This window comes from Akebia trifoliata, chromosome 3 (genome assembly GCF_017979445.1).
Source record: "Akebia trifoliata isolate Shusen 1 chromosome 3, ASM1797944v1, whole genome shotgun sequence".
Classification (NCBI taxonomy): Eukaryota; Viridiplantae; Streptophyta; class Magnoliopsida; order Ranunculales; family Lardizabalaceae; genus Akebia; species Akebia trifoliata.
Window position 1 is genome coordinate 55860655 of NC_141377.1, and position 232958 is coordinate 56093612.

General features: G+C 34.5%; 17 protein-coding genes, 1 long non-coding RNA gene, 2 other non-coding genes and 1 pseudogene across 48 annotated transcripts in view; 8 read left to right on the forward strand and 13 right to left on the reverse strand.

Moving 5' to 3' along the window:
• Nucleotides 1-2989, forward strand: part of LOC147408166 (ankyrin repeat-containing protein BDA1-like) — a 4492-nt gene extending 1503 nt beyond the window's left edge. Inside the window, exon 2 of the mRNA XM_086432670.1 lies at nucleotides 2636-2989. Coding sequence (XP_086288796.1) covers nucleotides 2636-2989 — 354 coding nt within the window. The remainder of the gene's footprint in view (nucleotides 1-2635) is intronic.
• Nucleotides 2990-4448: 1459 nt separating this feature from the next.
• Nucleotides 4449-5710, reverse strand: LOC147408167 (uncharacterized). The gene is made up of 3 exons (XM_086432671.1): nucleotides 5581-5710; nucleotides 5275-5369; nucleotides 4449-5066 (listed from the first exon to the last, which is right to left on the reverse strand). Exons 1-3 carry the CDS (start codon nucleotides 5708-5710, stop codon nucleotides 4449-4451), a joined length of 843 nt encoding a protein of 280 aa, XP_086288797.1.
• A 2079-nt stretch (nucleotides 5711-7789) lies between these two features.
• Nucleotides 7790-25058, reverse strand: LOC147408168 (uncharacterized). Of its 2 annotated transcripts, XM_086437034.1 has the most exons (9): nucleotides 24466-25058; nucleotides 21465-21604; nucleotides 20721-20820; nucleotides 20506-20604; nucleotides 19371-19718; nucleotides 13160-13252; nucleotides 12851-13057; nucleotides 8748-9012; nucleotides 7790-8045 (listed from the first exon to the last, which is right to left on the reverse strand). In XM_086437034.1, exons 1-8 carry the CDS (start codon nucleotides 24781-24783, stop codon nucleotides 8749-8751), a joined length of 1569 nt encoding a protein of 522 aa, XP_086293160.1. In that variant the 5' UTR covers nucleotides 24784-25058; the 3' UTR covers nucleotides 7790-8045; nucleotide 8748. The 2 variants fall into 2 exon arrangements, with proteins under 2 accessions (XP_086293160.1, XP_086293159.1); XM_086437033.1 differs by lacking the exon at nucleotides 7790-8045 and having other exon boundaries at nucleotides 8439-9012; nucleotides 24466-25056.
• A 5439-nt stretch (nucleotides 25059-30497) lies between these two features.
• LOC147408169 (light-harvesting complex-like protein 3 isotype 1, chloroplastic) lies at nucleotides 30498-36617 on the forward strand. The gene is made up of 3 exons (XM_086437035.1): nucleotides 30498-31009; nucleotides 35321-35458; nucleotides 36172-36617. The coding sequence occupies exons 1-3, from the start codon at nucleotides 30634-30636 to the stop codon at nucleotides 36420-36422; spliced, it is 765 nt and encodes a 254-aa protein (XP_086293161.1). The 5' UTR covers nucleotides 30498-30633; the 3' UTR covers nucleotides 36423-36617.
• An 826-nt stretch (nucleotides 36618-37443) lies between these two features.
• On the reverse strand, nucleotides 37444-39197 carry LOC147408170 (light-harvesting complex-like protein 3 isotype 1, chloroplastic; annotated as a pseudogene).
• A 2146-nt stretch (nucleotides 39198-41343) lies between these two features.
• LOC147408171 (glutamate dehydrogenase 2) lies at nucleotides 41344-44762 on the reverse strand. The gene is made up of 9 exons (XM_086432886.1): nucleotides 44562-44762; nucleotides 44363-44476; nucleotides 42903-43124; nucleotides 42733-42807; nucleotides 42530-42646; nucleotides 42187-42437; nucleotides 41904-41979; nucleotides 41729-41815; nucleotides 41344-41627 (listed from the first exon to the last, which is right to left on the reverse strand). Exons 1-9 carry the CDS (start codon nucleotides 44667-44669, stop codon nucleotides 41442-41444), a joined length of 1236 nt encoding a protein of 411 aa, XP_086289012.1. The 5' UTR covers nucleotides 44670-44762; the 3' UTR covers nucleotides 41344-41441.
• Nucleotides 44763-49225: 4463 nt separating this feature from the next.
• On the reverse strand, nucleotides 49226-69607 carry MED31 (SOH1 family protein). 8 transcript variants are annotated; one of them, XR_015176996.1, is made up of 9 exons: nucleotides 56470-56675; nucleotides 56288-56333; nucleotides 55266-55322; nucleotides 54603-54700; nucleotides 54031-54127; nucleotides 53829-53907; nucleotides 53287-53543; nucleotides 52974-53042; nucleotides 49226-49493 (listed from the first exon to the last, which is right to left on the reverse strand). XR_015176996.1 is itself a non-coding variant. In XM_086437039.1 (6 exons), exons 1-6 carry the CDS (start codon nucleotides 69477-69479, stop codon nucleotides 53283-53285), a joined length of 606 nt encoding a protein of 201 aa, XP_086293165.1. In that variant the 5' UTR covers nucleotides 69480-69606. The 8 variants fall into 8 exon arrangements, 1 of the variants encoding a protein (XP_086293165.1); XR_015176995.1 differs by lacking the exons at nucleotides 56288-56333; nucleotides 56470-56675 and adding an exon at nucleotides 69475-69607; XR_015176993.1 differs by lacking the exons at nucleotides 56288-56333; nucleotides 56470-56675 and adding an exon at nucleotides 69466-69606.
• Nucleotides 61169-61970, forward strand: LOC147408173 (uncharacterized). Its single transcript, XM_086437037.1, has 2 exons — nucleotides 61169-61222; nucleotides 61312-61970. The coding sequence occupies exons 1-2, from the start codon at nucleotides 61190-61192 to the stop codon at nucleotides 61912-61914; spliced, it is 636 nt and encodes a 211-aa protein (XP_086293163.1). The 5' UTR covers nucleotides 61169-61189; the 3' UTR covers nucleotides 61915-61970.
• Nucleotides 69150-70811, reverse strand: LOC147408174 (uncharacterized). The gene has a single exon (XM_086437036.1). The coding sequence runs from the start codon at nucleotides 70475-70477 to the stop codon at nucleotides 69590-69592; it is 888 nt and encodes a 295-aa protein (XP_086293162.1). The 5' UTR covers nucleotides 70478-70811; the 3' UTR covers nucleotides 69150-69589.
• A 16488-nt stretch (nucleotides 70812-87299) lies between these two features.
• Nucleotides 87300-92796, reverse strand: LOC147408175 (mediator of RNA polymerase II transcription subunit 31-like). 14 transcript variants are annotated; one of them, XM_086437048.1, is made up of 9 exons: nucleotides 92251-92507; nucleotides 91979-92081; nucleotides 91192-91292; nucleotides 91033-91097; nucleotides 90137-90415; nucleotides 88949-89005; nucleotides 88695-88817; nucleotides 87631-88332; nucleotides 87300-87539 (listed from the first exon to the last, which is right to left on the reverse strand). In XM_086437048.1, the coding sequence occupies exons 1-3, from the start codon at nucleotides 92368-92370 to the stop codon at nucleotides 91219-91221; spliced, it is 297 nt and encodes a 98-aa protein (XP_086293174.1). In that variant the 5' UTR covers nucleotides 92371-92507; the 3' UTR covers nucleotides 87300-87539; nucleotides 87631-88332; nucleotides 88695-88817; nucleotides 88949-89005; nucleotides 90137-90415; nucleotides 91033-91097; nucleotides 91192-91218. The 14 variants fall into 14 exon arrangements, with proteins under 14 accessions (XP_086293174.1, XP_086293173.1, XP_086293175.1 ...); XM_086437047.1 differs by having other exon boundaries at nucleotides 90137-91097; XM_086437049.1 differs by lacking the exon at nucleotides 91192-91292 and having other exon boundaries at nucleotides 92251-92506.
• Nucleotides 92457-92528, reverse strand: TRNAW-CCA (transfer RNA tryptophan (anticodon CCA)). The gene has a single exon. It is a non-coding gene; the product is annotated as a tRNA-Trp (tRNA).
• Nucleotides 92797-104475: 11679 nt separating the features above from the next.
• LOC147408177 (uncharacterized) lies at nucleotides 104476-105529 on the reverse strand. Its single transcript, XR_015175828.1, has 2 exons — nucleotides 105137-105529; nucleotides 104476-104668 (listed from the first exon to the last, which is right to left on the reverse strand). It is a non-coding gene; the product is annotated as an uncharacterized LOC147408177 (long non-coding RNA).
• Nucleotides 105530-117936: 12407 nt separating this feature from the next.
• Nucleotides 117937-118008, reverse strand: TRNAM-CAU (transfer RNA methionine (anticodon CAU)). The gene has a single exon. It is a non-coding gene; the product is annotated as a tRNA-Met (tRNA).
• Nucleotides 118009-120793: 2785 nt separating this feature from the next.
• Nucleotides 120794-126473, reverse strand: LOC147408179 (uncharacterized protein At1g28695-like). The gene is made up of 3 exons (XM_086437054.1): nucleotides 126250-126473; nucleotides 125723-126136; nucleotides 120794-121471 (listed from the first exon to the last, which is right to left on the reverse strand). Exons 1-3 carry the CDS (start codon nucleotides 126397-126399, stop codon nucleotides 120917-120919), a joined length of 1119 nt encoding a protein of 372 aa, XP_086293180.1. The 5' UTR covers nucleotides 126400-126473; the 3' UTR covers nucleotides 120794-120916.
• An 11531-nt stretch (nucleotides 126474-138004) lies between these two features.
• LOC147408180 (glycine-rich protein) lies at nucleotides 138005-155876 on the forward strand. Its single transcript, XM_086437056.1, has 13 exons — nucleotides 138005-138435; nucleotides 143579-143826; nucleotides 144262-144327; nucleotides 144424-144502; nucleotides 144661-144740; nucleotides 144825-144848; nucleotides 144985-145109; nucleotides 145426-145642; nucleotides 145784-145837; nucleotides 152996-153042; nucleotides 154885-154969; nucleotides 155356-155419; nucleotides 155543-155876. The coding sequence occupies exons 1-13, from the start codon at nucleotides 138090-138092 to the stop codon at nucleotides 155644-155646; spliced, it is 1539 nt and encodes a 512-aa protein (XP_086293182.1). The 5' UTR covers nucleotides 138005-138089; the 3' UTR covers nucleotides 155647-155876.
• Nucleotides 155877-157635: 1759 nt separating this feature from the next.
• LOC147408181 (coiled-coil protein) lies at nucleotides 157636-165007 on the forward strand. Its single transcript, XM_086437058.1, has 3 exons — nucleotides 157636-157847; nucleotides 157928-158415; nucleotides 164544-165007. The coding sequence occupies exons 1-3, from the start codon at nucleotides 157673-157675 to the stop codon at nucleotides 164799-164801; spliced, it is 921 nt and encodes a 306-aa protein (XP_086293184.1). The 5' UTR covers nucleotides 157636-157672; the 3' UTR covers nucleotides 164802-165007.
• Nucleotides 165008-166396: 1389 nt separating this feature from the next.
• On the forward strand, nucleotides 166397-175196 carry LOC147408182 (putative casein kinase II subunit beta-4). 2 transcript variants are annotated; one of them, XM_086437059.1, is made up of 6 exons: nucleotides 166397-166551; nucleotides 166738-167052; nucleotides 168987-169205; nucleotides 173615-173724; nucleotides 173817-173982; nucleotides 174790-175196. In XM_086437059.1, exons 2-6 carry the CDS (start codon nucleotides 166824-166826, stop codon nucleotides 174918-174920), a joined length of 855 nt encoding a protein of 284 aa, XP_086293185.1. In that variant the 5' UTR covers nucleotides 166397-166551; nucleotides 166738-166823; the 3' UTR covers nucleotides 174921-175196. The 2 variants fall into 2 exon arrangements, with proteins under 2 accessions (XP_086293185.1, XP_086293186.1); XM_086437060.1 differs by lacking the exon at nucleotides 166397-166551 and having other exon boundaries at nucleotides 166579-167052.
• A 10106-nt stretch (nucleotides 175197-185302) lies between these two features.
• LOC147408183 (Histone H3 K4-specific methyltransferase SET7/9 family protein) lies at nucleotides 185303-195079 on the forward strand. The gene is made up of 3 exons (XM_086437061.1): nucleotides 185303-186703; nucleotides 193322-193580; nucleotides 194352-195079. Exons 1-3 carry the CDS (start codon nucleotides 185496-185498, stop codon nucleotides 194526-194528), a joined length of 1644 nt encoding a protein of 547 aa, XP_086293187.1. The 5' UTR covers nucleotides 185303-185495; the 3' UTR covers nucleotides 194529-195079.
• A 1086-nt stretch (nucleotides 195080-196165) lies between these two features.
• Nucleotides 196166-198450, reverse strand: LOC147408184 (large ribosomal subunit protein eL43z). Its single transcript, XM_086437062.1, has 5 exons — nucleotides 198325-198450; nucleotides 197129-197168; nucleotides 196712-196800; nucleotides 196505-196587; nucleotides 196166-196411 (listed from the first exon to the last, which is right to left on the reverse strand). Exons 1-5 carry the CDS (start codon nucleotides 198325-198327, stop codon nucleotides 196348-196350), a joined length of 279 nt encoding a protein of 92 aa, XP_086293188.1. The 5' UTR covers nucleotides 198328-198450; the 3' UTR covers nucleotides 196166-196347.
• A 7170-nt stretch (nucleotides 198451-205620) lies between these two features.
• Nucleotides 205621-214224, forward strand: MC1 (metacaspase 1). Its single transcript, XM_086437071.1, has 5 exons — nucleotides 205621-206135; nucleotides 210074-210404; nucleotides 210991-211111; nucleotides 211234-211440; nucleotides 213860-214224. Exons 1-5 carry the CDS (start codon nucleotides 205766-205768, stop codon nucleotides 213917-213919), a joined length of 1089 nt encoding a protein of 362 aa, XP_086293197.1. The 5' UTR covers nucleotides 205621-205765; the 3' UTR covers nucleotides 213920-214224.
• Nucleotides 214225-216051: 1827 nt separating this feature from the next.
• On the reverse strand, nucleotides 216052-230025 carry EIF4G (eukaryotic translation initiation factor 4G). 7 transcript variants are annotated; one of them, XM_086437067.1, is made up of 11 exons: nucleotides 229664-229828; nucleotides 229262-229458; nucleotides 229017-229156; nucleotides 228728-228856; nucleotides 228502-228569; nucleotides 228327-228383; nucleotides 226569-227963; nucleotides 223138-226475; nucleotides 218597-218791; nucleotides 218150-218506; nucleotides 216052-216348 (listed from the first exon to the last, which is right to left on the reverse strand). In XM_086437067.1, the coding sequence occupies exons 2-10, from the start codon at nucleotides 229432-229434 to the stop codon at nucleotides 218176-218178; spliced, it is 5826 nt and encodes a 1941-aa protein (XP_086293193.1). In that variant the 5' UTR covers nucleotides 229435-229458; nucleotides 229664-229828; the 3' UTR covers nucleotides 216052-216348; nucleotides 218150-218175. The 7 variants fall into 7 exon arrangements, with proteins under 7 accessions (XP_086293193.1, XP_086293196.1, XP_086293195.1 ...); XM_086437070.1 differs by lacking the exon at nucleotides 216052-216348 and adding an exon at nucleotides 217789-217891; XM_086437069.1 differs by lacking the exon at nucleotides 216052-216348 and adding an exon at nucleotides 217922-218014.
• Between the last annotated feature and the right edge of the window lie 2933 nt (nucleotides 230026-232958).

The following is a 232958-nucleotide window of genomic DNA, read 5'->3' on the forward strand; positions in this document are numbered from 1 at the left end:
CTTAGATTGACTTTTCTATGAGCAATTTTTTTTGTATGAAAGATATATTGATAAAGGTTCTATTGGTAAAGTCTATTTAGTCAAGGTTCAGTTTAGGTTGGTCAAGGCTTCAACCCAAGCCAAGTCCAACATTGCTTTTTCATTATTACTTTTTTTTTTTTTAACTATCGTTTTAATTTACTTTTTGGTTTTGAGGGTAAGTCAATTTTCCCTTCCTTCCATTAAATTTTAAGTCCAAATTGTATTAACCAAAGTTAGAGAAAAAGTTTTTGCTCACAAAAATCTGGGATCCACCGATCACATGTACCCATGTGTATTTAATGGCATTCCTACTTTATAAAAGTATCTTACCTAGTTACAAAACGAGTGATTGTTTGCTCACGGATCAACACTATTTTGACATGTAGCATTGATGACATAAGCAATAATAAGAGAATTTTTCTCTCTCCTGTCCATGGTAAAAAACCAAAATTTCCCAATAAGATCATCTTGTCACATTCAAAAATATAATCCAACACAAGAGTATTGTAGAGTATGAAATTCTATGAATTTCAACCAAAAAAAAATTTTAAAATTTATTTTTCACTGTTGTATTTTAATTTTAAATTTGAGTGCTCAATAACCATCTATTTTCAACACCATTTATCAAGCCAAAATTTTTTTTTTTTTTTTTTACCATGAAATTTTTCATGAAATCTAAAAGGTTATGGTGTTTGATTGCCAATATGATAATCCATGTGGCCCACAATACTTTTTAAGATTTGAAATCTAAAAATAAAGGTTTCTAGGCAATGGTTGTGTGGGTAGGAGAGAGAAATCTCCTTCTTATTACTTACGTCATCAACGCCACATGTCAAAGCGGTGTTGGTCTATGAGCAAACAATTACTCGTTACAAAACTACCTTGTATGCTTGACATGGCAAGCACTGTGAAGTCTGGGCGCAAAAAACGACTCCTAAGATAGAGGATTGAAATCCTCTCTCACACCTCAATACATGACACGTAATTCACCATTTAAGAAAGGGAGATTTACCGGGCAGACTATCTGTCGCAATTTTATTACAAAAACTCCCTACCTTATCAAGATTGTTACCCACACAAACCTTACTCTATGAATCATGCTACCATGACTAATTTAGTAAGATTTCAAATCTTACTAAGGTTTATTGGGCTCACATGGACAATCAAATTAGCAATTCAACAATACAAACTTCTAGATTGCATGTAAAAACTCAAATTCCATAGAAAAAATTAAAAAAAAAAAAAAATTGATCTTGTAGATGTTGAAAATGAATGGATACCGAACTCCCAATTTTAAAATTAAAATTCAATGGTGACAATTAATTTTATTTTTTCAATATTTTTTTTTTAAGTTCCTAGAGTTTTATCTTTTATAATCTTGTATGACAGATCATGTTTTTGAACGCCACAAATTAATGTGATTAGAATCAACTCCAAGGTATGTTAAGTAACAAATTAACTGCAAAAAATTAGAAATTTATGACGTGGATCCCGCTCCAGGGTTTACTCGATAATGAACTTGATAAAGTGAGGTTTGGTGAGTAACAAACTTCATAAAGCAAGGTTGCCTTGGAGTTGTCAGAATTCCAAGAAAGTTTTTGTAATAAAAGTGCAATAGTTAGGTCTGCTAAGTAAATCTCTCTTTAAGAAAATGAATAATGCTAAAGTGACCTCAAAATTGAACTTGATCATATTGCACACCCTAACGTGAAAGTATGTAGGAATCATAGATGTTTCATTGAGATACAAGTCAAAAAGCATCTATAATTCCTACACACTTTCATGTCATGAGGTGTGAAATGAGGTACAAACTTGAGGTCACTCTAGCATGACTCTAAGAAAATTTTAAGAAAGAATACTAAATAGAATGCGTGTATTCTCCTAAGGTAGAGGATTGAAATATATATATATATATATATATATATATATATATATATATATATATATATATATACCTGAGTTTTTGTGTGGATGATCTCTATGTTGAGGAGATCATCCTCACAAAAAATCAGCCCATTCTCAAATTTCTAAGTCCATCAAATTAAAGTGATTTACAAATTTTAGGTAAAAATAAACGATCCACAATTTCTAAATCATTTTTTATGGAGTGAAAAGGTTGATATTGGGCTGATTTCTTGTGAGAATGATCTTCTCACTATAAAGATCATCCTCACAAAAACCACCCCAATCCAAAACTTTTAAGTCACGTAGGACAAATGATAGAGGGTAGTGTTCGACAACCAACGTTAGGGAGCCAATTTTGTCTTATATGACTTAAAAATTTGGGATTGAGCAGATTTTTTATGTGGATGATCTCTAGAGTGAGGAGATCATTCTTACACAAAGTCTAAATCACTTTTGAGGGGATTAGAAGATTCAAATTGGACTATTTTTTGTGAGGATGATCTTCTCGTCATAGAGATCATCATCACAAAAAATAAATTCAATCCCAAACTTTTAATTCATATAGGACAAATCGTTAGCTCCCTAACGTTGGTTGTCAAACATGACTTATATCAAGTGATTTACAAATTAATGATAAAAATTTCATTTATACTCTTTTGTTTTATACATGAGAAATAATTACTTAATGCAATACAGTAATCTTTTGTAGGTAGTGCAAATGTTGGTTAGGAACAATAATATCATTAAGCGGATGGACGTAAATGCGAAGAACAAGAGTGGATTGACAGCTCTAGACATATTGAAACAGCTTCCAAGGGAAACAGACACTAGGGACATTGAGGTCATGCTGTGTAGGAGTGGAGCTATAAGAGGGCACAATATTACGTCTCCTTTACCACTAATTATTTTACATACTCAACGTCACCGAGTTCAAAAAAAGGAGACAATTGGTTGCCTTGGGAGGTGTATGAAATTTGTTATATTTGGTCTATCGAATTGTACGCCATTAGAAGCTACAGGTTCCAGTTCAGATCCACTTCCCTCGTCATTTTTTTCGCCTTGATAGTGTTGTCGATCTTATTTTTGATAGTCACTCTCATTCTAGGCAAATTTATCAAGAAAATTAACTAGTAGCTGTGGATAGCATAGGTAATTGCATTTCCCTTCCTATCTCCAGATTTGTAAGACTTACTAAATTGAACTGAGTTGTGGGTATAATTGCTCAATTTTGGTAGATTTTCCTTGTGCATCTTAAGTAGAAAAAAATCTATGCTTCTAAGTGTGAGAGAGATAGCGAGAGAGATTTACACGCTTGAAGTTACATATATAATTCCAAGGGAAAATTATTAAAAGAGGGTAAAATATTTTAATATTTAAAAAAAAAAAAAAAAAAACCTACTTTTTAAAAGATTACGAAAAACGAATTAAGTTGACTTGCTAGACTGTCCAACATTTTAAATAGAGGCTAAATTAGTGAGGTGTTAAAAGGGAATTTTTGGTAAATCAAATATATTTTAACACATTAAAACGTTAGACAGTTCAATGAGTTACTAAAACGCTAGAGTACTGTCCAAAGACTTAATTCATTTTTGGTAATTTTAGAACAAATAGATATATATATATTTTTTTTTTTGTAAATATTAAAATATTTTACCCTCTCTTAGTAATTTACCCAAATTCCAATGTAAACCATTGAAAGAGTTTAGATCAAAAGGCACCCCCGTGGAGGATTGAAATCCTCCTCCCATATTTCAACACATACATATAAGCCACAATTCAAGGAAATTTTAAAAAAGAGATATTTTAAGCATTAACTCCTTGGGTTGTGGCCTATGTGGCATGTGTTGAGGAGTGAGAGGAGTATTTCAATCATAGAAGTGGATCCTTTATAACACACGGTTCCTGTAACACAGTTTCAATGGATGAAAAAGCGCCACATCAGCGATATAATTAGATCTAACACTTAAAATATTGTCAATTAAGTAGCCATTCATTTTTAAAGACGTGGGTCTGCATTAAAAAACTTGTTTTTTATTTATTTACTTTTAAATCAGATCTAAGTCATAATCACAAGAGGCTGAGATGTAAATTTTTTTCTAGAATACCCCTCTCTCATTTGTTGAAACTGTGCTACAGGATTGCTACATAGGAACCGTGTGCTGCGGAGGATCGGCTTCATTCAATCCTCCACCCTAGGTGTATACAATCCGAACTCAGAAAGAAAATATTAGCAAAATAGTACAGAATGCCAGAGATATTAGAAATAATAGTGAAATGCCATAATAGAATTGAACCCAAAAAAAAAAAAAAAGATAAATTGAACACTCGTACTCGTTCATTGAAATAATATCAGGTCTTACACGTAATTTAAAATAAGAACAATAACATTGTTGACAGGTACAAATTAAATGCAAGCTATCTACTTGGAACTTTTCATCTTAATACGTAGGACAAATTTCGAAATCAGGTAAAGGAGGAACCCAACAACCAAAGGGAGAATAGGAACAACGGGAGCAAGACATTTAAATTGGAGCATATTGCCTATTCCTCTTGGCAAGATAACAACTATAGACCCCAAACGATTGGATGTCATTGACAACAATAATATTAGTGCTGGGAAGTGGAAAGGTAACCTCACTGTGAGGATTGAAATCATAGCCATAGAAATTTAAAAAAAAAAAAAAACCCCTAGAATTTAAATAGATGAAGATAGTGTGTAAGTATGACTCGACAATCACTTGCCCAGCATAGTGTGATGGTTCTTCTTGAATGTGGGTGGTGTTTGTGCTATTGTTAATAATTGTTGGTGGTTTAGTATCTTGCCGAACACCACCTGGAGGAGAGAGTGCAGCTTGGTATGTCACTGTTGTGATCAGTACGGCCACCACCAATAAAGCATTGCGAACTTCATCTGGAAGTTCTCTTACCAACCCCTCTGTGTAGTCCTTTAGTTTATGGAAATAGTACCGAGCAAGTTTTGATATGCGAGAGGTATTGCATTCCCTACGAAGCATCTCTTTAATTTCCATGGTGTCTGATTCTCTCGGTCGAAGTTGCTGCAATATGTCTAAAGCTGTCAACCCACTCTCATTCTCCGCATTCATGTCCAATGGTGGGTAACAAGTATTATTGATTTTTACCTATGTTTCCACAAACTGCAAATTAAGAGTTGATCAGTAATATGTACGATACTGATTCTAACATAATATTTTCTAGCAAATTTAGTGCAAATAAAATCATAGCTTGCCTGGGGTATATTTGTGGATATTGCTAAATGCAAGACAGTATTGTCTTTCTCATCCTTCCAGTTTAGTAACCCTCCAAATACTTCTAACTGATGGTTTTTACGGCAAAATGAAGAGCAGTCTCATCATCAACTGTCAACTCTTCCTGAGATTTTGGGCAAGTGGAGAGTGATTCATTGATAACATCAATTTTTCCAGCTATAGTCGGACAATGAAGAGGAGTATTCCCCTTTCAACCCTTCAGCAAATTAAGATCATCATCGATACCTATGAGTTTTCTCACCATTTCTACATTCCCATGTGTTGAAGCTAGGTGGATTGGGCCAAATACATCTTCATTTAGCTTTCTAGTAAATGAAGGCTTCAACCTTAGGAGTTCCATAGCAAATTGGGTATTTTCATGTAGTACAGCAATGTAAAGGAGTAACAACAAATGGGAACTGATCAAGATAACCAAGAACAAAGGGATTTTCCCTAAGTAATAAATAAAAAGCATCAATATCACCTGTTTGACCAGCGTCCATCAATCTCTCGTCCATAACTACTTGTAAAGATCCAATAATGCAATAATGCAATAATTATAATCAGCCAATAACAACTCTTACCTCTTAAAAACTATAAATAATAAAGCAGGTTTTCATTTAAGCTTATTTCAACAAAGCTAAAGCAGGTTCTCATAAGGCTTCAATCTTTGAAACTTGAATAGAAAAATACCTTCCTTACTATAAAAGTAAAGTTTCCTGACTTATGGAATCAAAAACACGATGCCAAAGGGATATAGAGAACAAAATTCTGAGAGCTTTGAAAAAAAATTACAAAATAAAGTTAATCTTTTCCATTGAATTGTAATTTTAAATCTTCCATTTTCAACAGGGAAATGCTGAACTGACTTCCTTCGACACTGCGCTCAACACTGTGCTGAAATGGCAGTCTGTAGTGAACCATAGATAGGAAAAAGATTTGGAAAATGCTGGACTGCCTTTGTTCAACACTGTGCTGACATGGCGTGCATAGAGGACCGTCGATTTTTTAATTTGAACTCGTTGAATGAAACCTATGTATATCTGTGCACTGTTATGTTAGCGCAGTGTCCCCAAAGAAGGCAGTGCAGCACAACTCAAAAAGATTTAAAAGCTAAATCTGACCACGGTTGGATCAAGATTCACTTTGATTGGACTGGTTATGTTTTTATAAAAAAAATTAATTAAAAATACATAAAGATTTATCCTATATCACCTTCATCTATATGCATAAAACTCAAAACACTGATCTATTTAACCCATGGTTTTAAATCTCATCTGAAATCAAGATGAGTCAGGCAAGTCATCTATGTATCTTTGATGAGAAAGACGGATGAACGTGGCGTCTCACCATTGGTGAATCTCGTGAGACAAACAAGATGACTTGGTTGATATTTTGAAAATCTCATCCGAGTTGATAAAACTCATTCAAGCCGGGCCGAGACTTTGCCAAGTAGCATAAACTTTTCAAAGGACAAATGGAAATGTGCCATGTCTCCTTTTTTGAAAGGACAAAGGGCTCATTAGCCAAGTTGGCATAATTTGGGCTTTTGAGTTTGTATTTAAACTTGAAAAAAGATTTAGGCCAAAACCTTCCAACTCTTGCCATTGGGTTTTGCAGTTGGCAATGCGCGTCACTTAAGGTCCTAGAACCATTTTCTTGCAAGGGCACGTTCAATTTGGGGTATTTACACCTAGTTCTTTTTTTTCTCCTTCATTTCAATATGGTACATTAAACAAAATGCAACATCATATATTTCATTTAGATTTAGTAAATCTTGCACAAACTCGGTTCTGATACAGAAAAGATGTATGCATTATAGTAATATGCATTAGATATACTATATCAATGCTATGGTGTATTTTGTCATATATCTTGGTACACCTTTCCATTGCCCAACTTAAATCCAATTTTTTTAAACAAAATTAGAATTCATTAGCTGCAGCCTGAAAACATCGCATAGACCCAAATTTCTAACTTATATAAAAGATGCAATCAATGAAATACATGAAAGTAAAAGAAAGAGAGAAAGACTTAGAATCGAATACCATTCTCTCACATTTGAACTAAAAATGCGATTAATTAGAAAAGAACTTCTAAGCTTACTTTTAGGGGCACAAAAAATGAAAATCCAATAGGTCCTTAAATATATTGTGGATGAAGGAAATGTATAACAGTCCCATTCAAAAGCAGTTTGCTATGAAGTCCTAGAGAAGATGAATGATCGATCCCCACTTTATCTACTGAGTTGGATGAACTCCTATGGATTATACGGTATCTACGTTGCATGTGATTGGGTATTATTTATCATTGCATTTTTTATTTTTAAAGTCATATTGCAATCAAGAGTCAATGCTACAAGTTAATCTCAACCTTAACACCATCATTCGTGAAGGTCTTAGCAACCAGATGATGTCCATGTGTGTTAATTTGATGTCAATACAGGTCCATAATTACTTATAGAACCATTTCCTTTTTCACAATAATTACACTTAGGAAATTGGATTTTATATGATTTAAAAAATCCCTTAAAAGAATGCATTTTTTACCAAAATACCCTTATATTCTTATTCCCAAGGTGTATTTACCGTGCTCCCTGACAAAACCTTTAAATTTATTATATCAAGATCATTTTGGTAGAAACAAACCAAGCAATTGTAAGGCATTAACTATAATCACGTTGCTTAATTTTCAAAATTACAAAAGTATTCCATGAATATGCCGCCGTTTTAGGAAAAGGTGCATCATCTTTCACTCTGCATCTTCGGTTCTTTGACTGTCAAACACCTGAATCTTTCACTCTCCATCTTCAGTTTTTTGTCTGTCAAACAAATTTTCAGGTGGATCATACACCTGAAAATTTGATGTAAAAATCAGATATTTTATTTAGTTCACAATTAGAGGTATAAGGGTAATGTTAACAAAGTAGTCATTTCATACGAATGTTACTTTCATAAAAATTAAAGTAGAAATAGAAAGTATATCAAATCTTTTGTTAATATTTTGCAAATGTACCTATTTTCATAATTTCAAAAAGTTCCGAGTTCCACTTGCACAATTCTTCCCCATTTTTCAAGTCATAAGTAATATATGTAATTTTTGGATGAGTAATATTTTTTCAATTTCGTTTTTATTTATTTTTATTATTATTATTATTTCAACACAATTCTCTAACTCACCTTCCCTTGGTAACATGTCTTGTAATAAGCAGAGCAGCAAACAATATCTTCTCATCCAGACCAAAAATTGTGAAAAATATGTCCAAATATTAATTGATACTGCAATAAATTGCCATCACAATATTTTGTACCCAAAACGAGAGGCTAGCCCAGCGAGCTAGGCATCTGCACAACCCATTGAATCTCAAGTTGGATAAATCCGAGAGGAGTTGCTGCTTGGTGAAAAATAGATCAACAGCAATATCCAACTTTTGAGTTTTGATAAATAGAGTGGAATTCCTTCCACTGCTAACAAATTGCAAATGAATAAGACAGAAAGTAAGAAATTTCTCAGCTTGTTCTCATGTGGATGTAGCACAATCAATTGGCGAGGTACCTTAGAGTCCAGGAATGGATTCAAGATTGTACTTTTCAGACACTGAAGCTTCCGTCTCTTGGCTATCTTGTAATTTTGGTTTCTTTATGGATTCAAGTTTTTGTAGGTATAAGTAGGACGCATTTCGATTGGAAGATAGTCCAGGATTGCTGATCCTACTAGCAAGGAAGCGACGAATCAGGCTTCTGAGTAACGTGGCCATAGTGTCAGGTTCATGCTCTAAATAATACATGATTCCTCCCATACACATACAGAAAAGGGCCACCTGCTTGATTTAAGAATATATTAGATATAGAGTTATCATTATTGTATTTGAGAACACATTAAAATGCGCATTTACGTACTATGGAAGCTCATCAATCAATACTAGATCACTTTATTGGCAATATTGCATGAAAATTCAACAACAAAAAAAAGAAGAAAAATGCAAATACGACACATATGAGATTATAAAGGCACCCTATGAACCATCGGACCTCTTGGTTTTTTGTTGTCTAACACTAGGTGTGCCAATGGGTCGGGTTGTGTTGTGTTCGTGTCATTTTGAGGTAAGGGTATTTTTACCCAGCCCATTTAATAATCATGTCAAATATTTAAACTCACACCAACGAATTTATTAAATAGGTAACCTGACCCAACCCATGCACTTGTTTAGTAAAATTCTAATCTCATGTAGAAAAAAAACAGTTCCATTTCTACCACCAAAAAAAAAAATTTCCAACACTCTTAGAATTTTGTCCTCTCATCCTTGAGACATTGGATCATATTTTTAGATGCCAGAAGAAAACATAGTCAGGAAACTTTTCTTGATAACTAATAAAGAAAGTGTTTTTCTTTCCAACCTAAAAGCTTGGCCCTTAATTATTTCAAAAAATATCTTATTGGGTAAACTCTTAAATAATTGTTGATTTTTGATATACCTCCTATGTATCATGATTTAAAACAAATGACACAATAATTAAACGTGTCAAAATAGGTCAAGTGGGTTAGCAACCCTTAACCTAGACAACCCATTTAATAATCGTGTTAGATAGGTCGACCCTATTATAACCCAAACCCAATTGGGCTTAACCTCAAACCACTAATTTCATGTTGTTTTCAAGTCATGTTCGCAGGTCATGTTAAGATTGCTACCCCTATCTAACACGGTAAGATAGATCTTTAGCATTTAGACACGATGATACTAGTGATGTCTATAATGACCAAACTATCAATAGGATATGGCTATGGGTAGCACACTTCAAGTATTTACTTATAAAAAGCCAATAAGATCAAAAATACTAATACATAAATCAAATATTATTTATATATTAGTTTAAATCAATATTTCAACACTATTAATTTTACGAGTTACATACAATAAAATATTTCTGAAGCTCTAAAAGAAAAGAAAAGCAATATCAATGACATAATTATGGATATCAAAGCAAACATATTGCTTTAGTCTTACTAAATTGCCAAAAGAGTTCAAAGGGACATTTTTCTGATTTCCTACTTTAAATGGGACTTCATGAAGTTTTGGCATCGGATCTTTTCTCTTCCTTGGAAGGGAGGTTTGGGGGTTGCTCTCTTCCTCGGAAGGGATTTTAGAAATCGAAATGATACCGAAACATTTCAGAAACATTCCGATACATACGAAACATTCCAATACATCATGCATGTATTGTAGCAATTACTTCATTCACACTTTCAAAGTACCAACGTAGTAAATTGGTTAAGTCTGTGAGAGGTAGCATGGTTTAAAATCTCATTTCATTTCAATGTTACAAGTTTCTCAAAAATCAAAATGATACCGAAACATTCCGATACATACGAAACATTCGGATCATTTATGAGTCTTTGACAGGATACCTAGGTCTAGGGGTATGTCATCAGTTTGAATGTAGAAGGATTTCTCAAATGTTTACTTATATATAAGGAAGTCTTTTCTAAATCCCTCAAGTCTTTAAAGGGAGACTGAAGTCAAGGGCATATCATCATTGAAAACACAGTTTTTCGAATGCTCTCCATCTTTAAAAACAACAGAGAAGAAGAAGACTATCCAAGTATGTTCTCCACCAACCAATGATTCTCTCTCTCTCTCTCTCTCTCTCTCTCTCTCTCTCTCTCTCTCTCTCTCTCTCTCTCTCTCTCTAGTTTGAGGTGGCAGTAGCAGCGATTGGAAAATCGAAGACGACTCTCTATCCAATAGATCAGATCCACCAAATCCATTCGAAATCGTTCTCTTTAAAATAGCCAGATTCACAAGAGAAAATGGAACTTTGGAACCAAAACCATGAATGTTTTGATTCCATGGATGTATGTCTCGGAAGGTTGAAATTCCAAGACATTTTGGCCGATACAAACCAAAATGAAACGAAATTTTAAACCATGAGTGGTAGTATCATAGACCTGCGTTTAAAACCTACTTTCATTTGATTGCTACCAGAAACAGGACAAGATTAGCATTTATTTCTCATTTTATATCTATAAACACGCTTGGATGTACTCTTTTACAGATTTTAGGAAACATGTAGGAGGCACATATCCATATCAATGTCCTGGATTTTGGAAATTTTCAAATCACTTCGCCAACTGTTGTTTTTGGGCATCATGGATTCCAATGGAATCAAACACCACTACCTGTTACCAGCAATCATTTTACTCTCAATCTTTTGATGCTAAGTGCAATGAAACTAGAGACCAATGTGCAAAGTTGGGTTCAGGAATAATTCGGAAATGGAAAAGAAAAGAAAAAAAAAAAAAAAAGGGGGGGGGGGGGGGATAAATTTCAGGAAAAAATCGAGAAAAATATTATGAAAAACATTAAAAAAAAAAAAGTACATTTAATATATCAAATATAATATAAGGATATGCATAAACAAAATTGCAAAAACATAATATTGTTCAACTTCAAACTTCACGAAGTTCGTGATTCTAATATATATATAAGGGACCATTCAAGGGCAAAACATTTTGTCCTATACAGATTAGAAGTTTTGGAATGGGCTGATTTTTTTTGTAGGATGATCTCCTTACTGAAACTTCTAACCCCAGTTTACAAGTTGAAGAATCGTGGACTATCATTTATTTGTAAACCACTTTAGATGGGTTAGAAGTTACATAATGGGCTGATATATATATGTAGAGAGAGAGAGAGAGTAGTGTTTGGCAAACAACGTTAGGGATACAACGCTGGAAGACAAAAATTTGTCCTATATGGTTTTAAAGTTTCAGATTAGGTAGATTTTTAGTGAGGGTGATCTCTATGGTGAGGAGATCATCCTCACAAAAAATCAGCCTAATCTCAAACTTCTAACCCCATCAAACGTGATTTACAAATTAACGGTAAAAAATCGATGGTCCACAATTCTAAACCACTTTTGATGGGGTTAGAAGTTTCAGATTGGGATGACTTTTGTGAGGATGATCTCCTCGCCATAGAGATCATCCTCACAAAAAATCAGCCCATTCAGAAACTTCTAACCCATATAGGACAAACATGTTGTCTCCCAAACGTTGCCTGCCAAAAGGGACCCATATATATATAGGGGTTTGTTAACATGTGCCTCAAGGGCACACATTAAAGTGCAATAAACACAATTTTGGAAATTGGATTTTGTACCGAAAATACCCTTAAAAGATTTTTTTTTACCAACATACCCTCAGATGGTTATTCCCAATGTCTATTTATTGACGTGTGCCCTTAGGGCATGAAAATATATATATATATATATATATATATATATATATATATATATATATATATATATATATATATATATAAGGGGGGGGGGGGGGGTTTGTTAACGCGTGCCCTAAGAGTACTCATGTTCAACGCGTGCCCTAAGAGTACTCATGTTCAAGTTTTTTTGGCCGACAACTTTTATCTTATATGGATTAGAAGTTTCGGATTGGGCTGATTTTTGGTGAGGATGATCTCCTCACCAAAGATATCATCCCTCACCAAAAATCAGTCCATTCTGAAACTTCTAACCCACGTAGGACAAAACACGTTGGCCAAATAGTTGGCCCTTGAGCATGACCCATATATATATATATTTGTCACTGTGGTCCTAACCACTTCTCAGACACCAAGCAGGTCCATTCAGTTAAGTAAATACCTCAGCATTCTTGAGATCTGGGAGAAGATGCCGATTTACTAATATATACCACAAAGAATCTCCAGCTCGCGGAAGAACATATAGCGCCAGTTCCCCCCGTCTGGCTTTCTTCTCTAAGAGTACAGAAAGGGCAGAAAGGCCACCAGCAACCCAATACACTAGTTTATGGTCCTTCACTGCCACCTTTCTGTGCATACATATGACCCCCTTGCATCACCCATATAAACAAAAAATAAATAAATAAAAGTACATTATCAAAAACATTTAAAAGAAAAGGAAATGCAATGTGAGAATCAGTTAACTAGATACCTGAAAGATTCCAACAAAAGCAGATAGGAATGTTGTTGAGCGAACAGCACCTATAACAGCACGCCAGCTGGTTCGAGCTGGGGATTCCATGAACTGAAGAAGATATGATATTCACAGAGAATCAATTTGCGCTTATCTAATTAAACGACGTCAACTGGGCTTTCTAAGGTAGAATAATGTTATATCTAGCTGAACTACATAATGATTCTATACAACTTACCACCCTCTTCATGTTCAATATAGTGACCCTAGAGATCTTAAACCCAACAGGATCAACAAAGGATGGCATTATGTAAAGCATGGTCACAAAATTCTCCGAATTTTTCAAATAATTCATAAACTTCCAATTAATTCACCGAATTGACGAATTAATCAATGATCCCTCAATTCACTGTGGAATATGATAACATTTTTACCCACCCCCAAAATTTTAGTTTTTTCAACATTCAAACATTAAGAAGAAGATAGGATTTTGAGTGAGGTTGAAGGTGATATCTTTCGGTAAGAAAGCCAACAAAATAATTTGTATAATCTCCGAAATTTTGTTGACATTTTTACAAAATTTTCCAGAATTAACCAAATTGAACCCCCCACTGAATAATTACCAAATCCGAACTTTGTTACTATGGTGTAAAGGTCTCATGTCCTTATTAAGCCCCCATCAAGCCTCTCGGTAGTAATCTTCCAATATAGTTTTTCTATTTTATGTTTTGTAATTTCAAAGAAACATGAAAAGTGAAGGATTGTATGAATATTTGCAATGATTTGGTCTGCTTCATACTTATGTAATAACATTTATTAATTTCATTATATAGCATGTAGTTACACAATCCAAATGGATCAGTGTGTCATGCTTCCAAAGTCAAAGTACAAATCCATAGAAAACTATAGAAATTTTCATTAATATAGACTTCATTAAGCAAGCAAAGATAAGGACTCCCTAAGAGTTCGCAATGACCTACATCACATACACAACCCATGTTCCTCAAGATACATCACCCTCCTTGATAACAATGTAACCCACCTAAAACAAAATCCACGATCAAATCTATTATACAAAACAGGGTTTTTGTCCCAGTCGTATACACAATCCATGGTGTGATTTGTGTTTGAAAGATTCAAAGGTAGAGATCAATTCCCTTTAAAACCAAAAAAAAAAAAAAAAAACAACCTAAAACTACCCACTTAAACCACCCAAACATCTCTCCAAACCCACAACCTCATGCCTCAAAGCCACTCTCTCTTTGCTTCAAACACCTAATCATTCTTCTCTTCCATTTTCTTTCTCTTATCAAACAAATAATGGTAGATGAATGAGAACAGCAGCATCAGATTGTATGCTGCATATGTATTTGTACTCAACATCTCCTTCAATTGTCCTATCCGAAGTGTATGCTGGATTGGAATTGTCTTTCTCCTTCTTCGAGTGTGCTGCCTTTACCAACATTTTTGGTGAAAAAAAAAAAAGGTTTAGCAACCGCCAATGACATGCCAACAAAAGATCTGAAGCATCTACTTCGGATTGATTAGAGATCAAGGTTAAAAAAAAGGTAGATATGGGTAGAGTAAAGTGATTTTCAACTTTCAATGTCACCAGGCTGGCTTGACTCTCTTCCAAAAACACTTGCCTTACTAAGGAAAGTTTCTTTCATTTCCATTTTTCACTATATAGAATAGTTGTTTCTTTTTTATTGTTAGCATACGTACGATAAATTGTGCGTGCTTGTATAATAAGTGTTTTAAGTGCTTCAAATATATCATCGTCATTGATTTTTAAATGCGTAAGACACAAAAGTGTGAATGACTCATGCTGTAGGCACGGGCATCCGCTAGTTCTATATAGGATATGGTCCACTGAATGTGTGAGACATGGAGTATGTATTGTTCTCAAGTACTTTGAGTACAACTCCTGAAAACAATTATTCAGGATTAATTTGGAGTTCGGATAAAGAAGATAATTTTGCCAGTGTTTCTAACAGTGAAGTACTAACGTTTCTTTTCACATACATGTGTACTTCAAGTTTCATTTTGGAAATTCAATAAACCAAGACTCCACAATAGAAATGACTCACAATAAAATGCAAGAAAAAGCAAACAGCATGATTGAATCGAACAGCCATTTGAATCTGGAAAGAAAAATCTGTTATGGAATGTGACAGCTAGAAACCTTAATTGAACACTGAAAAAAAATCATAGATATATAAAATGAAGTGTTTCTGCCTACCAAAAAAAATGTACTGTTTCACACCATATTTATCAATATTCTTATTTCACAAGTTTAGTCATGAATTTTATTTTATTTTATCGGAATGTTGAGCCATTAAGTTACTAAGAGTAGAATGATTTTTTTAATTTTTATTTACTTACTGAGGGAACAAATATAATTTATTTTCTGTTCTTTTCTTGAGTATACAAGCTGGAAAAGAGGGGGAAGAACCAAGATAGTGACCCCACCCCCTCCTTATCTTTTTCATCTCGTTTTCTTGTTCCCTCCCCAAAGCTATTTAACCAAACTCTAATCTACAACACACATGCACGCACACACAAGAGAGAGAGAGAGAGAGTTTGGGGTTTTCTTTCTTCTTCTTTTTTACCTTTCATGCTACATATTCATCTTTTTTGCATTCATATCCAATTGTCTCCTAGGGTTTGACGTAAACATGTTCTCTCTTAGTGGCTTATGGAATTTTCGATCCCATACCCTGTCCCTGTAACCAAGTGATATGATGATACTCTTACTGTCAAGAAACAACAAGGGTCTGACTATTTTCTCCAAATTCCGTGGTGCAATTGATGAAAAACAAGTGAAAACAGCAATGTATGATAGTAAAGAAATCGTAACAGTGATTGTGTATGTGAATCTCCAAGGTATCTTAATCTTGTTTGTCCTAACCATTAAAAAGGTATCTTGAGACATTGTTTTCTCATAGTTTTTAAGTATGAATGAACCGGAAATTAAAAGGGTATAGTTGTATTGTGTTGAAAGTTCTCTCACGAGTGTTGAAATAGATGGTTTGGTGCAGCCGTGTAGGCAATTGATTAAGTTAATATTTCAGAATTTTCCAACCACCCTCTTTCTTCATATTTTAGCTATTAAGTCTCATTATAATCGAAACAAAGTTTAGAGTTGCATCCCACAAAGATTCCAGTAATATCCAATTAAATGGTGCAAATTATCTCCAACGAGCCAAATCTGTTAAATTTTTCTTAACAGCCTGTGAAAAGAGATTTTCACTATGGCAAAACCACAAGAAGATTCCACAACATATAAGGCATAGGAATGTGATGATTCCCATATTATGACATTATTGTGGACTAGTATGGAACCTTTCATTAGCTCTAAAGTTATGTTTTGGACACCTGCAAAGAAATGTGGGACATGTTGAAAGAGATGTATTCCTCTGCTAAAAACATTAGTCGTGTTCACCAGCTATTTCAAAACCTCCTTAGTGGTCAAAAAGGAGATAAATACTTGGAAGAGTATTATTCTATCTTAAAGGGTATGTAGGACAAACTCAATGCTAACGACCACTCATCCTTAAAAAGAAGATTTTTGTGGTGTTGTAGTGTTGTCAAGACTTGCTCAGTTATCTGCACATTCATAGAGAGCATCCATAAGGAATAATATCATCATAGAGAGCATCCATGAGTAATGCCGCTAATGGAGGATACATCTCGTGGCGGAGGTTGTGACACTGAAGGCCAAGGAAGACATCAAGGAAACCAAAAGTGTATGCATTGCAGTCTGACAAGTCATACAATTGACATGTGTTTGGCTATTCATGGCAAGCATTTGTGGGCAAATCAAGCATATGGTTATTACAATTACTAATATGGGGGATGTAATGCTCTTGAACTCTTCTAATCTATTCTTAAGTTTTGGCTACCAACAACAAGACTCAAAAAAAAACACACACACACACTTAACGTTGGCTATACTTGGTAAACTGATTCCAAGTAAACTTAACTTGGTATTAATTCCAGGTAACCATTAAAAAAAAAGGGACGAGGGAGCTGAGCAAACGAGAAGGCACTCAGGCCCATAGAGAATAAAATAGAAGAAAGTGATTAAGAACTCTTTGTCAATGTAACCTAAGCAATATCGTTTTGCTTGTGCTTCTTTCAAGGGAAGTGGATTTAGAACCCAAATTTTTCAAAGTTCTGTTAGGTTCTTAGTAGCAGTCGGCGACCTTTTCTTCTTTTACTTCACATAGCTTTTCGTCTCCTTGATAGCTGGAAGTTCTCCAAAAGTATGAAAAGCTGGAGGGCTTTGTACCATCCATTCCAGTGTGGTTGGATTCTGTTCAACAGCCCAAGGACTTGGAGCACATCTTTTGTTGTTTCCATAGCTTTAAGTAATTTTTGTAGCCACAAAGAAATGAAGAATCCCAACTACGGATATATAAATCTGGAATGTGACGTGGCATCCCCAAAAGCCTTAAGAAATGCATGAGAAAGAGGATCGGATTAACCCGTCATTAAGATTCAAAGAACTCCAACGGTTATACTGCTATCGACCCAACAAGAGAGTTGATTATTAGATCCAACTGAAGAGTATGCTAAGTTTATTAAAATTCAACAGCATTCTTGACAAGTTTTCTAGTTTTCTCTATTGCTACCTTCATTAGATCAGGTAATGCTTACCTTATTGCTCATCATTCTCAGATCACTTGACTGGACAATCGCGTGATTTCTTCTTTCATTCATTCCATTTCATTTACCATTCCCATTAATGGATGGACCATTTTCTACAGTTCTTGACAGGTATCTATACACCCTCGTGACTCAATTAAGTTGTCTTCCATTCTATTTTTTCCCAAAAAAATTTATTAGCAAGCTTACTAAATCATTAATTGCACAAACACTTTCTACCCCTCTGAAATCTAACAAAGAAGAAGATGACTGGTGGAGGAAGTAAAGAAGGTGGCATGTATTACCTTCAACTCCAGAAAAGAGAACTATAGCATACATCTAGTACACCTCTTCAGTGGCACTGTAGCATTTGGCATCCATCCTTCGCAAACCTTACTTCTTTTAATCCTGTCTTTATCTAGTTTGTCTTTCGTGGACTATAGGACTAGTCATTAGAGTAATCTTTGTGCATCCTTCTCATCTAGGGTGCATCAATAATGTGATACTCATTTTTAATTGTCATTCTTATATTTGGGGACCCACTCGGGTTCCAACTATGGTTGTATTTCGAAATTTAGTTAATTCCGTTGATGATAACATGATCATATCAATCTGAACTTTATTCTATTTTTTTCAATTTTAGGCTGAGATTAAAAAACAATTTGGTATGAATGCGTGCATTTTTTATCTGATATGTTAAATATGTGTCCCTAAATATTTTAGAGGGGGGTGGGGGTGGGGGGGATGTTGTCCTCACTGCTTGCTTCTTGATTAACCGCATACCTTCTTCAGTATTAGGTGGTACAATCCCTACTCTGTTTTATTTTCTAAAGCTTCTTTATTTTACATTTCTCCAAAGGTGTTTAGTTGTCTGTGTTTTGGTTGCATATGGGTATGTACCATCAAATATTAATCTAATGGTACAATTAAGTAATTGAAAGCTCGCCTTGTTGCAAAAGGTACGCTCAGTCCTATGGTAGACATTCTCCCCTTGTAGCCAAACTTAACTTTGTTCAAGTAGTGATCTATGTTGTTGCCAATCAAAGGTGATTCTTATTTCAGCTTGGCGAAAGGAATGCATTTCTTCATTTGATATTTACACTCTGGCGTGAGGGCGACGGTTAATAATATTCTTATTTTTTAAGTTTATTCATTAAGTTGTCAAACATGGAGTAGTCTTTATAGTTTTGTAATTTCTTTTACTTTTTCATTATATATATAAGAGAGGGGGTGGGACCTCACCCCCCCCCCCGCTTTTTTCTTCTCTTCATTTTCATATCTTTTTCTTCTCTCCTGAAAACCTGTCTAACCTAAACCAAATCTACACACACCAAGCAAGAAGAGCAAAATAAACTGCTAGAGTACAAAGATAGGACCATAAAAAAAAAATTATGATACATGAGAAAGTTGAAACAGAATTCTCTAATCAATTACATCCAAGCAGTACGCAAATGGATACCAGAGAAATATGATATGTTATTTATTCTTTTCAAAATCCAAACAGCGGCATTAGGAAAAGAACACTAAAGAAGGGAAAGAAGAACAATACATTCCAACATAACTGAAAGACATGGTGTACCTTTTGTAGGTGGAGTACAACAAATGGTACGAATGTCAATGAAAAGTACAGTGGAAATGTTTTTCTGAAAGTCGCCGATGCTGCACTACCATTGTGAACTAAACATGATTTTGTGTTTGGATGAATCACTGAACAAGGAATTATAGAGGGAAACTCAACCAACTTCTCGAAGCCAGGCGCTTTTGTTTTAGATAAGTAAGCGGACAAAGCAACAACATCTATAGGGAAACCTCTACAGCTGTCCCTTACAGCCTTGTACACAGGCTGTGCAACTGGCCCAGTCTTCTGGATAAAATCTTGATAGGATTTAGGTAAGCTCTCAGGACGCATTACAAAGGAATACATAACCTGAAAGAAGAATATGGATCAACGAAATAGTAATTGAATCAATATGAAAAGTAAACTACACTTAAATGAAAACCCTTCAAAGATTTTTATAGAAGTCAAAACAAATTTTGATTCACAAATATAATTTATATAATAAAACACAATTGTAAGACCCACAGTTGCTACAGTTTTGTGGGGGCAAACCTCCCATCAACAACAAATTGTGGGATAAACCTCCCATCCAGCTACAGTTTCATGGGGCCCACTTTATTTCATTTACTCTTCACCCCTCTAACTTTACCATATTTCCTCTTTCCACTTCAACCCACTTTATTATTTTTCATCTTTTACCCCCCTTAACCTTAAATTTTTTTTAAAAATACCTATCTAACTTTATTTTCTTCCACTTTTACCCCCTTAACCCCAAAGAGGATGCCTGTGCCATAGGAACTACAACACGGGCAAACTCTACTTTTTATTGAGAAAGATTATATTTGATAAACAAGTTGAAGAACCCAGAAGAAACTCTTCTTTCTTTTCTTTCTCTTGACACTTATTTTTCAAAAGAAGAAAAGAAAGAGAAAATATTTATCTATATAAAACTGTAGAATCTAAACATTATTTACTTAGAACTGTTTGTCCGAAATTTTGAAAGCTCCAAATACTTAAACATGCTAGAATCGATAGACTTGAGCAGTCCAAGATAAACAGACCAAGAACCTAGAAAGAAGGGCGCATGGACAGACATGAGTTAATTAGACTACATTTCACTACAGCCTGATTAATTAGTATTTGAGCTTTGTGTCACCTGAGCACATGAAAAAGCAAACAGCAAAGAATCCCCATGCCTCCAATGGCTACCCCAAAAGTGAAACTTGTTCTTAGACTTTGCAGAATTATAAGCACACTGAAGAAACAAAGATAACGATCAGAATGGAGGGCAAAGAAATGTTACATCTGATCCACTTTTGGTAGCTTGGAAGAATAACCAAGTGAAAGGGAATTTAAAATTGATTCTTGTACCTGAGCAAGCCTAGCTAAAAGATACAAAGCAAGGGTCCGCCTCCGGTTAGAATCATCTAATGCTAAAATAGACAATCCAGCAACTGAACCTGCTAAAATTCTGTTCCATCATGCCCTTTAACTAAGTCATGAATACGGAAGAGGATTCATCAAGCATCAACAGTTGTTAAACCATTACAAAGCATTCTTTACCTTAAAAACCACAAATAAAAGACCATATAAATTAAAATTTAAGGAAATGTTAGTTTACAGGGAAAATCAAATTCCCAGATCTGTTTCAGGATTTTACCGAGAAATCAGCTCTGTGGAAACCTGATTTTCCAGTGATCATGGGTAAATATTCCTTACACCTCCACTGCAGAAAAAACTTTTCCACAAAGTAAGAAAAATTGAAGGTCGAATCTCTTATGTTGACCCCAGCCCAAAGAATCAATTTTTAGTGGAATTTGATTTTGTATACACAATACAACATGAGCAATCCATTTTCTCGTGAGAATATTCTAAGCAAGCAAACAGACCCTAAAAGTAAAACTACAAAACAGCAATGAGTCGTGCTGGAGTAACCTCAAGATTGACCTCAATTCACACTTTGCTGACATGGAGGTGCACACAACCATTGATGCTTTCACTCATATTTTGATGAGAAGCATCTATGGTTCCATACACACCTCCATGTCAGCAAAGTGTGAATTGAGGTCACTCCAGCATTATTCAACAGAAATTAATATGTGGAAAGGAACTTACGCATTCAATGGTGTCTCTTTCTTTCTAAACTTCCTCAAGAAACATCTAAGGGCATGATAAGATCCGGTGAAACCACCAAAAAGTAACCCGATGCGACATGCTTCCTCTCTTACTATCAGATCTTTCTCCGACACAAGTTGCTGCATATGGGGGGGAAGAACATCGGATGCTAATAAGGCCAAACATTAAATCCAAACGAGCATAAGGGTTTGCGAGTTGATTGTTGAGATTTCAGATTTGAAAAAGTGAGAATACAGAAAATAATGGTTTTAAGATAAGAGTTTTATATATGATGTAGGGTTTGATATTATAGTATTCTATCTTGAAGAATCAAACAAAGGGAATAAGGGTTTTCTCTTATAGAGAGTTGCTATTGCCACACCAACTTTTGGTAACACCACACCAACTGTGTGTAATTCTTTGGTGATTTATATAGGAATTGGTGCGGCATTAGTAAAAGTTGGTATGACAATAGTAGCTCTCCTCTTAATAGCTAACTTATAATAGGATTTTACAAATGACGTTACCACCCTCGTTTTATATCCCTGTAGTGTCCATTGACTGACATAAGAGATGTCGTTTCTAGCCTATATGCTCCTATTTCTATATATTGAAAGCTAAGAAATCAACATATAATAGTCGAGATCATATAATAATGGCGAGATTGCAATAAAAATGAGAAAAGGGGGTCTGTGATATTTTTGGAATCTTTTCTACTAGGCAATCTATTATCCTTTATGCATGAAGATAATCAATTCGGTCATTGTGGTTGGACTCTGTTATGGATTTCAGACACATTCTCCACAGGGCCCCCCTATCTCTTCCTTTTTTAAGCTCAATTTATGGAAGAAGGAGCGGAGAAGGAGGCATCAGCAACAACTATTTTTATTACAGGGCAACTCGAGATGTTCATATTGATCTATTATGCATCTCTGCATCTAGCATTGGGTAGACCTCATAAAATAATTGACCTAGTTCTACCGTATCTCCAGTCCCAATTCCTTTGAAACAATCACAAACACCTTTCTTATAATGGGTCCACTACCAGAAATTCAATGTGTAATCTTAGCTTTCAATCAGAAATTCAATGTGTGTTCCGAATAATATGAATTTTCAAGTATTCAACCATTTCATTTTACCAAGTTCAATGTTTAGCTAAATTAGTAAACATTTATATGTTTAGATGCAACAATAAGTAAGTTGTAACCTTACCATACTTTTTAGTTTTTTTTTCCTCAACGCGGGACAGGGCTGGTACTATTAAGCATTTAAGCCCTAGCATGGCTCAGATTTAAAGAGCTGAAAATTTTTGAACCCAACCCTAGCTTTACAAGCTCAATATCAAGGCCCTAGTCCTTATTTTGTCGGCCGAGCCGGGTTAGTGGGTCAGTGGGCCAAATTGGCAGCCCTAATCAATTTATCAACTCAACTCCTTTTTTCCATGACGTCTACCAAATTCACTGTTTGGAGACAATGATATACTTCCTCTAATTCAATGAAGAATATATGGACATTCTCCTTTTCTTGAACGGTTTCCATTAATTTTCAAACAATTTAAGTACGGGGATAACCTTGATGGCTTAACCCCCTAGCATGAAACCGAACTGGTTCTCAAATAACCTTGTTTCTTGTGTTTGCAATTGCTTTATTACTCTCTCCAATAGTTTTCATAGAGTGGCTCATAATCTCATGATAGTAGGTATGATTCATTTACCCTCATATTTTCTTAATCTCTAGAATTTTGTAAAACGTCTTAATTAACAAGACCAATCCAACCTCTTCCTTGAACCTTCATGTTTCCATTAGAATAACCATCCAAACACAAAGACTTTGTTATTGTTATCCTAGCCAAAGCTTCTTTGACTCCTGTTACCTTAATTTTAAGTTTGTATGCTTTTTTTCTTCTCCTAGCCTAAAACTAACATGCAATCTTTATTTAATAATTTCAAGCAAATGCACCAACCTATCCTTAATCAACTAATTCCATGCACCTCAAGCTTGTACTGGAATAATCATATGAATCCAAAGCTTTTGCTAACGTCATCCAAAGCAAAGTCTGTTGACTTTTGTTACATTAATTTTAAGAAAGTGTTTATGTGCTCTTTGATCTCCTCCGAAACCTAAGTCTCCCTAGTAGAGTTCATTTAATAATTTCAAAAAAAAAAAAATATTGACTTGTCATTCATTGATTTATCTAACTTAAATTCTCTCTTTTAAGTATGCAGGCGTCTTTCTCACCATCTCTTGAACCCAAGTTTTTGTAAAAGAAATCGTATATGTTTGCTTCCTTTTTAACACATCTATGTAATTCAAAGTATAGTTCTCGGTCTTGCCAAGGCTTGTGCCAAGACCACTTTTCTCAATAACCTCTTTGAGTCGCATTACTCCATAAACAAGCTTCAACTCTCTTTCCCCCTCTCCATTTATTTATTTATTATTTTTTTTATAAGTCCCTCTTTCATTTATTTTATAATCATGAACTCAACAATCTCATTCCTCTCCTTCAATTTATATTTCTTTTTCTTCTTTTGATCGATCAAGTTCATGTTTCTTCTTCTCACAACTCATAGCCACAAGGGCCTTTTTATCAAATTTCTTCACCAAATTGTGTTTGTTTTGTAACCATGAACTCAATTGTCTCATTCTCATCCTTGAATTTATATTTCTTTGCTCTTCTTTTGATGGAACTTGTTCATATTTCTTGTTCTCGCAAATCATGGCATCAAAACGGCCCTTTTTAATCAAATTTCTTCACAAAATTGTGTTTATAAGGAGAATTAAGTCTCGAATTGTCAACATCAATCTATGATTGATAAACCTAGATACCTTCTCGGGCAACACATCTAAAGCTTCTCAAACCTAATTCCAAGCAAATCAGTTACTCTTTCTTAATTTATCAATCACAGAAACACAATTCCAACATTATACACCAATAAACCATCATAAAGCTCGAATTCCACGGATCAAATTGAAAAATTATACCCAAAAAGAAAAACCTAACCTTGAGATCAAGAAGCGAAGAGTAAGACTGCCTCCGAGCGAGCTTGAAAGCGCGAAGAAGAATGCCGATACCAACTCTCACACCATAAGAGAGGAGAAAAGTCTGACAGAGGTTCCCGATCGCATGAGCGATGCAGGAATCCTCGGGATGCTCGCATGGCGGATGGAGACCGAGAGCGTGACGTTTCCTCTGTTGCAGCTCTTTGATCGCCTCACGGAGACGATCCTCAGCATCTAGGAGGCGGCGCTCTACTTCTCCATCGGGGCTATCGTGCGCCGTGGGTGCAGCGGGAGAGGAGGGTTTGGAGAGGAAGGACATGGTTCAGAGAGAGATGGAAGGTTTCTCGCATTCGCAGTTGGACGAAAATGATAGTGAAAACTAGGGGAAATCTGAGTGAAAAAACAAATGTAAGTATGTAATGTAACAGTACCAGTTGTCTTTATGTCCTATCGTGTTGGCGCTCAAATGAAAACTTGCGCTAATGTTTGCCAATGGCGTCTATTGATCGTATGCACCCAGGCTGGAGGATTGTAACCCTCCTCCCATTCCTCGACACTTGCCACACGTAAGCGGTTATCCAAGGAAGACGAGATATTTTCGGCGTGGATAATGATTTTTTAATTAGAAAGTCTTCTCTGGATCATTACTCCGCTGAACTGGGAAGGACATCATAAATCTAATATCTTGAGATACACACTAATAATATTTTTTTTATTATACTTATGTATCCCGATAAAAAAATATATATATCTATGATTTCGTGTCCATACCACATCAGCTAAGTATTGAGTGTCGACGGAGTGAATACTTTCTATTTAGAATATCAACACTCTTTCAACATTAATCTCTTGGATTGTGATTTACATGGCATGTGTTGAGGTGTGAGAGGAGGGTTGTAATCCTCCACCATGATAATCCTAATTCTTTTAGATTTGTAGAAGAGTCGTGATAATCTGACTACCCGCACACGTGGCACTCTCCTACTATGACAAGTGTAGGAATCGTAAATCCATACGCTTTGAGATACATGATTCTATCGAGACACCTTTTTTATAGGAAAGTGCAATTGTGTATCTCGAGACATACAAATTTACAGTTCTCAAACTTGTCACGTCAAAGGAGTCGATTGAGTGTGTCACATGGGGTAGTTGGATTATCACAATTCTTCGTAGAAGGCTAACAAAATTATATTCGTGATAATTAGACACCCCACGTGGCGTACTCAAAATAATCTCCTAATGTGGCATAGGCTAAAATCATAGATTTTATGCATTGAGATACACAAATTGCACATCCCCATAAAGTTGTGCAATTATGTATTCCAATGAAATAAAAACAATGGTTCTGACACATCTCACATCAAAAGAGTATTTTGAGTATGTCACGTGGGGGTATCAGATTATCATTTATCACATCCTTAAAATATCGGGTATTTTTACACATACCCTTCAATGTTTGATATGGGTCTCGTTCAGCACCAAACATTTTTGCCAACATTTTAGCCAACCATTTTTGTCTTACATGGGTTAGAAGTTTTGGGATGGGCTGATTTTTTGTGAGAATAATCTCTACGGTGAGGAGATCATCCTCACCAAAAAGCAGCCCATTCCAAAACTTCTAGCCTCATGTTTACAAGTTGAAAAATCATGGACCGTCCATTTTTTGTAAACCATTTTTTATGGGGTTAAAAGTTTTGGAATGGGCTGATTTTTTGTGATGATGATCTCCTCACCGAAGAAATCATCATCACCAAAAATCAGCCCATTCCAAAACTTCTAACCCATGTTTTGAAAAATGTTTTACCAAAATGTTTGGTGCTAAACATTTTCCGTTTGATATATATTTGGTATATATATATATATATATATATATATATATATATATATATAAGATGGTCCTAAAGAGAATCAAACATTGTGCTAAACATTTTTTCAATGTATGAGTTAGAAGTTTTGGAATAAGCTGATTTTTTGTGAAGATGATCTTTATTAGATGATCCACAATTTTTTAACTTGTAAATTAGGATTAAAAATTTTTAAATGAGTTAATTTTTTGTGAGGATTATCTCTTCATCATAAAGATCATCTTCATAAAAAATCAATTCATTCCAAAACTTCTAACCTCTATTTTGAGAAATGTTTGACTCTTTTTAGGACCTCCAAACATGATCAACTTTTAAAATACATATTTTTATATTTAATTTTTTTTTTTAAATTCATGTGATGCTATCCTAACTTTATAGATTTTTTTAAGTCTTTTCTTTTTTCATAACTTTCTCTTGCTAAGTTATCCCAGCCCCGACTTTATCACTGTGACAGTCTGACTACACCGTTGAGGGTTCACCCTAAAAATATTCATAGAGTATGTGCTGCACCGTCATCCCAAAGTCCAAAAATATATGATTATTTTTTTTAGGGCAATCGATAATGATAGACCAGAGCTGATGGCAACAGTACCTTTTTGTCTTGTTTTGTTTTTTTAAAGCAGCTTGAATCAGATATTGTTGTGCTAAAGGAAATCTGGAATGATAGGCTGGCCTCCAATGCATGCACTTAACAGGATTCTCTCATCACTCTTTGGTAGGGATGTCCATGGATCTGTTAGACCCAATTTGATAATCTATCTGATCAATTGTGGATCAACCATAACTGATATTAGGTAAAATGTGAAAAATTATGTAAATTATATTATATATTTTATTTAAATATAAGAAATTTATTTATATTTTGTATAACAAGAAATTGAATTTTATATAAATTAAGACTCGATCTAGTTATTATCGGAGCAGATTTAGATATTATCATTGAGACCTGATGAAAGTCCAAAAGGGTTTGTTCTAAGTCTTACTACGTCAGTTTCAAGTCTAATACGATCCTTATCGAATTTTGGTACCATTTGGACCCTGGTTCAATCCATCCAAAGCCAATTCATTGACAACCCTTAACATGGTATTTGGATTAGAATACACTTAAGCTAGACCCCATTATTTTGTGAGAATGTATGATAATTTTGTGATGATATCTATATAATAAAACACAATTCTACAATTTTATGTTTTGAGGTGGGATAAGCGTCCCCTCAACGACAGTTTTGTGAATGGACAAATGTCCCATCAATGTATACTCCAATACATGCCACATAAGGTGTAATCCAAATAAAATTTTAAAATGAAACATTTTAGGTGCTAATTCCTTGGTTTATGGCTTCGTGACGTGTATTGAGGTGTAGGAGGAGGGTTTCAATCCTCCACCCTGTATGTATACGATTTGAACTCAAGATAAAATGAAATCAAATAAAATTAAGAATATTCATTTATTGATAAAATGGAGGCTTAGTCACAACGCTACCATAAATAAGCGATTTCGTGCTAATTGAAGATTCTAAATTTCTATAAGGATATGGTCAACAATGACTCGCAATGGTAGTAAAAGAATATTTTGAAACACATGTATTGACATAAATAGAGTTTATATTAAGGGAAAATTACTTAAAGGGTTGTGACAAAAGGATTTCATTATAATTAGTCATTGAGTTTTGGGTGGTTGCTTGATAGTTCATTTAGTAAAACTCTCTTTTCTTGATGGTCTCTTAACCTCATCTTAAGTTATACTATTTTTTAATACCCAAACTATCTTTTTTACATACTTAAGTTTTTCAATCGTGATTCCAATCATTTACAACAAATTTTTTGTTTTTATTTATCATGAATGACCAAAGAAAATGATATACTTCTAATTTTGAACATTTAGATGCATTTTTTATTATTATCTATTTCAATGATTTAAAACAAAAAATGAAGATTGAAGCCGAGATCACCATTTTTATTGTTGAGTTTGATAATTTAAAAATATATATATATGTTGAACTTGACAATAAAAATGTTAAACTGAAAAATAAAAAGTGGTGAGTTCAACATTGGTAAAACCCACCCATTTTTCATTTTCAATTTTTTTTTACTAAAACACATGAAAAATTTGACTAAAAATTCACATGACGACTTATGTAGATGATTTCAAACCAAAAGAACCATCCTTGATAGACTTTCATTCAAAATAAAGTCAAAAAAAAAATCCTAACTTTTTTGCATACATCATTAAAATGCTTGAAAATGACCTCTTCTTTCTTCTCAAATCCTTTCTACCGAAATGGATTATCTAAAACTCGAGTACAATGCCGAAAATCTAAACAAAATTGGACAAAAAGGGTGAGTTTGAATGGTAAGGGCAGATTCAATATTTCAATCGTAAGAGATGTGTGGAGTGGGGTTTAGGGGCTGATTATAAATAAAAAGTTTTACTAAATGAACTATTAAGAGGAGCCCTAGAACTTAGAGACTAATTAGAAAAAAAATCCTCCACCTAGATCCTTTTAAGTAATTTTTTTCTAATATTGATGGTTTTGTAGCTTAGAGAATGAAAGCATCATAAATTAGTTTGGTCATGTTAACACTTCATACCAGGGGAGGATCTACAGTGGGACAATGGGGCAGTTGACCCACAAGAATTTTAAAAAATTATGAGGATTTATATGTTACTGCGACTAATCCACTACTATTGTCCCATACAAAAACTTTTATGGTATGTTTGATTGCATGGAAAGTCATTTTCCATGGAATTTGAAATCCATGAAAAATTAGTTATGAAAATAGGTAGGGTTGGAAAATCAAATTCCATTGTTTGATTTCACTTGGATAAAATCATGAAAAAAATATGAGAAAAAATAAGAAAAAAAGAAGGATGAAGAAGATGAGAGGAGGGGGAGAGAAAGAAGAAGATGATGAGGAAGAGGGAGGGGGGAGGATGTGGCGATGAAGGTGGCAGCGGCAACGAAGGTAAGTGAGGAAGATGGGGGGAGAACGTGGTGGTGGTGGGGATGGAGGAGGTGAGGGATGGAGAAGAAGAAAAAGAAGAAGAGAGAGAGAGAAGGTGATCAGAGACGGAGCCTACGACGATGGTGACGACGACGACGAGATTCGTGTAATGGTGGTGGTGGTAAGGAAGAATTGATGATGGAAAATATGGGTGGATTTCATTTTCCCACTCATATGGGTGGGAAAGTGAAATCCATGATTTAGTGAACTTTTTGAATGGGGTGGAAAATGAATTTCCATTTCCATGTGCAATCAAACACTTGAAAAATGTCATTTTCCATGGAAATTGATTTTCCACCTTATTTTCTATGTGCAATCAAACATACCCTTAAAGTAATTGTCTTAGACGCTCCCATGTAGACAAAATCTTGCTCTACCCCTACTTCATGCGTAAATCAATGTTACATAGTTTTTGTTGTTTATTTGTGGTGGAGTGTACCTCCACGTTAGCTCAGTGTCAAACACATCGTCTTAGGAAATCAAATTAGCATTTTCCATAGAGATACCCTTTGGCATATCCCTTGACTTCGTTAGTCTTCCATGAGAAGTTAACACAAAATTAGCAAAATACCCTAATCTTCAACATCTTAAATGAAAAACTTCATTTTTCTCCCAAGAATCCATCAATGATAGGGTAATTGTTTTTTAATGTCTTCAACCTCATGTCAAAAACCCTTGATTTTTTCCCAAAAATATCTTTAATCTCCTAAAATTTGTAGGTTTCGAGGTTAATTGAGGTCGATGGGTTTTCTATCACCCCATATAGGTTGTTGGAAAAATAAAATCAAGGATTCAAGAAAAATCATGAGAAATGTCTATCTATTTTATTTAATTAATCAATTAACCAGTGATTCATTAGATAGCAACAATCATTTCATTGGACATGCCCATTTTTTATTTATTTATAATTTTGTTAACAGACTTACTTGTTTTATTAATGAATTTTTTATTTTATTTTATGCAGTGAATAATTGGCTCAGGTGGTAAAAATAAAAAAATAAAAAAATCTAGGGTTCGTGGCATGAGGTAGAAGACGAGGGCATTAGGGGTCATTTCAGCAGTCAAGGTATCTCATCAATCTGAAGACTTGTTGGTATCTAAAAATTATGGGTACTTCAAAATTATCCATAAAAATTACACATAAAGTTACAACTTGCAACTGAGCTTAGGCATAGGTGGTGAGTCCTGAGTTTCTGAGGTTATAACACCCACTCCCACTCCCACTCCCACTTTCTGAGGTTCAGAATTACCCGAATCAGAGAAGGAAGCTATGTTGTGAGTTCCACACAACAGTGTCCATGGCCTTGATTTCTCCTCCTCTTCCTCCATCTCATCTCCCTACCCTTTCTACTACTTTTTCTTCAAAAACCCATTTCACACAAAAACCTTATCTCCCTCTCCTCAGAAAGAGAAATCTGTTTTTGTCATCCACAAGAGTAACTAATAATGGAGAAGGAATTGTGGGTTCTACTGCTACTGTAGATGAGAAAGAAGAAGTTTCTCCTATTGGTTCTGAGCAGAAAGTAGAGAAAGAGAAAGCTGTTCTTGGGTCAAATGGCACAGTAGCTCTGGTGGTGCCTAAATTCGAAGACCCAAGATGGGTTGGAGGGACTTGGGATTTGAAGAAGTTTGAGAAAGACGGGAAGACCAATTGGGATGCCGTTATTGACGCTGGTGAGATTGTAGTGTGGGTTCTTGTTGATTTCTCTGTCTCTCTCTTTGGACACTTTATGGGTTTCTTTAGTTTTTATTTCATAACTAATTATTCATTTTTTTTTTCTAGTTTTTGCAGCTAGTGAGTATTATTATTATTATTATTATTTTATTTTTACTTGGGCTCTTGTTATTGTTTATTTTGTGTCTTTGTTATTTATGTTTGGATGTAATTTATGTGCCAATTGTGTTTCTGTTGTTTCAAAGTTCAGAATTAAAATGTTCTATAGTGTATCAAAAAAGGGGAGTGTCAATCATGATTATAGATTTACTTTGATTTTAGTGTCTTTCCTACTTCGATTATATATAAAAGAAATGGAAATACCAATCTGATATGGATAGGCATATGAACATGATGAGTGCCTTCTCCCCGCTTACATTATTCAAATGGATTACCACATCAAAATCCAACATCACAGCCCTCTAAGTTTCATCGAAAAACTCACATCCATTAAAAAAATAAAAATCAAAAAACAATTTCTTTTGAACTAGATCCAATTTTTGGAAAATGGATGGCTACCGAACTTCCACACAACTCCCAAACTTAAAAATGAAATTCTACGGTGAAAAATAACATTTTTTATTTTTTTCAAAATTCATATAATTTCGTCCACTACAACCCTGAAGCATCGGATCATGTTTTTGGTTGCCAAGAGGTGAGCCCAGGGTGCCTTAGTAAGGGTGAATCCTTACTAACCTAGTAAGGCTAAGCTAAGCTTACTCAATCCGATTCCACCATTTAACTCTGTCAAGAGCCATATCTTCTGTCTAGGGATTTTCCTTCAAATCTTTTATTACTACTTCCATCCATGTCATTTTGATATTCCTTTTTCTCTTTAGAGTTCTTGAAGTGCATCAAAGCGTTCCTTCTTACTTGTGATGTTGCACATTCCAAAACCATCTTAAGCAACTTTCCATTATTTCATCTTACATTGGATATGCGCTTAAATATTATTGAATATATGCTCATTTCTGATTTTTTTGTTTCCTAGTGTCACCATTCAATATCCCCATCTCTCTTGCACAAATTCTATGAATGTGTTGTTTGCCTAACACTCAACTAATACAACGTGGTTGGTCTTATTTGATATCTAGTAAAAAAATTCTTAAGTTGATTGGTACATGTTGATCACATAACACTCCAAAAATGGACTTCAACTTTCTGTACCATGTTACGAATTTTATAGTCACATCCTAATCAATTTCTCCATCCTTATGCATAATTGAATCTATATAAAGAAATTTTCTCTTTTGGAGTTATTGTTTGCTCCAATCTTAACTATTGCCTCATCCCCTAGAAATGTTTTAAATAAAGTTGCATTATGTTATCTTGGTTCAATTTATCTTAAAACCTTTATAGGTTTAAGTATGAAGGCGGGGTTTAACCATAGGTCTAGGTATTACCACACACATATTTTGCTGCCTCATGTTAGTGGCACCTTTCTCCTCATTAGTTTCATCTACCAACAATATATCTGCAAATAAACTACATTGACGTACCTCTTCTTGGTCCATTATAACTAGTGCAACAAGGTACGAGCTCTATGCAAATCCTTGGTCCAAATCTATCGTTTCACCATGAGTTATTCTAACGCTAATTACAACTCCATCATACATATCCTTAACAACGTCAACAATCAACATACCGACTCAAAACTCAAAACTCCTCTTTCTTTCTTTCCTAATACCCACCAGGTTTAATTCTCTAGAGACTATAATGTATTTTTTCTAATTGAAAGAACCATTTATAAATTCTTCCTCTCTTTTTTTGATACTTCTTAATTGATTTTCTAAGTAAGAAGATAATCTAAAAGGTGATCTTCCGAGCATGAAGCCAAATTGCTTATCTAATACCGTTGTTTCTCATCTTGAACATTTTGTAGCATCATTCTTTCCCACAATTTTGTAGTATGACTCGCCATTTTTAACCTTTCATAAGTAATTCAATTTTTCACATCTTTGTTTATATGACTAGGTACCACACATATAGCATTTTTTTATTCTCCAAAAATCTCATTAAATAACTTAATTAACTAACACAGTTCAGTTTCTAGATTGCACTTCCAACCTCTATAGGTATACCACCTGGGTCTAAGGTCTTTCTTATATTAGCTTACCTAAACTAATTTCACTGTTGTAATCCTAATACTATTATAGTTTAAATTCGTTATAGTCTATGGCTAGCATAATTCTAGGCATGCAAAAAATTCTAGGCTTCCCATTTGATTTTCATTTAGTAAATTTCAAAATATAATCCCTCAACCTTTAAGAAAAAAAATCATTATTCCTTACTAAAATCCTCTCATAGTCACTTTTAATGCATATATCATGGAAAACTCAAGAATTTCGTTTCTTTCTTTATAACCTTGTCTTCCAAGCATCCTTTTGTTACCTCTACTATCTTTACTTACATTTGCATTTAAGCCCCTCCTATAATTATCATCTCCCCATCATGAATTGCATGTAGGACATCATCCATCTTTTCCCATCAATGCTTTTTGAAACTTATTGACGCAAAACAATGAAGGAATAAGAAAATCTGGAATCCACTAGAAAATAACTCTCCTCTCAAAGAATGTTTTTATTATGTCGAAGATGTCTTTGCATTGCAATTACAGTCCTATTTATTAGAAAAAGTTCTATTCCTAGTAAAAAATGGAAATAGCAAAAAATACTAAAAATAGCAAAAATGAAATTAGCTTCGAAATATATAGTATTAAACCTGTGTGGTGAAACTGATAGTGCATGATTCTGACGACCTTTATAACTAAAGTTATTATGAAAATGGAAACTTTTTCTAAAATGGCAAAATTGCTGAAAAAGTGGTCTAAATGAACGAATTTGGGCTAAAAATGAAAACTTGATGGCGTTTGATCTTGAAGATCTCAACGTTTCTATTCAAGAATGGGCCTCCCGGATGATTCTGACTCCCTTGCCTGTTCGGGTGGTCCATGATCTCCATAATGCATTCAAGCCTTCTGCTTAGACTATTGGCGATCCAAGCATTCCATGAATTCTTCTGCCACTTGTCATGCATCACTTATTATATAGAAGTATGAAAAACTGAAAATTGTGTCCTCTTCTTATAGTCTTTCATGTTGAATAGCAGTTGTTACTGGAATGGAATTGATTATTTCACCTTGTTGAACTTACTTTTCAACCAATCAAAAGAATATGGGATGGGTTAGTTGCAATGTTTTTTTTTCATTATATGTGTCTTGAAATGAATTAAATATTTACTGTTGCATACATAATTATTCAAGCACCCAAATTTGATCTGTCATTATATCTGGATTTAATTGGAGCTTGTACGAATTTCTATGTTATTTGTCTGAAAAAGAAAGAAAACCCCCCCCCCCCCCACCCCGGATTTGGAGAGTCATGGGTTGTTTTTTGCATTCAAATTCACCAAACAAAAGCATCTGTATTGTTTATGAGTGGATTATCACAAATTTTTTCTGACTCCTTGTAATTATGCTGAATGTTTTTTTCCCCCATAATTCAGATTTCAATTGAATCCTTGAATGAAACAAATGGTTCAGTATACTGGAATGCAATTCATGGCCGTAAACCATGTCTAAAGATGTGTATATTGGTATTGTTAGCTGGCCTGACCTTGATAGCTGGATTAAGGCCTCAAGAAGAATCATTTAATGTACCCGACAGCAAAACCAAACAATGAGAAAAATATAGGTTGCCAAGGCTCATGAATTACAGTATTGCCCCACATCTTGTGCAATTTGGTTAAATGCTCATCATTGTTTATCATCACAGTGTGATGTTATTGTTTGCATGATCAGTTCCTACAAAAGATATTCTTTGGATTATTGTTAGTTGTGACCATTGGACTAAAGAAACTCTTGTAAACTATCATCAAGTACATAACCATTTGAAAGAGAATGTTGACCGTCATTGTTGGTGCCCCATCCATGCCACACCTCCATTTTCTTTCTCAACAAGGTTTATGGATGACCCACTTGGATTCAAATAATTTGAAACTGTGCAGGGAAATAACTCTTATTTTGGGAACTTTAACACTTATCTCTTCTCAGTTAACTTTTGTTTACATTTCATGTAGTTAAATCTCTATTTTTTTATTTGTTACTTACCTCTGCATCCATTACTTTTTCGTTGTTTGTTGTGTCTGTTATCATTTCCTTTGATTTATCCTTCTTTGCTCTGAAGTATAATTTGTGTTGTTTCCTCATAAGTGATAACACTTCTGTATATTATTTGTTTTTCTCATAGATCGTCTTGGCTAATCCTTTACAGAGGTCAGGAGGAGAAAATGGCTTGAAGATAACCCAGAATCATCTAATAATGATGAGCCAGTAGTCTTTGACACCTCCATTATACCCTGGTGGTCATGGGTCAAGAGGTTTCATCTTCCTGAAGCCGAATTACTTAATGGTAGGTTATGGTCCCTCCGTTTCTGACACGCACCCACCCACCCACCCATGCACTGATATATATGTGGGGAATGCTAACGTCCAAGACCTCACGGGGACGTTAGCATTCTCCAACACTTTTTTTTTTCAATAATACCCCTACCCATTTTGTCTTTTAGTGAAAAAGACTTGGGTATATTAATCTTTTTTACATAGTAAATGCTTATTTACGTAAGAAATACTTGTCTCTCACATAATAAAAGCTAGGGGCATTTAATCTTTAGGATTAAATGTCTTTTTGAAATAAATGATTTGGCAATCAATGCAAACAAACATTTATTGTGTAAATGAGCAACATACCCCTATTTTTTTCACTAAAAGACAAAATGAATACGGGTATTAGCAGAAATAAAAAAAGTGGTGGAGAATGCTAACATCCCCATAAGGTCTTGGACATTAGCATTCCCCATATTTATATATATATATACATGGGATGTGTTTGGGTGATATCTAAAACTGACAACTATTTTCATACAACCACCCGGATGTTGTCCATTTTTTCAATGTTTTCTACAACACTGCTAGATGCCGTTGGATCTTGTAAAATGGATGGCATCTGAGAGATGTAAAAATAGTTGTCACTTGTAGATGTCCCCCGAACGCAACCTGACCTATATATATATATATTATTTTTCATATAGCTAATACTAACAAGGTCAATTTTCCTTCACACAGGCCGTGCTGCGATGATTGGGTTCTTCATGGCTTATCTGGTGGATAGCTTGACGGGGGTAGGTCTTGTTGACCAGATGGGGAACTTCTTCTGCAAAACACTCTTATTTGTATCTGTGGTTGGAGTACTTCTGATCCGAAAAAACGAAGATGTAGAAAATCTAAAGAAGCTTATAGAAGAAACAACCTTCTATGACAAGCAGTGGCAAGCAACCTGGCAGGACGAGTCCCCTAGTGGTTCCAAGAAAGACTAGTGGATTTACAATCCGTGAATCCGTCCCTCGCTCAAGGTTATTTTCTTTTGAGTTATTATCTCACTGTAGTTTCTCTAAGGTTTTTATATAGAGGAGATGTGATTCTATTCTACAATCGGTATTTTCTTTTCCTCCATTGTATTGTATTTCTGAAAATTGTTATTGGATCTTTTAATGAGAGATTTAAATTTGCCACTTATTGCTTTGAGAAATTTTGCAAATTTCTCATCCTTGGGTGATGTGATTTGGGGTTGGAACAACAGATAGTAGTGGGGAATAATTCTGTTTCAACTATTGTAGAAGTCTACTTAAAACTTTTGAACTAACATTGCTACCATTCATCAATGATATCTAATAAATTATTTCGAGGTTATTCTTTTTATCACCACTACTCCAAATGACTATGCCTTAAGATTGGACGGTGTAATCATCCAATTTGGTCGATTTTGTGGGATTCATCTAATATTAGGATCGTATGAGTGCTATGTGCACTGCAAAGGTTAGAAAGTATGGCTCTTTTCACACCCTATCATTCTGGTGCAAGTATCCCTCTACCTTGAATATCATCTCATCGATGCTCAAGTTTTTCTCATCATGTTCTTGTCAGGAATCAGAATAACTATCAAAACAAGGGGTAGCTTTTCATTTTTAGTAGACAATGAGAATAAATATTTGTTACAAATGGAATATGTGATTTATATTATTTCTCGTTAGGCTGAGATTTATGTTACATGGATTCTTCTCAAAGGGTTTAATGAGACTCCATTCCAGAGACACTGTCATGAGATATGTCCTATTTTTCCTCCTTATCATGACTCACGTGATAATAATGAGCATTCATTATAGAGATTATAAGTTTCACAACATAGGCAAGAAATAATGTTCCATGCACTAGATAAACATAGATTGCTTTGATATTCATAAAAGATTGGATTAGTTATAACTTACAAGTAACCATAAGTTTCTTATATAGAGCAGATTAACTCAACAATACAAGACCAGTCCAGCATTGTCTCCAACGCATGCCTGAAGATTAAACTTTAGCATACACCATCTGCTATTTATGGGAATCGATATTAAACATCTAGAACGTGAAACTGTAACTCTTAAGTTCATCACTTCACTGAGACATTACTTATTTGCAATGTTCAATCGGTTTTTTGATCTTGTTTCAAAGGAACATTGCTGTCTCTTTGATCTTTCCATGTAGCTTGCCATTGTTTGTCGTAGAAAGTAGCCTCATCAACTAGCTTTCTTAAGTTCCCAAAATCTTGAGGTCGCCTGAATAAGATTATTCCAATAACTGTCATGAAGAGTCCTGCCTTGCAGATGAAATTACCCGTTTGGCCTACAATGTCAAGCCCAGTTAAAACATCTAGAAAATACGCCATAAAAAATCCCACCATTGCCGCTCGACCTGTGAGAAAACACCATTAAAGATGATTCTAAAGATTAAGTTCAAGTATGAAACTGAAAGAAGTTTGGTATTTAACCATTGAGAAGCTCTGCTTCTGGGAGATAAGACTTCTTGAACCATGCCCACCAAGGTATGATGGAGCTCCTGAAGATCACTGGAGCTTGGTTTGTTGCTGCCTCTGGATACATTTCTAGAAATTTTCTCCTCCTCGCTTCTGCAACATCAACAGTCAGATGACATAGAAGAGAAAAAAAGGAAAAGAAGAAGAAGAAGAAGAAGAGTTAATGTTCTTTCATTAATAGAATCTAGAAGGTGGCATGTGCAAATGCACGTCTCTGAAGGGTTTATCTGTAATTTAAAATATTAATTAAAGGGTGGTTTTGAAGATTACATAGTAAAAACGATATTTGTAATATTGAAAACTAACCAACGTTATTTTAGGTGTAGGGACGTGGGATTGCAATTTTCTTGATTTTTGACCAAAATGACCTTGATTATATTAAGTCTAAATGTTTAGGTGGGGGCATTTTTGGAATCTAAATTTTGGTGTCGAAGCACTTCTACTCTGCCTTCTCATTATAATAATAAAGATTTAGCAACAAGAAAAAGTTAGTGTATCCAAAGTCCGAGTTAGGTTATTATCTTGTTCCAAGTTGGATCATCCCCAAAATGAGAGGTGGTGACTAAACGCATTCTTAGATTTGCTCCACTCAAAAAGGGAAATGGGTTCGGGTTGTGAACAAGTGATCGAGTTAATTCTATGATTATAAGTTGATACTCATACTATATTGGATTGGACCAAGATAGGGTTATGTAGAACTTCATTATAAGGGGCACTCGAGCGACGATACTACGTTTTGAAAAGGAAATTAATATAAATTTGCCTTCATTAGAATTAACCTCCTATGCATGAACTTGCTACCAAGAATAACAGAAGCTTTGAGAATAACTAAATTGGCTTACTATATAGACTATATTTTTCAAATTATAGTTTCCATTGCCTCTCACCAACGTCTATGACACCTTCCCAGTCCATCTTTCCGTCTTTCACGAACATATTCAGATCCCAAGTCCCATTTTTCCATCTCTCGTCATGAAACCTCGGAATAGACGATGCGGTGTCCTTCCCTTGCATTGTTTCACCTTCGATACTCGTCAGGCTAGTTTTCTGAACAATGGATTTTTCTTCTTGTTCTGCTAATTTTATATTTTTCTTGCTTTCAATATCCATGGTGACGATATGAGTCGCCTGCTTGTTCCAAGGAGCGTTTGAGTCTCATCAGAGAAGGTTGTTTCTTGATGACATAATGAGAACCGGATGCTCTTTGTAGAGAGGCAGACATGGCAATGGAGGCCATAGATGTTCTTAGAAAAGTTGTAGTTCTTCCTTTAGTTCTCTGTTTTTTTCTTTTGATTTTCTTATTCTCTTTGATGTTAGTTGAAACAAAGGGATAAAATGGCAGAAGGAAGCCCATGCTTGGAATTAAAGAAGCTTATCTTCTACCCATCTTACTGGGTCAGTCGGGTCATGGATATGAACTTCCTTTGTCTTATTAAAAGTTGGCAAAGTTCCCATGAAAACATTGTTTGCAAATTATATATGCTTTTCAACCTCAGCCTATAGTTGCTATATGTGCCCACCCTTGCAGGGACACATGAACATGTTGTATGATCCAACTATACAATTGGTCATCCTCATTAAGATGATTATCATCGTTTTCAAATGTCATCAACCGGGCTAAAAGTCCGACTTAAATTAATGGTTAATTTTATTAGAGAGCTGCTATTGGCACCCCAAATTTAACTTATTACACCCCAATTAAAAATAAAGAGAATATATGTCTATGGTTGAGAATAAGTATAAGTTTGGGTGCCAATAGGATCTCTCTCTCTCTCTCTCTCTCTCTCTCTCTCTTTCTTTGCTAGATTTATATTTTTTTAGGTTTAGGACTTTTTATGAGCCTACTCATAATTGTAAACGACTACTGAAATTGTTTGAACCAGTGTTATAATGTTTCCTTATGTTGAACAGATAATTTCAGCCAAACTTTTGTAACATTTGAAGAGTTTGTTTTAATCTTTAATTGGGGTGTGTTAAATAATTAAGAAATTGGGTGTAATAAGTAAAAAATTGAGGAGCCCATAGAAGCTTTCTTTAATTATCCTGATTTTCCAATTTTGTGAACAAAATGAGTAGTGAATCGAGGATGGTCAGCATAATATGGTGAAGAAAATGTCTATATGTTATGTGCTCCACAAGCGGGAGTACAAGTACAGTCACTTACTCCCTTTCCTTACTCTGTTACCATCATTTTTGGGGCTCAAATGGATATCTTGTTTAGGGAATCCAACCCTGTAGAAAAGATCAATTCATTCCAAAATTTCTAACTTTGCAAAAGTTTACTTGAATAGGAAAATTTGGACTATAGTTGACATTATGTTAGATTATCTGAAAAGATATATTCATGTGGGACTTACAATTGTGAGTATAAATAGAGATTTAGAATATGGGATAAGTATCGATCATTCATACATCGGAAGTTAAGACCAAACCAAACCAAACCATTTATGCGGTAGGTTATAAACTTAATCCCAAGCCCATGGGTAGTTTATGTAATTTTAAATTCGACCCATTTACACTCATTGTGGGCCATGGTTTTAAATTTCATTTGAGATCGAGATGACTCGTATGAATAGTCTCAGTGTCGTGACTATCGTCCACCAACGAGACAGATAGACAAGTCAAATGTATCGGATGAAATTTAAAATTGACGTTCATTTTTCTCATTGTTGAACAAGACTACTCAAACAAAAAACTCGTCTGAGACGACTGGGTCTCGTTCATAATTTCATATATTGTTTCTCTTGTTGGAATGTGTGGGGCAAAAATCTACCTAAATTAATAATCAACTATTGATTAAAAACAATAATAGACCAACTCATACATCTACGAATCTTGAGGATAACTTTTAACTTTATAAAGTTTCATTTTCTATCACTTTTCAATAATAACCCTACAACTGTATTGTATCTCTTCTTCCCCCTCCAACTTTCTTGTCTTTCCTCTATTATTCCTATTTTAATAATAACCTCCCAAATTTATTACCTTTACTCTTCTACCCCCTTAACTCAAAGAGGATGCCCCTGTCTATGACAAAGGCAAACTCTAGTCAACTCATAAATCCAGGGGTGGAGCTAGGATTTTGCCCACTTGAAGGCAACTAAACATGAAAAGATTTTTGTGGGAGCAACTAAGTGGAAAATTTCTTGCGGGGCCAATAGTACATTTTTTTTTTCGACCGTTGTTATCTGTCACAATAACTCTTAAATCCTTATATATTTTGAAAATTCTTATGACGAAAATTGTCCTCACTATTTTTTTTTTTTTAAATTTTGTTCCTTGGATGCCATTTCAGCTTGACTTGTGAATGCATATGATTTCTTCATAATAAATTCAAGACTGAAAGAAAAATGAAGTCTTAAAAAAAAGTAATGAAACTAAGATGCACAAAGAATAAATATCAAACTGTCTTATTAGAATTTTTCGCTTTTTCTGTAACTTAGAATTTTTCTTAAAAGGGAACAGCAGGGGTGAGCATTAATTATGCCTCCCAACCCCTTAGGAGGGTGGCACGAGCAACACGATTCACTCCCAATGTGAAGGCACCCATGCGAAGATTGCAGTTGTGAGATTGGCACATTGTCTTGATATCACCAAAAGATCTCTTCATGTACCTCTGGAGCTCATTGTTCACTTTTTCTTCATCCCACATGAAACCTTGAATGTTCTACAAAGGGTAACAAAAAAAATGTTACATTTTTTCAATAAACGTAAAACTCGATGCATAAGGAAACAAAAAGAAATAAGAAACACAAGTATGTTAGCAACCTGAACCCATTCGAAATAGCTCACAGTCACACCCCCAGCATTTGCATATATGTCAGGGAGTATAACAACGCCTTTCTTGGACAAAATCTGAAAATCAAAGTATCTGAAGTTAGGAAGCTTGCAATATTAGAAAAGAAAGCTTTCTTTTTTTTTTTCAAAACCAGGGCCTTATTACCTCATCAGCTTCAGGATCAGTAGGATGATTTGCAGCTTCTATTATGAACTTAGCCTTCACATCTGCTGCGTTGTCCCTTTAAGGAAAGAAACAAACGATCATTTAATGGAGAAAATTTATGCAAATTCAACGTGGTCAAGTATAGGAATTTTGAAATTAATATTAAAAATGTCTTTCAACACTTCAAAACTCATTCGCAAATTGTAATCTTCTAATAAATAAGGTCATATAAGTTGTATGGTAACAGTAAAAATGAGCAGATCATGAGTTTTTGAGAACAAACTTGTTGAGAACTCCGCCTAAAGCACATGGAATGAGGACATCGCATTCATGAATGAGCAACTCGTTCGGATCCATGGCATCACCACCTTGGAAATCCTTTAAAGTCCCAGATTCCCCTTTGTACTTGAGCAAAGCTTCGATGTCAATTCCACTTGGGTTCTTAACTGCACCTGTGATGTCGCTCACTGCAACCACTTTACCACCTCTTTCATGTATCAGCTTTGCAGCCCAAGAACCCACATTACCGAAACCCTGAAAAGTTTTCAAACAGAACTTAATCACATACAGATTATCTTCTAAGTAAATTGAAATGGAAAGAATATGAAGTCGGGTCTGGGGTTTACCTGGACAACGTATCTCATATCCGAAATAGACTTCCCATGTTCAGCAAGTAAAGCCTCGGTTGCAAAAACAACGCCCCGCCCTGTTGCAGCCTCCCTTCCCAATGACCCACCAAGATCCTAAAACGTCAAATAGAATTTGGAAAATCTTAGTTCATACTAAAAATGGACAAAAGATTCGATTTTTATTATTCTTGAGTACTTACAATAGGCTTCCCAGTAACAATTGCAGGAGAGTAGCCATGAAACTTTGAGTACTCATCTAAAATCCATGCCATTGTCTGCCCAAATTGATAAAATCAAAGAGTACTTAAGCTTTGAGAGAAACATAACACATGTAGAAGGCCATTGTAAATTGGTCAAGGAATTGGTGTACCTGTGCATTAGTTCCCATGTCAGGGGCAGGAACATCAGTATGAACTCCAATGAGATCATGGATTTTCTGAGTGAAGACACGAGTGAGACGTTCCAACTCACTTGAACTCAAGTCCCTTGGTGAGCACCCAATCCCACCCTTTGCCCCTCCATATGGAATGTGGGCTACCGCAGTTTTCCACGTCATTAGTTGAGCCAATGCATTTACCTCATCAGGGTCAACCTTGTTCCAGTAAATAAAACAAGTTTCAGAAAAACAAGTACATGCACCATAATCTAATAAGAAAAGATAAGATTCAATTGAAACCAACTCAAGAATTTGGGCAAGTGTGTATCCACTTTAGGCGTCGTGGACACCATTACTAATAATTTTAGCTTTGTTTAAGTATTATGTTACAATCTTGGTTGCAAACCACATTTAGAGAATCCATTGTTTGGGAATCATGGGATTGTTAGGTGTCACAGATGATGGATCAATTGTTTGGGATCATTAGGTATACGTTCAGCAACGAGAAGGATATACACGGTGTCTCAGCCTTCATACCATCTTGCAAGATAAACGAGATCAGACAATATTTTGAAAACGGTAAAACTCGGCTGAGTCAACCGGGATTTTGTAGATTTTGATTAAAATAATTAATTTTTTTAGGATTTAAATATTTATTATATAAATAAAACATGATTTTACGACAAAATCTTCTAATCTACCCTAACCCCAAGGGGTTGGCCTAATGGCAAGCCGAGCCTTGATAAGCTCCTTAGGAAGGGTAGGTCAAGTATTCGAAACCCCACGAAGAAATGAACTCCTTGGGGCCACCGTCGAGGGTTCAGTTGACCCTCGACTTAACCAATTGCATGTAGGACTTTTCGAGGGGCAATGCATGTGACCGTGGGATTAGTCTCACCCGAAGGGTGGGAATATCCATGATAAGCAAAAAAAAAAAAAAAAAACTTTATATATATAAATCATTTTAAAACAAGTTAAATGATTTATCTCATGCGAGACGAGTAGACTCATTCGAGACAACTGGGTCTCGTCCATGGACGAGTCAAAAAGTCAAACCGAGTTTCAAACACCTAAAGTCACCATGAACAGATCTAAAACAAAAATGTTAAAATATTAACATAGCAGGGGAAGGAAGAACCTGAGCTTATAAGACAAGACCCTTTTCATCATCTATCATCAAGCCAAATACGAAAACCTTTTCAAGTTATTATATCTTCATTCGGAAATTATGATTTTCCCCAATTATTGGGAATCGGGGATTGAACACTATATCAAGCTAATGCATCTCATAACACTTTTAAGCGAAATAATAAAACCAAAAAACAGGAAAACTTGTTTATAGATGATCCATGGACTGATCTAACCTCCATAAATGGAGAATCTAAAACAGATACCAAATGTACTAAAACACCCAAACAAAATTGAAGATCTAAAGAGTTGAAGAACATCATCACCTCGGGATGGTATCGAATCCCGCCTTTCATCGGACCACGAGCATTATCATGTTGGACTCTAAATCCAACATATGAAACAAGCGTTCCGTCATCCTTTGGAATAGTACATTCAACCTGCCAAACCAATACTATAAGACCCAAATTCATACAAAATCTAATAAAACAAAAATACCCATAAATGTATTTGATCCAATATTACTTTGATTTCTCTGAAGGGGATCAGAAGACTCTTTTCGAGCTTCGAATCCAACCCGAGAATCCGAGCAGCGCGACGGAAGTTACGATTAGTAGCTGCAAGAGCATTCATGGCTATGAAAATAGAAGAAAAAAAAAAGACACTAAAATCAAAGGGAAGGAAGCAGAATTGGATTGAGAGAGAGCTTGAGAATTTGAGGTTTAGTTTTGTATTTATATATAGAGAGAAAAAGATTCCTATAACCTTCCTAATTGGAAATAAATTGCCTATGGACTTCGGACAGTTTCCAAAAATGCATAAGAAGGTTTGAAATTACAAAATTGCCCCTAAATGAATAAATTTGTTTAGTAATTTACTGAAATATCCTTGAATTTTAGGATGAATTAAAGAAGGTTCGCACTGTCTCAATCCCAATAATTTTATAAAGTTTTTATAGCATAAGAATAGTTTTTTTAATTTCTTCACATTCACATTAATGGATTTATCATCTTTATTTATTTATTTATAATATTATGAGTGATAAATAAATTTTTTAAAAATGATGCTTAGGATTAAAGGAAAATCAAAGAAACATATGTAATTTAGAAAGAATAAGAGGGGCAAAAAGGGAACAATAACCCTTCCTCGGTAATTGAGTCTAAGAATTGTAGCAGAAAGGCCGCCTGGTTTGAATTACTTAGGTTGCAGCTTTTCAGGTATGGTAATGATCCTATATATATCAGAGCAATATAAAATAGTGCTTTCTTGATCATCACCATTATATATTAGAAATGTAAAGATTTATAATTGGAAGGACTCGGAGGGGTACTACATTAAGTTGTTTCTGGGTGTAGAATATCAATTATCATGGTGAAGGAAAATTTTGAAACTCTAATAAGTAACGACTCTGTACGTCCTATCTTCTTGCGAGCGTGTCGCCGCGTCTAATCATACTGACGTGGATTTTAAATAATTTAACGTGGCAAAGTGTGCTAAATTAGGTGCTTTATTTTTTGATACATGAATCACATCGCAAGTTTGATACATTGAACCAAAATCCACGTGGCATATCTTAACACCAAATATCAGCTTGATTGATGGCCCTAAATCCGTTGCGTTTGAAGAAGTTTGATTTTGGAACTTGAAGTTTTCAAAACCGAATGCTAAAATCACCAATCAAATGATCTTCATGTGTAACACAACGATTGTATGCAAAAGTCCAATCTTTATTTAGTGGGCCCGGGTAGGCATTCGTGGACAGATGCATCAAACGTTTAACATGGGTTCATGTATTAAGACGTTTTTTTCTATTCGAACGGGTACTGTGGTGGGACCCACAGCATCGTCAAAGCCGTAAGAGAGTTGGCAAATTATGGGGACGTGAGTATTCTATGCCCGTGCAAGCGTGTCGCCGCGTATATAATGCTGACGTGGCAATATAGACGAAACGCTTTTATTTGATACCTCTAGTTACATCACAAGTTTGATACAACCACCCCCAAAATTCCACGTTGCACAGCTTTCCGGCCCAAGTGAGTAACAAAAATTACTCTTTGATGGTCCAGTTTAAAAATAGTAAGAAAAAAAACTGATTGGTGAATTTAATCAATTGTATTTGATATTTTGATGGATTTCTTGAACTAAAAGCCTGATGAGTATTATGTCACGTAATACTTCGCCCAAAATTTAAGTTGGGTCTAAATAAGTGTGCTACGTTGCAGAAATCTAGATATAGATGTATCAAGCTTTGAAGTTGAATATGCATTAAGGTTTTTCTTTTCTATCAAATGGATGATGCGGTGGCAGGTTGGCTGTTATATAGGTAAGGTCGGGCGACGAGACGCCACGGATGACGTCTATATATATAATTTTATGTTTCTAAATCTGTTTTGTTAGACAGCTTAGTCTTTAACGAGTCTTAAGGAGGTGATTCTTCCCACCTTAGCTGTCAATAATAATTATTCATTAATTCTATTTGTCCAAATCATAAAGTTTGTTGTTGGTAATAAGATTCACATTAAGATTGTCTACAACTCCATGAGAGTTTTTAATGAAAATGCTACAGATATGTTTCTTAAGTATATCTTTAAACAAAATATGATAGGTTTAATAATTCTCTTATCTGGATAAGCTCACAAAAGTAAAAATATTTTAAGTATGAAATATTATCCAAACTATCTCCCGATAAACAAATGTTAAAAGTAGGTTGGGCACTAATTACACATTTTGAATAGAGATTTAATGTTAACAAAAATATGCGCTAAGCTAATAATCCAATGACATGACGTCACGTTTATTGAAATGAAGTGAGTGGTTGATTACACATAAATAAAAATGTAGGAGAAATTTTGTTAGCCATTAAAATATTTGTTTTCATTTTTATCATTTTTTTCTTTGTAACACGAGGCATCATGCAATTGGGTCACGATTATGACACGGTTTTTTTTTGTAAGTAACAAATCTTGATTCATAAGTTTTGACCCTCCAAACTTTGCTTCAAAATCATTCCCATGGAGCAAGGAGACCTGCAAGATCAAAAGTCAATAATCCCAAAGTTAAGTAGCCGTCTTAGCTAGGTTCTACCTCTTCTCGGGGGTTACTAGGGGGGAGCCACAAAAACCAATTGTATGGCCAGAGGTTGTCCAATCAATCTTAGGTTTTTTTAAGGGTGTAGCTAATAAGGAGACGGGGGGAATTGCCCCCGCTCAATTTTTTTGATATTTTCTTTTATCATTTTAAATACCTTTAAATTTATGCTTAAATTTGAGATATCCTTGCATTTTGAACTATTGACATGTCCCATTTGACCCTGTTGCCCCCACTCTCTCATCTCCCTCCAATTTTTACCCTCTCGCCCTCAATGAACTATAAATTTGCCCCCACTAATAGAAAATCCTGGCTCCGACCCTGGTCCCTTTGTTTACTAGTGCGAGTAGACAAAGGATAATGTTATTTAGAATCAGTTGGAATATCAACAATGGGAGCGAATCCTATGTAGGTATGTTTTCCCTGTAGTGGCATTTGACGGGTTGAGGGAGAGCCATGTCACATATAACAAAAATCTCATTAGTTAAAAAATTGGAGCTCAAAGACATCCTTCAGTTTCAAAGCCTTTATTAGGCTTAAAAATATATATATTTTTATTTTAAACTTTATAAGAAAAAAAAAAGTGATCCAAACGATAATCCCTAGGAGATTGAGATGTTAGATTTTCTTTTTAAGATGTTAATCTCAACCACTTAAAAGTCACTACAGGGAACTATAACAAATGTACAACAGAGGATCCGCCCCAATAAACAATCATTATTTCGTTCTCGAGTTTACAATCTTAGCAGGGCCGGCTTGAGCATAAAAACAGGTTAGTGTTAAAGCCCACAAGGCCTCCAAAAATAGGATTTTTTTAATAAATCCCACTATAGAATTAAGCTCAAAAAATAAAAATAGAAAAAAATCTTTTAATAAGGCCCTAAAATCTGTGGGAGAAATTAAAAACAAAAAAAAGGGAATAATGATTTTCTAACTAGAAAATCTTCACTCAGTCACTACTTGGCTGACGTGTAAGAGACACTGAATCATAGATCTATTTCCTTAGGATACACAATTGCAAATCCCCATAAAAGATGTGCATCCAAAGAAAATAGATCTATGATTCCATGTCCGTAACACGTCAACCAAATATTGACCGAGTAAAGACTTTCTAATTAGAATATCAGCATTAAAAGAAATTAATATATCTCTCATCCCATTTTGTTAATATACCCCTATTACAAATGTAGAAGGCAACACATGTATCTTCTCTATAATTTAAAATATTGATGAAAGGGTTTTGGAAGATTACTTAATAAAAAATAATATTTTTGTAATTTTAAAAGTGTAATGATTTTCTAACGTCCCCATCGCAAAACCGTAGATCATTTGCATCGGGATACACATAATCATAAATAAAAAGAGAGAGATAGACATTCATCGAGCATCAAAGAAAAAAGCAAAAAGCAAAAATCCCAAAAGTTATGACTCCCCCCTTCACATAGGGATGATAAAGAAAGCAAATGGTTTTCGATGCTCTAAATAAGAAAAAATGGCATAGATGTATAGGCCAAACTTGTATTTTTCTTGTTCTTTTTTATATTCCGTTTACGACTTATATATGGGAAATGATGGCCGAAGAGATCAAGTTATTGTGCTGCCTGGGGCCTACTATTGCTAGGTAGAAGTACAACATGTTCTAATGACCATATCTTATTGAATCAGGAAGATGGCCATCGAAGACGATCAAATTGGAACATGTATTTGAAGACATGGATGTCGTCTCGTTTATAAAATTAAATGCTTAATATGATAGAAAGATAAACCTTTATTTTAGATCAATCTTTTACAAAATTAACAATATCAAAATCGATAAATTTTTTCTTTCTTTGTTTTTTAGCATTTTTGAAAATGTCCTGTGCATGAACCACACGTGTGAATAAAAAGCTTATAAATTTTTTTACAAGTCGAAGCTCTAGGTCTGAGATGATATGATTTAAAAGAAAAGAAAATAAAAAAACTCATGAAAGAAGATAGCTACCATTTCCACACCAACTTCTACTAATGCAACACCAATTCCTATATGAATCACAAAAAATTACAGAGTTGGTGTGGTGATAGTAAAAATTGGTGTGGCAATAGAAACTCTTTAAAAAAAGGGAAACCTAGGAATGCCGTGTTTAAAAACCATGCTCCCACACCCCTTTCTAGGGAAGTTTCCCAACATTTACAAACTAAACAAGCCAGCAATTCATCAAAATGATTACAATGTCCCATGTTTTCCAACATCAAGAAAAAAAAAAAAAAAAACAAGATAAAATAAAATCAAACCACCTTAGTAAGACTAAAAATGATGAGACCAAAGGCAGAAGCACGGCTCTTCTAACTTTTCATTACAGGAAAGCCAGTTCCTGCAAATCCTCAGCAAACCTGAGCCACAAGAATACATAAGGAAATGAAAAATAGAAGTGAAAGCTATTGCTGAATCTTCTCAAAGAACAACCTCAAGAAATATGTTCTCATGCAAGAGGTGTTATCAGAAGGAACATTGATCATGGGGTCAGAAAATAGGAAAATTGCAATCGCCTCAATGCTCTAAAAAAGTCCTCGACTTGCATATGAGCACATATAGGGAACCAAGAAGCCTCAACTCACAAATGATTGACAGTCACGGTGTCCAATATAACAATACACAATAAACTGCAATCTTCAATGGGATTGACTTTCAAAACCTCTTCATTAGGGAGGAACATATTTACTTGATTCTCGAGAAATCTCACATAGAATGATCTTATTGAAGCACTACCGTTTGTAGACCATCTCTAAAATCTAGGTATCGACTCCGAAGACAAAAACATGCTCCCCACTGATAAGGAGAAAATAGGCGACGACAACATCGATCTCCAATCACTGGAGTTTATCCAAAGGCCAAGATCCCATAGCAATAACCCCTAGACTCTCTCCATGCACTAACTAATAAGCTCTCCCAATGATCTGCAAAGAATAGCTAGACAGGAAGTCAAGTCTCAATAGGGAACAGAACTACCAGCTTGAACACACATTGGAACATATTCCATTTCTAGAAAGATTACAATGCTTTGCATTGCATTTCTAGACACCTTTCCAACACGACGATTACAAAAGTTTGGGAAATTGACAGTTCCTTCCCCGCCAAATTTGCAATCCATAACCATCCACTACAAGTTACTGTCTTTTTTTCAACAACTAAAATGCCATTTCCAAGAAAAACAATATTCATTTACTGACATTGTCTATTGCATTTGGTGACGACAGCTTGCTGTACTAGCTTAAAATTCCCATCTTATTTTATGGATTTGTTCTCCTTCACCCTAGTTAAATGATAAGAAACTATTCTAGATCAAATAACGTCAACACAAACATCTCTTTCCCCTTATGAAATGCTTAGTGTTTTCTATTGAAAGCCTTCCAATTTCATTCTTCTATACAATGGTCACCAATAAAATAAAATAAAAACAGTGTAGTAAGTATCAGGCATCCACCTTCAATGCCTCAACGGACAAGCTGAATGCCTACAAGCTCTCACAAATTTTTTTTTGGGGCCCATTTTTGAAGGTAAACTGGACTTGAAGCTACAGCCTCAAAGTTCCATTGCAATATGTCAACAGAACTATGGGTCCAAGCCCCTTTTCAAAGGTTGAAGATGAAAGATTCTATAATTTTTTGACAAGGTGCAGAGCCTTTTTGGGAAGCCTCAGCCCAAGGCACACCTCAGTGATTGATCTTCAAATGCATCTTAAAGCATAAGATAGAACTCAAAAGAATCGAAGTGCCAATGCACCACAATTAGTTTCATCCATTTTTTAACTCGACTTTCTATTAAGATTTATAACAGCACAAGATAGGAACTAACTCTAGTTAGCTCCTCATATATTAGTTACCTGTAATTACTACTAAGAAATTAGGTCATGACTCATGTTGGGACGTTGTAGGATGCAGTTATAACATGGTGAGCAATTACAAGTATTTAGTGACAAGTGATTGCTATATCTAGGAGCAGTTATTCTAGTTTCCCACACCTTACACCTCTTACTTAACTAAGGAGAATGCCAATGTCCGAGGCTTCATGAATACACTAGCAATTTCCACAACTTTAAAATTTTCAAAATACCCTTAAATTGCATTTATTATTTTATCTTTTAGAGCAAAAAGTAAATTGTGCAATGATGTTTTTGAGTAAAAAAATATTTAAAAAGTTATTTACAAAATTATATTGCACAATGTCAAAGACACCTTTACTTTTTGAACTAAAAGATAAATAATAAATACTTTCCAGGGGCATTTTTGAAAACTCAAGATTGAGCAGATTACTAATATCTCCATGAGGATGCAAAATCCATGAGGTCATCGATTTAACATTCCCTATATACATATTGTGTGTGTGTGTGTGCGCGTGAGAGAGAGAGAGAGAGAGAGAGAGAGAGAGAGAGATTGAATTAGATTTGCAAATATACTAAGGTTGTGCAAACCAAACAAATGATGCAAGAGTGATGGAGAATAGTTGTTATGCCTTCTTGCATTTACTCGTGTGGGTGTGCCCACATGGAAAACATCTTAGATATTCAAATGGTATAGCGGATCGTCTTTAACATGGTGATCATCATCACAAAAAATCAGTCCATTCCGACATTACTAACTTCATGAAAAATTGACCAAAATAATCAATTTAATTGAATGACATCTCATGAGGTTAAGAATGTCAGAATGGATTGATTTTAGGTGAAAATTGTCTCCAAGATAAAACCTCACAATGCAATTTGACAATCCGATATGATCTATGTATGGGTCCAACTAATGGAAGTAAAAACATCCAAGTTCCAACGGAAAATCATTGAGGAAAGGACATTGAACAACATCATTTCAGCAAAGTGGACCAGAAGTACTATGAATTAAGGCCAAACTAAATATGAGTGAGAATTTTGAAACTCCAGAAAGTATTTTTATATTATTGCAAGATGGTAACTGCATGCACCCCAAGGAATAAAAAAGATTAACAAAATACAGTAAAACCCAGCTTGGTCCGCACGCAAATCAGAAGTTTGTGGTGGATCAAGGTTTTGTGAGTGCTTGGTCCCCATTTCCGCAAACAGTGCACTAGACATCAATATGCACCAGAACAAAATCCAGCTCAACTCTAAGATCCCACAAAATCCTTTCCTCACCAACATCACCATTCAGTCACTCTCCCCACCTCTCCTCCAAACGAACATCACCACCTCACCTCCCTCTACCTCAACCATCAGCCACCCCTCCCCCACAATACAGCCTCTCTTTCAACCCCTAACCATCGCCCTATCTATCACTTTCTACCTACCACTGCCCCCACATCTCTATCATCAAACAATGCTAAAGCTTTCAGCTTGAGTACAAGGTCATTTAAATTTCCATGGTGATTGGCCCAATTGCAACAAGGGATCTAATTGATGGTCATGATTGGTTTGCATCAAATAGGAGATATGAAGAAGAGGTGTTCACAAATCATTGCAGTGAGGGATAAAACCAAGCAGCAGTGAAGGTTTGCATTATGGAAGGAAATGTTCACATTGCCGAAGCAAATATTCATGTAGTAATAATTAGCATTTTTAAGACAATTTTCAGCGTACCAACAGAGCCAAAATTACAACCAAACATTAGAAAAGAAAATTAATATTAACAGATAACTAGTACGAAAGATGGATTTGCCCAAAAAAATGCCATATACTATCGAAGTTACTGATGCAAGAAAACAATATATATGCTCTCAAAATAGACAAAACTAATCCACTTATTTTTATTTTTAATACTTGATTTGTATTTTATTAAAATTAATTAATGTCTTTGCCCCATTCAAACCTCCTAACCAACATAACATAGGGAGAAAATCGAAATTACCTCTTCTAGTGTGTTGTGTTCATCATTCTCCTACAGATTACAGGTCACCATTAAACTCAAACGTCTTTCCTGCAATAATTAATAAAATTCATATCATAATTCTTCTCTAAAAAGGATCATGTATCTGATAATCAATAAGGACAAAGATACAATGACAAAAACATATTTTCTTTCACAATGCTCAAATATGGATCAGAATTGCGCTAATAAATTGTGCCCATGATATTAACTCAAGACTGAATCCACCACTTTAGTAGTGTTCATATACTTTTCTCAATCATTAATCAAACTAAAGAAAAGATAAAGGATTTACTTTCTCTTTCTTCGATCACCCCCAATATTTCTAATGTCATTCTTTGACATAATAGATCCGGGTGGCATGCCATATTGCATAGGAGAAAGGGCTGGAGCAGCAGGAGGAGCAACTGTTGTCGTTGGCACAAGTGTTGGAGGTGGAATTGAAGCTGGGGGTGCAGCAATAGGTTCAGGAAGCGGTCGTGGAACAATGTGCTTCAACCGATTGTTCCGGTAGTTCTTCCAGAAAAAGAATTGTTGCCTATGTGCCAACTCCTAAATGCCCCAGAAAAAAAATATATTATATCAACAGTAACATGCATATTAGACATTCAAAACTATTTGTATCTCATAGCCCTCACAAGTGGAAAGTGACAACCACATCCACACAAATTTTTTCCTTAAATATTAGATAAAGTTTGATAAATTCATTGTCTTTCTTTTGTTAAATAAAAAATACCTATTTTTAGTAAAGAAATAAGAGATCTAAGCGAAAACATGTCTGTTAAAATCAACTTCGAGGCAGCCTCAATCAAGAGATAAGTCCAGCAATAGTATAACCTTGCTGCCAGGATGTGCCATTGCATTGCGGAAGTTTGAATTTTGGAGAAGTTCAAGAAAGAATAAGCAATGTGGATACCTGAAACCAGCAACCAAACAAAAATACACATTAGATTAAGACAATCCAACCTAAATGGACAATATAAACTATGACACATAATTTAACTCATAGGAGGAGCATGGCTCTTTAAAATTAGCTCACATTATAAATTTTGCATACTCAGGCCGTTGCCAGTATTGAAGGTATTTCAAGTAGCCAATGAAAGCCTCATCCTCAAAATAACGATTCTGAGCCAAATCTGCATTAAAATTTTAAAATATACTAACAACAAGGAGACCAGTGTGGTACTAATACAAAGATTAAAATCCTAGATGACCACAAGTCCTTTAACAATGACATATTTAACCAAACAAAACTGAAATCATGAAAGAAATATATCATTGGAAGTGTAGTGCCAAGAGATGGTATATCAACTATTAAAATGTCCAAAATCCAAAAATTACATCAACACATTCATACAATTCGTCCTGAATAAATCAATCTTTGCTTACAATTACACCCCAGTTCTATTAGCAACCATACATAATAAAGGGAAAGTTAAATGTCATTGACATGACAAAACAAGATTTGAAGTGTAGGTAAAACTTTGTAACGAGTATTTGATCAATAAAATGTATTATATGGAATGGTTCATTTGATAAAACTGCAAAAACATACACCAAAAATCTATTTGCTAGAACTAAATGAGAGTTTCCTTATTTTAAGTAACTCACAGTGGATGTAAGTCGGATTAGCTAGACATTGAATAAATTCCAACTCAAGCAAAAAACGTTGGCGCCCATCATCAGGATCCTTGTATAAGTTTGGTGGCCTGCATAATACAGAAAATGAGATGCATGAATTTAAAGAATAACCCATTATGAGAATACCGCACACTTGACGTCTGATAATAATGCTCCCCCCCCCCCCAAAAAAAAAAAAAAATTAAAAAAAAAACCATTATTACATAGACATGTGCAGCCTACCGCGAAGTGAATTGGACTCAATATTTTGTAAGTCCACCCACTAGATCTACATGGCCAGAAATCGACAAGATCAGATGATCCGCCAATCAAATTTCTTTTTTGCTTTGTAAGGTGGGAAAAATATGATATAGCTCATATAGAAAGTAAATGATCACCTCGTTAAAAATATCTGATATAAACACTTTAATTTCTAGCCTATGGAATCACTTGGGCAGGGTCTGTTCAGTGGTGGGTCTTGACCACAATACATAAGACCTGTGTGAGACCACAATACATATATTCTGCCAAGGAAGGCTATTCTGGGTGAGACCTCTAGATGGTCATGATAAACTTTATGGACATATTTAAAATAAAATATAAAGAAAATCAGCAGACACAAAGTGAATCAAAGAATAAAGGCCAGACACTTACGTGGTTGGAGTTAAAATTGCATTCTCGCTGTCTTTACCAGAGGTCATTGCTGCCACACTTCACAAAATCAAGGTGAAACAGAAATGTTCATCAGTTACACTTCTAAGGTCTAACAGCCAGGAGACATAACCATCGTTTCAGTTGTAGCAGTAATTTAATGGCTTTAAATAACGACAAACACAACACAAATAAGGAAAAAAATTAAGTTTTTCTAAATGCATTTTAAAATGAATTTTTGAATGCAAACATTCAAAATTTGAATTAAAAAACATCCATGTAAAACACCAGATAAGTCATCTCTTCATGTTGTTAGAGCAAAGTTGACACTCATACCCCGACTTATTCTCAAACCTTGACTTGGTGAATATGCTGACACTCAAGCACACATGCACTTAGAAAATTAGATTAGCAGACATTTTTAGCCCAATTAGAACTTAGGCAAAACTCAACAAAACAACAACAAAATCTCAACAGGAATATAGCCAGAGCACCAAGAAGAATCATTGGGGGAGTAGAATTGACAACTTTAGGGAAGGAAACCAATCAGATCCTTCGTTTCAATTCTATCCGGAGAAGAATATATCAGAGAAATCACTATCAGGGGAGAACAAAAAAAAAACAAGAGAGAGAGAGAGAAAAGAAAAGAATAAAAGATCCCTTTCTTCTATGGATATAAATATGCAAAGCAAATAAAAGAGAAGAAATTGAAAAGATTACGTAAATTCATCCCAAATTCAGCAGGTCAAAAGGGTGAAAACACAGCATTTCTTTCCTTGGGTTATAAAACAAACAACGATTATAGAAAAGGCAGTAAACCCATTTGGCTATTCAACATTTTCTCTTGTTTTTTGGAGCAATTTTACATGTGGGGTCCTTTAACTTTCCACCACAAAAAAACCCAAAACACTTCCTTGTAAGAATCTAATAAAAGGAGAACAAATAAATAATAAAAAATAAATTGAACCATCTTCAATCTTACAATATAAAATTCAGAACATCCCACAGAAGAAAATCCAACTTACAACATCTAAGAATAACTATTAGGTACGATGATTTCCAAAATCCAACCTACTTTTCAGAAAATCAAAAAAAGAAAAGAAAAAAGAACCAATTTCAGAAACTACTGAGATGGGCATGTTGTAAGAGTGATGATATTAAGAAAAAACAAGAATTGATTTTCCAGACAACCCAAAGGAGAATCTACCTTTCTCCCTCGAATCGAAGAAGTGGAACTTGGAAAGAATCACTATTTGCTACGATTTCTGACGAGGGTTCCGTTGAGGGTTTTAAAGATCAGAAATTTAGGGAGAACTCGCCGCCGCAGTCGCCCGAGGGAGAAACACTGGCGGAGTGAGATAGATCTGCTCTTGAGGGTTCTGTCGAGGTTCCAAACGAGAGACTCCTCTCTTTTCTGTTTTGTCTGGTTAGGGTAAAAAAAATAAAAACAATAAGTGTTTACTCTTTTCCGTAATTTTGAATTTGACGGAAAAGTGATTGTCCGTGAAAACGAAATTGAGAAGCACTCTTTCAAAATATTAGGGCCTGTTTGGATTGACTTCTCAAAGTGCTTCTGACTCTTACAGAGAGTCAGAAGCACTTAATCTATCGTTTGGGTATTTGATGCTTTGAAAAAATAACTTTTTCAAAGAGTAAAAATAGTGCTTTTATGAGAAGTACCGAAATTGGTACTTCTCAATTTCGTTTTTGCGGAGAACAATTTTCCCGTCAAAATTTTTAACAATTTTCCAAATTTACCCCCTCGTTTTATTTATCGATTTTTCCCTCGTTTTATTTATCGATTTTTTATCCTAAAATAACGAAACGTAAAAGAGAAGAACTCTGTCTTCTCCACATTACATCGTAAGGAGACCGTGAGAAGGAGACCGTGAGAAGCTTGTTCCACAGAGCCAAGATTCATCTCCTCCGACTGTCTTCTTCTTCCAAATTTCTTCTCCTTCCGACTGTCTTCTCCTTCCGACACATTACATCGTCAAGCAGATCGTGAGAAGCTCGTTCAACAGAGCCGAGAGTCATCTCTCTCCCTTCGACTGTCTTCTTCCTCTGACTGTCTTCTCCTTCCGACTGTCTTCTCCCTCCGGCGATTACGGTGGCTAACCCCATCAACGGAAACCCTCAACAGAAACCCTCAACGGAACTCTCAACGGTGGCGAGATCATTCTCATCCTTGAAACCCTCGACAGAGAGAGGTAATTATTCTAGTTTTTTAATCCCACTTTGAAGTTCTTGATTGAAAACACAACAGAGAGAGGTAACCCTCGTCTGTTCTTCAATGGATTGAGTCCAATATTGTTCTATAACTGATTTGTCGAATGAACCTCGACAGAGAGAGGTAACTCTCATTTGAAACTCTTTGAAATTTTCGACTAAACCTCGACTGAACATCGCTCTCTTCTCAAATCTTTTCTGAAATATTTTCATGGGTTGAAAAGATAAAATTTTCATGTGGTAAATCCTGTTTAGAAACTCAAGTTTGATTTTTTTTTTAGAACGGCCTTTTTTTTCTTTAGAAAAAATAAATAATAATAAAGTTAATTGTTAATGTTGGTGTTTCTTTTTCGCCAATGTTTACGTTTAGGAACATTTGCTAAAAACTTATTCTGATGGGTTGAAGAGGAAGGGTATGTAGGACTATAGCCTACACTTTCAGTTTTTATTTTTTATTTTTTTAATTTGACCTTCAACACTATCTGTAAATCATTGATTCCTTCGAATTCCATTCGTATTTTTCCTATGTTTATATAGTAAACTTTTTCTTTCTTAGTAGTCCCTCCTTATTGGCGAACTCACCATTTTATTATTGTACGGTCGAGTTCACCACTTTTTAATTGTTATCGAATTCGACATTTTTTATTTACCAGCGAGTTCACTACTTCAGATATAATTGTTGGTTAATGATTTTTTTTTTTTTTTTTGAGGTATTGGGTAATAAATTTTAGTATCTAGAGATATCATTAAACTGTGAATTTTGTTTTTTAGTTTTACTATAAAAACCTCAAGATGTATGACTCGAAGCTTACACATTTTGGCATGGTGTGAATTTCCATATGGTTCGTCATCTTTTTGATCTGTTAGGATTTGCAATAGTGAGTAGGATCCTTGTTGTGTAGAACCTAAGATGGCCTACTTTCTCCTGTACGTGTGCTGCACATGGTTTTAAAAATTAACTTGTACAGAGATACAAAGCAAGAGATGGTAGTACAACATGTTATGTTAACTATTGTTTCATAGAAACCAAATTCTGGATCTAACCATATACAAGAACACCAGTAGAGAAGACAACCATACTCATGTTTCTTTTGAGTTAGAGACAGTAGCATTGATATAAGGTGTAAACTGAGTTGAAACATGTGGAATGGGCCCTGCTTCACCACCGGGAAACATTATAGGTCTAGGATTGTAGATCACGTAGTCTTCTTCCTCCAGAAATTCAGATTTAATCCCATATTCTGAAGATCCTCCTTGCTTGTGAATGCGAACATCTATTTTGAGTGATTTGAATCTTGTAAGAGCATGTTGTTCAATTACAGCCTCTCAAATATCTACAACTTTCAAATATAATTTTAGGTGATTTTTAATGTTTTTATCTGTCTATTTAGTAACTAAAATACCCTATACTTATAGAAGAACCTCGAAATTAAATTTTGTGAGCAATGCTGGAGTTATATATAAGACTCGTGAGATCGGAGTTGTCCTTCCAAGTCCCTAATCATTGCAAATGCCTTTCAAATAAGAAATCTTGGTTATGGAGACTTTTAAATCATATAGATTTAGAAGTTTTCCAATGATTCTCGATTTAATCTAATCCCTAATTGTCCTAAATGAAGATTGCTTGATGAATTGGGTCAGGATTCAATACCAAGCAATGTTAGAATGCACCAAATTTAACTCTTGATCTCAAGGTTGTATTGTGATATATCGACAAACCAAGCTATGACTCTAAGCCTATTATTATGGGTTCCGTTCCCCACCCTAAGCTTTACCCTACACTTTAACAAACGTGTTTTGTCCTGCATGGGTTAGAAGTTTTGGAATAGGCTGATTTTTGGTGAGGATGATCTCTATGGTGAGGAGATCATCCTCACCAAAAATCAGCCCATTCCAAAACTTCTAACCCCATAAAAATGATTTACAAAAAATGGACGGTCCACGATTTTTCAACTTGTAAACATGGGGCTAAAATTTTTGGAATGGGCTGATTTTTGGTGAGGATGATCTTCTAATCATAGAGATCATCCTCATCAAAAATTAGCCCATTCCAAAACTTCTAACCCACGTAGGACAAAACACGTTTATTAAAGTGTAGGGTAAAGCTTAGGGTGTTGAACATTTCCCTATTATTATTTAGCCAAAGATTAGTGAAAAACAAACAAAAAATATATATAAAATGGAGAAAAACTTTTTAAACTGTAATCTACTAGCATTGATATATAATCTCAGGTGCATAACTATGACATGAGATCCTATAATAGATGCATTCACCTCTATCATATATGCAAATAAAGCTAGTTCAAATGCAATTTGGTAATCATTGATTGGAAGTCCAAGTGCCTAAACATAGTATTATTGAATTTCTTTAAGAGAGTTACGATTGCAACACTAACTTTTACTAACGCCACACCAACTGTGTGTAGTTCTTTTGGTGTTATATATGAATTGGTGAGGCTTTAGTAAAAATTGTTTGTTAGCATGTTTGGGTGATGTAGATTATTAACTCTTTTTTCTTTATTTTTTTGTTAAAAATCTATGGGTGATGTATAAAATCTTGAAGTTTTTTTTGTTTCTTGTAATTATAATTTCTATTGTAGTCTGTGGTGGATTGGTTTATCACAGAATCTATTTTTTACTAGTTTCCTCATCCCCAGATGTGTTCGATTTTTATCGTTGTGACTTTTGAAGATAAAATTTTATGGTTTGCTAATGTTTTGGGATGAATTTATGTTAGAATTAGTCTCATGTTCATTCGAGGTTGTGTTTTAGACTTTGATGACATATTGGGGTGCTTGAATTGATAATATTTATATAAACTGTTGCATGGATGTTAGATTGTGTACTATGCAGGTATTTTTTTTATCAGAAAAATTTTATACGTCCATTTTTAAGAGGAGATGCTGCCGAAATTTCGATAGAATTATAAAATTTATAAATTTATTTAAATTGAAAATAATTATTTTTATAATTTTTTAATATAATTTTATTATATATATATATATATATATATTTAGTGTAATTATATATTTTTTAAGGTATTCTGATCATTTTTTGTGCATTCTGGGTGCATTATCAACAGTAAGGGTATTCTTTATCTCTCTCTGTCTATTATATTTCTATTTGCTACATTTAGGATTTTATATGAGCCTTATCCTAATTGTAAACAATCTTAAGAGTACGTAATACAAGTCCTACATCAAACATACATTGTCTTATCTCTTCTATTGGTTTTAAATCCTATCAGAATCAGTTTGTTGTGATTAATTTTTCTCTAACACATGATATATTTATGTTTTTTTCTAACACATGATTAATTTTTTTCTTTTAAATATTTATTTAATTTTTTTCACATATTTGTTTGTTTTCATTTTAAGATGTCTTCTGAAACAACAAATATGAACAAGAACAAACAAGTTGCAACACAAAATGACAAGGGTAAAGCAAATTGGAGTCCGTATTTACACAAGACCTTTGTTGAGCTATGTGTTGAAGCAGTTGCCCAAGGTCATAGAAATGGGCCAACTTTAGATAGGTTAGGATGGAAGTTTGTTCGAAATGAATTTTTCAAGAAAACAGGATTTAAATTCGAACAAAAACAATTCAAAAATCATTGGAACAAAACAAAATTAGATTGGAAGGCTTGGTCCAATCTAATGAGTGTAACTAGAATCGGTTGGAACGGTTATTCTATAATCATGAGCGATGAATGGTGGATTGAACGAGAAATGGTAATGCATATTTTTTAATATATTTAATTTCACTTATTTATAAAGATGTCAATAAATATCTATTAATAATATTTATCATTTTTTTATAGCAACATTCTGGAGATAATAAGTTTCGTTATAAGGCATTGGAGCATAGAGATGAGTTGGACAAGTTATTTGGTGGTACCACAGCTACCGGATCTCGTGTTCGATATTCTACAACGACAAACATGACGAATGAGTCAATTGCTGATGATGATGATGATGATGATGATGATACTCCTGAATACATTCCAGCGACACAAGAAAATATACTCCCAACTCACCCTGATGATGATATTGATGAGTCACCAAGTTCAAGACCATCACAGAGAAGACCGTCAATAAGTGGGGATTCTAGATCAAAACGCAAAAAGGGAAGAAAATCTGATTTATTTGAGGTTGAATTCAGTCGTTTGGTGGATCTTTTCCAATCAAAAATTCATAAAGATAAACTTCCAAACGAGCAAAAAAAGCTTACTCCCGGTGAATGCTTGTCACTTCTTAATGAATTAGTGGATGAGATTCCTATAGGTAGCAATCGATATTCTTATGTGGTATCCAAATTCGTGGAGAGTGTAGATTTTAGGAATGTCTTTTATAACTTGCCAACAAATGATGCTCGTCTATCGTACATTGATTTTGAATATCGTCGTTATTGTGGTGATCACTAGAGGGTAGCATAGTTTTTTTTATGGGTCGGTCTTTTATGAATCCTTTTTTTTTTTTGAACTATGTGGTTAATAAAAGAAAATTTGTTTCATGGATTATGGTTGGATTTATTCTGTATGGATTAAATTTCTATTTATTTCTGGTTTGTGGATTGTTGATTATGTCTCATGGATTATAAATTATGGATTATGGTTTGATTGTTAAAAATGTTTGTTTTAATATTTTATATGATTGTTTATAGATTGAATATATTTATATGATTATTTATATGGAATATTAAATGATATTTTTTTATATATTAATAATGTAAACAGAAACAAGATGGATTATTCAGATTCAGACGATGAGATTATATGTATGGCTGCACTTGTTGCAGCAAATCATTATCACACGGCTCGTAAAAATAAATTAGTTCGACAATCAAAGACTAATTATAATTTTACTGGACAAAATTATATGAATTATGTTTTGTCTGGGAATAATGCAATATGTCACGAACAATTTCGAATGGAGAAACATGTATTTGAGAAATTATGCAATACTTTACATGAAGATGTGGGTCTTGAAAGAACAAGGAACGTTTCTTTGGAAGTATCTTAGGAATGTTCTTGAAGATATTGGGACAAAACGAGGGCATGCGAAGTGTTGGTGATCGATTTCAACGTTCTGAAGAAACCGTGAGTAGACACTTTCATAGAATCTTGAAAGCTGTCCTAGAATTGTGCAAAACTCTTATTGTGCCTCGTTCTTTGGATGAGATCCCTCATCAAATTCGCACAAATCGAAGATTCTGGCCTTTCTTTAAGGTAATTTTAAAGTTAAATTCAAAAAAATTATAATGTTTAATCTTTAAAATAAAATTTCTTTTTATATGAAGGATTGTGTGGAGCAATTGACGGTACTCATATTGGGGCACGAGTTCCAATAGCAGATCAACTTCGATATTTAGGTCGAAAAGGTATAACACAAAATGTAATGGCTGTATGCTCTTTCGATATGTTCTTCACATATGTAGTTGCTGGTTGGGAGGGACAAGCAAATGATGCGAACGTGTTCTTAAAAACCATAAATAATCCTAATTCTGGATTTCCTCACCCTCCGTCAGGTTGGTATTCAAAATTTTACTTAAAAGTACATTCAATTATATGTTATATATATAAAATAATGAAATTATTATTCATTTGTAGGCAAATATTACTTGGTTGACTCTGGCTATCCATTGATGGATGGGTACATGATACCATATAGGGGTGTTTGTTATCATTTACAAGACTTTCGACGGGGTGCATGGCAGAAGGAAAAGAAAGAGTTATTTAACCATCTTCATTCCTCATTGCGTAATGTTATAGAGAGGTGTTTTGGTGTATTAAAGGTAAGATGGGCAATTCTTAGGGACATGCACACATACTTCATTGATACTCAAAGGGATATCGTCATTGCTTGCATGAGACTACACAATTTCATTCGAAATGAAGTTTTGGCAGATGTTGAATTTGCTATATACGAAGAATTAGATTATATAGATGAAGCCGTCCCTATGAGTGTAGATCAGCCTGGACCATCGAGACGTTCACAACGGGAAAGACATAGAGAAATGGAACGTAGGAGAGAAGTAATAGCTGAAGCTATAAAAGAAGCTTATGATCGACGTGATATAATTATATAATTTTATGATTTAAAAATTACTATTAACTGAATAAATTATATTTTTGGATAAATTTAATACATTTCTACCATATGAACATCTTTGTTCATTGGTATGACGATCACATATAAATTTTGTTTATGAATGTTTTTATTTTATTTTACATATGTTGGTGTGATTATTACATATGGTTTTATATATGATGATACATGTTTTATTATATTATAGTTGTTATGTTTTTATACAGATTTTATTTTTTATATATCCAATATTTAAGGGAGGTTCTGTCGAATTTAAAAAAAAAAAAGAATAAATATATTTTGAGTGTAAAATGATGTTATAATGTTTTTATTTAATAAAAATAGTAACTGTTATTTTTTTTTAGCATATATTGTTGAGTTATAATGTTAAAAACAATAATTATTACATATAAGGGTATTTTGGTCATTTCAACAGAATACATAATAGTTTCCTAACACAAAACTTTGTAAGAAGTACTTCTGGCAGTACTTCTCAAATCCTGTATCCAAACGTACAACACGTATTCCGCTACTTGAGACAGTACTTCAGAAAGTACTTCTGGAAGTACTTACATTTTAAGTACTTCTGACTCCTGTATCCACACAGGCCCTTAGAATAAGTAAGTACTTGTAACTCCCGATCAAAGTCAAAACACTTCGAGAAATAAATCCAAACAGACCCTAGACTTTTGTTATTGGAAAAAACCTTGAGATCAGTCTCAAAAGAAACCGAAGTCCCAACTTCAACTTGAATAATTGCGATGCGGTATAAACCCCATACTTGTGTTGTAGGAAGTCTCGGAGGTACCCAAATGGACATATTAGTGTGTGCACGTGCGTGTGAGAGAGAGGGAACGCTCCCTATGGGGTTCTCACTAGTTAGTCCACCCAAGGTCTTGACCATTGATGGTCTTCAAGATGCATACACACTCTCGTTCATTGATGACAAATGACTCTAATTTAATGGATTTGAATGACTATTATACCCTAATCTTTAGCATTATAATGAGAGAGGGTGGTGTACAAGTGGTTTGTCACCAAATTATAGATCTCATAAATGCCCCCCTTTCACTACATTTAAATTTTTAGATATCATGAATGCTCCCATCATTACATTTAAATTTAATATAATCATAGTCGTCTTTTTAATTTAAAAAAATTATAATAATTTAGAAAAAGAAATATCTTTTATTATATAATATTCACAAATCATTTAATCAATGTTTTAATTACCGATAGAACCTTTTGATACATGTGCGTGTACACATGCCACTTAGGTGCTGTTTGTTAAACTGAAAAAAAATAAATGCTGAATAGTATTAAGCGCTGAATTTAAGTGTTGAAAAAGTTGTTTATTTAGATGTTGAATCACGTCTGTTACACATTGCTGAAGTTGATAAATTTTCTTTGTTACCCTTACAATCATATTATACATTATCTGCATGTTTCAAATGCCTATTTCTCATCAAACACAATAAAATATATTATTTCTTATAAAATTAAAATACAATTCATTTTTAAATAATAAATAATACTTAAATCTTTAATTTATAAATAACAATTTCTGTTTATAAAAGCCCACGAATTTCAAATTAAAAATAATAATGTCATACAAGTCACCAAAATTTGAAATCGACATAAAAAGAACTTAGTTTTGGATGAATAATTTTCGATGGAAATAAAGGATATGTAATTATAAAAGCACCTTGTGAATTAATAAGGGCAACCCACACCATAGTCAAAATTTTTTTTTTTTATATGGGTTAAAGTTTTTTGAATGAGCAAATTTTTAGTGAGGATGATCTATATGCTCTAGAGATCATCAAAACAAAAAATTAGTTAATTTTGAAACTTATAACCTATCAAAAATAATTTTTTTTTTAAAGGGACGATTTACGGTTCTTGAACTTATTTTAATAGGGTTAGAAGGTTCAGGATGGACCGATTTTTGGTGAGGATAATCTCCTCATTATAGAAATCATCCTCATCAAAAATCAACTTATTCCAAAACTTTTAACCCATATAAGACAATATTTTAACCATGGTATGGATTTATTAATTTGTGGGGTGATTATATACTAATGAGGAGATCATCCTTACCAAAAATCAACTCATTCCAAAACTTTCAACCCATTTAAGACAAAATAATTTAGCCATGGTTTGAGTTTATTAATTTGTGGGTGTTTATATACTTATCCATAGGATATAAAAGGTAATATCCTTTTAAGTATAAGGGCATACTTGTCTATATTAAAAAAAAAATGAAGAGCATACTTGTCTGCGTTGAAAAAAGTGAAGTGCTTACCACTTCAGCACTTTTTTTCAACATCAAAATAGTGTTGAATTTTTTTCACTTATTTTTCAACAATAAGAACTGAAAATATAAAGTAAACAAATGCGCTATTTTGACAAAAAGTGCTGAATTTATTTTTTTTCAACAATAAACGTTGAAAAATAGCGCAAACGAACACTGCCTAAGAGAGCTTCTATTCCCACACAAACTTTTGCCAATGCCATCCCAAGATATTTGCTGATTCTTAGGTGGTATACAAATGAATTCGGGGCGTTAGCAAAACTTGGTGTATTGATAGAATCTATCTAAAGTAATTATGCTAAGGAAAACGCTGAAGGAACATTGAAATTGACATCGTTTTAGACATTGTTGATGTGGATGTGTATAGAATTATAAATGCTTTTCATCGAGATACACATCTGTGTACACTAATGTCCCTACCGATGTCATTTTCAATGTTACTCCAACATGACTCTTATATAAATCCCTAAAAAATAATAATCGACCTTAAGAAAATTTTATTTTTTCTCTTAACTCATCTGTATTGTTTGACACCTTCAACCATGTTTTGAACCTAGAAAAGTCCTTTTTTTTTTTTTTTTTTCCCCTGCCTTGGGGGTGATGTGAGGTGGTTAATCAGAGGTTGCTCTACCATTACTTGCCCATCAATACCTAGACTGTCTTCCAAAAGATTAATGTAAAATAACTTAATTGCTCTTCTTACATATATTTTCGTGAATATTTGAGTTACCTTATGCCTTTTGACTTTCTTCTTTCTCTTCTCAATAACAAAATAAAAAATAATAAAAAATCTAAATACCCTTATTTTAAATCTACAACTAAATATAATTTTTCTTCTTAGAATCAGTTATCTTGAAATTTTATAGTAAATAAATCTTAAACTATTTATTCATATCTTCAATCCATCATTATAAACGTCGCCTAAAATCCCTTTTTTTCTATCAAAATATCTTATCATCTTCTACCTCTTGAAAATCCTATTTTGCTCTTTAAGTTTGATGTTTAAAATAGATTGATCACAAGGTTGAATAAAGAAAGAGAGCTGCTATTTTACTTATTACATCCCAATTTCTTAAATTATTTCAAACACCGCCCCCCCCCCCCTAATTCAAACATTACAAAGGCTTTGGCCGTTACAAACAAATAAAAATCTGGCAAAATAAATAAATAAATAAATTATGAGAGAGCTTCTATTGGCACACCAACTTTTATTTATTCTCAAACATTTACTTACTTTCTTTATTTTTAATTGGGGTGTAAAAGTAAAAAAGTAGGGGTGCCAATATCAGCTCTCTAAAGAAAACATAGATTACAACCCTACTGACTTCTCATAAGGCACAACCACCAAATCGCAAGTCTTCAGAAAATAGACCTTTAACAGACCGATAGAGCAAAAGAGACTTAACATTTAGAACAATGCTGTGAAAATCCTTTTATTTCACTTGCTCCTCTTCAAAATTCCTACTCCTACTCTACCCAGATCTAAGCAAAAAAAGGTACACCCATGCCATAAAGAATAAACAATCAACTAAACAATATTAAGAAATTAATTGCTCATTGACTCTCAATTATTTTTGTAAAGAAAGCACAAGTTCTAAATCCGAGTAGAAAAACACTTAAAGACAGTTCAAAACACAATACATTACACTATATAGCTGTGCTGTTGGACCCTGTGTGCTGAGTTTTTTCTGACCCAATATCGTGTTTGATATATGTAAAATGGCAAAAACAACATTGCCACCAATTAGATGGAATATCATCTCTAATTTGTTTTGACGAATATAGGCAATGAAGAGAGAAGCTAGTGGTTTGTCTTTGTAAGTACGGCAGGTTCTCTTGATCACCTTTTCATTTGAATAAATTTATACTTAAAAAAAAAAGGGGTGACCAGTATCCAAAGAAGTAAAGAAACGTCAAGTTGTACTCAGCCAATAAGGGGTTCCCTCAGGCAAGGTGCATAACCCAAAAATGTATCAACTTCAGACACCTATATGTAGTAGGGCCAAAGCAAAATAAATTTGATGAAGTTTACAAATGGGGATCCAAAAGCCTATTTTCAAATTAAAATAATAATAATAATCATAATAAAAGACAAATCAAGAGGATGCTCAAATTGCACATAGTATGTCTACCAAAAGTAATGAAAGAAATAGAAGAACCATAAACTATGGTCATCAATTTCCATTCAACCCATATAAATTTGTATCTTTTGTCAAGCCATATGACTTCAGGTCTATTCTTATTGTCTCAGTCCACATCAATTTTGGCCTTCCTTTAGCCTTTTAGAACCTTTCACTTGCACTAAAGCACTCCTCCTTATTGATGCAAACATTGATATTTATCGTGCATGCCCAAACCACCTCAATCAAGTTTCCTTCATTTTCACTCCTAAATTTCTTCAAATGTGCTGATTTCGGATTTTGTTTTTCCTAGCCTTACCACTCATCCATCTCAACATATCCATACCTATTATGCTCATTATGTGAATATCTTTCTTGATGACCCAAACATTCAGCTCTGTGAAGCATAGCTTGTCATATTGCAATAGTTTGATTTTTACAGATGGATCACAAAGTAGTAAAAAATAAAGCCATTACTTCAACCAACAAATGCTAACTCTACGGATCACATATTTACCAATCCCTTTTAGTTTGATCACAAGGATCGATCACATAATAGTTCAAAAGAGAGCCACCACTTCGGTCAGCTAATGCTAATTCTACATACTACACCCTCACTAATCTTGTCATCTTTATGGTCTTATGGGTACCTTGATAACAGAAGTGGTCTCTCTATGGTAGTTCTTGCATGTCAATCTTAACATTATCCAATAATCAATCTAGTTTTCAAAAGATTCCTAACATCTTGAATGTTATGATTGGGGACATATTAATACCCAAGTTGCTTAAGATAATATAAATGCTATAAAAAAGAGTCATGCTGGAGTAACATGGCGGGGGACATTGGCTGATGTGGATGTGTGCTAAAACCATAGATGCTTTTCATCAAGATATGAGTGAGATCTCGATGAAAGCATCTATGGTTCTGTGCACACCAATGTCCCCCACAATGTCCATCACCATGTTACTTCAGCATCATTCTATTAAAAAAAAAAAAAAACATTAACATCAAAACCAAAATAACTTCCAAGGTGGAAAAAGAACTCCATTGTCAATTGATGAGATTATGCATTTTGATTCTAACTATGGGTATCAAAGGCAATGTAGTGAAGCAGATAAACAATTAGAAGGAGAAAGGAAAGAAAGTGGTCCTAGTTCATCACCCAAAGTTTATTAGTCCAAACAAAGCCTTGAAAGGCAAACAAGAATAAAACAAAGCAACAAGCTATACCCCTCTGTTACATCCAAATCTAAATTTAAAATCAAATCCTCAAATTCAATACAAAGGAAACACCTTTACTGGCTCTACAGGTATAATTTTTAAAAAAAGGGAGCTACATTTGTCTTGCTAAAAGAAATTAAAAGAACTAAACCAGTTCGAATTTCCATATGTCAGTCAAACAAACAAGAAAAGCAAGGAAAGAACAAAGAGAGTATGAGATTCAACTAACTACCTTTCATACCTCATACAATGAGATCGATTTGAACACTTGATAGCTGAGAAATCTCACTTGCCCACTTCGCCAAATACAATTTGGGAAACTAGAAAAACAGAAACCCATAATTCATTTTTTCCCATTAACAATGGGGTGAAGATGAGGGCATCCTCTTCAACTTCTTCTTTGTAGAAAACCCTTCAGTGAAAGCATCGACAATCTGTTGCTGAGATTCGAGAATCATCTGAGTCCGCTTCATCTCCATCTCCATTCGTATCTGCTCCATCTCCCTCGTCATCTCTATCTTCATCTGCTCCATTTTCACAAACCCTTCTCCCAACATCCTTATTGCCGAAACCACATCCACAATGAGATCCATCTCTCTTTTACCTCCACCCCCATCACTCCTTCCAAACCCCGACCTCGAACAACTATTCAGAAATCTAGGGTTAGGGTTAGAATTAAAATTAGGGTTTTCATAATTCTTCGATTTAACAAACCCTTTAACCGTTGGAGCAGATCGTACTCCACTAGGGATTCTAAAACGAAACCCTCCACCACCACCACCATCACCTCCATTAATGATCAAACGGTGGAGGTCATCCTCATCGTCGTCTTCATTATCATCATCTTGGACATTATCATCAGAATCAACGGCAGGGGACGAAGAAGGGCCTTTCTCCAAGGCATCGATCTTCCGAAAGAGAATCCAAGAAGAAGAGAAACGATTGGGTGCAGCAAGGGTGGCTCGTTGTCTTTCGGTACGATAGCGTTTTCGAAGCTTTTCAATCTTGTGGCGACATTGAACAGAGGTCTTTGATGGAGAAGTAGTAGTAGTTGTAGAGAGAGAGGTACATCGATGGGCTACAGAGTCTGCAACTTCTTTCCAATGTGAAGCTTTGAGATTTCCTCTATTAAGAGAATGATATTTTTCATAGTAAGAATCGATTAGGGCTAGGGTTTCTTCGTGAGTCCAACATGGTGGTGGGACCCTTCTAGAAGGTTGTACAGATGGAGAAGGTGAAGACATGGAGTAGGAGGAGGAGGGTGTAGTATAAGGATGGAGGCGTAGGTTAGCAGAGGAGGTAGTGGTGGTGGTGGTAGTGGAAGAAGAGGAGGAGCAGAGGTGGTGGTCATAATGATAAGAGGGGGTGGGGTGGTGGGTGAGGGGGTTTTTTGTAAAGAGAGGAAGGAGGCGGGGGTGTGTGGGTGATATTTTAAAGATGTAAACATCGGCCACCGCGACAGGGGAGTGGATGACGCGAGTTAGAGATTAAAGTTGCGCACCACAGCGCATCGATCACCACCACCACGCGCCTCGCAACAGCCCCACCTTACACGGTTGCCTCTCTCTCTTCCTACTTTGCTTTTTAGTGCCTCATTTATTATGTGTGTACGCTGACGTGTCACGTGTATGGCGTAGAAAAATACTTTGGGCTGGGTATGATGTTTGAATCATAGAATTGAGATGTCAAATCATCGTTGGGTCCACATGAATTACCATATAGGAAATCCAAGAACGCAGAACTCTATATATCAAAGAAAAATTAAAATTAAAATTTAAAAAAAAAAAAATTAGTTTGATTCACGGTGTAGAACATAGATGGTCACTGGACTACCAACGGTTTAAAATTAACATTTAAAAAAACAAAAAATTCAATGCAGCATCAGACCTTGTTTTTGGATGCCATAATGTGATTCGGTCAAAAACACTTTTTATTAACTTAAGTAAGTAAAGTCTTTTTCAAGAAATATAGAGTTGTGCTAGAGAGACTTCAGGCTGAAATCTCATTTTGTACTTCTTAACATGAAAGTGGATAGGAATTATAGTTGTTTTTTCACTTGTATCTCGATGAATTAAAATCAAATTGACTCAACTAAGTCATAGTTGATCTTAGCAAAATACAAGGGTTGAAATTTTTTTTTTAAAGAACTTCCCAGTTGAATTCTTAAATAAATTATTAGAGTTTATTTGAGGAATTATAACTAGTTTCATCGATTCCAACTCCGATTAACTCCCGCTTCCAAACACATCTTAAATGTTTTTTCTCATGATACAAAAGAAAATTTGACTATATTACTTGCTTTGACCTAGGTCTTCTCTCATAGACTAATGAGAAATAATTTGAATGTCTTTTTCTTCTTTATTTAACAAAAAAAATCATTGAATTTACTTATCAAACTCACTCATCTTCAAACTCTTCAACCCTGCCAATCAACTATAATTTTACTCAAGAGATTGAAAATGATTGAATTTGGGAAGATAAATCAATGTATTTTTTAATTTAGGTTGAAGATGAGGTATTAAGGTCATTTTGTGTAATTTATATTTTCTAGTAGGTAAGACCGAGGTTGCTGAGGCAAGCATGCATTTTAATCAAATATTTGAGACACCGTATGCTTTTAAATTAACTACATTGCCCTTTTGACTAAGGTCTTCTTTTATAGGCTAATGAGAAATAATCTAAATGACTTTTTATCCAATCTCTATGTATAAAAAGAATAATAATTGAATTCTCTCCTCAAAACCATGCATGTTCAAGCTTTTCAACCATAGCAGTCAATTATCATCCCCCCCCCCCGCGGCGCACCACAAGAAAATTATGGCTCCACCCCTGCTCGGATGGAGGGAAAAGATGACTGCCTTAATGGTCATTACCTTAACTCTTGTGTGAGAAATGAAGTTTTGATGATTACTCATAATGCCTAAATAATGATGGGGTGGAAATTGAGAATGATCAAAATGGATATACCTAATAATTTTCGCGTCCTTGGAGAATTTATTGCAAAGGCTTCAAAAACTTTTTTTTTGGGCATGCCTCCACAAATGGTGGGCTAAAAATACATTATGATTGATCACTTTTGGCTACAGCGGCACTTCGGCCATGGGGTGGGAATTGGATTTATAGCTTTGTGATTGCAGGATGGTCTTCGGTTGATGATAATGACATAATTGTGATAGATTTGAAGGCGATAAAGGAAGCTTTGATGATGTGTCTAGATGGAAATTTTCAGACTCTTTGTATTCATTAATTGATTAATAGTACAATCAGGACATCACAAGATATGAAGAGAAGGTTAAAAAAATTCATAAGTTGATTAGTTTGTTTGAGATGGGCACTTTTAGATTTCAATTAATGGAGACAAGCTAAATGGGCCACTGATTTCTTGGCATGATTGGAGTCTCATGGATTAGATTTTTTTTGTAACTTAGGATACTTCGTCAATACCTAAGGATCTCACGAATATTATTGAAGATGGCCTATCTTTGTAATCATATTCATGAAAGTTGATTAATAAAAATGGAGGGTCCATAAGAGCTTACGGATTTAAAACCGAGTTTACTATAATATATGCATTCAAATCTTTAATACACGTATACATAGAAAGAAAAATATAAAAATAAATTAAAATTCCTATCATCAATATCTCTTAGAACAAATAGTTTTGGGGTCCACGATTTTTCAACTTGTAAACATGGGGTTAGAAGATCATCCTCACCAAAAATCAGTCAATTCCAAAACTTCTAACCCATGTAGGACAAAACATGTTGGGCAAATGGTTGGGTGTTGAACATTTTCATATATATAAAGATTGATGCTATTATAGAATCTAGTGTATTTTATGTCAAATTTTTTAATTACAAATTTTAGTTTTTTCTATTTGTTGCTGGGTTTGTACTAGAATCCAAAATAATTAGATACAAATTTTTTAAATTACGAATTTTACTATTTTCATTTATTATCAGAGGATAAGAAATTCTAGTCATGGTTTTAAATCTCATCTGAGACCGAGATGACTCATGCAATACGTCTCAGTATTATCTATGAATGAGATGGATAGACAAGTTAGTCGTATCGAACGAGATTTAAAACCACAGTTCAATTTTACTCATTGTTGAACGAGATGACTCAAACGTATCGAAAAACTCGTTTGAGACAACTCGGTCTTGTTCATGACTGAGACAAGACGTCAAAATGAATTTTAAAATCATGATTCTAGTGTAAGAGGATTTATAGGGAGTTGAAGATGATGAATTTTGACAAGAAACTCAGGAACATCATGTTCATACTCCCCAAAAAATTTCCAAACATTTTAATTAACTTTTTTGAATTTATCAAATTGAATCTCCTTCAAATAATTATTGAATCCAAATTTTGTTACTATGTGTTTTTTCCAACCATTTTACACAATTGTTTTTTGAGTTTATATGAAGTAACTGAATTGAATCTCCTTCGAATAATTACTAAATTCAAACTTTGTTACTATGTTTCTTAACACTTAATAGTTGAAGGTTGAAGGTCAATAGATGCATGTCATCAAATTTAAAACATAGGGGTATCTCTTAATATAAATCAAAATGTGGTGTCTAAATCATCACATTTATTTTTAAAGCTCAATGGAGTCTTTGGCTTCTTGCAAAGGATGCATGTCGCCGCACATGGGTGTGTGTGAAGGCTAAATTACATTAGTACTTTGAAAGTGTATTAATCAGACTAATCACCTTGTGCCCTGATGTTAGTCTAATAGGCCAAAATACATTGTTAAAAATAGTACTCGTTGCTCGACTCGAAACTAGATTGAGTTGACTCAAAAAAATCGATTTAGTTGACCTAAAACTCGACAAATTCAACTCAACTCAATTGGAATTCGAGGTGAATAAATTATTTGAGAGAATCTAAAATTTAAAATATTTCATATTCTTTCAATATTCACAATAATGATATTTTTTGTGTCTTCAGTTTACTTATCAACTAATAATCCATGCGCAACGTGTCTTACGTATGGTACATTAAATTTGAAATATGATTTGTAGGAAAAATCTTTTTTGGGATTTCGCAAAATCCCAGATCGGATCCATCAATCACACTAACCCAATTGTATTGAGGGCATTGAGGTTATGTAGTCTACAATAGAGGACTGTGGTCAATGAGCATGACGTCATCCCTTGAAAACAGTGGGAGGCATCTCAATTCTCTACATAGAGGAGCATCTGTAGTGGCTGCTTTTTCCTGTAGTAGAACGGTTGTGATGACGCCACGCCTACCATAGTTTTTAACAATTCCGTGTAAAAAAACTGATCAAAATTCCTTAAACTTGATCAAATTTATAGCGTCTTCAAAGTTTGGTAAAACGCTTTTTTCAGAGGTGAAATTCCCATCATTGGGGGTCTCATGGGATTATTGTGAACTTGCATGTTTTTTCTTCATGTTTCCTTTTTTGATAAAGAAGAAAACAAAAAAGGAAAAACCTTTATTTGACTCAGTTTTTTATTTATAGCAATATTTCTGCCCTGTATAAAATACTACTTTTGTCAACTTTCAAACTAACGGTTAAATATAAAATATAAGTTATATATTTTCTACCATATTATCGGATGGGGTCCTTATCAGATCAAGAGACACGGTTGATTCAAATCCTATCCAATGAGATATCGGATTGAATCTTTATCAGAATTCAAAACATCGATCCAGACCCAAAGGTATCAGATTGGAACAGATTTCAGGTCTGATCCAATCCATTAATAACCCTACGATCCACTTCCACAAACATTCGTGTCATTTGCAAATCGAGCCAAACCCATTTTCAAAGTCATTATGAAGGTAAGGGGATCATTATTAATTTATAATAAGACTATTACATATTGTATTTAATATAGTATAGTGGGCCAAACCACCACAATGTGAAAAAGTCCAAATTTGACGGTTTTGGGCCATCAAATTTCATAAAATTCAACGGACCAATAAGTCCAATTGACATCGAATATTTCATTGTCAAATTTTGTTCCTTCGACGGGCCAAAACTGTCAAATTAATGAAAAATGAGATAAATTTGACAACTCTAAACCGTCAAATCTAGGGACATCAAGAATTTCAACGGTCCTAGACTGTCAAAATTCAGTTTCTAAAATTCGTGGGCCTTGGCCCATTAAATTTTTCTATCGGATTTTTCAGTTTTCACATAGTATACCCATCGAACCTACATTCAAAATCCAAATCCAACCTTATTATTAAAAGGCGTAAACTGGCCTGCCCGATAGCTAAATGGACTTAATAACTGAACCCAAACTTTATTAATAGTGAGTTGGACTCAATCGGACCAAAACCTAACCCATTGACTGTTTTAATTTAAATCATTCAGCACTTTACATTATTCATAATCTAGATTCTTATTTAAATAACTAATTTTTTTTTAATAAAATAAGGTAATTAGAATAGGTCATAAAATATGTTGAATTTTATCTGAAATTCGAGTGATCCGAATTTAGAGAGTTTGGACCCTTGGAGTAGATCTGAAAAAAAATCTTGATTGGATATGGGTTGATGTTCCTTAGTCTGAGTCGAATTTGGGTTAGATACAGATCTGTCCCTATATCTGAACGATATATTGCTTTGAAAAAGGATAGCGACTAAATTCCTAAATTTAAAATTAAAATTTAATGGTGAAAAATATCCTTTTATAAGTTTTTTTCTTCAAAACTTATAAAGTTCTGTCCTCTAAATCCATGTGGCACTAGATCATGTTTTTCGACACTATAAAGTGATCTCAACAATCTTTAGTGAGATTAAAAATCTTGCTAAATTAGTAAGGCTAGATTTAGTCTAAATCTTAAGTACTATTTCATCCCAAAAACTGAATTGACTTGCTCAGTCATCCTGTATATTACTCGTTTAACTCATTTTCATTGCTAATTTAATGAATTTTATATTTAAGTAGTTATAATTTATAATGAAATAAAGTGAAAAAAATATATTTAATCACAAATCACATTTACTTAATATAAAATGAATATAAAATAAATAATTGTATTTAATTATTTATAATAAAAAAATACATAAAACCAAATTGACTCAGTTGAGTCATAGTCAATCTTAAAAATACAAGGGTTGAAGTTTTTTTTACAACTCCTAGGCTGAATTTTTAAATAAACAAAACATTAGAGTTTATTTAAGGAGTTATAATTAATTCCATCGATTCCAACTCCAACCGACTTCAACTCCTACTTTAACTCCAACTCCAATTAACTCTCGCTTCCAAACATACCCTAAATGTTTTCCCTCATGATACACAAGAAAAATTGACTATATTACTCACTTTGACTTAGGTCTTTTCTCATAGACTAATGAGAAATAATTTGAATGTCTTCTTCTTCTTTGTCTAACAAAAAAATCATTGAATTTGCTTCTCAAAATCACTCATCTTCAAGCTCCTCAACCTTGCCAATCAACTATAATTTTACTCAAGAGATTGAAAATGATTGAATTTGGGAAGAGAAATCAAAGGATTTTTTAATTTAGGTTGAAGATGAGGTATTAAGGTCATTTTGTGTAATTTGTATTTTCTAGTAGGTAAGACCGAGGTTGCTGAGGCAAGCATACGTTTTAATCAAATATTAGAGACACCGTATGCTTTTAAATTAACTACATTGCCCTTTTGACTAAGGTCTTCTTTTATAGACTAATGAGAAATAATCTAAATGACCTTTTATCCAATCTCTATGTATAAAAAAAAATAATAATTGAATTCTCTCCTCAAAACCACGCATGTTCAAGCTTATCAGCCGTACCAGTCAATTATAGCCCTCCCCCCTCCTCCTCCTCCTCCCGCCCCACGAGAAAATCTTGGCTCTGCCCTGCTCGGATGGTAGAAAAAGATGACTGCCTTAATGGTCATTACCTCAACTCTTGTGTGAGAAATGAAGTTTTAATGATTACTCGTGAAGCCTAAATAATGATGGGGTGGGAATTGAGAATGATAGAAATGGAGATACCTTATCATTTCCGCATCGTCGTTGGAAAATTCATTGAAAAGGCTTCAAAAACCTTTTTTTAGGCATGCCCCACAAATAGTGTGCTAAAAATAAAGAAAGATGGATCACTTTTGGCTATAATGGCGGGAATTGGATTAGTAGCTTTGTGATTGCAGGATGGTCTTCAGCTGATGATAATGAAATATTTGTGCTAGATTTGAAGGCGATAAAGGAAGCTTTGACGATTGCGTCGAGATGGGAATTTTTGAAAATTCAGATTTTTTTGGACTCTTTGTATTCCATTAATTGCTTGAATGGCACAATCACGACATCATGTAGATATGAAGAGAAGGTTAAAGAAATTCATAACTTGGTTAGCTTGTTTGAAATATGCACTTTTAGATTTCAATTAGTGGGTAGCTAAATGGGCCACTGATTTCTTGGCACAATTGGTGCTCATGGATTGGATTTTTTTTTTTGTAGCTTAGGATACTTCGTCGATACCTAAGGAACTCATGAATATAATTGAAGATGACCTATCTTTTTAATTATATTCATGAAGATTTTTTTCGAACTTTGTTACTACGTGTTTTTTCCAAGCATTTTACGCAGTTTTTTTTTGAATTTATCTGAATTAATTGAATTGAATCTTCTTCAAATAATTACTAAATTCGGACTTTATTAGTATGTTTCTTGAGACTGAATGGTAGTTGAAGGTTGAAGGTCAATGTATGCATGTTGTCAAATTTAAAACATAGGGGTATCTCTTAATATAAATCAAAATGTGGTGAGTTAAATCACCACATTTTTTTTTAAAAGTTCAATGGGGTCTTTGGCTCCCTACATAGGATGCATGTCATCGCACATGGGTATATGCTAGGGCTAAATTACATTAGTACTTTGAAAGTGTATTAATCAGACTAATCACCTTGTGCCCTGATAATTAGTCTAATAGGCCAAAATACCTCGTTTAAAAAAGGTACTCATCGACTCGACTCGAAACTAGGTTGAGTTGACTAAAAAAATCAACTTAATTGACTTAAAAACTCAGCAAATTCAACTCAAGTCAATTGGATTTTGAGGTGAATAAATTATTTGAGAGAATCTAAAATTTAAAATATTTCATATTCTTTCAATATTCACAATAATGATATTTTATGTTTCTTCAGTTTACTTATCAACTACTAATCCATGCGGAACGAGTCTTAGTTATGGTACATTAAATTTGAAATTTGATTTGTAGGAAAAATCTTTTTTGCTAATAAAAATTCAATATGGGATTTCACAAAATCCCAGAACGGATCGATCAATCACACTAACCCAAAGTGTATTGAGGGCAACCAGAGGAGTATCTCCAGGTATGAATGCTCATCTGTGTGTGTGTGTAAGGTCTGAACCTAACCTCTAATGGCGAAAGCTAATCTAACTCAAAGGACCATCAAGGTTTCTGTTGGTCTTTGTTTTTAGGGGATTTGATTTTGGTGTTGGTCTTTGATCATTGTCATGTTATCTAACACGCAACGAATTTCTCAACGATCCAAGTCTCTCTCACACACAAACTCTAGTTTTTTTTTTTATTCCCCAAATCATAATCTCTTCAAAAAAAAAAAAAAAGTGGTTGATCGGATCGGTTTTGAATTGAGAAAAACCTAAATCGGATCGGATTCGGTTCAACAATTTATTAATTCGATCATATTAATTAATTATATAGTATTGCAAATGCAAAACGATAGATACTACATTTAGTTCATTTAGGATGTTATAAGTAGTAGAATAGTCTTGATAAGATGGTTTATTATCATTAACCTCATGTTATTAGTAATATTATATTAAAAAGTAAAAGACAAAGATTAACTAATTAATGACATAGATAAAAACATTATCTCTCTCCCTCTATAAAAGCCGTAAAGTGTTTTAACTTAGTCCATATAAAAAACGATCATGCGCCAACTAACTCCTCCACCACTTTCACCTTCTCCGCTCCCTCCACCACATAGAACTACTTCACGTTCATACTGGATAACTCTTATGATCTTGGCCATAATAGCGACCATGATCATGGCCATAACCATGGCCCGCCATCGTGGATATAACATCCACGGAGGAGTGGTTGTCTTCGTCAAAGTGTTGGTAGCTGCTTTGGCCAACTTAGTTATTGGCCAACTTAGTGGTTGTCTTTGTTTTGATTCTATTAAATTCTTACTTTTTAGCAATCTCAATTTCGCTTCTTAAAACTATTTGAATTTTTTTAATTTCGATCACAAGTTTTTTTTTTAATATTTTCTCAGTCCAATTCGAATTATAAGGTTATTTATTTTGCAAAATGATCCATTTTAGATAACTTTGAGGTCTAAATAAAAATTAATGAACAATGATTTTCTAACGTTTTCATTCGGTCAATACTTTCCTTCATCATCTCTCACACTCTCTTTATGAATCATTATGGTATTCATCTTAATAATCCCTCGGATCATTATGGTAATATTTTTTTTTTTGTTTTATTATGCCTCTCACTCAAACAAGTTTTGCCACACAACCTTTTGAAAGATTAGAATTCAAAATCATCCATTTTTTAAAATTCTTTCAGACATTTAACACGAGCTTGGTTAAACCCATTGAACCAGAATTTGTCAAAACCTGGGCAATATAGTGTCAAACTCAGTAAAACAGTCAAGGTCACAACACATTCAGGTTCAGTTTAATCAAAACGAAAAGGGGCAAACCGGTCAAATTAGATCCTATCAATATGGTCAAATTGAGTCAAAGACTAAATTCATCAAATGTTCAAAAACAGAGAGCTACCATCGTCACACCGACTTTTACTAATGCCACATCAATTCCAATATAAATCACCAGAGGATTGGTGTGGCGTTAGTAAAAATTGGTCTGGCAATAGCAAGTCTCTAAAAAGTATTCATTTTCTAAACTCATTGACGTTGTTTATCAAATGTACGGCTGAGATCTCATTCACCTTATCCAAAGTAATAATTTATTTTATCGTACTCGCGTTCTCGTACATTATAAATGGGAGGAAAAATTATGTCACACTTAGCTTGAGTGTAACCATATTCCTTTCTATTATTCAAATTTGAACAACATCTGCCAAAACTTACCTTAAATGGATCCTAGGCGTGGACGGACAGACTTTTCAACTCTTTCCCTTTTTGTTTTTCTTCGTAATATTACCAAAGTACCCTCAACATCCCTCTCCATGTGCTACGCCAGAGGTTCCGAGGAAAGTATCTTTAAAGTAAGGGAGCCTCTACTCCCGCACAAACCTTTGCTAGCGCCATCCCAAGAATTGTGCTAATTATTTGGTGGTGTACATATGAATTCGGGGGTGTTTGCAAAATTTGGTGCGATAATAGAATCTCTCAAAAGTAATTATATTAAGGAAAATACTGAAGTAACATTGAAATTGATATCGTCTCGATGATGATGATTGGATATAGTTTGACCTTGAGACATTTAACTTGACTTTATTCTTCGTTCATTGGACATAGGATAGTTTTCGATTATAGTAGAAATCGATCTTCTCAATTGGATATGTTCAATACCTAACACTTTCAAAAATTTGTAATTCAATCCCTTGTCCATTTCTTTTATCCGTGAAACGACTCGAATCCAATTCAAAGTCAAATTTGATTCATATACCTAAACTAATTGACAACTCCCCACTTCCCAAGAAAATGAACCCAGGACATCAATCAATTTTGTCAAAAAATCGGAGCAAGTCACTTTCAAATAGTGGCAGATTTTTTTATATGTTGTTAAAATCTGTCGCAATAGCTCATTAATCCATAGATTTTGAAATTTCTTATCGGGGAAAGTGCTCCCACTATAAATCTGCCTATGCTTTTTTTTTTTTTCGTAGTGTTCCATTTATATTCGAGTGTGCACTTCCACACTTCATTGCACTTACTTATGCTGTCATTCATTAAGAAAAGGAAAATGCTAATTTCAACTTGAGTAGAGATCCCATATGGTGTCCCGTTTCTATAGATATGTTAGACGCATCAAGAAATAATGCATTGGGATGCGTGAATGATTTGGTTAAGATATCGAGGTGTTTTAAACACCAACTAAAGTGTGTCATGTAGACACCTAACCTATTTTATAGGAACGGGATACCGTATTGGATCTTGAGTCTTTCAACTTTCCTTTTTTTTAAGAGAGGTTTATTGAGAAGATCGACCTACCTGTTCCAATTGACACTTAAGGGAACTATTGTAATTTTGTAATTTATTCTCTATATAAATGCATCTGTAATGACTAACAAAACCACAGGTGAGTTGGTTTTATACATTAGTCCAGATCCCATACAGTGTTTCGTTTTTATAGGTAGGTTAGGTGTCTATGTGGCACAATTTGATTAGGAAATATATGCATTGGGATGCGTGAACAACTTAGTTAGAATCCCGAGGTTTTTTAAACACCAGCTAAAATGTACCAGGCAGACACCTAAGCTATTGCAATTATGTAATTCTTTAAAACACTTTGTCGTAAGGTTGTCAACGGGTACCCAATTACTTGATGTACCTGGAGCCAATTAAACGGTTTTGGGTCCACTATGAGAGACACATTTAATTTTCAAGTCGGTTACGGTTAGTCATTTTAAGGGCCCATTAAGAACCAGGTAGCTATTGGGTGATTAAGACTTTTTAATTTGTTTAAGGGGATATTTATATTTGTTATTTAATAATATCATTAATTAATAGTAATTACTAATTATGGAGAGACATTCAATATTTAATATCTTCTTAAATTAGTGACTTATTTCTAAACTGTTCATATTCCCTTCTCTCCTTGTCAAGTTTCAATTTCAAAGAAAAACAAAACTGCACTCATAGATTCACAGACTTGATTTTTCTCATCTTTAATCATTTGCAAAATTAAAACATGCCATTATTCAAGGTTCAAATGGTACAAACAAACTAAAGAGTTTGACTAGCCTTACCAAGTTAGTAAGGATTTCACCTCTATTAAGGGTCCTTGGGCTCATTTAATGACATCAAAAAAATATGATCAGATGATTTAGGGTTGTAGTAGACAAAATTCTATGAATTTTAAAATAAAAAAAATTATTTTTCACCATTGAACTTTTAAAATGTCAAGTGGAAGTGTGGTATCCAACCATTCTCAAAACTTTGGATCAAACTAAAAAAAAAATTATTTTTTAAATTTATTTTTAATCTGACTTTTTGGATGAAATTTAAAGGGATATGGTATTGGATGGCTAATGTGGTAATCCATTTGAGCAAATTAAGTCATTTTTTTAATAAATCTTAACGGGTACACAATGGGTATTGGGTATTTGTTGGGTCGGTACTGATTGCAACGGTCTCATACCTAAAAGCGATGTTTAAGTTCAATTCTAATTTTGGGTATGCATGGAACCAATCCAAACCGACCCATTCTAGTCGTGTGTGACTAAATGCACTAAAGCAACAAATGTCAAAATTTACTTCTTTTCATGGTCTAAAACATACAGTCAAGTCACTGTATTCATGGTACAATATTGTGGTAATATCATAGCCTAAGAAATTAATATTTTTTATTTTTGACTTGTTCAAGTTGACTCACCGGTGGAAATATTTACTGTAAAAAAAAAAAAAAAAAATTATGCCATGCCAGGCTAAAGTGACACCTATAGGGAATAACTTCAAATTCACATTTCTAGTGTTGATGAATTCAAATTGAATTGACCAAGAGATACATGTTCTCCACTAAGAAAGAGAGAAAGAAAGGGTAGAATTTTAAAAATAGAAAATTTGTATAGAAATAAATTGTTCCGTGAGGTTTTAATTTTTTTTTTTTTTCTATATATTTTTGCTGAATGTACATATTATAGGAAACATTGGTTTCCTATATAATTTTTTATCCTTACATAGCAACCTAAATTTTAACAACTGTGTAATACTCCGATAAAATGTTCCAAAAAAATTCTCTTTCTTTATATTCTACAATTTTAGAGAAACAAAACTAGAAGGAATACCTAAATACAAATCAAAGTTTTATTTGAAAAATCAAATAACCGATCTCATAGAAATAGAAAAGGAAATTGGATAATCAATTAGTCAACTTGAAGATCTTGATTGATTACCACCATCACTTAGAAATAGTGAATCAACAATGCTCTTTTCAATTCATTCTTTTTTATTTTGTTTTATTGTTCTACTCTCTAGATCTCTTCTCAAATGGAGTGGACTAATTACCATCATTTCATTCCTACCAAAGCTGAAGAAGGTAATGAGCAAAGAGTTCGTCGTGAAGTGGTGAAGATTAGAAAAGTTCATCGTACCTCAGATATCCTTAATCTATGGAAGATCCATATAACAATCACTAAAAGAGATATACAACAACGAGCTCTCCATTTGGGATTTGCAGATGTTAATTTTAACATATTACCTCATATAAATGGAGGACAAGATCTTGATATATCGGAGGAAAGAGAGATCATATTAGAAGATGTTGACACTGATAATAGTTTCAACTTAATCTTTAAGAAGACCAAGAGTAATGGGTATGTCATCAAGAATGGTTGGGTCGAAAATTTCGTACATCGAAGGGATCTCAAAAAGAATGACGAGATCGGGTTGAATCATAAAACATTGAACTGCTTTGAGTTTTCAGTGTTGAATGTAGCTTGAGTAAGAAGAGACTCGTTGATATCATCTTAAGTATTATTTGTTTTATCGTCTCTTAGGCATTAGGACATTAGTAGTTGTTTAGGTTTTTCATTATTAATTCTGTTTTTATTATTTTAGTAGATTCATATGATTGAATAATTATATATATGATTCCGAGAAAACAGATCTATGGTTCTGTGTCTGTAACACGTCAGGCAAGTATCGATCAAGTGAAGACTTTTTAAATAACAAAAATACTAATAGTCTAAATACCCTCATTTTCAATCTACAACTAAAACCCTATAATTTTTCTTCGTAGAATAGTAAAATAAATTTTAATCTATTTAGTCCTATCTTCAATCCAACATTTTGTATCCTCACCTTAAATTCCATGTGGAAAATACATTTCCCATCCAAATATCTTTGTTGGATATTTATTTAATATCGTGGAACTCTTCCTACACATTTCTTTTTTTCTAAACTAAAATCTACTTTTTAATGGCCCTACTCATTTAGTTATTTTTAAACATTGGGTTTGAGTTGTTGCCCAACTTATGTAAGGTTATAATTGAAAAATAAGACATGTAATCTAAGCATGTTTCCAATTTGTTGGATGTGATTTTTCCTTTTGTAGGAGATTTATATCTACCAATGATATATTCTCTTAGATCCAAATGATATATTTCTTTGAAAATTATATTATTTGTTTTTCAAAATATATATTTTTTTACTAATTTCATTAGCATAGATTGTTCTAAAAAAAAAATTTAATTGTAAAATGGAATAGTATATCAATTAGAAAAGAATTATAGTAAAAGAATGTTAAACCATTTGGAATTATATATCCAACCTTAATCAAGTAATTTGATCAAGTCAGATCCAGATTTTGTTAAAGCAAAATGATTTGGTTATGATTTAGCTATTAGGATCCGAGTTGGATTCAGATAAAAGGTTCGGATCTGAATATGGATATCTCAAATATGGCTTAAACCCAACCCAACTCAACCAATTTTAATTAAGTGTTATACACCCTTTTTTTTTTTTTTTTTTCAAAAAGTCGTTTTCAAGTTATTTTTTCTCTACAGACAATAAAGAAGGATTTGCCTTGAAAATCATTTGCTGGACAAATGATTTGCCAACTGATATTGTCTTCGCAATCAAACACGCCCTAGGGTATTTTTGTTAAAAAAATCTTCAAAATATTCTTAATATTTTAGTATGACTTAAATGATCCATATTATTTATTTGGGGACTATTAAGTGCATATTCTTTACAAAGAGTTGTGTATAGAATAATCTAAAGTTTACAAAGTTGCCCTTATTTAGGCTTTTACATGTCATAGAGTGGAGAGCATTGTAAGCAAAAATTTTATGTTTTCCACACGCATTACACTCTAGTATATTTTGGAAAATGCTGAAATCAACACCGTTTTGACATGTGGTGCTCATGATGTAAGTAATAAGGGGGAAATTTCTTAACGGCAGAGGATGAAGGGCCTTTCTCCAAGGCATCGATCTTCCGAAAGAGAATCCAAGAAGAAGAGAAACGATTGGGTCCAGCAAGGGTGGCTCGTTGTGGCAACATTGAACAGAGGTTTTTGATGGAGTAGTAGTAGTAGAGGGGTACATGGATGGGCTACAGAGTCTGCAACTTCTTTCCAATGTGCAGCTTTGAGATTTCCTCCATTAAGAGAATGATATTTTTCATAGTAAGAATCGACTAGGGCTAGGGTTTCTTCATGAGTCCAACATGGTGGTGGGACCCTTCTAGAAGGTTGTACAGATGGAGAAGGTGAAGACATGGAGGAGGAGGCTGTAGGATAAGGATGGACGCGTAGGTAAGCAGAGGAGGTAGCGTTGGTGGAGGAAGAAGAGGAGGAGAAGAGGTGTTGGTCATAATGATAAGAAGGGGTGGGATGGTGGGTGAGGTGTTTTTTAGTAAAGAGAGTAAGGAGGCGCGGGGGGGGGGGATATTTCTTTAAAGATCGGCCACCGCAACAGGGGAGTGGATGACGCGAGTGAGAGATTCAAATTGCGCACCACAGCGCATCCATCACCACCACGCGCCTCGCAACACCCCCACCTTGCACAGTTGCCTCTCTCTCTTCCTACTTTGCTTTTTAGTGCCTCATTAATTACGTGTGTATGCTGACGTGTCACGTGTATGGTGTAGAAAAATAGTTTGGGCTGGGCATGATGTTTCAATCATAGAATTAAGATTTCAAATCATCATTGGGTGTATGAATTATCACATAGGAAATCCAATCCAAGAACACAGAACTCTATATACCAAAGAAAAATTAACATGTGAAAAAACAAAATGAGATGCATGAATTTATATATATATATGGGAAATGTTCAGCAACAAACATTTTGGCAAAACATGGGTTAGAGGTTTTGGAATGGGCTGGTTTTTGGTGAGGATGATCTCTACGGTGAGGAGATCATCATCACCAAAAATCAGCCCTTTCCAAAACTTTCAACCCCATCAAAAATGGTTTACAAAAAATGGACGGTCCACGATTTTTCAACTTGTAAACCGGGGCTAGAAGTTTTGGAATGGGCTGATTTTTGGTGAGGATGATCTCCTCACCGTATAGAGATCATCCTCACCAAAAATCAGCCCATTCCAAAACCTCTAACCCATGTTTTGAAAAATGTTTTGCCAAAATGTTTGTTGCTGAACGGGACCCTATATATATATATATATAGGGTCCCGTTCAGCAACAAACATTTTGGCAAAACATTTTTCAAAACATGGGTTAGAGGTTTTGGAATGGGCTGATTTTTGGTGAGGATGATCTCTACGGTGAGGAGATCATCCTCACCAAAAATCAGCCCATTCCAAAACTTCTAACCCCATCAAAAATGATTTGCAAAAAATGGACGGTTCACGATTTTTCAACTTGTAAACTGGGGCTAGAAGTTTTGGAATGGGCTGATTTTTGGTGAGGATGATCTCCTCACTGTAGAGATCATCCTCACCAAAAATCAGCCCATTCCAAGATCTCTAACCCATGTTTTGCCAAAAGGTTTGTTGCTGAACGGGACCCATATATATATATATGGATTAGGATCCATATACACATAAAGCTACTCATAAAGCTACAACATGTTTTGTCTTATATGGGCAAAAATGTTTGGAATGGGCTGATTTTTTGTGAGGATGATCTATATGGTGAGTAGATCATCCTTGCCAAAAATCAGCCTATTATGAAACTTCTAGCCCCATGTTTACAAGTTGAAAAATTTTAGACCGTCCAATTTTTGTAAATCAATTTTGATGGGGTAAGAAGTTTTGGAATGGGATGATTTTTTGCAAGGATGATCCCCTCACCATAGAGATCATCCTCACAAAAAATCAGCCTATTCCGAATCTTTTTAACCATATAAGACAAAAATGTTGAAGTTTTGTGAGTAGCTTTATGTGTCTACAGAACCCCACCCTATATTACATTAACAGTAACATGCATATTAGACATTCAAAATTTCATAAATTCATTCTCTTTCTTTTGTTAAATAAAAAAAATACCTATTTTTAATAAAGAAATAAGAGATTTAAGCGAAAACATATCTGTTAAAATCAACTTCGAGGCAGCCTCAATCAAGAGATTTAAGTCCAGCAATAGTACAACCTTGCTGCCAGGATGTGCCACTGCATTGTGGAAGTTTGAATTTTGGAGAAGTTCAAGAAGGAATAAGCAATGTGGATACCTGAAACCAGCAACCAAACAAAAATCTACATTAGCTTAAGAAAATCCAACCTAAATGGACAATATAAACTATGATACACAATTTAACTCACAGGAGGAGCATGGCTCTTTAAAATTAGCTCACATCATAAATTTTGCGTACTCAGGCCGTTGCCAGTATTGAAGGTATTTCAGGTAGCCAATGAAAGCCACATCCTCAAAATAACGATTATGAGCCAAATCTGCATTAAAATTTTAAAATATACTAATTCAAGGAGATCAGTGTGGTACTAATACAAAGATTAAAATCCTTGATGACCACAAGTCCTTTAACAATGATGTATTTAACTAAACAAAACTGAAATCAGGAAAGAAATATACCATTGTAAGTGTAGTGCCAAGAGATGGGTATATCAGCTATTAAAATGTCCAAAATCCAAATATCACATCAACACATTCATAAAATTTGTCTTGAATAAATCAATCTTTGCTTACAATGACACCCCAGTTCTATTAGCAACCACACATAATCAAGGGAAAGTTAAATGTCATTGAAATAACAAGACAAGATTTGAAGTGTAGGTAAAACTTTGTAACGAGTATTTGATCAATAAAATGTATTATATGGAATGGTTCATTTTATAAAACTGCAAAAGCATACACCAAAAATCTATTTGCTATAACTAAATGAGAGTTTCCTTATTTTAATCAACTCACAGTGGATGTAAGTCGGATTAGCTAGACATTGAATAAATTCCAACTCAAGCAATAAACGTTGGCGCCCATCATCAAGATCCTTGCATAAGTCTGGTGGCCTGCATAATACACAAAATGAGATGCATGAATTTAAATAATAACCCATTATGAGAATACCGCACACTTGACAACTGAAAAATCTATTAAGCCTATACATACCACAATAAACAGGAGGGAGTTTATATTAATAATACTCCCCCCCCCCCAAAAAAAAAAAAAAAAAAAAAAAAAAAAACATTATTACATAGACATGTGCTGCCTACTGCAAAGTGAATTGGACTCAATATTTTGTAAGTCCACCCACTAGATCTACATGGCTAGAAATCGACAAGATCAGATGATGCGCCAATCAAAATTTCTTTTTTGCTTTGTAAGGTGGGAATAATATGATATATAGCTCATATAGAATGCAAATGATCACCTGGTTAAAAAAAATCTGATATAAACACTTTAATTTCTAGCCTCTGGAATCACTTGGGTAGGGTCTGTTCAATGGTGGGTCTTGACCACAATATATAAGACCTGTGTCCATTGTTGATATATTCTGCCAAGGAAGGCTATTCTGGGTGAGACCTCTAGATGGTCCTGATAAACTTTATGGACATATTTAAAAATAAAACATAAACAAAATCAGCGGACACAAAGTGAATCAAAGAATAAAGGCCAGACACTTACATGGGTGGAGTTAAAATTGCATTCTCACTGTCTTTACCAGATGTCATTCCTAACACACTTCACAAAATCAAGGTGAAGCAGAAACGTTCATCAGTTACAACCATCTTTTACACCAAATCATTCGACTATCAAAATACGTACGACGATCCACAATCAAACATATTTAAGGGAAAAAAATAACAGCGACAGCAATGCAATTACAATACATGAATATATGAATGTCGGAATTCATGTGAAGAAATTTAGCACAAGTTTTATAACATGCGTATACAAGACCAATCAACCAAAAAACAATGTGTCCATAAAATGCTTAGAAGAATGATGAGTATAAAGAAACCTTCGAAAGACAAATCAGAGCTTCACACTGTTTTCTTTTCTTTTCCTTTTTGATTGGGGCGGTGGCAAGAGGAGTCTTAAAATAGCCCCAACATGAACTAAAATAAAGGAAAAGAAAAAAAAAATTGTGATGGTTTTGGGTATGTACCAAGGTTTAAAACGTACACTGCTAAGGTCTAACAGCCAGGAGGCATAACCATCGTTTCAGTTGTAGCAGTAATTTAATGGCTTTAAATAACGACAAACACAACACAAATAAGGGGAAAAAAAAAATTCTTAATGCATTTTAAAATGAATTTTTGAATGCAAACATTCAAAATTTGAATTAAATAACATCCATTCTGTCCAAAATATTAAAATATCCGTAATCTTCTTTTTACAAAGAATAATATTCCAAAATAATGCTTCATTACTTGTGCAAATAATGACAGTTATGATAAGTAATTTGGACCAGTAATGGGATGCCATGGGTATATGGTGTTCCTGTTACAATGGTCATTATTTCCAATAGCATTGTTTCAAACAATGGTGTGAACAACATAGGTGATAATATTTAAAAGGATATTTGCAGTGATTCCATGGCTTCAAAAACAGTGAAGGTGCCAAATTAGCTAAGTTGGTAAAAGCATGTGGAGTGTTGATCCCACGACCTAGGTTCAAATCCCATTGAACCCACTTTCACATCGATTACTAACCACCTTGTTTGCTTAGCATAAAATAAAAAAAATAAAAAAAGACTTCAAAAACAGTAAGGTATTTTTGTGTATTGGTTGGGTTCGTATCATTTGGTATCAAAGCCAGAACCACATCTCGAGTTTAAACTTCAGAAGGAGAATTTTGAGTTAAGGGTACCTGGGTTCCAAAGAAGACTACCAAAGTGAAAGCCACCACCAAGTGGGCACAGACGTCAGTGGAAAGGGCGACTTGGGAGCTTAAAAAACAAGGCTACCAGAGTCCAGAGCAGGCCTTTGAGGACATCGAAATGAAATGTGGTGTATTATTGTCCCTCCCAAAGTACACTTTTGAAAATTGTCCTGAGACCGACATAATTCAACAATTGTATGTGACTCTTCCAAGCCATCTTGGCATCATTTGTGAACGAGACAAGCTGGGAAACCGATACGTACCAATCTGCACAAGTTGGGAGTAATGTAGTTGAAGTGCATCTCATGTATTAGATCATTTGTTAGAAGTGCTCATTTGATTGTGGGAATTATGGGTGTCCTATGTGGAACATTCCACAAAAATAATTTTGAAAGCTGGCGCCTAAACAACTAAGAGGCCCGAATACTTCGGTTACCATAATAAATGAATAAATAAATAAATAAGGCCTTAACCACTTAGAAATCCCCCCCAATATTTCATAACTGATACTAAAGGGGCCAACTTGTGCCTTGTTAAATAAAAAATAAAATGATTGGCTTGAGCCCTGATACCATTTGCCTAGCCGTCATGAACAGTTTTAACATGGAAAGTGATCATATAAAGAGAGAGGAATCTACAGCATCATCCTCAGAGCCATCGTGATGAATAACATCCCTGTAATTGACAAACTACTGAATATTTTCACAGTATATTTCCTCGTATAGCTTACAATCTATATTATCAGACAATAACTAGTTTTACTAGCCTTAAATAGACCACTCCACAATACCAAAAATGTCTACAAAATAAGATGTTATAATTGACACACAAGTAACTAACACTAGAAAAGCTATATATCAACAAGGATCCAGAATAAAGCTTACCTAAGTAATCCACACTGGATATCTTGTTGTGTATTCAAACGAAATGCGGGAGACACTCACCGTAACTGATGCACCAAACATGAATATAATCACTAAATCATCATGAGGCAACCCTACCAAATACCATTTGAACAATCTGAAGTCTGATTAGTGAGGAACTGATTAGAGTGAATTTTGCACAACGGATCACTGCAGAACTGGCCTAGATCTAAGAGGATGGTCATGTGTTAAATTCACGATACAGGGTGTATATTTCGGACCTGTAACAAGTCAAGAAAGTCCTTCATTAAAATATAGCTTGACAATGTGTGAACTTAGTCAGCTTAGTCTCCAAACACAGATCATCAATACTTTTCCTCAACAACACTGGTTCATCCAAAGTAACCCAAACCTCCTACAACTTATAAATTTATAATGTTTTTACTCTTCCATGTCAGCTTACAGAGAGGAAATATCCCTGTACATGTCCAATGATCAACTACACATCATCAGGAAAAGAATAGTAATTTCGAATATAGTAATAGATGGCCTATAATGCTTCTAATTCTAAAAATGCAGCTACAAACATATGAGGCTGATTGAATGAGATGTAAACAGGGCAGAGAAGGTGAAATGTGAAACTTAAAGAAACATTAAAAAAAAAATTTAATAGAAACATACAGTATTAAAATAAACAAATACATAGACATCTCGGCCTTCGTGGGCGCCGAGAGCCTGAGACAGGACAAGAAACAAGATTTGAAAACCATGACCTGACATTAGAGTGCCTGGACCCCTCTGAAGTTGAGATATTTAGGGAAACAAAAAACAAAAAATTTAAAGAAAGACCTTTTATTGGGAATTAGGGATTCCCAAACTGAACACATCTCTAACCTCTTCTTCCTATCATCAATTTCTCATGAAATAAATGTAAAAAAAGACGATAACAGGAGGGAGGGGGGGTTACCTTGAACGGCGCCCATTTCCTTCTCGACTTTGGCCTGCATCTCGCGAAGAGCACCAGCTTTTTCTTCGATTTCCTTCAATCTCTTCTTCATGCCCTCCAGCTTCTGCAAAGACACACAACAACGACAAGAACTACATCAATTACGGCTTATTTCATAATTTCCGCCATTGAAAAAGGTAAAGTGAGAAATTTGGGCAAAACCAAAAATTCAGAGAAGTTAGGATAGGGAAACAGAGAAATAAAAGAACACGAACAGAGAGAGCGAGAGAGACCTCCTTGGAATTAGATTCCTCTTCTTCAACCCTAGTAGACATATCAACATCGGGATCCATCTCTCCTTCATCTGGTATATCTCCTCCGTACACTTCGTGCTTCGCTATGTTCTTGATCATGCTCCATTAATGGATCTCTCTCTCTCTCTCTCTCTGCGATGGAGTCATTTTCAAAAATAAAAATAGGAGGGATTGTTTGGGGAATTTGAACCCGACGTGAATCGAACACGCAACCTTCTGATCTGGAGTCAGACGCGCTACCATTGCGCCACGGATCCCTTGTTGGTTTTTATGCAAACATTACTTGTTATTGTTGATTACAAGAGAGAATCATATCAATCTCCATTTTCTTCCCAAAAGACTATGTTCCGAGGAAAATTAAGGAGGATGAGAATTTGATGAGGACTCAGCAAACTACAAGCCTATTAGAAATCAGTCTCAATTGCCCACCAAGGAATGAGGTAATTCTAGAAGGTGAGAGAGATACCATAATATCGATCGACCTTTAAGTAGGATTTTCAAGGCTGCTAAGAGATGGAAGTAGATACCAAAGAAATTGAAGATATAGGAAGGCACCTCCAAATTTTTTTTGGAGGCACTTAGTTCATATTATGAATCTTCTTCAAAAGACCAAGGAAACAAATTTTGATTCTACAAAACAAACCAAATTTAAAAATTCAATTGTAAATAGCATTTTTTTAGTTACCAATATTTTGAAAATAATAGTCATATTTAAGTTCAAAACTCAAATTTGGTTTTCTAACCACATCTTTACTAAAACAATTTTATTATTATATCCAATCCCAAATTCTAACGATAAGACATCGTTGAAATTGAAGATGTCTATTACTTTACGTTTAAAACATTGGTTTATAATAATAAGCATAGTCACAAAATTCTCCGATTTTTTTTTTTTTAAATACATAAAATCCTCTGAATTAAGGGTTAGCCGATTAATTTGGTGAATGGGCAAATTGAGCTATAATCCCTCAATTAATCATGAAACATGGTATTTTTACCATTCACCTCCAAAATTATAGTTTTTTCAACATTCAAACATAAAAAAGAAGATAGGATTTAGAGAGAAATTGAAGATGATAGCTTCTGGTAAGAAATCCAATAAAATATTTTATATAATCTCTAAATTTTTGCCGATTTTTTCACAAAAATTTTTGATTTAAATTCATCAAACCCTCACCGAATAATTACCAAATCCGAACTTTATTACTATGACGATAAGTACATTTGTTCTTTGCTAGGCCTTCTTAGATATCAATTTCACTCATGTCTTTCTCATTGTTATTAATTTAATGACCAAAATATACATGATCATATTCAAGCAACTTTGAGTTGTCCATAATTCAGGAGAGTTTCTATCAAGCAAAGAGATGTGTGCAATGCATTGTCCTCGATCTTGGTATGGATGGGCCTGATCCAATTGTCCTTGAAGTTTCAACAATTATTTTATATTTTAGGATAAATCGATCACATCCACTACATAGGCATCTTTCAGAAAGGAAAATCTTTGTCTTGCGTAATTGCTTTGAAATGAATAATTTGCATAGCTCATGTTGACAAACCCTGAAAAAATTAGGGTGATATCTGCATACTCCATCCACAGCCTCTCCCCCCCCCACCCCAATTGACCTCAACCGTCTTTAATGGATTTGTGAAAAATTACCCAAATATCTCATCTCCAATATCTAACCAAAAACCCTCATATTTTCCTAAACTAGTCATCTTCATTAAATAATTTTCTCCCTCATCCATCCTCAAGACTTGGTTTACTTCAGAAGTAGAAAAGCGGATGGAATTTAAGATAGAAAAATCAATGGTTCTCTAAAAGGAGTTAAGTTGAGGATGGAAAGGGGATTAAAGAAGAGGTTGAATAGATTAAAAATAATTTACCATTGAGAATGAAATGCTTGAATGGATTAAAAGGATATTTGGCTTAAGATTGAATATGAGGGTATTTAGGTCATTTTTCATGACTATTTGAGAAGACCGAGGTCAATTGGGCATGTCATCATTGGGAAAGCATAGGAGGTATCTCAAATACTCTGTAAAACGTGTCGGGGCATGTCTAAATCATGCCAAAATTGTATACATATAGAATGAAAATTATCAAAACTCTCCTTGCAATGTTAAGAAATCAAATCAGCCAAATATATATAATGTCGTTTTTATTTTATATGAATGTGGTTCCGGACCCATTGGCCCAACTAGTAGGGTGGGGAGGTAATTGGCCTCTTAGAGCACCATATCAAGTCTAAATCTCTCAGGTACATACAATATTCCACAAATCAAACATAACAGAAAAATTGGGATAAATCTTTGTGGGTGGCCAACAAGGGGTTTAAACTCAAGAACTCTCCATTTTTAGAGGGATGCATTGGCCACTACACCCAATGCTCATTAGTTGAGTTGCGTTTGTTAGTAAGCATAAGTTAAAAATATGGCAAAAGTTCACAATTATTTGAATTTGTAAATAGAAAATTCTGTACAAAATATAAACAATAAAAATAAATAAATAAAAAGATTTTGTATTTTCATGTTAAAGATGATTTTAATTTGTAAGCTCCAAAAATTTATGGATTTTATCAAGCCTTCTAAAATTTGGCATATGATACATTTGTTTAGAAAATGAAAATTTTGCATACAATTCACGAACTTGCAATCAATAACCCAACTTATCCTTTGTTATCAAATCCAACTGCTAGAAGTCATTAACATTTTATGTACTCTGCAATATTGACAACAAACATTTATTTAGTCATTTATTATAATAACATATCGAAAAATAGGAAATTTGTTAAAGTTGAAGATTTCTCTCTCAAGATAACATGAAGGACACATTATGCAGCCATAAAGCCATTATCATATATCAGTTTATTTGGATAAAGTAGTAACTGAAACATGGTGTACCTTCATGGAGTGGTGATGCCTGCAAAACAAAGCAAAGAATAAAAAAAATTAGGAAATCTCATTTTAACTTCTGAGGTCCCACAAGACCAAAGTACATAAAATATATGATTTAACAGTTGAATATTAATTACAAATGATTATTTCATTTAGTATCCTCCCAAATCTTGAGAAATTGAAATTTTCTTTAACTAAAAAAAATGTTTTCTTTGCAATCATACACAATGTCCTATGTAAGCATAGTTTTAAAACTCGTCCAAGATGTATTGCCTGAGTCGGCTCGGTATCAGGCAGTGATGAGACGAACAGACAAGTCAATGTATTAGACGAGATTTAAAACTTCACGTTCATTTTTCTCATTGAACGAGGCGTCTCAAATGTATCAAAAAACTCGTCCAAGACGATTCGATCTCGTTCCCGGATGAGACGAGACGTCAAAACGAGTTTTAAAATCATGTATGTAAGAAAATCATAGAGTGAGAGGGAGATTACTTCCACACTTGTAATGCCGAGGGACCATCCTTCCGCATCCTTGAATGAGTCTTATGGCTCGATTGAGGTCTATGAGGGCTGCTATCTTTGGTGTAATTTCGGGGCATACGCATTCAAGATGGCTAACCCTAACACGCTCACAACACTCTGGTGTGGGAACCTTTCCGTGCACCACTGGCTCACATGCCTTAATCCCAAGTGCCTTCTCCTCTGTACACTTAAACGAAGCACATACCATCCTCACCTCCCACGTCCCCACAACAACCAACCCAAACAAGAGCATGAAGGCCATTGAACTCTCTCGCATTCCTCTCATTTTTTTTTTCACACACAAGCCTCTAACACAGCCCACTCAACCATGTAAATAGGAGAAAATGCTCTCACGGGCACCACTATTCAAGCTCACATTACTTTTTGACTTTCACAAGAGTTCACAATCTTTTCCAAACCTTTTATTTGTTTTTACATACAATAAAATACATATACTGACCAAAGATTTGTCTTTAAAGCCTTGTTTGGTATACTTGAAAATTCTCAATTAAACTATAATAAAATGTTTCAATCCTTGGGTACTTGGTTGTCCTACCGTAAATCACAATAAATTTTGTTGATTCTCTATTATTCTTTGCCTACAATCAATATTGTTCCTTACGAATTACTGCAAAACAAAAGATATTGCTCTGGAAAGAGTTAAATGGGAGAACAAAATTCATTTAGTCCACCCCAAATCTTTCGGATAAGCCATGAGGATAAAGATGAATTCCTACACACACACACACACACACAAAAGATTAAAAAAGCACTAAAAACATAAATTTACGATTTTTTGAGATTTCATAAGTGGAGACATTAAGATATTTATATACATACAAAATTTTGTGTTGAAAATTGAAAGGTCTTTATAAACTTTGTGAGGAAGGTAAATTTTTATAGGATTTCTTAGAGTAAAATAATGGAAATCACTAATAATTGTGATGATTTATGTATGATCTGGGAAGGGAAACCAAGCATCCACGATATTAATTTATGTCCATCCGTTAAAGAGATTGATCAACCAAGCACATTTAAGTATTTGACCATAATTTTAAAAATCAGTTTTTTTGGATAAATTAATTTGGACATCAAAATTGAAACTTTTGGAATAGATAGATACTTCTTATAGTGTTTGATAGCTGGTGAGATGAAAGAAGTGGCGAGCTGGTCAAAATGGAGTACAGATTTTCTGTCGAGGAACGTGGGTGCTAAGTTGTCAAATGAATAGCACACAAACACGTGTCCAGAGAGTCTTGACATATCTAAATATTTCAGGTTTAACCCTCCGAATTTATTAATTTCAATTTTAAATCTCTTTTTCAAACCTTATTTTTAAAACTCGAAAACTCAACTTGACTCGACGTGTCATGAATGTCTGGAGTCAATCGGTAGTTAACTCAACCAAATCAAATTAAAATATTTAATTATTTTAAGTGCACTTTGCCCCATGCATTTTCTCCCCAAATTAAATCAGTCATTGTAAAATCTATTACTCCTCTTCAATCTTAAAATCTACTTATGCAATCCTTCCAACTTACAAAAACAATACGATTGTAATGGAAGTAGAAGATGCTCATCAACCAATTGCAATCGGAAAATGATCTTAAAGATGTTAATGTTAAAGTCTTGATGATGAAGTAAAATATCATGATTTTAAAACTCATTTTGACTTCTTGTCTCGTCCATGGACAATACTTAGTCGTCTTGGATAAGTTTTTCAATATTTTTGAATTGTCTTGTTCAACAATGACAAAAATAAAACATGAGTTTTAAATCTGGTCCGATACATTCGACTTGTCTATCCATCTCATTGGTGGACAATACGAAGACATATCAGACAAGTCGTCTCGGTCTCGAACAATATTTAAAACCATGGTAGAAATTGAAGAAGATTGAGAAATCAAACTCGAACATATTAAACATGTTTTCTGATTAGAGGATAAATTATTTTTTTACCATCGTGTCGTGAGGTTTAAATTTAGAGAAGTATACTCTATTTTAGTTGGGGATTTAGGATCATACCTAGTAAATGTAATGGATTAAACTATAAATATTGAGATATTATAATACATATCTCAATGTACACGTGGTTGTATGTTGTTCATTTAACATCTTAGCATCCACTTTCCTTGAACAACAAATCTGGACTCATCAAAATTGGGGTAGGAACGAAGACATTTCTTAGTGTAGGCATGATCATTACCTAGGACTGGTTGATTTTGATAGTCAAATGAGATGTTTTTGTTGAGATACACTTTGGAAAGACCATGGGTCCTAATAGTTGATGGATAAATGTCACTTTGTCTTGTCTTTTTATACTTTTCCCCTCAATATACCCCACATGAAGACTTTCTCACATACTCTTGTGACCACACAAATCAAATGTAATAAACCTTGATTTAGAACCTTAAAATCAAATTCAACGATATAAGTGCCAACTTAACTAAGTTCATTTTTATATTGAAAGTGATGTGTGCAATGCAGCCTCCTCAGTCTTGGTATGGATGGGCTTGATTCAATTGTCCATGAAGTTTCAAAAAGTATTTCATCTATTAGGATCGGATCGATCACTTCTACTAAATAAGCATCTTTTAGAAAGGAAAATCTTTGTCTCACATGATTGGTTTGAAATGAATAATTTGCATAGCTCATGTTGACAAACCCTGAAAAAATTAGGGTGATATTGGCATACTCCATCCATATTTTGTTGAATATTTGAGATACTTTTATGTTTCAACCCGATATAATGCCCCCCCGTTGGTCACAACTGTCTTTAATAGATTTGTGAAAAATTACCTAAATGTCTCATCTCCAACATCTAGCCAAAAATCCTCATATTTTCCTAACTCAGTCATCTTCATTAAATAATTCTCTCCCTCATCCATCCTCAAGATTTAGTCTACTTCAAAAGTAGAAAAGATGATGGAATTTAAGATAGAAAAATCAATGATTCTCAATAAGGAGTTAAGGTGAGGTTGGAAATGGGATTAAAGAAGAGGTTGAATAAATTAAAAATAATTTACCATAGAGAATGAAGTGCTTGAATGGATTAAAAGGACATTTGGCTTAAGGTTGAATATGAGGGTATTTAGGTCATCTTTCATTACTCTATTAGAGAAGACCGGGGTCAAGTGGGCATGTCATCATTTTGAAAGCATAGGAGGTATCTCAAATACTCTGTTAAATGTGGAGTGGCATGTCTAAATCATGCCAAAATTGTATACATACATAATGAAAATTATCAAAATTCTCCTTGTCAATATTAAGAAATCAAATCGGCCAAATATATGTAGTGTTTTTTTTCATATATTTATGAACGTGGTTCCAAACCCGTTGGCCCAACTAGTAAGGTAGGGAAGCAACTGGCCTCTTAAAGTACCATATTGTATTCAAATCCCTCAAATACATACAATACCCCACAAACCACACATACAAGAAAAGCATAGATAAATCCTTGTGAGTGGCCAACGAGGGGATTAAACTCAAGAACTCTTTCTTTTTGGAGGGATGCCTTGGCCACTGCACCCAACGCTCATTAGTTTTGTCGTGTTTATTAGTAAGCATAAGTTAAAAAATATGGCAATAGTTCACAATACTTAGAATTTGTAAATAGAAAATTCTGTACAAAGTACAAACAATAAAAATAAAATAAATAAATAAATTTTGTACTTTCATGCTAAAGATGATTTTAATCTGTAAGCTCCAAAAATTTGTGGATTTTATCAAGCTTTGTCAAATTTGGCATATAATACATTTGTTTAGAAAATGAAAATTTTGCATACAATTTAGGAACTTGCAATCAATGATCCAACTTATCCTTTGTTATCAAATCCAATTACTAGAAATCATTAACATTTTATGTACTCTGCAATATTGACAACAAACATTTATTTAGTCATTTATTATAATAACATATCAAAAAATGGGAAATTTGTTACAGTTGAAGATTTCTCTCTCAAGATAACATGAAGGACACATTATACAGCTATAAAGCCATTATCGTATATGGGTTTATGGGGCTAAAGTAGTAATTGAAACATGGTGTACCTTCATGGAGTGGTGATGCCTACAAAAACAAAGAATGAAAAAATTAGAAAATCTCATTTTAACTTCTGAGTTCCACAAGACTAAGTACATGAAATATATGATTTAACAATTGAATATTAATTAGAAATGATTATTTCTTGTAGGAGGATGGATGGACAAGTCAATGTATTGGACGGGATTTAAAACCTCATGTTCATTTTTTTCATTGTTGAACGAGACGTTTTAAACGTATACGAAAACTCATCCAAGACGACTCAGTCTCGTTCTCGGACGAGACGAGACGAGACGTCAAAATGAGTTTTAAAATCATGTGTGTAAGAAAATCATAGACAATGAGTAGGAGATTACTTCCACACTTTTAGTGCCGAGGGACCATCCTTCCACACCCTTGAATCATTCTTATGGCTCGATTGAGGTCTATGTGGGGTGCTACCTTAGGTGTAATTACGGGGCATACGCACTCAAGATGGCTAACCCTAACACGCACACAACACTCTGGTGTGGGATCCTTTCCGTACACCACTGGCTCACATGCCTTAACACCAAGTGCCAACTCCTCCATACACTTAAACGAAGCACATGCCATCCTCACCTCCCACGTCCCCACAACAGCTAACCCAAACAAGAGCATGAAGGCCATTGAACTCCCTCGCATTCCTCTCATTTTTTTTTCACATACATGCCTCTAACACACCACACTCAACCATATAAATAGTAGAAAATGCTCTCATTGGCACCACAAGTGCAATTCACATTACTTTTCGACTTTCACAAGAGTTCACAATCTTTTCCAAACCTTTTATTTGTTCTTACATACAATTAAATACATATATTGACCAAAGATTTGTCTTTAAGACTTTGTTTGGTATACTTGAAAATTCTCAATTCAACTAGAATAAAATGTTTCAGTCCTTGTGGATTCTCGATTATTCTTTGCCTACAATCAATATTGTTTCTTATGAATTGTCGCATAACAAAAAATGTTGCTCTAGAAAGAGTTAAATGAGAGAACAAAATTCATTTAACCCACCCTAAATCTTTAGGACAAGGCATAAGAATAAAGATGAATTCTTACACACACACACACACACACACAAAATCAAGATTAAAAAAGCACTAAAAACATCACAACTTTATGATTTTTTGCAGGTTTATTAAGTGGATATCTTAAGATATTTATACGCGTACAAAATTTTGTGTTGAAAATTGCAAGTTCTTTAAAAACTTAATGAGGTAGGTAAATTTTTATAGCATTTCTTAGGTGAGCGGGTCAAAATGGAGTACAGATTTGTTGTTGAGGAACGTGGGTGCTAAACTGTCTAATGAATAGCACACAAAAACGTGTCCAGAGAGTCTTGAGATACCTAAATATTTCAGGTTTAATCCTCCGAATTTATTAATTTCAACTTTAAATCTCATTTTTAAACTCGAAAACTCAACTTGACTCGATGTGACACGAATGTCGAGTCATCCGGCAGTCAACTCAATTGAATCAAACTAAAATATTTAATGACTTTAAGTGCCCTTTGCCCCGTGCATTTTTTCCCAAAATCATTGTAAGATTTATTGCTCCTCTTCAATCTTAAAATCTACTTATGCAACATTTCTAACTTACAAAAACAATACGATTGTAAAGGAAGTAGTAGATGGTTTTGAAACATAAAACGGACTTTTACAAGAAGTTGAAGTGGATAGAAATTGAGTGATTTAAGGAACTCTGAAGATAGAATAGTAAAGGGTTTTCAAGAGATTGAAATCAATGGTTTGAATTTTAAAGATAGGATTGAATACATTAAAGAGCTTGAAGATGGTGGATAAGGGACAGAAATAAGTGTTTTTTTAAGAAATTTTGGGGCAAAAAATGGGGGTTTGGACAGATGTGTTTTTAACTCGGTCCATTTGACTCAGACGAGTTTTTTACTTGACTTGGTCAACTTTCTAAGACTTGATTCATCTTGGAATCAAATCAAGTCGGCTTAACAAGTTTTAAAAATATGGTTGTAACCATAGTTACCAAATTCAGACTTGTTAATTATTCGGCTGGGGTTCAATTCTGTTAATTTGGAAAAGTTTCATAAAAATGGACTAAAATATTGAGGGATTTAGAAATAATTTTTTTAGATAATTAATTAGGATTTGTTAATTGTTCACCAAATGTTATTCTATTTGGTGATTAAATGTAAATTATCCATTAATTTGTTGACCCTTCACAAAATTCTGAGAATTTTGTGATTATGGTTCAAACTTCAAACAAAGGATATTTCCAAAATCAAAAGAACAAGTCTCTCCTCCGCTCTCTCCCAAATGACATCTCAATCAATAGAAACATTATAGAGAATCTAAGAATCCGAGCCTTTTTGGTACTCTTAAGATGCTCATCGACCAATTGCAATCGGAAAATGATCTCAAAGATATTAATGTTAAAGTCTTGATGTTGAAGTAAAAAATCATGGCTTTAAAACTCGTTTTGACTTCTCGTCTTGTCCATGAACAAGACCAAGTTGTCTCAAATAAATTTTCCAATATTTTTGAGATGTCTCATTCAACAATAACAAAAATAAATCATGAGTTTTAAATCTCATCTGATACATTTGACATGTCTATCCATCACATTGGTGGACAATACGAAGATATATCGGACGAGTCGTCTCGGTCTTGGACAATACTTAAAACCATGGTAGAAATTGAAGAAGATTGAGGAATCAAACCCAAACATATTGAACATGTTTTCTGATTAGAGGATAAATTATAATTTTACTATCGTGTCGTGAGATTTAAATTTAGAGAAGTATGCTCTATTTTAGTTGGGGATTTAGGATCATACCTAGTAAATATAATGGATTAAACTACAAATATTAAGATATTACAATACATATCTCAAAGTACATGTGTTTGTATATCGTTCATTTAACATCATAGCATCCACTTTCCTTAAACAACAAATCTGGACTCATCAAAATGGGGTTAGGTACAAAGAAATTTCTTAGTGTAGGCATGTGATCATTACCTAAGACTGGTTGATTTTGATAGTCAAATGAGACGTTTTTGTTGAGATACACTCTGGAAAGACTATGGGTCCTAAAAGTGAATGGATAAATGTCACTTTGTCTTGTCTTTTTATATTTTTCCTCTTTGTAGACCCCACATGAAGACTTTCTCTCATACTTTTGTGGCCACACCAATCAAATGTAATAAACCTTGATCTAAAATTTTAAAATCAAATCTGACCATATAAGTGCCAACTTAACTAAGTTCATTGTTATATTCAAGCAACTTTGAGTTGCCCATAATTCAAGAGAGTTTCTATCAATTGTTTGGGTTTCTATCAGGCAAAGTGATGTGTGCAATACAGCGTCCTCGGTCTTGGTATGGATGGGCATGATCCAATTGTCCTTGAAGTTTCAACAAGTATTTCATCTATTAGGATCGGATCAATCACATCCACTAAATAAGTATCTTTTAGAAAGGAAAATCTTTGTCTTGAGTGATTGCTTTGAAATGAATAATTTGCATAGCTCATGTTGACAAACCCTGAAAAAATTAGGGTGATATCAGCGTACTCCATCCATATTTTGTTGATTATTTGAGATACTTTTATGTTTTAAACCGACAGCATGCCCCCTGGCCTCAACCGTCTTTAATAGATTTGTGAAAAATTACCTAAATATCTCATCCCCAACATCTAGCCAAAAATCCTCATGTTTTCCTAAACCAGTCATCTTCATTAAATAATTTTCTCCCTCATCCATCCTCAAGATTTGGTCTACTTCAGTAGTAGAAAAGATGATGGAATTTAAGATAGAAAAATCAATGATTCTCTAAAAGGAGTTATGGTGAGGTTGGAAATGGGATTAGAGAAGAGATTGAATAGATTAAAAATAATTTATCATAGAGAACGAAGTGCTTGAATGGATTAAAAGGATATTTTGCTTAAGGTTGAATATGAGGGTATTTAGGTCATTTTCATTACTCTATTAGAGACGACCGAGGTCAAGTGGGCATGTCATCATTTTGGAAGTGTAGGAGGTATCTCAAACATTGTGTAAAACGTGGAGGGCCATGTCTAAATTACACCAAAATTGTATACATACATAATGAAAATTATCAAAACTCTCTTTGTCAATATTAAGAAATCAAATCGACTAAATATATATAGTGTTGTTTTATTTTTATGAATGTGGTTCCGGACCCATTGGCCCAACTAGTAGGGTGGGGAGGCAATTGACCTCTTAAAGCACCATATCGCGTCCAAATCCCTGAGATACATACAATACCCCACAAACCACACATACCAGAAAAACAGAGATAAATTCTTATGAGTAATCAACGAGGGGCTCAAATTCAAGAACTCTCCCTTTTTGAAGGGATGCCTTCACCACTGCACCCAATGCTCATTGATTGTGTTGTGTTTTTTTGTAAGCATAAGTTAAAAATATGACAAAAGTTCACAATAATTTGAATTTGTATATAGAAAGTTATGTAGAAAATACAAACAATAAAAATAAAATAAATAAAAAAGATTTTGTATTTTCATGTTAAAGATGATTTTAATCCGTAAGCACCAAAAATTTATGGATTTTATCAAGCCTTCTAAAATTGGCATATGATACATTTGTTTAGAAAATGGAAATTTTGCATACAATTCAAGAACTTGCAATCAATGATCCAACTTATCCTTTGTTATCAAATTCAATTGCTAGAAATCATTAACATTTTATGTACTCTGCAACATTGACAACGAACATTTATTTAGTCATTTATTATAATAACATATCGAAAAATAGGAAATTTGTTACAGATGAAGATTTCTCTCTCAAGATAACATGAAGGACACATTATGCAGCCATAAAGCCATTATCGTATATCGGTTTATTTGGATAAAGTAGTAACTGAAACATGGTGTACCTTCATGGAGTGGTGATGCCTGCAAAACAAAACAAAGAATAAAAAAATTAGGAAATCTCATTTTAACTTCTGAGCTCCCACAAGACCAAGTACATAAAATATATGATTTAACAGTTGAATATTAATTAAAATGATTATTTAATGTAGTATCCTCCCAACTTTTGAGAAATTGAAATTTTCTTTCACTAAAAAAAATTGTTTTCCTTGCAATCATATACAATGTCCTATGTAAGCATAGTTTCAAAACTCGTCCAAGATGTATCGCCTGAGTCGTCTCTGTATCAGGCAATGATGAGACGAAGAGACAAGTCAATGTATTGGATGAGATTTAAAACCTCACGTTCATTTTTCTCATTAAACGAGGCGTCTCAAATGTATCGAAAAACTCGTCCAAGACAATTCGACCTCGTTCCCGGATGAGACGAGACGTCAAAACGAGTTTTAAAATCATGTATGTAAGAAAATCATAGAGTGAGAGGGAGATTACTTCCACACTTGTAATGCCGAGGGACCATCCTTCCGCATCCTTGAATGAGTCTTATGGCTCGATTGAGGTCTATGAGGGCTGCTACCGTTGGTGTAATTTCGGGGCATACGCACTCAACATGGCTAACCCTAACACGCTCACAACACTCCGGTGTGGGAACCTTTCCGTGCACCACTGGCTCACATGCCTTAACCCCAAGTGCCTTCTCCTTCATACACTTAAATGAAGCACATGCCATCCTCACCTCCCACGTCCCCACTACAATCAACCCAAACAAGAGCATGAAGGCCGTTGAACTCCTTCGCATTCCCCTCATTTTGTTTGTCACACACAAGCCTCTAACACACCCCACTCAACCATATAAATAGTTGAAAATGCTCACTTTGGCACCACTATTGCAATTTGCATTACTTTTCGACTTTCACAAGAGTTCAAAATCTTTTCCAAACCTTTTATTTGTTCTTACATACAATCAAATACATAAATTGACCAAAGATTTGTCCTTAAGGCCTTGTTTGGTATACTTGAAAATCCTCAATTCAATTAGAATAAAATGTTTCAGTCCTTGGGTACTTGGTTGTCTTATTGCAAATCACAGTAAATTTTGTGGATTCTCGATTATTCTTTGCCTACAACCAATATAACACCTTAGGTATTGTCGCTAACAAAAGATGTTGCTCTGGAAAGAGTTAAATGAGAGAAAAAAATTCATTTAACCCACGCTAAATCTTCAAGATAAGCCATGAGGATAAAGATGAATTCCTACACACACACAAAATCAAGATTAAAAAAGTAATAAAAATATCGCAAATTTATGATTTTTTGTAGGCTTAATAACTGGAGATCTTAAGATATCTATAGGCATACAAATAAAATTTTGTCTTCAAAATTGCAAGGTCTTTATAAACTTCATGAGAAATCTAAATTTTTATAAGATTTCTTAGGAGAAAATACAGGCAATCACAAATAATTGTAAAGATTTATGTCTGACCTTGGAAGGGAAACCAAGCATCAACGATATTAATTTATGTCAATCTACTAAAGAGATTGATCAACCAAGCACATTTAATTATTTGACCATTCTTTTAAAAATCAGTTTTTTGGATAAATTAATTTGGACATCAAGATTGAAACTTTTGGAATAGATAGCTACTTCTAATAGTGCTTGATAGCTTATGAGATGAAAGAAGTGGTGAGCTGATCAAAATGGCGTGCAGATTTGTTGTTGAGGAACGTGGGTGGTAAGCTGTCAAATGAATACCACACAAACACGTGTCCAGAGAGTCTGGAGATATCTAAATATTTCAGGTTTGACCCTCCGAATTTATTAATTTCAACTTTAAATCTCTTTTTGAAACCTTATTTTTAAAACTCGAAAACTCAACTTGACTTGACGTGACACGAATGTCCATCGAGTGGAGTCATTCGATAGTCAACTCAACCGAATCAAACTAAAATATTTAATGACTTTAAGTGCCCTTTGCCCCATGCATTTTCTCCCCAAAATCAGTCATTGTAAGATTTATTGGTCCTCTTCAATCTTAAAATCTATTTATGCAACCTTTCCAACTTACAAAAACAATACGATTGTAAAGGAAGTAGAAGATGGTCATTAAACAATTGCAATCGGAAAATGATCTTAAAGATGTTAAAGTCTTGATGATGAAGTAAAAATCATGGTTTTAAAACTCATTTTGACTTCTCTTCTCGTCCATGAACAAGACCGAGTTGTCTCAGATAAGTTTTTCAATATTTTTGAGTCATCTCGTTCAACAATGACAAAAATAAATCATGAGTATTAAATCTTGTCCGATACGTTTGACTTGTCTATCCGTCTCATTGGTGGACAATACGAAGACATATCGGACGAGTCTTCTCGGTCTCGGACAATATTTAAAACCATGGTAGAAATTGAAGAAGATTGAGGAATCAGACTCGAACATATTGAACATGTTTTCTGATTAGAGGATAAATTATTTCTTTACTATCGAGTTGTGAGGTTTAAATTTAGAGAAGTATGCTCTATTTTAGTTGGGGATTTAGGATCATACCTGGTAAATGTAATGGATTAAACTATACATATTAAGATATTATAATGCGTATCTCAATGCATACGTGTTTGTATATTGTTCATTTAACATCTTAGCATCCACTTTCCTTCAACAAAAAATCTGGACTCATCAAAATGGGGGTAGGAACTAAGAAATTTCGTAGTGCAGGCATATGACCATTACCTAAGACTAGTTGATTTTGATGGTCAAATGAGATGTTTTTGTTGAGATGCACTTTGGAAAGACCATGGGTCCTAATGGTGGATGGATAAATGTCACTTTGTGTTGTCTCTTTATATTTTTCCTCTCAGTAGACCCCACATGAAGATTTTATCTCAGACTCTCGTGACCTTACCAACCAAATGTAATAAACTCTGATTTAGAACTTTAGTGAGTGCCAACTTAATTAAGTTGATAAAGACATATGAAGTGTTAATTTTCACGTATTATTAAAAAAAAATTAATAAAATAATTATTTCATAAAAAAAATCGAATTTATTGTAAATTACTAAAATAATAATAAACCGGTCATTGAATGGTCGTTTTTTTGTCACTCCTCTTTCTCTCTCTTCTTTTTCTCTCGCTTGATTATTTAAAAAAAAATCGAATTAAAAAAAAAAGATTATTGAATGGCCGATTTTTTCTCTCTCCCCTCTTTTTCTCTCTTGATTTAAAAAAAAAGGCCATTGAATGGTCAATTTTTTCTCTCTCTTGATTATTTAAAAAAAACATTGAATAGTCATTTTTTTCTCTCTCATCTTTCTCTTTATGAAATAAATACATAAAAAAGCTTTGAAAAAATAAAAGAGAGAAAAAAAATAAAGGACTTACAAGGTGCAAATGATAAATAGCTTCCTTCTTTCGAATTGGCCTATAAAGACCCTTTTAGATAATTAGGATTTCTGAAATTAAAACATCCAATAAACAACTATCCCATGATGTAATAATAGAGAAAAATCAAAATCAAAAGACTTAAAAATACAAAGAAGTTACAGTTTATTAAGGAAGAAGAGAGGAAAAGCAAAATTATTCAAAAAATCAAGAAAAAGAAAGAGGAGAGAAAGAAAAAATCGGCTATTCAATGTGTGTTTTTTTTTTTTTAAATTCTCTTTTTTCAATAATCATGAGAGAGAAAAATCAACCATTCAATGGCCGTTTTTTTTTTTTTTTAATTCAATTTAAAAAAAAAAATCAAAAGAGAGAAAGAGGAGAGAAAAAACCGGTCATTCAATGGCTGTTTTTTTTTTTTTTTAAATTCGATTTTTAAAAAAATAATCAAGAGAGAGAAAAAACCGGCTATTCAATGGCCGATTTATTATCGTTTTGGTAATTTGCAATAAATTCGATTCTTTTTGTGAAATAATTATTTTATTTTTATAATTTTCACTTAAAAAAATAAAAAAACATAAAATCAAAGATATCGTAACAAAACTTCAACTACATTTCTAATGATCCAAAGTGAATCATCGGGTTTGAAATTTAACATTTGGCATTGAAGCGCATATGTGAGGTCGTCTTCTCTCTTCCCTTTAGTAGATCGATAATAGGGAATTTGAAGATAGCATAATAAAAAAGATATTTTTATAATTGGGTCAGACTCGTGGAGTAGCACATGAACCCAACCGTTCAAACACAAAATCCAATGGTTGAGATTAATTCTCAAGGTAAGTATGTTTGGGGGATGTGTTATACATATATGCACAAATCTCAGTAATTGGATTTTGTTTTTACTCAGTTGGAATCATGTGTTTTCTCATGAGTCATTGGCACCCATACTCACTTGTAATTTTAGAAAACTAATTAACATGCTCATGAGACTTGTGTAATTGTAATTTTATAATGTAAGGGCCTTTTTTAATTTAAAATATTAATTAAGTCAATTTTGAAAATAACATAATAAAAAGAATGTCTTTATAATTTTGAGAAAACTAACTAATGTGTTTATAGGAGTGGTAGGATTGTAATTTTATTCGTTTTAATAAAAATGACCTTGGTAATAATAAAGTTAAATGTAAATATAGTTAGTTTATAGGAGTTGTAGAATTGTAATTTTATAATGTAAGGGCCTTTTATAATTTAAAACATTAATTAAGTCCATTTTGAAAATAACATAATAAAAAGAATATCTTTATAATTTTGAGAAAATTAACTAATGTGTTTATAGGAGTGGTCGGATTGTAATTTTATTCGTTTTAATTCAAATGACTTTGGTAATAATAAAGTTAAATGTAAATATAGAGTGATATCGGCATACCACATCCACATTTTGTTGAATATTTGAGATACTTTTATGTTTTAAACTGACAACATGCCCCCCATTGACCTCAACCGTCTTTTATGGATTTGTGAAAAATTACCTAAATGTCTCATCTCCAACATCTAACCAAAAACCCTCATATTTTCCTAAACCAGTCATCTTCATTAAATAATTTTCTCCCTCATCCATACATAATGAAAATTATCAAAACTCTCATTGCCGTTATTAAGAAATCAAGTCGGCCAAATATATATAGTGTCGTTTTTTTTATGAGCGTGGTTCCTGACCCGTTGACCCAACTAGTAGGAGGAGGCAACTAGTCTCTTAGAACAGGTACATACAATACCTCACAAACCACACATACCAGGAAAGCAGGGATAAATCCCTTGGGTTGTTAATGAGGGTCTTCAACTCAAGAACTCTCCCTTTTTGAAGGGACGCGTTGGCCACTGCACCTAACGCTCATTGGTTGTGTCGTGTTTATTAGTAAGCATAAGTTAAAAATATGGTAAAAGTTCACAATAATTTGAATTTGTAAATAGAAAAATCTGTACAAAATACAATCAATAAAAATAAAATAATTAAAAAAGATTTTTTATTTTCATGTTAAAGATGATTTTAATCTGTAAGCTCCAAAAATTTATGAATTTTATCAAGCCTTCTAAAATTTGGAATATAATACATTTATTTGGAAAATGAAAATTTTGCACAATCCACGAACTTGCAATTTATGATCCAACTTATCCTTTGTTATCAAATCCAATTGCTAGAAATCATTACTAATGTTGAGTTTTAGTGTGTAGATTCCAGTATGGATTGGGTGGGCCAAAATTTCCAAGAAAAAATCACTTAATTGGATCTTGACAACTTCATGTCGTTTGGTATTACAACTCTCAAATCCAATTGAGGTTTTTAAAAAATGAAGATTAAGGTCGTACTATCAGAGTTTTACCAAATTCGTATAAATGTATACAAACTTAGATGCCCCTAATATGAATCCTAACGGGCCTACTACCAAAGTTTTACCAAATTCGTAAAAAAAAAAAATTCAGAATATGGGTTAGAAGTTTCAGATAAAGCTGATTTTTTGTGAAGACGATCTCTATTATGAGAAGATCATCCTCACAAAAAATCAGTCCAATCTGAAATTTCTAAATCCATCAAAATTGGTTTAGAAATTATTGATAAAAAATTGATGGTCCACATTCTAAATCACTTTTGATGGGGTTAGAAGGTTCAATCCGAAATTTCTAACCTCTATTTTGAAAAATGATTTTTTTTACATATATTTTTACTTATGTCCCTTGAACGCTCCCCATACATATATATATATTGAGATTTGACTTTCATGATAATGAGACACTGACATTTTATGTACTCTGCAATATTGACAACAAACATTTATTTATTCATTTATTGTAATAACATATCGAAACATGGGAAATTTGTTACAAATGAAGATTTCTCCCTCAAGATAACATGAAAAACACATTATGCAGCTACAAAGCTATTATCGTATATGGGTTTATGTGGATAAAGTAGTAATTGAAACATAGTGTACCTTCATGGAGTGGTGATGCCTGCAAAACAAAGAATGAAAAAAATTAGGAATCTCATATCAACTTCTGAGGCCCCACAAGACCAAGTACCTAAAATATATGATTTAACAATTGAGTATTAATTACAAATGATTATTTCATGTAGGAGGACGGATGGACAAGTCAATGTATTGGACGAGATTTAAAATCTCATGTTTATTTTTCTCATTGTTGAACGAGACATCTTAAACACATTGGAAAACTCATCCAAGACAACTCGGTCTCATTGCTGGACGAGACGAGATGTCAAAACAAGTTTTAAAATCATGTATGTAAGAAAATCATTGAGAGTGAGAGGGAGATTACTTCCACACTTGTAGTGCCGAGGGACTGTCCTTCCGCACCGTTGAACAATTCTTATGGCTCGATTGATGTCTAAGAGGGCTGCTACCTTTGGTGTAAGTATTTGGCATATGCACTTAAGATGGCTAACCCTAAGACGCTCGCAACATTCCGGTGTGGGAACCTTTCCATGCAGTATTGACTCACATGCCTTAACCCAAAGTGCCCTCTCCGCCTTACACTTAAACGAAGCACGTGTTGTCCTCGCACATGTCATCCTCACCTCCCACTGCCCCACAACAATCAACCCAAACAAAAGCATGAAGGCCATTGAACTCCCTCTCATTTTTTTTTCACACACAAACCTCCTACACACCCCGCTCAACCATATAAATAGGAGAAAAGGCTCTTACGGGCACCACTATTTCAACTCGCATTACTTTTTGACTTTCACTAGAGTTTAAATCCTTTCCAAACCTTTTTTTTTTTTTTTTGTTCTTACATACAATCAAATACATATATTGACCAAAGATTTGTCTTTAAGGCCTTGTTTGGTATACTTGAAAATTCTCAATTCAGCTAGAATAAAATGTTTCAGTCCTTGGGTACTTGGTTGTCCTACTGCAAATCACAGTAATTTTTGTTGATTCTCCATTATTCTTTGCCTACAACCAATATTGCTCCTTATGAATTGCCACATAACAAAAGATGTTGCTCTGGAAAGAGTTAAATGGGAGAACAAAATTTATCTAGTCCACCTCAAATCTTCCAGATAAGCCATGAGGATAAAGATGAATTCCTACACACACAATCAAGATATTTAAAAAAAAAAAAGATTGATCAACCAAGCACATTTAAGTATTTGACCATTATTTTAAAAATTAGTTTTTCGGACAAACTAATTTGGACATCAAAATTGAAATGTATGTTCTTTACAAAAGTCACTCCAGCTCCAAAAGCTAGCTTCTGAAAGAAACAGAAGCCTAGAGCATGAAAAGTCAAATCTAGTAGAAGTTTGTTCATTACAAAAGCACATATATCAGAAATTGATGTTCGTTTGACAGTTGTTTATTGTTAGATTCTATTAAAATAATCAGAATACCCTTAATATTGATAATGCACAAAAAATGAGTAAAATACCTTAATGAATATATAATTACACCATATATGTATATAATAAATTTATATTAAAAAATTATAAAATAATTATTTTTTAATTTAAATAAATTTATAAATTTTATAATTCTATCAAAAATTTGGTAGCATCTCCTCTTAAAAATGATCATATGAAATTTTCCTGATTTAGAAAATATCTACATAATACACGATCCAACATCCACATAAAGATAAATGGTGTTTTGGTAATAAATTAGTGATGATGAAGTGCTTTTAGTCTTGGTAATAAAGATGAAGGGTATTTTGATAGTAATCCCCTTTTGGATGATGAAGGGTATTTTGGTAATCCCTTTTTAAATTTTAAGGTTTGGTTTGACTGCAAATTTGATAAAAGATTAAAGGTATTTTGGAAGAAGAAGGGTATTTGGTAATTCCCTTTTATTTTTAAGGTTAAGTTTGATCGAAATTTTGATTAAAGATGAAAGGTATTTTGGTAATTGATAAAAATGAAGGGTATTTTGGGAAAGATGAATGGTATTTTGTTAATTCTCTTTTATTTTTTAAAGTTAAGTTTGGTTGAAATTTTAATTAAAGATGAAGGGTATTTTGATAATTTCTTTTTTTATTTTTTAAGGTTAAATTTGATTAAAGATGAAGGATATTTTAGAAATTTAAGGATATTTTAATAATCTCATTTCATTTTTTAAAGTTAAGTTTGGTTGAAAATTTGATTAAAGGTGAAAGGTATTTTGGTAATTATACTTATGCCGTTTTATGTTTTTGACATCTTGCAAAATCCATTTGAAAAAATCTCTCTTAAATGACTTCTTTTATAAGTTACTTTTAACCTTCAATTGAAATCCGCAAGAACCAAAAAAATCCAAACAAACGTTATTTATCTAACTTTTTTGGCTTTAAAAAAAAAATGGTTCTTAAAACTCAAACGAACAGGGCCGAAACTTTTGGAATAGATACCTACTTCTAATAGTGCTTGATAGTTGGTGAGATGAAAGAAGTGGTAAGCTAGTCAAAATGGAGTACAGATTTCCCATCGAGGAACGTAGGTGCTAAGTTGTCAAATGAATACCACACAAACACATGTCCAGAGAGTCTTGAGATATCTAAATATTTCAGGTTTAACCCTCCGAATTTATTAATTTCAACTTTAAATCTCTTTTGAAAACTTATTTTTCAAACTCGAAAACTAAACTTGACTCGACGTGATACAAATGTCCATCAAGTGGAGTCATTTGATAGTCAACTCAACCGAATCAAACTAAAATATTTAATGATGTTAAGTGCCCTTTGCCCCGTGCATTTTCTCCCCAAAATCAATCAGTGTAAGATCTATTGCTCCTCTTCAATCTTAAAATCTACTTATGCAATCTTTCCAACTTACAAAAACAATACACTTGTAAAGGAAGTAGAAGATGGTTTTGGAACATAAAACGGACTTTTACAAGAAGTTGAAGTGGATAGATTGAAGATGAAATTGAGCGATTTAAAGAACTCTGAAGATAATGGATTTTCCGGTAAAATAATTACGGGCTTTATTGTAGAGTTGAGGTTCATAATTGAAGAGAAAGTTTAACTAGTAAAAACTTGAAGATGATGAATTTTTTAGTAGAAAAATCAAAAGGATTTTCTTCAAGAGATTGAAATCAATGGTTTAAATTTTAAAGAAATGATTGAATACATTAAAGAGCTTGAAGATAGTGGATATGGGACAGAAATAAGTGTTTTTTGAAGAAATTTTTGGGCGAAATAAGATGTGTTTTTAACTCGGTCCATTTGACTCAGACAAGTTTTTGACTTGACTTGGTCGACTTTCTAATAGACTCTAATCCATCAAGTTGATATTTCGAGTTCTGGACTTGATTCACCTTGAAATCAAATCGAGTTGATTTGACAAGTTTTAAAAATATGGTTGAAACAATAGTTACCAAATTCAGATTTGTTAATTATTCAGCTGGGGTTCAATTCCGTTAATTTGGAAAAGTTTCATAAAAATGGACTAAATTTTGAGGGATATAGAAATAATTTTTGTAGATAAATAATTCGGATTTTTCAATTATTCAGCAAATGTTATCGTATATGGTGATTAAATGTAAATTATCTATTAATTTGTTGACTCGCTTTGCTTCAAAAAATTATGAGAATTTTGTGATTAACAAAGAATTTTTCCAAAATCAAAAGAACAAGTCTCTCCCAAATAACATCTTAATCAATAGAAACGTTACAAAGAATCTAAGAATCCAAGCCTTTTTGGTACTCCAAAAATGCTCATCGACCAATTGCAATCAGAAAATGATCTTAAAGATGTTAATGTTAAAGTCTTGATGCTGAAGTAAAAAATCATGATTTTAAAACTCGTTTTGACTTCTCGTCTCGTCCATGAACAAGACCGAGTCGTCTCGGATAAGTTTTCCTATATTTTTGAGTCGTCTCGTTCAACAATGACAAAAACAAAGTATGAGTTTTAAATCTCATCCGATACATTTGACTTATCTATCCGTTTCATTGGTGGACAATACGAAGACATATCAAATGAGTCATCTTGGTCTCGGACAATATTTAAAACCATGGTAGAAATTGAAGAAGATTGAGGAATCAAACCCGAACATATTGAACATGTTTTCAGATTAGACAATAAATAATTTTTTTACTATCGTGTCATGAGGTTTAAATTTAGAGAAGCATATTCTATTTTAGTTGGGGATTTAGGATCATTCCTAGTAAATGTAATGGATTAAACTACAAATATTAAGATATTAGAATACGTATCTCAAAGTACATGTGTTTGTATATTGTTCATTTAACATCTTAGCATCCACTTTCCTTGAACAACAAATCTGGACTCATCAAAATGGGGGTAGGTGTAAGCGTATGATCATCACCTTAGACTGGTTAATTTTGATAGCCAAATGAGATATTTTTGTTGAGATACACTTTGAAAAGACCATGGGTCCTAATAGTTGATGGATAAATGCCACTTTGTCTTGTCTTTTTATATTTTATCTTTTAGTAGACCCCACATGAAGAATTTCTCTCACACTTTTGTGATCACACCAATCAAATGTAATAAACCTTAATCTAGAATTTTAAAATCAAATCCAACGATATAAGTGCCAACTTGACTAAGTTTTTTTTTATTTTAGGCAAACAGGTTTAAGGCAGACCAAGACCGTGTATGAAGGGGTTTAATGCCAACTTGACTAAGTTTTTTTTTTGGTGAGCAAGGTCAAGGCAGACTTAGACCAGCGTAAGAAGCGGCTCAAGGGTCCTTCTTCCAACTTAACACGAAGCTAAGTTGTCCTTCTTCCAACTTAACTAAGTTGATAAAGATATGTGAAGTGTTAGTTTTCATGTATCATTAAAAAAATAAAAAACATACATCGAAGATATCGTAACAAAACTTCAATTAGGTATCTAATGATCCAAAGTGAATCATTGGGTTTGAAATTGAACATTTGGCATTCAAGCACATATGTGGGGTCATGTTCTCTCTTCCCTTTAGTAGATCGATTAAAGGGAATTTGAAGATGGCATGATAAAAAATATATTTTTATAATTGGGTCAAACTCGTGGAAAAACACATGAACCCAACCGTTCAAACACAAAATCCAATGGTTGTGATTAATCATCAACATAAGTATATTTGAGAGATGTGTTATAGATATGTGCACAAATCTTAGTAATTGGATTTTGTGTTTACACAGTTGGAATCATGTGTTTTCTTATGAGTCATTGGTACCCATACTTGTAATTTTAGAAAACCAATTAACATGCTCATAAGGCTTGTGGAATTGTAATTTTATAATGTAAGGGCCTTTTATAATTTAAAATATTAATTAAATTAATTTTGAAAATAACATAATAAAAAGAATATCTTTATAATTTTGAGAAAACTAACTAATGTGTTTATAGGAATGGTAGGATTGTAATTTAATTTGTTTTTAATAAAAATGACCTTGGTAATAATAAAGTTAAATGTAAATATAGCTTTGGTTCGGATCCTTCTAAGTAAAATGGGTAAGAGGATTCTGGATTATTTAGAACCTGAACAAATCATATGCAATGCCATTGTAATTTCACATTGTTAGAGTATTAGGTAAGAAGCACTACAATAAGATGTATTGAGATACGTCAAATCATTTTTATAAAGAGTAGGGTAGATTTGTTGAGAACAAATTAGATGACGATTTGTTGGGATTAGATTTAGTTTGTGATTATCTACTCGGTTAAGATTTTCTTCATTTTCTATATAAACTCTCTTCGGATTATTATACTTAATTCATTGAAAGAAATCAATCCATCTCCATTTTTTTTATAATCGAGTGACAGCAAATTGAGCCCGTATTTGGTCTTGTCCAAGGATTACTCCCGAGGCACGTGCAACACCCACACACCACACTCATCAGGTGAGTAAAGGTGCACCCTCGCGGGTGGCCCTTAAGAAATTAATGCTCGTACTGGATATCAAAGTCACGACCTACAAGCATTGATCACTTATCGGTCAAAATTTTCCATTGAGTCAATCCCTCGAAGTTACCACTCTTTCATACACATATCCAACCATTCTCCATGGGAATTCTAATTTAATTGCAAAGAAGCGAAGAAAAATCGTCCCACACCCAAGGGCAGAGCCAAGATTTTCTTGTAGTGGGGGCAAACCATGGTTAGTTGTATAATTGAAGAAATTGAAGATGAGTGATTTTAGGGATAAATTCAGAGATTTTTTGTTAGAAATTAAAGAAAATGATATTTAAGTTATTTCCAATTAGTATATGAGAAGCCCGGTTAAGAGGCAATCTCATCAACAAAAAATGAAGGGAAGGGGAGGGGAGGGGCGTAAAGGGGAGAGAGTGACAAGGTGGGGACAAACGGGGCATGTAATTAATTGAAAATATAAGGGTGTCTCCAAGTTTTGTCGGGGCAATTGCCCCACTAGCTCCACCCCTGCTCACACCTCTATCTTTCAGGGGTCCAATCTAACCTTGATATATTTTATGAGAAAAATCATATTTTTTTTCTTAGAATCATTTTCTATAAAAGGGTTTTTTGTAAGAAAACATTTCAATACAATCATATATATCCTGACATCCAATTTGCTACCAAAATTAAAAGTTCAATGCGGAATCAAATTCATTGATCATCATAAAAGCCAAAATCCAATGATTTGAAATTGACAGATGATCTTACTCCATTTTATTATGTTTAGAGCAACTTCTTTTGTTATTCTCCTTGTTTGTCATCATTGATTAGATCCACTCCACCACGTTAATTTTTTTGTTCATATATTTTCCATGGAAATCTTTTCCCACCTTGGGTGACTTTTTTTTCGCAAAAAGTAGAAAATGATTTTCTCACCTCCCAACACTCTTCTCCCTGAGTTACCTTTGTCGAGTTTCTGACCTCGCTCAATTTATTTATTTATTGAGTTGATTTCATTGGGTGGTGGGTGGTGCGTGGTGAGGCTAAAACGTAAACTGGGAATATCAGAGCCAGGTTTCGATCCTGGGACCTGTGGGTTATGGGCCCACCACGCTTCCGCTGCGCCACTCTGATTTTATGTTACATGAATTCTTTTTTATTTGGTTATAAATGTACTAAAGACAATATCTAGTTTAACGGCTGAAATGAATGGGACGGTTAAATCAATTCATCCTGGGAAATTCATGAATGGCTACAGTTAAAATCTTATATAAGATTATTTCTAAATATTTATAACCTGTTTCCAAAAACGTTTTAGGAAAATTTCCATTTTTGTGAGAGGTGTTTTTAGATCACACTACTTGTTTCTATAGTAATTAAGTTCCAATCCAATAATTATTCAAGAAGAATTCAATTTGGTTAATATGGATAAATTAAAGAAGGTATAGGAAAAAAAAAATAACAAGGTAAATTATAAATAATTTACAATTGATGTTTTGAATTTCTTTCCAAAACCGATCTTCAACTCCCAAAAAATTATATCTAGTGGGTGATGGGTAAATTTATTTCAATATTTGATTCATTGATTTAATCAAATCTCTTATTCGGAGAACTTTACAAAATTTCAAAAAGAACTGTGATCATGAGTAAAACAAGTCGGAATCATTATACTTGACAAATGCCTAAAGAGATGCTTGACTCATGATAATCTAACTCTTTTTTCATATGTTCTTTGTACATTCCCATCGTAGAATCGTAGATCCTTTGCTTCGAGATACTTATGAAAAAACTTAATGATTCTGTAATTGCCTCTAAGAGCATATGAACAAAGAGTCAGAAAATCACGATTTGAGACACTTTGGATGGGGGAGGTGTTGTAAAAGGCAGAGTCAAAAGAAATTGATATAATAAAAAAAATAATCATTTTCATATGAAAACATCCATTATTTTTAAGTTAAGCACCAAAATGTATCTGAAAGCGCCCTCGATCCGCGGAGTGCGCGGATCCGCTTTTGACCCTTGAGGTTTGGGAGTCGCCACCTAGTTATTATGGTCTAGGAACCATACTGACTCTAACATGGATAAAAAGAACTAATCTACTATAAAAAATCTGAATTCGGGGATCAAGTTACGGGGTTGGAAGGTGTTAGGCACCAACCCCGCCCGGCCAAAGCCGGTCTCTACTAAAGTCCCAAGTAAATTACATTGCTAAAACCTAGATAAAAAAATAAATAAAAATAAAAATTTACCTTTCCGATGGCAAGGACTTGGTTCCCTCAGATCTGACAAAAAGAGCTCCTTGTACCGTGCTCCCTTGCTTCGTTCTGTTTCCGGATTTGACTTTGGATCTCCGAGGCAAGGTATCTCCTTGTTTTTGAATCTGAACTCTTCAAATTTGTTGCGGATTTGGGGATGTTTTTAGAAGGCTTTTGGGTGTTTTCTAGACTAAAATTGAAGGAGGGATGTTAGCTAAGGAGTTGGGACTCCAAAACTAGGGTTTATGGGGGGCTAGGGGAGCTTCTAGACCTACTTCTCTTAGGGTTTATTATTTGATACGAAAATAGGGTGTGAGCACCTCTATTTATAGATGTTTTTAGGGGTTGATTTGGATAGAGTTAGTATTTAATTAGATATCTTTTAATTAGAGTTGTGTTTTAATTTGACTTGTTTTAGGTAGAATTATGTTTTAATTAGAATTGTTTTAGGTAGAATTATTTTTAAGTTAGAACTCTATTAGATAGAGTTATTAATCAATTATAATTCTATTATGACTTTTGGTCTTATTTGATTGACTTTTAATGTTTTGACTTTAGTCTTAATTGATTGACTTTAAGTATCTTGACTTTAGTCTTGCTTAATTGACTTTAATTTTGACTTCAGTCTCACTTGATTGACTTTAATACCTTGACCTTAGTCTTGCTTGATTTACTTTGATTTTTGGAGAACCCCTCCTCTAAAATATTTTTAATTCTTTGGACCCCCAAATGGAGGGGTCCTTAAAGAAATATCCCACGAACCCTCAACAATTTTGCCTGAGAGTCCGATTAATCGATTTTTTAGGTTCAAATTTTTAAATTAATTTCATTAATGTTTAAATTTAATTATTTAATATTTTATTTATTAATTTCGGAATTTTTTATCATGAAAATTGTGAAATTACCGTTTTGCCCCCGAAGAGGACTTTTCACGTTTCAAGTCGGTTTTTAATGTTCTAGGATGTTTTAGAATCGATTTTTCGTAAGGAATTCAATGAGAAATATTAGTTTGTGTCATTTATGAAATTTTTTGTGTGAAATGATTGTGAACTTTATAAGGGGCATTTTCGTAATTTTGTCAAATTTTGTTAAAATTGGTGAAATGATTTATTTGGTTTCGATTTGTTATTTTATGTGTTCGAGAGAGTTTTCCTAAGCGTAACGTAGGCTCTAGGGTTATTTTGAGGTTAGGGGTATTTTGGTAATTTGATAATTTTTAGTGATTTTTATCGTGAAGCTTCTTTTTGATCTGCAAGATGATGATTTCTATGTTTCTGGGGTCGTACTTTCCTAGCGTAGCGTGGTTTCTAAGGTTTTGTCAATTCGAGATACCTCATCTGGATTTCTGAAACAAATCTGGTAACAAAGTAAAGCAATGGAATACACATTCATCATTGGGAATCCTTGCGATCGGGTTGACGAGTTGATTAATCAGGCAGATGCAAAAATGGGGTGTCTACAGTATCGAAGATATTTTTCATCAATTATTGAATAGAGTGTTTTTAAACAATCCCATGGTTCCCACATGAGTGATTCTATAGGAACATTTATTTTCTCGATTCTTATAGAAGTGGTTTTAAACAAACAATTCTATCGAAGCAAAGTCACATAAATGAAGCCTAGATATTTTTTGTAGAGCTATGCTTTTTAATTCAGGGGTATGTGAAACTCAAATCTTCAACATAATGAAGAATTATTTTGAATAACATTTAAGAAAAAATCATCTATATAAATAATTACAAAAGACTAATAGTACCTCTGAGTTTATAAAAAGCATAAAATATAACTTAGACCATACTAGCATTGAACCCAATCCATGATCTGCCACATTGTATATGATTGGACCATTGATACTTTAATGTTTCATTGCCAGGAGGGCCCTTTAACATTTTTCGATAACCAATGGAAGATTTATACCTGTTCCAATCTTTAAGAACAGCCGTCAGATCAACCACCTTGGCTTTTATAGTTCGACAACAATTCGAATGGACGGTGATCACAGCTCCAAAATCTTTGCTATTTTCGCAAAATCCACTAAAATAGAGGGTGTCCAAGAACCTCACATTTAACCCCAACTGCCTAAGGACACCCCTATGCATCATTTCTTTCAGTACATCTTGCTCTTTCATCCCTGTATAGTTGGCATTATCTTTCATTGCATACCATGTGTCAAATAAAGAGATGGTCTTGTCGTTCGATCTCACGAAGTAGAAGCCAGTGTTGATGAGATTGAATACGGAACATTCATTGTTGCTGAATGTATCACAACTTAATTGGATATGATCGCTTTCATTTCGACTCAATCTCAAAAATGGGCTCCTTAGCCACATTACGTCTGCATCCTATAACGATTATAAAAAAAAGATCACAAATGGAGAAGAAAATTATTCTATATTTATTTAAAGCAATTTTATTGAGAAAGAATAAAAATATAAGAGGTCTAGCTGATCTCTACAAACCAAACAAAATAGAAGAAATGATCTCTATCTTTGCACAATAGAGAAAAAGTATTATTATTATTAGTAGTCGTAAATTGCATAGTATATATTAAAGTAATATGCACCATTTATCTAATATATATATATATATATATATTGAGATAGATAAAAATTCTAGGCGAGTCAACTTTGTGCTAAAAAAATAATTGATTACAACTAGCCTTTACGTAAGATAAAGGTTCTAAAATTATAAGGGAAAGAGAAGAATGTGGATTGTGGTAGTGAGTAATATGGACAGACTTAACATAGTATTCGATTAGAAAACCACACATTGTCTTGGATATGGTTTTGTTATAAGAAATGGGGTCCAACTCAAAACTAATTGGAAATGAGTGAAGAGGCCCAAAAGCTTATATGGACAGGCAAAGAAATGAGTGTGTGATGTGGGACTAAACTTAACACGTCCTCGCACGTGTGGCCTGGACTGGGCCAAAGCCCGTTGAGATATGTATTGGATGACGTGGAGGAGATAAAGGCTCAATCTAATACCATGATAATTTTGGGAGTTGGAAACAATTGGCAACTTGAAAAAGAGATGTCCCAACCACTAGATGATGCGGACATTCCTACCAACCATTAAAAGAACTTTTAAAGCTTAGATCCCACAAAGTCTCGTCATTCTACTCCATCTAGATCTAGATATGGCCAATCCTTTCTTTTGAGAAGTAACGTAAAGAAAAGGGGAAAAGCCCTTCAAGGAAACACTACCACACCATTACACAAATTAGATACCATATTACCTTACAGTTTTAGGTAACACAAGACAAGAATCACGTTTTGTTTGGATTGGATTGAGAGAAATGAAGAGAAAAGAAACTCATTAAAAGAAAAGAAAGAATAAATTCAATTTATTTCCATCTTGTTTGGTTTAACAATAGAAAAGTTTAAGTTTGAAGAGAAAAAATGGTGGAATTGTAATTTTTAGTACTTTTATTAGTCATCAACATTTCATTTCTCTAATTTTGAGAGAAAAAAATAGAGGAAAAACTTTCCTATTTTTTTCTTTATTATTTTTTCTTTAATCTCCTCACTTAACTATCCAAACAAAAGAAATGGAGAGAAACTCACTTTTTCTTTTCTCTCCATTTCTCTCAATCCAAGCACACCATAAGAGATCCAACTTGATGCCCAAAAGATGATACCAAGACATCCACATATGTGACATTCCAAAACGTAAACACCTCATTTTTACCAAGCAAATGTGTATTTCAATAGAATATCAAGATACAAATTTTTAAGAAAATTTCAAAAAAATGCACAACTATTATTAAAATTCATGTTCTAATAACTATTCATTTTAATTCCGAAAATATGCATAGTTAGATTGTAGGGATTTTAAATTGAAAATCTCACTAATGGAAGGTAGAGAGCTTGTTGATATTTATTCGAAAAGTAATAATTTTGCAAAAAAAATAGCAAGATTGTTGCTATTTATTCTAAGGGTCATGATCTCACATACTTTATAGAAGTGAAGATATCTCACTAAAAATACATGTTTTGAAAATTAAAATAAATATTATATGAAATGAGAATTTTCCCATATTCAGCACTTGAAGTAATAATTTATCCTTAATTTTTCATCGTTAAAGATCTTAATAGAAGATGGAGATCCTATATCTAATCAAACGATATCAGGTCCAAACATACAACTTGATAGTTTCAACGCTGTCGTGTGCCCTAAAAATGCCACGTATAACACATTTTTGTTTGACTCACTTTGTTCTTGACCTATTAAATGTAAAACAGCTACTTTTATCATTCCCACACGTTGATTTTTTGGGTAGATTATTTTACTTTATTAAGCATAAGGACAAAATTATATTCCACGTGGCAATTTCTATGTGGGTTATTAAATAATCACTCAGATACGTGACAGGAATGTCCTTGTATTCAGGGACACGTGGCATTATTTAAAGGGAAACGTGTACAGTTAGAATTGTCCTTCTAAATCAGCTCACCGACTTTACCTGATGAAGATCATTGCCGACGATGATCTGATGTAACCAATAACATCATATTAAACTACCACGACTTTTTATACCAATTAGGTTACACTTTTTCTTTTGAAATCTAACAAGAAACAACCTTCTTTGAAACCAATTTGTTTGCATTTTAATATAATACTGTCAGGTGTATCTTGTTTCTTCACCCCCACCAATTTTAACTTTCACGGAAACTGGACGAGTAATCAAGACAAGAAAGCGGACAAATGTAAGAGTGTTGGTACTGTACTCATGGGAGTTAGGTTGCAAAAAGACCGCCAATCTTGGCCCACTGTTTTATAACTGTTTCTCACTCACAATACTACAAATCCTGATTGGTTAATTCGTAGGCCCACTGATTCTTAACTGGCTCTCACTCACAGGAAAAATAAAACACACACACAAACTGATTTATAACGGGAACTACTATTGGTATCCCAACTTCAATTAAAATTAAAAATACTAAAATTATTCGGACATTTTTTTTTTTTAGAACACCCCCCACCCCAAGGGCAGAGTAGTACTGGGGGCAAACTATAGTTAGTTGTATAGTTAAAAAACTTGAAAATGAATAGTTGATTTTAAGAGATTTAGAGATCATTAGTTAGAAGTTGAAGAAAATGATATTTAAGTCATTTCCATTTAGCATACGAGAAGGCCAGTTAAAAGGCAATGTCATCAACAAAAAATTGAAAAGGGAATGAGAGGAGGGTAGGGGAGCAAAAATTGGAGGGAGGTGAGGGTGTGGGGGCAAATGGGGAGAGAGTTGAGAGTGTAAGGGCAAATGGGGTATATAATTAGTAGAAAATACAGGGGTGTCTCAAAGTTCTATGGGGGCAATTGCCCCCACTAGCTCCGCCTCTGCCTCGGCCCCCCACCCCCTACACTCCCTACACTCATTGACCCGACATATACATAATCATAAATATATTTTTTTTGTGTATCTCAAAACAAAGAATCTATGATCTGTAATGGGAGTACATGGGGTGTCTGAAAAAAGAGCATTAAATTATCACAATTCAATAATAATAAAATTTTAAAAATAAAAATGAATCTCTATTTCATATGTTAAATATGAAGAAATTTCAAGTTTGACACAGTGTTCATTTTACTTCTTAAAACATGTTTTTCTAATAAATTCGTCACTTATATAATATAAGAACTCGTTAATTCGTCATTCTTAATGACAACGAAATCTTGTTAATTCAATTATTCAAGTTTAGGTAGTTTTTTTTTTTTTTCTAATGTGTGTTGTGGTGTAAGAAAAGTCAAATGCCCCCTTAGCTTCAAACGGCCATAACTTTTGATTTGAAATGAAATTTTTTAGATCTGCATTTGAACATTAATAACTTTTGTTATGATAGAGATTTTCAATCGCAGAAAAGTCAAGTTTACATTTCATAGAATCCTGGCTAAAGCATACCTTAATTGACTTTTCTATGAGAAAAATCTTTTATAGATATAATCTTCATCAAGTTGAAACCTTCAACGTAATAAGACACATTCGATCGACAATGAGATCAAAAGCCATGACCTCTTCAAATTCGAAAATGCTTTAATGCCAGCGTTGGACAGAGAAAAGTTGATTTTCCAACTTGTATCTCAAGGAAATAAATTTATGATTACTTGTGCATCATCAAGTGAACTCAGTTTTGGACCCAGTGTCAACGCAGGTAGTGTAGCTCTTACAAATTAAGTAGCTACTTTAGAAATCAACTCCCGAAAGAGCACAGGATCTGCAATGATCACCCCAAAAACAAAAAACAAAAAAAAAAAAGAAAGATGGAGAGTTGCTATTGGCACCCCCAACTTTTACTCATTGCACTCCAATTACAATTAAAAGAGATATTTCCCAAAACCCTTACAGTATTCATTTTAATTTCCCCAAACATGTCTTTTTCAAGTGAATTCGTCACTTTCATAATCAGCGAATTCGTTGATAGTAGAATCAAGAATGGTGTGTTTAGTCTTTAATTAGAGTAAATTTAAGAAATTGGGGTGTAATAAGTAAAGATTAGGGTTCCAAAAAGAAAAACTCTATAGTGTGCAAGTGCAAGTGCAAGGCTCATGAATCAAGATCAAAATGAAAAAGAAGGGGAGAGGAGAAACATACAGTGAAGATGAAGCTGTAGCCACGCTTGAGAACATCAGAAAGAAAAAGAGTTCTTCTCCACATCATGTTGATGAAACCTCGAGACATATAAAATTTCTCTCCAACAAAATCATCACCACCGTCTGTTACAAGTCTATAACAATGGCGCCTCATGAAATTGCATTTGTTGAAAGAAAATTGATCAACAGCAACAAAGAGAATATGATCCAACAATGATTGAGTTTCTTCTCCAACCCATAAACTCTCTATGAAGATATCAAACATGGATTTCTCTCCTTCAACATAAGCTTTGTTTACTATTACAATAATTAAGGTTTTGTTCTCCATTGAAGTTCCTTTCAAAGCTGTTTCAAGTTCATCTTCAGGAGGAGGAGGAGGAAGAGGAGGAGAAGGAGGAGGAGTAACCATGGCTGACTATAATCACAAATAACCCAAAATTAGTTCCAATAAAAGAAAATTAAAGAAGTAATAAAAAAAAACCATTTCTATGTATAAAAAAGAAAGAAATAATAGACAAGTTTCCTTACTTGTTTTGTTGATGAAGATGAACATTGGCTGTTGTGGAATGGAGAAATGACATTAGAGATGGTAGGAGACCTAAGAGAAACGAATAGCACTCCTGCAATTAGAAACAAAACTATTGCTAAATTTCCAACACTATTCTTCGTATAATCCATGATGGGTTTGGTGATTAGGAGACTCACACCTCTCTCTCTCTCTCTCTCTCTCTCTCTCTCTAATGGCTGTGCTTTTGGGGGTCTGATCAGATATTTAGATGAAGGGTTTGTTGGTAGATCGATCACGCAATTATTTGTCATAAAGTTAATTAGAGGAGCTTTCAAATGGACTTTTCTAACGTCCATCGATGTTGGACACCAAGTGTCCAATGAACAGCTGAGATGGAACAGAAATATATAGCATTTTCTTTTCTTAACATCATTTTTTTTCTGGGGAATGAGTCTATATCACACAAGTACAAGGAAAAGCTACTTCAGCCATTTGAAATAGGAAAATGTTGGAATGACACAAGGGTAACAAAAATGATGTGGTGGAGTACATATAACCGTAGATGATTTTTACTCGTGTCTCGTGGAAAAATGTGCTCTACAACAGAAGTTTCTGTCACCCTTGTGTCTTTATTTATGTCACCCCAGCACGACTCTTTGGAATAAGGGTTAACCCAACTGGAATCAAAACCAATCAATCTAATTTCGGACCCTTTTAATTAAAATTGAAGAGAGTTGGATTTCTTGGAACCAAACCAATTGAAAATCAAGCTCAATAAGACATTAATTTAAGAGTAATGATTTTCGGACTCCCCCATGTGACATATTCAAAATACTTTCCTAACGTGATATGTGTTAGAATCATAGATCTTTACTCCTCAAGATACACAATTACATGTGTTTATGGGGATATGCAGTTATGTATCCCGAGGAGTAAAGATCTACGACTCTATCAAATGTCACGTCAAAAGAGTATTATAAGTATGCCACGTGGAGGAATCAGATTATCACGACTCTTACTTTAAAGAGTAATGATTTTATGATAACACCCTCCCCCCCCCCCTTCCCCAACCATAGATCTTTTTTTTCGGGATACACAATTGTACATATTCATGGGGATGTGTAATTGTGTATCCCAAGGAAAAAGATTTGTGATTCTAGCTCATGGCACGTCAAGGGGTATATGTCAAAGCGCGTATGTCACGACTCTAATTTAAAATGATTTTAAAAAGAAAATTTTTTTTTGACAAATTTGATTGATTGATTTGCGAATACAAACTAACAAAAATTAGAATTAAGAAAACTTAATAGTTATGATTCTTATAGAAAGTATATGGGAACTAAGTCCATTGATACCTTTACCCTAATTTTAATATAAATTAATTTCTCATTTGCTGGGGAGGTGAGAACTACTCGGGAGTGCGTGGGTGGGTGTTTTTTAATTTAATTGTTGACAATTTTACTATAATAAATTATTATTTTATCTTTCCCACTCTCTTAAATTTATTATTTAATCTTCTTCTACTTGATATCCAAAGCACAAAAGGGCATTCAAATATTTTAGGATCAATATTGTTGGACACTTATTATCCATCCGTGCTGTACAAAGAGTTTCCTATTTAAATCACCCTTTTTTATAATTAAAATCAAATAACGTTTCGTATTTTCTAGGGAAGTTTCCCCTATCCCTTGGATCCTAGAAGCTTCCACATATGAAGGGATATTCATGTCCAATGGCCATCTTCAAAAGTTAATAAAATTATTTATTTTATTACAAAATAAGTCATAGAAGAAAACCTAGAAAGAATACCAATTAATATATTTTCCCCAAATTAATCTTTATGGAGAGTATTACCATATTTATCCAAAAAAAAAATATCTATATATATTACCATAGAAAACGTAATTTAATTGGATCAGATCAAGTCTAACTCTTAGTAAATTGGATTTCTATGAGGTGTCACTATTTGGATCCCTACCAGATTCAATGACAAAAAGTTCATTAAGGGTATACAAAAAATTCTAAATAATTTCATATATTTTAAAATAAATTATATAATAGAGTCATGATGGAGTGACCTGGATGAAAAGCATCTATGATTCCTATACACTTTCACGTCAAGATGTGCGATGTGAGGTGCAATCTTAATTTAATTTATATACTATATAATATAATTTATTTAATTTCTCATATTTTATCAAATCGAAACATATTCGATCCAGAACCGATCTAATGAACCGATCTAATAAGATATCAGATCGAATTCTTATTGAAAATCAAATCCTCAATTCAGCCTCATAATTTGATACAATGATCAAATTTTGAGTCTAGTCCTATCCATTAACAGCCTCACGATTAAGGTAATTCAGTAAATTAAAAAATAGATAATGGACTTGATACAAGAAGGCCCACTAAATTATATAGCTTGATGTGCTACCAAATTTTTCCAAAAACATAAAAGTAGAAGTCCTTGATTGGGCTTTTTATATCCACATATCTACTGGACTTACTTTAAAAATATAATATGTGGATATAATTAATGCTCATTTCTGACCATTCGAAAGTTTACATTTATATTTGTCGGCGAGAGTGTGTCCTCAAATCTAAATATATATGAAAGAGAGACAGAGAGAGTACATGAGTTGAATAAAACAAAGAGTATAGGACTCTTGTGAGTTGGATTCCTATGTACAGAGTATCTTATTATAATGGGAGAGAGTATCATGGGAACAACTATTAGGATACCGACGTTTCACAAAAAGAAAAAAAAACATTTAAAAAAAAAAAAGACTCCCAAGAAGTCACCACATCGCGCACTCTTTGGGCTGGAGAGCATTTGTTTGACTACGCTTGTTAAGTTATATTTTGGGTATCATTAATGTCTTGAACTCGACTCCTCTAAAGAGTCCTCCTTCAAGGGGCTATGTTATGTTGTTCTAACAGTACAAACGAAATTATTCAAATGTTGGAATTAAAGTTCAATCTTTTTAGTTATTCTCGAATAATAACATAGTTCTGTATTCCTTCCTTATGTTTATGTGCTCTACAAGCTCGTGGAGTAGATATGTTTGTCGAATCACGTAAAAAAAAATTTGTGTTATTTTTTTTTTTTTTTTTTTTTTAATTATTTCTATGATCTATTGGTGAATGATCTTATCAAAAATTAAATCTCGAGGTCAAGCATAAAAATGACCTCCACAGTTTCCAAAATAAGAGAAATCACCACATCGCACACTTTTGGTCCCATTAACCTAGAGAGACCATCGGCCAGTCAGGAATCGTTGATCACTTTGGTGTTAACTCTAACATCGTTGGTAAGCCCACCATGACTGACTCATAAGAGCATTTGGTTGACTACGCTTGTTAACTTATATTTGGGGTATCATTAATGCCTTGAACTCGACTCGTCTAGAGAGTCCTCCTTCCAAGGGGTTCTGCTCTATCCTAACGGCACAAACGAAATTATTCAAATGTCAGAATCAAAATTCAATACGTTTGATTACTCTTAGATATTAACGTAGTTTTATATTCCTCCCTTGCATTTTAAATTCACCCACCTTAACAAGTTTTTTTTGTTATCCTTCTTAAATTTCATTTCGTTCTATCAGGATCGATGTAATTGAGTTGTTGGAGTGGATCCCTGCCACTTGAAAATGGGGGTGTTTGTGGGCATTAAGAAAGATTCAAGGGGTGACGATCTATTTCATATCCTTTAAAATAAGATTCTCAATAACGGATAAAGGATGGATGAGACAAAAAAAATTTACACTTTGACCCATTGTAGTTTGGCATAATTATATTTTGACCCTCTTAACATTTTGATAATTGCACTTACCTCCCTTTTTACGCAACGGTATTAAAATTCAGATATTATTTTATTATTTTACCCTTTTATTTTATATTTAAAAAATAGATTTTAAAGCAATAATTAAAATGCCTTGTCTAAGCATTCATTGAACCCTTTTTTCACAGGCATATTTTTGTTAATAAGAAAATAACATTTTAAAAAAAGCAAAATGGGCTTTATAAAAGGAATTTAACTGTTAGGTAGACAATAATTTGACGGAAGGTGGAAAGTAAACCCCTTAGATAACTATAAGGGAGGTAAGTTTAATTATCAAAATGTTAGGGGGTCAAATGGAATTTTGCCAAGTTATAGGTGGTCAAAGTGTAATTTACCCTGAAAAAATTAATGAAATACAGATTTATATTTATGGGCATATCATATCATCTTGAGTGATTTTTCATGTCATGCACTCGTTGTTAACATATTTCTATATTCCCTGAAACTAATTGGTTTCCTTGAACTTTCCAATATATTGCAAACTCAATCTTAATGTTTCTTCGAAATTATGTTCTTTATTTCCATATCTCATTATCATATGAATTTGAAAATTACTCGAACTTCACCTATAGGATCAGTGAGCGGTAACAATTTACCGCTCACTCAACTATTATTAGTCAAAATCATTTATACATATAAAAGATTTTGATTTTGATCTTGATTACCGTAGCAATGTTTCTTATACACTATGTTTCCGATCCCAAACTAGGATAGGGAGGTAAGTACAATTGTTGAAACATTAAGAGGTCGACATAGAATTATGACAAACCATAGGGGGTGACAGTGTAATTTACCCTAAAATTTATTTAACTAAAAACAAAATTTAATGTAAGATTAATGTAATTTTATATTTTTTTTAATGTAAGATTTAGACATAGATTATACATCTAATAGAGTTTTATTTGACTATTGCCGATCTAACATATCCCCAAATCAGATTGGATCGATTCGAAATAAACCCTGAAATCGATCCATCGACAATCCAACTAATGCCAATGCAAATTTAGGTATGAGATTGAAATTCAAGACTCCACATTAGGGCCTCTGAAAATTCCTATACTTACCACAATTGTGCACCCTTACTTACGTGGTGCATGTGATGTATTAGACCTTGGACAAAATCATAGTCTATGACTGGGCAAAGCCTAGATACGGGCCTGGTCCTCTGTCTACATGGATACCCCATTATCCAAAACTATAATATTCCTTGAGATCTGAATCTTGTTGCTGATGAAGATCTCGACACTGGGTTTGCTCTGTTTCTTATAATACCTCTTGAATTTTAACCGAAATTGGTGTCATGATTGAGCATGTTTCGCAGGTTTTGGGAATTGTTTTATGGCTTGGGGTCTAACAAGTGACTATGTTTTGGTGAATGTTGAATTTCTTTGCTTTAAAAATAGAAATAATAAATTCTGAAAGGAATTTTTCTTGAAATTAAATTGTGCATTAATTATGTTCTTGGACCATTGAACTGGTGGGGATTCGATTCCATCGGTCTCAATCGGTACTGATCCGATCTTAAAAACTAGTTAAAAAACATTTAGAGTGTGATCATCTCCACATGTTGATTATTAACCATATCAAAAGTCCAATTGTCGAATGACATAGTGACATGTGAAAAGAGATCAACTGGTTGCCATGGATAAAGTTTTGGGTTCTGAAGATATTAATGACCAAAATGAACATTAATTAAAAACTAACTAGTTATTCAATGGTCCAACTATATAAGATAAGGTGTGGGGTTCTGTTGACTCGAGAAATGACACAAAATCGAACGGTTGAGATTTTATGCATATCTCAACAATAGATACCCCAATAATCAATCATTGGATTTTGTGTTTGCACGATTAAGATCTTGTATCATATCTTGAGACATATTTCTTGATCGAGTCAACAGAATCCAACCCATAAGATAAATATGTTTTTAAATTACAATCTTATCCCTAATTTTTACACTGCCACCCCAAGAAAGAATTTTACATCAATACTGTAGATAAAAGAATGCATCGTTAGCGGGAACTCCTACGTATTCTTATCCTACTTCTAGATCATGAAACTTTGAAAATTGAATCTAGAATTTATGAACCTTTAGTGTCATGGTTCCTATATGATTTCTTAATAAAAAGAAAAACAGCTCTCCAACTTTTTTGTTTTTGGAGTACAATCAAAACAGTAGAGTGCAAGTGATTTTTTAAAGTGATGGAGTGCAACTGTTGGTGGGTGATGTGCAATTAGTTGGTCCCAAAAAAGGGTGAAAGATATCCTAGAATTAAATTCATATCTCTATGTTCCTTGAATTGATGAATGCCCAAGTTTTAAAACGTTTAAATCTTCTAATAAATTTTATTCTTTAACCAATGAAACCTTGATGGGTGATATATATAGTTATTGCTACACCAACTTTTAATAAAAGCACTCTAGATGTGCTAATTCCTTGTCAATATCATATGAATTGGGGTACTCTTAGTCAAAGTTGGTGTGGTAATAGAATCTCTCTTATACAAATGAAATGCAGTTTTTTTTTTTTTTTAAAGCAAAAGAGTCATGATTTTCCGACTCCCCCCCTCCCCCAGACGTACTCACTCATACTCTTATATTGTGTATGTGCTAGGACCATAGATTATTTCCTCGGGATACACAACTGCACATCCCCACAAATATGTATGGTGTGTATCCCAATGAATTAAAATCTATGACTCTAGCACAAGCCACATCAGGAGAGTATGTCACAAGGGTAAGGAGGGGGGGGGGGGTGGTTTCAGAAAATCATTATTCAAAGCAAAATAGAGAGGTTGTTTTGTAAAGAATCCACACCATTTTCAAATTGATTCACAAGGCTGGATTATAAACTTAAACTCAGTGCATTGGATCAAATCTTTTAGATCCCACTCTATGTCAACTCAAGCCAGTTTGAATTCTTTCTTGCATGCCAATCCTTTATTCTTGAAAAGGATTACTCTCGATGAAATCCGATGTCTCTTGGTTCGACAAGAAGAGCAGAGGGTTTGAACATCCTGACCATAACCCCTCGACCTTCTTGGACATACATGAAAGCGTAGAAATGAATGTCCATCCATCCTATTCTAAATTAAATTTAATCGTCTACCATGTATGTTCTTTTTCCATTTTTTATGAGTAAATTAAAAACTTAATTTGTGTTTTTTTCTTTTTCGACGCACGGAAACTATGGAATGAAGGCAGGACCTTGGAACTGGTGGATGCATTGATAGAGAATCAGTTGGGTGCATATGGGGCGTCGAGAGGCATCCAAGTGAGTTCCTTCAACTGAGGATCGTTTGCCTGCTTTCGTTTATGTGTACAACAGCATCAAGAAGACATGCCGAGCATGTCATCTGTTGTTTTTTGTCAAAACTGTTGTAACAAAGTACAGAAATCTTCTTTTTTTTTCCTTATTAGTTTTTGGGTAATTGTTTGTTATATCAAATTGCTTCTATTGTCATGTTATTCTTCTTGAGCTTCTAGAATTTGTTCTTTGGTTGGGTCTATTTTGGATGCAGATGTGAAAGGTGTGCAGAAAAAAAAAAAATTTTATTTAAATAAAAAAAATGAACTTTAGACATCGTTTGGTGTATTTTAGACATCACCAGTATAGACATCCATTTTTTAACCGATATCTATAGTTTTTGACATCAATTAAATAGTGATGTCTAGACTCTTTTTTGTACTGGTATAAGTGTAAGAAAAGACCCAGTGTACACTTGACACAACGAATCATTATTCTAAAGGGGAAATTAAGGACCTTAAGGGATTTATTTCTAGTTAGTCTCTACGTTTTAAGGCTTCCCTTAATAGTCTGTTTAATATAACTTTTTCTTTCTAATCAGCCCTAACCTTGCTTCTCACATTTCTCGTGTTTGAAATGTTGAATCTGTTATAATCATTCAAACTCATTGTCTTCATTAAAAAAAGAGGATTGTTGGGACCCCAATCGAGTTTCAGAGACTCTATTCGACGGAAAGGATTTGATAAGAAATAAAAAATCATTTTGAAGGATTTTGAAGAAGTTTAACATTGAACGGATTGACTTAATTGACAAGGCTATTCATGACCTGATAATTAATGTGAGGTATCCATGTAGAATGGATGCAAATGAATTTGGAATCAAACATGTGTTGGCTTCCAAGAATGCTAAATCGGAGATTTGAAATCCATAAATAATCATCAAAGGCAAAATGTATGTGATTCCAAGTTTAAAACCTCAAAACTCTGGAAAAATTAACACTATCGTTGGATTGGATTTGTAAGCACCCCATGGATAAGAAGTATAATCAAGCATCAGATAAAGCAATCCAGGGTCAAGAAGAAATTTGAACCAATTTGAAGCCCATAACATTTATAAAATATTAATTGAATCCAACAAATTAATTGTTTGAGATGAATTATGCCAGACAAGATGTAGGACACTAGTGTGGCTACCAAGGCTTGAATTTTCCTTTGTGTTGCAAGTCAAGAGCATGGCCGGTCTGATGGTCTATTCTCCCATGAAATTCAATTAAATAATAATATGGATAAATTACTAAACTTTAAATAACTATTCTAACTAACATAACAATTTGATATAGTCCTAAACACATTAAAATAAGGGAAAATAGCTTAAAGGATCCTAACGGAGAGATTTCCTTCTAAATAGTTCCTAAGTTTTGGGTAGTAGCTTAATGGTCCATTTAGCAAAAATTTATTTCTTAACAGTCCCTCATTATTGTTGAGCTCACCACTTTTTATTTTCTATCGACATCTTTTATCGTTGAATTCAACATCTTTTAAAAATGTCAAAGTAGACAATAAAAAGCGGTGAACTCGATGCTAGTAAAATCCAACTGTTTTCGTTTTTCGAGTTTTTCCTACTAAAATATATGGAAAGATTGACTAAAAACTTAACATAACGACTTGTCCATATGATTTCAACCCAAAAAAAACATCCTTGATCAATTATCATCCAAAAATGAAGCAAATTTTTTTTTTTTTTAATAAAAAAATTCGTAGTTTTTTTTTTTTTTTTTTACATGTCTTTAAAATATTTGAAAAACAGCTTCTTATTCTTTTTTAAAAAAATTTCGTCAGAATGGAGTCTTCGAAATTTGACTAAGGTGCCAAAAATCTAATTTTTTGGATGAAAACGGTGAGTTCAAATGGTTATGGCCATTTCAAAATTTCAATCGTGAGAAATGTGGGGCATGGGATTTAGGGATTTATTAGAAAAAAAAAAGTTTTACCAAATGAACTATTAAGAGACATCTTAACACTCAGGGAATTAATTCGAAAGAAATCCCTAGTCAGGCCCCTTTAAGTAATTTCTCCATTACAAATCAGGGAACATTTGTCCTCGTTTTCGGTCTGCCCCATTGTCAAAATTGTACCCAATTTTTTCCTTGGAGATTGAAGACTTCGTATAGTTTATTTCCTATTAATTTTGCAAAGTGGATTGTGGTCAAGGGGTATGCCATCAAAAGGTATCCCAAATATTCATGAAAACCTATAGTGTATTTTTCAAAAAAGTACCCAACTATTTTGAACCATAAACCTATATTTTCCAATTACAGCTGCATCTATTAAATACTTAAATTATACTAAACCAGTTAGAAGAAGGATGGTTTCGATACCCTCATACTCTGTTTTGGCAAGTATTTTAGCTATCCCTTTATCCTAGGATTTTCATCATTATCTTTCTCAAATCCTATTTGAAACATTTATGTTCATGGTCTTTTTTTTGGGGAACTGAGGTGTTCAAGTCTCTTAGAGTAGCCGACTAATCCTTGGGGCACGTGACGCCCCCTCCCCACATGCACCAGAATTTGTTTGAGATAAATCCCCAAGGTGGCCTCTAAGGTTGCAATTTCATGGATTCTCTTCAACCATTCCACTCTTTCCACCTATTAGATATAGGTCTAGGGGTGTCAATGGGTACCCAATTAATCGAAAATCACACTTCCGATTTCATTTTTATTAGAACCGAGTCTAAAATGAAGTCAAATCAATAGGAACTAGAATTGTTAGGTTTTATCCAAGGGGTACACAGAACTGATTATTTTATCATTTTTTTTTATAAAATAGATGATTTAAAGTATCTGTTATTTCTAAACCAATGTATATATGTTATAAAGTCCTTCAATTTTTCTTATAAATTATCGATTGGAGCTTAAAATGAGCCATCTCTTTAGTTTTTTTTTTTTTTCAATAAGATAAAATTTGATTTTTGAAAAAAAAAAAATCATTAACTTATAGTTTTAGTATAACAAATTATAAATAAGTTAATAATTTTTTTTGGGCTAATATGCTAATTTTTTTAAAGACGTTTTTATTTTTTATAATGGTTTGAAATACATTCTCTCATTTGATTCTTGAGAATCGGAATCAATGGTCACCCGTGATTTTTGACGATTTTGATTTTATTTATTTTGAAAGTAGATTCGGAACTGACAAGAATCATAACCAAAATAAATATAATAATTACGATTCTAAGTTTCTTAGGAATCGAATCGGAACCGACCCATTGATAGGGCTTAAAACAAAACAAATTCAATTCAGATATGAGTATGTCCATATCCATATCCAATTTTTTTATTCGGATTCATATCCATTTCTGACTTGGATCCTTATATCTAAAACCATATCATAATTATTTTACTTTCATCAAATCTACATCTGGATTTAATTCGATCCGATCGAACTAATTGATTTAGGTCAAGCAGATAAGATAATGTCAAATCATTCAAAGTTATTTCAAATAAAATTATTAAAATATGATGAAAATTATGACTTTAACTCAAGACCTCTACATTTTAGAAAGAAGTCTTAACCACTACACCCAATTATTCTTTGTTGATGGATGATAACTTGAAAAATATAAAGGTACAACTTACAAAGTAATATGTCATTTGGATCTTGGTGGATATAAGAATGGATCCATATCTTATTCAGATCAAGCGAGATTAACCCATATCAGAATCATATTTTTATTTGAATATATTTGATGGAACCAAACCCATTAAATTTGGATTCAGTACACTCGGATTTCGAATAAAATCCGTCCCATTTTAAGCCCTACCCATTGGCACCTCTACTAGGTCTTCCGTCTTTCATAAAAAGACTTAAAAAAAGTCATAATATTCTATTTTTATATTAAAAATTAGGGGTGCAACTTGGTCCGATTCAAACCAAGAATCGAACCAAACCAATAGCTTTTGGGGTGGTTTGGAATAAGTTGTGGTTTGATTCCAAGTTACAAAAATGGAGAACTGATCAATTTGGCTCGGTTCTTGGATAAAGATTGTATAGAATCAAACCCCTATGCAATAAATATATAAATAATACTTATTATGAATAATTTTTGGAATTGGGACATGGATTGATATTTTTTGTGTGGATAAACTAATTATTTTTTTTTGATAGATTAGTGCTTGTTGTATGAAATTTTATATTTTTTATATATTTATTTTTTATTAAAAAATATTACTTACAATTTATAGAATATTACCAATATATAAGGCTGAACCAAATCAAACCGACTTTAATTCGATTTGAGATGGTTTGATTTCAATGAAATTTGATTTGGTTCTGATTCTTATGTAGTGGAACTGACTTATGACGATTCGATTCCACGTAATCGAACCAAGTTGCAACCTTATAAAAAATTCATCCTTCTCAAACTTTTAGTCTTCGGAGGGTAGTGATTTTTGAACCCAATCCAACTTGACTTCAATCCATACGATTTATGGGGGAAAATTAAGGGTTTTTAAGGTGAAACAAGGGCATTTAGGTCATTTTCATTATTCTCTTTACACTGGGGACGCAAGCGAGGAATCGATTTGAATCTGGGTCGCCTGGTTGTCTCGACCGATTCAAAGCGGATAAAATGACGAGTTGATCCAGCATCCGATCATTAACATATAAGCTAAGGTACATACATGCTCTCGTCACATTTTACAGAAAACGATCGAAAATCGAAATCGAGTCGAATCGAATCGAATTAGGGACGAACGAAAACGAAGAGCGATGGATTTCTCAGAACAAGATGTAGATATCTTCGGAGAAGAAGAAGAGCGAGAGCAAGACGAAGAAGAGAGCCAAAATTCCTCTTCTTCTTCTTCATCATCTTCGTCTTCATCCTCATCTTCGTCTAATGGCAGCGGTGGAGGAGCGAACAGTAGCGGTAGTGGGAGCGGTAGCGGTAGCGGTAACGGTAACGGAAATGGTAACGGTAGTAGCAGCGATGGAGATGAAGAAGAAGAAGACGATGGGGAGGTAGAGAAAACGAGTGGATCCGAAGATAGAGATTTATTTGGTTCTGATAACGAAGAGTACATCAGAAGACCTGCTTCCAGTCCTTTTACAGTACCTAGTAAGTTTTTACCCAATCGATTATAAATTTTTGATTTTTTTTTTTTTGTTGGAATTGGTTTAGATTTAGCTTTAGATGGGTTTTGAAGAATTTCCATTTTGATAGTTTTGATGTTTAGTTTGGTTGGAACTTGAAAGTGAGTTTGAAGCTCTTTTTACAATGCCTACTTAATTTTTAGCTAATTGATGATCAATTTATTTTTATTTTATATTTTATATTTCTATATTGGAATTGGTTTAGATTGAGCTTTAGATGGGTTTTGAAAACTACCCATTTCGCTGTTTTCCCCACTCTAGTTTTGATGTTTAGTTTGGTTGTAATTTGGAACATGGAAATGAGTTTGAAGCCCTTTTCCAGTATCTTGTAATTTTTTACCCAATCGACTATAATTTTTTTTTATTTTTTTGTTTGTTTGTTGGAAATGGTTTAGCTTGAGCTTAAGATGGATTTTCAAGAATACCCATTTTTCTAGTTTTGATGTTTAGTTTGGTTGGAACTTGGAAGTGAGTTCGAAGCCCTTTTTACAATGCCTAATTAATTTTTAGGCAATTGATGATCAATTATGTTTTTTTTTTTTTTTTAAATATATTTCTATGTTGGAATTGGTTTAGATTGAGCTTTAGATGGGTTTTGAAAACTACCCATTTCGGTGTTTCCCCCCTGTAGTTTTGATGTTTAGTTTGGTTGTAATTTGGAACATGGAAGTGAGTTTGAAGTCTTTTTCCAGTACCTTGTAATTTTTTACCCAATCGACTGTAAAAATTTTGATTTTTTTGTTGTTGGAATTGGTTTAGATTGAGCTTTAGATGGATTTTGAAGAATACCCATTTTGCTTTTTCTTTAGTTTTGAGTTTGATGTTTACTGTTTAGTTTGGTTGGAATTTTGAACTTGGATGTGAATTTGATCGAGGTTTCGGTGAATTTAGAAGAATTTCCATTTTTTCCACTTAGTGTTGGATGTTATTGCATACTTTTTATTTTGTTGATTTTTTTCTTCATTTTTAGTTAATTTAGGGATCAGTTTTGTATGTGTGGGGTTGCTTTTTAGTACATTGGATAATCGAGTTTGGATGTTGTGAGATTATTTTAGTTTGGGAGTTAAAATGGCTATCTATTGATACACTGATGCTTGGTGGAAGTCCATAGTTTTAATTGTGCAAGGTTACATTGATGTCAGTTATTATTTTTAGTTTTGAAAATTTATGTTTCATGACTGGAGGCATCTTTTGTCATCAGCAATGATTGAGCTGAAAAATAATAAGGATTCTTCTTAGTTTTTATTTTTTTATTTGATGCGTTTGTGAGGTCAAATATGCTAATTCAATGTTGCCACTTACATAATTTGGAAATAAGACACAAGGCTCAACCCTAATCACACTTTCATTTGCTTTTGTTGTAAGCTGCTGTTTTCTCTACTTTCTTCGCTTCATTGCAATATGCGGTTGCCTTGAAATGAATTATGAAGAATAGCAATAGAAGAAAATAGTAAAAGAAATGAGAAGAATCCGCCCCCCCTTTAACACACACACACACACATTATAGTCTCATGGTTTTCATCTTTTGATTAACAGTCTCATGGTTTTTTAGGTGACTGTATATAGATGTTTCTTGCCCTTTTTATTGTTTTTATAAGCTTAATTGTTATTATCGAAGGTGTGGAAGCCTCCTCTCAGGAGGTTACCTTGTGCAGTATTGGGCTGTTATTTTTTTGGTGCGAATTATTTTGAGATTTTAAGGGGTAGTATTTTGAAGATTTTGTTTTTAGATTGGAGTATGTGTGCTCCAGTTAGTTTTCTCTTTTGCTTCTCAGGTCAGTCACCTAGACTGCCTTTTGTACATTCTTTTTGCTTGCAATAAATTTATACTTATCCAAAAATAAATAAATGAGATTGATGTGATTAGATGGAGTAAGAATGCTGGATAACCTATTTGACTTCATGTTAGGGAATTCAACTACCAAGTATATCTTCTTATTTAGACAATTACGAGATAGGGTCCTTGAAGAATTAAGTTGTGGATATTAGGGAAAAAAGCAGTCTCAAGCAGGTAAATAAACACTAGTAGGGATGTGTATGTTGGAGCTGTAACCATTGTGAGAACAGTTGCTGGTGAGATAAAGAAGTTTCCTGTCAGAGTTGGTTTGCCTACAAAGTTTTATTTAACAGTGATCTACAACAGTACCAAGCAAGGGCTCTTAGGTTCAGTTTTTCATAAATTTTGGTGAGCATCTAACCCATAGAACAAGTGCTAGGTGCTAAATTTTTGGTGTGCTTTTGGAGTATCATGCAACCAACGTTCCAACATTAACACCAACTAAAGTTAACCAAGATGAATATTGGTAAGTCAAGAAACAATATATTCATAGCATGTGTAAAAAAGATGAGGATGTTGAGAGAGATGGCTGGTAAGAATAGGAAAGAGAGATTTAGAAATGAATACAGTTGAGGGAGACTTGTTCCAATAGAACATAAAAATGAAGGAATGTTGATTGAGATGATTTTGGGCATGGAAACAAATACCAACATCAATACTTTTGAGATGGAGAACATTGGTGCAATTTAAAGACTTTATAAGATAAGGAGAAGGATGAAAATGACGTAGTAAGAAAAGATTTGGCATATACCTTGATAGAAGATATAGCTTTAGATAGAGTTGAATAGCAGAAAAAATTAATATTGTTATATTCGGAAGGCAGATATTATTATACAGATTTTGTGTTTATTGCTTTCTTTTTATTAGCTCGCTGTTACTGTTGAGCTGTTCCTTTGTGTGGGGTATTTGGACTTATTTATTAAGGCAATTTAGGATTTCATGAATCATGCCCAAATTCTTCCGTGGAGGTTTGTCAAAGTTTGTATCTGATTGCCTTTTCCAATGGAGGGGTGATGCTTTTGGAAAATGCTTCCTTCTGCGATTTGTTCAGGCATTTGGAAAGAAAACTGAAGAGTGTTCAATAGGAATGAGGAAGATAGTCATGTTATAATTTTGAACGTTTAAACTTAAATATTTAAATGGTCGTCTTTGTCTGTTGATTGGAGGGCATTTTTTTGATGATATTGTCGGGGCGGTACTCTGACTCCGCTTCCGAATCAACTAAACAAAAAGCTTCTACCACGATATTTCACGCAGCAGAAGCAACCTTCACACCTTAACTAACTTAAGCAGCAATCAACGCAAGAGCGCGCCTGCTCCTAGGCTCGATATATCTATGAAAGATTCCTACGATTTTGCATTCCATTGGTCCTTATCACATTTAGGGAGGTTTAGTATTTTGGTTTTCCCTCCTTTGTAGCTTGCTTTGCCTAGTTAGGCCATCTCTATTTTCTCTCGTGATTTCTAATAGAATTATGCTTATCCAAAAAAAATAGGGTGCTCAATTAGTATGTATTTCTCATGAAATTGTAGTTTATTTTATGAGGCGAGAAGGTCATCTTTCAAAAAAAAAATATGACAGAACCATGGACATCTGTTGTTATATACATGGGTTGGTCAGTTGATAAAAGTGGTTCTTAATTTTTTTTTATTTGCTATGTGGCTGAAAGACAGTACTTAAATGCCACAACTTTGTATTCTGAAGTTCTGGGACACAAGGCTCAATTCCAATTTCGCTATTGTACTTATTGTTTTTGTCAATTATAAAAAAGAAGAAGATCGGGTAATAAGTTCATGCATGATGTGTTGTATGTTCCTGGTTTAGCTCAGGATTTGAGTTGTTTGGGGCAGAGGGGCTATTTGGCTATATTTGATGATTCAAAATGCATGCTTTAAGGAAAAGGGGGAATCTTCAATATTTCTTCTGTTTGGGATATGATGGTACTTGAAGCTGTAATCAAGAGGGGTTAGTAGTTCATGTAATTTAGGATTTCTACTCTTGGGGCTTCACTCATTTTTGGCATTTTGCAATGCCTAGCAAGAAAATCCAAGCCTTTTTTTTTTATTTACTTTTGTTGGGCTTAGGTATTACACTTACTCTGCTGGGGCACACAATGTAATTTCTTTTCTTTCTTTTTTCCCGTCTGCATATATTGGCTGGTGTGGCATCTACATAATGTCAAAGGTAATACTTTCAAGTGTTAAGGCTCATTTATCCAATCCACAATGGGACATGTGCCCCCCCCCCCCCCCCCCCCCCCCTTCCTTTTTCTTAGAGGCCGAAAGAGTGGTATAATTTCCAAGCCTTCCATTGACCTGGATTCTTCTGATATGTTTATATTGATATGAAGCAGTCCCCTAGATAGCGAAAGAATCACATAATGACATACTAAAATTTGACAGTCTTGGATACACATTCCTATCAATGTTGGCAATTTATGCCCGTGTAGATTTGCTAGCGGGAATTGAAAGTGTCAACATTGGCTAGCATGGCCTTTACATCTAGAGGTAGACTTCTATGGAGACTGATTCCTGTAGCAGTTTGTTGGGGTCTATGGAAAGTGAGAAATAGGAGTTATTTAGGAAAGGAGAATCTAATTTAAGATGCCATCCCGAGTATCAGAGAGCTGTTTCCAAGAATTCATATGCTTTTAATTATTTCACTTTTAGATGGGATCTATGTTCCATGAATACTGTTAGGTGTATCTGCTACTTTATTTATTTGTTTGTTTGTTATTATTATTATTTTTTATGTTTTTATTACACCACCCATGTATGCTTTTCCTTTTCTTTTTGTAATAAGGCTTACACTCTCTGCGCCCCCCTGCCCCCCCCCAAAAAAAATAAAAAATAAAAAATAAAAATTGTGGAGAACATTGTTCTTATTGTATGCCTTTTTATATTTTGAGTTAGACTTTGCTAAGGTAGCTTCACATTTGACAAAATAAGTCCTAATAAAGTTTCCTGCATTTGAAATTCATGTAAGAGCTTTCCATTTATGTATTGGGCTACATCTGGCCTGTTATTTTCCAATGAGCTCTTAATTTATATTTATTAATCAGTGGGCCACTTGCATGGTATCAGATTTAGGTGACTGTTATGTGCCTTAGGGGAACAGAAACATTTCCTTAATATTTTTTTGGTTCTTCTTAGTTACATCATACTGATAATTGTGGACTTTTAAACCCTTTTCACAGGTTCCTATTTTTCATTCACGTTCTTGTGATTTCTTAATTTTTTTTTTCTCTTTGGATTATATTCAACATGGCAGCCTTACCTGCTATTCGAAATACGAACAACCATACTAGAGGATCTTTTGGACGTGGTCGCTGGCAGTCAGGATATCAAAATGGTAGAGGTAGTGGCATACTCCCACGACCAGGTTCTTATCATCAAAGGCAGAACTATGGTTTTGGTTCTAGATTTTCAAATGTGCGCCAAGATGAACGCTTTGTTTCTGAGTTAAAGCTTTCGAAGAGTGAAGAAACTTTATCCAGGATATGTATTGCATTTCAGGAGGTAACTTATTTGTTTCCTTTTTATGTTGAGACTAGGTAACTTTTATGGATAAATCCAAGTTCCCAGTAAATTACTCCTAAGGAGGGTCTATCAGTGGCTTATCTATGCATGTCTTAACCCACGTTCAATTGCATTTTTGGATGGTCAAAAATTAAAAATAATGGGCAATTTGAATAACATCTTTTCTAATGCATTTGTTTTGGATGGTCAATTGCATTTTCTTTTCTACTAAAATATTTTATACTTATAAAAAAAATTGGGCAGTTTGGAAATTGTTGTGTTGTATGGTTACCAAGGAATTGTGGTTCCACCCCATAATCATGCATGTTGCTATTCCTGTGGACTATCCAACTGGTGTCTTACATGTTCTCTAGTTGAATTTGTTTTTTCTTCATATATTTACAATACTATCTGATGTGGAGCTTGATCCAATAGCCATGTGAAGTTGGTTGCTATAGTCGCATTGAAGGTGGAGAAGTTTACTTTGATGACCGCAGCTTGGTAAGTGTTTTAGCAAACCCATTCATGCAGCATTTTTATGGTGGTCCATTAACTTATATAATTCACTTATACATACTCTCTCTTCTACACTACTAGAGGCTTTTTAAGCGCCTCATTACTGAAGATGTTGGAGCTGATTTAAATGAAGGGTTTGACTCTTTTATTGAGAAAAAAGGTATATTAACTTTGAGGAAATTCCCTCAATGTTTGGTTATTACGAAGGGGCTTTAGGATAGAAATTGTGTATGTCTTTAATTAAAACTCATTCCTTTTGGGCTTTGTGTATGAGCGCTGATTTATGCAGGCAATTCTGTGTTGTTCTCTCTAAATCAGACTTGGGCTGCCAGGGTTTTGGTGATCTTCTTGCTTGCATAAGAAACAAAAACATCCCGCTTCAAAATATTCATTTTGTGGTAAGAGGTCTATTCCACTTTTTACTACAAGTGCGCGAGGCAAACAGCTCCACAAAGTTTATTAACTTTTGATTTTTTGCACAGACTTTCCGTAACAACCTTAATAAGGTAATGGCTAACCTCTTTATATGGTCATCAATGCTTTGTGAAAAAATGATATTCGTGTGGCATTGGGTTGTGAACACTTGTTTTATTTCTTTAACAATTTGTGAAACTAATTTATTTAGAGTTTATTTGGTTGTAGATAATGGCTACTGCTTATATCAGGCATGAGCCATGGGAAATGGGAGTGCATAAGAGAAATGGAGTTGTCTATCTTGATGTTCATAAACTTCCGGAAAGGCCACAAAGTGAGCTAGATCGTCGAAGGTACATCTATTGGTCTACCCTTATTTTAGGAAATATAAATTTTAAGCAAACAGAAGAACAACCCTAAGATTGTAGAATTTGCCCAAGTAAAATAGTAAGTCTTAGATGAAAGAATAGTACAGTTAATTGAGGGTTACTGTTGAAAGAGGGAGAGTGGAAGTCGGAATGGTAAGTAAGGTTATGGTTTTAGAGAAAAAAGGAAACATAATTCTTGTTTAGAAATATTTTTCTTCATATTTAACTTATTTGACTCATTTTTTTAGTCTTACTTTCATATGCCGTAAATGATTTTGTGATTGATCCATTTTTTATTTAGATGCTATTGGGGTTATTGTTTTGAGAACCTCGCCACCGAGGATTCAAGAGGAGCCGATGGGGAGGGGATACATCATGTTGATGCAAATGTTGAGTTCTGTTCTGTGATCAAAACCAAATTAGGAGCTCATCGTATTATTATGGGTGCTGAAATGGACTGTTGTGATTCCACTGATGATGGAAGGAGGTTTTATGTGGAGTTGAAAACGAGTCGTGAGGTTAACTCTTCTTTTCTATGTCAATCTCGTCGTGTGTCATTAGTTTACTTCTTTCATTTTCCATGTTTTGACCCTAACTTAACATCACCAATACTTTAAACAGTTTTAGAGTAGGTTGTGAATTTTCATTTTTTGCTGCAGTTGGATTATCATACCGAGGAAAGATATGAAAGAGAGAAACTGCTTAAATTTTGGGTATGATTCACTTCCCCGTTTGGTTACTGATTTACTGTACTTAGTATTACTTCAATGATTGTCTAATGTTCTTTGTACATGGATACTTGTTTTTTGATATGCATACGTGTTATTTGGACCTATGTTACCTGATTCATCAGTTCGCTTAGATTGAATTTGAGTTCATGGTGCACCACTCTAGAATGAACCCAGTTGTACGAGTTGGAAGAGATTATACGTTTCTTGGTTCATTTTGGTACACTTTGATACATAATTCAAACAAGTTGCAAGTATAACCATAAAACGTTAGAAACACAGTACATATTTGAAGCAAATTTTAAATATCAAATATATAAGCAATCATTAAGAAAACAATGTATTGAAATAACAAAATTAAAAATACATATACACACACACACGCACACACATACACACTAGAACCAACGAGCGTTGGGCATAGTGGCCAAGGTATCCTTCCAAGAGGGAGAGGTCTTGAGTTCAAGCCCCCTTGTTGGCCACCTGTGGGGATTAATCCGTAGTATGTGTGGTTTGTGGGGTATTGCATGTACCCGGGGGATTTGGGCAAGCTATGGTGCTCTAAGAGGCCAGTTGCCTCGCCCTTGCTAGTCAAGCCTACGGGTCCGGAATCATCATCATCAAATATATACACTAGAGTTTGCCCGTGCCTACCTATCACGGCCTTATTCTTTCGAAGCGAGGTTGTGCAGAGCAAGGGGGTCAAATCCACTTGCAAGCCTGTAAAATGATTGTACACCACACACATGTAGCTAGCTAACAAGTAAATAAGGCAACATGAGGCAAAGCCCGGAGGCAACTTTGTTGATATAATATTGATTACACGGAGTAACGCGTTACAAAAGCAATAAGGTGCGTTACAAAGCAATAGATAATCCTATGACACGCGGGACTTCCACGGAGCTGGGCTTGAGGGTTTCAGTCAACGTGGGTGTAGGCCGGGGATTGGGAAACACTAGACACCCTTCCTACAAAGAGTACGCTAAGTTTTTCCTAGGTTTTCAGAAGGAAACATCAAAAGTGGAGGCCGGTCATACTCCCTTATTACAGAAATGCCACTAAGCTAACAAGTATGCCCTGGCACGGGGTTGACAGGTACCTCTAAGCTAACAGATATGCCCTGGTACGAGGGCTGACATGGCTTCATAGTGAGCCTTACATAGTATTACATGGGTGCTCCCGGGTAGCTCCGGGGCGAGCTTACACCTAACTCTAGGTGACAGAAGTTATGGCCGTCACACTATGACATGGACATCCTCTTTGGGGTTAAAGGGGTAAAAAAGGAAAACCAATTAAGTTGGAGGGGTATTTTTCGAAAAGCGGTAGAAGAGAAAAGACAATAAAGTTCGAATCCTCTTTAGAGTAGTGTAGTCAAGGTGAGCGCATTAGTGTGTCTCAGGCGCGCCTCAAGGTTGGGTGAACCGAAGGCGCCTTAATACATGTGAGGCAGGGCAATTTAAGTGAGGCGTAGCAAGGCATATGCCTTGATTGCGCCTCAGCCAAGGCACATGCCTCACTAAAAGTTGAATAAAATAGATGTATTTTATTTCAATAGGATGCTAATTTCAGAATTGATTTTATAATCTTTACATGAATTTTTATTTATTTATTTGAAAAGTACATTTTTATCATTAAAATGTTTAATTTTATATTTTACCATTTTAGTCCATCTAAGCCTATTAGGGTCGGGTTAGGGTTTTGTCGACCTAGGCCCAATAAGGGTATATGACTGGTCTAAGGGTAGAGCTTGCCTCTTTAGGAATGGGTTAGGGCTCAACCAAGCTCGGCTCGAACCCACCCTAGTTGTTGTTGTGCTGTAGAAGCAACAACATATGTTGTTACTTGCATGCTTATATTCCTTCCCTTCGTTTTGTTCTTCTTCCTTCCTAATTTTTCTACTATTGTTGATCATTTTTCTCATTGTTCCTGAAGTGTTGAATATTTTAACTTGTTTATAAAACTTGTCTTTATATATTTTATATTATAAAATATCGAGAATCCATCTTTCACTGTTTAATTTTTTGTTTATAAAATTTTATTGTGCCTTGCTTCACTCAGGCGTGCTCCTCGCTTTGCGCCTTTTGCCTTTAACTACACTACTTTGGGGTTAAGGGGGGTAAAAAGAGGAAAAACAATAAACTAACGGTGGATTATTTTTGGGAAAGGGGTAGAAGAGGAAAGACAATAAAGTTAAAACTTGTCCCCAAGATTTGTATTAAGACTAAATTCTGACCCTATTTATCTAGTGGACCCCTATTGTGTTTTATTATATATATATATATATATAGGACCAATTCAGTATAGTGCGAATTTGGTAACTATGGTTTGGATTCTCTTTTAATTATCCCTCTTGGTATTAGTATCTGAGTGAAATTCATCAGACTGAAAAATCTACTTGATTAATATGGTAGTGTAGGAAGTACTTTATTCACCTGCAAGAAAAATCACACTATCTTTTGTTTGTTTTAATCATGAAAGCTGAATTCCAAAGAATTTGGGGTCAACTTGTTTTAAATATCATCATCATCATCCTCAGCCTCATCCCAAAGATTTGGTTGGCTAAATGAGTTCTGTTCCTTCATTCCACTCTGTCCATAGCTTGTCCTTGTTTTAAATTTCTTGTACATTATCTGTATTATGGAGGAACAGAAGTTGAAGATCAGTGGCAAGTGATAGTTTCACCTCAATGACGAATAAGACAAAGATCACTAGAGACTTGGCATGACCAATTTAGACTCTTTTTTTTATGGATACCAATTTAGACCTTGGTCTAACTCAATGTCTCGATAAGCTGACAAAACACATCATCATTTGTAAGACGATAGACGACCAAACAGAACTTATCTAATCGTAGCCAAATTTCCTTTTATACTTATGAAAGAAAAATACGTTTGAAATATATGAAGGAAATACGCTGAACAGAACTCTTTTGAATGCTTAATTTGGCTAAAAGTATATGTATTTTTATTTAAATAATGCTACTTTCAACCATGAAATAGTACTATTTTCAGTCGTTATCAATTTTAATTAATTAAAATAATCTTTGATATGAGACAATACATTCCCTATATATTTTACATGTTACTTACTGATACAAGAAGTCTCGGCTGAGACATTCTGAGGTGGAAATAGATTAAAGTTCAACCATGGACGTAATCATGGCCGGAAAATTGTACGCTTAAAAAGATAAAAACATTGTGGACCTTGTATGGTCGTTCATCATTACAAACTTAATCATTGAAGAAGTAACTTGTTTATTCGAAAATTAAGTTGCTTTAATTTAGGACTATTCTAGTCCCATTGTGTGGTCCCATCAATCAATTGGTCTCGATTAATGGATTATTGAGGAATAGCGACAAAAGGAACTGGGATTGTATGTTGCACCAAATTTCTAGAATTCATGGATTCTCTCATTAATTTTCAAAATTAAATTATCATAAAATCTAGAAATCATTTTTAGGAAAAAGGGATTTGATTATCCATTTTTATACCATATATTCTATTTCTATTTTCACATCAAAAAGTGGTTTTTTAAAAAGAAAGGAATTTGCAGAAATAACTACACATCCTAACTTTGCGTTGGTGAGAATCAGGTCTTTCTTTGAATAGAAACTCTATTTAATAGAGGAATCTCATGTAAATACCATGAAATAAGGTTTGATCCTATTCATGGGGATTCTGTAAATATACCATTCCAAAAATGGACAGTTTGAAACAATTGGGGCTTTTTTGGAGATTGGATGCAGTTACCCCTTCTCATAATGAAGTTGTACATAACCCTACTCCGGTCTTGTCCGATATTGAATCGACAGAGTAACATATTTCTATTACGAACTTCTACCTTTGACTGTTGCCCGTTACTTTCTCAACCATTCATGATGTTCCATGTTACAAGCACTTATCAAATTGTTTACCTCTTCAATTATTGAAGGAAATGTTCATGATCCTTGGTTCCGAACATGAGCTGAAATTAAGAGCCTGGAATCTTCTGTTAATGTAAAGGATTGGTTACGGGTATTAGGTTTGAGGTTTGAGTTGGTGGTATTTATAGAGAAATTTACATGGTATATGGCTGGATTTGTGGACTTCATATTTTCTCTAAGAGTAGATATATGCAATGTCAGAAGTACCCCTATCAAAACCAGAAATATCGGTACCACCAACATACTGTGAGTCCACTTCTACTGTATCGGGGTTCATCTTGACCCCATCTCTGATCCCCCGACATCTCTACATTATAAGGTTCACAAAATAGATTCTGTGCTGGTTATAGGGACTAGAGTAGCTACTTTTGCTCGTGTAGTCGCCTTGCCATGTGTAATGCTTCCAGGATTTCAATCGAGCTCTATATTTAACTTGTATTTAAAAATCATGTAAGGTCGTTGATATTGTCATATTGATGATGTACAACTGATCGAGATTGTGCTAACTGGCTGTTGTTTTTTTTGTGGATATTATATTCTCAATCATGATCTAACCTTGCTTTTATTTTATGATAAATGTAAAATAAGAGTATAAGAGCCACAAACATCTTTCCCCTTTCAAATGAGACCGAAAAACCCTATGACACCACAAACACTCTTTCTCCCCCCTTTCCTTTCTTGTAAATCGGGATCATTGACAACCAAAACATCAATGACTCTTGGGGAGGATGGAGAAGAAACTAAAGGATGCATTAATGGTAGAAAAGATGGTGCAGTCCTTTTTTTATTTTTTGAAAGGTACAAATGAAATATACGTTTATGATAAAGAAGGATGGTCGAGTTGACCATCTTATACAACACGAGATAAATTAGCCTGTACGCTATAAGGCTCTTCGAAGAAAACTCCCTCGAATTCCTTCGACAACTTACACCAAAAAAACAATAGATAAAAATGCTAATGTAACTTTCTGAACCGATTGCTCCTTCCCTTAAAAACCAGTCTATTTCTCTCTTTCCGAAGACAACAACAAACAAACGAAGGAAGTACATACCATAAAACATCTCTCCCAAGAAAGGTTCAAGCATGGGGAACACCTGAAGTGAACACATGCATAATCACAATGAATTAGAACATTTTTAACCGACTCACCATTAGATTTACACATGGAACAATATTACCAAAGTAATACCAGGAATAGTGATGTTTTCCAGGGTTAGGATTTTATTCAAGACACCGGTTATTATGGTAAAAACTACCTTGGATGGTATTTTTTGATTCCAAACAGTAGATACCAAGAAATCTGACTGATTCGAAACTGGCACAGGAGATTTATAGGAGTTGATAAAAAAGACGTTGTCTGGAGTGCTATACTAAATTTTGCGGTATTCTTCCAATGGGGAGATTTATGGAAGTGGTATTTGCCACTTTTTTTTTTATAACTGAAATTTTATTAAAGAGGACAAGGAGTCCTCAAAGCAAAGCAAAGGAACAAACTTACAATCTCCCGCTACCTACATTATCCCACCTAAAAGGAAAATCTTCAAAAAACAACCCTCTAAAATCCTTAAACCTCTTACAACAAATAAACAACAAACCTATAATGTTAAAAATTAACTCTTGCATCGAACTTTCCTTCCCATTAAACATGCACCCGTTCCTCTCTTTCCACAAGCCCCAACAAATTTCAAAAGGATAGAAATTCCACAGATTCTTCAACCTACCGGAAAAAGTGTTGGACTTCCAACCAAACAAGAGGGGAGTAACCGATTGTGGATGATACCAAGAAAGCTTAAAGAGAGAGAAAATAAGACCACATTCTATGAGCCACCTCATAATGAATAAGAAGATGATCCACAGACTGCCCAGACGCTTTTCATAAAGAACAATAGTCCATCAGGACAAGACACTTGCGTCTGAGGAGGTCAATTGTAGGAAGCTTATTCAACGTCGCCAACCAAATGATAAACTAGATTTTGGTAGGCACATAAGAAGACCAAACAAAAGAGGCTGGAAAACAAGGATCTTCGTTACCTTTCAACAACGAATAGAAAGATTTAACTGAGTAGTTCCTGTCATGACCAAATTGAATTGTTTTCTTAAGCTAAAGTCTGAAGTTAGTCTGACCCCAGGCTGTAACATGAATCTTTTAATAGGCAGTTGCTTTTTTCCCCCCCTTCTAATGGAATAGAATATATATCTGGAAACTGCACTATCTATCCTCCCAAAAACGAAATTGGTTGCCCTTATTCATCTTGAAGGGATATCCTTTTGTACAACTCTGGAAGAATCTTTGTAGTGTCTTTCCACTCCCAACGCCCATATGAGAGTCTCTTTTCTCCACTTTCCCAACCAAGATTCCTCATCCCAAATCTGGCCTTGATGACCCTTCTCCACAAACTCTGATATTCCACTCTGAACCTCCTCAGTCACTAGCTCACATGTTCCATACTGATGATCTTGCTAGCTCAGTGGCTCGTCCTGCTTTTAGATCAATGTTCCAAAGTAGTAGTTTTTGCTTCTCTTTGCATTTGTGTCCTGATGTTCAACATCACTTTTCTAAAGATTCCAAAACACCTCATTTTTCTGCAGTATAGTCTTTTGTTTGTAGGAATATTTTTTCAAAAGCCCCTGTGAGTCAAGTGAAGTAATTTCAGCTACATCCTTATGTTGAATCTATTTCAATAATTAGATCTCTGTAGTTGCTAGTGTTTGAGCTAGCTTCAGGAATCAAACTTGAGGAGCAAGTTATGTTCCAAGGATTTAGACGTGGGGTGGTCTAAAGATTGTTACATTAATATGTGTAGTGTTCTAAAGATTGAGATCATATTTGCTTACCTGAATTTTTTATGTTGGTTACACACGAATTATGCACTTCAGAATCTACTTGGTTCCGTATCATGTATAATAAAAACAACATATAGATTATACTGATTTGATAACTGCCCTTTAAATCGAGTATTCAGGGGAACATTCACTGAAGGACAATATGTGTGCTGAATCTTGTTTTTTTTCCTTTCTATATTTTAACTTTGAGTTTGTTATACCTTGTGGATTCATTTATTTATTATTGTTATTTATATTTTCTTTTTCTTTTCCATTTATGAATGGTTTCTGTTGCCTATGATATCTTCTATGAAATGCATTTTTGTTCTTGAAAGAAAATTTCACCATGTTGATGTGTATGTGGATAACTATCTGTATCTATTTGAAATGTTGCAGATCCAATCATTCCTGGCAGGTGTTCCTTACATTGTTGTTGGATTTAGGTAATCCTGTTTCCATCATCCGTTGTCCTTTACTTTTCAGAATGGGCTGTTGTTTTGGTGAGGATGATCTCTATGGTGAGGTGATCATCCTCTCCAAAAATCACCCGATATGAACTTCTAACCCCATCAAAAGTGGTTTACAAAAAAATGGACGGTCCACGATTCTTTAACTTTTAAATTGGGGTTAGAAGTTTTGGAATGGGCTGATTTTCGTGAAGAGGATCTCCTCACCAAAAATCAGCCCATTCCGAAATTTCTAACCAATATTAGACAACATACATGGCCAAATAATTGACAAAATCTTCCATCGCTTACGCAATTCACATTTTTCGTTGAAATCAGACTTTTTGGTGTTACTTGCTACTTTGTTAGATGTAGATGAAATTCTGCCTTTTTAGCTTTACTTTGCTACTTTACTGGCAATTATCTTGATTGGACCCAAAGTGTTGGGATCCTTGTATTCAGGGTTTGGATTGAAGTTTTGGGATCCAATATGAACTCAATAGCTGGTAAAGCCTGTGGTAATTCCACAATTAACACTTAAAACTTGTCAAAATAACAATAACAATATAGAAGACGCGGACAAGGTCAGTCATCTGATCTATCCTTGGTCAACCATGCCTTATTTTGTATGGACCCGCCTTCTACACATTGTGTAAATATATTATGTGTATCCATGTAGTTGCCAACTTGCTAAGTTGGTTAAAGTCTGTGATTGTGGATACCACAACCTCGGTTCAGGGGCGGAGCTAGTTAGGAGACACTGTCGGCAATTGTCCCCACTCAACTTTTTTGGGTGCATTTATACTTAAATTTGAGATACCCCTGCATTTTGAACTACTGCCATGTCCCATTTGACCCTGTTGCTCCAATTCCCCATCCCCCCCCCCCCCCCTCCAATTAACTATAAGTTTGCCTCCACTACAAGAAACCTGGGTTCATAACCCGCCTTCACCTATTAACTATTGACAACTAATCAAGCTTCCCTAGGAAAAAAATAAAAAATAAAATATTATTTATATCTATACTCCATATATACTCTGTATATTAATTAGATTTAATGCAATCTTGGTGCATATCATATTGGATTTGGAGAAAGGTGTTCGACGTCTGGTTCACACTTGAACTTATCAAAATAATAATAAAGACACTACCTGGTAAATATATAAAAATAGCATATAGAGCCAGAAATATGGTAACATCTTTGTTTTTTCATTGACTATCCTGATCACCATGAAAGAAACAAGCGAGCATAAGATGCCGGGCTTTATATATTTTAGTAATATTTTGAGATGCTTCTTTACTTAATCCTCCAAGAGAATCTCCTCCAGATTTATAGATTCGATAGTAATCAAGAAGTAAAGATGGTAAAGCGAAAATCTCTCATAAACCCTTATAAAGCCTTCAAAAGTTACAAGCTGCTAAGAAGTGCCACTTAGCTAAGGGGTAAGACATGTGGAGAGTTGTTCGCTCGTCCTAGGTTCAGACCCTCTTGAACCCATACTTCTTATGCTAAGCAATAACCCATCTTTACCTATTAAAGAACAAAATTTCAAGCTGATAACTTTCTACCAACAAGTAGAGCAATATAATAGAGATCATAGACAGGCCACTTGTGACATTTGACAGACAAGACGGATTGGATGGTTAGGATCCGATTGAGTCAATTTCTGGGCTGGTAGATTTAGGTGGACTGGACAACTTGATCTTCTCCTTCCTCTTGTGGTGCCAATGGTAGGTTGTTCTTATGGTCTGCCTGATGGATATAATACACATTTCCACCATACTTCCATCCTTATCTGTTGTATACTATAGTTGACGATAATCTATTCTTTGATGCAGGGATGATGCGGGCCGACTTGTCCGTACTGAGAGGCTACGAACCAAAGATATAACACACAGGGTAAAGATGAAGAGCTATTGGCAGGTATGATAATTTTACCCGCTGCAAAGCAAGAAAGGGTACGAAACTTGTTTGTCTTTGTATTACGTTCCCTCCCCAGCCATCAAAAATCTCAACATTCCATGTATGTAGAACAAGTTATATTTTGTTGTCAGATTAACCCATGTGCACGAGTGCGCATAGTTAAGAGGAGGTGACTGTTGAACTATCAAAATAAAAAAAAATAGCTTCTATTGCCACACCAACTTTTGCTAATTCTACCCAAGATGTGTGCTAATTCTTTGGTGATTTACATATGAATTGGAGTGGCATTAGCAAAAGTTGGTGTGGCAATAGAATTTCTCCTAAAAAAATGAGGTGACTGTTCGTCGCCTGATGCATGACTTTGTACACCATGTGATGATTTGCAGGGAGGTGTTTGCTTGGCTTTCGCTGATGAGGTGCTGTGTTGGCTCTATGGGACGGTTAAAGAGAGTTGAGTTTTGTTTTTATTTTCTTTCTTTGTTAAATTTTTCTGACAATTAATTTATCTTTCTTGGAATGATGACAGTGCAATTTATTATTATTATTATTGCTTTTTTGGATTTGTCATTCCAGATGAAGACTATATCTTGCAGTTTGCTCATCCTTTCAATCGATTAGAGCTTCTACAAGCCCAGTCTTGCCCTGACGTGATTACTAGTCATGTAGAACAATTGTGAGCCAAGAGAAGCAATTTTTGCCCTACATGGCTAGGTAGATACAACATATTATACACCAGAATTGTTTTTTTATTATTTTAAAAGTAACTTTTTGAGATAAAAAGGACAAGCTTTGATCACACAAACATGTAAGGCTACAATGAAATGGGTTGTAGAAAATACCATAATGCTACCAATCCATCCATCTCCATACACCTTATCAATGGAAACATGAGAATTTTGCTGTTGAATATTTTCTCAAGTGCTGATTATGGAAAATTGGGATTTACTTTTCGTTTGGTCAAAGGTGAGTAAAGACTTTGCAGGAGTGCTTCCAGGATTTTGTTTTCAAATGGAATTCCATTTGTGACTCTTAGCCCTTTTTTGAGCGTGTATTTTTCTTTTTAGTATGCTTGTTTTTTGTTAGTGGTTTTTTTTTTTCTCTTTGTATTTTTTTTATTTTTCTTCCCAAATTTTTTCTCCTCTCTCTAATTTAACAATCCAAACAAGAGAAATGGAGAGAAATTCATTTACATTCTCTCCTCTTGTCCTGTTTCTCTAAATCCAAACTCAGCGTAAGGGATCTACAAGTAGTGGTAAATTTGTAAAGTCTGCAAATAGTAATAAGACTTGGGATCAAAATCCCAATTTTACGAACTTGCCTGTCAAAAATATAAATGGATTGCTGGACTTACATACAATCTTAAAGCTTGTTGCAAAGATGCACGAGGCTCACATCAAAATAAGTTGAGAGATGATTTTTGTGTAGATCAAGTTTAACCAGTTTAGCTAGGTTGGGTAAAGTACGTGTGTTGATATGATTTGTGTTCAAAACCTATGTTACGTGATTCGTGGGTTTGCTCAGTTCAAATTTGGGTTTGTGGTTACTGGTTTGCCACTTGTGAATCAACCTAGATCGTAGGTGTAGAGAGAGAGAGAGAGAGAGATATGAGTACATTTGAAGGTTGAAGTGATGAGTAAGCTGAACAAGTTGAAGAAGACAGATTTTAGGAAGAAAAAATCAAGTTTTTTTTTTTTTTTAATGTTTATTTTGTTGTCGTCATTTTTCATCAGTTTGTTAAGAAACATCAACGTCAAAAGAGCATACTAATTTAGGGGATGTCTCAATATTATCAATATGTGGAGAGATTCAAAATAATTTAGCTAAAATGATGAAAACATTTGGTTCGTGAAATTCACGAATTTGAAGAGAATTGTACCGTAAACTAGTTTGGTACAAATCGGTTTGTGGTTCGGTACCTTTTTAACGAATTCGTTAAACATGTTCGAAACCCGAGTTTTCATCGTCTATTTACTAGCACTAGCTTTGCTTGGCATAAGTAAAAGTTGGCGTGCCAATAGAATCTCTTTTTAAAATATCGGATGAGTGCTATTCACTAATGTTCTCAATCGGTTACTTATAGAGCTACAATTTGGGCAGGCCAAACTCAAATTTGATGGGTTGAATCCGATCTTGGGATAGGTCTAGGCATTATTAGCTTGGATCTAGGCTCAGGTTTAGATAGAAAAACTTTGACCGAATCAAATCAGGTTAGGTTCGGCGTAGGCATTGGGTTGTCTGATTTGCCTGAATCCAAACTTAATGTGATTATAATTTAAATGTTTTTTTTTTTCATATATTTCTGATTGTTTCTCATTCATTCATATTTCAAGCTTTAGCTAATGACTATCATCTTTTTCTTTACATTTTCCTATAATTTCATGCATATACACTTTGAAATACATATTTAGAATAAATAATTGCAAATTTAATAATTTTGTCTACATTCCAATTATTTTTAGATAAGACCATTACTAAATTATTTACTATTAATTAGGAGTGGATATTAAGAGTGAACCAATCGGACCAACCCAACTTGGGTTGGATGCATTTCATGTTTGAGGTCGGGTCTCGAATGGGTGTGGGTTGGTGTTTGTCAAGTGTGGGTGGGTCAACCCGATCCAATCCGTCCGAGTTGCAGTCCTAGGCTCGTAGCTACGTATCACACACACACACACACACACACACACACACAGAGTGAGAGAGATGCAGGAGACGAGAAGAAGCTTGAACATGTCCGCAATGGATGGAATAACAGAGAGATTATCTTCTCTGGAGAATCTCTACTTCCCAAGAGCGATTCAAGACTCCACCATTAATCCACCACAACGAAAAACCATTCTCCTCGATCTCCTCTCCAGAGACACCGCTGTCTTCTTAGGTAACCTAAACCCCTCTCTCTCTCTCTCTCTCTCAAAAACCCTAAATTTTTTTTCTTTAATTCTTTTGTTGTGGTTTCAGAGCGATACGGATCAGAATTAACATTCGAAGAGCTCGGTGAATTCGATGCCCTAAAAGACGATTACGAAGTAAATTGGCACGTAAATCATCTCCGTAGTTTACTCAGTCCAACATCTGAGGAGGTTCGATCTCGTTCTGTTACAGTCAAGAACAGAAGGAGAGCTTACATGACCAAACTTATATCAGATGGAAATTACTTCTCTGAAGATTCGATGAGAGAGAGGGAACCCTATTTGCATCACGAGTACCTCGGCAAGTTTCAGGATCCTAGTGGTAGGAGTATGGCTAGACCTGGGGAACGATGGTCTGAAACACTTTTGCGGCGGTCCGAAGAAGCGATTTTGGTCGAGAAGATTAGAGGGGAACAGCAGAGGTTAGGTGTTGCTGAGAAGGATTGGGTCACTAATGCTAGAGAAGTCGAAGAAGAAGAAGACGACGACGACGACGACAAGGACGAAGAAGACGATGATGACCCAATTTGTTCCGAGGTAAATTTTGGAGAGCCCATCTTTTGTTTAATTCATTTATATTGTGAAATTATGTTTTATATCATTCAAAATCATTGAAACTGAAATTGGTTGATATGTACTTTTCATTAGAATGCCATTTACCTCTATAATTTGTTCGATTTGCCTCTATTACTTGATTGTCACTTACTCGATGATGGTGTTGTGAAAGAATCTATGTATTTAGAGGAAAAAGTGCTTTGGAATATTTGTATAATATGGGCTGAAATATCAGTTAATTCGACGACAATGTGACCCCGCTTGGTATGTTATAAATATTATATGTAGGATTGTTTATTGCCTGTTGGCCGTTTATGCGTTCTTGGTATCATCATCATCACTGTCTATACCTTATCCAAACTATTGAGTCGGCAACTTTTTTACATTTTTGATAGATAAAAGGGAATTACAGTAAATAGAAAGGGAAGCTCGAGGTGAACATAAAAGCAAAAGCAAAACACTCTCCCAACGGACAAGAAAGTCCTCGAAGAACACCCCTTTAAAGACCTTGTAAACCTTACACCAAAAAAACAAAAGGCCAAGAGCCGACTAGAAGATCTCCTGACTATTAAGTGTCTTCCCTTCAAAAGTTTTTGCATTTCTTTCCTTCCAAATGCCTCGAGTAATTGTGAACATGATTAAATTCTAAAGAAACCTCTTGGACACAAGGAAGCTCGACCCTAGCTGTTGCCATTCCCCCAACACGTCTCTTATTGTACTCGACAAGTAGCACTCCATACTAAACAAAGACAAAAAGTGAGAACACACCTCCCCTGCTGCATGAAAATGCACTAGAAGATTTTTAGTTGATTCTTCATCTGATAAGCACTTGCAACAATAATTCGGCCCGCAAGGACCCCTTCTTGTCAATTGGTCCAGTGTTAGAATCCTTTCCTTAACTGTTGTCCAAACAAAAAAGCCCACCTTAAAAGGCACCCTAGTACCCCACCTGGCCACATCAGGAAAGGTATGGTCTCCACTCTTGTTCATGTCATTATAAAAATCTGTAGCAGAGAATGACCCTTTTTTTATTTGTACCCCAAACCCTCAAATCATCACCACTTGTCCATTCTGAAGGCACTCCAACAACTTCGAAACCTTCAGCAACTCCCAATCATTAATGCCCTTTTGAACCCCAAATGTCAACCACAATCTCCAATGTCAACCCTACGAAAGTTAGCAATAGAGAGGTTTCTTTTACTTGAGATTGCAAAAAGTGTAGGAAATCTTTCCTTCAAAGATCCCACACCACACCACGGGTCCTCCCAAAACCTAACTTTGTCACCGCTCCCCTTGAAGGAAATCCTCTTTTTATATTGAGAGAGAACATTTAAAATACCTTTTTCAAACCTCACACCTATGCAGATTCTTCGCTTCCCCCTTCTCAACCGAACACAGCGTCCTTAAATTTTGCCAATATCACCTTACACCACAATCCTTACCTCTCCACACCAAATCTCCAAAGCCACTTTCCTAATAGTGCACCATTCAAAGAACCCAAGTTTTTGAACTCGAGACACCCCAAACTCTTAATCGTGCATATATTTTCCCAACTAACAAAATAGAGTTTACTTCTCCCTTCTCTATCGTGCCACAAGAAATCTTTGAATAGTTTATCCAAGCACAATTCTACACTCCTGGGAAGCGAAAATAAAGAAATATAGTCAACCGGGATGCTAAACAGCACACTTTTGATAAAGGTTAGCTTACCACCCTTAGAGAGAGATCTTGCTTGCCATGAACTCAGCCTTTTAGAAATCCTCTCAATCATCGGCTCCCAAATGTTTTTACTCTTAAAGGGTGTACCCAAAGGTAACCCTAAGTATGAGAAGGGGAACGTTCCCACATAACAACCCAGGGAGGCTACGAGTAACTCCACACTCACAACATGGTCAATTGGGTAAACTTCGCTCTTACATAAATTCACCGGTTACCCAGAGATACTTTCGAAACAACAACACGTGCCACCAAGGAATCTCACCTGATTTATGTCAGCATCCAAAAAGACCAATGTATCATTCGCAAATTGGAGTTGAGTCATCAAAGGTCCCCCTGCACTAGGCCTAAACCCACACAAATCACCGTTCGCCACCGCTCTACTAATCATTTTACCCAAGGCTTCATATAACTATATCATGAACCTTATCTTCATTCCAAGCATTTTCCTTCGTATCTTCTCTTACTACCTATACCCATGTCAAAGGGTTAAGATTTTGGCATTGTTTCAAACTTTCAGTTATTGTGGGACTGACTCTAGGATGGGGTAAAAGTGGGGATTGTAGTTGCAGCATATGATTGAGGATATGGTGGATGGAGTTGTGCCTTTGATGAGGGTTTTGAATTATTATTTTTGTTTTGATAACTGGTTTTGATTTTTATTCTCAAAATTCTTCTAACACCTAGCCTTCTGCACATACTAAGCTGTAGGGATGCATTGCTATTTGATTCAGTTAGGTAGTTATTGGACCCAACCAAATTTTGATCCAGTCAATAACTTGTAAATTACATAGGAACTGTGGTAGACAATTCCAAGGAGTTACGGATGTGATGATGTAATGTTTCCTCAGGACGTGTGCAGGGAGGGAAATTTTTGTTTCCTATGGACGTATTTGTGTGTAGTTGCACACTTGTAGGTAGTAGATCTTGCAATCATTTCCATGTGAACAAATGTACCCGTGGTTGGTTAAGACTTCCTTAGTTTTAGCCTTTTAGGATTTTTCCTTTCATGGTTCAAAGTCACCATAGGAGATAGCATAAGTTTGGCATACAAGGATTTCACAGAGAAGTCCACTTTTTGGTTAAGTCCATTTGGGTGAATCAGAATGCTGGGTTTGTTTGAGATATGTTGGTTTGATATGCTCCTGTAGTTGTGTCCCAAGAAGGAATTAATCGGTCAGTTGTTCAAGGTATTGTTAATTTGATCAATTAATTGAGACACTATTGATACCATTCTCACTAATAATAAGATCAACTGGAATGGTTCTGTAAGGGAGAGTGAGAATCATGGGTCTTCCCAAACATAAATATTGGTACCATTCTCCAATTGTGAGCAGTCATTTTTTTCACCTCACCTAACTCTTACTTATACTATGCAAAATACAAAAGACGCCAAACTTATCTGGTGGATTGAGAGGTGACGGTGTCAGAAGTAATTTAGATCTTAAAGATTTTTTCTCAGAGTTCCTCAAGATCTTGTATTGCTATACAGACTGGGTGTGCTTAGTGTTGGCAACTCTAATATCTCTGACAGATATTCCTCTTCTCTTAGGTTGACAAATTAATTGCCATTCCTTAGATATAGTCATTTATTCTTTTATTTATTTATTGATGATATAGGCATTTATTCTTAACTCTCTAAAGTTACTTTCCATGTGTATTTGGTTTAAAAACCAAAAAATTGGATAAGATTGTCTTCAAAAAGTTGATCTCAAGCTTTGGCCTTTGCAGGGTACATCGTTGTAATCCATGTGTGTAATTAGAATACTTGGCGTGATGCAAATCTATAATTGACATTTCGAGCTTGTCATTCCCCCTACTAATTTTACCGTTATTGTCCTTATATTTTTGGGTTTAAGAATGCCTTCTTGAGTCTTATTCCTGTTGAAGAATAATTTCAAGATGTGGTTGCACAAATGTGTAAGCCAACTAGCAATTTATCCCTTGCTTATTAACTATGGACAAGGTGCTTAGCACAATTTTTTCCTCCACAAGTCATCATTAATTGGTCACCAAAAAGGCACATGTCTAGAACTAGTAGAGCAAGCAACTCCGAATGGCACTTTTGGCACCCATCCTAGATCCCTCATTGCTGTTAACCATTCTGAAGCAACATGGCAAAAATGTGAGGTGCATATGAGGCATTTTTGCCTCCATAAGGCAAAGGCATAAAGCCTAAAGCTTTTCTAAAATATTTAAAAAAAAATCCACTAAAAATTGTAAAAAATTAAAATACATGAATCCACTAGAAAATTAAAGAAGTAAGAAAAAAATTTAGGATATGACAATAAATCACATAAGACATTATTTATTTATTTTTATACCAACCAAGAAAAAATTTAGGATATGACAATAAATCACGTAAGAAACTATTTTTTTTTTTTTTTTATACCAACCAACTGTATATGATGTCTGTGAAGTGAAACTTTTCCTTCTTTCATTTTAGGACCTTTGTCACTTGTTCCCATACCCTATGCTCTAATTATTAACTTTGACCTCGTATTCTATACTATCAATGTGGGGTATCCCTTGATTGCTCTACCCAACAAGTGATCAAGGTACACTTCATAGTAAAATGTAATGAAATTCACTATCATGATGTGCTGGTTTGTGTTTAGAACTCCTTTTATTCCAATCTCAAATTTTTTTGTCATTCTCACTGATAAAACTCACTTCTTAAGAGTTGGTGCTTTGGCCCTTTTTTTTTAAGGTTTTCCCACTAACAAAAAAATGTAGCTACTTGAAAATACTTATAGCTGAAGCTACTTATAGACAAAAAAATGTGTGCTTTCCATGGAAGCTGTGTGGACCATATTTTGTGCCTTTAATTGTTATATCACAATAGAAGTTTAGGACAATGGGTTGTCATTGGGTCAGCAAAGTGTCGTCGTCAAGGTGCATTGAGATGGAATTTGAGAAAATAGGGAACCAAGATTACACACGGGAAGCCTATGACTTGCCCCTTCTGTGGCTCCTGCTTTAGGAAGACTAAACAGTTGTACCCTCCAAGGATGAAATTATGCACTTCTTTTGTTGAACATGAATTAGGAAGACGACCCAGTCTGGCATGTAAAGAAGTAATTTACTAATGTGGAGGAAACTAGAGGACCGAACAAACCTGATGACAAATGGAGATTTTGTGAATTTATTCCAGAGAAAACAGTTTAGTAGTTCATATTAAACGAGATTGTCCTGTCCATCACATTACCAAGTTTGATAATGTTGAATGAGTATTATGGATTTATGGTGAATATAAAGATAAATGGATAGTAGAGATAACAAGTTGAATGGGGATGATTTTATCCCATTATTTCTCTTACCGGCTCCACCCTATGGCTGTCAAGTACTGCCCACATATCATGGGTCCTTGTTAATTTGTACAGTAGCGTCTATGTCAGTGTCTAGGTTGTTGGGGACTGCCCAAGTCTTCCAAGGTGGCTTGTCTTTGGCATTTTTGTAAATACGAGCTATTGTGACTGGGCTCAACTTTTGATACGTTATTTCCAAAAGGTTTAGCATCCTTTTTGAGGGAATGGGTGAAAATAACAAGCCATGGGTCAAGGGAGCTACCTTTGGCATGAGAGAGAGATGTTATTGACACCCAACTTTTACTTGTTACACCCCAATTAAAAATAAAAAAGATAATCAATGGTTGAGAATAAGTAAAAGTTGGGGTGCCAATAGAAACACACTCACTCTCTCTCATTTCTAATTGCTAGATTTAGGATTTTATATAAGCCTAGGGAACTGCTATTGGCACCCAACTTTTACTTGTTATACCCCAATTAAAAATAAAAAAATAATCAATGGTTGAGAATAAGTAAAAGTTGGGGTGCCAATAGAAACTCTCTCTCTCTCTCACTCTCTCTCACATTTCTCTTTGCTAGATTTCTGATTTTTTATAAGCCTAATCCTAATTGTAAACAGTTGTTTGAAAGTGATTTAATTGCTTTCTAATGTTGAGGTAATAGCTTGAATCAAACTTCTGTAATGGTTGAATGGTGTGTTTTAATCTCTAAGAAGGGGGTGATCCATTCGTTCGTAGAGCTATTGACTCGATCGCAGACATTTCTGGAACACCTCTAACAGAGGGACAAATAGTCAATTTTGAAAGAACTTATTGTCAACCTCTTTCAGATATGAATCTATCTGATTCAGAAGGGAAGAACTTGCATCAGTATCTCAATTTCAATTCAAACATGGGTTTGATTCACACTCCATGTTCTGAGAAATATTTACCATCCGAAAAGAGGAAAAAACGGAGTCTTTGTATAAAGAAATGCGTTGAGAAACGGCAGATGTATAGAAATTAAGGGTGCCAATAGCAGCTCTCGAAAAAATGTGGAATTTTGGATCATGTATTTGACGATCTCGATATGCTTTGATTTGTGCAGGTAGTTACTGATCGGGAACCAGACAATGGTGGCCAGTGTGCTGGCATGGAGTCGAATAAGGGAACAACTCTTCTATCTGCTGCAGAGATGCAAGATCAAATGGAACAATTCACTCACATCATGCAACAGAAGTTTTTGTCCGGAGAAGATTCTCAGCATTTAGATTATTCTAAAATAGACGATGATGAAACATTGGATGATCACTGGTTTAGGGAGGCCAATCATGATGCCGAGGAAAAGTACTTTGCCGACGATTAATAATGGAAACTCTAGAACGTCGGCTGTATTTTTTAAGGTATTAGTTGTCTGGGTTAACAATTAGAAGTTTCTTGTACAAGTTGAAATCATATATAACTCTGCTTGCTCCCTTTGTATATAAAAGTGTTACTTTTCCAATCTCTTGATCATTGGTTTTAACCCTTAGTTGGTTGTAATAATCTAAAAATGTCAACTTTAGTGTTGGAGATCATTAGCTTCCTCGCTTTTTTATGTCATAAAATAGTTCAATTTCTAGTTTTTTAAGACACTCCTTCCAATAATGCTCGAAATTAATTGTGTCGACGAGGGAATTACAAGGGTGATGTACGACAAATGAAGGTTTAATGAACCGTGATTGTTCTAGGCCCCCACTGTGTAATCATGTCGTTTGGATCGAGAATATTCTATACCATGGACAATGGATGACAGAAAGACAAATGGCAAAAATGTGGTATGGGGAAAGTTTTGAGTATGATATGGTATCAACATTTTAAATTATAGTCAACAATTGGATGCAAAAAATATGGAAGACAGCATAAAACATGGGATTCTTTATCATCATCACCACTATTAAAACCTTATTCCATCCATTTGATGGTGAGAATATTTAAATAGGAACGTTGGAAATGGCTTACAAACGTGATTATAGATTTGTAACTTTTAATCTTAACCATGTAAACATAAAATGCAATTATTCTTCTGATATGGATAAATCCCAACCGTGGATGTTGATATTTCAGGGTCAAGATTGTTATTTATTGAGTCAATGAAACCCAACCATATTTTTTGTATTATTTAGTAATTAATCAGATTAGTAACTTGATTGATAAAGATTGGATTTTGATAACTATATATTCAGTTTCGATCAGTCATGTCCCATCTGAGAAGAATTCATTGATTGATTGATAAAGATTGGATTGATTACATTGTGTATCAGATTCAAAATAAATTTCTTATTGGATTAATTAGTACCTATTTAGCACCATTCCGATGCCCAAAAAACAAAAAGGCTGACTTCTACAAGAGGTTGAGACAAGTATTTCAATCATGTTTTATTGTCATATACAAAATCATAAAATTCAATGAGTCCTCAAATAATAAAAACAAAATTAAAATCAAAATAAGCAAAATTCGAGTTGATTGATTATAGTTACAATAGATTTAAATTCGAATCTTGAAAATAATTAAAAAAAAAAAATACATTAAACACATATTTAATTCTCAAGATTATAAAATAAAATACAATGGTGAATCTTAATCCTTTATCTCAATCTTTATATTCGATAAATTTATTTCAAGGATGATTATTTCTTTTCTTTCTCTATTTTTTTATTTTTATTTTTTATTTTTTATATTTTTAATTTTATTGTCTTTTTTTCTTTTATTTCTTTTTAAAGATATTCCTAAAAAATTTATATATTACCTTTGGTTTTTTTTCATTTTTCAATGATAGCTCTACAAATTTATGGTCTTCCTCTTTATCCTTTTTTAAGACACGTGCTTTACACACGCCTGCCAAATTTAAATCTGTCGGAATGTGACACGCGTTTCCTACTTGGTTTGGATCAGGCTCATTCGTAGTCACTTACTTAAAATACATTTTGGGGTGGAATGTATAAAGGAAAGTGGATGCACCAAACGTAAAATGGTGGGTGCTAGTAGCTTGCGTCATTCCTCTTGCAACTTGGGTTGGGAGACACCGAAGAAGGTCTTGTTCTAGTCTTGGACAAGTTCGCCAGTTCTTAGTGGGGTGCGTATTTTCTTAACCTTCACACTCACACTTTCTTTACTTGTTCAAGCTCTAATTTTCTCTCTCTCTCTCTCTCTCTCCAAAACCCTTAAATTTTCTGCTAATCTATGGTTTCTCCCTTCTCTCGATCTCTCTGTCTGATCCTCCTTGATCGCTGTTTTTGTTCTTGATTGATTTGAAATCTAGGGTTCTCTTTTGGTTCTGATTGTATTATGTTGGGGGAAGATTAATCAAAATCGTGGAAGAGAAGAGAAGATAAGGGGGAGGAGGATATGTACAGAGATCGAGGCGGTGTTGGATCGAAATCGGAGATTGGTCCTCTCGATCGTAAACGGATCAATGATGCCCTTGATAAGCACCTTGAGAAATCTTCTCCATCAACATCTAAGGGTTTGAATGTCAAGGACAGATTATCCGTACCGTCTACCTCTGCTGGAAAGCCACCGCATGATCACAAGGACACTCGTTCCTCGTCTCTCTCCAAGAACAAGCAATCTGATGGTCAGTTTTAATTTTTATGAATTTTTTGGGGATTAAACGTTACAGTTTTACTTATTTTGTATAAATTGATGATTTTCTGCCTACTTCAAGATTTAGTATTTTGGATCGAGTGAGTTGAAATTTGGCAATTCTGATGAATTCTAGATTTTGTGAACTTGATGTTTTTTTTTCCTATGCTGATGAGCTTGGAAGAATGTGGTCTGTTATTAAATTTTAATTTTAATCATAGAGCACATTTGAGATGAATATTAACTAAAGAATTAACTAACTTCTTAGTTACTTGAAGTCTTGGATTGTGTTTTATGTGTCACTCCTCCAAGGTCAGGTGGTTCTGCAATGCAGAAATGTTGACTTCAATTTAGAAGTGTTTAAGCCATGGATTAGGTTGTCTCACAAGGGAACTGCAGATCAAACTCTCCATCTTCTCTCTTCTACTCTACAACTCTGTTGCGACCCAAACTCAGAGCAGGGGAAGAAAAAGACGGGGGAGAAAGAGGAGGTTGAAGATGATGGGTTTTGTGACGAGAGATTTCGACAAGGGAGGGAGGGGTTTTCTCAGGTTGGGTGACGTAGCGGAAGCGTGTGAATCAATAGATTCGATAGATCGTGTTCAATGAAACACTCAAAATCAATTTGAATCAATAGATTTAATTGATAAACAAGCAATAACTTAAAAGAAAATAAAGCATAAAGCTAAAAAAAGTAATTAAAAAAGAAAAAATAATTGAATTGATTATTGATTTTCGGATTTGGAGCTCCTTCTATAGATAACTCCATCTTAACAACTTGTAATCCTATTAAAATATTAAAAATTAATATTCTTAACTTATCTATAACATAATACTAACTTAATCCTATTAGAACTCAAATTGGAGACTTCTAAGTATTTCTAATTATAATTTAAATAATAAAATCGAATTTAAAATAAATTAGAAACTAACAAGGAATTGTACTCCTAACATAACTATGAAATAGAAATTCTACTAGAAGTAGAAATAGAAATCCTACTAGAAATAGAAATTTAATAAAATTAGAAAACTACTTAGAACTGTAAATGTCTTACATCATTGGGGACCATGGGTTTTGGGATAATTTTTTTTAAAGAAAGAGAGAGACAGGAGATATGTATATAATAAGTTGGTTCGGATTGGATCGAGGTTAATTCGAAAACGGTCCAAAATTTTATTGGATCATTGAATTTCAATTCGAATCCTATTTTTGGTATCTGATCAAATAGAATACCAGATAAAATCCGACCCATTGCCTGCCCTAGTTCAAAGTGTTATTTTGTCCTGGTCTATTTCGACTGAGACATTGCCTAGCCAATACATATTCCAAGCCTAATCTTAGTTTTTAGACTGGTTTAAAACCTTACTTTCATAGTGCATGCGTCTTTAATTGCGTATATAAGTGATGAATGAAAAATTCTACACTTAAAAATCGATTATTCTCATGCATACAGTTTTTTACCATGTCTTGTTCCTTAAACTTTCTTAGCCTAGAGTTTAATTGGTTGTTGCATGAACACCAACTATTGCACATCTTTTGTTTCTACCTTCTATGTCAAAAAATTTCTTCAACTGCAACGTCTAACTTCAAATTTTGACAAGAAACTACTGCACGTTCTCAAGTGGATGACAATGGTTGATAGATATCCATCTGCTATATGTTTATATGTATTATTAGTTCTCACTCGTCTTAATAGTTTCTATACTTTTTATACAGCACACTTTTATTGTGTTGGTTTTGCTTGGGATGCTAGGTTAATTGGTTTTGGTTTGTATTTATTTTGTAATGTTTCAGCTAATTGGTTACTCTAATCGTCCATGGGGTCAATTCACATTACTTTTTTAGGTACTGAACATTCTTTTGGGTTTTTGACTTATACTTAAAATATGACGCCATCCTTCTCTTCTTGATTGCATAAATTGCAGAGGAATCTGAAACGGATAGTGAAGAGTCGGATGTTAGTGGATCCGATGGAGATGACACGTCTTGGATCTCATGGTTTTGTAATCTTCGAGGGAATGAATTCTTCTGTGAAGTTGATGATGAATACATCCAAGATGATTTTAACCTTTGCGGCTTAAGCAGTCAAGTTCCCTATTATGATTATGCACTCGATTTGATTTTGGATGTTGAATCATCTCATGGTAAGAATTGTTTGTTTCCTTTTGTTTGGATTGCATTCTGATTGCTAAATCTAATTAATGGTACTACTTGAAGCGACCATAGAATTACTATATGTCATCTGTTCATCACACTAGCTCTGACGTTTCATGACACGATTGCTTTTTAGGAGTTCTTCTTTTGAGATTTCTCTTTTCATTTCAGTTGTTTGGCAAGTGATGCAACCTCTCCCCCCTTACATGAATGGTTGGATCAATGTCTAACCGAAAAAACTGCCTCTTACTCCACATTTAAGAATGAAACAAAACGAGCCTAACCTAATTACCCTTGTTGTCACTGAAGTTGATGCAGGGAAAGCATCCCGCATCAGAAGTCGAGCTTTATTTACCCAATAGTTGTAACAATTCATCTACTCAAGATCATTAGTAGATGAGGATCCTCTATAATCTCAAAAGAGTCAATTTAATTGTGTTGAAGGGATTGTAGAATCATTGGAAATGTACACCAATATAAGCATCAATTTGTCACTAATCATGATATTAATATCATTCATCATCATCATTGGAACTCTATCTAAAGCCATTTTGTATGATATTGCAAGTGTGTTTATATCTGCTCTGACTACCTAAATCCTTTATTTATTTATTATTATAAGTAAATCCTTGATCTTTTTGGCCCTTGTCTCACTCTTCTAGAACCATCGACTTTAACCTTCCTTCTAAGGGAAGCTGTAAACGGCCTTGGGTTTCACGGGATCAAACCATCTCTATCAACTTTCTCTTAGTAGTATATCACTTATCGGTGCTATTACTTCCTTTTTTACAAATGTGTCCATTTCTAATTTTATTTTCCACATCCATTTTGACATCCTTCTCTCTAATATACATACTCTATTATTATCATTATGTCTAAGATATTTTTTCCTTCCCAAGGAAAATGATTTAAGCAACTGTAGAAAAGTTGTTAGATAGCAAACACTTAACAAAGTCATTGCATGTAACAAATTTTTTTTTTATAAGAAACGGTCTGCCCTGGATCTCATGCAGGGTTTTGCTCCGGTGTCATATTTTTTAATTTTTTAATGACTTGATAATTTATTTGTGAAACAAAAGACATACAAGAGGAAGACTCGTAGGTTGAGGTTTAGTCACCAAGTCAGGGTTCAGAAATAATTCAACAAGGGAAAAATAGAGAAAATCTTCTATTGAGTCATCTTGTCGTTTTATATCACCAAATCTCATATTAGTATTATCCATGGATCCACAAAAAGTAACCACATATCCCCAATACATTTAAAGTTTACATTGTTCAAAATATGAAAAGAATTTTATCATGAATTTGAGTTAGGATTCAACTGATAAAAAATCATCAAATTCAATGGCATCCTCGTTCTTTGACTCTTCATTGGTAGAATGTTCATTATCATCTTCATCGATGTCATCTTCTCTTACTAGTTAATAAAGACTGGATATGGGAAGGTTGAAATTTTATCTAAACTGACATATGGGGATTACTAAAATAATTGTGAAATATCCTCTTTTTTTTCCTGGTTATTGCGAAGCTCATGTAAGTGGTTAAATCATGATTAAAACAGTGAAAAGAAAAAGTCACGATTTAATCGTGACATTTTCAATAAGTCGTCGAATTTGGTGACTATGGGTCAAGGTGACCAAAAACAACAAAAATCAAAGAAAAAGGCCAAGGCGGGGGGGGGGGGGGGGGGTTACCTCAGCTCACTTTTATATTATATCTCTCGAAGATTAAATAAAACGTGTAAATTACTTTGAAACTCTATAAATGTCAATGACCACTTGCACAACATCCCTTTCAACGAGAGGATAATATTCTAAGGCCTTCTTTCTTGCCAAAAAAATATTTCTATTTAGTGCCTTACATGTACCCTGAGGATCGCCATAGGAAGCTTTCTCCAAAGAATACGCCTTGTAAGAGAGTGAAGAGAGGTGATCCAAGTCCAACATGTCCATCACAAAACCCTCCCAAACTGTGCTGTTCTTAATTTGTAACCCTTCTTGAAAGAAAGAAAGAAAAACATTGGAAAGTTCCTTTGAGAATAGAGTCCCCCACTCTCGACATAAGATCTTGTCCCAAAATCTAACTTTGTTACCTTTACCCAAACAAAACAAATGCCTTTCTATATTCTTCATATACCATTATAATATTCTTCCCTTTACGACATCCAGATGATAAGAGGAGGTGCTTTTGGCCCTTGAAGAAGTGGTAACTTACAATTGATGTAATGCTTCACTTAACTATTTTGTGGTGTAGTCAGAGGCCCGAGGTGTGATAGGCTAGCAATAGGGGTTCTACACTAGAGATTAATTGTTATAGATCTCATAATAATTAAAGTAAGTCAAACAGCATAGGATTTCCTTAATTCTTGGAAATAACTTTTTTGGGTCTAAAATTAGGGAAAGGAATTGAATGGGTGTGTATTAGCCCAAGAGAAAATTATTTTCCTTGGCCATATTGTTGGAGATGGGGCACATTTGGATGGACATGGAGAAGGTATGTGCCATCGAGGAGTGGATAACTCCTACAAAAAGATAACCCTTGCTGTGAACTTTTTTAAGGAGATCAATATGAGTATATTAAAAAGTGATGAATCCCAAAGAGATGTTACACTCCAAGGTGGTCAAAGTAACCTACCAAGGATTACAGAGCTCCCCTATAAACAATTGAGGTTCATCTAAGTACAAAATCATCAAGACTTTACTCTCTTTTTTTTAATAGGTAAAGATGGGTTAGTGGTTAGCATAAGAAGTATGGGTTCAAGGGGGTTTGGACCTAGGATGTGCTAACTTTACTCTCTTTTAAGGACTGAGGACCATGAAATAATAGAGCTTTGCTTCTTAATAAATATAGTTTGAACCACCTCTTATTTCTCGTCTTGGGCCTTCTATTCTTTTTCATTTTTTTAATCCCAACAGACCCAAGGGGAGAAGCTTCCAAATGGATTTATCTAGAATATAAAGCACAAGTATACCAATATTGGGAAGCGTTCAAAACTGACTCTGATGTCATCCAATAATTTTCAAAAACATTTGGAAGAGAACACCTCTTGATGTTTAATTGGTAGCCTGTTTCGATTCCCCAAAAAATGGTTCTTTCCATTTGTTATTATTGTGACCTTCGATTAGTAGCCCACACACCCAACTTCCGGGCCCCACTTTTTCAAGTTTGATTCCTAAAACTGGATCAGAGGCCTGTATCTTGAAACATGCTACAATACTAAATTGGTTCTTGCAGGCAAAAGAAATTGACACCTTTATATCTTCTTAGCTGCAGCTACACATTGAGTAAATGACTTCTTTGATAGCAACCATCCACAGGCATAGAGAATACCATATCTAGAACTTATTTTTATGTCAAGGAAGCTTGGTTTTTCCTCATCTTTCCTCCCCATCCTCTAAGGTTTCAACATTATCCCCCAAATATCCTATTCAATTAGAAGAAGAATGCCCTTCAATTTCTCCTCCATTAAAGGACACCTTTAATCTCTCATTTGTTAGCTTGATCTTGATCGATTGATTTTGGACTGATTAACTGAAGAAAACTTGAACAAATTGGGGATTTCAATCGATGATTGCTAACAGTGTAGAATACTATATGTCAACCAAACATTATTTAAATAAGGAAAATTCTAGTGTCCAATGTCGTTGGAACAGCTGAGATTGGAGCTGTATTTCAATTCACATCTTTATTATTTTGTTGGATGCCAGGTGTCTAACATTGTTTGAACTTGGAAAGGTCTGCATAAAACTGGTTCAAGGTTGAAAGAAATCCAGGTAAAAACAGCCTTGAACTGGTTCCAGGCCTGAAATAGGCTTTAAAGCATTGATGGACACAGACAGGCCCAAAGAAAAGGGTTAAGTCTTGTCCTAACTCCTAGAAAATATGTTCAAGTGTGTTGAAGATAGAAGCATCTTATGTACTTCTACTTGAAATAACAGATACATAGCAGGTTATATTTTACCTCGCAAGTTGAACAGCCGTTGATTAGCTTCTCTTTTTATTGTTAGAAGCTTACTGGAAAATTGTTTTAAAACCCTCTATAAAGCGTGAAACATTACTTGCAAAGTGGATATTGTTCAACCTAAACAAATGTTGGCATCACTTCAGGATATTATCCCTAGGTTGGAAGATTCTTTTTGAAAGTTGAAGAAACTCATAACTTAAATGAGGCCAATACCTTTTCCAACGGGATGTGATGCGCAATCCCAACATTAATTTGGTTATCCCACTTTTCATCAACTTATTACCAGAGATATTAATAGGTATTTTTGCTGGGATGAATGCTGTTTGACTGCAATTTCCATGTTTTCGAACTTGATGTGTGAGTTGGTTCCAGAGTATAACCTTGTTTTGTTCTGTACTGTTAACAACTCTCTTGTTTCATTATGGGCCTGCACAGGTGATGCATTCACTGAGGAACAGAATGAATTAGTTGAATCAGCAGCGGAGATGTTGTATGGTTTGATTCATGTCCGATACATATTAACCGGGAAAGGAATGTCTGCGATGGTGAGATGCTGAAATATTATTTACATTTCTATATTTTGATGATTGTATGGTTTTAAATTTTTTTGCTAAGATGCTGTAATTGTAACTTTCAGTTAGAGAAGTACAAGAACTATGACTTTGGGAGATGCCCAAGAGTTTACTGTTGCGGACAACCCTGTCTGCCAGTTGGTCAATCAGACATTCCTCGGTCAAGTACTGTGAAAATCTACTGCCCCAAATGCGAAGATATCTATTACCCACGATCTAAGTATCAAGGCAGTATCCTTCTCTTATATTTTATTAGGATCCTTTGTTACTGCATGCATATAACAGGTTCTTCCACCATGCATTTGTACTAATTATTTCTTGACCAAAATCTGTTGCCATGTTTATCATTCGCTTGGGTTAGTCAAACATGCCTGGAAGAGTTCCGAGTTTTTCTACCATGTTTTGTATTGTTAGGGTGGGGGCATGTTTGTGTCTACATGACAAATGTTACACGGATAAGATAACATTTGCTATCCTCAACCTATGTGCACACGACGGGTGGGTTATGCTCATTTATATAGGCTGGTCAGTTGATTGATTGCATGGTAAAAAATCACATTGCACGAAAATGCAATCTTCACCAACTTTTACTTTTTCTTGATAATCTAAATAATATTGTTACATGGATGGTTAAAATCATTTGATTACTTTGATTGTGGGTTCAGACATTATGTACCAATCACATGCCAATGCACTTTTGTGAACAATAGTAATTTACTCGAACGTTTTCTTTTAGCCGTTATTTTTATAGTTTTAATTACATCAATTACTTTATATCAGCTTATTTTAAATACATTCTTACTACACTATAACTTGAATTGAAGTATTTTAGAATTTTTTATCTTTGGACATACAGATTGAGCCATATGAATGAGCCAGCATATCAAGTTCGTGGGTTTCACTGTGTCTGAAACTTCACATCTATATCTATGTGAAATTGCATAAGAAGCCTGATTATGGGCTTGGCTCTTACACTGCACTTCCATTTATGTTTGTTTTGTGCTTCGTCATGCAAATTTGTTCTTTGACTATTCTTAGACATCGATGGAGTTTATTTTGGAACAACGTTTCCACACCTGTTTCTCATGACCTATGGACACCTCAAGCCACAAAAGCCTTTGCAGAGCTATGTTCCAAAAATATTTGGCTTCAAGATCCACAAACCATAATGCGGGCGTTAACTGCTGCAATTTGAGGAGATAAATCCCTTTTCCATCACGGTGATACTCTTCTAGCTTCTATTGGGAATGGATGGCTTTCAGAACCCCGAGTAGAGTCCAGAAGTCCACCCAAGAATTTACACAACTGGTTTCACTTCTTTATACATCAAGAAAAATGTTTGAGAAGCTTCACTTACCTGTCACACTATTATTTCTTTGTAATTTTTCCTTGCATTAAGAGAACATCTGTAAGCTTCTTTCTTGGTAGAAAATTGTTGAAGTGCACAGTGTTGTCTGGTTTATCTGTTTCGATTTTCATTTTTTTGGTGCTCTTTCACTGAGATGCTATTGGTTGCTTTTAGTTTTTAAATCTTTACATAGTTTCCTTTGATATTAATGATTCGTTCAACTTTAAATCGACCAGGCATATTGTAGATTTTAATTATTAAATTGACAGATCAGAACTTCAGATTTGTTTGGCATTGGGAGATGTAGAATGGCTCACAGTAGCAATGACAGTTGTTTAGATCTTGAATAAGAAACTACAGAATTCTGTTTTCATGTTGTTGACTTAGGCTGTATTTGATAAATAGTCGGATCTTTTGGTTGGTACTCTCTTCTTCTTGTTCTTTTTTATTTGAGTGATTCTATCCATAAATTTCTAGTGCTGCATTCCAGACCCAATCCTATAAGATACTATTTCTTTCAAAAATCCTTGTAACATTGTTTGTCACTTAGTGTTTATTGCCAAATCCTCTTCACATTATCGTTGATTCATTGTTACAAGCTTATGTTAGGAGTTCCTTAGAAGTGATGTAAGCAGCAAGTTTCGATGGGGAAGTATTAGCGAGCCTGGATGATTAAAGGCAAAGGACAAGCAGTCATCTTTCCACTTGAGAGCTATGGTTTTGGCAAAGAGCATGGATTTCATGGAAGATAAATAAAAAGGCTAGTTCACAGTAAGTAGGTTAGATGGGAAAAAGCCATTTCAGTTTATTACTAATATCTGACATCCCTAACTAATAATGTTGAGCCATTTAATTTTTCTGTAATGTATTTTTTTTCTAGCTCCCCGCCCAAAGCTAGAAGCACTCCCAAGGGTGTTTGGATCTAAAGATCTCCCCGAACAGTACTTCACTATGGAGCTCTTTTAGCACTTTCTATTGGAGCTTATTTTTTGGGCTTTTGAAATTCGTTCATGCAGGTAGCACATTCCTTTATAAAAAAAAAAAAAGGAGGATTTTTTTTCACTAAATTACTCCTATTGAAAAACATCTACTCATTGTCCTTCACCCTATTTCCTTGATCCTTCTCTCGTTAGTTCCTCCAATCTCCAGTCGTTTTCACTGCTCTTGCCCTTGGTAAAAGTAGTTGCCGCTGCCTCCCCCATTGTATCAAGTTGTGAGATTTTTTTATTTTTTTTCCAGGAAGAAGACATATTTATAGATGACAAATCGAACTCGTTTCTTACATGACAATGGGGTTAAGTTACTCATCTTATTCATCCCACAAATCAACACAGATTATAGCTTGCATGTGGCCTTGTTTGAGTAAATAGCTCTTAATGTAAATATACTCTATCCGGACCAAAAGTTCTCTTTACATATGATATTAATTGGGGCAAAACTTTTATTTATGTTTGTTGTGGGGTACTGTTTTATTTTATCAATTGATTAGGAAAATAAAAATATGAGCAAGAGATGAAGGTTATTTGATAAGTTTTTCAAAGGTTATTGTTTGGATTTTTTGATTAATTTGAAATGATTTTCTGAAAGAAGGTCAAGAAAGGGGTTTGAATTTAAAGGTGAGAGGTTTGCTTCTTTGAACTCTTAAGTAGAAAAACTTAATTGATTTTCACTAGAAACAGGTTTTTACCATCCAATGAATCATATTCATCATTGTTCTTGATGAAATAGCCTTCCATTTTAATTTCTTATCAAGAAAATGTCTAATGGAAGTTTTACTTCTCTTGCTCATATGGGGTGACTTTGAATCTAAATATTTAATGTTGTTCCAGAGAAGTTGAGTTTCATCATGGGGTTTATGTTTGTTCTATGAGGATTTCAGTTTTGGTAATATACTTTTAACTGTTTCATCTTCTTTGGAATTCCATTTAGTTAGATAAATGTTTAATGGCTTGATTTTTACTGTTTCACCAATTTTTTACTAACGCCACACCAACTGTATGCAATTCTTTGATGATTTATATAGGAATTGGTGTTACATTAGTAGCTCTCTAAATAAATCATATTACTCCATTCTATTCTGTTCAGATTCACGATAATAAATGAAGAAAAATTATATAAATTATAATCTAAATATTGTTCACATAAATATGATAATTCTCATCCATCAAACATTATTGGAACATTTTAATTGATAAATATGATGCAAAACAAACATCAACAACTAATATGAAGTACAATAATATAAAATATAGTCTAGTTGTACTATAAAATCCCAACAAAGCTGGCCATGTGGCTATTATTGTTGGCGACAGGTCAGGCCTCCCTTCTCATACAGTAGAAGGGTTATTGGTCCTAGATTGTATCTAATATTTTTCCACTAAACTTAGAAATGATCTAGACCTTTGATTTGGACCTTTAATTTGAACATTTGATTGTATTGGAAAAATTATCAGAAAAATATGATTTGCAAGTAGATTCAATCAAACATTTTTTATTTTCTGGAAAAAAAATATATATCAAAAGAAATTTCTATAGATTTAGAGCTTTTAATGAATTTTTAAACCAGTGAAAGAAATTTTAAAAACATATTTGAGAAAATCTTTTCTTAGCTCCCATATAGATTATAGAACCTAAAAAAAGATTCTACTATTTCTGAAAATTGTAGAACATGATAAAGCCTTATAGAAGAGAAGTTTTTAAAACTTGTCCTCCATGTTTTCGTGAATATCTGGGGTACCCTTGTTTTTAAACTGTTGGCACTCGACTTCCTGACCTCGGTCTTCTCCAAGAGGGCATAAAAAATATCCTAAATACCCTTGACTTCCACCTATGAGGCTATAATCAGTTCCCATGTTGCACATTAGGAGAGTATGTCAAAGGGGTAGTTAGAAAATCATTATTCTTAATATATAAGAATTTTTTTGGGGAATTACAAAACAATGGACTTTCGGATAAAAAAATCAAGGATTTTCTATGAGACGTTGAAAATGACATTTTGGGAACGACTTTTAATAATTGAAAGTCAATGGTTTTTTGTTTTTGCCGGGATTGAAGATGAGTGCATGTAATTCATTTTACATTAATCATCTAATGTAAACCAAGGTCAAAGGAGTACATCATGAAATAATTTGAACACAGGGGTGTCTCAAATATTCCCTAAAATGATGAGGGGGCATGTCTAAATCACCCAATCAATAAATCTAGATCAACAAGAATGGCATGTTTGGTGCAAAATAAATAAATTTTTTCGACAGGACTTGATACAATAGATAAATTTTTTTATTTTTTAATGTGAAAATTTTATCCAAGCTAACTTCATATTATTTTTTACATTTTTCTAGATAAAAAGTACATAAGTTGTTCTTTCGACTTCGGAGTATAACATGTATTAATTTTCAAATATTTTTTAATTGCCATAAACACCCCAAAATATTCCCTCAATCTGTACCCTTAATTGTTGTAGATCCGATTGAATTTTGAGTATAATTTCGTCCATCGGTTGTTTTACAAAATAATTTTTTTTTAAGTCCGCAATCAATCCATAAAATTTTGTCCCACCTCTTATTGGACAAGGTTTTCAAACCCTTGATTCTCAAACCCAAAATCATGAAATCATCTATGGCTATAAATTTTCTCTCTTTCTAAAATTGAATTAACATTTTCCAAGAAAAATTATTCTTTTGTAATCTTTCAAAAGCTTAAAAAATTAAATTATTTTTATTGGATTTACAAGTGTAACAATTAACATTTCTTTAAGGGCAGCCTACAAGTCAAATCATTATAATTTGTTATATTTTTTTTTTCTAGTAAATCACATTTATAATTAAATAATTATCTTTACTATTATAATGAGAGAAGGCAGAGTTGACGGGTTCGATGCCAAAATTTGAGTGGTCATAAATGCCCCCAATTGTTACGTTTAATTACAAAGTAGATTAATAGAAACTCAGTATATATATATATATATATATATATGTAAATCGCAAACATTTAAATAACTAAATATTAACTATTTTATATTAAAAAAAAAAACTAAAATCCAACTTACCAGACAGATTTTTCAAAAAACTTGACCAATATTTTTAAAACATTGAATAATTCAACTTGAATCTCGAACAATTTGATGCAATGGATGATTCACATGATTAACTCACTCAATTGCTTCAGAGATAGGCATTAAGCCGACTCGTTGACCTCACATGTGTGAACTCTTATTCTTCTCGTCCATAAATTGGAAAAGCTACCTTCCCCAATTCCTTTATACCCGTCCTCCTCCAAGTCATTTATGTCTCGGACGAGTTTAAACCCTATGTGTCATATACATATGTCAATTCTCATACACGTAGGTTGCAACCAGGGGCGGAGCTAGTAAGGAGACACTGGGTGCAATTGCCCCCACTCAACTTTTTTGGGTATTTTAGATACCCTTAAATTTATGCTTAAATTTGAGATATCCTTACATTTTGAACTATTGATATGCCCCGCTTTACCCTATTGCCCCTACTCCCTCCTCACCTTCCTCCAATTTTTGCCCCAACTAAAAAAAAGTCCTAGCTCCGCGTGACCCTCTATTCTAAAGTTGGCATCACCATGGGATCTCCTTGATAAGGAAAAAAGATTAATACGATCGTATGATCCAAATTATCCAGTCAAAACTTTAAGATCTATTTGAATACTTTTGTTTCTACCTTTTTAATAAGCTTATCTTTAACATTTCTTGAAGGAAAATTCTATTACTTATGCATCACTCATTTACCCCAAATTGTTAAATAAATATTACAAAAATGTGGTTCATACACACAGAGGTTACGACCCATCATTCGGAAGGCCGAATCAAGGGATTTTTTTTTAAATAATTAAAAATAGAAAACAATCAAGCTTATCGGACGGTCCTAACTGCTCAATCTTAACTTTAAGATAAGAGATATTTTTAGATACATTTCTATATTAAATTCAAATATCAAGGACCAGGTCCAATTTCCATCACTTTCATCCTTGGGTTTTCTTACATCATCTCATAAACTTTCAATAGATATCTACAATCATAGATTTAATAACATAGATAAGGAAAGGCTTGGCTTTCTTTCATTTTATAGATAAAAATAAATAATAAATAATAAATAAAGACATGGGTTTCAAAGGTGATGTTACACTTTCATGAATGAAGGGACTAAGAGATATGGAAGAGTGAGGGGTGATGACAGGGACAAGAAATGGTGGGTTCAAAAGTACCAAGTAGTTGGATACAAACAAGAGGAAAGAGGATTCTAGGCATCCCTCCAACATTATATGATGTTGAGATCTCATTCAATTATTGGATTATTTTTCGATAATTTTGAGTTACTCCTCCAAGTTTTGGTAATATTTATAGATACCCGGCCGCCAAGGTTTCAAACTGATGACATATCCCTTCGTTGATTTAAATCTCAAGAGTATGTCTTTTGGGGGAGATTGAAGATGCGTTTTGAGAAGAAAAATCAAAGATTTTGGAGAAACATCATAAGTGCTTTTATTATATGTTGTGATTTGATTTGATAATAAAATCACTTACAATGTTGTTCATGATGTAATGGTGTGTCATCAATAAGAAAAATGTGGGGTGTATCTCTAATTTTCATCAAACCCTAGAGAATTAGGACAAAATTATCCATTCTTTTTCAATCAAATACAAACTTAGAACTAAAACTATTATATTAAACTTCATGTTGGTATGTCTCTAAGTTCATAGATTGGTGTGAAACAAAATTGAGCAATTTTTGGAGAATTTCAATCCCTCTCTTTCAATGATTGGTTATATTATTTTTGGGTTAATAGATTATATTATTTTTGAGGAAAAACGTTAGGGAATTTGTTGGAAGGTCATTTTCGTGCGGTTGAGATGGGAAATCAAATACTTTATGGGACGTGTGAATTCTTCTCATTTTGGTGAATATTTGAGATATATTCGTATGTTTTCAAACTGGTGGCACGTTCATTGACGTTAATCTTGTCTTCTATAGTAAAGGAAGAAGAACTTAAAAATCTGAAAATTTTCTTCTCAAAATCAATTATAAACATGATAATGATAACTCTGGTGAAAACCGTCCATAAAAAAAATGATTGGTGAAACAAAGATGATGATGATGACGACAAAGTCAATGAAAGTATTGAGATTATTTTTCATTGATTAATTAGAGAAGAATGAGGTTCAAGAGCGGCATTGACACATTAACTTTGAAAACAAATTATAAATGACCACATGTCATGGAAAGAAAAAAAAAAAACGATAAATTATATTTTGACATAATTCCATTTTGACCCCTTAATGTTTTGAAAATTGCACTTACCTCCCCTTTCATTGATTAGGTTAAAATTTAGATGTTATTTTACTATTTTACCCTCTTATTTTATATTATTTTTTATTAAAATAAATAAACTTTAAAATAATAATTAAAATGACTCAATTTAAACATTCATTGAACTCATTTCTTCGTAGGCATATTTTTATTTATTAAAAAAAATTTAGATTTTAAAAGGGCAAATTGGTCTTCATAAAAGGAATTTAACTATTAGGTTGATAAAATTTTGACAGAAGGGTGTAAGTGAATCCCTTAAATAATTATAAGGGAGGTAAGTGCAATTATCAAATTTTAAGGGGTTAAAATAGAATTATGCCAAACTCTAAAAGGTCAAAGTGTAATTTACCTAAGAAAAAAAACCTAAGGATCTGTCTTGATACAGGAACTAGAAGTACTTAAAACAGAAGTACTTTACAAAAAAAAAAAAAAAAAATTAATATAAAAAAAAACAGCCTCATTTATAGCCGTTTGATTCATATAATCTTGTGAACCAGTCCCTTATAGATTCTCCATAATTCATGATGCTTACCCTTATCTACAAATCTTTTATAAATTGCTATAAAGCCCAAAACCCATTTTGTTCAAGCTCCCTAAAAATTCTTGTTTTGTTCTTGAGATTTAATGACACACGAAGATTTTTTTTTTTTTTTTTAAATGAAGTTAAAGAGTAATTATTTTACCTTATTCAGCAATTATTCTTCTTTGAGTCGTCTACCTAATGGGTTGATCTCTTATTTGAAGATTTTTATGACTGAGACAGCCAAGGAAAAGTGAGAGTGGCATTTCGGTAATTTAATGGAATCGTCTCTTTTTAATTTAATTTAAGGAAAGTAATAAAGAGACATCTTTTTCAATCACTTTAGCCGGTAGAAAAGACTTGTCCTATCGACGGTTGTTTCTGTTACCACTTGTCATTACATAGAACTGCCACATAGGATTTGAAAAAAAAATTTGTCCTACCCTTAATGAAGTGAGACGGGCGCAAGGTCATGACTCATGAGAATTAAGAGTAGGGTTGTCAACGGATGCTTATCGGTTCGAATACATTATTATATGCATTCGAATCCAAAAATTTTATTTAATATTTGAATTCGAATCGAACTGAGGTTCTAAAACTCTATCCAAATTTGAATTTAATTAGAATTTGAATAATTTATATATTAAAAAAAAAATTACAATTTTTCTTTAGTCAATTAATTTTTCATTATTAATTTTTTTTTTAATATTATATTATATATATAATAAATAAATAAAATAAATAATATATATAATATATTATTTCGAATCGAATATTATCGAATTGAAATATTAATATCTAAATATGTATTCAATAAGGATTTGAATATATAAAACTATCAAAATTCGAATTTGATATCCAAAATTTTTAGATAATATCCGATTGTTTGAATTTGAATCGGATTCGAATTTTTGACTATCCATTGACATCCCTAATTAAGAGATCAAATCCGGGTCACAACTCTTTAATGCCCTTTTTAAACACTTATAATTACATGAGTGCCTCTATTTTTTTCTATTTTGAAATTATGTTATTAAATTTTTCATTATTTCATGGTTAGTAGTGTGTAATTTGCACATTTTTAAGATGGAATTACATTTTGAAATAATTATCTTTTCATGGGGGCAATCAAAATGGTTCTATCTGAATTGGATTGGTGTTGATCTGGAACTAACCGTATAAGAATGAGATCGAATCGAGATCCACTTTAATAACTTATTGGATCGAAACTTTATTGGATGGAATTATGAAAAGAGTTGTGTTGGAGTGACCTCAAGATTGGACATAATATGGTATATCTTGATGTGAGTTATAGGAACCATAGATGCTTTTTCACTTGACATGAATGCAAATAAAGGTTAGACTGGCTTTCTCGTGTACGTTCAGAAGATTAATAATCAAAGAAGATTCTAGATGAACTTATTGAATGGTTGTTTGAGTATGGTAAGATTATACTGATGGAAAGGACTAATATGAAAGTTAAAGATCCTATGACTCTTCCTATTTATTCATCGACAAGAAACTCACAATCGAATGAAGGTTTATAGGATACGAACAAGAAAGCCATAATAGTTGGGATGTGAGAAGACACACAACTTTGAGTCGTAAACTATTGTGGAATAGTAGATAATAATGTGTTTTATTCTTATTATATGATTTGTGACTAATTACATTCTTCTATTTTTAGACGACTTCTATGGGAAGAGATTTTTTTTTTAAGGTAGTGATGCCTATTTTAGTTTTTTGCAAAGATTAGAGAACCTTCCCACCACTCAAATCATCTTTCTCACTCAACAAGTGAAAACTACCCTCCATAGATGCTCTCTCGAAACCTTGGCTAAATGAAAAGAAAAAAAAAAATTGAAGGCAACACCTTGAGATTGATTATTTTTTGTTTGCCTAACTTTGATTGTTCTATAAGTTTCTAAAGAAGTATCGACATATGAAAATGTACCTATCCGCACAAATATCCCCTTAAGTGTTAAGGGTGTACAAAAAGAAAGGCAATAATGTTGGAGGGGTATCATTGGGAAAGGGGGGATTGGGGATGAACAATCTAAAATTGGGATATACGAGGAAATACAATATCTAAAGCTTAAAAGGTATTCTTGGATAGGGGTAAAAGAGGAAAGTTAATAAAGGTGAAGGGATACTCTTGGAAAGGGAGACAAGTGAAAGATGAATCAAGTTGAAAATTGTCCTTGAGATGCATGTCAGATTGAATCTGAACCCCTCTCTATGGTGGATATAAACATTGTGAAGACAATTGTTTTATAATTAGGTTTGAACTTGTCTTCTCTAGGAGAAGTCATTCTAGAGGACTACTTTTCTTAATTCACCTAATATATACTATCTATTCCTCATGCATGTTACCTTATCTCATAGGCCTCATACTCTACATACTTTAAAATGAGCCCACCTTTTATTAGTGTGGGAACTATTGTTAAACCATTATCGATTGCTCAAAACATGCATGAATATATATTGATTACACAATTCATGTTACGGGTTGAAGCACATGACATTTCATTGTAACACCAACTTTTGCTAATGCTACACCAATTCATATGTAAATCACAAAAGAATTGTACACAATTGGTGCAACGTTAACAAAACTTGATGTGGCAATAATAACTCCCTTATATAATTTATCATACATTATAAATTTAGGTCCCTTAATGTGAATTCATCATCTTTAGTATGTTATAATGAGAGAAGGCTGAGTACTCTTTTCAAATTACAAAAAACATTATGACATTGTCTCAAAAAAAATAGTGATGAACAAATTAACATTAACCGGTTTTAAAATTATAAAAAGAAAAATGTTGAAGTAACATTAAAATTGACATCATTTCACACGTTACTAATGTGGATGTGTGTACAGAGCCATAGATGATTTTCATCGAGATACAACGAGAAGCATCTATGGTTCTATGCACACCAATGTGTGAAGCTATGTCAATTTCAATGTAGCTCCAACTCGACTCTTATGAAAATACCATTACCTTTCTTTAATATTATATATATGTAATAAGAGAAGAGTAAGCATAAGGTATTGTTTATGCAAATTCATATTAATTATGTTTTAAATTAAAAAAATTCTTTACATCATATTAATAAATTTATTTATTGAAAAGATTACTTAAATTATCTATTCATTTTTTTTTTAAATACCTCTTAAGTTATTTTTAAAATATTTCAAATATCAATTTCTTAACTCATGTACTAACTAATCATCATCTCAAAAGGATAAGCATTTCAGTAGTTTTAAAATGAAATGGAGGGTATTTATGTAATTTCGATAATATTTATCCCTAAATAAATTCTTTGTGTGGTTCTTCCTCTTTTTTCTCTTTCCGCAAAATCCATCACAATTCACAAACACAGAAACAGAGAACAAGAGAGAATCAAAAGCAGATAGAAAATCAGAAACAGAGAAAATTAAAAAGCAAATAGAAAGAGAAAGAGAGAGAGAGAGAGAGAGAGAGAGAGAGAAATCTGGAAGGAGAAACAAAGGGATATTTGGTGTTTATGTAATGTGATGCATCAAAAGAAATCTGAAGTTCAGATCGGAAAAGAAAGCAGTGGTGTTTCTTCCGATTTCAATCCTACACCGCCACTCCTCTCTATCCATCATCCCCACCCTCAAACCCTAAAATCCCTAACTTCAACCCCACCAACATCATCATCATCATCATCAAATCTTCATAAAACACATCTCCAAATCCAAATCCCTCAATCCCCAACCTCTCACCGCCAAAACCCATCATCAAAATCACCACCAACAACAACCACCCAACATGAATCCATCACCAACAACAGCCCATCAAACCTTCTCTCCACTCCACACAAAAGACCCATCATGAACCACCACCACCACTCTTCTTCAACCCTTTCTCATTCTCCTACTCTATCTTCTCTCCACCATCACCAACACCACCAAAAACCCATTTCTTCCTCACCCTTCTCATCAATACCCATTTCTTCAAATTCGAATTCAAATTCGCCTTCTTCTTGCCCTTGCCCATCTCCTTTTCTAATACAATCAGCCACAAGAGCGGCCTTCTTCCGAATCCTTCGTCACCTCCGCCGCCTTCGCCTCCACCTCCGTCTTCTCCTCCTCCTTTCCTTCCCATCATTCTACTTCTTCCTTTTCAATCCCAATCGTTCCTTCATCCTCGACTTTCTTACTGCTTTTGCATTCTCCGCCGCTCTTCTTCTCTCAATCAACCTCGCACTTCCTCGCCTCCCTTCAATACGTCTCTTCCTTTCCCGGTCGTTCCCTCTTAAACTTCCCTACTCCTCTTCTCCTTCCTCTCGGGCTGCGCCCGTTCTTTGGTCAATTGGGTCAAAGCCGAAACCAGAAAAAAAGATCAATTCTGGATATGGGGTTCAGGTTTACAGTAATGGAGATGTCTACGAGGGGGAGTTTCACAAGGGGAAATGTTCTGGGAGTGGTGTTTATTATTATTACATGAGTGGGAGGTACGAGGGGGATTGGGTCGATGAGAAGTACGATGGGTATGGGGTGGAAACATGGGCGAGAGGGAGTCGGTATCGCGGGCAGTATAGGCAGGGATTGAGGCACGGGTTCGGGGTGTATAGATTTTACACTGGAGACGTTTATGCTGGTGAGTGGTCGAATGGGCAGAGTCATGGATGTGGAGTTCATACCTGCGAGGATGGGAGTCGATATGTTGGGGAGTTCAAGTGGGGAGTCAAACACGGCCTTGGTCATTACCATTTCAGGTAAATATTCAATTCTTTTCTTTTTCCTTTTTTGTTATTGTTATTATTTGGAGTTTGTCACATGTCTCTGAATAGACATCTTTCCATTATGGTTCATATTAGAGTTAAATGGTGAAATAAGATTCATGTTTGTAGTTTTTGTTATTGTATGTCTTATTGGAACATGCAGCGTTTGTTAGTTGATATTGAAGGTATATGGTATTATGGTGTTATATTCTTGAATTTGTGTGATTTGGTTCTTTGGTTATTGGATTATGAATTATGGGATGTCTTAAGTTTTTGAGTTTCCATGTTATTGAATCTGTGTTATTTGGCAGTGACCTTTGAGGTCTAAGGCTTTGAATAATTTGTGGCTAATGAGCGATTGGCAAGGTGAAATAAAAAATGAGATATCTCTAGATTTTCAATAATTTCTTGCTGAGCTTTCATGCACACGTTCCACTGATACTGTAGAAGCGTTTGCTATCATTTTTTGCCATGAGTTCATGCATTTAGTTTGGGCTGTTGAAGAGATTTTCTCTCACACTGCCCATGTGAAGCCACTATCAGAACCAAGGACTCAGAATTTGGCATAAGAGGTCCTTTACTTTAACATCCCTTCAAAAAGGATAGCCTGAATTCTTATATTTCTTAGAAAGAATTTTCCCCTTTAGTCTGCGTTCCAAAAACAAGTTTAATTGAGTATTCTTTCAAAAATGATAAGCATCAACTCTCCACATTTCATTACCCGCCCGGTAACATTTTTTTATTCCATTTCCTTTATTATATTAACCCCTTACTATAAAACAAGGTATTAAATTTCGATTTCGGTGTCTATTTTGATTAATGTGTAAATTAATACAATTTTTTGTAAATGATGAAAATGATAGAAATATTGAAGAAATGTTCATTGACCCTATAGGAAATGATAAAATAGGAATTAAAACACACCCATTAAGTCATCAAGATTCGATAAAGAACCATATGGAGTGTGAAATTGAATAACAACAACATTTTGTTATATGGAAATAAGAATAATAAGTTGCGTTAACTACGTACAACTTAATATGTAAAACATTTATTAAATTGGATTCATGTGTTATTATATTTCTTATTTTTTGAATAAGTATGAATAAGTTGCTAATGTATCCACCTAATTAAAACATGGCTAATTGTGTACACGCTTATATAGATATACTAATACGTTTAGCGTACATTAAAATATAGATAAAATAACTACCTAATCATAATTTATTTATACCCACGGATGAATGTTATGTGCAATATTTTATTAGTAAATACAATATGTAATTTACAAGTTCTTTCTAAAAGCAACTATAAATTTTTTCAAAAAAGAATATTTCAGTCGAAGTTTACTATTCCTCAAAATATTACATTTTTATACTTAAAATTTGATAATTCAGTCATAATTTACTATTCATCGAAATATTTCGTGAAATGAATAGTGATTTCCACCGAAATATATACAAAAAGAAACCGTCGGTTAAATTTCGTGTCAAAACTTGTGGAAATGAAATATTTTGATATATTTCATGGAAATATGTCAAAATTTAATACTATGCTATAAAATAAATATTTTGAGTTTTTTCAATCTATCTACTTTCCAATTTCCAATCTACTTGGAGGATAAGAGCTGGTGAATCGAAAACAATTATAATAATTTAAAAAAAAAAATTGATTATAAGATATGAAAGCTTCTTATTCCACAACAACAAAAATACTTGCTGAATTTTCAGACACTAGGGAATTTTGCTTGGAACCTCTCAGTGACTAATGATCAAGTGAGACATAAATTCATTCAGATCCTTAGAACCTATTCGGATTCTTGACTGCGATACATTCCCTTTTTTACTATTAATGTTGTATAGTTCTTTTTCTTCAAACATAAAATTGATATTGGGCCTGATTTTCTTGATCTGTCAAGTCAAATTTATGTCCTTCCCCCCCCCAACACCCAAATCCTCTAATCAGGACTAGGGATATAAAACCTTAGATATGAATGATGGATGAGACTGCCTGAAACTGTTGCAACTTGCAACAAGGTCATCACAGATGTTGTGTAATGTTTGTCACGTGGAACAATGGAGTGACATTTTCTAGTAGTTCAAGAAGTGATAATGATTTCTAGGGGTCATGAATCTTTTATTAAAATGCCTTTTTTCAGGGTTGTTTAGTGCCGATCATTGGTTGGATATGTATGGTCCTTTATAAACTCTATAATGTGTGATTCTTGGCTTGGTTTTCTGTATTTGCTTTACTAATACCGATCCATTAATTAGTATAATTTTGATGTAATTTTGTCTATAGCTTTGTCAATAGGGTCATGCCTCGAGTATTTGTACTTTTGACATTTCACAATCTTGTGTGGACTTTTATATTTGTGAGGATAGAAATATGGTGTAAACTTGGAGAGATGACTTTTCCCACATTAGTGTCCTTTTTTTTCCTTTGGGAACTATAGACAAACATGGACTTGCTCATGTACTTTAGAAGTGATGTTATGTTGAGATCACATCTTTCCTAGATACTCCATTAGAACAACACGGTTCAGTTTTCTCTAAATGGATTCTTATCAACTTATTGTTGGTCCTCAAGTTTACTTGGACAATGCTATTACTGATTTGTTGATTGGAAGCTTCGTGGCTTACAAAAGTGGGTTCCATCGCTTTCCTCTGCATTCTGAGACAAACAAAGATGCTTACCAAATAGATTAAGACACCAGTGCTGAATTTTAGTTTGATAAGAACGTTACATTTTGTTCATGCGGAGGGATATCAGATGTGAGGATTTCAGTTCACTCTGATGAATGAACAAAGAACCTACCATTAGTGCTTAAGGCATACACCACGTAGAAAGGATGGAATTGTGATTCTAATCAAATTTCAGTGTCCAATGAAGTGCCAACTAAGCTAAGTTGGTAAGACAGGTGTTGTTCCCACGTCTTAGTTTTAAATCCCCTTGAACCCAATTTCACCTTACTAACCAGATTACCTATAAAAAAGAAAGAAAGAAAAAATTTGAGGGCACCAAACTATTGTCTTGTTTTTTATGGAAAGTCTATCATCTTTTTCCACCCGGACTGCAGCATGGTGTGAAAGTAGGCATACTTTCATCGGGACTGTGCATCAGTCCCAGTTATGCATGTTAAGTCATTGTATCCATAGTTATTGGGCACTCAGATTTAGAAACACAAATGATCAAGGTTTAGTACTAGATTACTTTAAGCTCGTTGCACCTTGGTTTAGTCCATTTCTTGCAAAATAGACTCATTTTTAAGACAAGATTGAGGATATAAATTCAGTCCTATAAATACTAATGCCACTATTTTCTAAATACTAATGCCACTACTCTTTGTCCAAGTTTGAGATAAGCTTTTCAAGGAATTTATTTTTAAATGGAAAGAGATTGTTCATTAGACTCATTTGCTGGCACAAACATATGGAGAAAAAATTCCCGTTCCCACTTTTACTGACACCTATCTACTTGGTTGATACTTGAGCAGTAACCGTTGTGAAGAAGGTTAGCTGTTAAAATGTAAAGTCCCAGAGTTTTGATGCCATGACCTAGGTTCGAAACACACCTTTATCCACTAACAATTTGCTTGTATAAAAAATAAAGAAAAAAACAGAAAGAAAGAAAACAAGTATGAGCTGTTGTGAGAAAATTCAACTCCCCTGTTTTAATGGTCAAATAAAGCACATGGGCCATTATACTTTCCCCATTTGCTCGTCTTATGGCTTCTAACCTATTAACGAGATCTGGCGTACATGAGTTAGTCATCAACTCAAAGGAACTTTGCATTATGCACGATGGGTCAGATGTAGAATGAGAGATTATTTCCTGCTTTATATTTTATGTATCTATGTTTGGTAGTTGTCTTAAGTCTTAACAACTAAAACCTACTGCTGAGGTAGCCACTTCCACCTCTAATCCTCAATCCCACAGTTTGTAGCTGATCCTTTCTCCAAACCTCACTCTTGAAATGTTCGAACCCCACTCCAACTATTGAATCCTGGATCCACTGCGGAAAGTCTCTCTGCTTCCAATTCATTTACCTTCTCTTTTCTTAACAATGACAATATATATAGGGGAATGCTAACATCCAAGATAGTGGGGGATGTTAGCGTCATCCAATTATTTCAATTGACAAAAAATGTCATGGACTGAGTGTTAACTCCAATTATTTAATAAGGGTGATAAGGTTTTGTACAAAAATTAATTATCTTTCTCACAAAAGTTAATTTAATTCACTATCTCTCTCTCTCTCCAACTCAAATCAATTCAACTACTCTCTCTCCATTCACTGTCCCTCACAACTCAAGTTAATTCAACTCACTCGCTCACATGATCTATACTCTCACACTCTCTCAATAACTGAACAGTCACATATTCATCTTCCTCTCTCTCTCTCTTCATCTCTTTTTCACAGTCACATACTCCTCTCCCTCCCTCCCTCCCTCATAGTCCATTTCCTCAAGTCTGAAGGAGAAAGAATTCAAGGGTCTAGGGAAGTTATGTGAAATTCTTTTTTTTGATTAATTTGAACCATTAACTCACAATGTTTAATCCTTGTCTATAACCTCTCTCTATGGAATAAGTTGTGAAAAATATTTTTTTATTAATCTGAACTACAAACTCACAAGGTTGAATCCTTTATTCTACAACCTTTCTTTATTGAATTATAGAATTATAATCTTTTTTCCTAATTGAATTCTTGATAAATGTTAAAATATCTTTTTTTTTTTTTTTCCAATGGAACAGTGATACTTACAATGTCAACCATGAATAGTGAATGCTATAGAAATGAACTAAATTCTGAAGATACAGCAATGATGCTTTCAACAAATGAAGGTCAATGCTTACCAATTTCTGTGTAATACAAACCGAGCTTTGGAATTTACTTTGGAAGATATTCTTCCATTTGTAGGACAATATTTCTCTAGTGATATTGATGCTTTTGAATTTTATAGCAATTTCGTAAAGAAAAGTGGTTTCTCTATTAGGGAAGAGCAAACACCAGGAAATGAAGAGCATCCATTAGGGATTTATAAATGAGGATTTGTTTGCCATCGTGCCAGTTCGGCTCGTCCAAAAAAGACAGATCACCAAAGAGATCGAAAATCATCCCCGATGTAATTGTGAGGCCAAGGTGTTTATATCAAGGATTTGGATTTAGGTGTTCCTCGATGGACCATTGTTTCTTTCAGTAACAATCATAACCATGAACTATTAGCGAATGTTTTCTTCCAGCATATCGAAACATTCCTACCTATGATCAAGAACGTTTTTTAGGCATTTTACAAATATATAGGCAATGAGTTATTAGCAAAGATTGGGATGATCCTCAAAAGAAGTCATATAGAAAATTACTTTTATTTGTTTTTCAAATTTATAGAGAAATAACAGGGTCAATGTTTTTTGTTTTTTTCGGACATACAATTGAGTGGGGGTGCAAATTCAAAATTTGGAGTGTCCAAAACAAGTGTGTTTGGAGTGAGTGGAGAGAGTGTGTGTGAGTTGTGAGTTGAATCGATTTGACTTGTGAGAGAGAGAGTGACTTGAATTGATTTAAGTTATGAGAGAGAGGGTGTAGATGACGTGTGTGTGTGTGTGTGTGTGTGTGTGTGTGAGAGAGAGAGAGAGAGAATTAAATTAACTTTTGTGAGAAAGAGAATGAGTGGATAATTAGTTTTTTTACAAAGACCTTATTGCCCTTATTAAATAATTGGAGATAACACTAAGTCAAGGACATTTTTTGTCAATTGAAATAATTGGATGATGCTAATGTCCCCACACTATCTTGGACGTTAGCATCCCCATATACATATGTTTCCTTTTTGTTTTTTGTAACTATTACTGTAATCAACAACAAAGTAAGGGTGACTGAATATACAAGCAAGCAATGATGCACATTGGATGACTGAAACGCAACAGAGCCATGGAAAAAAAAGTGGGGTCATGATTGTCTTTTCCAGATCACTTGGCTACATAATATCAGTTTACTTTTGAATGACTAAGTTGATATTTGAGTTCAGTCAGAAAGCTTATGAAAGGTGAATGCATGGTAGGCGTATTGAGTAGGTGCTTACAGACTCTAGGATATTTTGGAACTTTGTCCACACCACACTGATCTTACTATTAAAAACCAAAAATGCAATTTCTCTTTTATTGGTCTTGTAATCTAATGGCTTTCAGATGGTTCCACATGCGTGACCTATTAATGTTAGCTCAATATGTTAACAATACCGGTAATGGATACTTCATGGATACATTTTCAGTTTTCTTTCATCTAGGCGCATCTTATTATTATTATTTATTTTTTTTACTTTTTTTTAGAACTAAGTGAATTTGGGATGTGGTTTTTTGTCCCTCTACATTATGAACACATATGCCGACAGGGTCTAGTTCAGATTCCCCTTTACCAAACTATGGAATGACGCAATAATATATTCTTTTCTATGGGTCTTGAATAAAGGACGTTACAGTAAATGTTAATTATTTTTATAATATGTTAGATGCAGTAAAGGTTTCTTTATTTGTGGCCTTAACACACATCTTGATGTAAACAAACTCTTGGGATCTAATTTTGATTACCAACCCTACTATAATTGTATGCAGAAATGGGGACACCTATGCTGGAGAATATTTTGGAGACAAGATGCATGGATTTGGAGTCTACCGTTTTGAAAATGGGCATCGGTATGAAGGAGCCTGGCACGAGGGAAGAAGGCAAGGGCTTGGGATGTACACGTTCAGGAACGGGGAGACACAATCTGGTCATTGGCAAAATGGTGTCCTCGATGTCCCAAGCACACAGAACACCCATCCTGGATCTCCCATTGCCGTCAACCATTCTAAAGTACTGAATGCAGTGCAGGTAGCTTAATATTCTTGCTCCATTGTTGAAAGGATATCCAATCACAAAACAAAGATTTTCTTATAAATTATAAATGTTGCTTCCCATCTTTTTCATAAAAACAAAATGTTGCTGGTTAAGAGCATAGTAACTAAAAACTCTGTTTGTTTTTGTTTTATTTCTCATTTAAAACGTGTTTTGTACGCCTAAAGATTTTTTTTTTTTTTAAATGATTTTTTGGAAGAAACCTGTTTTTACGTTTTAAACACGTTTTTTTTTTCAAAATAAATAAAAATAATAATATCCTTTTTTTCAATATCTTGATATCATGGGTTTTAAATTTTTTCAATAGTATGTTAATTTTCTCAAAAGATACATTGATGGTTAGACTTGTTTTCATCATAAAATATACAATCAAGTGTGGAACATGTCATCATGTATAGAAACTTAATAATATATATATATATATATATATATTGTATATTTGTTATTTTTTACAGAACCACACAATTCTATACTTGGTCCTTTTACCTTAAAAATAATTTGATGATTCTAAAGTTCTTAACCAATGACAAAGGCTGGCAGTTGGTAAATTTTTTACCATCATTCCCCATGTGTAGTGATCCAGTGGCGCCATCAAAGGGCATCCACAGTAAATGTTTTCTGTAATATGACTCTTAAAAACATGAAAACTGGACTACAGAAGAGTGCGTCACTAAAATCAAGTGAGAACACCAAACATGGAAATGATTAGTAGGGAAGTGTTCTAATTCAGACTCTTGATATTATCAGGAAGCACGAAGAGCTGCAGAAAAAGCATATGATGTGGCCAGAGTTGACGAGAGGGTCAACAGAGCTGTAGGAGCAGCTAATAAGGCAGCCAATGCAGCGAGAGTTGCGGCTGTAAAGGCTGTCCAAAAGCGAATGCATCACAATAATAACGACAACATTCCAATTCCAATTGTATGATTCCTAATGGCTGCCCCTTATCAGCATATCAGCATTTGTGTTACAATGGCAAATGGGGAAGGAGGTTGGACTGCTGCCAAACTGAATTTTCCATCGGTGTGGCAGTACGTTTTTTCTTAATTGTTATTTTCTATGTTGTGGTTCGATCGGTTTTTCTTCTTTTAATATTTTCCTTAGAGAGAATGCAACACGAGGTACCGGCTTGGAACCACTTTCAGTTTCAGAAGAAAGAAATGGCTGATTGGGGAGCAGGTTGGTTTTTTTTTTTTTTTTTTTGCTTCAATGTAATGTGTACAGGATGAGTGATGTATGAGTGAAAGTTAGTAATACCAACTTGGTAAGGGTAAGGGTAGGTAGGAATGTCTCTTAATGTTGGTTCCTTTGTTCTTTCTTGTAAAGGGTAGCATGTCGTTATGGTGCGAAACCTCGGCCAAGCCACTGTTGTATGTGAACTATGTTCCTTTTATGAGAGATCAACGGGTTGTTACACTCTTGGTTCCCAAGCAGTTTGAGAAACTAAATTTATAATATCTGTTTATATCCAATTTTTCAGCAGAGATTATCATTACCACATCAACTTTTTTTTATAGAACACTGGAAAAAGAAATTACATTCTAATTTTTCAATGACCCACCCCTTCTAATATATTCAAAAAGCTCTTCAAACTTTGCTCTTAATGTGATTATTCCAACTATATTTAGTATAATACATGTATCAATCATAGTAGTGATTGTCACTCACAGACCCAATATTAAGATAACTAGAACAATCACTTTCTGGTTCACTCAGTAAAGACTGGCCGTCGATCATAAAATTCTAATTTTTAATAGCAAAATATATGGAATAATTGCAAGTATTTATTTATGAGAATGATCAAGGAAGAAATCGGAGAGTTGCTTTGCAGTTGCTCTCTTCTTCCTCTCCCTTTTCCTAACTTTTCAGAATCCTTTTTTATCCACATCCTGGTTGAGTGCGTGGCTACATAATCATGTTAATTAATGTGCTATAAGAAATCTTGGTGTGGCAATATAAATTCTCTTTCCGATCAGGGTTGGCTTCTGTTTTTCTCTTTTTTTCGAGTTCACAGCTAGAAGGCCTTAGATTGCCAGTGTATAGTGCATTCATTGAATTCAAAGAAAAATGTTCGTTTCAGCCACATATCATGGTCAATTGATTGTTGATGTTCTCCCAACTTGCCCAACCTAGACGGTGAACTCTATAGGGCTACAGAGAACACTAATCTTACTTGCCTAGCCACAAAATACAAAAATTAATTTACTTTAAAAATAAAAAAAAATAAAATTGTGAATGCAAGCATCGATTCAGATTACACCTCAAACCCACAAAAATGTTGGTAAGAGGAGGAGAATCGGAAAACACCCATAAATTATAATTCCTCATGTTCATGAGAAAGATACTCTCACTTGAACTGAATTGCACATCTTTCCTTTCTGATAGATTTAAGTGCTAAGGTAGGGGGTTTAGAACTACAGCTAGCTCCAAATAAAATATGAAATCAATGCAAAATCGGATATCAAGCAGTTAACAGGAGCCCATTGATTCTGAGCACTTGGTGTAGTATTTTACCAGTTCTAGTTAACAATTGGAAATTACTTATCCAAAAAAAAAAAAACCACTTGGAAATTTCTTACATTGATAATGGAAGTAATAATCTTTAACAATCCAAACCTCTTTGTTATGGTTCCAAGTATGTTAAACTTGGTTCCAACAAAATCTATTCAGTAACAAAACTCCTAGAGAGAAAGACCCTAAAATATAAAAATAAAATAAAAACAGAAGAAAGAATATCTCATGACATTCAACCCTCGGTCTGCTCCCTCAGCCTCCGAATGGTGCTCCTGACAGTCACAGCGCTAGCAGTGCTGTATTAGAAATCAAACAAACAGCAATGAGTACCCTTTCCACAAAGATGGAGATTAAGAAGGGAGGATCACAATATAAGAAGAGAACTTTACTTCAAAGTGTAAGCCCCGCCCGCTTTAACTTTGCCGCAGTCCTTGCAACCCCAAATTCCCACAGCCTTCCTCTTCACTGCATACTGCACCAGCACACCATTCATTAGACTTAGACTAAGCAATGCGTGACATTAAGAGCTGATATAACCGCTACGACAGGTTGAAGACTGAAACAAAGAATATTGAAGAGTAGGAAAAATAACTTACTTTACCACAAAACTCGCAAAAGTACTTTGCATGTTGACTAACTTCCATCTTCTTGATCTGCTTCCGCAGACTTGCACCATATCGGGTACCTGAAATGCCAAAAGATATTTGAACCCGAGGTCTATAATCTTCTGCGATGAACCCGTCACCCCAATTGTAAATGTACCCCCAACAACTCATCATCAAGATTGTTAAACTGCTGGCACTTCTTGTTTGGGACATCTATTAAAGTCATTTATGGATGCCATGGCCATGCAATTTTTTGACCTATGCAATGGGCATCAGATTGCCAAACCATCCAGACCAACAACGCACCCTCTAATCTATGGTGAAACCATACAGATATGATGATTGAGGTATGTCGTGCGTATTCAAATCAAATAGCAAGATCTAGCTAAACATAGATAAGAAACTTACCGTATTTCCCCACGATACCTGCCTTTTTTGTACGCTTAGTCTGCAGACAAAAACGAAGACGTCAACATGGCTGAAGTTGTACCCATTGACTTAATAAGACGTTAACAGGAACAATCCATACGATGCAATTCATGGACATCATGCTAGTCACTAAAGAGTAAAGACCAGCTAAGAGAGAGAGATGCAAAATGAAGATCGTATGGTTCTCTCTTTTTCTGAGGAAAACTGGCATAATCTAACTTGCCCCCGTTGTCCCAAGTGATGTGTCAACTTTCTTTCAATCATTCATAATTATTTTCTCTAAACACCCAAACTACCAGGATAGGATAATTATAACCAGGCTCGTGTTGGGCACCCATATATTTAGCTGGGGCACCCATTTTCACAGGGGCACCCACGTTTTATTTCCAACTTATCGAGCTTAGCAAGGACACAGCCTCAATCACAAAGGCAACATTAATCAGAAATTTTTTCTTAGGTAGTGTCAACAGGATCCCGTCAACACCATGTCAACAAGACCCTGTCAACACTAGCCAAAAAAAAAAAAACATTTAAAGAAAAAAAAAACTCCTATATTGACAGTCCCGTCGAGATTTCCTTAATGGTGTCCACAGGCTAGCCAAATTTTTTTAAAAACGTGTGGGTGCCCAAATCTGGCTCCCACTTGAGCAAAAAAAAACCAGTTTTTCAAAAATAAGTGGGCGTCCAAGTCAAGTTGCTGGGCTGGGGAGGTCATTGGACTATCATGAATATGATAATCTCAAAAGAAAACATTATGGTTAGTGGAATTGACCCTGTCAATCTCTTTTATTTGTGGATCTTGAGTTTTGAATGCAGGATAGATCATAAAATATTATTTTCGAGTACAAAACAGGTAAAAGATAAATCAAGATTATGGGTTGAATTAGTCAGACAGCTCTTGATGAATCATTTCATTTCAAACAACTCATTTCGATAAGTCGATCCTAACTATTCGATAAAGCTATTATTTCCTATTTACCCAATAAATCCTACAAAAACAAAAAATTCCCCAAAGATCACAAGTCCAATATCATTAAAATCCGCCAAATCTACTTCATAATTCATATGCTTTCGAATACGATTCAAAAATATTTTGCATTTGCGGAAATCAAAAACAAATTCTTTTTATGAAAAAAAATAAATCAATGAGACATATAGAGAGATTACAGACTCACCATCGTCGCAGATGGATGGGAAGCAGGCTAGGGTTTTCTTCAGCGAGCTCCACCTCTCTTCCCGCACTCGAGCTCAAACCCTAACACTTTTCTTTCAGTTTTAAAATGTATATGTTATCTCTAGGGTTTTGGAAATTGGAAGCGAATTTTCAATTTTGTGACTAAAGTACCCTCGTAAATTGTCGGAAAAGACTTTCCGTTGTCCCACCACGTGTGTTGAGTAGAGTACCACCACGTGTGTTGAGTACAATAAATAATAGAGAGATTTAAGACCTATCTTGTGCAATTTTATTACAAAAACTCCCCTACTTTATCAAGTATTATCAAGTATGTTAGCTGAACAAATCTTACTTTATGAATCAAACTAGAATGACTAACATAGTAATATTTTAAATCTTATTAAGAATCATTGGGCTACATGGATTATCAAATTGGCAATACAACACCTCAGTATTCTAGATTTCATGAAAAAATTCATATCCAAAAGAAAAATATTAAAAAAAAAAAAAAATCATTTTTTTATCTTTATTGTAGGTTTTGAACATGGATGGCTACCGAACTCCCAAATTTAAAACTAAAAGGAAACAATGAAAATTAATTTTTTTCTTTTCGATTTTTTTCAAAGTTCTTAAAAAAAATTATTTACAATCTTGTGGAATCAGATCATGTTTTTTTATGCAAAATTTGATGTGATTAAGATCCATTCCAAGATATGTTAAGCAACAAATTAATCCCATTAATTTGAATTTTATGACGAGGATGACCATTACAAGGTTTGTTGGTTTGTCAGAACTCCAAGGGAGTTTTTGTAATAAAAATGCAACAGTTGGATCTGCCAAGTAAATCTTAGGGATAACAATGTGGGGGGGGGGGGGGTTTAATATAGGTATTCGAATTCGAAATAGATAATATCGAATATCCAATAATTGAATTTGGATAATGATTCTAAATATCTGTTGATTTCAAATTTAAATTCAAACATGGACATATCTGATTCAATTTGTATCGATTGACAAGCCTAGTTGAGGTCACAAAATACTTCATCTGACATACCTCGATGATAGTGGTCTATATAATAAAAAGAGATTTATCAAACTGGCCTTTGTTGCACTTTTATTACAAAAACTCATTTACTTTACCAAGTTTGCTACTCGACAAACTTTGGAATGGGACTCAAATTTTTTAAAAATATCAAATACATGCAATATCCTTAGTTTTCTACATGAGGGCTCGTTTTATCCTCTCCCTCATCTTGACATAGGAAAACATTTGAGTACATAACTGGAATGGGACCCACATCTTTTAAAAAGATAAATGCCTACAATACCTTCACTTTTTAAAATTAATACTTTACCTATCTTCTCAACATCTAAAAACATGTGAGTATACAATAGATATTTGATTAAAAAACTGAGGTTAGTACATGTATTTGATCTCTTTCAAAGATCTGGGTCTCACTCCAATGTTTGTTAAATAAGAAAATCACTTCCCTTATTAAGTTTGTAAAGAAAGTTTCCTAGCTGCATCAACATGTGGCATTTAGAAATGATCTGATGTCACAGGGTTGCAGAGGAAAAAAATTTAAGAACTTTGAAAAAAAAATTAAAATAAAATAAAAAGTTAATTTTCAAAGTTGAATTTTAATTTTAAATTTGGGAATTCAATAGTCCTCCATTGTCAACACTATGAATCAAACTCAAAATATATGTTTTTTTTTTTCTTTTCATCTGGGTATTTCTATAAAAACTAGATGTTTGTGGTGTTGGATTGGCAATACTATAATCGATGTGGGCCCAACAACCCTAAGTTGAATTTGAAATCTTATTAAGTTGGTTAGGCTAACTTGGTTCTCACTCCAAGCTTTGTTGAGTAACAAACTTCATAAAGTAAGGGAGTTTTTGTAATAAAAATGTAATAGATGGGTCTTCCTGATAAATCTCTCTAGAATAAAATACAATGATAGGCCTTACTCTTTTATCTCAATCTTTATACCCCATAAAAGAAGTATCTCGATGAAGACTTTTACCTTGTTGTCTTTTCTCTTCTTCCGTTTTTCAAGAATACCTCAAATTTTAGTGTCTTTTTTTCTTCTATCTGTTTTCAAAAATACCATTTTGTATTTCCTTTTTTTTCTTGGGAAAATTATGAAAAAAATCCTTTAAAAAAAATTATTTATCAAAAAGAATCTAATTTTTGAAAAATTAGAAAAAAGATAAAAATCTGATTATTGAAAGACCGGTTTTTTTTCTCTCTTCACTTCTCTCTCCTCTACATTTAAAAAAAATCAAATTTTTTTTAAAAATACCGGTCATTAGAAGACCGATTTCTTCTCTCTCTTCACTTTTCTCTCATCTACATTTAAAAAAAAAATCGAATTTTTTTTTTAAATACCGATCATTGAAAGACCAGTTTCTTCTCTCTCCTCTACATTCAAGATTAATATGTCTAATAAAAATTATGAAAAAATATATATCTAATAAAAATTCTTAAAATCAAGTTATCATCATCAAATCCCATATTTCTACATTTATGAATTACCAAATTCTATCATACATCAAATCCCACGTTTAAAAAAAGAGAAATTGCAAATCGCATTTTAAATGTGATTTTTTTTTTTAAATTCACCAATTTTTGTGACTTGGTTATAAGTGAATGCAATGAGCACAAATGGTGGGTGCAAATAGCCTAGCTTGTACCGTTATGTATGAAGGGTTGAGACTTGGGAGAGTTTAACTACCATCTCATCATTTATTGTTAACTTTAAAAAAGCGATGGCATATTTTGTAGAATAAGAAAAATGGATGAAAAAAAGATCAAATAAATAATATGTAAAAGTGACCAACTTTGTGAACATTAGGGGTGTCAATGGATCGGTTCCAGTTTGATTCCTATGAATATTAGAATTATAATCACTATAATTTTTTTTTTTTGGATTTTTTTATAATTTTTTTTTTTTTTAATTTAGAGGAGAGAGAAGAAATCGATTTTTCAATGGCCGGTATTTTTAAAAAAATTCGATTTTTTTTTAAATGTAGAGGAGAGAGAAGAAATCGGTCTTTCAATGACCGGTATTTTTAAAAAAAATTCAATTTTTTTTTAAATGTAGAAGAGAGAGAAAGAGGAGAGAGAAAAATCGATCTTTCAATAATCGGATTTTTATCTTTTTTCTAATTTTTCAAAAATTAGATTTTTTTTTTTATAAATATTTTTTTTTTAATTTTTTCATAATTTTCCCTTTTTTCTTTCATTTTCCAATAATTCCCCTCCAATTTTATTTTTATTTTTTTCCTATTTTACCCCCTTAATATCAAAAAGGATGTTCTCCAATAATACCCCTTCAACTTTATTAACTTCCTTTTTACCTTTACAATCTCAAAAAGAGGATGCTTGTGCCTTGCAAACTCTAGTAATAATATATGATATAAAATTAGAGAAAGGTCTAGATAGCTCAGCTAGTAGAGTAGAGGACTGAAAATCCTCGTGTCACCAATTCAAATTTGGTCCTTGGCGTGTGGTTAATAATAGATATTTCTAAAATTAATCGATATGGATCGGCAAATAGGTAAATAAATAAATAAAAAGAACTTTTGTTTCCTCTCTATTTCTGTTAGTTCAAACGGTGCCTTCTATCCCCATTGTTAAAAAAGATTGCTAATGCTTCATGCATAGTACATATTCCCCCAAAAGGTAAGCTAGTTGGTTGAACAACCCAATAGCCCGATTCATTTCATATACAATACAAATAGAATATGATCCCTTTTCATTTCTTTGTAGATCTTTTTCTTTCATATTTTATATTCTAATTATATTTCTTCATCCCCCCAACGTTACTTTCTAAAGCCCATCTAAGTAATTTGCACGATACATAGTGAATGGGTCAAAACTCCTTTGGTTCACTTAATTATGTACTTAAATTTCTATAATCATGCATAAATCCTAATTTTTGTAATATACGTGTGATTGCACAATCTGCACATGCCACCCTCAAATCGTCAAAATCAACCTTTAAAACCATTGAGATCGAACATTCAAATCACTGATCTCATCTATTTGAATCTTCATTTCAAGGATTCAAATCATTGAGATCGATATAATCATTGCATAAATCTTAATTTTTGTAGCACATGTGTGATTGCACAATTTGCACATACCACCTCAAATCGTCAAGATCAACCATGAAAATCATTGAGCTCAACCATTAAAATCACCGATCTCGTCTATTTGAATCTTCATCTCAATGATTCAAATCATTGAGATTGATAAATGGTTGATCTCAAAGATGGAAATGGGTAAGGGAGCATTAATAAAGAGAAGGTCTGCTGACTACATTATCAAGTTACCTTCCTAAAGTTGAGTGAAGTTAGAAAGAGATGGAGGAGTTGACTGGTTGTTATAAATCACACTACAAATGAATGGAGTGGATTTATAACTTATGGGCGTATTGGTGAAAACACAATCCTAAAAGAGTCATGATAAAGGGACGCGCTGAAAAGTACGCAATCTATACGCGACTGACGTGCCAAGGGCACAAAATCATGCATCTTTTTCTTCGGGAAACACAAGGAAAAATATCTATGATTTTGTGCCTTTGCCACGTTAGCAACGTACACACCGTGTATGTGTCAGCCTGTTGTTTTATCACTAGTCATCCTAAAAATATCTTTAGAGGATGCAAGACAAGAACATAGTCACTATATTCATTAAATTTTGATATAAAAAATTACAAGAATGTCAAAAATGGTCAAAAGGATATCATAAAAATAAAAAATGGGTTGATTGGAAAAATTCATTAACTTCGAGAAAAATTGACATTTTTTTAAAAATAAATTACCAAAATTTTAAAGCGCTCGGCAATTCTAGATTATAAAATAAATTTTGGAGGTGTATTTAATGCATCTTACCCAAAATTTATTTTACAACCTAAAATGCCTTCAAAAATCTTTTTTCCTACAAAAAAATGCCCCCTAATGCTTATTTCCAAGATGTTTCAAATGCATCTTAATATGTGCTCTTAGGGCAAAAGCTAACAAAACCCACAATAATTAGTACATTGAAATACTACTCATTTAATTGAGGCAATATTCCCTTTTAGATATTTGCCTTGCCTTCCAATAATTGTCTACCAAAACTAATGGATGTACCTTGCACGATGCACTAAAAGGGCCCATTTCTTATTTTTGGCGACTTAGATATATCCTCGGTGTTTTGGAGAATATCTGAGATGCCCCTACATTTTCAAATTGATGGCATATCTCTTGACTTCAGTTTACTATGAAAGACGAACATAAAATGACCCAACTTCTTTTGTTTTAACTATCTAGTTGAGGCCACTTGATTTCTCTCCCAAAGCTCCACTCCTTTTCAAGCTCTTCAACCTCTTGTAGAAAACCCTCGATCCTTCTTCCAAAAGATCCATCTCTTTTTTACCCAAAAATCATTTATTATTGTTGGGTTTTGGTTGTAGAATCTTATTGTTGAAGATTAGGGTAAAAATTTGTACTTTAGACATTGAAGCGGAGGGCTTTTCGGAAGAAAAAACTTTGTTATTTTTTGCTAGAGTATAAAAAGAGGATGTTATAACATACCTTAGACCTCATTCTCCCCTAGAAGACTAGCATAAAATGATTTAAATACCATCACTTAAATCTCAAGTAAAAAAATCCTTCATTATTTTCATCGACAAAATCAGGGGCAAACTTACAGTGGGATTGTGGGGGGACTTGTTCCCACAATAATTTTCGAAGTCTATGGGTTACTGAGATATTACGACAAATTTTAGCGATGGATAAAAAAAAATCTATCACTATTGTCTCCACACAAAAAATTTCACTCTTAACTACCCCCACAAAATTTTTCTACTTTTGGTTGCCCCCCATATGGGCAAAATCTTGGTTCTGTCCCTACACAAAATACAATATTTTCAAACTCTCTAACCTCCATGTTAAATTATATCTTTAAACAATTAATCTTTATCTTCATTCTCATATTTTTCTTTTTGACGCATGTCCGAACCCATAAGCCCAACTAATAGCGGCGGAGCCATGATTTTCTTGTAATGGGAAACTATGGTTAGTTGTATCGTTGAAGAACTTGAAGATGAATGATTTTAGAGAGAAATTCAGAGGTTTTTGTTACAAGTTGAAGAAAATGATATTTAGGTCATTTCCAATTAGTATATGAGAAGGCCCGATCAAGAGGCAATATCATCAACAACAAAATTTAAAGGGGGGGGAATTTGGAAGGAGGTGAGGGTGTGGGGGTAAATTGGGAAAGAGGTGAGGGAGTAGAGACAAATGGGGCATGTAATTAGTTGAAAATATAGGGTGTCTCAAAGTTTTGTGGGGGCAATTGCCCCCACCAACTCCTTACTAGCTTTGTCCCTGTCAACTAGCATGGGTGAGGCTAGGGTTACGATTGGGCGGGCTAACCCGTACTCTACCCGATTGATGGACAAGTTTGGATTGGGTTATATGGAAAATGAGTTGAGTCTGAGTTAGGAAATCTCAACCCAAATTAAATTCAGGTTGAGACTCCTAGCAATCCAATTCAACCTACACCGATGCTATATATTTACATATAAATATTTTTATTTATTTAAGAAAATATATTAGTTTTCACTTCCGAAATATATTTGTAAAATCAAGGAAAAAATGTTATGATATAAAAGTTATGGATTTAGATGTTGTGTGCAAATTCATTTGTTAGTGATTTTATTTTTTTATATTGTATTGATTTTTTAAAATATAAAATAAAATTTACGTGTTAATCAAAATGAAATTAGGCTTGCTCAATGTGCCCAACCCACCCAAAATTACCTAACTTGGACTAGACCCGAGCTCAACTCTATTTTAGAAACTCAATCTTAGGTTGAGTTTTAACCTAATGGTCAGGTTGAGTTGAACTCAGATTGAACCTGGGTTGACCCATCCAACACTCCCAAGTTGTAGCACTAGGCAAGGTAATTGATTCAATCTTATCTTAACCTCATGTAAAAATTCCATCATTTTCTATCTTCCCAAAAATCCTATCTTTAAGGTTGGCGGAAATAGATTCTTACATTGAAGATGAGTGGTTTTGAGTTGAAAAAATCAAGTGAGTTTTTACCTTAAGTTCAAGATAAGGGTATTAAAGTCATTTTATTAGTCTCTAAAAAAAAAAAAAATAAGGTCAAGGGGCATGTCATCAGTTTGAAAACACAGCATGGTATCTCAAGTATTCAACAAAAACATGGGGAGGTAAGTTAAATTACTTATTCTGTTTTATATATTTTATTTTTCGTAAAAGTCAAAACACGCATCCCTCTCTCCACCTAATTCCAATTCCCGAAACCTCTTCTTTTAAAAACCTCTCCCATCTCTCTGTAAAGGCGATTTCTTCTCTCTGGTTTTCTACATCTCCAATTATTATTTTTCTTTCCAATTCTACCCTTCTCCTTCTCACGATGTACCATAACATGATGTTAGTGAACTGCACCAACTGCCGTACACCTCTACAGCTCCCACCCGGCGCCAAGTCTATAAGATGCGCCATATGCCAAGCCATCACTAACGTCGCCGATCCACGTGACCTCCCTCCTCCCACACCTCAAAATTACCAATCTACCCCTCACCACCCTCCTCCTCCTCTCCCAACCCCTTCTTCGGGTCCACCTCCTCCTCCCGCTCATGGCCGCAAGAAAGCCGTGATCTGTGGCATATCGTATCGTTTCTCCCGACACGAACTCAAAGGTTGCATTAATGATGCTAAGTGCATGCGATACCTCCTCATCAATCGGTTCAAGTTTCCTGAATCTTCGATCATAATGCTTACAGGTACAAATCTCTGATTGACTCTGTATCTATGGGTTGTTTAATTGTCTTAATTCGATTGATTTAGGTTGTTTTTATTCCTAATTGGTGATCACTAATCAGTAATTGTTTATTCCGGATGCTGATTGTGAATTAAAGATTCCTTAGCAGAATTATTAGATCAATCTCAACTTACTTAAATATCTTGTTTTTCAGGAAAAAAATTAGGTTTTTTGAGAGCTTCTATTGCCACACCAACTTTTGCTAATGCCACCCAAGTGTGTGCTATATATGAATTGGGGTACTTATAAAAATATATATATGGATTGGGGTGGCATTAGCAAAAGTTGGTGTATCAATGTAATCTCTCTTTTTCATATAATGTTATGCATATTAGCTTCTCCAATGACAGTATTATATATAGATTGTACCCTTGGTATCAACTAAAGTATTTTGAAAACAGTAACTCTCACAACCTATGGAATAAACTATACAAATGTGTAGGTATTTTGGGTTTGTGGGAATTAGAGTGTATGACACTGGGTTCATGTTTGCCTTTTTGTTACATAGATTTTATGACTTCTTTGCTTGCTTGACATGTTTTGCAACATTAGTACAATTAGGGCCTGAGTTTTCCTCAATTTGAAGGTCATAAAGCTAATAACATTGTTATCATCATCATTATCGTAGGCCTTATCCCAATGGCTAACAACATGAATCCTAATATAACATTCAACTTTATCTAAAGTTGTAATTTTTGTTAGGGCAAGTGTCCGTAGGTCTTTTTTTATTACCTCAATCCATGTCATTTTCGGCTTCTGCTAACCCATTTAAGGCCTTCACCATGTATCAAAGTGTTCCTTCTCATTGATTACCATCCTTGGTCTTTATTGTTATGGGGATACAAATTGGTATCATTCCACAACCCCTATCCAACCTATTCAATCTACAAAATCACTCCTCCTCTCTGATCTCTGACAATGTCCTTCCAGAATTTACTTTGATGATCAAGTCAATATCCAGTTAAAGAGAGTAATATAGTATTTTTGGCAAAGATTGTGACATTGGTTACCATTATCTATGGATGGTCCTCTCATTTGTAGTCTTCATCTTGTACTTTGTTGCATGTTCCATCAGGCCCTTGTTGAATCATGATTGTTTATGTACCTGTCACATATTCCTTGAATTGCGGTGACCATGACCATTATGCATGTTCTGCCAATGAATCACACTGATGCGGGGCATTCTGCCCTCATTCATTGCATCACGCTGGCCAAAGTCATTCCGTCCTATCACTTTTTGGGGGTTGTCCATGGACAAGTATTCATCTATATCAGGCTTCTTCGGACACCTATCTCTTTGCCAAATATTTTGTGTTTAGCACGTGCTACTATTGTTGCGAAGTCGGGTGGTGAAGTTGTTCCAAACTCGTTTTTTTTTTTTTTTCTTTCTTTCTAACTATTGACTTAGGAATGGGGCTCTTGCCTCCCAACATCTTTTTCTCAAGTGACGAACCTCCCCACAAAGGGTCCCAATTCCACACCCTTTCAATCAAGTTAGCTTCGAAAACTTTCTCATTTTTAAACAAATTTTGTCGTTTCTCTTTTTATTTCATCTGCAATACTATTTATGGAAGACTAGCGATTGTTAATCTACCTACGTGGAATATTCAATTCTAGTACGTCTCATTTGTTCCTTTCAGTCAAAGTTTCTTCCATTGGGGATTACCAACGGTGCATCTCCAATCAGTAAGCATCTTCGCATCTCATCACTCATCCGAAACCCCATTTGGATCTCATCCTCCACGTCCTTTTGTTGCTAATTGTTGATTTATTGGTCCACTCTCACTCTTTTTTTTCATATCTCGCTGAACAACTTTTACTCAGGTAGCACTTCTTTGGTTTCCACATTCAAGCATGTCTCTACCAAAAAAAGTATTATTTTGCATCAACGTATTAACCCCTAAAATGCCCCCTTTAACTTGAGTCTTGTATTGACATGGAGGTGACCCAACCCAATAGAACTTCTAAGGTAAGCTACAAGCATCCATCAAAGACTCGGGGGGTAGGGAACTGAAATGTTGCAAATTCGAATTTCTAATAATTTTTTCTTCACCATTTTTTTATAAGTAATAATTATTTCTTCACTCTTCAGCTCCTCCTTAAAATTCCTCTAAAAGGTCTTCTACATGGCTCCAAGTAACACTGAGAGTTCTTCGTAACATGACCATCTGTGTGGACTAATATTCTCCCTTCAAAGTACATTAAAACCTATCCAATTACATTCCCGCTTCTGAAACATAGAAAGGTAGGTAATACAACTACAAAACCTTATCCCAAAGATTCGGGATCGAGCTAAAATGAAGCTTGTTCCTCCATTCCACTCTGTCCAAAGCTAAGTCTTATGTTACTAAGAGTGAGTTCATACTGATTTCACTGTCTTCTTTCACGTTCTTTTTGTTCTTCCTCTCACTCTTTTTTGGATTCTATATACTTCAAGAGCTATTTTATGCTTTTCTCCTTGATTTCTTCAACCTTTGCATTGTTGAAGGACTTGACGACGGAAAAGTTTTCCTCTTCATCTTCTTCACCTCAAACTTGTCATCCATAGGGTACCTGCCAAAATTCTCCGACGCTCAAGTTAGATAGCAATGTAACCATGGTTTAAAATATCGTATCGATTGGATGTTTCGGCTAATGGAAAAACCGATACGGTATTGACCAAGACATTCGATACATACCTGATAAATTCCCGAAACATTCAATGTTTCATAAGGTGTCTACCAATACTGATACTTGTCAATCGATACATTCCAATATTTTAACCATGAATGTAACAATCATTTATGAGCAGGAATTAAATACTATACAAGTACAGTAAATCTGGACAAGAAGATCAAAACTTAGTGATTGATAAACTTTAGCCATTCCCAAGGATTGCCATTAAACTGAACGCCAGTATTTTCCCTGAATCTTACATTATTTCTTTCCTGAAAATTAGTAAGTTGAACTGTTTATTAGATATTGGTCAAATGAAGCTCTGGAATCAGTTGATCAGTTTTCATGTTGATATCAAGTTTTGAATGTTGTGTTTTAGTGGAATTTTAAATACATAATGGTTTATAAATCTCAACATTTTCCTTTTCAAATGAAAAGTTTTGGAAATGCTCTTGATACGCTATGGACTGAAGGAAGTTCTTCAGTTTTCTCTTACTGCCATCTACTTGGTGGAGTCTCCTCTAGGGGTGGGTCTTTAAAAATATAAAGGAGAGGGAAGTAGCATTTACTTGATGTTCCTATGCCACATATGCTCTGAAGTCAACTCATGCTTTTTAATTTTTTAATTTATTTATTTTTCAACTTATCAAAAAAATATATATATATTTATTTTTCTGTAGATATAAAATTTATTAAATTAAAAGAGGAGTAGGAGGACCAGAAGACCTACCTAATACATGGAGAAGAAAAGAATAGAGCAAAATACAACAATCACAACTTCACCACCTCACAAGCCTTCCTTAAGAAGCTCTCACCTGAACATAAAATCCTCAAAAAGAAACCCTTAAATTCCTTAAAGGGTTTGCACCAAAACAGCAAAAAACTTAAAATTAACCTCTTGGAATGGGTGCTCCTTCCCTGCAAAAATGTGCCTGTTTCCAACTTTTGGGTCCAACTATACAGTTTTTCAAATGTAAGAAACAATGTTTTTTAAACAAAGAGAAGGTGTAGATGGAGTGGTGTGTTATTAACCTTTCTCTGGAAGTTTAATTTTGAGGAGGATTTAAGGGTTGGTTTCAATGTTTTTGTTGTTTTAAAGTAATTTAATAAATTACTTCTTTTTTCTCACAACCGGGAATTTCTGTTAGAATTCCGATGCCTGTTGTGGATATTTTGTATTCCATTCTGTTCTCTCTGAGCACTTATAATCTTTGTACTAATCCTTTTCTGGAACTGGAATTTTAGAGGAAGAAACTGATCCTCACAAGCTTCCAACTAAATACAACATTAGGATGGCATTGTATTGGCTCTTACAAGGTTGTCAGCCAGGAGACTCCCTAGTGTTTCACTATTCTGGTCATGGTTCACGGCAAAGAAACTATAATGGGGATGAAGTTGATGGGTATGATGAAACACTTTGTCCATTGGACTTTGAAACTCAAGGAATGATAGTTGATGATGAGATCAATGCAATGATTGTTAAACCTCTTCCCCTTGGGGTTAAACTTCATGCCATAATAGATGCTTGCCATAGTGGCACCGTACTAGATTTGCCATTCCTCTGCAGAATGAACAGGTTAGTCCCTATCAGATATGTGTACAAGTCAAAAGCTAATATTTCTTTCTTATTATAATGTCAGGATAGCGTATATAGGGACACCAAAGACATGGTATATATCAGGATTACCCAATTCGTTAGAAAGGTACCGAACTGTGAACCAGTTCGAACCGAGCCAGTTTGTGATACGGTTCGATGTGGATTCGTGATATGTAGTGAATCTTATGAACTCCATTTTACTATAATTTTATTAAATCCCCCTCCACATGTTGATAATATTTGAGATTTCCCCCTAAAATTTCAAACAAATAGCATGCCCCTTTGACCTTGGTGTTTATTAATAGACTAATGAAAAAAAGACAAAATACCCATGTTCAACATACATATAAAAAAAGCTTGATTTTTCCTTCCCAAAATCTGTTATCTTCAATCTCTTTTCCACCCTACTCATTACTTCAACCTTCAAATGCCCTCACCTCTGTCTACCCCTACAGACCGGGTTCATTCTCGAGTGGCGGACCACAAACCTGAATTCGAACCAAGCGAACCCATGAATCAGGCAACATAGGTATATATTATGATCCTATGAACTTTGTGCATGTAGGAGTGGACAGTATGTATGGGAGGACCATCGACCTCGGTCAGGTGTATGGAAAGGAACAAATGGTGGAGAGGTCATTTCATTCAGTGGTTGTGATGATGATCAAACCTCTGCCGATACCTCGGTAAAGTCCTATGCTTGCTATTTATACCTTCTGAAATTATAGTATTTCCTTTGAACTCCTGATTGTATATATCTCTTTACAAGTAAAACAAACAATTCAAGCTAATGCTTTTATGTGTACAGGCTCTATCAAGGATCACTTCAACAGGTGCCATGACTTTTTGTTTCATCCAAGCACTTGAACGTGGACATGGGGCTACATATGGGAGCATACTAAGTTCAATGCGAGCTACCATCCGTAATACTGGTAGTGACATGGGTGGTGGTCCTGTGACATCACTCATCACCATGCTTACATCGGGAGGCAGTCTTGGTGGCGGGTTGAGACAGGTAGCAAACCTCATCAACACTCTGTTTAATGCAGTGCATAAGTTTGTTGTCTTCTACACTTAGCGTTGTGTGTTAGTTTCCATTTGTTTGTTGTTTCTGTTATAATTAATTGTTGGAGTGAGTTAGTTGTTTGTTATTTTTATTAGTAACAACCTGAAATAGTTAGTTGTTTGTTGGTGTGAGTTAGTTAGTATTGTTAGTTTCTCTTTAGTTTTCTTTTGTTGCTTTTAGTGTCCATGTAAGGGTAGTGTAGTCATTTCACTTGGACTATTATGTTTCTGTTTTGCCTATAAATAGGTCATCGAATGTAGTTGTAAATTAGTATTTAGTTGAATGAAATAGATTCAGGAAAGTGTTTTCTCACAAATTAGTTTAAATTTCCAGATCTAATTGCATTACTATTGATCGGGAATCTAATATGTATGAGAATGGGGGAGCTGATACAGGGAGTCGAGCATGGGGACTCCTAGAGGCCCAATAAGCTTACATGTCTGCAATACGGGCCAGGCACCATGTGCTTGGCCTGGATTTTTGCCACATGTGACACTAGGACATCATAAAAGACCAGTGTTTTAAAAGGTGTCTTGAGGCTTGCGCCTCTAAGTGACACTTACCAAAATGCCTTGGCCTTATTACAAAGAGAAAATGCTTGCTATGCATTCACCTCCATCATTGAGACCTTAAATATACATTTCTTAATCTCATGTTAGAGGCATGTGCTTCAGTTTATATGCATGTGGTGTTAATTTAGGCTCCCCTACCTTAAAAAAGCCAACTTATCATTGATATCCATTCCCACTCTCTCCCCCCCCCCCCCCTTCTTAAAAAATGATACAAAGTTCTCCTAGGTTAATAACAAAAAGAACATCCATTTCCCCATTATGAAATACGCCGACACTGTTTTCATTATTTGCTATATTTCTCATTTTATATAGTTCATTATATTGTTTTATGCTTATATATTTACAATTCATTTTAAAATGTCTTGAGGCTTATGCTCACAATTTGGTCCCTTAATCAATGAAGTCTTTATGTGTTATACTACCCTTAACGACCACAATTTGGAAATGACAGTCACTTGGTCTAGATCACTGGTCAGGAGACCTCATTCGGGCATTAAAAAATAATGGTATGTGGCACACTCTGGGGGCTTCTGACCCCATGAATGTTTGATCCTTCCCTTGGTGAACCTTCATCATCATCATGTAGGCCTTATCTCAAGTATTGAGGTTAGAAAAATGGATCTCATTTTACCATTCAATGCTATCTAGAGCTGTATTTTGTATCTGCTCATATCTTGGTGAGCTTACACACCAAAAATCAGCCTAATAGGCAATTCTTGGCCATTGAAATTTTGAGCTTTTTTTCTCTTTTCACCATGGGCTTCGGGGAACAGGGTTTTGGATGAAAAGATATTTGGTTCATAGCGCACAATGACAATGTTCAAATCGATCAGCTAGGATCACCCCTCAGGCTGATTTTTCATTTATAGGTTCACCAAAGAGTGAATCAAATATTCATGTGTCTAGTGAGTCCTAAGATTGTGCATGCAGCATTATTTAGCCTGAACTGTGTGACCAACATACAGCCCATAATCCTTCTCTGTATTGTGAAGTTTTCTAACACTTGTTGGGGTTGATTCCAATCTAGACCATCCATCTACCATGTCTGCTTCTTATCTAAAGCACCCTATCACTCCTAAAATGAATTCCAGAGTCTCTCTGAAAAAACCCATAAATTAAAAAAAAATTAAGGGAAAAAAAGAGAGACGATAATGAAAGGAAATGTTCCTTTTAAGAAAAGGGGGAAATATATGACCTTTATACTTTAAATCTAGTCATTGTTTTTATTTTATTTTATCGATCTTTCTGATTCTTTTCTGATTTTTTTGTTAAACACCTTTTCAAATAATAGTTTACAAATTAATCATATTTGTGTGTAGGTCACACAAAATGCATTTATGATGGCACCTACTCTTTAGGGCACATCATACAATGTTGACAACACTAGAAAATGTTTTTTTTCCTAATCAGGATGTCTACGTGAAATGGAAATCCTCATTGCTAGGATGTATATATGTTACCTACAAGCTTCCAATCCTATAATTTTTCCTATTTTTATGCTATCTTATATTTATACATTTTCAAGAGTTGCTCAAGAAATTGGTTGATTTGGAATCACGGGATCGGTAGATGGATTCATCTTTTGTTTTATTGTTATAGATATGCATCCATAAACTTGTGTTTGCTGATGTGGTAAGATGAGCTAAAATGTGGTATCCATAAAATAAGCCCATTAATCGTAAACAAAATGATCCATTAAACGATATGTCCACCTTTACAAATTTAGGATACATGATATTGTTTATTATCTCTGTAATTATTTTCGATTTGTCACAAACCTTTTTTTTTTCCTACAGGAGCCGCAGTTAACATCCTGTCAACCATTCGATGTTTACTCAAAGCCGTTCTCACTATGATTTATATCCTCACAAACATGCTCTTTCTATAAATCTCATTTCTGCTATGGTTGTCACCGCCCGTTTCCGCATTATCTGTACAGTTGCAGAGGATTCTTTATGGAAGGTCTGGCCTTTGTTTCCTCATATTTCTTCACTGGAATGATATTTTTAGTTTCATACAAACTATTCGGAGTTAATGTTCTATATTATTTGTGTGAAGGCATAGACTATGAAGATTATCTGGAGTAGGTGTTCTATCCTGACTATTGTTTTACATGGAAAAATACTACAGGATTCAAAGAAAATATTCTTACATGATTCAAGTTTCAGTTCCCAGACCTAACTGTGACCAGATTCATGGGCTGAGTCCCAGTTGAACTACTCTGTCAGCAATAGTTGAAGAAAATATTGAAAACCTTAGCGAATTATATGAGTTGTCACTTATAATTTTGTATATATTCGCTGGGAACTAGATAGGGATTTTAATAAAACAGGCCTGGTCCTGTCCCTGACTTCCGTTGAATTTTGATTAGGGTCTGTCTCTATACGTTTAAATTCTTGTCCCTGCTCCTGGCCATGATTTAGTACCAGATCAACTCCTTATAGATGGTTAGGGCAATGTTTTCGGTACTGTGCTCTGACAAAAAATTTGTCAAATTGATTGGGCCATGGTCAAACCATTGTTTCAATGAGAAATGCTCTAGCGTTTAGGAGTGTGGCCGTTACTTCCTCCCTCTTAAACGGGTGCATTTGACATACCCCTATGTTTTACAAACTGTTGGCATGTGATATGTCCCTTGACAACTGTCTCTCTCTTATAAACTAAAGAAAAATGACTTAAAAAACCGTTTCCCCCCCCCCCAAATCAACCATCTTCTACCTTTTGAACAAGATTATGATGATGATGATGATAGCATTGTAGTCACATTTTAGGGGTGATAGCGATGATGAAAATGATGTGGGCATTGTCACATTTTCACAAAAGTCCTCTCGCCTCCTCTTTATCAATCTTCCCGTCTTCGATCATTTGGTTGTCTTTGGTTCCTTCCAAGATTGTCTTTTTCATTTGGTTGGCCTCTTTGAACAAGATCCTTAAATGGGATAATTTAGTGAAAAAGGACTTCTATTTGTCCTAGTCTTTGTCATCTCTGCTAGGCTAGTGGAGATTCTGGAAATCACATTTTAATTCATTGTGCTTTCACTTCAGAAATTTTGTTTTGTTTTCTCTCTTCCAAATACATTGGGTTTTTTCCTTTGTCTGTTATGCCTCTCTTGGTTGGGTGGAATCATAATATATTTTCTACTAGAAAGAGTTTACTTGAGACTATCCTCCCCTTTGCCATTGGTTGGGGGTTATATGGAAGGAAAGGAAAATGCGGGTCTTCCAAGGAAAGGAGTAGTCAACAAGAGAGGTGATCTTGGAAATTCTAGGCCTCCTCTTTCTTTGGAGTAAGTTGAATGAGGATTTTGAAGTGATCTACTTTGAGAGCTTTGTTTTTAGATGGGTTGACCTTTGCTCTTTGTAGTGGCTTCTTGGTGGTGTATTTTTGTTCTTGTTTTCTTTGTTTTGTTTCGTTTCGTTTTGTTTCCCTTTTATTTCCTTGTATTATGGAGGATCTCTCATTTTCCAATTCTTCTTTCTAATAAAATTTAGAATCATAAAAAATGATGAGGGTGTTGAGGTCATTTTTCAATAGTGATGACGATGACAATAATGATGACATTGGAATCGCTTTTCATTAATTTATAAGAAAAAATGAGATGAAAGGTGCGTCATCTGTCATCTGTGTTCAATCTCAAAATATGAGGAAGTATCTCAAACTTTTACAAAAGCTTGAGTAACATGGCATTAGCATGAAAATAAAAAAGGATATGTGTGATGAGGACGAGGACAGGAGAGTAACCACCACGCTCGAGCGTAGTCCTCTAGCATTCCTCTTGTTCAATTTGGTTGGATTGATTTGTATTTCTCACAGAATTAATTGTGATTTTTATCAAAATTATCTTCTTTTATATTTTCATATAAATATGACATTAAATATGTCATTATTGATTTCTTACAGTTTTATATAGAAAATGATTTTACTTGGGGGCTTAGGGCCTGACCGAAATTGCGATATCCATGCATTTTTTGAATGCCTAAAGTCAGATAGTTGCAACTCTCCAGTACTTCATCAATCCTTAACTCTTTTTAAGAGTTACAAACTCTACATATGAGGTCAGTTATAAAGAGTTGATAACTCACCAAATAAATTATGATGACGATGAACCCCAAGGGGTTGGCCTAATGGCAGGTCAAGCCTTGATAAGCTCCTCAAGTGTTTGAAACCCCACAAAACAATGAGTTCTTTGTGTCCACCCTCCAGGTTCCAGTTGACCCTTGACTCCATCAGTTGCACGTAGGACTTTTTGAGGGGTGATGCATGCGACCGTGGGATTAGTCTCACCTGAATGGTGGGGATATCCACAATAAGTTGAAAATAAATAAATAAATTAGGATGATGGTGGTGGTGGTGGTTGTAATGAAATTTGAACCTAACTTATGTTGAAACATCATTTATTCTCCAAATAATAAATGAAGAAATAAGCAGGCTTAGTTGATAGTCTTAGGGTGATGATGCCACATACCAAGTTGGGTTTGTTTTTTCGCCAGCACCACTTAACTCACTGAAAACAGATTTACCATTCCAAAATAAATAAATAAGCCAATCATCTAAGGTTCCCATACACTTTCACGTCAATAAATGCGATATGAGATTCCAACCTGGGGTCACTACAATATTGTTCTTAACCATGTTGGTCAAGCATTAGTCTAAATTGACAAACTACTGGAATTGGAATTCTTTTTTTGCTACTCCAAGGTGAGCTCTCAAAGGCAATCAAACACTAGTCGTAATTAAACTCATTGTCAGTTTTAGAGTCCATTTGGATACATTCAAAACAAAATTACTTTCTACATATTCTATCCAAAGAGGACCTTAAGAAGTTGAATTTTTTCAATCCCAACGCTTACCAACCAAACAAATCCATAGTATAATGATTTCACTACCACTAATTCTGCAAAAACTAAATGTACTCTATAGAAACCGAATTCTATTTGGACCATACAGACTTTCTTTAAATTAAAAACTGATTCAGAGGCTGTATATGGTGGCCACAACTGCCAAGATGAGGTCAAGTTTTCAGTACGTGTGGCTGCTGAGGTGGCACTGTCAACTCAACAAGCACCTCGGCATCTCATGGTTTTCATTTGGCAAAATAAAATAAAAGGGATGTGCTCTTTTTGAAGATCTTATCTTGCAAGCCTTGTGTGCTTTCAAACTGATGACATGCTCCTTGACCTTAAGACTTATATATAAAAATTAAAAAAAAAAAAAGTGATCTCAATGCCCTCATCAACATCATCATTGTCATCCTCTTATCCTAAAATTTGGGTGTTACATGGACATGCTATCGATATAGATAAGTGGTTCTTCACTCTATAGAACACCCCATCTCTGATTATGGATTTTCAGGGGAGTGGGAATGAAAGACTTTCGCCATGAGAATGAAGATATAAACATTTTATATTAGTCTCTCATGGCAATGCCAACGTCGAGGGATATGTCATCCATTTAAAAACATACAGAGGCACTGTAATTTTAAACAAAACCTGAAGGGAATACTATCTCATTTTCATGTCACAAGGAAAGAAGAAATTAATTAAAGAAAGACCCTAAATATTACCACTATTGACTTAGTTTAAGACCATCACCTAAGCTGCTGGAGTTGGGAGATTTCACACACCAATCAATAGTAACAAACAATGGTTACCAACGATATCCTATCGCATTAATATGCCAATGGGCCTAAGTATCATTATAAGAGTAACAGATCAAAGAACTCGATGAAGCCTACACAAGTTTCCATTTATTCTCCTCATGCTTTCTATTTTTTTCTATAGCTACTCCTCTCAATTATATGGGCATTTCAAGGTGCGACCTGCAGAATCTGTTTCGATCCCATTAGGTTTACCGAAGATACAGTTACAGCCAATATTTCTTTAAATAACTCTTCCCCAATTCGAACAAGTTATTCGAAACGCAAATTTAAGTTTGGTTTCTCAATTGAACCCTGTGAAATGTAACTAACCAATGAAGAAATAGCAGTAAGAAAACGGAGAAAGTTAACCGAATATATAAGAGAGCCCCCAATAATAATGAAATATTTTCGCAAAGTACCATGAAAAGCTCTACAATTTCTTCTTACCAGAGATAATGAGCATCACTTTATGTCTAGATAAATCCTTCAAGCTTCCTCGACTTAATGGGGTCTGGGGGTCGAAAATCCTCCAACCTCAGATTGGAGCTAGTGCGGATCTCATTCAAGACGGATTCTCCTTTCTCTAATCTAATAGCCTCAAGAATGCTGCCTAGAACTTCTGATGCAAGCCCGATTTGTAGAAGACGTCCTGGCTCCTCCCCACCTTCATGTATTAGCTGCCCAATGTCTCTCAAGGGAACAATGTTCTCCATGATGACTTTGGCAAGGATACGACCAAGAAACTCCGCTGCTTTTGGGGCATCGTTCACAGCATCCTCCAAGGTAGCCAAAACAGATTCAAACCTAAAATGGAAATACAACAAAGAAACCGTGTTTCAAGCTAAACAAATCACTCTCATTTTCTTTGGTTATCTTTAGTAGACAGTACTTTACCCTTGGATGAGCTGGACTTGACTTAGCAAGCTATCTTGAGAATTTGTGAGGTTGACGAGAAGCTTTGCTAAAAGATCCCTTTCCATGTCCTTCCTCTCAAAAGAGTCTGTGACCCATATAGATATCATAGATGGATAGAAACTTGGAGAGTTCAAGTCTTTCATGCATAAAGCAACCTCTCCCTCGTCTTTGGCACTGTAAAGCAAACCAGAATTTCTTTTAGCATGTACACCAGTAAACTATATGGGATGAAAATTTCTCTCCAATGTACCTTACCATTCAGAGTGCATTCTTTTGCCATTATATCAGTTCATATAGAAGATTTGGAAAATAGAAAAGAAATGCCATGAGAAAGCACAATCAGTATTGAAAAGATGTGAAGAAGTTAAATAACGGTCTGAACATCAAATTCCAGAAGTGGGACACAAGTTCTATATGCAGGGACGACTGCCTTCAGTCCATGCATATAATAGTGTGCCACATCAGGTTCATGTTGAACATAAAGGTAGAAAAAGCACAAAATGTTGTTTGAAACACATGAGATTTTTGACCCGTAATACTGCAGGGCTACAGACATGTGTTCTACATTGACGAAGCCCTCAAGAACTTTAAAGCAACAAAAATAGTTGACTCCTGATCCTTACCAAGAACGATGCAAGGTCACAGTTGAAGATAGCACAACTCAAAATCCAAAACCTTGTCAAGAATTACATATCATGGTCCACCAACAATACTACATGCTTAGAGATGAGGATGTTTATAAGACGGTAATCACACCAGCTATACTTTATGGAGCTGAATGTGGGGCAGTAAAAAAGAATCATGTTCATAAATTAGTGTAGCAGCGCTGAGGACGTTGAGATGGATGGCTGTTAAGACTAAGAAAAATAGAACTAGAAATACAGTATGAAGTTTGAATTCTGGTTGGGAGTCCTATCAAGTAGAAAGCTCACTTCTTGTGGAGACCATTCTCATATTGAGTTTTCAAAGTATGAGAAATCAAGAACCCGAAGCTATGATGTCAATTGTGAAGGCTAGACTAATCTGTGGTCTTCAATTGATGGAGCTTCATAATCCCACAAAAACATTTAGTAAAAATGACTTTCCAACCAAAGGCATCCAACACCAGTAAGAAAGTAGATCTCCCTGGGTTCTATCTCCTCTCAAATTGGAACGTATGTGGTCTGCCAAAAAATTCCCAGAGTCAGATGTTCTATGTTTGCATTCAGTCCCATTATGTTTGTTCCAAGGTGGTCCTCCTCGATATGGTATTTTGATTTATGAAATTGAGGAGACACCTCTAGGCTCCTCGAAGATGAGGTATCTCTTCAAGTGGGAGGGGGATGACATTGATTAGAACCACCCTCGCAAGCACTCAGACCTACTTTCTATACCAACATCATGCATAGGAGGGTGGAGTTAAGCTTGGATAAATTGATTTGAGATTCTTATGGAACGATAATGATGGCAAAGGATAACTCCACTTGGTAAGTTGAAAAATCATTGCTATGTTAAAAAACAAATGGGGTTGTGCACTCAAAGATTTAGACAAATGAAATCGACATTACTGGGTAACTGACTCTAATAGATTTGGGTGGATTAACAGTGTTTGTGGGGAAAAGTCAGCAGGACAAAGTATAGAAATAAGAATTTTTCACGAGAAAGTGGAAAGATGAGATCTTTTGGGCGTAGGGTGTGGAGGTATCATCAAACTCTTTCAGAGTTCTATAAATGGATAATGTATAAGATAAGAAAGGGGAACCAGTCTTTGATTTCAAGAAAACCTTCACTAATTGAGAGACCCAGTCTATAGCTACCATCATTAGTTGAATTTCTCACACTCCCATCATCCCCTTAGAAGAGGATTAGAGAGGCTAGGATAGGACTTGGGATGAAATTTTTCCGATCAAATCATTCTACCAAGCCCTGGCACAAGCTTCCTGTTCGGCAGATTTTATAGCTACTGCAGTCTAGAGCCTCAAAGTACCATCCCATGTAGCACTCATCACTAGGTCGGCTGCCTTTACTTCAAAGTTCTAGGCAAAAACTAGGCATAAAGATACAAGTAAAAGTTCGGTGTATGCCGATAGGTGAGTTCGAAGTCCCCCCCGAGGGGGCTAGGGGGGTAACGTTCCTTACGAGCTACTGAGCTCTGAGTTAGGAGACTGTCCTTAGCTATGAGCTGTGTCTCGAGTTCGTAGCAAACACTAGACTTAGAAGCACTAGACTTGAAGCTGCCTTAGGGGCCCCATCAAGAGACAGGCTTCTTACTCTAGCTAGTTAAGAAAGAGCTTCTTACTCAAGTGCTAGTTAAGAAAGAGCTTATAACTCAAGTACTAGACAGAAAGAGCAACTCTCACTTTAGCTACTAGCTAGACTACGAACTCGAGACACAGCTCATAGCTAAGGACAGTCTCCTAACTCAGGAAAAAATCTTAACTACTGACAACATCATCACTCATGGTCTCACTCATGTCAGTTATCGTTCTCTTTGTAAGGACAACAAAGAGTTGTGGGCTCATTCCATGTCATTATGACGTCATTTCAGTTGTTTCGCTGTTCAGTAGTATCTTCTTTAAAATAGGGTTGTCAATGGATCGAGTTCAGATCAGATTGGTAAAAACTTGGTATGGATCTGATAAAATTTTATTAGACCCAACCCCAATCGGATCTGTCATTTTAAGTTTCAAACCTGATCTACTATAATGTGTTGTTCTGGATCTGTTCCAAAAAATCAATATTTTTGGTTCGGTGCTAATTCAATCCTATTCAATTTGGTAAAAGTATATATAAGATATACATTACATAATTTAAGTAAAATACATAACATAAATATACATCTTTCATATATTTTCAAACACATTATGATCGAGTCCTTATCAGAATGAAGCATGGTATATCCAAAACCTATCAGAATAAGTTATCAAAAGGGTCCTTATTGGAACCCAAACACTTGATTTAGACCCAGAGTCATTGGATTGGAATGGATGGGTTTTGGATCTGATCTGATCAATTGACAACCCTAGTCCAAAAGTTGGTGATCACAGGACTTTCTCTCCTATTTTAAAGGGAATAAGCATATGTTACAGGAAGTCATAAACAGTATCCTTGGTTTATTCTTTTAAGCAAACTTTCAAAGAGTGTCTTCTTTGAAGTCATGTTTCAAATGGAGATGTTATAGAAAACTGTAGGGTAGATTGTTTTTGCTCCTTCATATTTGCCAGGTCATCCCAACCTCCAATTTCCTTTTTCTAATTATAAATATAAATATACATATTTGCATCTATCAAGAGAGAGAGAGAGAGAGTAGTATACATGGCAATGCATGTACTCTCTAAGTGTGATCGAGATATAGCAAGGAGAAAAAGTACAAACATTTATTTTGTCCTTTTTCTAGAAAAGATTTGGAACTTGACCTTTCTCAATAGTACATGTGTTGCAGAGCAATTTATACCAAAGCCCATTTTGGCTGTAATATGGGGTGCGGGGTTGGAAGCTTTCCCTCAGTATATGGGCCTCTTTTTGGAGCCAAAGCTTGTTCTAAAATGATTTGGGATTTGATTATTGAGATCTAAACTTATCCAAAAAAATTAGTTGAGAGATTTTAAGAAGAAACTTGCCACCTGGAAAGGGTCTTTGCTTTCTAATGGACAGCTGATCAAGAGCCCGTTTCAAGTATGCACGTCCATTATGTATAGATGATTGTAATGTGTGATGCATATTGCAGAGTTCAATGAAGAATTTCATATGGAGTCTTGGGGAGGAAAGGAAGTACCACCTTGTGGCATGATAATATGTTCGCACACGTGAACAAGGTTTGTTGCTTAAGTGGTTTTCGAGGTCCGGTGCTACTAAGCAAATACACGTGTAATCCAAGTGAATAGTTTAGGCATGAGGGAAAAGATCTTCATATGGTTTCGGATGGCATGGCACTTTTAGTACCATATTGTATTTCAACAAATGAATTAGATTCAGGATTGATGAAGGTAAAGGAATTATTTCTGGGAGGATATGTGTGCTACGGAGACTCCTCATTCCTCTACTATGCATAAGATAAGATTTTCAGAGAAGAACGGTTGTTGCCTTGCTAAGGAGTCCTACTCGATGCATGGAATCTAGGGATCAGAAGAAACTTGAACGACTAGGAATTGGTGGTGGTTTCTAGTCATCTTGATCCGATTGGTGGGGCTTTCTGTAAACCCTTATCAATCATATAGCATTGGTTCAAACGAGGCCCTTAAAACAATTACAACAGATTAAATAATAGATAAGAAATTATCTTCTTTTATCCAATGCAATCAAGTAGTTTTGGGAAGAGAATCAAACTAAAAGAACTTCAGTGCTTAGTGATTGTTGTAAGACCTAAACACAGAAACATATTTATGCACGTTAACGGAAAGTAGTAAGGAGAAATCAATGAGACTAATTTTCGTTATTTATTCTCAAAAAATAAATAAATTTTCCTAGATGCCATCAAATTCCATGTCAATACTACTCAAAAGTCCTTTGGAAAATAACTTCATATTATAAGAGAGGAATACCTGTAGAATTCTCTAATTGCTGCAATAGACATGTCTCGCTGATGTTCTTCAGGCACCACTTTCTCCAAAGCAACATTAACAGGTGCAACAGAAGAAGATCCCTGCACAAATGTGGCAGATGAGGTTGCCATAGATCTATCATATGAAGGATCCGCACTCCGTAAGTCCCGGTTCACAAAATATGAAGGATAGTCATGTGAGTTTAATTGGTCATGAGCAGGTGGCATTCCCGTAACCCTATCTGGGACATATCTTGGTATGACATCCTCCCTGGAATTATAAGGTGTCCAATCTGATGCAGAACTGTAACCATTTGGACCAGCAGTGACTCTTCTTGAGTCTCCAGAACTAGGAGACATATCAACCGAGGGTACACCTGACATCAATGGCTGTCCCCTAATAGACATTCCCCTAGCAAGTCCACCTTGGGGACCAAGTGTAATAGAATCATCATCAATAGGCCTTTGTGACAAGGGAACTGGCAACATTCTGCTCTCATAAGGATGTCTGGGCTCCAAACGAACATCTTGAGCATATCCACGAACTTGAGGTGCTAACCCACGGAGACCACCCATATGAGAATTTGGAGAAAACATAGTTGACCCTCGAGGACCAAAATCCATAGGTTGTTGACCCCTTCTTGCCGAAGAACCAATGCTTGGACTGCGAGCTAGCCTACTCGCTTGTGCTTGCCGTTCTTGAGCTGCATCCCTGTGCACTTCTTCAATCTTTTTTGGCCCTTCAACTTTTCTTCTTTGTTGCCACTTATTCTTTCTCAGATCAATAGCATCTCTCAACATAAATCTCACCCTAGAAGAAAGTTTCATATTATTTGACAGCTTGGTCATCATGTCAAAATATGCATCCATATGTTCTTTGGCTTTGGGATGGTCAATCATTTCTCCTATGGTACTCATTAACTTGCATAAGGCTTCAATGTTTTCCTCGTCAGGATTTTGATATTGACCAAGCAATTTCTTGATGCATTCGTGCATTATTCTCTCAGTCAACATCCTCTTCTTGTATAATTCCCCAATCAATCTAATATTACCCAACATCCGTCTGCGTGCCTTGACCTTCTTCTCCTCTCTTTCCTCTTCAGAGCATTTAATCTCACCCTCCTCCTCAACTCTATCAGCTTCTGCTTGCTCTCTCTCCCCTCTCTCAAATTCCTCTTGGCACTTGTTTAGAAGCACTCTCTTAAAAGTGATCTTTTCATTGTTCTTAACAAAATCAGGCATCTCACTGGCAAGATGGTAACAAAAGTTTGCATACATTTCACAGAAAGTTGGCTCCGTAAGAGCTTTATCAAAGATCTGTGAGATGACACCAGTGAGTGTGACATCGTTGTCAATGTTGACCTCTTTGACTTGCTCAAAAAGTTTTTCAAAGTTTTGTGGAGTTAATTTGTTGAGGATACCTTTCAATTGTCTTTGCTTTAACGCTTCCTCGTCAGAAACTTTCCCCACTTCATATTTCTTCTCGGCCTTGTGCATAACCATTAAAGGAGTCTGAGGATAAGGAATCAAACCCTTTTGGAAACCAGCAGCACGCTGCCAACGATCAGCATCAGGGCTATTCCACTGCATCCCTCCTGGGGATGCCAAGGACTGCATCGGTCCAGAAAGAATCCCACCTCCAAACTGTCCAGATGACTGTCCACGCATATTCTTTAGAACACCATGACTGCCTCCTTGACCAGGTCGAAAACCTACAACAGCACCTCCAGGGCCAAATTCCAGTCGTGGGTCCCGTCCTGAAGCAAAAGGACCAGATATTTTGTTCCATTTGTCATCATCTACCATACCATTCCCACGGCGGTCAAGCCGAGGTGCCCCACTCGGCCTATCTATAATTCTTCCAGAATTTAGATATGATTCACGATCAACAACTCGACCACTCATCAGGGCATCTGTTATATCAGATTCAGTCTCAAAACCCTCAGGAAGATCAGTGTATTGCTCTGAGAGTGTCAGGAGAAAATCTCTTGAGTACTTTTTTCTACCTGTAAGCCCACTCCCATCTTCATCAGGGTGCATTGAGCCTCTAAGAACCAGTCTCCCATTGTCCGAGGTTTCCAGTTTTGGAGTAGAGATGTCTGCAGCATCTTCCCAATCATCAGGCTCAGCTTTACTCAGCAGATCATCCTCACTTGCTACAAAATCCTTCTCAACATCGTCTGAAGGTACCTGCTTCATATCAACACTCAGAGAACTGTCTACACTTTCAGAAGAAACAGCAATTTCTTGTTTTTCCTCCGGACCCTTATACGCCATATAAAGATCAGAAGTTGACCCAGCAGCATCAGCTGCCTTAAGTATATCTTTTCTCTTTTTCTTCACTCGTGCAGCGGAACTCTTTACCCTATTAGGTTCTAAAGTGGACCTATCCTTTGAACCAGACACTGAAATGGAATCAGGACCATGACTGATAGTCTCTGTGCCTTTCCCTTCAAATTTCTCAGTAACTTCTGAGGAAATCGGAGTTGGAACAGGAGCTGAGACTTGATCTAACATATCAGCTTCCGTTACGGAAACATCTTTATTATCAGTCCTTTCATTGCTAGCCATTGATTCATTCGCAATTGATGTTTTATTATCAAGAGAAATTGTAGATGAAACAGAAGGGGAGGATTCAGCATCAACAGAATCTGAAGAGGTGATGGCAGACCTTACCAAATTATCAGCCATTCTGTCAACTTCTGAGCTGCAACCCAGTTCTCCATTTGTTTTGTGTTCTGTTTCCACTAAACCGGAAACCTTGCCAACAGTAGTTTCTTTCACATTGGAATCCTGCTCAATTTCTTTATTTTCTTCTAAAGTTATACCATCTTGTTTGGGCCCTTCAGATGGCTTGATTTTCTCTTGTTCCACGATTTCCAGCATTTTTTGACCAAGTTGAACCTCCGGTAGAGTACAATCATCTTTTTCGGCACTGCAAGCAGCATCTGGAATACCAGAAACAGTTCCCACCAATTCAAGATCAGATTTGTTTGATGGTACAGAGGTGGACACCTCCCCAATTCTAACACCACCGATCGCCATTTCAAAATCATCAGGACCTGCAGAAGAATTAGGTAATGGTTCCTCGGTAGACTGCAGCACACCTCTAGATGTTTCTGATGTAGCAGTAGTTCCTTCACCTTCTACAGCTTCAAAAGTTTCATCTTGTGATGAACTACTACGTTGCAAACCCTGAGAAGGGAAGCTCGAGATAGTTGTGGATAATCCAACTGACTCTAAAGGAGAAACCAGAGTGTTCTCAGGGTGTTTGGCAACTTCACCCACTATCTTCAATGAATGTGATTTTGAACTGCCTGTAGAATCAGAGATATCTTCCTGCAGCAAAGCCCATGTACACAAGTCATTAACAAAAGACTTAAAACTAAGGGGGGGAATAACAGGTGGCATATTGAATATACCATATAATACCTGATGTGGTGACTGGGACTGTCTTGGATCTTTTCTGTTTAGCTTCTTCGAATGATCCTTTAAAGAGTCAGAACTTCGAACATCCCTTCTTCTGCCTTCGGTGTTGTTCAAAACAGATGTAGTCTCCTCAGTCGGGAAAGCAGGAGTAGAGGTTATACTGGGGGACAGTACCTGCCCTGAAACAGTAGCAGATTGTTGGGCTGTGAGAGACGATGGTTCAAAAATAGATTTTGAATGCTGACTAGAGCTTTCTGAACTGATCCCAGTGTCTTTTTGTGGATGAAGTGTCCTAGATTCCTTGGGTGGCCTTAATAGTTTAGGTGATTCTCCCTTGCTAACAGCCGGTGAGCTAATTGTCACTGAAGAGGAGCCAACTTTGTCACCAACTGAATCAACAAGTGGCTTCATCTTCACTTGAATGGAAGCTGAAGAAGCAGAACTTGCTAACGTTTGAGCATCTTGAGTATGTTCAGAGTTTGTTGGTTCGGCAACCCCAACCCCATGCATTGGAGGCCCAAACTTATTAACAGGCAAAGGATTAAGAGCAGAAGGATTCATAAACGAAACACCTTGTGAACCCTGACCAACCGGATAGTTATATCTTGACGCTTGAGGACCGGAAGTCATTTGGGTACTCGTCAAAGGATGGGTACTTTGAGTCTGAAAGAAAATAGGAGCAGGGTTGTAAGAATTGGGTGGTAGAGGGGAATAATAGGGAATCTGATGTGCTGGAGCATAGGATTGAATGGGCTGGGATTGGGGGGTCACGTTATGATGCGACCTTGAACCTGATGACCCACCATCTAAATATGGATCGGACCTTTTACCAAGCCTCAATTCTTCATGAGTCTCAGGATGAGTTATCTTGACGGCTTTGCGAGAACCGACAAATTTTCCAGCCGGCTGTTGCACAAATTGTGGTGGAGCAATCCCGAATTGTGGGGCCATCTGATGACCGATCTGAGGTGCAAACCCATGGCCTTGTGGATGTAATGGGTGAGGCTGGAGGCCCGGAACAAACACCTGTTGCTGCACTTGGGCAGCATTTCCCATCGGTAGCGACATTGGCATCTGCATTTGCAGAGAAGTGGCTGTGATGCCCTGTGATTGAATCTGAGAATTGGGTGCACCAAATGGTATAGGAACTTGTTGTGGCTGAAATGGCATTGGCATAGATATTCCAGCTATAGGAAGAACAGAAGGCTTTTGAGATGCCGTTGTGACAGGTGAAGCGGGAACTTTAACATGCACATCTCTTCTGGTCGGAGTGTGGGACTCGCCAGGGTTAGATTCGTTAACAATACCTGTGTCCTTCCTAGATTGCTGTTGCTGCTGCTTAGGAGCAGAAGGGATAGGCAATGCCGGCACAGCAGCTCTAAAGGAATCATGACGTGCCTGCATGATAAACGTGATCACTTTCTTGAACAAAATTGGATGAAATACAAATTATTCTCATAATGATGTGATCAGACTATGCAACGCAGCTATTGAATGTGTGATACACACATTAGATGGGTCTGTAAACATTCACACCATCTTATCTTTTTTTCTTTTAAAGATAACCCTTTGCACTTGCAAGAGTTCGTAGTAGAGCCCACATACAAAATTTCAAATATTGAGGTGTACAAGCTAACTATCATTTAATTGAAGGAAGAATAGTGAAATTCTGGAAAGAAAGTAAATTAATAAATAATTTGACAACACGTCAATAAAATAAAGATAAGAAAAAAATCACAACCACCTCAAATAATCACAAACCTGGTCACGTTTCTGCTCATCCAAATTTGGTGGAGCAGAACTAGTTCGAGCAGGAATCTAAAACACAAAAAAGCAAACAGATCCATCTACCATTAGAAATTAAAATGAGAGAAAACAACTAATATCCAAATCAAGGGGACTGCAAAGAACTTAATGCAAAACAATATAAGTGAACCTGCATTCCATTCATGAAACCAGGACTTATGGTCCCAAACTGAAGAGGAAACGCCTTAGACACATCTCCTGAACCAATTCCATAAGAAACCCACAAAATTAGTTACAAATAATAGTAGTGATAGAATTAAAAACATAGATTCGAGATTAATTTACACGTGAAATATTATAAATTAAAAACCGAAGAAAAAACAAGAATATAACAAAAACCAAGAAGGGGGTCAAACCTTTTGCAGGTGTTGCAGGGGCCATAGAATCCGAAACTCCAGCAGTAGATTGAGAAGATGGAGCCCTCGGAACAGCCCGAGTACTTCTTGAAGAGGGCGAATTTGCTGGCTTTGGTAAATCAGATGGTTCTATGAAACACCAACATAACCAATCAAAGAAAAAAAACACAAAAAATCATATATATCCAAGAAAAACTAAAGAAAATACCCATTTGTCCTATTCAATCATGCTTTCTATGTAACCCAAAAGTTAATTTTTTTTCTTTTCTAAAAAGAGGGAATTTCTTACCAGGTAAAGGGGGCTGTACTTGTACATGGGCACCATTCTGTACAGCACGGGCAGCCGAAGCAGCGACATTCGAATCTGAATTCTTACTCGCAGAGCTCACCCTAGATTGCCCACCTTGCCCACTACCAGGTTTCTTATAGCTGGGAGAAAACAAATTAGACCCAATCAAACCCTAAATTCCCAACACACAACCAATTCTCGAATAATAATAATAATAACCCTAAAAGAAAATGAAAACTTGGTACCTTCGAGAAGAATTGAGGGAAGAAGATGATGGAGGGGCAGTGCCGCCGCCGCCGCCTCCTCCCTTCCCGCCACCGCTCCCGGAGAAGCCTCTTTGACTGCCTGAGCTGCCAGATCGACCTGGTTTCCAATATTGGGAATCGCTCTTGTCAGACTTAGATTGATTGAAGGACATAAATCCGATCCTCTTTTCTCTTCTCTACAATAAACAGATCCACCGATCAAACAAAAGAAACCAAATGAAAATTTAAAAAAAAAAGAAAAAAAAAAAAAACCTAGAAATCAGGATTCAAAGAAAGTTTCATAAAAAAGAAAGAAATTTACAAAAGGGTAAGAGATCGAGATTCGAAAAGAAAAGAATGTCGATTAGCTTTCAGTGTTTGAGGGTTTGATGATCTTTATACCTGAGGCGATGAAAAATGGATTGAGAAAGATGGGAAATTAGGGTTTTAAAATGAGAAGAAGATGTAAGGTAGGTTGGCGGGAGTCATGTCGACGCACCAGAGAAAGAGAGAGAGAGAGAGAGAGAGAGGTGACAGAGAGAGTCGAATCTAAGAGAGGGTGTGTGTGTGTGTGTGTGTGTGTGAGAGAGAGAGAGAGAGAGAGAGAGAGAGGGAGTGGTTTTGAAGTTTTAACAAACCCACCTGTTAGACGGTCAAAAGTAGGCTTTTGAGGAGAGATCGAAGGGTTGCTTGGCTCTCTCTATTCTTTGCTTTCTTTTATTTTTATTGCGTGTAATTGTGTGAGTGAAATCTTTTGAGTGAGACGTCTCTCTCACATTCCCCCCCTCGCATAACTACCACGGGTAAATTAAGACATACCCCCCATATTTTGGATAATATTTCAAATATCCTTTTGTTTTCAAATTAGCATCACGCTCCTTACCATGGTCTTTTTCAAGAGACTCTTGAAAATGACCAAAATACCCCTATTTTCAATGTGATGCCAAAAAAAAAAAATCTTTGCTTTTTTTTTTTTTCTCAAAATCTCGTGTTCTTCTTCCGATGCCAAAATAGAAACTTGGTTTTTTTTTCCCAAATCTCCTATTCTTCTCTGAAAAAAAAGTCATCATGTTCGATGCTTAATTGAGTTGGTAACATCATCTAAAGTATGAAAAAAAAAATTTTTTTTTTTTTTTTCTCAATGACTTGGAAAAATGAAATATTTGAGAAATTCAAATAATTGATCAAATTGAGTATATAATGATTGGCAAGGTCTTGTAACCAACACCCATTGTTTAAAATAAGGATAGTTTTGGATGGGAAATCGAGAGTATTTGAGATAAAAAGTAAACCATTATTGCCAAGAGATTAAAGGCAGGGTATTTTGGTTATTTCGTGTTCTTAGAAGATAATGTCAGGGAGGTATATGTCACTATTTTTTAAAACCTAGGTTATCCTTGATACTTAGCAAAGCTCAAGGTGTATGCTTAAATATCCTTAATTTTGTTTGTTATTGTCATGTTATTTTGATTTTAAACATTGAAGCCATTTTGTTTGTTTTATTATAGTCTATCAAGGTATTTCTTGATTAACATTTTTTATTTTTCGTATTTCCTAATCTTTCTATGCATTCATCGTCCGAACTAATTCATTCAATAAACTTATTGTTTATTGACTAGTCAACTCAACTTCATTGATCAAAATGAATGTTATTGTTGTAAAAATAAAAATAAAAACACTCAAATTCATTTGTAATTTTGTATTTTTGCATTTTGTGTTTCTTAATATCGTGATTAAAATTAAATGATAATAAATGACCTCATTGAATGGCCCCTGGTTTAGAAAGGCGGTTGCGAAACAATAAACCAGGATTGGTATCGCCCAAGGTTTAGAGAGGCGTTATGGACGATGAATTAGGATTGGCGTTACTATTAGAATTGTAAGCACGTGGATTGTGATATCTGTGGATTCTCTTTAATTTTTTGGCCTTGTTTGTTTGCCTACAAAATCACTATAAAGCACCAAATTTTGTGTTTACTGAATTTTACGTAATTTTATGATTAAAGTGTTTGATTGTGTTTAGTGCTGAATTTTGCGTTTGCTTAGTTATTTTGATAAAAAATAAAATTGAATTTTATATTTTATTTGAAAGCCTCTATTTTTTCTTATAAAATATAATTGAAAATTAAAAAAATTGACATTTGACTCCATCATTTTTAAACAAATTGTAAAACTACAAACCAATATTAATTTGTATAAAAGATTAACATTTGAGAGATGATTATCATTTTTAACCAACAAAAAAGTTAAATTAATAAATAAAATAAAAAAAATCTCAAACCTACTATTGTCATTAGTAGAAACCAAATACAAACAAACTTTTAACACAAGCAAAAGAGCCTATATTTAACATAATCAATATTGGTAGGTTGATATGTTGTAATGTGTCAACTAATTAAGTATTTTATTTTTTACTAAGCAAGCAAGGGACTAGTTGAGGGGGATTTGAACCTTAGGTCATGGGATCAACTCTCCTCGAGCCTTACCACTTAACTATGTGGCACCTTAGTTGTTAACTAACTAAGCTATTCGTATAGGGTGAATCATACTATTAGGGGTTAGCTAAGATGCTAAGATGGTAAGAATAATTGGGTATGATCCCCATGTCCTACCTTCGAATCTCTATAGGCCCTCCACTTAACAAGTGATTATATTTAACTATTAACACATGCTAAGGTGATTGGTATGTGTGGTTAGCTAGAGCAAAACAAAAGTATAGGATGAATTACTATTTCGTGAATTGAAAATGAATTATTTACTATTCCGGACACTTCTCATTTTAATTACCAAAACGTGAACAATCATGTTTTCGTTAAAAATAAAATCAGAACAAAGTGAATATTTCGCAGCTTTTAAAGTGGCAATTCACTTTAAACTAGCGAAATAGTCACTTTAAAAACCTTCAAATTCGTTATAATTCACATTTTGGTAATTACTATGAACAGTGAGTTGGAATCATAAATTTGTCAAAAGTTTATCACTTATTCGTTAATATCCCATTCATATAAGCCCCAGCAAAAGAGCAAATCAGTTTGTGACTATTTATGTCGGATTTTTGGTTCATTCGGAATTGGCATCCTTCATTAGATTCATAAATGTGAATGATCACCCAAACTTATGAGTCTCTATTTGGTATTTGGTTCAGATATTTAGGTAAGGTGATTCGGTTGAAAAATGAGAAAGTAGTCGGCATGCATTTTTCCACCTTTCAACGGTTGCACCTTGTTATCTCTACACTTTGAGGATTTGAGAATTTGAGATGTTTTGAACATTGGAATTGGGTCAAATTGGATTGGTGTAAAAGTATTTGGAATTTAGTACATATAGGCCTTAACTCTGTAGGATTTAACTTATTTCATTAAATAGACCCGAAGTCATAGAAAAGTGATGAATGTACTGAATAAAAGTGGTAAATTTGTTCGTAACAGTATATTTAGGATATATCAAAATTAAAAATAAATTGATTGAAATTTTTTCTAAGTGAATATATTTTACTTGTATATATATTGACAAAATTTTGGTATCTACACTCCTCTAACGTGCTCAATTCTTTCACCACCACCATCAAAATTAATCAATAAATACAAAGCATTGTTTTTATTAATTCTTGTTTTCTTTTTCTTATAAGCATTTTAACAAATATGTTATCTTCAAGTATTTTCTAACCCATCTTAAATCTAGTCGTCATGTTACATTC

Bases quoted from the DNA above. Each gene is read 5' to 3' on its own strand.
- LOC147408167 (XM_086432671.1), bottom strand. From the start codon at position 5,710: ATGGACGAGAGATTGATGGACGCTGGTCAAACAGGTGATATTGATGCT. The intron at 5,370-5,580 runs GTACTACATGAA...GTCCGACTATAG, and splicing joins TGTTACTCCTTTACATTGCT to CTGGAAAAATTGATGTTATC. The intron at 5,067-5,274 runs GTAAAAACCATC...GTGGAAACATAG, and splicing joins AGACTGCTCTTCATTTTGCC to GTAAAAATCAATAATACTTG.
- LOC147408168 (XM_086437034.1), bottom strand. From the start codon at position 24,783: ATGTCCTTCCTCTCCAAACCCTCCTCTCCCGCTGCACCCACGGCGCAC. The intron at 20,821-21,464 runs GTAAGTTCCTTT...ATGATGGAACAG, and splicing joins AAAGAGACACCATTGAATGC to AATTTTAGCAGGTTCAGTTG. The intron at 13,253-19,370 runs GTACACCATGTC...TATCTTCTTCAG, and splicing joins TTGTACTCCACCTACAAAAG to TTCATGGAATCCCCAGCTCG.
- LOC147408169 (XM_086437035.1), top strand. From the start codon at position 30,634: ATGGCCTTGATTTCTCCTCCTCTTCCTCCATCTCATCTCCCTACCCTT. The intron at 31,010-35,320 runs GTGAGATTGTAG...AATCCTTTACAG, and splicing joins GGATGCCGTTATTGACGCTG to AGGTCAGGAGGAGAAAATGG. The intron at 35,459-36,171 runs GTAGGTTATGGT...TCCTTCACACAG, and splicing joins TGAAGCCGAATTACTTAATG to GCCGTGCTGCGATGATTGGG.
- LOC147408171 (XM_086432886.1), bottom strand. From the start codon at position 44,669: ATGAATGCTCTTGCAGCTACTAATCGTAACTTCCGTCGCGCTGCTCGG. The intron at 42,438-42,529 runs GTAAACCCCAGA...AAAACTTTTCAG, and splicing joins ATATGAGATACGTTGTCCAG to GGTTTCGGTAATGTGGGTTC. The intron at 41,816-41,903 runs GTAATAAGGCCC...TTTGATTTTCAG, and splicing joins CTGATCCTGAAGCTGATGAG to ATTTTGTCCAAGAAAGGCGT.
- LOC147408173 (XM_086437037.1), top strand. From the start codon at position 61,190: ATGAGCGATGAATGGTGGATTGAACGAGAAATG. The intron at 61,223-61,311 runs GTAATGCATATT...ATTTTTTTATAG, and splicing joins GGTGGATTGAACGAGAAATG to CAACATTCTGGAGATAATAA.
- MED31 (XM_086437039.1), bottom strand. The intron at 54,701-55,265 runs GTAAGTGTCTGG...TGTATTATGCAG, and splicing joins GCAATTTTAACTCCAACCAC to GCCACCAAACTTATACAAGG. The intron at 54,128-54,602 runs GTGAGTTACTTA...ATTTTAATGCAG, and splicing joins TAATCCGACTTACATCCACT to ATTTGGCTCAGAATCGTTAT.
- LOC147408174 (XM_086437036.1), bottom strand. From the start codon at position 70,477: ATGTCTTCACCTTCTCCATCTGTACAACCTTCTAGAAGGGTCCCACCA.
- LOC147408175 (XM_086437040.1), bottom strand. From the start codon at position 88,995: ATGACATCTGGTAAAGACAGTGAGAATGCAATTTTAACTCCACCCAT. The intron at 88,333-88,948 runs GTAAGTGTCTGG...TGTATTATGCAG, and splicing joins GCAATTTTAACTCCACCCAT to GCCACCAGACTTATGCAAGG. The intron at 87,760-88,234 runs GTGAGTTGATTA...ATTTTAATGCAG, and splicing joins TAATCCGACTTACATCCACT to ATTTGGCTCATAATCGTTAT.
- LOC147408179 (XM_086437054.1), bottom strand. From the start codon at position 126,399: ATGGATTATACGAAGAATAGTGTTGGAAATTTAGCAATAGTTTTGTTT. The intron at 126,137-126,249 runs GTAAGGAAACTT...TTGTGATTATAG, and splicing joins CATCTTCATCAACAAAACAA to TCAGCCATGGTTACTCCTCC. The intron at 121,472-125,722 runs GTATGTTTCTCC...TAATCGTTATAG, and splicing joins GCTACAGCTTCATCTTCACT to GATGCAGACGTAATGTGGCT.
- LOC147408180 (XM_086437056.1), top strand. From the start codon at position 138,090: ATGGATTTCTCAGAACAAGATGTAGATATCTTCGGAGAAGAAGAAGAG. The intron at 138,436-143,578 runs GTAAGTTTTTAC...TCAACATGGCAG, and splicing joins CAGTCCTTTTACAGTACCTA to CCTTACCTGCTATTCGAAAT. The intron at 154,970-155,355 runs GTATGATAATTT...GATGATTTGCAG, and splicing joins AGATGAAGAGCTATTGGCAG to GGAGGTGTTTGCTTGGCTTT.
- LOC147408181 (XM_086437058.1), top strand. From the start codon at position 157,673: ATGCAGGAGACGAGAAGAAGCTTGAACATGTCCGCAATGGATGGAATA. The intron at 157,848-157,927 runs GTAACCTAAACC...TTGTGGTTTCAG, and splicing joins AGACACCGCTGTCTTCTTAG to AGCGATACGGATCAGAATTA. The intron at 158,416-164,543 runs GTAAATTTTGGA...TGATTTGTGCAG, and splicing joins ATGACCCAATTTGTTCCGAG to GTAGTTACTGATCGGGAACC.
- LOC147408182 (XM_086437059.1), top strand. From the start codon at position 166,824: ATGTACAGAGATCGAGGCGGTGTTGGATCGAAATCGGAGATTGGTCCT. The intron at 169,206-173,614 runs GTAAGAATTGTT...GGGCCTGCACAG, and splicing joins GGATGTTGAATCATCTCATG to GTGATGCATTCACTGAGGAA. The intron at 173,983-174,789 runs GTATCCTTCTCT...GACTATTCTTAG, and splicing joins ACGATCTAAGTATCAAGGCA to ACATCGATGGAGTTTATTTT.
- LOC147408183 (XM_086437061.1), top strand. From the start codon at position 185,496: ATGCATCAAAAGAAATCTGAAGTTCAGATCGGAAAAGAAAGCAGTGGT. The intron at 186,704-193,321 runs GTAAATATTCAA...AATTGTATGCAG, and splicing joins CTTGGTCATTACCATTTCAG to AAATGGGGACACCTATGCTG. The intron at 193,581-194,351 runs GTAGCTTAATAT...TGATATTATCAG, and splicing joins AAGTACTGAATGCAGTGCAG to GAAGCACGAAGAGCTGCAGA.
- LOC147408184 (XM_086437062.1), bottom strand. The intron at 196,801-197,128 runs GTAAGTTTCTTA...TTGGCATTTCAG, and splicing joins AGGTATCGTGGGGAAATACG to GTACCCGATATGGTGCAAGT. The intron at 196,412-196,504 runs GTAAAGTTCTCT...TTTCTAATACAG, and splicing joins GGCGGGGCTTACACTTTGAA to CACTGCTAGCGCTGTGACTG.
- MC1 (XM_086437071.1), top strand. From the start codon at position 205,766: ATGTACCATAACATGATGTTAGTGAACTGCACCAACTGCCGTACACCT. The intron at 206,136-210,073 runs GTACAAATCTCT...CTGGAATTTTAG, and splicing joins TTCGATCATAATGCTTACAG to AGGAAGAAACTGATCCTCAC. The intron at 211,441-213,859 runs GTAGCAAACCTC...TTTTTCCTACAG, and splicing joins TTGGTGGCGGGTTGAGACAG to GAGCCGCAGTTAACATCCTG.
- EIF4G (XM_086437067.1), bottom strand. From the start codon at position 229,434: ATGTCCTTCAATCAATCTAAGTCTGACAAGAGCGATTCCCAATATTGG. The intron at 228,570-228,727 runs GTTTGACCCCCT...GAATTGGTTCAG, and splicing joins CCCTGCAACACCTGCAAAAG to GAGATGTGTCTAAGGCGTTT. The intron at 228,384-228,501 runs GTTCACTTATAT...TTTGTGTTTTAG, and splicing joins GTTTCATGAATGGAATGCAG to ATTCCTGCTCGAACTAGTTC.